Below are 283,751 nucleotides of genomic sequence, written 5' to 3'. Positions count from 1 at the left end.
GCCACAATTCATCCCTGGGACAGAATTCCCTTAAAACCAGGTGAAGTTTGCGAGCCTAGCTCTTTGCTCCAAAAGCTTCCACCGGAGCTGGAAAAAGATGGAAGCCACTTTCCAGGTCAAGGTCGCGTGGAAAGTCCTTCCTGCCCATGCCGGCTTCCTCTGGCCCATCCATTCCGGCCGCTTTGCTCCTCAACAGAATCCAACTGAAGTTCCCTGCCGAGTAGGTCTCCAGAAGCCCTCCTGCCACCCTGTTTCTTCTCTTTTTAATGGCTAGAAACATTCAGCTCAGAGGAGGAAAAGAATTAGTCTGGCAGGCCCTGCCTTTGAAGGTACCTGCTGACACTGACAGGCCAGGCCAGTGAATTCAATGGCCGCCGGACGTGCCATTGGAATCAAGAGCCCCACACCGCGGATGCGGCCACACACAGCATGGCTCGCCAGGCCAAGGCTGGGCCGCAGTTGCGGTAAAGGCCATGATGTGGGCTGCACGCACGTTCGTTGCGGAAGGACTGGTTGCCAGCAGAAAGGATAAGTCAGTCGAGAGAGGGTAAATGCAACTTTCCCCCCCAGTTGTTTTGTCTCCTCCCATTTGGCTTTCCTCTGATGACAACCTGCCATACAAAGCCATCCTGTGCTTAACAGATGGATAGAACTTCTTCAGACTTCCAGAACCACAGAGGCTGGGGAAAATACACTGAATCCATAGCCACGAGGACCAGCTCTGGAGTCTATGGACCCTGGAATGGGGCCGCCCCAATCTAGAGTTTTGGCCTCTGTGTCACACGGAGGGGCGTTAGGTGACCGGAGCAGGGTGTCTGGCCATCTCCAGGTGGGAGGGGCCTCTGGGGCAGTACCACCGAGGAGACCACTGAGAGACCGAGAAGGGGACAGAGACCCCTTACATCAAAACAGGATGAAATCAGGTTGTCATCCCTTAAAAACCTCACGTGGTTGCTTTTCTGCCCCCTGCTTCAGGATATGGGGTGTGATGGCCAAACTGTGGCTCTGGCGACACAAGCCATGGTCTCATCTTCATCTTCCCAGCCAGGACATGTTCAGAGGAAGCCAAGGAAAGTCACTTCTCCGCTTTGCTTTTGACTGGTCTTTTCTGGGGTCCCGGGGTCTTCTATTCTGTCCTTCCAAGGGGAGACCGGGTGCTCTCAGCACTGTTCAGCCTCCACGAAGCCCTCCTTCTCGTGGCCCGAGGGCTCGACCTCCGTGTAGGTGGCGTGGTTGGGGTGGTTGCGGAATTTCACAGCTGGCCAGTGGTGAGGTCTCCGCTGTCGGGGGCACAGACGCAGAGTCAGCGGGCACGGCCTCACCCACCTGGGACTCCTCCACACCCCCAAGGACAGTGCTGAGCACCGAGACTCTCTTTACAAGGGTGCTGGGGGCCTACTGTGAGCCAGGTGGAGTTCAGGGCCCTCCTCCCCAGAAGCCTCCCCACTGTGATCCATCAACGGCTGGGAACCTTCCTGGGAGCCCGGGGAGTTTGAGAGGAGGTCATTTCGCCGCTCGCGGCATTGACTGCAGGACTGTAAGAGCCTGAGCAACGTACTGCATGGAGCCCTGAGACTGAAAAGTGAGGCAGTAGGTGAGAGATGGAATGATCTGGGAGGTTCTGAAGAAGCCACGGCAGGACAGGTCCTGCAGCAGAGTCAGCTGGGGAGTTTGTAAACATGCAGATTCCTGGACCTACTTCAGACCTACTCTGTCAACATCCCTGGGGCTGGGTGATACTTAAGACCGGTTAGGGCTTACAAGAAACAGGGGCTTCTAAACAAAGAGGAAAGCCCCTCGCAAGCACCCACCTGCGCCTCTGATTGATGAGGTCGATGGGCCTGTGACCTTTGTGGGGAAGACTGTGGGCACAGAGGCAGCACTAATGGACCACAGGCAGAGCTGGGAGGGACTGAGAGCGGAGGACAGGGGAGGGAGCTGCTGAGCCCCCGTGGCCCAGAGAGAAGAGGGCTGGCTTTTACTTCCCAAGCTGCACTTTGAGCTGCTTCTTCTGAATTCTGAGACATTCCAAATCACAGCATCCTCAACGAAAGCTCCCAGAGAGAGCAACTCTTAGGATTATCATGCCTTGTCAATTCTAACCTAAAAACCCCCAGAGCAGGCAAAGAGGCAGAGATCCCGGTTCCATTATGGCTTTGAATAAACACCAGGCCTGGAATATGGGGGTGAGAGACCACAAATCACTAAGGAGGGGCTGCACAATCCCTAGTGATTTCTCTTTCTTTCCTCTGGAGGCTCTTCTGATTTCACAAATGGGGGAGCAAAGGCAGACGGGCTGTTCAACAGGACAGGAGGGGTGCCGCACTCCCGGGGGAGCCCTCGGGGTTAGGGACTAAAGGGGCACCAGCCAGTGCACAGTGTGCAGGATGGAGTCAATGAAGTCTCCTCAGATTGGAAGAGGAGTTGGACATGTGGGTGTGAGGCGTGAGGTGGGGAGAGGCAGGTACCCAGTGGCTGGGGAAATGCTGATGCAGAGGCAGACAGACAGCAGAGCTGTGGCCAAATTCAACACTGACCTCGATGAAGAAAAGCGCAGCGTTGGAGGTGGGGTGGCCGTTGATGTAAATCCCAGCCAGGATGATGGCTGCTACCAGGAGGACGGCCAGCACGATGCCCACGATGGTGCCCAGGTGCACGGGGGGGCCCTTTGTCTTGGGGGACAGGTTGTTCTGAAGGCCTGTGGAGAGACCATTTAGGGTAGGGAGTGGCCACAGGGGAGCAGGGAAGGTGGGGCCATGAAGCCCCAGGTTCTGACAAAATCTCAGAGATGAAATCTAGAAGAACCTCAGGGTCTGCTTATGAAATATGTAAAAAGGTGGGGAAGGAGCGGGTGGTGTCATGAGCATGGCATTTATGTTGCCCTTGGCATGGTTCAGGTGGTTTTCCAAAACCACTTAAAAGTTGCCCAAATTCCTAAAACGGATCGCAAGAGAAGTTTTTTCCAATACTCGCGCCACAAGTGCCTTTAAGGAATCCTCAAAGGGTATGAGATGGTGAGGAGTTTCGGATCTGGAGTATGGCGGCATGTTCAAATCCAGGGTGTGCTAACTTACTAGCTGCATGACTTTGGGCAAATTATATAACCTCTCTGTGTCTCACTTATCACTTCTGTCGATGAAGGATAATAATGACTACCTAATAGAGTTATTGTAAGGGTCAAAACTAGATAATTCACGTCAACTGCTGAGGACCAGGGCTGGTGTCTTGGATGACCTCAGTGTTAGCCATTATGATAACAAAATGACCATATTTTCACTTGTCACTGTCCACTACCAGACTGTGGCCTCCTGGAGGGCAAGGACAGTGTCTTATTCATCTCTGTGTCCTTAGCTCTTAGGAAAAATGGCGGGCCTCATGGTAGGAGCTCAATAAAAGAATGAATCAGGTCCTCTGAAGGCTCATATACCAGGAGGCAATCTCTGAGAACACCCTGAGCATTTGAGATACGTCCCAAGGAGGAGACTGAGTATTGCCGTAGACTATCAACCTGGAATGTCATCTAGTCCAACCCCTTCCTTGTACGGCTGGGATAATGGAAATACAGAGAAGTAAAGTGATTTGCTCAAGGACACAGTCACGCCGACCACTAAGAAGCCCATGTTCCCTTATTGCCTGCGGTGGCTATTTGTTTCTGCTCCCTACCCTAAAGGGATGTGGAGAGAACGAAGTAGAAAAAGACAGATGAGCACATAAGCAAAAGAAATCATTTTTCTTTTTTAAAGTAGGCTCCATGCCCATTGTGGAGTCCAACACAGGGCTCGAATTCACGACCCTGAGATCAAGACCTGAGATCAAGGGTTGGATGCTTAACCGTCTAAGCCACCCAGGCGCCCCTCAAATCCTTTTCACAGAGCTAGTGGGTGGAATGAGAATCAACAGGAGGTGGGGATTTTTAAATTTTTTTTTTTTTCAACATTTTTTAAATTTATTTTTGGGGCAGAGAGAGACAGAGCATGAACGGGGGAGGGGCAGAGAGAGAGGGAGACACAGAATCGGAAACAGGCTCCAGGCTCCGAGCCATCAGCCCAGAGCCTGACGCGGGGCTCGAACTCATGGACCGCGAGATCGTGACCTGGCTGAAGTCGGACGCTTAACCGACTGCGCCACCCAGGCGCCCCAGGAGGTGGGGATTTTTAATGGGATGTTGCATACATTCCAATCCTCGTCCTCCCCAACCCCTCTTCTCCGTAAGCAGAGGAAACCCAAGTAGGGAAATTGTCCCCGGGGCACTCTGATGCATGGTTAGTGCCACTATCTGCCAGCAGGTGGGACAGTTGAGGTGACACACCCCAAGCTAGCTTCCCCTGACCTGGCAGTCAGCCCGCAGCAAGTGTCCCTGGTGATCTGATGGTCAGGGTTTGGGGCTGATGAGCGTGTGGTGCAGAGCAAGAGGAATGTGGCCCAGCCCCCGCCCCAGACACACAACACACACTCAAACCAGCTGCCCGCAGAGCAGTAATGGCTTCACCTCTGGTGGGAGACTGGATCAAACCATGCTGCTTTAACAGCCTCTCCTCTCCTGCGGGAACCCAGGACAACAATCTCCCAGTCCCTAGAGCTGGAAGGTATTTTCATCTCCCCCGTGCAGTGGTTGCAGCAAGGGCCAGAGCTGGCTCTGGGCAAAGGGCAGGGGAGGTGGGCCACATCACATCACCGGAGAGATTATCCTCCCAGGTAATCTTGGGAGCAAAGGACCCCAACTTCTGGCGCCTACAAAAATTGGGGTGGACAACTTTTGTGTACTCTCTGCCAACCCAGGCTGGGAATCAAAGGAAACCTGATGTGGGAAAAGCTACTCTCCACCCCTCATGGACCATGAGGCCGGTGGGGACAAGAGGCCAATGGTGAGGGGTCCCGCGCTGCCGTGCCTGCTCTAGCTCAGCCCTTCTCTCCTCTCGCTGCTTTCAGGGCAGTGAGGATTCAAGACAGATCTATAGGAGGTTCCTGGCTGATGACAAGTGTCTAGACACATTCCTTCCATCTAGTGGGCCCCTGCCCAGGAGCCCAGCAGGAGGTCTGGGAAGCTCAGGCTGCCGTTGCTCCCCTCCTCCCCACCTCAGAACGGAAGCAAAGAGGCCAGGTGACTGATGCACCCTCTTCTGGGGGGTAGTGGGGGTAAGGGGTGGTCCAAGGGGCAGGGCAGGCAGCTCAGTACTCACCATCTCCTCCTGCATAGGGATTCAACTTGGTGTCGTCTTTAAAGAGGAGAGAAGGCATAAGATTAGTGGAATCATTTAGGTCCAGATGGGACTTTAAGGAGGTTTAGTCCCACCTTCAATTTAATTTTTTTTTTAATTTTATTTTTAAGTCATCTCTGCACCCAAGGTGGGGCTCAAACCCACAACCCTGAGATGAGTCGCATGCTCTACTGACTGAGCCAGCCAGGCGCCCCTCCGCCTTCATTTTAGAGGCAGAGAAACTGAAGCACAGAGCGGGGAGGTGACTTGCTTAAAGTCACACAGCAGTGTAATGACAGAAGTCCGCAAACAAACCAACTTTTCCTAGTCTTGTGTTCATTCATCCAAGCAGGATTTATTGGACGCCTACTACTGAGTTGAGCACTAGGAGAGGGTACTGGGGGTAGACACGGTCTCTGCCCTCAGGGAGTTAACAAGCAGGAGAGATGGAGTGACAATTAAAACCCAGCAAAATGGAGCTCTGACTGGGGGCCTCATCCAGACAAAGGGTGTCAAGATGGAGGGGTGAGATGTGGGGCTGGGGAAAAAGGGTTCCAGGCAGAGGAAAAAGCATGAGCAAAGGCCCAGAGTCAGAGAAATAAAAGGCAGTGCAGTGCCGCTGGAGGGTGGAGAGGGTAAGAGATAAGGCTGGGGGTGGGGGATGGCTGCCTGCAAAGCCTGGGTGAGGACTTTTCCTGTTCTCCTTCCCCTACGGGCCGCTGGGAAGCTGAGGAAAGGGTGTGTCACCAGTTCAGATCTGCTGGAAGACCACCCCCTCCCCACGCACAACTTGAAGGACAGATTTCATGCCAACACCCTTTCTACAGCACCAGGTGTGTGTCCTGTGGTTTCCTACATAAGTTCCAATGGTTGACCATTCTTCCCCAAAGATTCTCTGGGGAAAGGCAAGCAAGAGTTCCATGTCAGGAGAATGCTCTAGAGGACAGAGGGTTACTGCTTGAAGCACTGAAACGTGAAACAAATTGAACAACCCGGAGTGTGTCACCTATAAGGTACATTTCATTCCTCTTTCCCTCTTGCACCTCCATTGCCCATGTCATTTTAAAGACTTTTACGGGTGGGGGGGCTTCTGGGGGGCTCTGTGGGTGAAGCATCTGACTCTTAATTTTGGCTCAGGTCATGATCTTGAGGTTGGTGAGTTCGAGCCCTGCATCAGGTTCTGTGCTGACAGTGCGGAGCCTGCTTGGGATTCTCTCTCTCCCTCTCTCTCTGCCCCTCCTCTGCAATCACTCTGTCTCTTTCTGAAAATAAATAAACTTAAAAACATAAAATAAAATAAAATAAAAGTTTTTATTGACTCCCCTTTGCTCACAGATGTTCAAGGCTCTTCACAATCTGTCCCCTCTCTTCTTTCCTCTTGTCCTTCACCACAACTCAACACCACGGCAGTGGCCATAACAAGCTGCCCAAGACTCCCGAGACCTTGGAGACCTCTCAGACCTCTGTGTCACTGCATAAACTGTTCCTCCTGCAGGGAATATACTTCCTCCCCTTCACTATTCCTCTTTGAAAAGTCCCACCCCTGAAATGCCCTCTGTAGGCCTGGGATTAGCTCACACAGTGAAGCAGGGTCCCATTCTGTCTTTTTTTGAAGTTTTGATGTGTTGTTCATTGTGGAATTTTTGGCAGCAATTTTGTTGTTGTTTTTTAATTTTTAAATTTTTATTAAAAATATTTATTTAATGTTTTTTTATTTTTGAGAGAGAGAAAGAGAGACAGAGTGTGAATGGGGGAGGGGCAGAGAGAGAAGGAGACACAGAATCTGAAGCAGGCTCCAGGCTCCGAGCTGTCAGCACAGAGCCCGACTCGGGGCTCGAATTCATGAACCGTGAGATCATGACCTGAGCCAAAGTTGGACGCTTAACCGACTGAGCCACCCAAACTCCCCTATTTTTGTTTTTATATATATTGCATTAAAATATTATTTATATTGATTATTGCTTTCTTTTTTGGTGACTCCTTGAATTTTATACCTGAGTGGAGAGCCTCATTTGCCTCACCCCAATCCTGGCCCTGTCACTTCCAGAGGACAGGTGGGTGTGTCCTCCTCTGTGTCTTATTGCATTTTGGTATCTGTTTCTACATCTCAGGTCCCAGTTTTTTCCCTGGACTGCAAATCCCTCAACATGCAGCATATTTACACTCCCAGTGCCTGGATGTGGCTTCCTGCTGTGCTATGCATTTCCAATAAATCTTGAAGTCTCAAAAAAATCACATTGATCTTAAAAATTCTTGTTGTGGAATCATTTTCTGGCGAAATCCCTTTGTCAAGCAAAATTTTTGGCCTCATGGGAGCTGAAGTCAGACAAGTTTTTGATGAAGTTAACAGGACTTTGGTGAGCTTGTAATTCTACTTTATATCCTGAAAGATAGTTTAAAAAAACAAAAACAAAAACAAAAACTCCCAAAGAAAATCACTCCGGTCTGAAAACTCATCTTTGGGGGGAAGAGTTAAGTGTCCAAGGTTATAACAGCTGATGAGGTCAGAGGGAGCTGGCCTGGCAACTAGACTCTGCCCCTCCACAGCAGACGGCTTCCAGCAGAAGTGAGTCTAAATTCTCCAGTAGACGATACTGATACCAGGGAGGACAAGGGAGTGAGTAGGGTTGGGGTATTAAGATACAGGCTACTGCATTTTATCCAATGGTGGTGGGAGAGGGGTACCTGGAGAAAACAAAGTCAATCTTTTCCTTTTTTGAAACGAAGCTAAAACATGAAGAAATGTATTTTTTGTTCAATAAACATGGGATAGAATTCCAACATCCCTAGCCACAGGGCCAGTTCCACTGAGAAGTGAACAGTGGGGGCTCCAAATTTTGCAAGCATTTGGGGAGAGGGGAGAATTGGCTTTCCGTTAATTGGCAAATGTTCCAAAGAGTCTCTGTTTTCGTTGGGAGGTGCTGTTATATATACACATGTATGGACCAGAGTCTCTGATGAGTTTATAAGGTTCAGAAGAGATGGTTGATAAAATCTTGCGTTTTGCTAATTTATACCAGTACAAGCCCAGTAGAACTCAAAAAAAAAAAAAAAAAGCACATTGGATAATGGGGGAATAAACTATAGATCATTAAAAAAAAATTTTCCCCCTATAGGGAAAAGAGGACTGGGTTGAGGGGAGAAAACTAGAAAGTAAAATTATTTGAATATACCTGATTTTCTAGATTTGACTTTGGAACCATGTAAATCATCATTTAATTATGAGATAATTATAAAAATTAAATTCACGAAGCACCCCTAAAAAGTGAAAGTAAAACAAAACAAATAGAAAATTGTAGACCTATTAATAGATGTTTTCTTCAGAGATTTAAATAAACAATGGATTTTTAAAAATATCTTTTATAGTTCATTTTTTTATTTTGAGAGAGAGTAAGCATGAGTGGGGGGAGGGGCAGAGAGAGAGGGAGAGAGAGAGAATCCCAAGCAGGGTCCACTTTGTCAGCATGGAGCCCGATCTGGGGCTCGAACACAAAACCATAAGATCATGACCTGAGCCAAAGTCAGAGACCTAACTGACTGAGCCACCCAGGCACCCCAACAAGGGATTTGAAAACAACACTGAGTCTATTTTGTTACTGCAAGTGGAAAACAATGAATTGGCTAGTCGAACCAACCAACATCACCTTAAACATCATTGGGAAAATTAACCTGATTCAAATCAGTTTGTTTCTAATCTAAACCATTGAAAATCCACTATAGCCCAGTCCACATCTACCACTGGCAGACAAAAAAGACCTAGTGCTACCTACAGCCCGTCCCTCCCATAGTGACTGAAGGTGGCCACACTGTGCCCACAACAGCTTTTCTCACTCACCAAGGGCTGGTTCCCGGCTGCCATCTTGTTGGGGGTCCATGGAAAGCAAACTGGCTCCCCAATTAGTGGATTGCGGTAGAGTCCCGTGAAGACTCACAAAGTGAAGAAGTGTGTGTGATATGTATTGAATGAGTGGTCATTTCTCTGAGTGAGTTGTCACTTCTTGCTGCTATATCGGGGTGTTCCGTTCAGCTGCTCATCAGATGAGCCTTTAGATTATACACAGTTATTCTGGGGGAGGGCCTGGCTCTGCTTGTAATAAAATGCATGGGCTTTGTGGCAGCTGCTTGCTACTCAGAGGTCATTCTGGTTCACTTCAGTGGGTGCCGTTCGATTGCAAACGAAAACTCTTAAAATCCAGCCCCATACCTCCTGCCCTCCCCCCCCACCCCCGGCCCTCTCTGCTCCTGTGCCTGGCTGGTGCCAGAGGGGTCCACGCACCCTCCAGCAGCCTGCTCCCACTAACTCCTCTGCTCTCTGGCTCTGTGCTGCCCAGGCGAGTCCCTTTGGCTGTATCCCCTTCGTTCACATCTCCTTGTACCCCAAGATAGACTCCAACTCCTGGAATGAATTACAAACTCTTGAGGGCAACCCATCTCTTCCTTTTCTTTTTTCATTGAATACACTTAACCCCTGTCTCCCCCGCAGCAGCCAGGAGTTGCTCTCAATACCCAGCCTTACCCAGCTCCCTCCGGGCAATTTTAGATTAATGGAAGCTACCCGATCTGCCTTGCTTGTTCACCCTTTGCTGTATTTCTCCAGTCCCCTGAATCCACGAAGACCTTTAAAAAATTATTTTCCAGCACCAAGGAAAGCAGTCGAGGGACAAGATTGCTGCTTTTGAGCCGAATGAGACCTGACCACCTCTTCCTGGTCTTGTGACCCTGGGCAAGTCACTGACCTCCCGGAACCTTCGTGTTTCTTCTATAACATGGGGATCTGATATCATTAACGCGCAGGATTGTTAGGAGGACCAAGTGAGTATTAATGTCTGCACAGCGTTAGCACCCTACCTGGCACATGGTTAGGCCCCTCAAAATGTTAGATCACCTTCATTTCTTCCCTTTCCTCTAGGATTCCCTCTGGCCGGATCCATGGGATCTGGCTCTCCAGTTCTCTAGGCTGCAGTTACAAAGGCAGGGGGCACCAGGGAAAGACCATCCTGCCACTTACCTTTCACGTAACCCCGAGTAACCGACTTTGCCCCTACGGGCCCTTTTCCACACGCACAAAATGGGACTGTGGCTGAATAATGCTTTCAAACATTTGGCTTTTTCTTTTCTCCTTTCCTCTTTTCCATTTGTCCCTTTATATGGCTCCGTAGAGGTGGTAAGAGCCCACATCTTTCATTTTGACCCTAAGGATAAAGGGCTAAAACCTAGATGTGATGTACCGAAAAAAGATGGGACAGGAATTTTTCAGTGGGAGCCAAAGGATCCCGGAGGGGCTTGCACAAGGCTTCTCCAGATGCTGTGTGGTATCTCTGGCAGGTGCAAGACCCTCAGGCCTTAGGATGGCGGAAGTCCCCGGGGACAGCCAGATCCTGAAGAGGCAGGCGCGGATCACCAGCCATCCTCTGGGACACAGCTGCCCCCACTCTGACCCTCTGTCCACACAAGGTCACAGGAGCAGGAAGCCAAGCCCCAGAACAGCGGAGGTCCACCACTCCCCCCGAGCAAGGGTTCAGAGCCAGAAACACCACGGTAGAAAAATGAGGCAATCTTTCTCTCACGTCTGAGTGTGTGGACTGAGTTCACACCTGCTGCGGGGCTGATAAGACCTCACGCTTTCTGTGAGGAGTGCTACTGAGATGAACTGAGGTGGACTATATATAAAATACCTGGCCCTGAGCCGGGACGGTAATTTTCCCCTCGCCGCAGTGACTTCCATCCCACAGTCCCGATGTGGGCCAGCACAGCAGTTGGAGTCCGGGCACGGAGTCCACTTGTTTGAAACCTGGCCTCTGCCCAGCACGCGAGCCCAGCTCTCTGAGACTTAGGTCCCTCATCTGTGAAAGTCAGGGCGATTCCTATTCCCTGAGCTAATCCCTGGCAGGAATAGTTGTGATGTCCCAGGGCGGTAGCCCTTTCCCATGGCTTCTTTCGCCGCTGGGGCTCAGGCCTTACCTTCGGTGGTGAGGCTGTCGATGAAGAGGGAGGAGGAGGTGGTGGTGAGGTCCCCGTCAAAGGGGCTGAAGGAGCCGTTGGGGGAGGACGAGGAGTGGCCCTCGTCCTGGAAGTCCTCACACGTCCTGCCCTCCGCCTGCAAGAAAGACCCAGCGCCACCCTGGACCTCACCGGCCAGCGTGCTACGCAGAAAAGAGCCCTCGAACGGGAGGACGGAGGGGGCCCCTTCACCCCTCAGCGGCCAGAAAACTTAAGACTCCCGTGCTTGGTTCAAGCATGGTAAACTAACCAAAGCTGAGCCCTGAGTGCATTTAAGCCTCCCACTTTATCCTGAAAACGTCTTATCTCCCAGGGCAATTTATCTGTCCGCTGCTTCGAATCCTTCCTCAAGGAAGGAGCTGAGATGCCAGTCTTAAACAAATAAAGCAAATCTGTACATTCAGCAAGGCCAGTGTCAGAAGTGGGCTGCTAGACAAGATTTTTTTTTAAGGCCTTAGAAAGCTCATCCAAGGCTTACTAATAAATAGGTGGTGGTGAGCACACAGCCGTGGGGTCTGGGGGTTTATGTTTATTTAAAAAAATTTTTTTAACGTTTATTTATTTCTGAGACAGAGAGAGACAGAGCGTGAGTGGGGGAGGGGCAGAGAGAGAGGGAGACACGGAATCCGAAGCAGGCTCCAGGCTCCGAGCTGTCAGCACAGAGCCCGAGGCGGGGCTCGAACTCACAGACCTCGAGATCATGACCTGAGCCGAAGTCGGACGCTCAACCGACTGAGCCGCCCAGGTGCCCCTGGGGGGTTTAATGTTTAAATGTGGGGCCTTGTTGGGGTGCCTGGGTGGCTCAGTCGGTTGAGCGTCCGACTTCGGCTCAGGTCATGATCTCGCAGTCCGTGGGTTGGAGCTCTGCATTGGGCTCTGTGCTGACAGCTCAGAGCCTGGAGCCTGCTTCGGATTCTGTCTCTTTCTCCCTCAATCTCTCTCTGCCCCTCCCCACTCGCACTCTGTCTCTCTCAAAACTAAATGAACATTTAAAAAAAATTCTTTTTTAAATGTGGGGCCTTGCATTTTCACTATCCCACCGGTTGTGAGAGGCAGATCAAATCATTGTATCTCTCTATGCCTCAGTTTTTTGCTCTGAGCAGTAGGGGGCACCGGCCCCCAGCCCCTGGAGCTGCTGGGATTCAATCCGAGCAGGTGTAGGCACTTGCAGGGAAGGGCTGGGCGCACACAGTGTGCTCATACTGCAGGACGGGATGGAGAGAGGAAGGAAGAGGGAAAGGATGCACGGATGAATGGATCTGTCTGTGTGGGTGGAAGGTGTAAGAACAGGATGCTCCCCGCCCAGAATCAAAGCCGTTGTGCGTTCCGGAAAACTTGAGTAGTGAGAAGGAACCTGTATGGGATTCCAAATAGGAAATCCCCTCCTCACTCCCAGAACACTCCTCTTCACTCCCTGAAGAGCCTGAGGGCTGGAGGCAGGGCAGCTGCTCCGAGAATGTCACCAGCCTCCCAGAGGATCCAGCTGTGGCCAACACCATGCCCAGCATACCCTCTGCAAGCACCCAAACAGCTCCCGGAGAGCCGCCCACTCAAGGCCAAGTTTCCAGAAGGGCTTTTCTCAGGGACCCGCAGAACCCTCTAAAATCTCCCGAGTCTGGTCTAACTGGCTCAGAGCAGTCTGAGAGACAAGTCCCAGATGGAAGGGAGAATTTCTTTGCCAAGAAACCAAGACGGCTTGCAAAGAGCTACGGGGGGGACGGGTCTGCTGGCAGCCCTGCCCCTCCCCACAACCTGGCTCACTTAAGCCTCTCACCTCCTGGGCACAGCCGTAGGCCAGCCACTCCTGGCGGTAGCGGTCAAAACCACTGGAGCACCTGCGGGGGGACCAGAAGGTAAGAAGTGTGATGAGATTGACGGAGAAGCCCTCCTCTTCACTCTCTCCTGTTCAGTAGCAGCTCTCCGATGATGGGGCGGAGGGGGCTAACGTCCCAGGGCTGCGGTGATCCGGACCACCAGGCAGGTGCCCTCCTTGTACCTGGCACCTGTGGGATCAGGAGTCAGACCTTTCTTCCCCAACTACTCCTCCAAAAGGAAGGGAAGGTGTCTGGCGTCTCCACTCTCCTCCTGACCCAGCTCCCCAGGACCAAGGTCACATCTGCCCAGATGTGTGCATATAGGGAGCTAAATGAACTGTATGACCTCAAATGAGCTCTAAGATCCCCTTGACTCTAGGCACCCATGAAATTGCTGAGAGTTCAGGGAATTCACAGCAACGTCTTCTGGGGAGAGTTTCACTCATTCACAGACAATCCTTTTTCTTTGTGGAGGGGCCTAAACTTGGCAAGGAGAGAAGCTGGGCTGAAGGTGGACTTCAGCACATTTAGCCAATACCTCCTGCGTGATCACTAAAGGGCAGAAAGGAGGGTCCTGCCAGCAGCTAGGAGAGATCGAAAACCAGCTGACCAGCGTCCCGGGAGAGGACACTGTGCAGCTCAGCTGGGCTGGAAGGTGCCAAGTGCTTCCCTAGGGAAGGGATGGGGGTATGTGGATGAACCAGAAAATGTTCTCCATGGCACCGTGCTCAAATGGAAATTCTTCACTCTGGTGCCAGGGGAATCCACCAAGCCCTGCTCAAGCTCTGGAACATCTGCACGGGAAGAATCATATCATGAGCCACCAGTGCTGAGGAAGAATTCATCGCTAGTTAATTTTCTCCACTAGCAACCGCCCACCCATCTGCCAGGGACCCAGTGAGGCGGAGGTCAGTTTTTCCCTCTGAAGATGCCTCCTGGGGCTCCGAGCTGCCCCTCCTGCAGCAGGGAAAGCTGAACTGAGCCCCCCCACTACCCCTCCCAGGTCCTCTGTGCCCACTACTTTGGGACATTGAGGACTAGGCGGTCTATTGGGGGCTGGCAACTAAAGTTTCTTTTAAGCCAAACTAATTGATTCTTCCAAGCACTGAGCCTTTGACATAGGTCTGGGAGCACCACGTTCTAAGCTCTGAGCCAACCAACCCAGATGCAGAGAAGAAGGACATCAGGCATGGCCACTATTGGGCACCTCCTGAATGCCAAGTGCCGCCGTGGCCATATGCTGCTCCTGTAGTATTTCATGGGACCCTCACAAGGATACTGTAAAGCAAGGATTATGACTGCTCATTCCCCGGGCCAAATCCTGCAGTTAAAGTCATTTTAGACTCCAGAGTGGGCCCTTGGGGCGGGGGAGGGGCAATGTGGACTAAAAGGAAGACACTGGCCTTGGTAAATGAAATGATCTAAACCAGATCCAGCCCCAGGGCAAGGAGGGGAAGCTCTGGGAGGCTGCAGAAGGCTGAGTGGGTGGCGAGGAAGGGGAAGCTGAGAACCCACACGGTGACTGCAAGCAGCTGTTGGTGGGAGAGTCCATGGGGCTGGCCCCTCTGCACCAGCCCTGCCCTCTGGCTCTGTAGAGACCTGGAGTTAGCTCTCAGTTGGTGCTGAGGCTCCAGAGAGCTGGCAAGGAGGGGCCCACGCTGGGGTGAGCCCAGACCCATGGGCATCTGGGGACAGGATTTCAGCACCGTGTCAGCCTTGATTGCTCTCTGATGGAACTTCTGTGCCCTATAGCTGACATAACCACAGCAAAAGCGGTGTCCACACCCAAGGCCTTGCCCTCCCCTAACCTGACCAACCCTCATTAAACTGTCACGGTCTCTGGGTTTGGGCGTATGTGTTAAATGGGGATGTGTCAATGGGAGGGTTTTGCTTTCATCTGACCCATTTTGAAGTTCTTATGGCTCAGCTCTCGCTGGATGCTGAGTCATGTGGTGGCAGCCAGCCCCAGGATTCCGGGGCTCATCCGAGGTCACCTGGATTATCTCTCGGCGCTGAGACAGTAGCTCTCAAACTCGAGAGTGCATAAGATGGATGGTGCTGCAGAGCTATTCTCCAGGAGGACCCCAACCTCCAGGTAGGAAGGACACGGGAAACCCCTCTCCCCTTGGCCCCTGGGGCTGTGTCCTGTGCCGGGCAGGCCACCTTTTAGTTCCTATTTCTGCCCTGGGCTATTTGAAAGGAGCAAAGGAAACACTGACAGATGCTTGCCAGCTGCCTGGAACTCAGAGACACTGTAATTTGCAACTTTCAAGATTGCTTCATAGGGCTTCCCACTCTCATGAGAGCCCTGGTCCCCAAAGAAGTCATTTTGTTTCGTTTTGTTTTCCCTTCCTGCTATTTATTTATCTTGGACAGGAGAACAGGGCTCGAATTCTGAGTCTAATCTGTGAGGAAATGATTTCAGAACAAGGAGTGGAAGATGAGTGGGGATTTAAGAAATTTATCCCTCTTTATCCCTCAGCCTGAATCTCACCCAGAATTTTCCCTGTTTCCAACACCAAGCAAACACAGCTTTGTAGCTTGCCCCAACTTTCCACGGATGCCCGCAACTTCCACACCCCTGATTTTCAGGAAACCCCATTACAGCCCGAGAAAGATCTTAAGGCGGTGTTTGGGGGGGTCACGGGACCCTCATCCAACGGCAATGGGTCTTTGGAGCTGGCGGGTCTCACATTTGTTTGCAGATGAGGCACTGTGTTAATATGCAGGTTTCTGGGCTTCTCTCCCAGAGATCCTGATGCAGGGGGCCTGGGGCAGGTTCCAGGAATCTGCATGTTCAACACGAGACCTAGCTGATTCTGGGATCCTCACATCTGTGGACCGTTCTCTGGGAAGCCCTGCGCTAGGATGAACCAACCCTTCCGGGTGTAAGGAGGCGCTACAGTAGACAGAATCTCTGAATAATCTTCCAGAAACCTAGTGTCACCACGGGGACCTGCCACACAGTCACCTTGATTGGGCCTCGGGGAGAAACTCACTTCTGTGACATTCTTGTGCTACGGGGCACAGTGGGCTGGCTAGAGATGCTCTCATGTTGGCAATGAGGCCAGAGGCAGGGAGGGGGCCGTGCCACCCTCTGCCCCTCCTCCAAGGCCTCCTGGGGAACCAGAGGGTCAGCCCAGCACAAACCTCTGGAGGACGTGGCACCAGCTGCAGTTGAAGGTCAGGTCCGAGGACACGCAGGCATCACAGGTCCGATGCTGCAGGCAGGCTGCAAGAGAGAAGGCAGTGGTCCCTGAGCATCAGACCCTCCACAGACCTCCAAAAGGCACAACTCTCCCAAATGCTGGGTCCTTACAGAACTACGGAGTCTCTGACTGGCAGGGACCCTAGAGGTCATTCGTGCCACCCTCCCTTGAGTCCAGCCCTGATTCTTCCATCTCTTTCTCCCTCCTTCCCTTTTCCTCCTTCCTCCTTCTTTCTGTCACCAGGGGGGCAGGCCCCCAGCGAGTGCTGGGGATTCTGCAGGAAGTCGTCTATGCAGAGGCAGACTCACTCAAACAGATAATCAAACAAAAATAACTACATAATCACCATTGCAATGAGGTTTGTGAGGCACGTACAAAGGGATCTCACCTAGTCTGGGAAGTTATACTGCTGGGCTGTGGCCCACAATTACAGGGTTGCAATGGACCTACCAGGTATTCATCCACTCACGCGTGCATTCATTCATTCTTTCAACAAATATTTACTGAACGCTTACCACGGGCCAGGCCCTGTCCCGGGTGCTGGAGATGCAGTGGTGAAGGGGCAAAGACAGAAATGCTGCCTGCATGGACCCTGCAGTTGAGTGGAGGAGACGGCCAACAGATACACAGACAAGGGGGCGCCTGGGTGGCTCAGTCGGCTAAGCATCTGACTTCGGCTCAGGTCATGATCTCACGGCTCATGAGTTCGAGCCCCGCGTCAGGCTCTGTGCTGACAGCTCAGAGGCTGGAGCCTGCTTCGGATTCTGTGTCTCCCTCTCTCTCTCTCTCTCTCTCTCTGACCCTCCCCCCGCTCACACACACACTCTCTCTCTCTCTCTCTCTCTCTTTCTCAAAAATAAATAAACATTAAAAAAACAAATACACAATGAAGTCCACACTAGGGTTTCCAGCACGGGACTGTGAAAAAAAGTGGCACAAAACAAAGAGGCAGAATGACAGGGGCGGCGGGGGGATGCATTCTGGTCAGGGAGGTTGGTAAAGGCTTCTCTGAGGAGAGGTCGTTTAGGCAGAGCCTGGGAGAAGGCAGGAAGCAAGCCCGGCTGCTCTCCTGGAGGAGGCGAAGTACAAGCAGAAGAGCCCTTGCACGCAGAGGCCTGGGAGGAGCGTGTTTCAGCCTTTCAGCCGTGTCCTCAACAGCAGCCGGGATGCTAACAGGCTGGGTGGAGTAGACAAGCTGAGGGTGAGAGAGGAGGAGCGAGAGCTGGGGCCTGGCCTGGGGCAGTGCAGAGCCAGAGAGCAGAGGGGTTAGTGGGAGCAGGCTGCTGGAGGGTGCGTGGACCCCTCCTCTGGCACCAGCCAGGCACAGGAGCAGAGAGGGCCGGGGGTGGGGGGGGGGCAGGAGGTATGGGGCTGGATTTTAAGAGTTCTCGTTTGCAATCGAACGGCACCCACTCAAGTGAACCAGAATGACCTCTGAGTAGCAAGCAGCTGCCACAAAGCCCATGCATTTTATTACAAGCAGAGCCAGGCCCTCCCCCAGAATAACTGTGTATAATCTAAAGGCTCATCTGATGAGCAGCTGAACGGAACACCCCGATATAGCAGCAAGAAGTGACAACTCACTCAGAGAAATGACCACTCATTCAATACATATCACACACACTTCTTCACTTTGTGAGTCTTCACGGGACTCTACCGCAATCCACTAATTGGGGAGCCAGTTTGCTTTCCGTGGACCCCCAACAAGATGGCAGCCGGGAACCAGCCCTTGGTGAGAGAAAAGCTGTTGTGGGCACAGTGTGGCCACCTTCAGTCACTATGGGAGGGACTGGCTGTAGGTGGCACTGTGTCCTTTCAAAAGAACGAGAGCTCTCTGGCTGCTTCGTTCCCTGGTGTATCCAGAGGTCCCAGAATAACACCTGGCACGCGGTAGGCAGTTTACAAATGTTTACGCAATTGATGTATTGATGCTTTCGTTATCCCCATTTTACAGAGGAGGGAACTGAGAGGCTTACAGAGAGTCATGAAGCTAAGAGTGGCAGGTCTGGGTTTGAGCTGAGGTCTGTGTGAGCCAAAAGCCCGAGCTCTTGGCCTTGAGATCCCACTGTGGGTTTCCCTGCCCCCTGATCCCACCCTCAGCCCATGCCACCTCTTCATGAGTGTCTCTTCTAGACAAGGGACCGGGAAGAACCAACCACAGAGCACAATGGCTTAGAGACAGCCCATCCACACCTCTGGAAGAATCTTGGCTAAGTCCTCCTCCACCCAAAGGTAACAGAGCCATCCTGCACTGGGGGGAAGCAGAGTTTTCTCAGGACCAAGGTAACCAGCCTTCCAGGGGTTCAAATCACAGCCTTGGTAGCGCTGGCCCCTCCCCTGCAGCTGTATCTACATGGGTGCCCACACAGGAGCCCGTGGCCTGCTCATTCCAGTGACTCCGGAGGCCCCTTGAAAGGCTCTAGTCAAAAAACCCTGGGAGCTTCCGTGAGGTACGTGTAAAATCTACTGACCTTTAATTCTCGTCTGCATTTCAGATGTCCTGTGCGCTATTAAATGCTCACGAAATTCACCGGAGGGGTGAGAAGTGGCTGAAACATACAGACGGTGTCCCAGAAACGTATTCCCGGGACGTTTCACTTCTGCCCAGGCAGTTACCCTGCCCTTGGATGTCCTTGCTCCTAAGTGCAGTTTATTCAAGGGCTAGGACTGAGGTTTGCTCTCAGTGTCCTTGAGGAGCCCCTGGTTCTCAGGCCCCACGTCTTTCCTGCCCGGAAAGAGCGCAGTGGGGGTGAGGGTGGCCCTGTGACCTGCAAGTGGTCCTGTGACCCTGTGGTGTCTGTGTCCTTCCTCTTTTCCAGGGGAAGACACCTGCTGAGCCCAAATAAACCTTAACAATTAAAAAAATAAAAAACAAATAAAAATGCAAGAATAAGGGACACCTGGGCGTCTGGGCATCTGGCTCTTGATTTGGGCTCAGGTCATGATCTCACCGTTGGTGAGTTCAAGCCCCATGTCGGACTCCAGCCTGCTTGAGATTCTCTCTCTCTCAAAATAAATACATAAACCTTTTAAAAAATGTTTATTCATTTTTTGAGAGAGAGACAGAGACAGAGCATGAACAGGGCGGGGGTGGTCAGGGGGAGTGGGGGGCAGAGAGATAGGGAGACAGAATCCGAAGCAGACTCCAGGCTCTGAGCTGTCAGCACAGAGTCTGACGCGGGGCTCGAACCCACAAGCCGTGAGATCATGACCTGAGCCAAAGTGGGACGCTCAACCGACTAAGCCACCCAGGCGCCCCCAAATAAAGAAATAAACTTAAAAGAAAATGGCAAGAACAGGAGTGCTGTCCTCCTCTCCCTCTCTCTCCCCAGCTGCCCTGACCATATCCTGAAGAGCATCTAACCTTGATCCTGTGGGGTCAGCAGCAGCTGGGGCCTCAGTCATAGTGTGCCTTCAACTGTAGGTGAGTGGGGTGGAGGGTGGAGGGTGAGTGGGGTGCGGGGGGGCGGTGCAGAGGGCCTGGCCATGGTTCTTGGAGGGCTGCAGGATAAATTCCTTTACTGCCTCCTGCCTGTGGACTCCCACATTACCCCTCCTCTAAGGAACATGCAATAAGAAATTTAAGGACTGATCCATTCAGTTCCTGGATTACCTTCCCTGGGGGCTGAGTCTAAAAATTCTGGGAAGTACACCTTCCCTGGGTTTAATTGTGTGTTAGTAACAATAGCTGTCATGTACCAAGTACAAACCACGCCCCAGGCCGGGGATGCGCCAGTTGGTTGTCAGAGCTTCCATTCACTCATGTCCTCCACTCTACTTACTGTGGTTCTCACTCTTACCACAGCTCTGGGAGGGAAGGAGTGCCAGGCCCATGTGACACATGAGAAATGGCAGCCCAGAGAAATTACGTGGCCATATCCACCCAGGGATCAGTGGTGGGCCTGGGAATGGAACCCAGATTGTCTGACTATAACGCTCTTTGCAGGACAGTGGGAATGACCCCTACTCACTTGGCAGTGGGGTGAACTCCACAGCTGACATGCTGGTGACCTTGCTGGGGTCCAGCTCCACACGGTGGTATTCGAAGATAGTCCTCCGCCGAGATTCTGAAACAGAGGCAGAGCCTGTCATCAGGAGCACCTCACGGCCGGAGGGCTCCAAGGCTTGTACCTGGAGCCTGACAGGTGGGCAGGGGATTGCAGCGAGTGGAACAGGGAGTCAATACGCAGCCACTGAGGGCAGGAAGTAAGCTCATCAACGTGGGACAATGATGTTGGAGCTGCAGGGAGACAGGAAGACAAGAACTGACCCTGAGAGGAGAGCTTTGTATTGTAGGCAGGTTAAACTGCTCAGGGCAGAGGCCCGGCTGCTGCTGAGGTCAGGACATAGGAGCTCCCATGCATCTGCATGGCTCTGAGCCTTCACAGCTGCTGTTCTCTTGATTCATAATGTTCTTCCACCCCTTCTCTCTTTGTCTAGCTCAACCTTCCAGATCCAGCGCAGGGTTCCTTCCTTAGCCAGCTCTGTCCCCGTCTCCACTCAGGCCAGGTGCCATGTTCCCACTGCACTCATCATATTGTGTGTTCATTAGGGTCTATTAGGAGGGCAGAGCCATTAGACTGGGAGCATCTGGTCCTGAACCTGACCCACAGTGAGCACTCTGCAAACATCTGCAGATGCACAGGCTGAACTTAGAGAAACTCTCCCCTCCCGGATGGAAGCCAGAGCAAGGTTTAGGGCCTGGGGCTTGGCTTATGTCCTGCCCCAGTCCCTGCACGAACTCCCTACAGGACATCAGAGTCAAGAGACCTGAGTTCTGATTCCAGTTCTGCTCCCCTTCTTAGGCCTCAGTTTCTCATTTGTGATGTGGAAAGACAGAAATACCTCCCACAACACCCTTGGGAGGAAAAAAGTGGAATTGTAGATGAAATGACTTCTCCTAAAATGACAATCTGTGATGCTTTGATGTTTCCCACGACATCCCCATACCCACCCAAGAACCATGACTTGGGGTTGATTTCCTTAGGCTCTGAAAGGCAGGCGGGTAGGTGCTGAGCTTTGTGAATGAGCTTCCCTACAAGGGGAAGGGGTTGCATAGTGTTTGGCCTGCCCAGCACCCCTTCTTCCTTTAGGAAACAGCATCCCCTTTGGGGATACTACCCCTAGTCCATTCCTACATGTGGCCCGCCCTGAAGCTACCATTTTCCTCCATGACCCCGCCTCCCTGGCTACACAGTGATTGGTCCAGGGCTGGGCATCTGATGCAAGCTGGGCCAATCAGAGACCTTCCCTGGGACTTTTCAACTGTAAACAAAAGACCCTTTGCTTTCCAGTAATGAAGCTGAGAAAATGCACGCTCCAGGTCTGTGAATGGCCACAGGTCCAATGAAGCAGGAAGTTCTGGTGGCTTTCTAGGCTCTGGTGTCCCAGGACCTGCCCCGGTCCCTGTCTCCCTAGCCATCAATTCTTCCTTTGGTTCTTTGGGCTACTTCATATCCCCTTTTCCACTTAAGCTTGTTGAGTTGGGTTTTTATTACTAGAAACCCAGAATAGGCAAGGATACATGTTTCTCTCTCAGCTGAGCATCTCAACTCTCAGCATCCTGTGCAATGGCTGGATGTCCCATCCCCCCACCCCCTCCTGAATGAAGAATCCAGGGGAGCATCTGCTTCCTAAAAGAACATCTCATCTACGTTTCTATCATATATTTATCCCCAATCTTGGAATCAATGCCTCCTACTTAACCCAGGATTGAACCCCCAGTTGGTCTGGTGCTAAGACATGCTGTCTTCCTATGACCCCACACTGCTCTGCAGCAGAGTAATGATGGACACCTCAGCCCCTGAAACATTCCCAACTGCAGAATGTCCTGGAAACATTCTATGCAATGAATGAGTCCTGACTCGTGGCATCTGCTGATTTCTGTGATGTAAATACTCCCCGTGCTGATTCCAAACTACCAGTTTGGAGTCACTGAACACAGAACTGGGGAAAGATGTGGTCACTCTGCTCGTGTGACTCCTCACAAAGGTCTCTAGCGCACCGTGGTTACGGTTTCTTTTTTTTTTCTTTTGAAAAAATTTTTAATGTTTATTTTTGAGAGAGAGAGAGAGACAGCATGAGTAGGGGAAGGGGCAGAGAGAAAGGGAGACACAGAATCCGAAGCAGGCTCCAGGCTCTGAGGTTTCGGCACAGAGCCCGACTCTGTGCGGGGCTCGAACTCACGCAACTGCGAGATCACGACCTGAGCCGAAGTTGGACGCTTCACGGACTGAGCCACTCAGGTGCCCCCATGCTTTCTTTACAGTAGTCCTCCTTATCCGCAGTTTCCCTTTCCACGGTTTCAGTTACCCGCGGTCAACCATGTCATTCGCCATGTCATCTCATCACACAGGCATTGTATCAGTCACCTCCCATCCTCACGAGAAGGGTGAGATTGGTACAATAAGATATTTTGAGAGGGAGACCACGTTCACATAACTTTTATTACATTATATTGTTACAATTGCTCTATTTTATTACTGGTTGTTGTTAATCTCTTACTGTGCCTAATTTAGAAATTAAACTTTATCATAGGTAGGTGCATATAGGAAAAAACATAGTATACATAAGCTTCAGTACTATCCTGTGGTTTTAGGCATCCACTGGGAATCTTGGAACATGTTCCCTTGGATAAGGTGGGGGACTACTGGATTTGTGTTTCTGAAAGAGTAGAAGGGAAACGTGTACAATTTTTTTTTTAAGAATAAATAATCAAGGGGGCGCCTAGGTGGCTCGGTCGGTTAAGCGTCCGACTTCGGCTCAGGTCATGATCTCACGGTCCGTGAGTTCGAGCCCCGCGTCGGGCTCTGTGCTGATAGTTCAGAGCCTGGAGCCTGCTTCGGATTCTGTGTGTGTGTCTCTCTCTGTACCTCCCCAGCTAGCACTTTGTCTCTCTGTCTTACTGTCTCTCTCAAAGATAAATAAACATTAAAAAAAATTTAGATAGGGGACACCCAAGCAGCCTTCCACAGCTCCATCCCACCCACCACCCCCAGAGGCTGTCTCTCCTTCTGAAAAATCATCCTTTTGAGCACGAAAATGTAATAGGGGGGAAAAAAGTGAAATTCCAGGTCTTCCAAGGAGCCTGAGACCATGGGGTCTGGAGTCTATGTGAATCTTTCTTCCTCTATCTGCTTCCTCTTTCAAGGCTAGCTCAAAGGTCATACCCTCCTTGAAGGCTTCTCCACCCTCCTTGGGCACAGTTAGTTGGTGGCCCCTCTTCTGAGCTTCACAGCCTCCTGCACAATGTCTAGTGTCACCTGTTACACTGCTCCGTCAGTATCAACTTTGCTGGCCACCTGCCCCACCAGGCTGTGAGCTCCCCCAGGGCAGAGCCTGCTAGTTATTTGTGTCTGTCCCCCAGCCCCTAGCACCGGGCCCTGCGCATAACAGGGCCTCAAGAAATGACTGTAAATGAATGAATGGATTATAGGTAGCCACAAAAACCTCAGCAACTTATTATAACTTCAGCCCACAGCCCAAAGGAAGAATGCCCTTCCTCCCTAGCCCACCACAGGCCACGGCTTCTCCCAAAAGGGCGGCCCCCAATGGGCTGCAGAAAGCCAGACATGCCCCTTCCTAACTGAGAACTCCAAGTGGAGGGAGAGCTGGCTTTCAGGATTTCTCCCCCTGCAAGGATGTGAGAGAGACCTTGCACCCAGGATCAGAAGGAAGGAGAAACGGGAGGGACCAATGGAGCCAGGGTTGGGCAAAATGGAAGCATCAACTCGTCAAGGCGCCCAGCTCAGGGGTAGAGACAGACACACAGCAGCCAGGGAAGGCGAGGTTCCCAGCAAACCTCACACCAGAATCTAGGGATGGGTCTCCCCACCCCCTGGGCTGGGGAACAGAGTTGAGGATGTGCTTCAAGTGAGGATGCAGCCAGACAGGGTCAGATGCCCTGCAAAACCTGACGGAGGCAGGGGAGATGAGTGTGGCAAGAAGCGGGGGGAGGGTGGGTGTATGGAAACATACCTCTGATTAAAAATATTTGCTCACTTCAGCTGTTGCCAACTTGTACTTGATTGAGTGTATGGCTTTGGGAATATTTTTATTTCTCTATAAACAGAACTCTTAATATCCCCGCCTGAGTTATTTGCTTTTGGATTAGCTCGCCAACATCTGGGGCTCACCCAAGGACGATGACGTCCATCTGCGTGACCAACGGATCTCTCCAGAACTGAGACAGAGGCTGCCCCAAAGCCACATTTCTGGCAGTTTGAGACATTCTGCTTTATCTCTGTTTCCACTCATCAAAGATTCAGAAATACTAGGGTCCAGACACAGAAAGCCCAGCTGCCCAAACAAGAAAATTAAAAAAAAAAAAATTTTTTTCTTTTAATGTTTATTTTTGAGAGAGCGAGTGAGACAGAGTGCAAGCGGGGGAGGGGCAGAGAGAGAAGGAGACACAGAATCTGAAGCAGGCTCCAGGCTCCGAGCTGTCAGCACAGAGCCCCATGCGGGGCGTGAACTCACAAACCGTGAGATCATGACCTGAGCCAAAGTTGGATGCTTTAACTGACTGAGCCATCCAGGCGCCCCACCAAGAAATGTTAATGGCTCAAAAGAGAGGTTTGCATGTCCCGTTTTGTTTCAAAACAAGACACCAGTGGGGAAGGGTGGGATCAGTCAGAAGAGATCAGACTGACAAGTCCTGTCACAAACTGCCCTCCAAAATGGGTGGTCACAATACAAAAGATGTAAGATGGCAGTTCCAGAAAAAGTCTTCACTTACTCGTTCATGTATTTCTTTGCTCATTTGATTATTCATTCAATAATCATAAATGGAGCCCTAGCAGGGACCCCCAGAGGTAAACACAAAGGAACAGGACTACAATTTGGAGCCCTTAATAATGAAATCCTCATTAACTGATTCCACTAATTCAGCATCTCAGTTTTGACGTCGCTACACTAACGTTGCTTTTATGCTGTCCATGAAAGAAAGAGTTTTTTAAGCAAATGAATAGAGGAAATTATACTGACTTGTGGGTGAATAGAGGAAATTATACTGACTTCTGGGGGCCCCTGCAGCCAAATAAAGAGCACATAAGTTACCCTGTGTGTTTTGCCTGCCTCTGCAAATAGCTGCTGCTAACTGCATGTAGATCTTTGCATCAGGCATGCTCTGCAGATTCTCTGCTGCAAAATCGATGTAGCAGTTTATATATGTAAATGGCAAGAAGAACTCTGGCCGCTTGCAGCACCTCCTCCCCTCAATCCCAGGAGTGAGACTGCTCTGAATTCCCTCCACCCTCAGGTAAAGGTGGGAGGAAGGTATTTGGAGCCTGGGGAAGGAGACGGTCCCCCAGGCCAGGTTCAGGGGCTGGGGGTTTCTGGAATAGTGGGGAAACCAAACTCCACCTCTCCTGGCACTCCAGGCAGGGAGGAGCTAGGTTTCAAAGACAGGGACACCCTCCATTCTGGTGGCGGTGTCCGAGGTGGGCTTGGACAATGGGAATATCTGTGGCGATAATGGGAACTACAGACCAGAGAGCTGTCCTTGGCTTTGCGTCTCATTTAAGCCATGGTTATTTGGGATTTACTGTTATTTGGCAGCTCAACGTAAGCCAAACGAATTCTCTACTTGTGGGTTGAATAGCAGACCCAGAGGAATCTGACCTCTCAGCCACATCAAATCCATCACTCCCCAAAGCATAGGTGGTGGCCCATTTAGAAGCCCCGTGAAGGCCATGGATGCTGTCCCAGAAAAATGCATGCATATGAATATGCCCCACCCACACCTCAATCTTCCTCTTCACGTCTATGCCTGGAGCCCAGGACATCAGGCCCCTGTTCTCACTGGGGGGCACCAGAGAGCAGAGGACAAGGTCCCTTCGGTGACACTCATTCTTGTGCGATTTTTTCATTTTTGAGTGTCTGCCCTGCGGCAGGCACAAGGCTGAGCGCTGGGGAGAAGGTGCTTGAGGAAACCGTGAGTTCTGCCGCACGGAGGAGGCAACATCTGAGCTGCAGCAGTGGATGGGGAGAGTTTTGCCAAGTGGCAAAAGAGTTGAAATGGGGGCCATGTTAGGCAAGGAACTGGGTCCTAGAGACGTGGAGCCCTTGGCATGCTTAGGGAACAGAGCATGCAGACCGGTGATGCCCTGACAGAGAATGGCAGGTGACGGGAGGGTCTAGAGAGGAGTCTATGAAGGTAGGCCGTGCCAGCTGCACGGGGCCTTGAATGCCGCACTAAGGATTTTCACTTCATGGTGCAAGCAACAAGGAGCCAGAGAATGACATGATCAGATCTGGCAGTGACGAGAAGGAATGGGGGACAGAAGGAAGGGGATGAGAGGCTGGGAGCTGCGGGGCAGTGTCTGGGGGGGCAGGTGCCGGCTCTCCCTGGCGGGTGGACCTCACAGCTCAGCAAACAGCACCTGGAGCCCCTAATCCAGCAGCTCCCACAACACAGCCCTGCCTCCTATTGTGTCAGCTGGGCTATCCCCTGCCCTTCCTCCTGCCTCCCCGTATCTCCCTGGCTTGCTCTAAAACAGCCTTTCATTCCAGAATCACAGAGAAACCTCAGATGCAGACACTCCCTGGGGGATCCCACTTCCTCTAATTCACCCTCATACAACAGCTGGACCCAACACACATTTCCTGAGACTCCGCCAGCCCACAAAGCCCTGTGAGGGAGCCACCGAGGAGGCAGACGGGGTTCAGCAATGCGCACGGGCAGGGGGACGTGGACACTAAGAACTGCCTTTCCTGCAAAACAGCCTGGGAGGTGTGGGTGTTTTGGGGAACTGAGGAGGAAAGGATTTACCCCTCTGGTTGGAATGGGGGTGGATTAGATTTAGCAAGTCTCAATGGTCGACTCCAGGGTCTAAGAAAAACAGAAGATCTGGGTTTCAGGTCTCTCTCATAGCCATGTGACCACAAGCAAGTCATTTCGCGTCTCTGAGCCTCTGTCCTCATTTAGAAAGTACAGACCCCACTTACAGTGTTGGGAGGATGACTACATAAGACGCTGTAAAGGTCAGGGGCGCCTGGGTGGCTCAGTCGGTTGGGCGTCTAACTTTGGCTCAGGTCACCATCTCACGGTTCATGGGTTTGAGCCCCGTGTCGGGCTCTGTGCGGGCTCAGAGCCTGGATTCGGTCTTCCTCTCTCTCTCCCCTGCCCCCCTCTCATGCTCTATCTCTCTCAAAAATAAATAAAACATTAAAAATTTATTTAAAAAAAAGATATTGTAAATCTCAGAGCCTGGGGATGGGATTATCCGTGTGGTGATCAGGCAGCCTCTAACATGGCCCCCAGTGGCCCTGCCTCCTGGTGTTGACACCCTGTGGAATCCTGTCCTGAGTGTGTTGGACCTAGCGACTTGCTTCTAACCAGCAGAATATGGCAAAAGTGATGGGATGGCACTTCTAAGATTAGGTTACAAGAAGACCGGCCTCTGTCTTGCTCACCCTCTACTGCTCTCTTGCTTGCCTGCTTTGGTGGAAGCCAGCTAGCATGTTATGAGCTGTCCTATGAGGAGGTCCACGTGTCAGGAGCCAAGGGGGGGCCTCCTCAAGGAAGTGAACCCTGTTAACAATCACGTGAGAGCTCTTGGAAGCAGACCCCTACCCCAAACAGTTGTTGAGAGGGCCATAACCTGGCAAGCACCTTGAGAGCAGCCTGTGCAAGACCTTGAACCAGAGGACGCAGCTAAGCTGTGCCTTGCTTCCTGATCCACAGAAACTCTGGGATAACGTGTGTGTGTGTGTGTGTGTGTGTGTGTGTGTTTAAGCTGCTAAATTTCAGGATAATTTGTTACGCAGCAATAGCTAACTAATACAATCAGAGTGACACTGAAACTATTTAGCAACCAGCTCAGTACATGTGCTACCCAACCAGTTAGAACAGATGCTGCCTGGAGCAGAGGCTTGGTGAGCTGCTTGCTAGTGTCCCGGGTGTTCAGGGAAGGTCAGGATGGGTAGGTGGAGTAGTGGGAACTCATTTTATGGAAATACTCACAAAGGGGCATAAAAATAGCTGTTTGCAAGAATATTCACTGCAGCGTTATTTGTTGTAGCGAAATATTGGGAACTGTAAAGCCTATGTCCAGGGGATTGGCTAAATTAAGGTACATCTATGCAACAGGCTATCAAGTAGCCATTAAAAAGAACGAGGTGTGGGCTGATATGGAAGGATGGGCAGGATATACTTTGTTCAAGTGCAGACCAGTGACACCACATGCCATTCTCTGTGTTAAATATCCAAACATATACTTACCTGTAGGCTTATAGCTCTGGAAATAATCGGGTAGCCCTGGTGGCCTCCAGGAAGGGAAATTAGGGGACAGGGGTCGGGGATGGGAGAGAAACCTGATTTTTTCTATACCGCCTTTTGTATCTTTTGAGTTTTAGACCGGATACATTTCTTCATGAAAAAAAATACCATCTTATAGATTCCGATAAGGGAGAGCATTCATAAAGAGCAGGATGGTAATTCATGTTAATGGCACAAATCTTCAAGGTGTGGTGCAGCAAGTGCAAACAGCCGCTCTAGCATATGTGACTTTTTGCTACTCGTTGCAGAAGTCCCATGAAAGTGCCGTGGTCCTGGCATCTGACCTATGACACACCAGCATCAGGACATCACGTGCTCCTCTTTCTGCACTGTTTGCTACTGTACCAGACGCCCTGCTGACTATAAAATACTGAGTCGCGTGATAAAGGCTGGCAGGGAAAGATATTCTAATATAGGACTCACAAACTCGACGTGCCAGACATCAGGCCAAACACTCGTTGGACGTCACCGTGTCCATCTTCACAAGTCACTGCAGGGAGCATGAACCACTTATATCCCCAGCTGCCGACAGAGAAATCAGCTCTAAGAGGTTAAGTGACTTGCCAGGGGTCAGACGCTTACAGAGAGTTTGGACTCGAATCCACGCTTCCAACTCCAGAGCCAAGCCCCTAGCACTATACTCAACCTTGCACGTGGCGGCTCCTGGATAAAGACTTCTAACATGAGCCCTTGGTCCCTTCCCTCAGATTTCTGTTAAGGACAGAGGCTCTGCTCAGATGACGAATCCCTCCATATCTTCCTCTTCATCGTATCTCAGTAGCACCCAGAACATAGTGGCCTAGTGCATAGCAGGAACTCAGAGCATGTGTATTGATGGAACTCAACCAACAGATGTAAGTAAATACGCTTCCCCAGGAAGCCCTGGAGTGTCCAGAAAGGTAGTGCCGTGCCCGTCTACAGGACAGCACTTTGGTGGCCCCCAAGCACATCCTCTCAACCAGCCTGGTGTGGCTAGGGTGGAGTTCAGAATGTTCCTTGGTCCCATCAAGCACCGGTAGGGACAGAGAAGAGCAGACAAGGGTCTCCTGCTTGGGGTCCTGTAGGTTAGACAGAGGGACTTTTGTATACACAGCACAGCAGAAGAGGTCGGGTTCAAAAGACTCTGAGCCAAGGGTCCAGAAGCAATGGATAGTGTGCCTACAGTGCCTCCCCCAGAAGTGTGAATTCAAGACCCCCATGGGGGTGAGCAGGGGATCAGAAGAAGAAAAAGTGCTGTGATGCCAAAAAATATCAGAACTGGAGGAGGACCAGGAAGGAAAAAGCACTGTTCCAGCTACACCCCCATTTTACAGATGAGGCAACTGAGGATAGAGAGGTGTGATTTCCTGAAGTAGACGGTTAATAATGTGGCTGGGACTGGCCTCCATCCCCTGAACCCCCAGTGATGCTCCTATCACGTGGGGTGGGGATGTAATCATGGTTGTGTTCTGGAAGGACTCAAAAACCCTAATCTGGTGCCTGTGGAGAATTTCCAAGTGGATGTGGTGCTGAGTGGCTCCCCTTCCCCTCCAAACCCAGAGCGTCGCCTCCCACTGGAGATTTCATTGGGAAAAAATGGTTCCTCTGCTTTAATGAAGGAAAATTAGAACTCATTATATGTTTCATCCTCCTTCAGCGCCCCTCAGCAATCAGCCATCCAGCCACCTCCACCACTGCCAGTCCCCCCGCCCCCAACCCAGTCTGGGTCAGTCGGAGCTCAGTCCAAGCCCGCTGAGCGCTCCACGGAACCCCTGGGGACTCACCTGGTACATCCGGGGACGGGTTGAGAATCATGAAGGCATCTGACAGGCCTGCTTTGACGGGGTGCTGGGAGGAGCTGATTTCCAGGACAGACATAGGGATCTGCAGCCGGGGAGAAGAGGCTCCATCTACCCCCTCAAAACACCCTTGGACTAGCCTGGACGTCCCCTCTGACCTCCACAGCCCTCTGCCTGCTCCGTGCCACCCCTTGGAGGACTCAAGGACATCTCAAACCCAGTGGATCCCCATTCAAATTGCAAGTCTACTCCAACCATCTCCAGCACATTTCCTTTTTCTTTGCCATACCTCCACGCAGGCCGGAAACCTGGGAGTCACCCTTTCTTTCATCTCCGCCCTCCTCCACCTCACACATCTCTGAATCCTATTAATTAGCCTGCTAACTGCCTCTTAAATCTGTCCAGTTCTCTCCATCTTACCCTACCCTACTCCAAGCCGGCAACACCTCTCTCTCCAAAACCATCTCCCAACCTTTCCTCTGAGCCACCAACAACCTGTTCTCCATTCTGAAGCCAGAGTGACCTTTCTCAAAGGCAAATCTGGGTGTTCTCCTGCCCTGTCTTGCTCCCCACTCTCCCCTCCAGTCTGGCTGTCTTCTTTCTATGCTTTGTACCAGCCATGCTCTGTCCTGCCATAGGACCTTTGAATGTGCTTTTCTCTCTCTTCTTTGACTCCTCAACTCCTACACATCCTGCAGATTTCAACTCTTTTCCTCAGGGAAGCCTCCCCTGACCTCTGCTGAGGTAAAAAGCCTCATGAAAGAGAGAAAGAAGAAGGAAGGAAGGAAGGAAGGAAGGAAGGAAGGAAGGAAGGAAGGAAAGAAAGAAAGAAAGAAAGAAAGAAAGAAAGAAAGAAAGAAAGAAAGAAAATAAGAAAGGAAAAAAATAAGGAAGGAAGGAAGGGAAAGAAAGAAAGAAAGGAAGAAAGAAAGAAAGAAAGAAAGAAAGAAAGAAAGAAAGAAAGAAAGAAAGAAAAAGGAAGGAAGAGAGAAAGAAAGAAAGAAAGAAAGAAGGAAAGAAAGAAAGAAAGAAAGAACAAACAAAGAAAACAAGAAAGGAAGAAAATAAGGAAGGAAGGAAGGAAGGAAGGAAGGAAGGAAGGAAGGGAAAGAAAGAAAGAAAGAAAGAAAGAAAGAAAGAAAGAAAAAACAAGAAAGAAAACAAGAAAGGAAGAAAATAAGGAAGGAAGGGAGGGAGGAAGGAAGGAAGGAAGGAAGGAAGGAAAGAAGAAAGAAAGAAAGAAAGAAAGAAAGAAAGAAAGAAAGAAAATAAGAAAGGAAGAAAATAAGGAAGGAAGGAAGGAAGGAAGGAAGGAAAAGAAAGAAAGGAAGAAAGAAAGAAAGAAAGAAAGAAAGAAAGAAAGAAAGAAAGAAAGAAAGGAAGAGAGAAAGAAAGAAAGAAGGAAAGAAAGAAAGAAAGAAAGAAAGAACAAACAAGAAAGAAAACAAGAAAGGAAGAAAATAAGGAAGGAAGGAAGGAAGGAAGGAAGGAAGGAAGGGAAAGAAAGAAAGAAAGAAAGAAAGAAAGAAAGAAAGAAAGAAAGAAAATAAGAAAGGAAGAAAATAAGGAAGGAAGGAAGGAAGGAAGGAAGGAAGGAAGGAAGGAAGGAAAAGAAAGAAAGGAAGAAAGAAGAAAGAAAGAAGAGAGAAAGAAAGAAAGAAAGAAAGAAGAAAACAAACAAGAAAGAAAACAAGAAAGGAAGAAAATAAGGAAGGAAGGAAGGAAGGGAAAGAAAGAAAGAAAGAAAGAAAAGAAAGAAAGAAGAAAGAAAGAAAGAAAGAAAGAAAAACAAGAAAGAAAACAAGAAAGGAAGAAAATAAGGAAGGAAGGAAGGAAGGGAGGGAGGAAGGAAGGGAGGAAGGGAAAGAAAGAGAGAAGAAAGAAAGAGAGAAGAAAGAAAGAAAGAAAGAAAGAAAGAAAGAACAAGAAAGAAAACAAGAAAGGAAGAAAATAAGAAGGAAGGGAGAAAGGAAGGAAGGAGGAAGAGAAAGAAGAAGAAGAAGAAAGAAAGAAAGAAAGAAAGAAAGAAAGAAAGAAAGAGGAAGGAAGAAAGAAAGAAAGAGAAAGAAAGAAAGAAAAAACAAGAAAGAAAACAAGAAAGGAAGAAAATAAGGAAGGAAGGAAGGGAGGGAGGAAGGAAGGAAGGGAGGAAGAGAAGAAAGAAAGAAAGAAAGAAAGAAAGAAAGAAAGAAAGAAAGAAAGAAGAAAAGAAAGAAAGAGAAAGAAAGAAAGAAAAAACAAGAAGAAAACAAGAAAGGAAGAAAATAGGAAGGAAGGAAGGAGGAGAAGGAAGGAAGGGAGGAAGAGGAAGGAAGGAAAGAAGGGAAGAAGAAAGAAGAAAGAAAGAAGAAAGAAAGAAGAAAGAAAGAAAGAAGAAGAGAAAGAAAGAAAGAAAGAAAGAAAGAAAGAAAGAAAAAGGAAGGAAGAGGAAAGAAAGAAAGAAAGAAAGAAAGAAAGAAAGAAAGAAAGAAAGAAAGAAAAAACAAGAAAGAAAACAAGAAAGGAAGAAAATAAGGAAAGAAGGAAGGAAGGAAGGAAGGAAGGAAGGAAGGAAGGAAGGAAGGAAGGGAGGGAGGAAGGAAGGGAGGGAGGGAGGGAGGAAGAAAGAAAGGAAGGAAGAGCGTCATGAAAGGCTCCCTTCGCACCAGGCACCTCGACTTAGGAACACTTGTCACAGTGGTGATTCTACGTTTGTCCCTGCAATTACTGTCCATCTCCCCAACCAGACTTCTAGCTCTACAAGGGCAGGGCCTATGGCCATCTCATTACCTGCTGTCTGCCCAGGACCGAGGCCTATGCCTGGCACGTTGCAGGTTGTCTACAGATATTTGCTGAATGAAAAACTCCAAGACCCGGCCGCCTCTGCAGCTAAGCTCACTCACCTCTTTGTAGCCAAATACAATGCGGCCGTCTTGGTGCAGAGCTGCCTGGAAAGTGAAGCTGCCTCTGTCTTCCCGGCCTTGGAGGTAGACGTGGTCCCACTGAACAATAAAGACCGTCCCTAGGGAGGGGAGCAGAGACCCGGCTGGACAGGAAGGTAGTGCAGGGAGGAGGGCCCCGCAGAATCGGCGGCCCACATAGGTCTGAGGGTGATTGGGTGCTCAAGGGACAATCTGGTGAGAGTAAGAAACAACAAAGGTCTCTGATATTCGTCACCTCTGCTAAGAGCCAAGCACTTTTCTTCTGTTATCTCGTCAGACCCTGCTAGGTAGCAGGCATCTTGTTGCCATCTTCTAGATGAGGAAATTGAACACGGGAAGGTGGGGTGGTGGCCTTGCTGTGTGACCGTGGGTAAGTCCCTTGTCCTCTCTAGACTTTGGGCTCTGCTAAAGGGGCTGTGCCCTGGAGGCAGGTGACTTAAACTCTGAGATCTGTTCTCACCATTGTCAAAGTAAGCGACTGTTGAGTTGTCAGAGTAGCCAGGGTTGAAGTTGGCCATCAGAGGCGCCACATACTGAGTAGCCGTGAGCATCCGGTGGATCGTGTCACCCATGAAGATGAAGCCTGGGGTGCGGACAAATGCACAGAAGTCACTAGAGAAGGCCTAGAGAGGTTGCTTCCTTGTGCAGGAAGGGACAGTGCAGGTGGAGCTGGAAGAGAATCTTGGACCTCTGTCCCCAGCCCCCACCTGCTGGGCTCTGGGTCTTGGTGTGTGGAGCAAAAGGGCCCCAGACCAGAGAAGGTTCTCCCTGCCCCTCCAGGTGGGCACAGAACTCCCACCTCTCCCTGTCCCTGGGAAAGGGCACAGGAATCAAAGATGGGCCCCTCATCTTGAGAAGGAGCCTGATCCCAAGAATCACGTTCTCGTGAAGTCTCCTCCTCTCTCTCATTCACAGACTCAGAAGCTCAGGGACCACAGGCATTGCCCATGCTAGCCTGAGCTGGCCCAGAAGGACACACACACACACACACACACACGGGAAAGTCAGCCAACATCAGGAAGGTGGTCCAACACACACACACTGTTCTCCCTCCTGAGAGTGAGGTCCCGAGAGAGCCCAACACGGTACCCTCCCCAGTCTCTCTATATACCCCTGTCTCCAATAAACCTCCCCAGGTAGGTCCCTCACATTCTGGCTGAGACTCCAAATCTCCCCCAGTCCCACCAACACAGCCTTACCTCCGGTTGCTATGGTGATCTGCCGCAGAGGATGCCCGTAGAAAGGAAAATCAAAGGACAAGACCACTCTCTGCAGGGCACGGGAGAGAGTCAGCATGGGCCATGCTGTAGGCCAGGAGGCTGGGTGCCCACACTGCCCCATGCTTGTCTGGACAACATAGGGGGCAGGCACGTCCAGGGCAAGCCCCCAGGACCACAGGTGGCCACCTTAACTCTGGCCACCGCCCCCCTTCCCAGGGTTCCCCGGAAAGCATCTCCCAAGATCACAGACCTCAGGTCACAACCGTGCCCACTGAGCGGGCATGGAGGGTTGGCCCCCAGCCTCCCAGCCCAGGGCAGTGCTGCCAGGGTCTGGCATACTCACCGAAGCCTGCCGGTGAGTGTTGGAGAGGATTCTGTGGACCTTCACTTGGCTCTGGTTGGCCTTGGCCACGTCTACCCACAGCTCCCGGCTGCGGGGCTCGCTGGGGCCATATAGACGGGACACATAGTAGCTGTGGTTGTCTTCCTGCCGCCACCAAGACAGAGCCCACAGGAGGTATGAGGAGCAGGTGGCCAGGAGCCATCCTCTGCTCCTCCCCCCCCCACACATGCGAAGTCACAGCCCTCCCTGACACGGGGCCTGTAGCCTCGAAGGCTCGTGTAGGCCTGGATGTCCTGGGCTCCCCTTGGCCCCAGACGACAGCTCAGTACCAAGCCCCTCGCCATGCCCCAACGGCTCTGGCCCCAGCCAAATCCACACCCGCTGTACCCACGCTTAGCCCTGCCCTTCCCAGACAGGCCAGGAGGCTTTCCCTGCGGCCCCTGAGTACCCACAGAGCACGCCCAAGGCAGAGCTCAGCTTGGGACATGAGGGAGAGACGGACAAGGCAGCCCCAAACAGAGCTCTTGTCTTTGGGGAGCCCCCGGACTGAAGGGGAGACCCAGTCCTTGCCCTGCGGTTACCCTGCTTAAGGAAAAAGAAAAAAAAATGGATCTTAGAAGCCACCAGCCCAAAGATGGAGGCAGACCCTTGATCTTGGGAAATCGCTAGTCTGATGGAGGAGGTGGGACTTATGCGAATGGAACACACAGACACAGACCTTCCCGCAGAGAGAAAGGGTAGAGAAGCAGCAGTGGTTCCTTCGAGACATATTTTTAACTTCTGCTATGCGCCCGATGCGGGGAGGATAGAGAACAAGCCAGAACGCGGCAGGCTGGGAGTTCATTCTGTAAAGCCTCTTCTGCACGGGAGAATTTAGGGCCAGGACTTTTAAGAGGACAGGAAATAGTTAGCAGAAAGGGTGGCAGGGCCAGGGGAGGAGGCGATGTCACAGCATTTTGGCCCATCTGGGAGCGCCAGCCATGGGGGGAAGGAGGCAGAGCAGGCTGGTTCGCTTGGCTGCCGCTGCCGAGACGGGGCTGCTGACCCGTGAGGAGACCTGGACGCGGCGGGTCATTAGTCAGGCTGTCCAGTGGCAGTGGCTGCAGACACGTCAGAGCAGACCATGTTGTCCCTGCCAAGCCGCCAGCTGCCCAGCCAGCTCTTGCCCCGGGACCAGCATGAGCAGCGACAAGGGATGCCCGTTCTCTCCACCCGCCAAGAGGCAGACTCTGCTCTTCTGACAAGTGACATGCTCTGGGGACCTGGGGTCAGGGCAGGGTGGGGGCAAGATGAGCAGAAGAAACATGGTGTGGCGGGGAGGGGGCGATCTCCACCGCCACTGCCTGGTTCCTTCCCTCCGGCCTCCAGACTGCCCACCCCTCCACCCACCCTCAGCGCGGCTGTCAAACAAACATAAAACACGTGCGAGGCCACATCGCTCTGCTCACAAGCCATCTGGGGCTCCCACCGTCCTCCAGACAAAACCCAAACCCTACCCTGACATGCGAGGTCTCATCAGGAGCCAGCTCCACTGTCTCTAGCATCACTGCTCTTGCCTTCTCTCATGCCCCGTGCAGTCTTGTGCACCCACTCACCAGCTCAGACTCCCCTGACAGTCTCAGGCCACCAGTGGTCACTCATGCCTTTGCACATGCTGATCCTCCTGCCTGGAACGACCTTCCTTGCCTTCTCCCCCTAGCAGATCCCCACTTCTTCAATGCTCAGCTTAAACCATCACCTTCTCATCGATCTTCTCCCCGCTACTTGCCCAGTGAGGACATCCATCCTTTGCAAATAGCCCCCGCCATCCACGGGAGTTCTCAAGAGGTGACTCATGTGTGCTATTTGGGTCACATGGACCCACCTTTGTTGGATTTCTGGTTTTACTCATAAGACCACCTGAGGGGCCCACCCTGATGCCACCACCCCTGGGGTAAGGGCCAGTGCTCGTGCCAATGATGCCACCTCCCATTGCCGCCGGTTATCCACCCTGGGGACCCAGAGGAGGAAGCGCTGCTTCCTAGCTCCGCCCATGGGCACCGAAGCCACTGTGCTGGTGCCCAGAACTCACAGCCTCCCTTGGGAAAGCAGTTCCTTCAGGGTCTGCTTCTTACACCCACTCCCCAGGGGATCAGATGCCATATGTCTTTGCCCCCTGCACCTTCAGCTCTCCTCCACCTCTGAGGGGGATTCCCATCTTGACCCCAAAAAATGAAAACAGAAGAAAAAAAAAAATCACCCGCCGAGAAACAAAGCTCTATGCACACCAACTTATGCAAAGAGATGTGCCCAGAAGACGAGTGTGATGGCCCCCAGCCCGTTTCCTGGGACTCACGTGTGAGTAGTTTTTACTCCACCTCAAAGCCAAAAGGGAAGGGGACCTGAATAGCACTACACTGGACAGTCTGAAGGACCCCAACTCTGAAGCCAGTTTAGGGTCAGCTATGACCACCTGCCACAGCCATGGCTCCAGCCTGCATTTCCCCCCACTTACTCCAGACAAAAAAGTGGTTTATTAAAGGGCATCAGTGAACCTAAAATTTTGCCTGCTGGAAGAAAGGCACTCACGTTTAGATACCATTCAGCCCATTATTTAAATGTCTGCTCCCTCCATGCCTCCCCCCACCCCAAGCTATGAGCCACTGACACGCAGGGATGGGTGAGGCTGCCCCTGCACCCGCGACTGAAGACCCTCACATCCTCAGAGCTGAAGACGTATTTGCCAAGGTGAGGACAGCCCTGTGCCAGGAGCCCAGACCCCTTCCTTTTGCCTCGTACCTGGCACTGGGTCAAAATTTTGGAAGTAAACCCACCTCCCTAATTTCTGGGCTGTCTTTACGGGTGAGGGGGAAACGAGTAGCCCAAGAGAGCAAAGCAGCGTCTAGATGGCACATTAGTCCCTTGGCACGCCCTCCAGGATTGTGTCCTACAAAAAAGGTATATTCAAGTCCCAACCCCTAGTACCTATGAATAAGACCTTATTTGGAAGTAGAATCGTTGCAAACATAATCAAGTTAAGATGACATCAGACTGGGGGGTGCCAGAGTGGCTCAATTGGTTGAATGTCCGACTCTTGGTTTTGGCTCAGGTCATGGTTCGTGGGTTCGAGCCCCACACCGGGCTCCACGCTGACAGTGCAGAGCCTGCTTGGGATTCTCTCTCTTCCTCTCTCTCTTCCCCTCCCCTGCTCGTGCTCTCTTTCTCTCTCAAAATAAATAAATAAATTTTTAAAAAAATGATGAGGTCAGGCTGGATTCGGGTGGGCTCTAAATCCAATGGTGGGTGTCCTTGTAAAAGAGAGAGAGAGATTTGGATATAGACACACAGGGAAAACGGGGAAGAAGGCCATGTGACGACAGAGGCAGAGATTGGAGTGATGTAGCTGATGAGCCAAGCAACACAAAGGAGAGCCAGGAGCCACCAGGCTAGGAATAGGTAAGGCAGGATTCTCCCCTCGAGTCTTCAGAGGGAGCATGGCCTCTCTGACACTATGATTTCAGACTCCCAGCATCCCAAACCTGGAGAGAATAGATGTCTGTTGCTTTAAACCACAACGTCTGTGGTAATGCGTTAGAGCAGTTCTAGAAAACTGATATGGAGGCCGAAAGATATGTGTTGCTGTGGCTCAAGTAGGGCAACCCTGAGTCGTCTCCCCCTTCCATGTTATCGCCCTGCTTAGAACGATCTATGGCTCCCCAGCTGTATCAGGATGCAGACCACGCTCCTTACCATGACCTACAAGGCCCTGTGGGGCAGACTCTGGACATGCCTATACAATATCTACTCCCTCCTCTTCTTTGCTAACAGAACATTGGGCCTGTAGCAAGCAGCGATGTAGCCAGCTAAAACACCTCATTCCCTGGATGTGTTAAGGGTTACCACGTGCTATAGGCTGGCTAATAAGTGAAGATTCTCGTGCAGCTCACATTTGACTGCTTGTCCCTCTTCCCTTTGCCCTTCTCCTTATTCCTGCCTGGAATGTAGATAAGATGACGGGAGCTTCAACAGCCATCTTGTGAGGATGAGGACAAGAGCCACGTAAGGATGGTGAAGTGATGAGCTGGATGGAACCCGGGTTCCCAATGATATTCTGGAGGGATGCTTGTTCAGCCCTCTGTGACACGAAAACACAAACCCTTCCTGATACATGGTAGTCTGGCTCCCACCCACCACCCCCATGTACTTCACACCCTGTGTGCTTCAGCCCCGCTGGGCTTCTTCACTTCCTGAAATCACCAAGTGTTGTCTGCCTCAGGGCCTTGGCACCTCCTGGGCCTCAAAACCTCTCTCCCACTCCATTCAGGAGCTGAGTCCTCCTTTTCCTTTAGGCCTCAAGTCAGCAATCACTAGCTCAGGAGCCCCTCCCTGATGCCCCCATTACTCACCCCACCCTGGATTTCTCCCTCCCAATATGCTGCACACTTGTGATGATTAACTTGGTTTTTAGACTTCTTATCCTCACACCTACCTTTCCTGTGAGACCATTCCCACACGGGTGAGCTCTGCCTTTAGCTACGGTGGTTAAGCACAAGAGTATAGGCTTTATTGGAGGACGTGCTGACGAGTGAACGGTCACAAAGCACAGCCCGTGGAAGACCTGCTTATCCTCTGTTTTGTTTCTACCACCACGCATTCTGGTGTCCAGAATGGGATCGTGTTACCCAACAAAGCGAGGCGGCACCAGACGGGGTCCAGACACCCGCCGGTGTGGTGGGAGTCAACCAGATGCAGCGCTCAGCTAGGAACCTGAGCAGACCTGTGTTTAATTTTTTTTTTCAACGTTTTTTATTTATTTTTGGGACAGAGAGAGACAGAGCATGAACGGGGGAGGGGCAGAGAGAGAGGGAGACACAGAATCGGAAACAGGCTCCAGGCTCCGAGCCATCAGCCCAGAGCCTGATGCGGGGCTCGAACTCACGAGTGCGAGATCGTGACCTGGCTGAAGTCGGACGCTTAACCAACTGCGCCACCCAGGCGCCCCCAGACCTGTGTTTAAAAACCACTGCTTGGAGGCTTGGAGAAGGGTCTGGTGTCCATGACCTCCTTCCTGGGACTCACCAGTGAGAACTTTTGCCAAACCTCCAAGCATCAGATATGAGGGGCCTGGGCAGAAGCCACGCTCTGCGGTCGGAAAGCCCAAACAGATGCTAACACGTCTCTGCTGCCTCAGCTAAGACGGCAGAGGGTGGGATGACTAGGGACGCGTCTCACTGGCCCCATCTGAAACCGGGGCAGTCACGCGCCATGACAATGGCTTTTCCTCTGTCTGTTGTTTCTCGGGTCTTTAAGTTACTGCCCCACTGGAAGGTGCCGTGGGCCACTTTTCAGTCATTGGTTAAAACTTCTCATATCAGAAGGACCAGCGTGGGTCCTTTACGGGACACAGAGCTTAGGGGACCACGTCATGCCCATCTCCTCACCCCCAGCACCTACCTAGTGCAGGGTTTGGCACCTGGCACCTGGCAGGCGTTGGGATCTGTCTGCTCAATGCGTTCAGTCACAAGGATCCCACAGCCGACGGGGCCGGAGGCTGTGCCGAGGATGCGTGGTCTGGTGACAAGGACAGCATCCTCCCTCAGCACCAGTGGCAGGTGATACAAAAGCCACGTGTGAAGGAAACAGCTGCTTCCTCCGGGAAGACTTTCCAAGTCTGTGGAAAGCATCCCATAGCCGGGACGTCCTGCACACAGGAGGAAGTCCCCTGACTCCTCAAGCTCTTCCCTGAGGAAGTGAAAGTAGCTAGGGAGTCGCTCTCGGATCAAGGAAGAGGTGCCCTCGGCTCCACCAGCTGAGACACAGCAGAGCAGGGGCGAGTCCGTCAGGGCAGCAAGCGCAGAACGTGGCTGACTGTGTCCTAAGCGTGACTGCTTGTCCACAGAAAGGAGAAGGAAGACCTCATGTGCATCTGGCTTCAATAAATAGATGCTGGGTGAGTAAAAAAAGAGACAGGAATTGGGGCGCCTGGGTGGCTCAGTCGGTTGGGCGTCCGACTTCGGCTCAGGTCCTGATCTCACGGTTCGTGGGTTTGAGCCCCGCGTCGGGCTCTGTGCTGACAGCTCGGAGCCTGGAGCCCTGCTTCGGATCCTGGGTCTCCCTCTCTCTCTGCCCCTCCCCCGCTTGCGCTCTGTTTCTCTCTCCCAAAAACAAAAATAAAGAAAAACATTAAAAAAGAAAAGAGAGAGAGGCCAGCACTGAGATGGGCCTGAAGACACAGAGAAAGCAGCCCTGGTTTCTGACTGATTTCCGGGTTTCTGAGGCCAGGCTGTCCGTTATCTCCATTCTTTGGATCTCACGGTAGGTCTCTAGCCCTCGGTAAATATATATTACTTTTTGAGAGAGAGCGAGCGCGTGCCAGAGCGCAAGCAGGGGAGAGGCAGAGGGAGAGGGAGGGAGAGAATCCCAAGCAGTTCCACACCCAACACAGAGCTGACAATGGGGCTTGATCCCAAGACCCTGATTTCACGACCTGAGCCGAGATCAAGAGTCTGACGCTCAACCACCTGAGCCACCCAGATGCACCTCTACCCCTCACTATAAACCTTTCTCCTGACACAGTTCAAATAGCTCCTCGGAACCAAAACGGCACTAACTAGAAGAGTCTTGTTCATGGGGTGATCAGAGGGTCATCCAGAGAGACCCCAGACGTCCTTCACCGGCACAGACAGTGAGAATATGAATGGGAAGAGAGAAGTGAGCAACTCAGTTTCTGGGAGAGTTTTCCCTGACGACACACAGGCCGCCATGTTTTTCTTCTATAAAGCCAGTCACTGATGGCTTCTTGACTGACTACAGAGGGGAAAAGAGCCAGTGTGGGATTCCCCAACCTTAGGGGCATTTCCCATTTTCTCCTGCAGGCCTCTGTTCATGCTGCCACCAGCACCAGCAGTTTTGATGTAGGAAGTTCACCCGTGACAGAGTTGGATAAATGTTTCCCAATAACCATTCTCTCCTTCTTCCTTTAGAAGCAGAACCTTCCAGGGTTTTTTAATGTTTGCATTTTATTTGTTTTGAGGGATGGGGCAGAGAAAGAGAGAATCCCAAGCAGGCTCCTCACGGTCAGTGCAGAGCCCCACGTGGGGCTCGATCTCACGAATCATGAGATCATGACCTGAGCCAAAATCAAGAGTTGGACGTGTAACGGACTGAGCCGCCCAGGTGCCCCCCTTCCAGTTTTCATTAGGCAAATGGCCACCCACCTAAGACTACGTTTCCTAGCCCTCCTTACAGTTAAGTGTGGCTACATGACAATGTCTGGCCGATGGAAGGCCAGGAGGATGATTGTCCTCAGTAGGAAAGGGGAGCCATCTTGGACCACAACATGGAAGACATAAGTTGCAGAGTGGAGAACAGCAAGATAGAGGGAAGCTGGGTCCCCAACACCATGGAGATGCTATGTCAAGCCTGCTTACTTATGCTCACACTATTACATGTGGGAGAAGAATAAACGCTTGTGCCCAAGTCCATCATCAGTTGAGCATTTATTAAAATAGCTGAATGTGTATCCTAATTAATACAAGCAAGGTCCTAAGCAGCCTCCTCAGGCAGGTCAGACTGCAGGCTTCTTCACTGTAATCCATATACACACGTCTCTCAAAAAGGATTTAGAGACCGTGCCTGGCAGTGAACTTGCCCCAGGAGTTCACCCGGTTCATTCCTGTCACTGACTTGCGGTCTGTGGGGAAGTCCCACTACCCCTGAGGGCGGCCCTCCAGACACTGTGGACTGCAGGCTAGAAGCCATGACAGTGGTGGCCTGACCTCACAGAGGGTCGGGGGCATAGCCTGAGCCAGATGACTTGGCAAGTCCACCAAAGAGAACTGTTTCCTTGAAAAGCCCCGCTCCGCAATCCACACTCGTTCTGGGAGGCGGCATGATGTAGATTTCAAACATTCTTGGTCATGAAATCCTTTCTTCCAATTAATCTTCCGTGGAAACTTAATACATGCATCACATCAAAGCACGGCCGTTCTGGGGGAAGGAAAGAAGGGCCTGGAGCCCGGCCTGCTGTGCGACTTCCTTCTCCACCACCCTCCATTCCACGGCAGCCCGTGCAGGAAGCACCTCTGCGAACCCTTAGGGTTCCACGGGGTGCACTTTGAAAACCACTGCTCCGAAAAAAAAAAAAAGAAAAGAAAAGAAAACCACTGCTCTAGGATCAAGTGCAGGGTCTGTGGAGTCAAACGGACCCAAGTTCAAAAGCTGGCTCTACTACATAGTAGCTGGTGCCAAACATTACTCTCCTCTCTGAGCTTCAGTGTCAGTAACGTCGCTCACAGACTTCTTGAAAGGATTAGACACAACATATCAATGTGAAGCTCTTAGCCCAGTGCCTGGTCCACAGTAGGTGCTTGCTAAGTAGGAGCTATTACGATGATTTTGTGGGACGTTTCCAAGACAGGTTTTCATGGTGGAGGCTGCCTCCTCAAAACCAACCCCAGCTCCATCCTAAACGTCCGCTGTTACAATGTCTCTTCTGCCTCAATTATTCATGCCTGGAGCCTGCCAGGCACTTCATTTCTGACAGCGGGACAGCATTTACCTTGGCTGAGCTCAAGACGTTTCTGGACAGGAACTCCGGCTAAGCTGTCACCATCGGCCCATCAACTGCCAGCCAACTGGCAGGTGAAAATGCTGGGGCAGGCAACCAAGGGCACCCTGCGGGGCCTGCTGGAGAGGCCTGGCCAGCCAGGCTTGTCAGGACGGTGCTCCAGGCAGCTGGGTCCAACCCAGGAGGTGCTGGTGGGATTACTGGGGGAGGGAGCATCCCGTTCACTGCCACCCCCATTCCATGAAGCCTTATGAGACCCTAGAATGTTTTTCTAGATCCCTGCTACTCAAAATATGCCCCACGGACCAGCAGCATTTGCATTACCTGGGAGCACATTGGAAATGCAGAATCCTAGGCCCCACCCCCAAACCTGCTGGGTCAAAATCCTAATTTGAACAAGCTTATCAGGGGATTCTTTTGCAAATAAAGCTGAAAATCACTTGTCTAGAAGCACCCCCTGTCTGGACCAATATGCCACTCATTTTCCACAATGAGATAGTGGTTAAATCCTTGGACTCCAAAGGCAGAAAGACCTGGGTTCTTGTCCTGGCTCTGTCACTCATGAGCTCTGCAACGTTGGGCAAGCTCTTCACCTCTCTGTTCCAAGATAGTATTAGAAACATTTGCCTCCTGGGCGGTAGGTGGGTGAATTAAACGTAAGGCCAAAGAATGAGGTCTGCACTCAGGAAGGGCTCCTATAACATCACCTGTTATTCTTATTTTCCCTTGCCTCATGTATCCACATAATAACCTCTATTTGCCCTCTGGAGGTATTCGAGCCTCAGGTTGAAATAAACCCGCACAGAACACTTGTCACCACAGAAGCGCAGAAAGCCCTGGAAAGGGAGGGACCCAGGCCGGACAAAAGGGCACTGGCATCAGTACTGAGGGCCTAGTGTAAAGAGGTGTCAGGATGGATGAGGCTGACCTAGGGAGGCCCTGGAAGTGGGGGGTTGGACCAGATTCAGAAAGAGGGTACGGACCAGCTTTCTAGACCAAGCATTTCTTAATGCCCCTAACACTTCTTGGAAATGGAAGAATCATCTTATCCTGGCTCTGACTCAACATGTGGGCTGTGGGAGGAGTATCAGCCAACCCAAGATTTTGATGGCATAAATATATATCATACAACCACACAGAATTAGGACAAGGAAAAACAAAAGCAAAAACAGACTCCCCCATCCCTCATCTGTCCCATGCTGGCATATCTCCTTCTTGTCTTTTCTATGTGTATATAATTTCACACGGTTATAATCCTGCCGATCATCCATTTGTGTGGCCTGCTTCCGCCAGGTTTCATGAATACCTACAGCAGTTTTTGATGTTGAACGTGATCTTTTAACTATCATTTATAACAGCTCCCTGGCCATCTACTCAGAAGAAAACCCACAATTTTCCTAACTATTTCTCTATTGTTGGGCATTTTGGTAGCTTCAAATTCTTACGCTCTCATAAATACTCCTGTGATTAATTTCTTTTTTTAATGTTTATTTATTTTGAGAGAGAGAGAGAGAGAGAGCACAAGGAGGGGCAGAGAGAGATGGAGAGAAAAAATCCCAAGCAGGCTCCTCATGGTCAGTGCAGAGCCTGACGTGGGGCTCCAACTCACAAACTGCGAGGTCATGACCTGAACTGAAGTCTGGACACTTAACCGACTGAATCACCCAGGTGCCCCTCCTGTGACGAATTTATTGATGTACTTTCCACATCCAGGATTGTTTCCCCTGCTTGAAAGCGTTTGGCACAAAGCAGTGCTTCTCAAACCTTGATGTGCATACAAATCACCCGAGAATCAAATTCTGATTCCATAGGGTCTAAGTTCCTGCATTTCTTTCTCTCTCTCTCTTTTTCTTTCTTTCTTTCTTTCTTTCTTTCTTTCTTTCTTTCTTTCTTTCTTTCTTTCTTTCTTTCTTTCTTTCTTTAAATTTTTTTAAGGAATCTACACCCAATGTGGGGCTCGAACTCATAACCCCCAAACCAAGAGTCGCATGATCCACCAACTGAGCCAGCCTGGCACCCCTAGGCTCCCAGGCGCTGCCGACACTACTGGTCCCCCACCATACTTTGAGTAGTGAGGATACGAGGCATAGCACCTGAAGTTTCAAGGCCAGGAAATCCTCTTTTGTTGCTAGCATACTGGTTTTGTAGTTCCAGCTAAGATCTGGGGGGAAAGCACTACCTTTTCCACCCCCCTACCTTTCTGGTTAACCTTCTCAAGAAATTAACTCACCCAATTTTTATAACAATTCCATGAGCCATTCTCAGTCCCATCTTATAGATGAGGAAACTGAGGGGGTGCCTGGGTGGTTCAGTCGGTTAAACGTCTCATGAGTTTGAGCCCCACGTCAGGCGCTGTGCTGACAGCTCAGAGCCTGGAGCCTGCTTCGGATTCTGTGTCTCCCTCTCTCCCTGTCCCTCCCCACTCATGTTCTGCTTCTCTCTCTCTCAAAAATAAATAAACATTAAAAAAAATTTTTTTTAATAGATGAGAAAACTGAGGTTTAGAACGATGATGTGGCAAGGATACCTAGTACGTACCGTCCCTGGGACCACAGTAGGTTGACCAGCCATCCTAGTTCACCTGGTGACTGGGATCTCCCAGGATGTTGAAAGTTCATTGCTAAAACCAAGACCATTCTGGGAAAACCAAGATGACTGGTCACCTAGACCAGGGCCTAATTCAGAGTCAGCTAATGTTTATCATTCCTGCCCCTGTGCCAGGCCCTGAATGTACATTCCTGTAGAACACCTTTGCAATTACATTTAGACAACAGCATCCCCATTTGACAATGAAGTGAGGTTAAGAAATCTGCCCAAGACAAAAACACAACCCAATTAAAAAATGGGCAAAGCAGGGGCACCTGGGTGGCTCAGTCGGTTAGGGGGCTGGCTTTTGGTTTCAGCTCAGGTCATGATCTTATGATTCATGAGTTCAAGCCCTGAGTCGGGCTATGCGCTGACAGCATGGAGCCTGCTTGGGATTCTCTCTCCCTCTCTCTGCCCTTCTCCTGCTTGTGCCTGTGCACACACTTGCGCACAAATGCTCTCTCTCTCAAAATAAATAAATAAACTTTTAAAAAAAAATAATTTTTTTAAATGAGCAAAGCGGCAAAGGAGACATTTTTCCGAAGAAGATATACAAATGGACAACAAGCACGTGAAAAGATGCTTAACATCATTAGTTATTCAGGAAACACAAAGCAAAACCACGATGAGATACCACCTCTTACACCCCCTAGGATATTATAATTTTAAAAAAGAAAGAAAGAAACAAAGAAACAAAGAAAGAAAATAACAAGTGTTAGCAAGGGTGTGGAGAATTTGAAACCCTCATACATTGCTGGTGGGAATGTAAAATGGCTCAAGCTACTATGGAAACCAGTTTGGAGATTCCTCAAAAAAAAACGTTAAACATAGAATTAGCATTTGACCAGCAATTCCGCTCCTAGGTACATGGCCCAAATAGTTGAAAATAGGTCCTCAAAGAAATACATGGCCACATGTTCACAGCAGTACTATTCACAACAGCCAAAAGGCAGAAACAGCCCAAGTGTCTATCAACAAATGAGTGAATAAACAAATTATGGTCTATCTGGACAATGGAATATTATTCAGCCATAAAATAGATGTAGATGTGAAAATACCATGCTAGGTGAAGGACACCAGACACAAAAGGTCATACATCATATGATCTCATTTATATGTGAAACATCCAGAACAGGTAAATCTATAGAAACAGAACACAGGTTGGTGGTTGTGAGGGAATGAAGGGACAGGGTTTAAATGGTACAGTATCTCCTTTTGGGGTGATGAAAATGTTCAGGAACTAGATAATGATTGCACAACAGTGTGAATGTATTAGATGTATTTCACTTAAAAGTGGTTAATTTTATGCTATGTAAATCTCACCTCAACAAGAAGGAAAGAAAGAAACCAACCAACCAACCAACCAACCAACCAACCAAAAAATCTACCTAAGGGAAAGGAAAAGGGTCAACAAGACTAATCTTTGTGGGAGATGGACGTCCTGGGTCTGGGCAACCAGGATTGGTCCTTGGCACCCGTACTGAGCCCGGAAGTGGGTGAGTGGGGAGATGACAGGATCAGAGAACTCATCATGTGCCTCGCATTTTGCTCTAAATTTTGCTTTAAATCTCACCCTAATAAGATCAGTATCTACTACCCCATTTGGGAAATTTGAAACTAGTAGGGGTTTGCAGGGGCTCCCAATGCCGGGTTCATTAACTGAGGGGGTAAGCATCCAGCCCAGGGTCAGGCAGCTGGTACACGACTGGGGGCCGGGACTGCTGGACCGTTTCCACAGTGCTGGAGATGAGACGTCTGGGCTCCACACACCCCCTCCCAAACACCCCTTCTTCCTACAAAATCTCTTTTTTTTTAATGTTGTTTTTTTTTTTTTTAATTTTTGAGAGATAGAGCATGAGCAGGGGAAGAGCAGAGAGAGAGGGAGACACAGAATCGGAAGCAGGCTCCAGGCTCTGAGCTGTCAGCACAGAGCCCAGCGCGGGGCTTGAATTCATAAACCACGAGATCATGACCTGAGCCAAAGTCGGACGCTGAACCGACTGAGCCACCCAGGCGCCCCTATCCTATAAAATCTCTTATCTTCTCTCTTCATGACCTTCCCCTCCCTCCACCCACCTCACACACTACTCTCAGAATTCTCCCAGTACTGGCCTCCTCACCTCATCCCCTCCCCTGGCCCACCATAGTGTGGTCCTTCCGTAAGCACTGCTTGTTCTTCAGGCGTCTGTGCTATGAGTCTGTCTGTGCCGTCTCCTCCAGGCCCTTCGATCTGGGGAGGAGGCCTTCTAGAAGTCTCCTTTTGGAAACTCTGTCCTTTGAGAGGTTGTAAAAACCAGGCATGTATTGCACTCGTTTGTCCCTCTTGCTGTCCACTGTCTCAGACCACATGGTGCCTGCCTGGCTGCAGGGCCTCTCAGCATTCTTAGGCCCACCATGGTGGGGAAAGAGCAGGGAAGTTTTACTTGGGCCAGAGAGGAGAGGAACTTAGGGAAGCCGGGCCATAGGGAAGCCTGGAGCGAGGGGACGGAGCTCTTCCTATCACGGAGAGAACTATTCAATTACAGGGGAACCTCCAAATCTGAATGTTCTCAAGCTTGGTTCCTCCCAAACTCTGGCCGAGATCTGAAACACAGAACCAAGAAAACCTTGCACTATGACTGGAAATCCCCAGGCTGGAAAAGGAATTTTGTCCAAGGCCTCCCCTTTCCAGCCTCTCAGAATAAACTGTGCCACAAGCCAGGGTCTCTGACTTAGCACTATGGCTCCCCCAACCCCCACCATACCCCCTCCAAAAACAGTTCCCAGGGTTCCAGGGCCTCAGAATTGGTCTTTGGTGGAAAATCTGTGGAAACCTGGTCCAGAAAAGAGTCCTATTTCCACTGGGACGTTGGTGGTAGTGTGGGCGTGAGAAGAAAATCTAAGGAGAGGGCTCTGGTCAGGGCCCTTGGGGCTGCCAGCTCACCCTGGGAGGGCTGGCTGGAGGCCTCAAGGTCTCAAAGAGAGACGGTCTGAGTTGGAAGGAGCACTGTGTGAGGTGGCCAGGCCGGGGATGCTGGGCAGAAGGGATTGAGCAGAGGACGCCCATCAGGGAGGGAGGCTGGGCAGAGGGGCTGGGTAGGAGGGCTGGTTAGAGGTCTGGGCAGGGATCTGGGGAGAAGGGGTTGGGCCGGAGGGGGCAAGACAGGAAGACGGTCAGAGAGACCGGGCAGGGAAGGTCTGGGATGGGGGCTGGGCAGAAGGCCCGAGCAAGAAGGGAAGCCCACGGCCAGGAGGGTGTACTGAGGAACAACGAAGGAAGATGAGAGGTCTCTGGGGTGGGTGTGTGGGGCAGCAAAGGGAATGAAAGCCCACCTGCCAGGCCCTTGGCCCCTTGATATGGCCCCAGAGCAGAGGCATGAAGCAGGCTGTGATAGAGAGGAGTAGCAAAATGCTTTCCTGTTGAGGCTCAAGAAACCCTTTTAAAACAGACCAAACCAAATTAGCTGAAATATCTTCTTCCTACCACTCCCCTCTCGCCCAGCCCTTTGCCACCAAGCCATTGTCTAGATCGGGTCTCCTCCAGCCAAGCAGACCCCAGCTCTCAGGGCCACTGAGCAGAGACTCGGGAGAAGCGGGTGTCTCTGGGGCCCTCTGCTGGGCCCCTGAGTGGCTGAGGCTGCCCCACTGTCCAGGGCAGGGTGGGCACAGAGCCTGGACAGGGATGGGAGGGGGGCCTTGAGGACTGGCTGTGCTGAAAGGGGTGGTCCTCAGTGTCCCCCATCAAACACTACCCGGCGCAAGGCCTAGTGGGTTCCGGGCAGAGTTGGGAATGGAGTGGAGGCCGTCCTGAAGCCCAGTTGGGTGGTGGCTGTATGCACACATGTTCTGGTGTGTGTAAGCACTGCCGTTCTCTCACGTGTGTGGGAATCCAAGAACCAGTAGAGTTGGAGTCCTTGGAGGCACTGAGTCCAAGGACAGACCCCAACGCAACCTCTTCTCTTCTACAGTCCTGTCTTCTGAGGTCTCTGGGGATGGAGAAATCCCTACTTCCTCTGTTCCTCCAAAGGAGGAGCTCCTACTGTGTGCCAGGCACTTACAGCCCGGTCCTCAAAGTCTCAGGTCTCGTGGTGCTTCCATTCCAGGCAGAGGACAGGCAATATAAACAAATAAATAGATAATTCGGTGCAGGAAGTGACAAGTTCTATGGAGAAAAATAGTCTATTCCCTCTGCAGCAGTCACAGCCCTGCAGCTGTTAGAACACAGCCAGAGTCAGAGCCTTCTCTAGACCAGGCTAAATGCCCACGGGCTTCTTCAACCATTCTGGAGTCCCCTGGTTTCTAGATAGCCATCTCATAGGGGGCACAAGCCCTCCAGCTTTATGGTGAGGTCAGGAAATACCTCCCTAGGACCTCCAGAGCCCCAGCACTGGTGCCCGGATTTCTGTGGGTTTCCGTGAACACAGCCAGCTTTCCCACCTCCACCCTTGGCAGCTACTTCACACTCCTGACTCATCCCCAGCCCACAAGCAGTGAGGAGCCCCACAACTTTTCCTCATGAAGTACCGCTAAGCCACATCTCTCCCACCTTATTTTAAACGAAAGTGCCAGGATTTATATTTATCCTGGTAGTTTCATCTGGCGTGAAGCCGACAATCACTCAGCCTGCCAAGGCAGGCTTCCGGATCCCAGTCTGACATCTGAACTCACTTGCAGCTAAGGTAGAAGTCTGATCCTCCCGTCCTGCCGGCAGAGCTGGGCACAGCCCCCCGGGGCAGTCAAAGGGGTTTCCTGCTGGGGGCACCTTGCTCCTTCCCAAGGACGCTAGACGTGTGGCTGTCGAGGGGGCCACAACGCTCCTGGGATGGGGGAAGTCATGTAGTCAAGTATAGCCACGTGGTACCTGGGAAAGCTTCAGGTTCTGGTGGTCGTTCTAGTAACTGCTTTCAAAACTGGCTTGAAATATTACAGATCAGAAGTCCCCACATCTAGATGACCATCAGGATCACATGGGAACTTTTAAAGGAACAAATTCCCAGTCTCCATCTCCAACGTTTCTGAACCAGTCCGGGGTGGAGCCCGAGAATTTGTGTTGTTTTTTAAGTTCTGGGGTTATTGAATCCATACCGGCTCTTAATGATCCCCACTGCCCTTTCTGAATCCCCACAGATGATTGCTTCCAGAAGTCTGCCTCTTTGTGGCTCTCTTCTGCAAGGGCCTCTCTGCAAAGGGACATGGCCCTTTGACCATGGTGTCTGGCCAAGAGCAAGTATCAGTCCTTTCACTAATGGCCCAACAAAGCTGGGGCAGGGGGGAGTGGGGAAGGGTGTCCAGGACCCCTTACACCTCTCCTGCCTTGGCCTTCCACCCCATCACCCCACCATGGCTCCTTGGTTCTAGAGGATGGAGAAGACAAGGCACAATGGGAAGTGAGTTGGGGCTTCGTTCTCTGAGGTTCTACCAGGTTCCACCTCAAAGATTAGGTGAGGCGGTGAGGCCCTGACCTCAGGTATAATGCTTAAGTTGGCACTAACAACTAACAATTTCCTCCTCTTAAGAGAGAGGAAATTTTAGGTATACATATTTTTAAGTTTATTTATTTATTTTGAGAGAGAGAGAGAGAGAGAGCACATGCAGGTATGTGAGCAGGGTAGGCTGCAGAGAGAGAGGGAGAGACAGCATCCCAAGCAGGCTCTGTGCCATCAGTGCAGAGCCTGATGCAGGGCTTGATCCCACAAACCATGAGATCACGACCTGAGCCGAAATCAAGAGTCGGATGATTAACCGACGGAGCCACCCAGGGGCCCCAGTGTAGAGGATATTTTAAAGCAGTATTTTAAAACAGAAATGAGTTCCAAAAAATCCACGATCGGGGCAACTGCATGGCTCAGTCGGTTGAGCGTCCGACTTCAGCTCAGGCCATAATCTCGCGGTTCGTGAGTTTGAGCCCCATGTTCGGCTCTGTGCTGACAACTCAGTGCCTGAAGCCTGCTTCTGATTCTGTCTCCGTCTCTCTCACTCTGCCCCTCCCCTCACTACACACTGTCTCTCTGTCTCTCAAATATAAACATTAAAAAAAAATTTTTTTAATCCATGGTGAAGAAAATATCAAAATTATAAATAAAGACAGGATCAGTAATAGTGCCAAGATTTACGGGAGCCTGAAGTAAAAGGAAAACTAAGTCACAGAAACAATAATGCAGAAGGAGGGAGAGTTTAGAGCATTTATGACTCTGCTCCCTTCCTACCAGGCTGCAAGTTGGCTCTGGTCCCTCTTTAGTCCCCACTGCCACAGCTCTTGGAAGCAGACCCTCTTGCAGAGACAGTCACAGCTCTTGCTGGTTTGGGTAACCACCCTCCCTGCCAGCACAAGTGTAGATGTCTTAACGGCTCCTGCTGCTGTTTCTAAGACACTTTATCATCCCCTGCTGTTTTCTTCACCCTGCCCACTCCTGGGTAGACTGTCCCTGCATTCAACTCCCCCACTAGAAAGCAAGACAGAAAAACAAAGTCAAAAGACAAGAGGGAAGGAAGGAAGGGAGGGAGGGAGGAAGGGAGAGAGGGAGGGAGGGAGGGAGGGAGGAAGGAAGGAAGGAAGGAAGGAAGGAAGGAAGGAAGGAAGGAAGAAGGAGGAAAGGAAGGGGGAAGGAAGGAAGGAAGGAGGAAAGGAAAGGGGGAAGGAAGGAAGGAAGGAAGGAAGGAAGGAAGGAAGGAAGGAAGAAGGAAGGGAAAGAAAGGAGGAAGGAGGGAAGGAAGGGGGAAGGAAGGAAGGAAAGGAAAGGAGGAGGGAAGGAAGGAAGGAAGGAGGAAGGAAAGGAGGAAGGAGGGAAGGAAAGGGGAAGGAAAGAAAGAAGGGAGGAAGGAAGGAAGGAAGGAAGGAAGGAAGGAAGGAAGGAAGGAAAGGGAGGAAGGAAGGAAGGAAGGAAGGAAGGAAGGAAGGAAGGAGGAAGGGAAAGAAAGGAGGAAGGAAGGAAGGAAGGAAGGAAGGAAGGAAGGAGGAAGGGAAAGAAAGGAGGAAGGAGGGAAGGAAGGGGGAAGGAAGGAAGGAGGAAAGGAAAGGGGGAAGGAAGGAAGAAGGAAGGAAAGGAGGAAGGAGGAAGGAGGGAAGGAAAGGGGAAGGAAAGAAGGAAGGAAGGAAAGAAAGAAGGGAGGGAGGGAGGAAGGAAGGAAGGAAGGGAGGAAGGAAGGAAGGAAGGACAGAGCAGGAAAAAAAAATATTTAAAATTTTAAATTATCCTAAGACAGAAAAGATCTTACATCCATGACACAAGAACAGAATGCCTTTTTTTTCCTAAGGAAAGAAATAATTGGAAAATAATAAAGAGCTCTTAGAAATTAAAAATGATCATAGAAAAAAGAATCAGTAACATTCAGAAAATAAAGTTGAGAAAAGCCTCCCAGAAAATGGACCAAAACCAACAAGCAAACCCTGCAAATAAACAACAGAAAAGAGAAGTTCAGTGATCAATCCCTGAGATGAACGTTGAATCAAGGAGACCTACAGAAAGAAGGTACTAGGCAGAGAGAAGATTGTCAAAGAAATAAAACAGGAGGACTTGCCAGAACTGGTGGGTGTAAGTCCCAGAGTCAGAGCACATCACTGCACTTTCAGAATGTGGGGGTTACACCCCAAGAGCTTCCAGAGCGGGGAGGGAGCACATATAAACAAAGGACAAGAGTAAGAAGGACATCAAACCTCTCAACAGTGACACTGGAAGCCAGAAGATGCCTGCAAACCTCTGAAGGAAAATTATTTTTAATCTAGAATTCTATATTCAGCCAGACCATCAATCAAGTGTAAGGATAGAATAAAGGCATTTTGGGGGCGCCCGGGTGGCTCAGCCGGTTAAATGTCTGACTTCAGCTCAGGTCGTGATCTCACGGTTCGTGGGTTCCAGCCCCGTGTCAAGCTCTGTGCTGACAGCTCAAGAGCCCGGAGCCTGCTTCGGATTCTGTGTCTCCCTCTGTCTCTGCCCCGCCCCCAATTGTGCTCTGTCTCTCTCAAAAATAAACATTTAAATAACTAAAAATAAAAGAAAAATATTTTTTTTTTAAAGGCATTTTCAGATATGTGAGTTTTCTAAAGAATGTTCCCTCCTGTGTAACCTTTCTCAGGAAGCTAAACAAACAAGGGGGGCAAGCAGGAAAGATTGAGAGAATAGGGCACCCAACACAAGAGACAGATAAGGGGGTTCCAACCTTGGAGGAGAGGGAGATCCCACAATGACCGTGGGGTGGGCAGGTGGGCAAGCAGCCAGCCCAGGTTGGAGCAGGACAACAGGAGAGAGGTTTCTGGGGGGTGGGGGGTGGGGGTGGGAGGAAAGGACAGGTTGTACCACACCAAAAACTCTATTTGAAGCCAGTAGATATATAAGAATATATAGCTATGGTAAGTACAGAAAAGTAAACAAACAGGGGGTTGGGGCAAGGATCCAGGAAAAACAAAAACTGTACAAGAAAGTCAACAATAATATTACCCTGCTTGGATTATTGGTGAACAATATTTACACGATTATCATGATATAAAGCAGAGCACACGGATTTAACAAAAACACTGACAGTAGAATGACAGTCGAGGGAGTGCATAAAAGGCAAATTTTCATCTACACAACAGGTAGTCAACAGTAGTCAACAGACAATGTCTAAGGGAATTAATCAAGAGGCAGCAGCGTGAGCAAATTACTTAGAAATACGGTGGTAACCCACCGTATATTGTACATAATATACAAAAACCGTCAGATGCAGGTGCAAACACACGCACACGTGACGACAGATTCACCCCCAGACACAGAGGCCCCCGTGGGCCTCCCAGAAAGCCCACCGGAGACCAGGGCCACACGCTGCGAGGACAGCACCTCCTCTGGGACTTGACTCTCCTAGCCCGGATGCACCAGCCCCGGAACTGCCCCAGGCAGACGTTCGTTGGTTCGTTCGTTGGTTAGTTCTAGTTCTCTTGCTAATTGTCTTCTCTACTCAGTGCCCTGCCCTGAGGCTAAGCAGCCTGAGCCTCTTTGGCCGTTAACCCTTTGGGGCTACAGGGTCTGTAAATGGTGCAGGAATGAGAAGGGAGAGGGGCCTGAGCGGGCAGCTAGATGTGACCAATAATGCCACCTTCATTCAGCGTTTAGCGGAGGCCTCGGGCCACGCAAGAACCCACGGCCAGGAAGCCTGTGCACATGCTGTGCATTCTTGAGCAAGTCACCTCACCTCCCTGGGTGCACGAGGAGGTGGGCGATCTATGAAGCTCTGAGATGCGAAGATTTAATGTCCCAGGCTGGGCCCTGCTCTCATCCCCTCCCCTGGGATCCCTCTCTCCATGCCAATCCCAAAGGATATGTGATTTGCAGGGCTGACAAGTTTACTCAGGGCACCTGGGGAGTCCCTCACCGCCACTTCCCTCCCCTTCCACGTTCCTCCAGCACTCACCACCACCCTGGTCCCGTTATCTGGCAGTGTGTCAATGGCCAGGGTGCCCCCACCCGGGTCTTGGCTCAGCTGGGTCCTGTCCGACTCTGATGCCTGCCCGGGGCTCTCTCGGGCTCTCCGACTCCATCCCTGCGTGATCCGCTTGGCAGCCTGCCCAGAGCCTCCGCCTGCATCCTGACCTGGGAGAAGGAGACATTAAGCTGAGTCCCGGCAGTCCAGAGTGAAGGTCCAAGCAGGGGAGCAGCCCATTTACTCTGCAGAGGCCCCAGCACCACGCTATCACTGACTGTGGGGACAGCTGCCAGGGCAGGAGACACCCATTGTGCACTGAGCGCCATGTGTCACCTCCGTGCCACACACTCTGCACACAGCACACCGTTAGTCCTCACCCAGCCCTCCGCAGGAGATAGGATGCTCTCCATTTTGCAGACAGGAATCAAGGGCTCACAGAAGTTAAAGAGAGTCGCCTGTTGGGTTAGGGAGGGAGATAAGTTCCAAATGTCCAAAGGGGTAATTATTCTCAACCTCTGCTGCACACAGAATCATTGGAGGAGCTTTAACAATTCCTACTGTCTGGTTCCCACCCCAGAGATCCTGATATAATTGTTCTGTGGTGTGGCCTGGGCGTTAGGATTCTTAAATAATCCCCAGGGGAGCTTTTGGGAAGCCCTGAACCTAACTCTGTAAACAAGGGTGAGCACCTTTGCTCTGGAACATTCCAAACCAGTTCCTGATTTCTCTGCCAGAAATGGCGCATAAGCTCATCTTCCAGGAGACTCCAGGGACTAGAAGTCAGAGAGTAGAGTTCTTTGAGTTCAGGGCTTCTCAACATTAGCACCATTGACATTCTGGACTGGAGAATTCTTGGCTGTGGAGGCTGTCCTGAGCATTGTAACATGTTCAGCAGCATCCCCAGCCTCTGCCCACTAGATTCCAGTAGCACCTCCTCCCAGACTGTGACAATCAAAGATGTCTCCATAGCGCAGACCGCTGTGTAGTCCTGTGACTACCTGCAAACACCTTGGGCAAGTCCCTTTCTCCATAAAACATGGAGCTTAGCCTCCATCAAAGATGGCAAATAGGTTTCATCTCAAAAGGCATCTCCAATCAATTAGTGACAGCCAGGAGTACTCTAATCGAGACAAACCCTGAAGCCCCATCAGTGTTTAGCAGGAAAGATTGTCACGATCGATTAACGATGTTTGCCAGGGCCCCGGATGGGGAAGTGGCCGCACTGGCCATTCAGCAGCCATTCCTAGACTCGGTGTTCTCTGTCCCGCCTAGGTCATTACCTTTATTCTGAATGGCACAGAAACCATGCTTTTCCTTTTTAGAAAGATTTGTGCCCCTAAAGATGTGTCTTATATTGTCACTGCAATTGTCACACCTAGCCTGGACATGTGTATGGGACACAGATCACCAGAGAGGTGGGTCTGATATTTCCTGTGATATTCATCGACTTCAGGCTGACCCTGTGTCCGATGCCCTTGTCCGTCACTCGCTAGAGCTTCTGGATGTAACCCTCTTTCCTAGAGCACCCACTGTGCGTAACTACGTGTCTGTCCCTCTGGCAGACGAGCTCCCCCAGGACTCTCCCCACCTCCTGCAAATGTGCATTCTCAGTGTCTGGCAAACAGTAGGTGCCCAATCACTGTACCATTGAGGACGCGATAGTGGAGGTAACTCTTGGGAGCCTGCAAGGACAGAGGTTGAGACAAGGCTTGGCCAGCACCAGGCCTGGGGCTGGGGCCAGGACTCTGCTGTGGGGCCCTGGTTTGTCATTAGACATTTCATCCAATTAAGTCATTCTTGGCTGCTGGTGCTTGCTGGACCCTTGCCGGCCCTCTCTCACTTCTCTGCCCCTAATCGCAACCAGATGCTCTGGAGGAGGTGGGGAGTGGGGCGGCCCCCAGGCCCCTTCCCCAGGTTGCCCACTGGCTGAGACGGGCCTAAGCCCAGGGCTGGGAAGGCAGCCTGCCATTGGCTCAGACCCCAAGCCAAGGCTGTCTTGCCCCTCTCGGGTGGGGCCCACAGCTGCTTCTGGAGATAGAATGGTTTGTGCTGGGCTGCTCTGCCCAGCTCCCCGGGTCCTCCTGCAAGCAGCCCTCGGGCCTGGGCTGGAGCCAGAACAGGAAAGGAACGTGTGCAGAGCACGTAGAAGAGCTTAGCCGGCCTGGAAAGGGATGCTAGAGGTCTGCACGCATCACAATCCTGCAACTGAGACAGGAGGGTGCCTGCAACGTGGGGGCCCAAAGCCTGAGAAGAGGGCTGGGAAGGGGGGCCCAGCCAAGATGAGGGGTCAGGGAAGGGACGCCCGCGCCCAGAAGCTGTTTGACCTTGGACCCATCTGCTTACCTCTCTGAGCCTCAATTCCCTCATCACTAAAACGGGGGTGACAATCATGTCTACAGGGCAGGCTGCCATGAGCATCAAGTGAGAAACAAATGAGAAGGCTTTAGAATTAGAGGGTTCAGGGCCAAGGTCAGAGGCAAAGAGTCCACTAAGTCGGGCAGGGAAGGGGATGGAGAGGGAGACTGCCCAGGAACCTGCCCTACCCTGGCCCGGCCCTGAGTCTGACCCTCTCAGCCCCCACGACATCTGTCTCCCTGCCACTCTTCCCCCTCCCAATTGGCGAGGACAGGACATCACCCCCTCAGCTTGTGGAAGGAGCCAATGCAGCTGGTCGCTCACGTGTATCTGTGTGTAGGGACCCACGTGCCTGTGTACACGCAGACTTGCCTGAAGGTCCGGGCCGTCCCCCCTGCATGCTCACACATGTGTTGCACACTCTTCCAACCCTCAGCCACTCTCTGCTCTACCTTCTGTCCCGCATCGGACAGCTTCACCTTCCCAGCACCCACGTCACGTGAGTGCACCTGCCCGTGAGTGACGGCGAGAAGCTCCCGGAGATCACGCTGTTCTTTATTCATCCATGCATTCACCCATGGCCCCAAGCAGCATGCTGTCACAGCGGCAATAGGAAGAATAAAAATGACAGCTAACTTTTCAAAAATGCTCACTCTTTGCTACCACTCTTCCAAATGCTTTAAAACACATTAACTCATTTAATCCTCCCAATAACCCCTTGAGATCGGTGCTAGTTTTAGATCTATTTTACGAATTGGGAACTGAGACACAGAGATGTTAAGGAATTTCCCCAGGTCACACAATGAGTCCATGGCGAGATTGGCACACAGGGCAGGTTGACCTTAGGGTCTGCTCAGGCCACAGAAAGTGTAACAAGAAGCGCCCAGCAACCCCAGGCTATTTCCTAAGGTGCAGGGGCAGCTCAGGGAAGGACAGGCGTGTGGGCTGGGCTTACTGGGGACCACTGGGCCTGAATTTTGGAGCTGCCCTGGGAGACTGTGTCCCCTGGCATGCAGGAGGGCGGCCCAGCAGCAGTAGAACCCCAGGTCTCTCCACGTGCCACTGCCCTGCTCTGGCACAAGAAACCACGGGCTGACTTCAGGAGGCCACGTCATGCCACCCCAGTGCCTGGCCAAGCCACCCTTGTCCCACCCGTCACCCAAGCTCGCCATTCCAGCCCCACGGCCACAGCCTCCGCCCTTAATGCCCTCCAACTAGTCTCTCAAACTCTCTCCAGGGCATTCTTTCTAGAGGACACACGTGATTCCATTTCTCCCATGCGTCCAGCTCTCCACAGCCCTCCAGCTGAAGGCCCTTCCTGACCGGATCCCTCCTCTCTCCTCCGGCCTCCTGCCTCCCTAAAGCCCTCACCAGGATCCAGCCCTGCTCTCTCTGGCCACAGGGCCTCACACACGTGGCTTTCCCAGCCGGAACCACTCTGCTCCATAAATGAACCCTTCTTCTGATGACCTTTTGATCATCTTTCAAGTCCCATAAGATGTCATCTCTCCCCAAAGCATCCCCTGACATCTCTCCTCCTCACCCCAAATGCTACATGCATCATCCTGGCCCTGATCCCAACATGTTGTGACTGCCTATGCATCTGCAGGCTCTAGGTACCTGATACAGAGCAAAGGCTTAGAAAGTACATATAGATGAAGGAAGGAAGGAAGGAAGGAAGGAAGGAAGGAAGGAAGGAAGGAAAGAAGGAAGGAAAAAGAAAGAAAGAAAGAAAGAAAGAAAGAAAGAAAGAAAGAAAGAAAGAAAGAAAGAAAGAAAGAAAAAGAAAGGAAGGAAGGAGGGAGGGAGGAAAGAAGGAAGGAAGGAAGGAAGGAAGGAAGGAAGGAAGGAAGGAAGGAAGGAAGGAAAGAAAGAAAGAAAGAAAGAAAGAAAGAAAGAAAAAGAAAGGAAGGAAGGAGGGAGGGAGGGAGGGAGGGAGGAAGGAAGGAAGGAAAGAAAGAAAGAAAGAAAGGAGGAAAGAAAGAAAGAAAGAAAAGGAAAGAAAAGAAAGGAAGGAAGAAGGAAGGAAGGAGGGAGGGAGGGAGGAAAGAAGGAAGGAAGGAAGGAAAGAAAGAAAGAAAGAAAGGAGGGAGGGAGGAAAGAAAGAAAGAAAAAGAAAGGAAGGAAGGAGGGAGGGAGGGAGGAAAGAAGGAAGGAAGGAAGGAAAGAAAGAAAGAAAGAAAGGAGGAAAGAAAGAAAGAAAGAAAGAAAGAAAAGAAAGGAAGGAAGAAGGAAGGAAGGAGGAAGGGAGGGAGGAAAGAAGGAAGGAAGGAAAGAAAGGAGGGAGGAAAGGAAGAAAGAAAGAAAGAAAGAAAGAAAGAAAGAAAGAAAGAAAGAAAGAAAAAGAAAGAAAGAAGAAGGAAGGAAGGAGGGAGGAGGAGAAAGAAGGAAGGAAAGAAAGAAAGAAAGAAAGAAAGAAAGAAAGAAAGAAAGAAAGAAAGAAAGAAAGAAAGGAGGAAAGAAAGAAAGAAAGAAAGAAAGAAAGAAAGAAAGAAAGAAAGAAAAAGAAAGGAAGGAAGGAGGGAGGGAGGAAAGAAGGAAGGAAGGAAGGAAGGAAAGAAAAAGAAAGGAAGAAAGAAAGAAAGAAAGAAAGAAAGAAAGAAAGAAAGAAAGAAAGAAAGAAAGAAAAGAAAGGAAGGAAGGAGGGAGGGAGGGAGGAAAGAAGGAAGGAAGGAAAGAAAGAAAGAAAGGAAGGAAGGAGGGAGGGAGGGAGGAAAGAGAGGGAGGGAAGGAAGGGGAGGGGGATCTTTAAACGCCTTGGTTACTTGAGATCCGCAAGGCTGAGAAAACCCTTCCCCTGGTGCACAGGCCCACTGGAAACCCTCACTGCAATGCCACAGCAATAAAGGAGCACAGGTTTGGAATCACACAAACTTGAAGTTGAACCCTGAATCTACTACTTACTGACTGTGACGCTGAACAAATTACCTAATCCCTCTAAACCTCAGCTTCCTTATCTGTAAAAGGGGAATGCTAAAACCTACACTTGGAGTCTTTAACAAAATACTATACACAAAGCACCCAGCAAAGTTCCCCTGCCTTCTCTGGGTTTTACGTGAGAACCAACTTTCCAAGGAACTTGAGAGAGTCTCCAGACTCTGAGCTGAAATCTTGTGCCCTAGTTACAAAGCCCCCAGTTGCATCCTCTTGCTGGGAAACCCACTGAGGCTCCCACCGTGGACCTTCCCCTGGGGAGAGGGAAGGAGGCACAAGGGATTAGCAGGAAGGGACCACCAAGTAGTCAGAGAAGAACGGGAGAGCAGAGAAGTGTGAGTTTCTCTCGAAGGGAGAGTCTGGGGTCCGTGACCACCTCTGATTCACTCACTCATTCAATACACACTCATTGAGACCCTACTGTGTGCCAGGCACTGCACTGGGTGCTGGGGCAACAAGAGGGAACAGGCAGACACAGCCCCTGTGCCCATGAAAATTCCAGTTGGAAAAGACTCCTGCAAAATGAAGAATGTGGTGAACAAGAGAGCGTGCGGTGGGGACGGGTACTCTAAGACAGACGGAAGTGTTGGGCTTTATTTCTACCCTGGGCAGCGCCATCACGGTGGGCCTGTGTGCGGAGGAGGAGGTGGCCCTTGAGCTGAGACCTGGATGAAGAGAAGCCCGTGTTACTTGAGGACCAGAGGGGACACAGCCTGGATGTGTCGAGGGATGGACCTGGGGAGCGTGAGAGCAGGTGCTGGGATGGGGGGGGGGGGGGGGGAGGGAGGCTATCCACTCTAAGAAATTTGGACTTTAAGGCAATAAAATCCAAGCTCTTATTTATTAATGTTTTCCTGAGAAATGGAAATTTTTCCCAATTGGAAAACAAAACAGAAATCTGGACTTTAGTCTCAGTTTGTTTGGAAGTGTCTGGTGGCAAGAAGGAGGTTGGAAGCAGAAGCATGGTTATAAGGGAACCTAGACACAATCTGGCCCAAACCCCGTTTTATAAAAGAGGAACCCAAGGTGCAGAGAAAGGAGGAAGTGGCCAGGATCACCAGGGATTGGGGTTGGGCCTGATCTCCCGACTCCCAGACCAAAGACATGCCCTCCAGCTGCCTCTTCTCGCTATAGCTGTTTTAGGCAGCGCTGGTCCCACTGGGGCCGAACCCTGCTGCCCCTGCCAGTGCCTCCTAAGGCCATCTTCCTGTCTGTCCCCCTCTAGTGGTCTTCCCTCCCCTCCTGACTATATCTTTGGGTTACTCATCTTTCTCCTGCTTCCATTCTAATGATGGATGAAGTTTCAAGGCTCCACCAAACAAGCCAACCCATCAAGAGGGAGGGGAGACCGCAGCTCCCTCCTGAGGGCTCCCTGCCCACAGAGCTTGGAGCCTTGGGGCTGGATGATGCCCCTTCACATCCAGCTCCCCGCTGCCCTTTCACCAGGCCCCAGGGCTCCGCCACTGATCTGAGCCAGGCTGTCCCTCCTTAGAGGCCTCCCCTAGAATATCCACCCCTCCACCTCTTCCTCCAGCAGACAACGCCCCCTACCTCCACACAGACCTTTCCTCCAATCCAGCCGGGCCTGGTGAAAAAAACCGCTGGACCGAGTCAATAGCTGCCCCCTCTGGCTTCCTAGAGCTTCCTTAAGTCCAACCCATCTCTCCTGCTGCAGAGAAAGTCCATTTTTTCCGGGCTGAATCTCTGGCAAAGCTGAGAAGACAGGGTGTCCTCTACTTAGAGATTTGAATTAAGTCTCTGCCTGCCCCCCTCTTCCCGACCTCCCCAGGTATCTACGACCCCAATCCGACTCTGAGGCGGCAGCCCTCAGCCAGGCCCCAGTCTGGCCACCATCCCCCAGCACATGCTTGTTACCTCTCAATTCCCCTTCCCCAACCGTCTCCACAGTTCTCCCAACTCAGCCAGGGGTCCAGGGCCCACCCCCCTCATCAACCCAGTCACATCCTGGGTTCAAAAGATCCCACCAGGTTTGGGGCTGCAAAGGACTTCAAAAATTGACCTGTCCAACCTCTTCCTTTTTATATCTATTTTTTGAATTATCAATTACCCACACATGTCACAACAAATCTGAAAGGGCACAACAGTCATAAAAAAGAAAAAAAATCTCTCGGAATCCCACCACCAAGAGGTAAAGATTTTGCTCACAGCCTCCCTTTATAAGTGGAGAAACAGGCCCAGAGAAGGAAAGTAACTTGTTCAAGGTCACACAGCAAGTGCGATGTTGGGACAAGAAGCCAAGTCTCTGGCCCTTGCCTGTGTGGTCTCCCTGAAACCTGGTGGTTCTGAACCAACAGCCTCATCAGCTTCCACATCAGCTTCCACTGCTCTCTGCCCACATTTTCACCACCAGTACCCTTTCCCACCCTCCTTCTCAACAGGGACCCAAGCTTGTCTCAGCTACATACAAGGACCATTAAAGTCAAGAACGCTGTCACTGATGCTGTGCCTGATGTAGCACACCTCAGAGACAAAGCAGCCCCAACTACAGCATCTCCTGGACAACCTCGTGCCACTGCTCTGTCCCATTTAAAGGACACCTATGTCAGTGAGGCATAAAGCTCTGTCTTCCCAATTCTGTCAAGAGGCTAGACTGCAAATCACCCACCTCCCCAACCCCAGAGAAGGTCTGGGTGCCTGAGGAGAAAGGAGGGGCATGTAAAATTGCAAGCTGAAAAAATGGTTCTTTTATAATATGAGAGACTCAAGGTAGACCTCAGAAAGGACTTCCAGGTGGGAGAGATGATTGTGGAGAACAGTGTAGGGGAGAGGAGTGTGCAAATAGGAGCCCCCCACTATCCAGAGCCAGAGCAACTAATGGCCAGAGTCCACAAGGACAGTACAGCAAGAGTGACAGGGGGACCCTGGAGGCTGGGGAAGGGGGGAGCAGCAAGTTGCTTCTTCGTGGGCCCAGGACTGTTCTCCAGGCTCCAAGCAGGGAGACCAAGCCTACTAGCAAGCCAGGCTGCTACAGAGCTTCCTCTGGGAGAGATGCTGGGTCTCCACCATTCCCGATTGCTCCCACCCAGCCCCAAAATCCGACTCAGACCCAACCGGGGTCAGCTTGGGGGTGGGGGTGGGGGTGGGGGGGCGGTGGGGCAGGAAGAGAAAGAGGAGGCAAAGCTGAGGCAGGAGGCACCCCAGGCTCCCCATCTCATCAGATTCATCCTCCTTCAGCGTGACCAGGGGTCTCTACGACTCCCCCACTGTCCCCTTTGGGGCCAGAGTCACTGCCTTATGTAGCCCCCTCTACTGGGGTCCCTCCAGTGTCCTTCCAGGAGGAAAGAAGTGGGGGGTATCAGTGTCTGCCGCCTTTACTCTCACTCACGCATGTGTTTAAAGAAAGTGAGTGGGTCCCTGTCCACCTGCCACAGCCCACAGAGCTCTTGGCCCTCCGCGGACAGTGCCCCCCCCCCCCACCTCCAGCCCGACATCGCCAGCCGGTGGGTACTTGCTCGTGCCCACGCCTGCCTGACTGCCCCCTCCCGGGTCCCGGCCCACCCCCCCTCCCCCCCACCAACTCCGGCCAGTCCTACCTGCTCCGGGCGGGGGGCTCAGCGCCCGGGCAGCCTCCCTGAGCACCAGCACCAGGAACCAGAGCTCTGCCCTCATGGTGGGTGTCGGGACCCGCCCCCGGCCCGCTGCGGCCCGGGCCCCGGCGAGGGAGGGGCCGGGCTCGGGCGGCGCGGTCCCCGGGGCTGGCGGGCGGAGGAGTGGGCGGCGAGGCGGCGGCGGAGCGCGGGGCCCGGCGGGGCGGCGGGAGCGGGCGCGGGCGCGGGCGCGGGCGGGCGGCGAGCGAGCAGAGCGGCGGCCTCCCCGGAGCGCGGAAGGGGAGGGGGCGGGGCGGGGGGGCGCGGCGCCTCCCGAGCGCTCCCGGAGTCTTCCCGGGTCCTCCCAGCCCTCCCGGAGCGCTCCGACGGCGGTTGGGGGGGAGGGGGCGGGGGGGTGCTGGGGGCGGAGTAGGGGACGGGGCGGGGGACCCTGGGCTGGGAGAAGCCCCGGAGAGCAGCCGCGGCACCCCACCCCGCACCTTAGCTCCTGCCTCCCTTCCCCTCCTTCCCTCCCGTGGGAAAGCCGGGGAGACAAAACCCTGGTGGGGGGTGCACACTCCAGGAAGGGACAGGCCGCCTCTTTCCTCGGACGATGGACTCCTGCCATACCGACCCCCCAAGCTCTACCAGGCTTCCCGACTTTCTGGGCTGTTCCTCAGAGTTCTGTGGCTTTCTGATGCCCATCCCCACCCCAGGAATCTCCCCTTGCAGCAGAGAATCCCCAGCTTCTCTCACCAGTACAGGCCCGAATTCCACCCACCGACCCCGTGGCTCCTTTCTTTTTTTCCCGTCACTCCCCATTTCCAGCATCGTCTTGCCCACCAGCCCAGCAGACACGGGGGGGGGGGGGGGGGGGGAGGGATGAAGGGGGCCTGGCTCACACCTACTTTAAAATAGCCTGCACCTCCCCTCACCCCCCCCCTCCCCCCCCCGGCCAGAAGGTAGCCGAAGCCACCCTTCTCTTTGGGGACTCCAGGCCTGCTCAGGGTCCCAATCAATAATCAATCTTCAAAGCCAGCCCCACAGCAAGAAGACGTCTCACCCCACCTGCCACCACCTTATGACAGACTCTGGGGATAGATCACCATTTTTTTTTTTTTTTCCTTCCAGGACAGAATAAAAATACCCGCAATTTAGGAGATTTAATAGACGGCAGGGAATCAGGTCAGGACACGGAATTGTCTCTTCCCTCCCCTGACCTACTTTGTGCGATACCAAGGAGCTGGAGCACCGGGGAGGGGGGGGGGGTGGTTCGCGAGTGAGGGGTAAGGGGCTTCTGGCTTCTTCTGGGGCTGGGGCCTAGGGACTGGACAATCGCGGACAGGTAGGGTATGGACTCTGAGTGCCCTTGGGGGAATTCCCCAGGAAGAGGGATACGCGTGGGGACAGGAGAAGGAACGGCATGGGCTGGAAGAGGGGTGTTCCCTGACAGGCCAAAGGAAGGACCTGAGAAGGAAACAAGAACTAAAAGACTCCCTAATCCCTCAGAATCCCAGTTCCTCCCTCCTCTGGATTCGGGGTCCCAGAAACAACCTCCTCCAGCCCTGAACTCTTTAATCCTTTACAATGGGACAAGGCAAGGCCTGTCTATAAATTCTTCTCGTTGTCTAATTCAAATCCCAATTTTGCCCACTCTCAAGTGGGAATAGGCATCCGCCTCCAGCTGTGGCTTCTTGCTGCCCTCTAGTGGCCACATGGAGAGACGCGGTCTGTCTTACAAGGTTTCTTTTAAGGGCTCAGGCTGAAAACAGCAGCTTGGAAATAATTAGAAGCAAGGGACGTAAATTTTTTTAAATGTAAGCCTCAGGATCTTGAGTGTACATCAACATCACCTGGAAGGCTTATTAAAACACAAATTTCTGGGCGCCACTCCCAAGTTTCTAATTCAATAGTTCTCAGAAAAAGCGAGAATCTGCATTTCTAACACGCCTCCAGGTGGTGGTGCTGGTCCGGGGAGAACATTTTAAGAACCATAACTTGAGAATTCCCGCCTTTTGCAGGCTCTCGTCTTTCTTGCACCAATTGTCGTCTCCCCAAAAGAGAGGTGGCGAAGGAAATGTTAACATGAAATTGTGGACAGGGGGAACCTTTAAATAAAAAGGTGCACGGACACCGTGGTCCACGAAAACTGATCTTAAGGGGGCACCCGGATTTGAACCGGGGACCTCTTGATCTGCAGTCAAATGCTCTACCACTGAGCTATACCCCCTCTGCTGACGCCCTGGCGCGGTAGCGTTTTAGTGCTTCTGCTGCGCAGGCGCTTTGACGGATTTGCGAAAAGTGGAGTCCGACGTTTACAAAAATTGGGAATGATCTCAATCTCAAAAGATTACTCTCCTGAGCGCAGAACTTGTTTCCCAAAAATGCAGTTTGGGAATGTGGGAGGAGAAAGCCCTCGAGATCATTCGAGAGCCCTCGATTCGGAGACATTCTCTTGCGCCGGGTTCCCAGTTTCCTGCCCTGCTAGAGCTCCTTTATTGCTTCTTGGCGCCCCTCTTTCCGTCCCGCACGCTCAGGCGCGCTTTTCTGGGCCTTCCTTCCCCAGCCCAAGCCTGGCCCTTAGATACTCGGCCTCCCTCCCCAGGAAAAGCCGTCGGGTCACTGGCCAAGCGGACCTGGGAGTGGGACCGCCTCAGCCGTAGCACTACCGAAGTGGGCCGTCTGTATCGTCCACCCAGGGTTAGCCCGGAGCTCCTTGCCCTCGCACTGCATCCCTCTAGCCTACACACGCGACCTGAGTGCGTGGATCTGCGAGGCCGGGACTCCACCCTGGCCTTCCTGCAAAAGGAAGTAACAGGGCCCTCAGTTGCATCCCCTCTCCCTTGCTAGGGCACTTTGAGAGGTGGACTGCAGGACAAAGAAAACACGAAAAGGCTGGAGCACAGAGGGGGCACCCGGATTTGAACCGGGGACCTCTTGATCTGCAGTCAAATGCTCTACCACTGAGCTATACCCCCAGCACGCTGTTAGCCTCTTCTTAGAGTAGATTTCTGTAGTATAAGAAAATATCAAATTACGCTGTTACCTGAGAGCTGTGCCAAAACGATCTAATGGAAAGAGCAGAATCTGAATGGGGATGGCTAGGATTGCTGAGTTCTTCCTCCACAATCACGCCTCAGGAAAACCACAGGGTTAAGGAATCCTGGGACCTCTACAACTGTGTCCTGACTGTCCCCGAGATGTCCACTGCCTGACTTGGGAAGGAGAGAGACCCACAGGTTCCAGGACCATCCCAGGTCTTATGGGGTAACGGCACTGCTCCCTGTATACAGATGGACAGCCTGGGTTTCCATCCTGTCTTCAGCTTTACCGAGATAGGACTGCTGGGCTTTTCAAATCCCTAAGGGCCTCTACTTCCCTCCTCCATGAGTCAGCATCAAGCCCCTCCACCCCTAGCCCCAGGTACAGCCGAAAGTTCCCAGTCCTGGCAAGCCAAGTGTCAGTTACCTGGGCAGAGGGTGATAGAGCCCAGGACCAAAGAGCCAGCCAGTCCTCTGGGCAGATGGACCTTAAGGCACCACCCCCTCTATTTCCAAGGAAGATTTCCCCCTACCTGATAGCCCCGTACAAAACCCAAAAGCTAGTTTGAAGCACAGGTAGAAGGAGCAGGCAGAAATAAGAGGTGAGCAGTTTTCAATGGCATTTATTACACTTTTATAAAAATTCTAAAACAATGTGGAAAAAATTCATTACAAAAGATGGTCAAGATAGGCACTCTGTAGGAATCGGGGAAATTTGGGAGGAATGGGATTCACATTGGAAGGACCGGGAATGAAGGGCATAGGATGAGATGGCTGAACGCTCACAAGCTGTGGTCAGAGCCAGCATCTCAGAGGGAACAGAAAGGCCTGGGAGGAGTGGGACTCCCCGCCATGCAAGGGACTGTCCCTGTCTGGGGTGTCCCGCCCTCCTCCCTTACCACCAGTTTTTGGCTTTGCCCTCCTTCCCCTGAGCCCGCCCCTTCACCTCTCTGGAATCTCCTTTCCTCAAAGATGGCTGAGGGGCCAGAGAGCTGGGGTGGGAGCCAAGGGGCCGGGGGTGGGGTTCTAGGAAATAAAGAGCAATTCCAGGGGTCTCTTACTCCACCCCCCCCCCCATTTTTTCCTCAAAGAGGCTGCAGGCCAAGGGGACTGGGCTCCACGTCCTAATCCCTCAACATGTCCAACAGCTTGCCTGGTGCCTCCAAGGACACCTGCTTCCACGGAGGAAAGGGCAGCTTTTCTGCTGTCCTATCTACAGCAATTCAGGGCATGCAGTCAAACTCACAGGGTTGGGTGGACTGTGGCAATCTCACCTCACTGTCCATAGCCGACCCAGCTCCCATCCGAGAATCGTAGAAAAGGAATAGTCACTTGGGTTTTCCACCCACGTAGTCCAGGCAAAACCCCCAAAGTATTTGGATGGCCTCAGCCTGGGACATCAGTTGGCAGTGGTCTGAGACTGCATCCACTGGAGCCCCGCGGGCAGCCTGCAGGGAAGGTGGAACAGGGCAAAGATCAGCATATCTTGCAAGGATGATGGCCTCCAAGCCCCCGGCCCCTACCCAGAGCTGACGGAGGGGACAACCAATGTCGCATCCAATCTCTCAATCGACAAGTATAAATGGACTGAGTACATCAGGTACTGTGCTAGGGGTTGGGGTTACTGGTGAAAAAAAACAGACATGCCCTCTGCGGTCTACTGTCTGGCAGAGGGGATGGATGTGGGTTGCGGGAGGAGAGTGGCAAGGACACTATCAGAAACGTGTGGTTCCTTGGGCCCACCTGCCTAAAGTCTCCAGGCACCTGGGTCCCCAGCCTGCTGTGATCCCACTTGAGAGAGAAAAGAGAACTTTCCAAGCCTGACTCAAGGCCCTTTCTATGTGACCGTGACCTGGTTCCTTCACATCCTTCAGGTATTTATACTCAGCAGCTACTTTCTGGTGGCCCCTCCCTGGTACCTTATCCAAAATGGCAACATTTGCCCACGTACTTCCAATCTCCTTTGCCTACTTGATCTTTCCCAAGCATTTATCACTTTCTAACTTACTATATATGTTTCTTATTTTTATTGTTTAGTGTCTGCCCCCCCACCCCCAATGGAAAGTAACCTCCATGAGGGCAGGGGATTTTGTGGTTTGTTCGCCGCTGTTTCTCTGGTGCCTAGAAAAGTGCCTGGCACAAATTCAGGGCTCGATAAATGTTGAATGATTGATGTCATGTGCTCTCAACAGGAACTTACAGAGGGAGTAGGTATACTCACCCTCCTCTTTACAGATAAGAAAACTCAAGGTCAGAAAGAGTCAGCAACTTCTGCCTGGAAGGCTTGCCCCCAGGTCTTCCCATGGCTGTGGCCGTCTTCTCCCCATTTGGATTGCAGCCCAAAGGTCATGTCCTAGTAGAGGGCGTCCCTGACCACCAGAGCTGAGTCAGACCCAACCCTGCCCCGTCTATCACTGTTAATCTAATTTCACTTTATTCAAAGCACCTCTGTGTACCTAAAATGTTTGTGCTGAGGTGGCCTGTCGCCTGTCTTTCAGAATGAGCCTGAGCGCAGGCACTCTATCCTGCTCACTGCTTACCCACAGCATCTCAGCTGTGGGTGGGTGCTTGACTGACTCGGCCCAGGAGCTAAGTGTGAGCCAGATCCTGACAGGAGAGAAACAGGAGAAGGTTCTGATGGTCAGCTGTTCATTGGTTGGGCCGAACCCTGGAGGTGCAGGTGGGGCAGCCACTAACCCTTCCCCAGTGAGGGCACAGCATCCCTGTATGTGCCACGGGTGGTCTTTGATGGCACTAAGAGTGAGGAATTGAGAGATTTCCACGGTGGTCATGGAGTTCTTCATATCCTGCTTGTTGGCAAAGATCAGGACGGAAGCATCTCGCAGAGCCTGTGGACAGAAGAGCCCAGCCCCAGTCAGCCTGCAGGAGAGGCCCATGCCCAGGTGGGACAGGGATAGGGCAACCACATCAAGTGAAAACAACCACATCCATGGACACCAACAGCTCACGGAATGCCTCCCAACCAGCTCATATGATCTTTACAACGGTCCCATGAGGCAGTAATTTGGTGATCCCTCCCATTTCATACTTGGGCAAACTGAGGATACGAGAAGTGAGGCGACCTGTTGGGGGTCCCACAGTGAATGAGAACCGGAGTCAGGACCCGAACCAGCAACTCTGGCTTCTGTGACCAGTCGTGCTGAGGGCATTATTGCTCTTCAGACTGCCGGGGTGGAGGCTCTCAGAGACTGGGGGATCAGGAATGAAGCTCAGAGAGGCTAAGTGAGTCGGCTGAAGTCACACAGCGAGGACACTGGGCTCTCTCCCAACCTCAGGGGCCTTACCTCATGGGCCAGCATCCTGTACAGCTCCTCCCGAGTGGTCAGCAGCCGATCCCGGTCCGTGCTGTCAATCACAAGGATGATGAACTGGCCAGCAGAGGGGAACTGTGAGCGGTGGGCTTTTCCTCTGATGAGCGTGTCTCCTGCCCACTGTGCTCCCGGACCAGCCTCTGCACCACCCGGATGTAAGCCCCACAGAGAACTGGTCTGGTCTCAAGCTCTCACTGCCTCGTTGCATTTTAATTCCCTTTTCCACCTAGGCAGTGGGGGAGGGGGGGCACACAGCACAACCTCTGATTGCGTGCCAGAGGCTGGGCCAAGCCCTGGCCATTCACGACTCTGGTCAGGTCCCCCGTGCCGTTGGGACCATTGTGATCCCCATTTACAGATGAGGAGACGCGTTCCGCAGGAGGACAGATCTTGCTCTATGACACACAGCTGGTGAGTGGGAGAAAGTAAGGCCGCTGGAGACCAAGGGCCTACCCCATGCAGTGCATCAAAGCGCAAGCAGACAGATCTGCCAAGGAGCATCCAAAAATCTTAACTGAACGCTGTGCTGCATTAAGTATTTGAAACATATGCATTAGCTATTGTTTTATTATTTAAATTTCACAACAATTGAGGGAAGTCATTGCAATCTCCACCTCACCAAGCGGGGACTGGGGTGGGGGGGGGGGGAAGCAAGGCTCAGAGAAGGCTCAGTGACGGGCTCACATCACACAGCTGCCTTGAAGGCCCCTTCCGGCCCCGACACTCTCCTCACCTCAGTGTTGGAGTAGTACGTGTTCCAGGTAGAGCGCAGAGCCTCCTGTCCCCCTATGTCCCACATGAGGAAGTGTGTCTTTTGCAGAACAATCTCCTCCACGTTGCTACCGATGGTGGGAGATGTATGGACCACCTCATTCATCAGGCTGGGGAGGGAAGAGAGGTCACCAAGAGCGTGGCCCGTTCTGTTCCCACCCCTCTGCTCACAAGTCAGGCTGAATCAAACTCAGAACGGCTCAGCCCCGGGTTGACCAAGTCTCTGGGCCCAGGGGAGTGCAGGCAGGAGTAAGACCAAGTCTTGCCCTGGTGCAGACCCAAGAGATGGGAGTCTAATTAGAGCAGTGTCCCCAAACTTTAATGTGCAGCTGAATCACCTGGGAGTCTTGTTAAAATGCAGGTTCTGATCCAATGAGCCTAGGCAGGGGCCCAGTGTTTTGCGTTTCTAACAAGCTTCCAGTTGATGCCAATGCGGCTGGTCTGTGGATCACCCTTTGAGTAGCAAGGGATTTTGGGAAAAGGAGACCGATACAAGCGAAGGCCATCAGAGAGGAGCTTTAACATAGAAAACACTCACCGTTTTATATGTAGGGAGTGCCTCTGGAAGATCCGGGCATTAGGGCGGGGAAACTTAGTTTTCACTGTATGCGTGTGTAGTGTTTGATTTTCTCTTTTCTTCTGGTTTAAAATAACCATTTACATACACTACTTTTTCAGGGGAAAATCTTCCTAAGTAAATACTCTGGAGGCTCCAAAGGAGAGAGATGCCATCCAGAGACTGCATATTGGGAAAAGCACCGATGGATAATTAGTCAGCACTTGTGTCCATCTCGGCTGGATCGGGAGCCACAAAGCTCAGCCAGACTCCAAACTGCACCCTCTCCCTTTTGGGTGTGAAGAAGGGGACAAAGTTAGGAGGCAAAGGTGAGGTGCGGGAGTTAGAAAGGAGAGACCGGCCGCTAGGGGGAGCGAAGAGCAGGGAGGCGGGAAGAGAAGTCCGTTTCTGACAGCCTCAGGGCTGCACAACCCAGTCTGGTCGGTTCGGGGCCGGGGGCGGGGGGGGGGGGGGAGGTGTATGGCGGGGAACACTAGGGCTGCCCATACGGGCAGGATTCGAATCCCAGGCGAGGGGCCACAGGTCTGAAGGCTCACTGTACCAGGAAGGTCACACCAGCGTCCCCCCTCACCACTCCTCCTGGCTACTGGAAAAAATCGGAGACCCAGGGAAGGGCTCCGGTGATTGGTCCAAATGTCTGTCAGTCTGGTGGGAAGACCCAACCCCCACCTCTTTCCATCAGAGGGTCACTTACAACTGGTAGAGAATGGTGGTCTTTCCCGCATTGTCCAGTCCCACGATGATGACCTTGTGCTCTGGAGTCATCCAGGGGGAAGGACAGGGTCAGGGCCAAACTCAGTAACCAAGGGACCGTGTGCCCTATCGGGCTTCCCCAGAAGAAGACGAGTGTTTCCAGCGGGATGGGAGACCTCTGCCCACTGTACCACTTCTGCTCCCCTACACCCCTCCCCCACACAAAACCAACTGGACAGGTTTGCTTCCCACCCAGCCCCGGACACCCGCGCCACTCCCAGACAGTAGAGACGAGAGCTGAGCGCCACCTCCGTCACTCCATATTTCCAGAAAAGTGGTTGTCCGAAAGGTCAGGGGCGCCCTGGGCTTGCCAAGAGAAGGGGTCTGGGGAAAGAGCCGAGCGCGAAATCGCCATCGCAGGAAAAGCGGCGGCGGCTTTTAGCCAGGAGGAAGGAGGCTTGTCCAACCCTGCGCCCCGGGGTGCACCGTAGCGCGCGACCCTCGAAGAGCAGGCGGGGAGGGGGCAGGGGAGACCGCGGAGTCTGCAAGAAGTGCCCACGCAGGGCTCTCGGAGCCCGAGGTCCCCCAGCGCACCTGCCCCCACCCCAGATCTGGGGAGCCCCAGGCGGGAGCCGGATCAAAGCCGTCGCTTGAAGGCACTGTGCGCCCTTTACCCTGGGTCGCGAAGATGCTCATCAGCTTGGCGATCAGTAGTCCCATAGCGCGTCCCCGGCCGGAGAGGGGCAAGACTCAGCGACCTTCGGGCACCCGGGTCCTTCGGGCACCCGGGTCTACCCAGGGTGCTTGCAGCCCCGCCCCCCGGGGGGGGTCAAGTTTTGCCTGTGAGGTCACGGAAGTCCCACGAGTCACCTGCGGAGCCTGGGAATCCCCTGGGACGCTGCCCCCGCCCCCCGCCCCGCGGGTGCTATGGATGTCACGGTGACAATGAACAAGCTACTTGTCTAGAGCCCTGCAGGTGCAAGGAAAATGGGGTCCAGACTCCACATCCTCCCCTTTGCCCTGAGAAAACTCCAGAGGTTCTCTGGGCGAACTGCTCCCTCACTGCATATCAAGGATGCTCACCGCAGTGACCCACAACCAGGCCCCAGATCTCCCTTCTCCAAGTGCCATGTCTGGGTCACTAGACTGAAGCAAAACCCTACTTTCTGCACCTGCCAGCTTTGGGAGCAGAGGGCTCACTGATCCTCTCTGAGCTGGGAGAATATTCCAGCTCTCAACGGATCTCTAGTGGTTTCACTAGTGTGGGGCTTGTAGGCCCCCTCAAAGTTAGTTCCCTTAGGGAAGGGCAGGGTCTCCCAAATCCCTTGGTGAGAGGCAACTTCTAGAAATAAATCAGTACTGCTTCTATGATTCATTAGCAAACCGACTGCTCAGGCACAGCCCCCAGATCGTGGGCTGGGGGGGGGGGGGGTGGACATCTGAAGATAGGGATGGAACATAAAGAGAGATCTCACAGCCAGAGGCCGTATAGAGGGGCGCCCGATACTAAGAGCCAGGAGAAGAGAACCTGGGCCAAGAGAGAGCCGGGCTGGAGAAGGAAGAGGAAGGAGGAGATTTTTGTTATGAATTTCCTTCTTTGCTTAAACTGGGAAAAACCAGAAAACAAAAAGAGAAGTGGAGAAGGCAAACCAACCTCAGGCTGAGGGGGCAGTTAGTTGAGGCCGTTATCACGCAGGAGAATCAGCTCCTCCTGCCCCACGGCCACTGCCCTCCTAGAGCCATTAGTGCTCCCCTTCGCTAAGGGAACAACCTCTAACTTGTCTCCCTGCCTCTGCCTCCCCCTGACTCAGCACAGCCCTATTCACCTTTGTAAAGCACAGCTCAGATGATTGCCTATCGCCCACTGGCTTCAGATCAGTCTCCTCACCTGACGTTCAAGAGCCTCTGTGAGCAGCCCTCACCTGCCTTTGCAAGTGATCTCTTATGTCCTGCATCCGCTGGTCCTTGCCCACATAGGCCGAGCCCCTTCCAACTCGGCTTTTGCTTCTGTGTTCCCTCCACCTGAATGCTTTCACTTTCCCAGGAAGGTGGATGGACTCCTAAAACTTACTAGCTGCCTTCCATAAAAGCCACCTACTTCCCAAGCCCTGGCCTGGTGCTCCAGACAAATGGGGCTTCTCTTTAGCCTGAGATTGTAGACTGGCCTGTTTGTGCCAATCAGCTGTGAGACCTAGAGGGTGGGGTTCATGTCTTGTTCGCCTGTGTTCTGCTCCCCACTCCGGGCCTGGTCCCCTGCCTGGCACACATAAGAAATGTGCGGCTATTGAAGTACAGTAAGTTATGCCATAGCTTGAGAGATGGTGTTTCGAACATTTAAAAAGAGGTGTGAGCACAAGTTGAAGAGGAATGAGGAAGGCTGGGAAGTTCATGGAGAGAAGAGGGAAAACAATTGGCTAAATAAGGAATTTTCATCCCACCCGCCTTGGTGCCTGGAGTTAGAAGGAAGGAGAATTGACTACCAGAGCCCGTTTCAGCCCCAGGAAAGGAACGCGGAGTGTGATGGCAGGCGCAGGGTGGGTAGCGGGGTGGGGGTGGGGGTGGGGACACAGAAAGGTGCTGGGGGAAGCAGCAATACTTTAAGCCCTTTTACCATCTGTTTCCGGGGGGTGGGGGGGAGGAACCTCAGTGCATCCTGCTCCCCCCCCCCCCATTACCACCACCAAATTGCAGAATTGAAAGTGACATTCTGCTAGCTGGAACACATTCAGTAAACAGACAAGGGCTGCTTCTGCTGTGAAACCTAGGGCCTCGGTCTTAGGGGGCATTCATTCATTTATTTGACAAATGTGAGTCAGGAGTTAGGAAACATGCCAAGTAGACAAAACAGACCCGGTCTGGCTCTTTTGGAGCTTACGGTCTAGTGGGAGAGAGAAATATACACACCAAGAAAACAAAAACAAAACCAAACCCTGAGAGACGGTAGGTAGGATGGCCTGACTTAGAAGGGAGTCACAGGTCACTTTTCTGAGGATGTGATTTTGGAGCTAAGACAAGATTTTCCTCTAGGGTACCAGCTGGAACACCCCTTGCTCCTGGGCCATGGAGGTCCCAGCTCAGCTCCCTTGACTTTCTGGAAGGTGGAAACCTTCAGCCACACCCAGGACTCACTGTGGACAGAAGCTACTGGTCAAGGAATGAGATGAGGGGTCCCAGATAAGAGGGGTCCCAGCACCTCAGTTCTCCACTCCCTGAGGTGACCGTGGTGGTAGCATCAGCCTCTCTAGACCTCATCCCAGCCGACTTCACGGTTGTTGAAATCTTCACATATTGACAACCGCCAACGTGCTGAGTGTACATCAGTTGAGGGCTTGTGGTTACCAAAAGACAAGAATCTCTCTTTCTTCATCTCTCACTATCTCCACGCCACCTCGAAATGCCCCCGCCTGCAAGTTCCGGGCAAATGCAATTTCAGGCAGCAGACGCACGAAGAGAAGACAAACATATTCAGACACCTGCTTCCTCCTCCCCTTGCAGAAGCTGGAGCGGGGGGATTAGCACTAGATTTAGGGCTCACAGGCACCACAGAACTTGAACTCCAAAGATCTGAATTCAAGTCCTTGCTGCATACCTGTGCAGCTATGGACAAGCTGCGAGCTTTATCTGTAAACTAAAGTTAATCATCTCCGCCCTTGATTAAAAATATCAGCCTCCACCCCAGATAGAGCTCTCTGCCGTTCCCCGATTCTCCAGACCAAGCACCCATCTGTCTCCTGCTCTTCTCTTGGACGTCCTCCCTCCATAAACCCACCTTGTCCAAAGCTAGACATCATTTCTGTCTCTAACCTGGTTCTTCCACCTGCTTCCTCTATGTCTGGAAAGACCATCACCCAGAGTCACCCCGTGATGCCTCCCTCCTGCCTCCCTCCCTCTCTCTCTGGCCACCTCCAAGAGCCAGATTGGAGAGCTCTTGATTCTCCCTGCTAGATGGAGGCAGGCACTGCCTCCTTTCCCATTCCACTGTTGGGGCCCATTGCAACCCCGCCCCCTCCTCCCCCCCCCCCCCCCCCCGTCTCTTACCTGGAGTATTGCAGCCGTTTCCAGGGCAGGCCCTCCAATTTATGCTCCAAACTGCAACCAAGGCAACTTGGCCATTGCTACTTACAATCCTTCACTTTCTGCACACTAGCTTCAGGACAAAGTCCAAACTCCTTAACATGACTCAAGGCCCCCATGACCTGGTCCTGCTGACCCCTCTCTGACCATCACCTTGAAAGCACACTTTGCCTGTGAAGTGCCAAGAAGATGCCACGCATGCCACCCGCTTCCTCTGCCTTGAACACTTCCCCCCAGGCTAACTCCTAACCAGCCTTCTAGATTCCACTCGAGCCTCACCTCCTCTGAGAAGCCTCTCCTGTCCTCCCCAGGTTAAGGGCATTACCCTTCTTCCAGGTTCCCATAGAACCCAGTGCTTCTCACAGCAGAGAGCTCATCATGATGTCCTGAATTGTCTGCAGCTCCCTTTCAGACTTGGGCCTGGTACTTGGTAGGTGCTCAATAAATGTTCAGAAAGGAGTAAAGGATTGATTCCATTGAAAGGCAGTGGGGTGAGAGCTAGGCTGGGAGGCAGAGACTGGAATCCAGTCCCAGCGGTCTTTGCCATCAACTCCCAGGGACCTTGGGCCAGCCACTTGGGTCTGTCAACCTCTCATCTGAAAGGCCTAGATGTCTGTTGTCCTACACACACACACACACACACACACACACACACACACTTCGGGCAGAAGCATTCAGATGAGGGACCCAAGAGCTCTAGTTCCCCAGGTCCACCATCCCAGAAACAAGAACCAAGAGAATGGAGAAATGCCATGGCGAGTGCCATGTGAGGGAGACACAGGTGAGAGCAGTCACAACGGTCAGAGGTCCACATCCTGCCAGCTGGTAATGTCACCTGCTGACTTTGTCACTCTTGATGTTCTCAGGCTGGGGCTGGGGGAGTCCCCGTTCTCTCTCCCCCGCCCCCCAAGTAGACCTCTTCCCCTCTCCCAAAGCTGGCTAGCGGGGCATCAGTGGATGAGGGAGCTGGTAGGAACTCAGCCGCTCTCTCTCAGGTGTTGGGAAGCAGTAGAGGCCACAGGAGCAGAAGAACGAGCACATGCCCTTAAGACATCGTGCCAGTGGGTCTGGATCTTACCCACTGAATAGTGCCCGCGACACCCCATTTCTCCACCTCAGGTTTCCATTTTTCCTGGCTCTACTTACAGGGAAACAGGTTAAAACTTGGGGCTGGCTTGAATGGGAAGGTGAAACTGGCCACACTGCTCCCATCAAGCTTGATCATAATGCATCAGAGCCACAAAACAAAGTACCATCTCTCTTGCTGAGTAAACAACTTGGGGTACAGCTCCCTGCGCCCACCTCTACCTCTCCCCCTGCATGTGGGCAACTCCCACATGCCCGGCTGGCCGCCGTGTGGCAGGAACAAAAAAAGCAGGCTCGGGAGGCAGCTGCAAAGGACAGGACGGCGGTTTTATATGTGGCAAAATACTTCTAGGGGAGTACAGACAAACAGACAGACAGATGGGGGCACAGGACACCAGACAGGGAGGGAGGAAGGTCGGGCAGTGGTGTCTTCTAACCAGTAAGTGGAAGCTGCACCCCACCCCAGGTGGGGGGGTGGGACAACATTGGCACAGGAGGTGGCGAGACAGGCATGAGGTGCCCATCCCTGAGGCGGGCAGCCGGGCAGGGCCCAGTCCTCGTTGGCACAATCGGCTCTCTCTGGCCCAGCTGGGTGCTGGAGAGGGGCAGGGCTGCTGGGCTGTAGGGTTGCTAGGCAGAGGGACACTCCAGGGCAGAGGGGGTACCAAGACCTCTCCTAGAGGGAGTGGACATGGGTAAAGGACAGGGTCACAAGAGGCAAATCCAGAGCAGCAGCAGCAGCAGCCAAGCCCCCCAGGGGAGATCCGAGGTCCCGAGGCAACCGCTGGGGTGGTGATCGCCTCTTGGGCACCCACCCCCAAGGGCCTCTCCCCTGGGGCCTCCGGGTGAGAGTGAAGGAGCAGTTTTTTGGTTTCAAAATGAGGCGGACTAGAGTGTTCCATGGGTGCCACACCCAGGTGAAACAGGGTGGGGGGCTCAGACGCAGAGGGGCCCCCCTCTTCAGACGGCAGTAGGCAAAGGATGTTGTAGGCAAAGCTCATTCCTGGGGTAGGCGAAGGCTGAGGCATGGAAGTGGTGGGGTGGGTAGCAGTGTCTTGGGCTGCCCACTCCTCAGGGGTCTAGGTCCTGGGCAGGCGGAGGGCACTACATCTGATGCCTGTCCCCTTCGACCCAGACCCCTCCCCAAGACAAGCTCCCCATGGGGCTTCCGTTCCATAGCTTCCACCCACCAGACAACGCTGCCAGGAAGCTGGGGAAGGGGTGGGCACGGTGAAGGACTCTGGACCTGGGGTTTGGGGAAGAGAGCCCTCGTGGGAAAGAGTCTGTGGTCTCCCTCTCCAGGAAAAGCCCCCCACCCTTCCCAAATACTCCAGATTGGGGAAAGAAAGGACTACCCCATGTAGGACCCTTATTTAGAGCCCCAAGTAGAAAGAGTTAAGGAAGTGCACCTTTTCTCTGGGAGTGAGGGGAGAGAGCCCCCTGATGTGGGGAAAAGGGGACACTGCAGAAAGGTGGGCATCCCCCTATCCATCCACAGCAGGTAAGTGAAAAACCTACAGTTGGGGCTTAAAGTTATCCCAGGAGGTGGGATGCTACCACCAAAGAAACCCCAAAAATCGAGCAAAGGCATCTGAAAGGTGGGAGACAGCGCCCCCTGGAGGAAAGATACATCCCTGTGGTGAGTCCCTCTGTCCCGCCCCTCCCCCGGGCTCAGAGCCCTTCCCCCCACTGTGTGGCCCCTGCTTCTCAGCGGATGTAGACACCTCGCCCCCAGCCTTCCAGCTCATTCTTGTTGCGCCCCAAAACTGGACCCCCACCCTCTGCGCAGTAGCGGGCCTTATTCCGGCCGCGGTTCCGGTTGTCGGTCAGCTCCTCTTCACAGTCTTCTTCCTCATCCTCCCAGGATCCCTGCCGGGCTGGTGGGGTGCTGCCCCCTGCAGGGTCTCCAAGCCCTGGGCCCTCTGAGGGGTCAGTTTCCATGTCCACACATGAGTCTCCCAGCTCCGTGTAGGCAGAGTTTCGGTTGCCAGAGGTGTCGGCATCAAACGTGTCTTGGCGAGACAGTGCCCGAAGGGTGCCCGCCCGGCCTGGTGGGTGGCTGCTGGGATAAAGGCCTGGGGGCTGGCCCAGCTCCCCCGGGTACTCGTGCACGCTGGCGTGCTCCCCGGTGGCCCGTTCCAGCGACTGGTCCCCGGAAGCAAGGTAGGGTCCCTGGTTAGCAGACGGACAGCACACACCATGCAGATCAGGCAGGGGTGAAAGAGACACAACAAAGCAAGGCAGGTTAGTAACGGCACCAAGATACGCAGCCTGGCTACAGGAGGTGGGTACTGGCTCTAGGGGATGGGCAGTCAGGCAAACGGCTCTACAGCCCAGCCAGAGGACAGACCTCAGGGCATTTGCTCCTCTATTGGGACAGGAGGCACCCAACATTCATAAGACGTGAGGAGGCATGAACTTTTCCGGTAACCATGGTAGAGAGCCCACGAACAATTTGTCATTGCTTCCTCAATGCACGTCATTAATGCTGTCTTGGGCTAAATCATCATTAACAGCTCATTAGTATCGCCACTTGTTAGTGGTTGATTGGGTTAGTCACTGCCCCAGTTTTCCAAATACACTAAGGGAAATTCAGCTCAGAGCTCACTAACCCCAGCTCCTTCAGCCCAAACCAGACCCCAACCGCAGGCTTCCAGAACCCCTACGCTTTCCCCTAGCCAGTCCCTAGTCAGAGAACAAAGTTTCCAAGGTTGATGAGATTCCCGTGTACCCCCAGCAAAGATCGAAGCAGCAGGCTGGAGAAAGCCAATGGGTCTCTATCCCCCAATACAGACAATGAGGTGGCCCAACATCCTCAGCACCAAATGCCACGTGAAGGTGATCTGATGGTCACTGTCACCATGGAGGTGGTTGGGTGAGGTGCAAGAAGGCCTGGGTTCTGGTCCCATGCCCTGCCACTTCAAGCTGTATGACCCTGAGCAAATGACTCTCCTCTCTACGGCTCAGTTTCCCTGTGGTGGTGTGATAGGGATTAGACCAGCAGTTTCTAAGCTGTTCCCTGGAGACCGAGGGTGGAGTGGGAAGGGCACAAAAGTGCTTCAGGGGTCCCTGAGGAGGTGAAATGGAAGCTAAGCCACCAGCTCCCTCCGAGTAGAGCAAGGACACTTTATATACTGAGGCTCCTTGTAAGTTGCAATGAACAAATGGGCTGTTACTGAAAACAAATTTGAAAAGCAATGGTCTTAGAATGATTTCTTGGCTTTCTCCTGGCTCTAATCTAGAACCAAATAGTGGTGCGAGCTCAGAGATGGGAAGCAGCTCCCATGGGAGGAGGCTGAGCCAGGGCAGGGCACCCACAGGAGGGCCTTCCCTGGAATGTGTTTCACCGGGAGAAGGATGGGAGGTATGGCATCAACTCGAAGATACTTCATTCTGGGGCCCCTCTGAGGAAACTCCTGGGATTAGGGCTCTGGGAGAGGGGAAAGTCTCTTTGGGTTTAATGGCCCTGCTCCGTGGGATTCCCTGGGTCTGAGGGCCCTAGCTCTATTGGGTCTAAAAGGCTGTGACCTCTGTGGGGTCTAAAATGGGCTGGGCAGTTGGTAGAGCATGTGACTCTTCATCTTGGGGGTCGTGAGTTCTAGCCCTACACTGGGTGCAGAGATTACTTTAAAAACTAAATAAAAATAAAAATAAAATGAGTGTGGAGTCCAGTGAATGAAAATACCAGTCTTCCTTATGTTTTCTTCCTAGTCAATTGTCTCATAAGGCCCCAGTCAGGCCTCATATCCAAAATCCCCTAGGGCAGCAGATACAGTCCTATGGGACCAGGCCCAGGGAGGCACCACGAGCCAGCCCCAAACCCATCAAAAACCACAGACACCAGAAGCTGCCACTCACCACATTTTTTACAAAATAAAGCTCTTCCCTTCCTTCCCCATGTTCCCTGAGCTCCAGTCCCGAGCCTTGGGCAGGAGGGGAGATGGATGGGACGCCTACATGGCGTGCTCCTGCTGCTGGGGCACCGACCTGGCCCTCTGCGAGGCGTCCAGCCCGCCCCAGAAGCTGAGATTTCTCCTGAGTGAGGTGAGCACCTGTACCTGGAGGTTGGAGACAGGGGCGGGGCTGGCAGCCAGAGCTGCAGTAGCCATGGTGCGGTTCAGCAGCGGATTGGGCGGAGTGCTGCTGGGCGGGTGTGTGGCCTTCCAATAGGCTTCCAAGTATTCGGCCAAGTGCTCGCAGGCATCCTCCAATTGGTTCTCGTCCAGGATGATGTCAAACATTTCCTGTGGAGGCGGGGTTAGGGGGCAGGGCTGGGATGAGCTGGGCGTGACCAGGGGGGTGAGGGGTGTGGCCTGGGTGCAGTGGGTGGAGTCAAAGGGTTGAAGGACAAAGTTAAAAAGAAACCTCTGGATGTCCAGGAAGAGGAGGACTCTCAGATACATACATTGTCAGAACTACCAAAGGTCTTGGCACCCAGAATAGCCCGACTCTCTCATTCTAGGTAGAAGGCAACCAAAGCTGGAAGAGGGGCCCGTCTCCCCACAGAGAAGTGGTGCTTCCGGGGTCCAGCACCCTTTTCCCCTCAAGACCAGGGCACTCTAACAGACCCCACCCTGGTGCTATTGGTCACTCTGACTCTGGCCAGAGGAAACAAGACAACCCCAATGTCCCCCTTTCCCTTTCCCTGGGTCTGAGCACTCACCGGGGGACACTGCGCCAGCTTCTCTGAGGCCGCTATTTGGACATTGAGGTGTTTGGACTGAGACTTCCCTCGGGACTTGATGAGCCTCTGAAGTACCTGGTTTGGGAGGAGAGAAGAGGAGCTAGAGGGACCCCACAACACATCCTATCAGAGAGGCAGGTCCTGGTTGGCCCCAGTGTGTCAGAGCCGGGGGGGTGTTAGAGGACTCTCAGCCCTGGCCACGTCTTCAGAAATGACCTCCCCTGCCCCGTGTCTGTCCTACCACAATGCTCAGGCTCTCCTGGGAAGTGGCTATTTGAAAGGGGGTGATTCTCCTTCCTGAACCCTCTAACCTTCTTCATAGCTTCATTCTCCAGGCAGATATCTCCACGTTAACAGCAGCAGCCAGCCTTTATGGGACACTTGCTCTACACAGGCACCATGTTGTGCTTTCGTGGTCAATTCATTTTGTCTGGACAATAAGGGAGCCACGATTGCTACTCTCATCTCAATAACGATAATGTTTACCAGTGATAATGGTAAATAATAGCTAAACATAAAGCCACAGCCTTAACTAAAGGATCAAAGTTAACATCACCAATTACACAACAGAGACACATCGCTCTGGTGCTATTCCCACCAAAAATGCAAAATCTGAACCTCATCACAATGAAATGTCAAGCAAACCCATACTGAGGAACAGTCTACTAAATCAGTGATCTGTACTCTTTAAAGATGTCGGTGTCATGAAAATCCAGGAAAGGCTGAGGAAATGTTCCAGTTTAAGAATGCTAAAAAGGGGCGCCTGGGTGGCTCAGTCGGTTAAGCGTCCAACTTCAACTCAGGTCACAATCTCGCGGTCCATGAGTTCGAGCCCGGGGTCGGGCTCTGGGCTGATGGCTCAGAGCCTGGAGCCTGCTTCCGATTCTGTGTCTCCCCCTCTCTCTGCCCCTCCCCCGTTCATGCTCTGTCTCTCTCTCTGTCTCAAAAATAAATAAACGTTAAAAAAAAAAAAAAAAAGAATGCTAAAGAGATAAAGCAACTAAATGCAACACATGATCCTGGGTTGAGGGGGAAATTGCCAAAAAAGGCATTATTGAGACAACTGATGAAAAATGACAGACTGTTTTAAAATATTTCTTGGGGCGCCTGGGTGGCTCAGTCAGTTAAGTGTTCGACTTTGGCTCAGGTCATGATCTCACAGTTCTCGAGTTCGAGCCCGGTATCAGGCTCTCTGCTGTCAGGGGCTCTCTGTTGTCAGCATAGAGCCTGCTTCAGATCCTCTGTCCCCCTCTCTCTCTGCCCCTACCCCCATTCATGCATGCGCACTCTCTGTCTTAAAAATAAACATTTGGGCGCCTGGGTGGCTCAGTCGGTTGAGTGTCCGACTTCGGCTCAGGTCATGATCTCATCGTTCGTGGGTTCGAGCCCCGCCTCGGGCTCTGTGCTGACAGCTGGGAGGCTGGAGCCTGCTTCGGATTCTGTGTCTCCCTCTCTCTCTGCCCCTACCCCACCCGTGCTCGCTCTCTCTCTGTCTCTCTCCCTCTGTCTCTCAAAAATAAAATTTAAAAATTAGCATTTAAAAATAAATAAACATTTTAAAATATAATATTTCCTGAATTTGGCAACTGTACTATGGTTATATAAATTAACATCCTCGCTGCTAAGACATACATGATGAGGTATTTAGGAATAAAGACATGATATCTGCAATTTACTTTCAAATGGTCCAGAAAAAATATATATACATATAACATAATACATATATACAGAAAGATAAAGTAAGTGTGGCAAAGTGTCCAAAATTAGTGAATCTGAAGAAAATTGAATAATATACTTTAAATGGCTGAATTGAATGGTGTGGGAACTATCTCAATAAAGCTGTTAAAAAATGAGTGAATCTGAGTGAAGGGCAGTCAAAAGAATGGCAGTTCTTGTACTATTCTGGCAGCTTTTCTATAGACTTGGAATTATCTCAAAACAAAAATCTTAAAAAAAGAAAAATAAAAAAGTAATAGCTGTAGAACTTGGTAGGTACCAGGCACTTTGCCTAGTTAATTCACTTATGCAATCCTCACCACCACCATTTGAGGATCCCTACTTTGCAGGCGAGGAAACGGGCACAGAGGAGTTAGGGGGTTTGCCAAAGGAGCACAGAGCTGGGGAGCAGCAACGCTGGTAAACTGTGGGCATTCTGGCTCCAGAGTCCCCACCCTCAACCTCAGTGCCCAGTGGGAGAAATTGAAGCATCTGTTACTTTCTAGCTCACAAAGTGTTTCTGTATCCATTATTTCATTTGATCCTTTCAACCACCCCAGGAAGTACTTAAATCCTATCATTCCCTTTTAGCTCATCAGAAACTGAGGACTCAGAAAGGTTAGGGTTAAGGAACTGGGTAGCATCACGAAATAAGAGTTACCGCCCTTGGTTGTCATCATGAATCAGACAGAACTCTGGGCTCTTTACATTATCACCTGAAATCCTCTCAACGATAACAAGGGAGGGTTTTTAATTCCCATTTTATAGGTGAAGAAACTGAGGCTCAGAGGCTAAATAAATCCCCCAGAGATCCCAAGCTCAATAAACAACAACAACAACCAAACAACAAAATTTAATTAATGAATTAATTAATAAAGACTTGAACCCAGTGTTATCTTCTAACTTCAAATACTGCACCTGAACTCGCCCTCCACGTTTCTCAAACCCCCACTAACATCTAGGAGGAAAAACTCACAGAGCTGCAGTAGGAAAAATAAGTAAATTAGCCTTCCTACCGATTCATCTCTATCAAGGTCCAAGTGAGGACAGTGCAGCAAAAAGGGACAAAATCAAATGACAGTAAAGACCTCCCAACTGCCAAGCAGTTGGGTGGCACTGCAACAAAAAGCACAGAATTCTTTCAGTTTCCTCGACCAAGGATGGGAGGTCAACCAGAGTGGAGACAGGGGACTGGCCTGCATGACCCTATTAATGATATTTATACTAGCTAATACATGAGGAAGCACATTATACCAGACACTTTGCTAAGTGCTAAGCATTCACATTAGGTTCAATCTTCACAATGTCCATTTGATGGAGTTTTACCGAGCAGGCAAATAAGACTCGGGGAGATTGTCACAGAATTAATAAGCAGTTGCTGAGATTTAAACATAGGCCACCCGACTCCAGAGCACTGCTGTCCCCACTAGGGTTAGGCTCCCACACCCACCTTTGGAGAAGTAATCTTGATGTAAACAATGATGGGGGCCAGTGAGGTCTTGGAGAGCTGGGCTGGGTGGTTGATGGTGTCAGCATCCAGAGCAACCAACTGAAGGGTCCGGGCCAGCTCAAAGATTCGCTCGATCTCGCTCTGAACCTCAGCTGGGAGACATGGAGTCATGGGGAAGGGGGCATGTAGGGGAGCCTCCCCAAGAGACGGTGGGCAATAGAACACTTCTGGAGATGCCCCCCCACCTCCCTCCCTTCCCAGGTCTGGGCCCGGAAGGGGGGTCGCAGGGTGGGCTCACCCAGGCTGGAGCGTGTGTTGGAGCGCTCAATGATGATGTGTTTGCTAGGGTTGTTGAGGACTGAGCGCTTAGCCAGGGAAATGTCCGCCGTCACACGAGTGATGGAGATCCTGAGGGATGGGACAGGGGGATGGAGGGGTCAGGATGGGCTAGAATCCGCTGCCCACTCCCAAGGCTCCAAGTCCTAGACCTCAGTCCAAGAGTCCCAGAATCATCATTCAAGCCACCCTGCCCATCCCCAGCAGCACAGGACTAGAGTGAGAGTGGGGTCTTACCTGCCATCAAATCGATGCTTCAAGAAGTCAAATAAAGCTTTCTGCATCATATCTGTAACCTGAGGTTGGGGGTTGGGGGGTAAGAAGTCAGGTGTGGGTGGGCTGCTGAGTATTTACACCCTCACATTCTATTTTCTTCTCAAATTCCTGAGATAAATGGGCCTCTAAGGGGGGGTGGGGGAATTCTTTCTGGCTGTGAGGAGCTTCCAATGGGATCTCTGATTCCAAAGGTTCTTCTAGGTGGTATCTCTGGGGGGGAACTTTCTCGGGGGGGGGGGGTCTTGGGAGGGGGGAACCAGATACTTCTGAATGGGTCTCCCTGTGGGTCAGGCCCCTCTGGGCCTGTAGGTCTGTAGCCCTCTGGGGAGATACCCTGGGAATCTGGGCCTTTCCAGGAGATCTGTCTGGGGTATGAAACTCTGTAGCATCTCTCTGGAGATCTGGGCCCTTCTGGGTCCACTCCCCTCTAGGGGCTCCTACCTCATAGCCCTTGAGCGACGGTCCCACCAGGATGATGGGCCTCATGGAAGGTACCACGTCATAGGGGGGCACATGCTCTGTCTGAGGGGGAAGCAGGGAAGGGAAAGCCCAGAGTGGGGATGACATTCGCCCCTCTTCCCCAGCCTCCAGGCTCCCCCATGCATTCTTTCCTCCCCCGGGTCCCAGAGCCCAGATGTGAGGATTGAGGTGGGATGGGGAGGAATGGCCAAGGAGAATCAGGGAGGGTGAGAGAAGGGTGGGGCGGGGGAGAGGTGGGGAGGGCACAAGAATGGGTGTTAGAAGGTCCCACTAGTTCATCCCAGGAGGTGGGGAGGGGGACACAGAAAGCTGTGATACTCACCGACTTCTGCTTCTGTTTGGCTGGGTCCAGAGATTGCCAAGAGTGGGGAGGTGGGGGAGAGAGGGAAGGGCACCCAGGCAGGGGCAGAGGGCAAGGAAGGAACCAGGACAAGAGAGGGAGGGAGAGCGGGCAGACGAGGAGAGATAACAGGGCATGCGTGTTAGTGACAGACAGAGCCAGAGAGAGGGGACGGGACCCCATGCCAAGGGGGAGCCAGAGATGGCCCTAAATCAGGGCTGGGAGGGCTAACAGTCAATCCAGCGGATTTGGGAATATTCAGACATACCCTTCCCCTTTCTGGGTCTTGGGAAAGAGCTGGGAAGGGTGACAGCCCCAAATTTGGTGCCCATCTCCTACCCCTAATGCAGTCCAGGAACCTTCCCATTTTAAAGGTTCCTTTAACTGTCCTGCTATGCAGCCAGGAGACCCTCATGTGCCCACCCTAGACCCACAGAGTCCACAGAGGACAAAGAAGGGTCACCATCCCAGTGTCTCCTTTGCATGCAGGAGCGAGGACATGGAGTATCCCAGTGCTAGCGAGGGATGAGGCCAGGTTTCATTAACACCGGACCCTGATTCCAGTGGCGGTGGGGTCAGGGGGTACCACCTGCCAAGAGCAGGGGTGTTTCAGCTGCAAGAACCGTCCCTTCCTGGGGGGTGGGCCAGAGTGGGGTTGTGTGTGGAGCCCGCTGTGCCCATTCCCCACCCGCTCCCTGCTCCTTGGCAGGAGGCCCTGCTCCCCACAGAATCAGGCTGGTACCGCATCTGAATCCATCCTGGTCCCCTCCTCCTGCCCCAGAGCTGGGCCCTGACCCCTCGCCCCCTTGCCAGGGCCCAGCAAGAATTACCTTCTTGAAGAAGGGGATGCGTTTGCCATGGGGTGGCGGGGTGGTGACACTGCTAACACTAGTCTTGGCAGAGCCGCTCTGCTCCCCGAGCTCTGCCTCCTCGTCCTCTAGCTCTAGGGGGTCTAGTTCAAAGGCTAAGTTAGTCATTTCATTACCTGGACCGCAGTCAGGAGAGAGGAGGGAGGCGAGGTGGGGAGGAGTGGGATGGACATGGAGACACAGTACAGAAGGCAGGGATGGGATGGGGAAAAAAGAGAGAAGAAGAGGTGAATGGAACAGAGCTAGGAGAAATGAATGGGGGTGGGGTGGGGGAGGGAGGCAGAGAGACGGAGCTACCAAAGAAATGGGAAGGAGAGACATGAGAGAATGGGCGCGGATGGGCCCAGCTGGGGGGGGGGTACCCTACTCTTCACGGAGGGGGTACCGCTGGGTGTATTTGGAGGACTCGGGACTGGGGTGCCCCCTACTGCAGGGAGAAGAGAGGACAGGCGATGGGAGACCACCCCACCGAGGAGCTCCTCCCAACGGCCTCCCCCCCCCCCCCCCCGCCCCGTTCCCTAAGGTGGCAACGGCTCTTACCACTGGCAGGGGGTGTGGGGCGGCGGGTGCCAGTCACCACGTCTCCCAGGCTGGAGCTGGAGTTGTCACCTGATTTGCTGTGTGGGCAGAGAGGCAAATGGAGCTGTGAGCGGAGGGGTGGGCGTCAGGGTGGGGGAGCCTTGTTCTCTCCCGTGCTGCCTGCACCCCACTCCCCTGGAGACCCTCCAGCCCCACTGGTGATGCCGGAGGCAGCTCTGTGCGCTCAGGGCAGTGGATCGACCCTCGAGGCCTAGTCCCAGCTGGATGGCCTCTCTGCGGTCCCCAGCTAGACACCTGGAGCTGAGGCGGTTCTGGCGCAGCTTCTGTTCCTGCAGAAGGCGCAGGCTGTCCAGTTTGACGGGGCTGGGGATGAAGCCAACCTCACAGCCCTCCTTCACCAGTCGCCCAATCCACCAGTCGTTATTGTATTTCTGCAAACAACAGCGGGTGGGGTGGGAGAGACCAAGAGGGAGATTGGAGTGGCGAGCCAGCAGCTACTGGACCCGCCAACCCTGCCCAGGAGGCGGCACCTTCAAAGAGCCGGCCCCTGGCTCTCCTGTGCCATGGACCACCCTACCCCCAGCACATCCCTGTCCCACCATGTGCCCGCCCTACCCTCGAACGGCAGGAAGAAGAGTAAATGCTGACCCCTACGTGTGCCTGCATGCCGCCTCTCCACCTCCAGACCTCGTCACAAACCCTCTCAACAACTGTGTGACCTGGGCATCGCCGCCCCATTTTACCAGGGAAAATTAGAGGCTCAGAGACGTGAAGAGATTTGTCTAAGTTCACACAGCGGATTCCGCCAAGCTCTGCTTGGCTCGGAGCTCCGGCTGCCCATCTCCTGGTACCCACCCCCCTGCCCTCCTTCCAGATACCAAGTGCTCTCTCCACCTCTTTGATGTGCAGGAAGTCCTTGGGCTCGAAGGTGATGGCCACTCCCTGCACCGGCACCTCATCCCCCGGAGACGGGTTGTAGCCGACATTTGTCCTCACAGCAAATGCCACCGGCTTGGTCTAGAGGAGGTGCATGGGAAGGATAACAACCAGAGGGTTAAACCACAATGTAATGTGCTGGGGGGAGGTGGGGGCATGATGCGGAGGTTTGTTTGGTTGATAGCTAAAATGTATACTGAGTGGTTTCAGTAGTGTTCCTGTGTGTATGTTAAAGTTCACAATAAAAAAATAAAAATTGACTTCAGCCTTCTCAGGATGGAGGGGGCCACGGGGGACAGTAGGTATTAGCCCAGAATGACACCCAGAAAAATCTTAGTAATAATAATCATAATGACAGTAGCTATCATTTACTGCTCCAGGCATCGTGTTACATGCTTTACAAGCATTACCTCACTTATGCATCACAAAAACCTTAGGAAATTAACTACTAGGGGCTTCCGGCAAGCTCGGTCAGTGGAGTGTGCGACTCTTGTTCTCGGGGTTGTGAGTTCAAGCCCCACATTGGGTGTAGGGATTATTTAAAAGAAAAATACTAAAATCTTTTAAAAAACAAAAAAGAAGCTAACTACTATTATTATCTGTATTTTAGTGAATGAGACTAAAGTTCAGAAAGGTTAAGTGGCTTGCCTAAGATCACACAGCTAAGAAGAGTTAGCCCAGGAAGTATGACTCCAGAAAGAAGTAGAAAGTCTCAAGTTCTTATTACGTGTAGAAACACTATCAGGCTCTTATTATACTATATAAAAAGGCAAGTTTTATAGCCCACATTTTACAGCTGTAAGACAGAGGCACGTCGAGGCCCTGGGGTACACCAGCTAAGAAGTGGCTGGGACAAGACTTGACCCTGGGTCTATCCAGGCCATCTCTAAGGCCTGGGGGTGAGAGAAATAATGCCAGGACAGCCCCCTGATTCTGTATTTCTCACCTTGGCTTTCTCGAGCTGGGCTAATGCCTGGCGTTCTGCCTCCTTCCTTAAGGCTTCCCGGTCCTCCTCCAGAGACACGTCAGAGTCCGATGGACGGCTGGTGTAGGACTCCGCTGAGCCCTGAAAACAGACACAGGGCCAGCTCAGGGTCAACACTGCCTCCCAGTTCCTGGGCCTCGGAAGGCACAGAGGTACCAGCCACCTATCATGGATGCCTCAAGCCCCAGCCAGCCCAGCATGATGCCACAGGGGCTAGGAAAAGGTGGCATTAGATGAGAGAAGCCAGGGACTGAAATTTGCAGGCCCCTGGGGAAAGTGTGGCCCTAGGAAGGGTGATAGCAGCAAGCAGGGGGTTAAGGCAGATCCAAGGACAGCTGCTTGGGGCCCAGGGAGGGGTGGGAACCTGATAGGGGCACAGCGCAGGGGAGGAGTGCCAGGGGACGAGTCTCCGCTCCCAGTTCCTCCTTCCCTCCCCTGCCCCCAGCACCAGCTGAGATAGACTCAGCAGAGGCCCACTGAGTCCTTCCAGGGACAGTAGCCACCAGCTTAGACCTGAGGTCTCTGCACTGTGGGCAGAGGGCAGCCTGCTCTTGCTCTGCATGGCGGGGCCGCCAAAACTTTTGCTATCTTCTGCTCAACGGTGAGGGAAGATAGAATCCTACTTCTCCGGCCAGAATCAGAGGAGCCCCAACCCTCAGGCTCTCACGAGATACAAAAGAGAACCCAAGATTCCTGGGGTACAGTGCAGGCAAAAGAGGCAAGTTAAGAACAGGACAGGGGGCAGGCCCTCTCTCCAATACTAGGGCTGTTGGCTGCTCGGGATAAGGCAGGCCCAGAAGTCTGGCTAGGCCAGGAAGCTGGCCTTGACCGCACTGACCATCCCAGAGCACAAGAAACTCTGTCAGGGATGCGGGCACATGTGTGAGACATGTAACCTGTCCAGACCCAAAGTGTCAATGAACATGATTATTCACAGGCGTGCTTGGATGTGCAACTTCAAATGTGTTTAGAAGGGTGCATTCTATGGTATGTGCTGGATATACATGACTGAATGCATAGAGGGGCACATGAGCGCAAACAGGGGAGCGCCCTAGGTGTCAGTGTCCCTGACGATGTGTGGCACGTGAGGGCAGGATCCAGGAGGTGTGAATTTGTGTGACTGGGAAGTGGTGGTGTTGCTACAGGGGCAGGAGGTGATGTGGGGAAAGAGCAGGACTGCAGACACGTGACGGTTCTTTCCTGAGGCCATGAAAGGGTCACTTGGCCAGGAATGCCCATTAGCTTGGTAAGGAGGGGACCTAGGAAAGAGAAAAAACGAAGTCCCACCTCCCCCAGAGGGACCTGGTCATTAGCTAGTGAGGTTGCCCATTCCTTGAGCAGCCAGAGCACAACAATGGGAGACTCAGTGAAGGCACCAAGATCGGGGTGGGGGGTGGAGACGCTAATGGAAGGTAGAAAAGAGACAAGAAGGATCAACAATAGCCAAAGTATGGAAAGAGCCCAAATGTCCATCGATGGATGAGTGGATAAAGAAGGTGTGGTATATATACAATGGAGTATTACTCGGCAATCAAAAAGAATGAAACCTTGCCATTTGCAACGACGTGGATGGAAGTGGAGGGTATTATGCCAAGCGAAATTAGTCAGAGAGCGGCAAAAATCATGGGACTTCACTCATATGAGGACTTCACGATATAAAACAGATGAACGTAAGGGAAGGGAAGCAAAAAGAATATAAAAACAAGGAGGGGGACAAAACATGAGACTCCTAAATATGGAGAACAGGGGCGCCTGGGTGGCTCAGTCGGTTAAGCGGCCGACTTCGGCTCAGGTCATGATCTCGCGGTCCGTGAGTTCGAGCCCCGCGTCGGGCTCTGTGCTGACAGCTCGGAGCCTGGAGCCTGTTTCGGATTCTGTGTCTCCCTCTCTCTGACCCTCCCCCGTTCATGCTCTGTCTCTCTCTGTCTCAAAAATAAATAAACGTTAAAAAAAAAAATTTTTTTTTTTAAATGGAGAACAAACAGAGGGTTACTGGAGGGGTTGTGGGACGCGGGATGGGCTAAATGGGTAAGGGACATTAAGGAATCTATTCCCGAAATTATTGTTGCACTATATGCTACCTAATTTGGGTGTAAAATTTACAAAAGAAAAGAGACAAAAAGGAAGGAGAGCGAAAACCAGCTAATCCTCCAGTCTCCACCCCTCCTGAGGGGAGTACTCAGGGTCAGGGAGACAGATGCCCAGAGAGCCAGAGAAACAGACCCAGAGACAGAGTGACTGAGAGACATTTACTGATCCTAACACACATACGCACACACGCACACACACAGACATGCGCGCACAGAGACAAGGAGCAGGAGCAGGAATGGTGAGGAGACAAGGAGACAGGCTGGAGTGAGCACCACCCCCCCACCAGCTTTCCCTTTGGGGCTGCTCCCACCCATCCCTACCCCATCCCTAGCTCACCACTACGAGGGTCCGGCTGGGCGCCTCCATCCCGGCGCCCTCAGTGCCTGGCCCTGCTGGCCTAGGGGGTGGCCCAAACTGCCCGTTCCCCCGGGGGGCTCAGGTTACAAGCAAGTTGCTACATGTGCAAACTGCTAGGGTATATTTAGCTCAGAGATGTGGCAAGGCCTGCTCCCCCACTCCCTGCCACCTACTGGGGGTCAGAGAGAGGGAGCTGAGAGGAGGAAGGATTAGAGGCTGGGGTCTGATCCCCTGTGGTGGCAAACAGTGAAGGAACCAAGGCCCTTCTCTGTCAAGAGGCGTCACACCGAGCACGGTGTCATTCCTCTTAGCCCTGGCCCTGGTCCAGCCCCGCAACAGGAGGAACACGGAAAAGACTGAAGAAAGGACTTCTTATCCGTCTGTGTACTTGGAAGATGCTGGGATGAAGGGCTCCCTGTCTGACCCTCTCAAGTCAGGCCTGAGCTCACAGGTGCCAACCGTCGTGGAGAGAGAAGAATCAAAAAGAAGAGCTCACTCCAATCTGTGGTAGATCTGCGTGGCGCCTCTCTCTCTCTCTCCAGCCCAAGGGGGGCTGACCTCCCTACTGTCCTCTGCCCTCATATGCCCTGCCCGTTTCCTCTTTGGCACACTCCCTTTCCTTGTCTGATCCCAAGCCTCTCTCGCCTTTTTTGGGTACCAGGCTTTGTTGAGATGCTCTGTAGTCATAGCAACCACATGCCTCTCTGGCTGCCTCTCCCTGAGCCTGAGATGGCCTGGGGTTGAGAGTGAGAACACAGAGGAGAATGGCATCTTCCTGACTGAGAACAGAAGACCCCAGAAAGCTATCCACTTATCTCCCTTCGCTCAGGGGTGCTGCTCTCTGAAACCAACTCCCTCCTGCCCTCACCACCACCAACACACTTTCTGCATATTAAAGACCAGTCATAGCTGGACATGCCGTGGGCCTTTCCCTGACCCTTACCTACCCGGGGCTCCAGGGACCCAGATGACCTGGCTCTACATTTCTTAGGCTCTGCTTCTACCCCACGCTGTCACAGATTCTGGGGGAGGACGTGGAAGCAGACAGCCGGCAGGGGGAGTGGGTGACAGCCCGAAGCAAGCTAGAAGGAGGCAGGCTGTCCCTGAAAGAGATGACGCAGGCAGGCAGCAGGGGCTGGTGCCTGGAGCTGGGGGAGGGGCGGGGCGGGGGCTGAGGGAGTGGGTGCAGCTGACAGTATATGCAGAGGTCATGGAGGTAAGGGTGATCCGGTGGTTCCAGGCAGGTGACAAATGACATGGGGGTGGGTGCCTGGAGAAAGCCTCAGATCCAGCTCACTAATGCTGGTCTCCACCAACCAGCCACCTCCTTTCTCTCAGCCCAGCCTCCCCATTACCTGGCGGACAAAACTGTTGGATGTCGTATCCGAGGACGTGCTCCCATCCGACCTTTTGAACCGCCCTTTCCTCTTGCTGTATTTGCCCTGGAGAAGCCAGGAAGGGACAAGAGTGGAATCAGAAAGGGCCTTTCCCAACCCTCATCCCATCAAGCCCAGAGCTACAGCCAAGCCTTGGGAATATCAGCCCCTGATCTGAACAACCCTTCCCCCCATCTTCTTCCTGAGATGGTACAGCCCTAAGGGGAGGGAAGGCCCAGACCACAGCCCTGGGGTGGGGGACAGTGTAAGAGAGCCCCAGGAAGCACACACGGAAACCCCCAAACCAAGCCAGAGAGGCTGGGAACGGGGAGGCGCTGAGAAGCTGGAGGCTCATTAGGCAGCAAAGCTAATTAAGATGCTGGGCAGGCTGCAGAGGCCTCCTGGGAAGGGAGAGGCTGCCTGCAGTGTTAGGGGGGCAGAGAGAGCTGGGGAGAGTCCCCCTCCCTTTCCCCCTTAGCTGGAGCAGGGGGGCCGAGTATGCCTGTAGCCCCCAGAGAGAAGAGGAATCGCCAACCCAGGCCCAGCTTAGCTCTTCCTGTGACCGAATCTTGCCTTCATTTTTCCGCAGAGTGGGGAGGGGAGTGGCAGCTCTCGGCCCTGGGAGATCCCAAACTAGATTTCCGGGGAGGGGGCTGGGGGAGGGCATGGAACTGTATTTAGAAAGGAAACATCTAACCCCAACCCACTCCAGTGGGCAGCCCTCAACCCGACCCCGCAGGACTTTCCTCAGCCCCCTCCTCACAATCAGTGGTCACACCCCTCCCCTTGGGGAAAGGGATCAAGCTTCCACTGTTTAACCCCTGGCTGCCACTGCCTACGCCCCGTCCCCATGGTCCCCACCAGGCTGCATCGAGTTCAATGCCCCTTGGCCCTGCCCCAAGACAAGCCTGGGACACAACCCCCACTGTTTCCTGGGGTAGGCTGGCTCAGTCTCACTGGCTGGGCTCCTGGCTTGGGTGGAGTGGACCCTGTCTGACCTCTCTCGATTGGCCACACATTCAGGTATTTCCAGGCCTCCTGTAAAGGGGGCTGCTTCCTTACCCTCTTTAACTCATATACACACGTGGCCCCAGGCCATTCCAAAGTAGGGCGGGATGATTGAGGGTTCAGGCCCTCCAAGCCCTTACCCCCACTGTCAATCCTAGAGTTTCTTTGCCAAAGAAGCTAGATTAGATATGATCACATTAGGGGCTCTGGTTCCTTAGGCCTGAGTACAAGGAGCATGGATAAATGGGAGAGAAGGGTACCTGGGAACCCTTCAAAAATCCTCCCTCCCATCCCCTTCTCTCAAACCAGACAAATACCCAACCTCTAGGATTGAGGATCCCTACAAACTTAAGAGGATCCTTCAGTGAGCCCCAGACTCTGTTTCACACCACCACCACCACCACCCCAGGATGGGAAAAGGGAGTGGCACCCAGAGAGACAAGGGACAGCTGAAAGGAAGGCTCCAGTCAGCTGCCTCCAGGCTCCAAGGGGCCTGGGGTGGAGAAGGGAGGTATTTTTAGGTCTAACCTGCTCCCCCCCACCGCCATGCCCATCAACCACATTATCATGGTGGTTACAGTTGCTCTCCACTGGCAAGAAAAGAGTTAATGGTATCCTAGCCTTGGAGTGTCGCCAGATTAGAGAATGGCCTGGTCCCAGAGAAATCCCTTGGAACGACCACCCCAGACCCTAACCAGCCAGCCCAGATACTGCTGGTCACTCCATGGGCACACACCACACCCAAGAATGCCCCTTCCTGGGGATAACCCAGGTTGCAGGTAAGTGTGAGTAGGGGTGGGGCGGCAGACACCCCCCACCACCCAGGTAACACAGCGTCTTCCCCTCCAGGACAGTGAGTTGGCATCCATCCAACTTTCCAAACTTTGGAGGCGTTTTCTAAGGCTGGGGAGGGGAGGGGGGTGGAGTAGGAAAGATAACGTGGGTGTTGGGGTAGGGAAGCTGGTCCAAAAGAAGGATGTAGCTGAGGTGCCAGGATGGGGGGGTCTAGCCCAGGGCTGGCCCCTTCCCCACCCTCTAAGGCCAGTGTCTGCGGCTCCGAAGGCCTGCTGGCACCGCCCTGACCATCGCCTCGGCCATCACCCGGTGCCTCCCCCGCCCCACCCACCCCCGCCTGGCGCCCCTGAGCGTGCTCTGCGTCGCCCCCTTTGCCTGAGCTCGCTCTCCAGCCTCCCTCAACCCTCGGCTGCCCCGCCAGCACCCCCACTCTCAACCCATGGAGCCGGTACCCAAGCAGCAGAGACCCTGACGCGGGGGAGCCGAGGCGAGGGTGACAGGAGGCCCGATCGCCCCCTCCCCGCTCCGCCAAACCGCAGCCCAACTCCGGGCCAAGCGCCCATCAATCATTAACCCGCAGGGATTGGGGGCGCGCAGGCGCCCCTCGCCCCTCCTCGCCGGGCACATAACTCCTTCTTCCCCGGCGTCCCTCGAGCCGACCCCACAAGGTCCGCGGGAGCGGCCCCCCTGCCCTCGGGCCCGGCCACCACACCTCACCTGCGGGCTGGGGTCGAAGACCTCCATGGGGATCTCCTGGGAGGGTGGGTAAGGGCTCCGGGACATGCTGGTCTTCTGGACCATGGAGAGGAGCCTCCCCTCCGGCCGCCGGCCCGGCCCAGCCGGGCGCCCTCAGCGCATGAAAGAGGCCGTCGGAACCGAGAGCAGCGCAGCGCGGCCGGCACCCGCTCCAGCCACCTGGCCCGGCCTTCGGCTGCCCTGTTCCAGCCTCCCGTCCCTCCTCCCGCTCTCTCCTCTGCCGCCGCCGCCTCCTCCGCCCCTGAAGCCTCAGCATCTCCCCCCGCCCCCTCCGCTCCCACCTGCCCCTCCTTCCCTCCGCCCTCCCTCCCTCCGCCCGCCCCGGCCCCGCCCCTCGCAGCCCCTCAGCAGGCTCCGCACAGACAATGGGAGGGCAGCCGGAGGGAGGCACGCCCCTCCTGGCTCCGGGAGGGGGTGAACGCCGGCCTCCGACCGGCCCGGGGAGAAGGTGGCTCACTCTGGGTACAGGGGTGGAGGGAGGAGTGAAACCCTGCCTTGGGGCGGGAGGGGGGGGGGGGCGCGGTTTACCAGTGGATGCCAAGCGCTGATGGAGGTGAAGCGCGGATTGGCACGGCCCCCCGTTTCCGTCCCAAACCACTCTCACTTAGCAGGTCTGCCCATTCCACTCCAGTGGGGGCCGCCGGAACTTCCCGATCCCTTTGATCCTGGGACCTGGCGTTAACCCCTTTCTCCCCGGTGTGGGCCTAGACTGACTTGAACCAAACCGGAAGGGCCCACTCCCTCCGACAGGACCGTGACGGCCCGCCGGTCAGCCAACCCGAGACTGAGGCTGGGGTGAGAAGGATGTCCAAAGGGAGTCCCCATCACAGACAACAAGAAATCCCAGAGACCCAGCGGTCTTTCTGCCCTAGTCCCTAGAATCCCCCCAGACCTTCCAGAAGGCAAGGTCCCTGCTCCTTGGAAAAGAGAGGAAAGGGTAGGAAGAAATGCGGAGTTGAGAGAGGAAAGTAGCTAAAATCAGATCTAGTGACTTTTGACCTAGAATTGCTCCCCCCTTCATCCTTGATTTGGGGACAAATATCCAAGGCCTGGACCCCACCCACCACTACCTATGGAGAGAAGAGGACTAGGGGATTCTAGCAAGCATTCTGGTGTTAGGGTGCCTGGCTGGCTCAGTCGGTAAAGCATGTGACTCTATCTCAGGGTTGTGAGTTCCAGCCCCACATTGGGCATAGAGGTAAGTTTAAAAAAACAAAACAAAACAAAACAAAACAAAACTCTAGTGTCAATTTGGCTCAGGCTATTTCTGGTTGTGTGGCCCTGGAAAAGTCACTACCCTTCTGTAAAATGGGGTTGCCCATACTGTGGTGTCTTTGTCACTTGGGATTACTGGGAGGATGAGGGAGAATGAAATTAAATGAGGACTCCTTAGATGTTTGGAGATGCTGTAAGACGCTGAACAGAGGTCTGTCATATCATGACAGGAGGAACTGTTACCTCTCTATCCCTTCCTTGCTCCTCAAAGCGGGGAGATGAGAAGGGGAATGGACAAGATTTGCCCAGGTTCAGTGACCTGAATGTAAAGGCCAGCCTGCTGTCTCCTGCTGGAGGAGAAACTGTGGAATACACTGACTCCTTCTCACCCTGGGTTCTACAAGTGGATGGCCGGTTAAGTCATTTCTCTGATCACATTACTTTGAGGGTGAGGAAGGATGAAGTACGCCAGCGTTGTTCTATGAACAGATCCAACCCTAAGCAGGGGTTTAATCTGTCCCTTGGACACAAGCGAACCTGGTATGAGAGAGAAAGCATGAATACTGAATTTGGAAAGACCTGGATTTTCAATCTCTTCTACCTCGCTCGGCTGTAAAATGAGAATGACATCAACTGTGTTGTTTTGAAGAAGTGGCATAAATTTTGCTTTTCTTCCTCTCTTTCCTCAGCTCTTTAGCAACCAGGAAAGTTCAAATGATAGAGATGGGTGATTAGCTAGAGCCAAACAAGTAGTTAGACCCAGGACTCAAATCTAGGTTTCTTGAACCCTAGAATACTCTCTTCGGGTTTTTGCATTGGGTGTTTCAGAGCAGGAGAAAAGAACTATGGATGTCCCTGTCATTCCATTTTTTTTTTTTTAACTTTCACAAGTATTCATTCACTCAGCCAATGCACTATTTCTCAAATGCTTACTATATGCAGAGCCCCATGCCTCCTGTAGTACAGACAGTGTGAGCCAAACAAGACTGGTTCCCATCACCAAGGAACTTGTCTTCATGTCCTCCTTTGCAAATTAACTCATATGGTTTTCACAAGGGATGACAGAAATATTAGGATTACGTACACTTTACAAAGGAGCAAACTGAAAAACTAAGGTAAAGGACTGCAGTGGCGCAAAAACATAAACTAGTGTCTTTGGTGATCTACCCTGTGCTGCACGGGTTCCCAATGTACTGCGACAGTGAATAAAAGGTTTCTCTTAAACTGATCTCTACGCTCGTTATCTTCTCTCACTCCATTCACTAATCCCAAACCCCCCACCTCCGCCCCGCCCCGCCTCGCTAATAAAACATCATTCCTGAGAATCCAGGACGCCTGCAAAGAATAGGCCACTCCAGCAAAACTACAAACCCGCCTGCGCCCATCCAGTCGTAACTTCCGGCTTCCATTACCCACGTGATCAGGTACGCTTGCTGCGCATGCCTAGTAGGAAGTCGGGCTATACCACTTTGCCTCACCGAGAGGGTATATTTTGTATGTTTTTAAGTTTAAAACCGATTCCCGAGATTACGCTTGTATTATCTCGGTATTCACAGAGGATAAGAGTAAATTTAGGGTGGCAGGAGATGAAAGGACCGGAGGAGAATATGGCGAAAGGGGAGCAGGGGATGGGCTCTCCCCTTCACAGATAATGGGAGGAGCCTGGCCAGCGCGAGTTCTTTCCTTTCGGCGCTGCGGCCGCAGCCATGAGGTGAGGGCGCGTGGGCCACTGATTCTAGCTGCTCCGAGGTGCGGGAGGGCGACAGGGCTTCCTTTCACGGCCCCGGGTGGGAGAGATGAGGTGGAGGCTGCCCTGACGCAGCCGGTCCCGGAGCTTGGGCTAGGCCGGAGCACACTAGGCCCCGGCCTCGAGGAGATGGGGGAGAGCGTCCCGAGAACTCTAGGCCGCGGGGAGGGCGGGCCCCGTGCCCCATACGGATCGCGGGTGACTTGCGCAGGCAGAGGAAGGGCTGCGGCGGGGACTAGGCTGTGGTCACCTTACTAGCTGGGTGCCCCGAATCGGAGCCGGTCTCTGCTTCCATGTGACGTAGGACACGTCTCTCGTAGGCCGCGGGCCTCAGACTGCTTGGAGTGAGGCGATCCCTAGCACTTTAACGCCTTCCACCCCATGGACGGTACATAAGAAAACTCTTAAGGCTAGCAGAACATAAGTTTATTACTGTGGTAAGACGAAAACTGGCCCAAGAAGCAAAGGATTAGCAAACCAGATACACCTGCCTCGGACTCTTCACATTAGACGCTTGTTATTAGAGCTCAGTCCAGGAAGGGCAGAAGCCCCCTCTTCATCCAATTTTATCCGGTTTTACCTCTTTTTCCAGAGGAGAAGCCTGAGGCAGAAAAGTTACGGAATAGCTTGGGCTTTGTTTTCATTCCAGGACAGCCCGTTGCCCCACAGGAATGCCCAGCACAGGGTTTAACAAAGGTCTTGCTATAGGAAAGATACTTTATATGGGGTTGGAGAAAGAGATGTTTGCCCTGAATACTGAGAGCCTGCACATCATCCACTTTCCATGTTGTATGTTTCACAGCATTAAATGATTGGAAGGCAGGTCTTGCTGGGGGTGCTCGTTTTTGCCCAGGAATGGATTCCAGGGCCTGATAGTGTTTTCTGTTTGTCACAGTATGCTCAGGCTTCAGAAGAGGCTTGCCTCCAGTGTCCTTCGCTGTGGCAAAAAGAAGGTCTGGTTGGATCCCAATGAGACAAATGAAATCGCCAATGCCAACTCCCGTGAGTTCTTGGGATCTTCTTCACCTTATCCCTTCCTCATTCTTTATGAGATGAAAGATTTCATGATCGTATTGACTCTTAACAAACCTAGGAAAGCTCATAGTCTGGGGTTTTCTAAAATGGAGGGTCCAAGAAATTTGGAGATGCCAGAGGTCCTGTCCCTGCCATTTGCCAGAATGACAGGATAGAAGTCAATGAAACAACCCAGTGTCGTATTTATGATTATTGCTAGAGTTGATATTTTGTTTTACAGCTATGTGAAGGAGTTTTGAGGAGACAGTACAAGGACTGGGAGTAGAGATGGCCAGGGAAATGGTGAAGTGATGGATTGGGCAGACCTGGGGCCTCAGGCTTTAGCAAAGGCCGCGTGGCGTATGATTATTCAAGGCAGTTAAACAGGTGTCAATCCTGCAGATAGCAACATAACCCACATTACTTCCATGTAATCATTGTTGCAGAAAAAAGTGTTCAACGATCTTTGTTAAAGATAGTAAGGCAGGCTTTATTCAGGACCATTGCTGCCAGTGTAGGACCACTGCAGTGGGATTTTACACTGGGGGACAGATTGCTGTCCAATCTGAACATAGCATGGTCAAGTAGGAATTGATGGCAAAGGAGGGTGATGTGACGGTCAGTGTATGGAAGATTATTAAAAGGAAACCTTAGTGTCAAGGGGGATTCTGGCTAAACTGAGCTAACTGGGTTGTTGCTAAAGACCAGGCCAGGATGATCAGGCATTGCCTAGGAAATGTTGGTGGATGAAGAAACTGATATGCTATCGGGGTAGGGGCTTCTGCTTAATTAAGCAGGCTTCTTAAAAAAACTAGAATTTACAAGGAAGTGCATAGGTGGGCCTAGGAGGTGGTTTGGGAGCCTGAAAGTTTGGTCAAGCAAAGAAGGTTGGTCAATATCAGGGAATTCCTTAACCAGTTTGAATTCATGGTATTGTGATATGTGCTCAAAATATCCTAATCTTCAGAACAGTGGGTAATAGTTGAGACAGGATCTGAAGGACTAGGCCATATCTGCACACTATTTTGATCACACGTCCCTAAGTACATAAAATTTGAGTGTGCTGTAAAACATCTCGAGAGATAGGGGGGAAAATCTTAACAGAAGAGAAACGAGCAGAAGTTCTAGTATTTGTACCATTTTGGAGCCCACTGGGCCAGGGATGTGAGCGATGTCTCTGGCTTGTCCTGTTTGGACTCTGGATCGTGACTGGTATTCTTGGGGCTAGGCCCCAGCACACTGACTAGATAGATACATTATGTTTTCCCAGGTCAGCAGATCCGGAAACTGATCAAAGATGGGCTGATCATCCGGAAACCTGTGACTGTCCATTCCCGGGCTCGATGCCGGAAAAACACTTTGGCCCGCCGGAAGGGTAGACATATGGGCATTGGTAAGTGTGTTCTTCCCCTTTCTCCAAGACTCAAATTAGAGCTGCCTGAGTCTAGACTGAGCTATATCCAGGGTCTACCCCGCCCCATTTTGTCTCCTCTTAAGCCCTTTTCTTACTCCTTGATCTTTAGTGAGCTTTCTTTGTGTGCAAATCAGAAAGTTGACGATAGTGTTGGAGTTGAAGGTATTAGTAAAAAGAGGTCCTGTTTATTGAGCCCCTACACTATGCCAAGGATTCTATTGGGTATTTGAAAACGTTGCCCAGCAAATTCTAAAACTACTTTCTAGGGTTAGGATAATTTAGGGAGGTGAAGGTCACACTGCCTTTAACTTACCGTACTGCCTTGGTGCACACCCTGTCATACACACGTTATGCACCAAGTGAATGGGGAATAGTAGCCTTGTTGAGGCTTCCTTAAAATGAATAAATGAAAGAAATGCTTAGTCTCATCTGTAAAATGGAATTAATAGTATTGAAAATGAGTTCGGGCACTTGCCACATGACTGAATGAATTATAAAGTCTATTAGAAATTGGTAGGTGTCCTTGTGACCGGTCAGCTGGCTCTAGTAATGGACTTGAGACCCAGGGGCACTACAGTGGGCTTAACTTCTCTTCCCTACAGGTAAGAGAAAGGGTACTGCCAATGCCCGAATGCCGGAGAAGGTAACCTGGATGAGGAGGATGAGGATTCTGCGCCGGCTGCTTAGAAGATACCGTGAATCTAAGAAGATTGACCGCCACATGTAAGCACACCCTCTTCTTGGCCCACTGAGACTCATTTGGTACTCTGACAGCTTGTTCTCTGCACAGACCCGCAGTCTGCCTCCATTGGCCTTGGGGAGGGAGCCGTGTCTTACGTTTGTTATTGCTTTTAATGTTTATTTTGAGAGACAGGGAGAGAGAATCCTACGGGGCTTCATCCACGAACCTTGAGACCATGACCTGGGCCGAAATTATGGGGTCGAATGCTTAACGGACTGAACCACCCAGGCACTCCTGTCTTAGGCCTTTTTAAGAAAAATTCTTCCATTCTGTCCTTTGTTGTCTGCCTACCCCCTCCTCCCCCCAAACACACACCATCAGAATAGCCCAAAAATTGAACTTACCTGCCAGGCAAGCTCTTGTATCTGGAAACTGCACAAAAAGTCTTGGTTTGGGGGAAACAGTCCGTACAGAACAGAGAGGAAAGGAACCTCGCATACTTAGGGACTTGGTGTAGAGGAGCAGACGCCGGGCCAGCCTCTGATCCCATCACCGACCAGAGCCTCTGCACCTTACACCCTGCAGGTATCACAGCTTGTACCTGAAAGTGAAGGGTAATGTGTTCAAAAACAAGCGGATTCTCATGGAGCACATCCACAAGCTGAAGGCAGACAAGGCTCGCAAGAAGCTTCTGGCGTAAGTTTTTTCAGGAATTGGCCTCTGTCGTGGGGGCAGGTTCTTTGATCTTCATTACAAAGGTTCTTCTGAGACATTTGAAATACACTAATGCATAATTTTGACTTGCTTTGACAGCTTGTCTGTCAGACAGCAGTCTGTCCAGATCATAGCTGTTGTGTTAGAAATCTGTCCTCCTCTGTTCCCTACACCACCTACCATCATTGCAGGGTAGGGACTGGGTTAGTGGAAGCAGGAGCTCTTGGTGGCCCTGATGACTCATTCCTCAAGCTGACTAGGCTCAAAGGGAGAGGTCTGGACCTGTGCTTCTGTATACTGAGCAGCTCATTCATTCTCAAACTGACCCATCTTTTCTCTTCCATCATCCAGTGACCAGGCTGAGGCCCGCAGATCTAAGACCAAGGAAGCACGCAAGCGCCGTGAAGAGAGGCTCCAGGCCAAGAAGGAGGAAATCATCAAGACTCTGTCCAAGGAGGAAGAGACCAAGAAATAAAATCTCCTCTCTGTTGTCTGTACATAGTGGCTTTGGCAGCAACACAGATCAGTTCTTCAATAAAACAAATCTTTATCTGTCTCTGCGTCCGGAGTTTTTGGCCATGTGGTTGGTCTTCACTATTTAGAGGGTCAGAACTAACCACACTGAGCATTGGGATGCCGGCCTTTCCTGGGTGCCTGTTTCCTTTCTTCCTTGACTCCCAGCATCTGGTTGTGCTTGTGTCCCTCCATCCGTGGGAGAAAGGGTTTTTTGTTTTTATCTTGTTTTAGTTGAGTATAGGGCTTAATCTGAAGGGAGGGGAAGAATGGCTTCTACCCAAGCCTCCAAAATCCTGTGCTTGAAAACTGCCCTTCACGGTAGACAGTGGGGGACATGTCGGAAGTGGTGTAAAATGTTGATTGGGAACCAACAGAAGTTGTGACATCAATTGTCACATTGTTCAAACAAAGTCATCAGAAAGTAATATGCATGGACTTGCCAACTGTGCCCTGGGGTCCAGGGTTGAAGTCTATGCTAGAACTCCGCTGCCACCAGCCCAGAATCTATGCCACCTGGACTTTAATTGCCGACCCCATCCCAAGCTCCCCAAAAGACCTTGAGGTCTTTGGAGCGTCCCAAGTTCTAAACTTTTTTCCTACCAAAAGGATTTTTGGGGGCTCCTGGCTGGCTCAGTAGGAAGAGCATGCAACTCTTAAACTAGGGGTCATGAGTTTGAGCCCCACATCGGGTACAAAGATTAATGAAAAAAGAGTAATTTTTTTAAGTTTATTTTTTGAGAGTGACCATATGAGCAGGGGAGGGGCAGAGAGAGAGGGAAACAGAACTCCAAGCAGGCTCCAGGCTCTAAGCTGTCAGCCAGAGCCCAACACAGGGCTCAAACTCACCGTGAGATCATGACCTGAAAAAAAATTTTAAGTGTTTTGGTTTATACCCATCTCAGGGCATAAAGGAAAAAGCTTTTCTCAGCAGAAATTGAAATAAAGGCACATGATGCGAAAGCCTGTTGAAGCCATTGTGAGTTGCTTAATGAGTTCATACCCCCTTTTGTAAATAGTAAATTTTATTTTGCCACTTAGCTGGTAGTAAGAACCGCCAATAAATTCTTCAGTAAAGTATCTGCTCTGCAAGCCAAGGACTGTTAGGCACTTTACACTGACTCCTATTGATTCTCTAATCTTCATAACATTGTAAAGTAGGGTTGTTCTCTACTTCGCAGATGAGGGAACACATGAAATGCTGGCTTCACATGGCTTGTGTTGGTGGGAAAATGGATTCAAGATGTTGAAGTAAAATGGGACTTGGTAGACATTGATCGGCTTTGGGGGACTGGGCAGGTGACGCTTCTGGTGTCAGAAGGAACCAACTGGGTTAGGGATGATGGCCAGATGGCCAGGTGGGAAGCATCAGTCAGCCAATTAAATGGAGGGCCAGAGTCTAGGCTGGGGAGAAAAGTTGCATAGAAGGGACCATCTCCTCTAGTTCTTGGCACAGGGAGGACTGGCATGCCTGTCCTGGTTTCCTTCCTGCCCTCCACCCCTTTCCTGAGTGTGAAGGGGGTGTGAAGGCCAGCGGGGGACTTCAGGGGATGTGTGGGCAGACGCTCCCATCTGCACTTGCGTGAGAAAGGCAGGACTAATGTGTTCTTGGGAACACCAGACCCCTCCTACTATGTCTTTAGGGTCCTCGTCCAGTCTGGATAGGGTGGGGCAGGTGGGTAGCCCAGGACAAGAAAGCCCAGACTCAAAGACCCAGAGTCTTATGCACACCCATATGCACCAGAACCTGCTTTTGGGGTCCCTTCCCTGTTGCCACTGTAGCAACCTGTGTGAACTTTATCCATCAGCTCTTGACTATAATCCTTTGCCGTTCCAAGTGTGGGGAAGCTGAAGGGAAAGAGTGTTGGTCAAGCTCCCAGCTTGGATCGCAGGACACGGACACCTTCCCAGGCCTGGCTGGGCCACAAGAGGAAGGGCATTGAAGGCCACCCCACCTCCACGCCCTCAGGCAGTGGGGGGACGACAGGAAGGAGAAAAAGGTAACCCAAGCATGGGACCCTCCACTGGGCGTTCAAAACTTGCAGCACAAAGCTGGTTTCCACCCTGGACCAGGAGATGGTGCTGTTCTCTCGCAGGTTGCTGCAGGTGTAGCAAACCCTCACTTCTGGGGTTGTTTTTGAAGGAGTTGAGGTGGGAGGTAGGAGCCTATCTCTTGGGAAGCCTTGGATTTAATCACTTCTTTCTGAAGCTCACCCCAGGCCTGGAGGTTACTTCTTTCCATGGGCCGCCAACCCCTTCCTAGGGCAGTGTCAGGGAGGGCCCCCTTAGCAGGCCGATCCCCTAAAGTAACCACTGGATCTCTTCCAGGTCCTGGAACCTTGGAGAAATTCTGATGGAAAGAAAGGTCCGTTCTCTCAAGATCTTAGAACTAGTCCCACCATATAATTTTGCATACCCTTTAAAGGGGTTCACGGCCCTCAGATAAACACTCCCTGAGCAAATCCAATTCCATTTCTGGGGGAGGAAACTGAGGCCCAGAGAGGCCAATGACTCCCCAGAATCTCAGCACCTCGTGAGCACCAGCACCTTTGACCCTCCCGACGACGTGGGAGACTATGATTCAGAGTAGGTCGCTGCAGAGGTCCCCGGCAGCTGCTGTGGGGCCACGAGCTGGAGAAGGGGGAACAAGGCCAAAGGGAGGCGTGCTAGCAAGGTGGGTAAGGCTGCACAGCGGGGCTCACTCTGTTTGTGTCACCGCCCCCTCCCCCCTCCCCGCCGACCTCTGGTATTCACCTCTCTGCTCTTTTAGGCCTCCTGTCTCCATTCCTAGGCTCCCCCTTTTTTTTTGCATCTCTCCAAAGTCTGGCTTCATACTACATATGCCCAGTTAAGCTCAGGCAGAGATGGAGGGAGGGAGGGCATGTGTGGGGCAGACAACGGAGCCAAATGGTGAGCTGGCACCACCAGTAGCTTCCTGGGCATTCTCTGCCCCAGGCCAACGGTGTTGCTGCCCCAGCCACCCCCAGAGTGGGCACAGAGGAGGGCAGAGGCTATAGTGGGGGCACCAGCTGTTCCCAACCCCCAGGCTGTGAGCATGCCGTTAGTGGTTCAGCCACCCGAAAAAGCTGCTGTACTCAGCAGTGCGGCAAATGGGCTAGGGAGGAGGCGGGGGTCCAGGCCAGCTGCCTGCTGGTGGCAGACGCAAGTGGAGTGTGTAGAAGGCTTGGCTGAAAGGCTCTCACTCTCTACGGTGGGGTGGGCTTTCGATTCCTGGAGCCCGTGGCCCAGTATCCTGGGGCGTCTCTATTTCCATCTCATTAGTTTAAGGCACTGAGGGACCCAGGTAAGGAAAGAGCTCAACCGGGGGCAAGAGACATGATTTCTGAGATTGTCTTGGTCACCAATTTGCTGGGTGACCTTGGGCAAGTTACTGGTCCACTCTGGGCCTCAATGTCCCTCTATATAAAAGGGGCAAGGTCCGGCTGGATAAGCTGTATGACCTTGAGTATGCCACCTAATATCCCTGGGCCTCAGTTTCTTCATCTGTGAAAAGGGGAGACCACCACTTTCCTCACTGGGTCACTGAAGGGATTAAATAAAATTCCTGGCATGGTTCTCCAAGCACAGCAGGTGCCACTTTACGTGAGGTCCCCTCTCTTTAAGCCACTGGCCTGGGTTTGTGACGCTTGTTTTCATTCCCCCCATCAGAGGTCTTAGAAAGAGGAGGTCATGGGGCGCCTGGGTGGCGCAGTCGGTTAAGCGTCCGACTTCAGCCAGGTCACGATCTCGCGGTCCGTGAGTTCGAGCCCCGCGTCGGGCTCTGGGCCGATGGCTCGGAGCCTGGAGCCTGTTTCCGATTCTGTATCTCCCTCTCTCTCTGCCCCTCCCCCGTTCATGCTCTGTCTCTCTCTGTCCCAAAAATAAAAAAAAAAAAAAAAAAAACGTTGGAAAGAGGAGGTCATCCTCCTCTGGCTCACCCGCGGAGCTCTAGGACCTTCCCTGGGTGAAAGGGCCCAAAGAAAGCTCAGCGTCTGGTCCCACCTGGCCTACCTTGCTTTGGGGGGAGGGGACCGGGGAAGGGGGGCTGGGAGGCAGAACCGGTGGGTGCCTGTCAGAAGGGGCAGCCCCCACCCCCTGCATTCTGGCGGCACTGGCGGCATTGCCCTGGCACCCCCGCAGCCCGCCTCTCCCTCCCTCTGCGCTCCCCTCTGCCTATAAATAGTACAGGACGTGCCTGCCTTGGCGATGACGCGGCCAGGCGGGCGGAGGGGAAAGAGGCAGCTCTGCCGAGAGCAGGTGGGCGGCGGGCACCGCTGCGGGAGGGGCGCCGCTGCCGGCCCCCTTCGTGCCAGGCTCTCGATGACGGGCATGATTGAGTCATCTCAGGGCCCCACTGTCGGCGACTGTTCCCGCCGCCAGCTTTTCTGCCTGGGGCTTGGGGGGCGCGAGGCTGACCTCGGGTGGTCTCGGAGGGCACCGCTGGGTCGCTGGGTCGGCAGAAAGGGTCCTAATGCACATGTTTGAGTGCCCGCTCCGCCCCCCTGGGGACACGGGTGCGCATCCAGCCTGAAAGTGACCTCAGCCCCACCCTCTCCCCTTCCAGCTTCCCGCAACATCCCCCACCCCACCCACCCCACCCCCACCCTGCCGCCCTCTTTTCTTCTCAAGCTCCCCCCCAGATCCCCCATCTCAGGCTGGGGAGGTGGAAGGGAGTGGGGAGGTATGGGAACCCCTGCAACATTTGGGCCAGCCCCAGCACCCCACCTGTCAGAGAGCCACAAATTCCTCCACCTCCAGGCTTGTCTTCTTTTGGAACCTCCAGCCCCCCGCCCCACTCCTTGGACCTTTGCTTCCTCTCTCCCCAGCAGATACACAGAGCAGACAGGTTGGGACAAGAAACATTTATTTAGGGGCCTGGGGGCTCAGCAGTGCCCCAGCCGACCCATCATGCAGCCTTATGTACAGTGGGCATTGGGCCCGCCCCTGGGATATTGCTGAGGGGGGCCCCATGGCAGCAAACAGGGCAGTGTGGCTTGAACCCCCCTCCAAGGGGGAGAAGTGGAGCAGGGGCCAGTGGGTAGGAGAATGTGTCCCTTCCACTGTATGGGAGGGTGTGACTGTGCCCAGGACGGGGACTGGCATTGGCTGGCACGATCAAGGGCACAAGAGGAGGCTCTGAGCTTGGGGGGAGAGGGAGGTTGGCACCAGAGAAAAGCAACCTGAAAGGGAGGGGTCCTCTTCATGAGTGCCAACCCACCAACAGGGTGCCTACCCCCTTCCTTTCCTGGTGGCCAAACACAATGATTTGCTGCCTTGACTATCTCCCACTCCCTCTTCCTCCCAGAACTCTGTGTCCAGGACAAGGGCACAGATACAGCCAGAAGAGGGACCCCTGCACCGAAGGAGGGGTCACAGTGTTTCCTACAAAGCCCAGAGAAAGGGAGTGAGGAAGGGCCATCTGGAGGTCAGTCCTGAGGGCTGGGCTCCTGGGGGGGTGGCCTTGTGAGGCCTGGGACAGGAACTAGGAAATACTGACTCCCTGGGGCTGGTTGGCCACGGGGGACCAGGGAACTTGCAGAGTCCTGACAGTGAAATGGGGACTTGTTTTTTGTTCTCAGTCGGTTTCTGTTCATGTCCTTCTTGAGTGTCCTTTTCCGGTGGACAAGGGTACGATGAGGCTGTTCTGTTCTACTTGAGGAGACAGTCTCTGGTTTGCAGCGCTATCCCCGGAACTCGGCCCTCCCCTCCTCTGTCCGCCCAGGTTTCAAGTAATAGGAGAGATTTCCGCAGAACTTTCCTGAGGAGTGATGGAGTGACAGAGGTGGGGACACCAGGAGGTGGACTCAGGATCCTCCTGCAGCCCCGAATCCCCTCCCAACCCAGGGCAGAGAGCTGAGGGATTTGGGAAGTCACCTTCCCAAGGTCCCACTTCCAAAGCGGCAGCCGCAGGGTCACACACACATAGACCCAAGCAGAGGCTCTGTGGGGAGGGGGGAATGGTGTCGGGCATGCAAAGGTGGTGTGGACATGAGAAGGCTCTCTGGACAAAGCAGCGAGAAAATTCCTCAGGAATGCCCCCCTCCCCAGGGCCGCACTCAGCATGGCAACTGGGGGTGTCTGGGCACTGGCTGGACCCACCTGGAACTTCCTCATTCCCTCCCACTTTCTCCTCCTTCCTCACCCCCAAGTCCCAGAGCAGCAACTCCCTCAGGGCACCCTGGGACCCAAGAAATAAAACCTTCCTCTGTGCAGAGGGCTCCCAAGCCATGGGGGGTGGCTCCTAGGAGAGAGGCAGAGGGAGGAAGAGTGTGGGCAGATGCCCGTTCCTCTCCAGGGCCAGAAGCAAGGGCCAGGCTCGGGCAGGGGTGGCATCTGGGTTCTCTTGGCTCCTCTCAGATCTCGGTCAGGGCGTCGGCTGGCACCAGGCCCCGCTTCTTGCCGCTGCTGACGCGGATGAAGCCGTCAGCATCCTTGCTCCTGCCCACACCCACACAGATCTGAGTGGGAGAGACACGGAGCTGAGTCCTGGCACCTGCCTACAGCCCTGGCCTCGAGTCCGGCTGATGGCTCCCAGGGGGCCACCCCGGGGAATGATGGGACCAGGATCAGATGTGGTTGGAGACATCAGCTGGGGTGATGGGAGCAGATCCCATGAGGGCACTGGGCACGGCAGCAAGACCAGAACATCAGCAGACACTGAGCAGCACTTTGGGGCTGGCCTGAGCTCCACCTCCTCCCCCTCCCCCACCCGGCCCCCACCGCCCTGGTGGAACTCCCATTTCACAGAGGGGGGAAGGGGAGGAAAAGGGCTTGCTGGGGGTTATGCAACAAGACAGAGGTATAGCCAGCATTCAGACCCAAGCCTCGAGACTCCTAATCCAGTGCTCTTTCCCTCCCCCAAGCTGTCTCTAACCACATTCATCCCCCTGCCTGTGTCAGTCACCAGCCCCGATTCCCAGCAGGGTCTGACAGGAGGCCCCGCAGTCACACCTTTCTAACCTGCCTTCCCTCCTGCTGCCAGGCTGCAGTGTCCTCCTCCAGGGCAGTCGCCTGTGCCCCCACCGCCTCTCTCCCATGTCCACCTCTCCAGCCACTGCAGAGCCCAGGCACTCACCTGGTTCTCCTTGAGGCTCATGTACCCCTGTTCCTTGTTCCCGGAGAAGGGTTGGCAGCTGCGCCAGACGTTCTCTCCTGGCCTTACGCGCTGCACAAAATTGGCTGGGAAGAAGCCAACCCGGTCGCCAATCTTCCCCTGGGGATGAGGCTGGCAATGAGCACCAGAGCCCCCCGCCCCACATTGATGCAACTCAGAGCCAAAGCCATCAAACTCCAGATCCTGCGCTCTCTGTATCCAGAGCCCCCAGTAGGGTGGCTTCCGGACTGCGATGGGCATGAGGTGGGTAGAGGGACAAGGCTGAGGCAGGGAGGGTCAAGGTGAGAGCAAGTCCCAAGTGTTGGTCCTATGGGCTTGGCTAGGGCACGTGGTGGGAGGAGGGGTGGTCTTTGGGCCCGGAGAGAAGGTGGGGCAGTGCCAGTTGAAGTGGTGGGAAAGGGTCGGGTGCCTACCGGGGTGTCTCTGCTCCCCACCCTGCCAAGTCACCTTCCACCAGTCCTCATTAGAGTCATCCACCAGCAGGATCCGGTCCCCAGGCCTGGGAGGACAGAGCTGGGGTCGCAAATGGACAGGAGGGACCTGCCTTTTCTGCATCTTAACCATCTTGGGTCCCCCAGGTCCCCAGCATGCCCCCCCTCCACAGCGGGGGGAGGATTCTTGACGCCCTCGGAGGATACTGTGACCACAGGTACAGCAGACTCTCTCTAGGACAGAGCCCGGGCGGGGCAGAAGATATGACATCAGCACCAGTCCCTTTTGGACTGTGGGCAGTCTAGCTCTTCTTTGGGCTCAGCTGCCTCAAGCATGCCAGGAGAAGGTTCCCGAAGGTCCCCCTCACACTCATGTTCCAAGGTCTGGGAGCAGAGCCCTGAGGTTGGAGCCAGGTGGCTGTCCAGGGGGGCCGGACCACAAAGAGGACTTACTGCAAAGCCAGGTCATTGTTCTCTTGGGGCAGAAACTTGTAGAGAGCGACATAGGAGTACATGGGCCCCACATCCTTCCGCAGAGGGGGTTTTGCGGGCTGTGGAAAAGTCTGGATCAGTGACGGGAGGGGGACACAATCCTCGCTCCACCCACCGTTCACTTGCCCTGACCTTACCCTCTCTGGGGGGGTGGGGAGAGGTTGGCTAGGAGGTGGGACACAGTGCACCTGGGTCAATGACAGAGCGAGGTCAGACTCTCCTACCTTCTGTGTTCACCCTTGGGGGACTGGGCCAAGGATGGAGAAGGGGAACACTCCTCTGCCTGCTGCACCCTGGAACTGCCCACTCGTGGGGAGTGGGCCCAGGAGTGGACACAATAGCCATTGGCTCCGCGGTGGGAGGGCAAATACCCCCTGCCTTCCTTGCCTCCTCACCCTGGCACTGTCCATCCCCGTAGGCTGAGGACAAATGATGGAGCGGTGATACTCCCACTCACCATGCTCTTGCCCACCTATGCATCAATGACAAGAAGGGACATCCCCTTCCAATCTGGCCTACGAGGGCTCAGCACCAGCATCATCTCACCTGCTGTCCAGGGCTCTTCTCCTCTGGTCCTGACCCTTCGCTCTCGGCCGGGGCTGTGAACACTAGAGATGCCAGGGCAGGGCCAGGGCGTCAGGCAGCAGGGAGTGGCCTGCACTGTGTTCCATTCCCGCCTCCGGCCCCCACCTTTACTCACCACTGTCGCCAGGGCCCTCCTCTGAGCTGCGGATGCTGCCTTCCCCATCCTCGGTCAGCTCATCCCGCTCACTCTGGGGCCAAATGGGGGGAGGGCTCAGTCCCCGGACCCTCAGCCTCAGAGACTCCTGCCCCCCAGGCGCCCCTCTGGTGCCTGACATACCAGGCTCCGCGTGGGGGACTCAGAGGTACTGCTGAAGCTGGAGCGGTTCATCAGTGCCAAGGAGGTGCCATAGCGCAGCGTCTCGTAGACGGGGTCTACCTTCCCGCTGGCCCCTGCCAAGGAGCCACCCTAAGGCTGGGCACCCAGCTGCCAGCCTTGCTCTGCCCTGAAGCCCTGGATCACTTTCACTCTCTCGGCCCCAGCCAAGATGTCCTTCTTTTTTTTTTTTTTTAGGTTTATTTATTTTTGACAGAGAGTGTGAGCACGAGCTGGGGAGGGGCAGAGAGAGAGGGAGACACAGACAGAATCCAAAGTAGGCTCCAGGCTCCAAGCTGTCAGCACAGAGCCCGACGCGGGGCTCGAACCCACCAACTGTGAGATCGTGACCCGAGCCGAAGTCAGACGCCCAACCGACTGAGCCACCCAGGCGCCCCAAGATGTCCTTCTTTTAACCACCTGCCCCATCCCTCCCCCAGGCCCCTCTCTGCCCACACCAGTCTTCCCCAGATCCTCTTGGACTAACTCCCCATCCTTCATATCTCTGGACACCTTCCCTATCCTTGCAGATGAGGACAACGCCTACCTTATCCTCTATTCCCTATCCTTCTCGGTTCAGGCATTCGTGCAAATGGTGATTAATGGATGATTTGTGTGATTATCTATTTCATGTCTAGCTCCCTTACTAGACCATGAACTCCACCTTCTTCAGTGCTGTGTCCCCATGTCTAGCACAGTGCCTGGCACTTAGTAAGTGTTGATAAAATGCCTGTTGAAGGATGAATGAGTGAATGGATGGATGAATGAATGCATGAATGAACCCTACATTCAGGACAAGGGCATTCAGAGAAGGGAAGTGCCAAGAACCAGAAGAGCCATGCAACTCAGGTGCCCATCTGAGGAACGTGTGGGTTTCTCACCACACTACGGTGGGATCAGGGGCAATGGGGGGGACACTCACCAGTGGGTGGGGACTCTCTGCTTGTGACACAGGCTGGGGGTGGTTCATGCACCAGGAGGGGGGAGCTGAAGTTTCGACGGAAGGAGGAGGACTAAGGCAAGAGGGGGCAGAGAGAGGGCATGGGGATGTCACAGCCCACCGGGAGCTTGGCCTTCCCCAAGCCCAAGGACTACTCCACAGGAGGAACCCGCCTGGAGGGGGGCGCTCATTCCCCCACATGCCAGTCCTGGGGAGCACTCACAGCCAGCCAGCCCTGCATGGTCCCCACTCACCACCTTGCCTGGGCATTGCTGGTGGGAGATCTCCTCGGAGCACCAGAGGTGGACGCTGACTTTGCACGTCTTACACCGCAAACCCTGCTTGGAGTTTCCTGGGAAGAATTTGGCGTCAACAAGAGGGATTTGGCAAAGGAGGAGGCATCCGAGGGGAAGGAGCAAAGAGGGCAGGTTAGGCCATGGGACAGAGGAGGGGGGGTTGGGCATTCTCATGTCCGCCTCGGGGTCTCGTGCTTACCCCTCATACAGTCAAGGCACCGAAGCCTGAGTTGTTCGTACCCACAGCGACACTGGACACCCACCCCCCCCCAAAATTGCTCATTTGTCCACCCAGCGTGAGGGGCACAGTTAGGACTGCGGGCCCAACATCAGATGGTTCCCTAGGAACACTCCCCACACCCACCCTGGCCCCTCTCCTTGACAGGCCAGGCACCTACCCACAATGATCTGGTGGCATAGCTCACAAGGGCTGGCTCTCTTGAAGACGTGTTCCTGGAAGCTGTGCAGCCTTACTGGTTTGAGTGGTGCCAGGGGCCGTGGGATTGGGCAAGGGGAGGGGGCCAGGGTAGGGAAGCTCCCATCTGTAGATGCCGGTGGTGGGGAGGGAGGGGGCAGCGGGGTCGGGGGTGTCAACAGCACCTCAGTGGGGCACTTGAGCTCAGAGCCTGAGCGAAGGAAGAAGTTCTCCACGCTCTTACTTCGGAGGATGGTCTTGAGGGAAAGTGAGCGCTTGAACCGCTGGAGCTGAAAGGGGAAACAGGGGTGGGGGTGGGGGGTTATAAGTGGAAGCCAGAGGGGACCAGGTCCGGGCCAGGATGTCTCCTTGGTCAGTGGCGGCCTGAGGCTGAGGGCCAGAGGTGAGATGAAGTACTGAGAGGCTGCCACGTTCCAGAAGGTGGTCACACTCCCGGATGCCACGGGAGCCCGGTGGGTAACCTCCCTGAGCCAAGGGGTTCTGGCTGGGCCCGCCAGATTGGAGTGGCGAGGGCGGAGGGGGACTGGCCGGTCAGAGAGCAGCTGCTGGTGCGCTCCAGACACCGTAGGCCTGTCCTCGGGGCCAGCCCAGCAGTGCCAGGTTTTCCACTTTTTCAAAAGAAATCTAGACTCTTATGTGAATTTGGATGGAAACAAATTCAAGAGGTTTTATTTCCTTTTTTTTTTTTTTCATTGCCGAAAGGGTAGTGTGCTATGTTTCCTAGCCTTGCTTTTCTCACTTAACAGTAAATCTTGGAAATCATTCCATACCAATACATAAAGACTTTCATCATTCATGTTTATGGCTGCGCAGGATTTCATTGCATGGGTGTACCATTTACTCGAGTTAAAAAGAATAATACTTTGGGGTGCCTGGGTGGCTCAGTTGATTGGGTGTGGGACTTTTGATTTTGGCTCGGGTTATGATCCCAGGGTCATGGGATTGAGCCTGTGGCAGGCTCCACACTGAGTGTGGAGCCTGCTTAAGATTCTCTCACTCCCCAGGTGCCTGGGTGGCTCAGTCGGTTAAGCGTGTGACTTTGGCTCAGGTCATGATCTCAGGCTCCCACTGACAGCGCTGAGCCTGGAGCCTGCTTCGGATTCTGTGTCTCCCTCTCTCTCTCTGCCCCTCCCCTGCTCATGTTCTTTGTCCTCTCAAAAAAAAAAAAAAAAAAGATCCTCTGCCCTGCGCATGTGCTCTCTTTCTCTCCATAAAATAAAATAATAATAATACATGGGGGGCACCTTGGTGGCTCAGTCGGTTAAGTGCCTGACTTTGGCTCAGGTCATAATCTCGTGAGTTTGAGCCCCACACCAGGAGCCCACTTCAGATTCTTTTTCCTCTTCTCTCTCTGCCCCTCCCCACTCTCTCTCTCAAAATAAATAAAAACAAAAACTTAAAAAAAATAGTAACACTTTGGGGGTTGAACAAAACATGCCAGGTCCCCAGTTTTCCATGTGTTCTTGAGAGTGGGGGAGTGGTCATCCTGGACCCTCATCCTCAAGGCTGATTCTTCCTCCAAAATATCTCTCCGGCGCATATAATCACCTCATCACCTCCACAACCCTGCCCTAGTTCAGGTCCGGAACCCCTTGCCTCCACCCTGCCCATCTCCCCCTGCTCTCCATACACCTGCCAGGGAGGTGATCCCTGACCTTGCTAAAAACTTTTCATGGCTCTTCAGGACACAGTCAAGGCCCTTGCCCCAATCATGAGACTCTGCAAGTTGGACAAGCTTTCCCTTCCAACCCATGCCTTCCACCTGCAGCCCAGACATGGGGATTCTTGAACTCAACCATGTTTTATTCCTCCAAGCTTTTGCTGTGTTTGCCCTCTTCTCTGCCGTATCCAGTGAGTACCCTCTTTATCCTTTGGGGTTTCCAATGACTGTTCCTCCTTTGGGAAGATGTCTCTTCTTCTCCAGGAATTCCATTTAGTATAACCACTCCCACTTCGGGGCCCATTGCACCTAGTACTGACTTCCATTATAAATCCAATCTGGTTTACGTGGTGGTCATTTACTTCTTATTCCCCCCCGCCCCCCGCAGGAGACTGGAGCCCCTTGAGGGCAGGAACAGTTGCTTTAACATCCTCCCGGCCCCCCACAACACACACACAGCCTCAGGACATAGTAGGTGCTCAGTGAATATTTGTTGACTGAATGATGACCCAGTGGCTGGAATCCTACGTGCAGCCCATGTTCTGGAGCACAGGGCCAATTCTGCAGTGAGGCCAGGGTTACTTCCATTGCTCACCCCAGCATACCCTTCTTGAGTCTGCCCAGAGTAAAGTCTGGAAACATCTCTAGCCAGATCCTGGAACCTCTTCCCTCCTATCGATAGCCCCCTTACCCCTGCCCACATATTCCCATCAGTGATAGATAAAAGGGGCCAGTGGCCTGGCTTCAGGCAGGGAGACTTGGCCAGGGTTCCCAACTGGCACATCAAGCAGCCTGTGTGGCCCTAGGGAGGCCAGCAGGCAGCAAGACATAGGGAAAAGCAGAGAGGGACACATTTAAGGGTGTCTGTCTGGCTCAGTCAGTAAAACATGTGACTCTTCATCTCAGGGTTGTGAGTTCAAGCCCCACAGCGGGCATGGGGTCTACTTAAAAAAGAGAGAGAGAGAGACATTTGGGCATGAGGCATGCCCCAGTGTGCCAGCTGGGAGGACAGAGCCTTGGGGTGCCTGGCGCGCTGAGTTCCCCAGCTCTTTCCAAATTCAGCTTCCTGGATAGCACTGTGGGCTTCTTTGTGTGTCTAAGAGAAGCAGGGCCCCAGGCCTCAGATACCTGGGTGTTAGGGCAGAAGTGGAGGGCCAGAGGGACAATTAATTAGAACACAAATGTATTCTGTGAGCCAGTGTGGCGTTGGAGGCTCTCACAGGCCCAGAGGGGTGGGAGAACCCCTCACGATTCTGCCCAGGGGCCAGAGCATAGAGCACAAGACGTCTCTGGGAGGATGTGCTGGAGGTGGGCGCAAAGCTAAACCGACCACCTGAAGGCAGGTCACTTCACTTCCACTCTTGGGCCTCAGTTTCCCCACATCCAAGAGAAAGGAGCCAGGACTAGATGCTCTCTAAGCAACACAAGGCTCTGGGTCCAAAAAGCAAAAACCTAAACTTAATGATATGATGAGGGGCTATCATGTCAGAATACTGGAATTGAGGTAGCACTTCATATGCAGCACCTCATTAATCCTGGCATTACCACCCCCGAGACACTGATAATCACTGTCCCACTTTGCAGATGAACTCATAGGCACATGGGAGTTAAATCACCCACCCATAGCGAGTCCTCAGCTGGTAAGTGGCGGAGACAGAACTTGAACCAGTGGCTCTGGCTGTTAAGTCCAAATGACCAGAAGGACTCCGCTGCTCTGGGCTCTGCCGTGGCCCTCACCCCTGCCTCTCAGCTATGCCATGGGCATGGCCACCAGGTCAATCATGAAATTTAGGGTTGGAAGGAACCTGAAAGACTGGCCATCTAGAGTGGTCCCCAGCCCACACTATCATCTCACAATGCCTTGGCCATGTCACTTCTGAGGGGTTGTCTGACTCTGTTGGTCACCTCCTGTGGCAGGAAGCACACCCTCTCTCGTGCCAGTCATTCCATCTTTGGGCAGCTGCAATCGCTGGAAAGTGCTTCCCTATATAGAGCTGAAACCTGCTCCCTGAGATCTTTGCCTATCGGCTCTGCTCCTCCCTTGGCTCCCGAAAGGGCTACTCCCCTCTTCTACATATCAGTCCTTCAAATATTTGAAGACATCAGTCATGTTCCCCCCTCCCAAAGCTGTTGTTTCCATAGTAATCGCCACAGGATGAGATTTTAAGCCGCCTTACTCTCCAGCCTGTGCCCCTTCCTGGTCTTCCCTTGGCCCCAGTGCCAAGAGCTACCTCTCTGCAGGGTACCAGAGGTCTCTGGAACAGAATGTTCCCCAGCACTGGGGCAGCCCCAATTCTGCTCACTGACTCCCTGGCTCCCTGGCTGTGGGTTCCAGATCCCAGGAGGGCAGAGAAGCAGGAAGGAACAACATACTACCTGGAGTGGCTGGCAGATGTCAAGGGTTGTGGCTGAAGAGCAGGATGGGGGCACCTCTTCCAAATAGCTTGATGCCTGTCCACTCAGAGACATCTAGTTTGAGTGCCCAAACCTCATTTTGGCTCAGCCTGGCCAGGTACTCCTAGTTCCCAGAGAGGACTTTTTCCTATCTCCCATCAGCTATCTTTTTGGTGCCCCCAGTGTCCCAGGAACCATTCCCTGGCATAGGGAGAAGTTGCCATGTACCCTGGCAAGCTGGCCCCCCTGGATGCTATTCCCTCCTGATGATGCACCAGGAGCCTGTCTGGCTTAGAGCCTGGACCACCAGGCCTGTTCTTCTGAATCCCCTCCCAGAGGCTGGGTTTGGCCAGCCTGCCTCCTCCCCACCTCCCCACATACTGGATGGTCCCTTCTATTCCTCAACTCCCCACAGCATCTCCTTACTTCCCTCCAGCTCCTGAAAGGGCACTAGGCAGCTGGCGGTGGGTGGTGGCGGATGTGGCACAAGCTGACTCAGATGGCAATGTTGGCATGGCAGGGTCTTCCCAGGGATGGCACTAAAGGGGGTGATGGTACCACCCAGCGGTAGGATGGCATGGGGACCCAGAGATGGCAATGGTGACACTAGGAGGGTCACGGAGTAGCTTGAATACAGGGATACGATCCAGCCTTAGGGTGGGAAGGAGACTGGGCTTGGGCTGGCAAGAAATGCCCAGGAGACCCCAAGCACTGACGAATAAGCCTGGAATGCTGGCTTCACTGCCTAATGGGCACCAGCCCCCTCTGTTGTACCTGCTTCAAGCTGAGTTGGGTGGGCCACAACCCTCTTCCTTCCCCCTCCCCAAGCCCTATAGTCTGGAGACCAAAGCTTCTTAGGGACAGGTTGAGGTGGGGGAAGCTAAAGGGGCTGGCAGGGCCCTGAATTCTCTCCCTGCCCACTTCTACCCTCCTGGATACCCCCACCCAGACCGGCAGCCCTGCCTATATTGTTATAACAGTCCTTCGCAGGGGTGAGATTTAGGGGAGGGGGGTAAAGGGACAGGGCAAGGTGTGCAATTCCCCTCCCCTCTTGCTCTTGGGATCTCTATGGCTCAGGTTCAGAGGTGATAGCACTGAATGGTCCTTGGGCTAGGAGGAGGGAGGTACAGACCTGCCAGGCCCTGACCTCCCCCTGCCCACAGGGCTGAGCTTGCAGCCTGTGGGTTTGCTGAGGCAGCAAGGCCCAGGCTCCTGCCTGCCTTCGGAGAGCTCTTAAGGAGGGGGGCGGGCAGCCAGGCTTCCTGTGGGAAGAAAGGCAGGGCCTGGGAGGCCCCCATACCCTTAGGAAGCAAGCATGGGAATTGTGTATGTCCGTCTTGAGTGACTAGAAGGCAACTGAGAAGGCCAGGGATATTGGAACTCAGGATGGGGCTCAGCTCCCTGGACCCTCTGGGGTTTTTTTTGTTTTTTGTTTTTTTTTTTAAAGCTGTCACAAATGTTACAAACAATATCCTCCCACCCCCAACACCTCATTCCTTTCCTAGTACAGACCTGGATCTCTGAGAGGCAGTTAACTCTGTGGTCTGAGAGACCACAGTCTCATTCTCAGGAGGGGGCAGAAGAAGGTCAAGTTGGGATCTGAAGACCTTGACATGGAGACCCAGTGGGTCCCTCTGGTTTAAAGGTGGAACGCTACCTGGGGTATCTCAGCCAGGCGCTACCCTGCCCCTACTCATCTACCCCTGGTCATTTTCTTGATGACCTTGACCTTGAATTAACCTCATACCCTGAGGGGTGGCCTAGACAGAATTAGGAGCAAGATAGACATTGGAAAGAGCTCTTGACACCGAAGGAGCCAAAGACCCCACCCATTTTTGGTCTTTAGTGGCCCCCCTCCTCATCTGGACAACAGGAGCAGGTGGGAACAAAACACCAGGGTGCAGAGGAGAGGGAAGGAGGCTTTGGCCTGAAGTCTGGGGAGGGGGCAGAGAGCACCCTTGACACAGCCTCTTTTTCTCTCCCCATCCCCAGCCCGCTCAGCTCATGTTGCTCCCCCGCAGAACTTCTTGCGGGTCAGTGTGAGCACCTAGAACTTGGAGAGGAAGCAGACAGATTAGAGGTGGGGGTTAAATTTAAGTGGTGGCCTCCCCCAGTCCCTTCAGCGCCAGGAGTCTGGGCTCCGCCTGCCTTCACTGGGGAATAATTTATTCATTGTGACTCCCGCAGGAGTAACAATCATACATAATTAGGGTTAATTATGACATTCATTAATTACGATGACTTCTCTTTTTGCTTCCACCCACCCTCTCCCCGGCGCCCTGTCCGGCTCCGGGGGTGGGGGGTGGGGCTGCCTGCCCTTCTGCTCTGGAGCCGCAACAACAGTCCCCCGGTCCCCGCCCGCGATGGCCAGCGCTGCGGCAGCCCCCAGCGCGCACTCGGAAGCTACGCACCTCGGGCCGTGGCCTCACATCAGGAGCCTAACCTGGTTGGGAGGGGGGAATGCAGGACTGCAGTGGGTCCGAAAGAGACAACCGGAGAGACTCAGAGATAAACATATAGAGAAAGCGGGAAAGACACCAAGACCGACAAACAGGTTGTAGAGACATTTTCAGAGAGACACAGGCAAAGACAGAGGGACAGACTGAGCTACAGACATAGACCTGCGGGCGCGAGAGGGGTGCGCCTCGCACGCACACACCGGCGCGTACACGGGCCCACACCCGCTACACACCGCTACACGTTCCCGCCGCCTTCGCTGCGCCGATTCCCTCCAACAAAGCCGAGTTACAACCTCCCGGGAGGGTCTCGGCAGCGCGTCCGCTCATCACGCGCGCAAGGGCGTGTCGTGCTTGTGTGATGTGGGCTCCTTGCGGCCCCTCGTCGCGAACCCCCTCGCCCCGGTCGTCGCGCAGAGCCTTCGGCATTACACGGGTCCCGCTCCCGTGACCCCCGGGCCATCCGAGCCCACGGTGGTGACCGCGTCGGGAAGAGGGCGCCGGGGCTGGGGGGCGCACCGGGCAGGGGTCCAGGCCTCTTCTCCCGAGTTACCTTGGTTTCCTGGAGGGCAGAGACGGTCCCCGGGGGGGTGCGGGTGGCCGCGTCATCCGGTTCGTTCTCCTTCTCGCTCATTTCGGTCATGGTTGGGGTAGAGAGGAAGAGGGGGTGCCAAGACCCGACGGCAGACCCCCTGGGGGCAGGTGGCAGGTGGCAGACGTCTCTCTGGGACCCTCAAGCCCTTTTCCAGACACTGCCCCCCAGTGAACCCCAGGAAAAATCCGCCCCAGGAAAAAAGCGACCCCCCACTCCCGGGAGCGGGTGGAGAAAGTTCCCGGGTTGGCCGGTGAAGAAGGGTAATTACGGGGAGCCGCTGGAGCCGGACGACCCCGGGAAGGAGGACCGAGGGTCTGCAGAGGATGCTGCTCGGAGCGAGGGGAGGAGGGAAGTGGGGACGTGGGGATGTGCTGAGGGAGGGAGCGGAGGAGCAGTCCGTGTCCGGCCGGCTCCGCCGTCCTCTGCGCCCGCCCCCCATCCCTCTCCCCCTCCCCCCGCCGGCCCCAGCCCGGCACCCGGAGGCCCCTCCGCCCAGTCCTCGCCTTCCAACTTTGATTTAGGAGGTCGCCTGGTCCCTCCCCCTTCCCTCCTAAACTCCCCCGCGCCGCTATGCAAATCAGGTTCTCAGCTATTGGCTGCCGTGGTGGCCAGGAGCGTGAGATGGGCGGAGCCTGGGGGGGGCTCGACAAGATGGGGAGGAGCCTGAGGGGTAAAGAAGTGAGGAGGAAGTGGTTTTACACTAAAAGACCCGGAATGGGGGGCGTGACAAAGTGGAGGAAAGATTTGGCAGATCACATTCGAGTCTGGGCGGGATTGAGGGAAACAGAAAAAAGGTTGGATCTGCAGGATAGCTGAGAGTGAGATCGAAGTTAGGACCCTCTGATAGCGAAGTAGTGGACAAATATGGACCCTTCTGCCGCATTAACTGGATGTCTCTGCGAGGGAGACTCCCAATATGCACACCCCTGGACTATGAGGTAGGGGCTTCTTTAAGAGAGAAGGGACAATTTAGCATCATGTGTCAAAGGCCAGGCCTGACAATCCCTCCTTTGTGGTTTGGAAAGCAGGACAACCACATTCCTTTCCAGGCTTCCTGTTTGGACTTCAGCAGAGAAGGGGGCTTCAGTCCCCACACCTAAGGTCCCCAAACCTTTCCAAGACACATCCTCCCTCCTAAAGATCCTGCCACAAGTGGAGTTAGATCAGGGTGTAGGAAGAAGGGGTAGGGAAGAGGGTTCTTACTCTCCAGGTTGTTCCCTGTCCGCTTGGCCTAAAGGTATCTCTTTAATGCTTGTTGCTTACCTGCCATTTTCCTAGTCCTCCTCCCTCACCTCCAGCCCTCTTTCTTCCCGGCCCTTCTGGCCCTGACCAAATCTCCTGGCCTGTCCAAAGAAAGGGAGGTAGTTTGGGGACTGAAGGACTCCTTCCTTAGGTGTGGGTGGAGGAACTTCTGGATCAAAGTCTCCCTCCTCCAGGGGCTCCTCTGCTGTGGGTGATGAGATTGGAGGGGAAGGTGGCACTTGAGAGGGTCCTGCCTTTATGCCAGCCCTGGAGAACAGAGGCTGAGCCCTGTGTCCTCCTTCCTGCCAGCCCCTGCACACAGCCATTCATTCATGCAATCTCTGTCCTCCCAAGAGTGAGCTCACCATTGGAGCACTGCTCAGGTTACTGTGTCCAGGAATAGAGATTTATTTGCCAGTGGCAGAAGTAGGACAAGGGCAGAAGTGAGGGTTGGTGGTTGTGGGGGCTTAGTTCCCTCCCCCTCCAGGTCCACCCACTGCAGCGGCAGACTGACTCTGAGTACAGCCTTCCTGAAAGGAGCTTCAAAAGATCCTGGCCTCGGCCCTCAAGCCAGTCTCCCCAAAGGCCTGTTCACTAACCAGCCTTCCCTCAATCCCTTCTGAAGTGAGGGCTACCGTCTTCCCTCCTGCCCAGCCCAGATTAGCCCAACATCTCTACCTGGGCAACTCAGACTTAGGGAGGCTTGAAGCACCCTGAGATAGGATCATCAGGCCCTCGGTCTATCCTGGGCTGGAACAAACAGGGGCCTCTTCTGTAATAAAGACCTCTCGAGGGGAGGTACCCCTGTTTCCCCACCAACAGCAGAAGTTCTGAGTTCCTTAGACTCTAATACCTAGATGATCACTAATTAACCGTGTAACCTTGGGTAGGCAGCTAAACCTTTTAGAGCCTTGATTTCTTCTTCAGCAAAATAGAGATAGTGCCTACCTCACTGTCAGAGTGAATGAGACAGTTCCCCTCAGCCCAGGGAAGACAGGCAGGGAAAGTTATTTTCTTCTTTTCCTCCTTTCTTCTGAGAGATCAGTCCTTTCCCAGTGCTTTTGCTGTTAGTTCATGGAAGAACCAACTCCGAAGGAAAGTCTGACTAGACAGAGGGAAGAATTTCCAGGGGTATCAGTGCTACCAGCGACCCAGGAAAGCTAGCGAAGTCTGTAGGCCCTGGGTCCCATCTGGTGTAGGCATCAGAAGCCCGAGGTGGGGCAAATGTGGAGGAGGCAGGGGGCTGGATCCCATGACCTCTGGATGTCCTTTCTGGCCTGCGGCCTTCGTGTTTCAGAGCAGTCTTTCATGAACTAAGTCTGAGTCATTGCTTCAGTGCTGACAACTCCCTCTGCAGTGACTGGGGACAGAGCAGGAGTAGCAGGGCTAGCTTCTGGAGAAGAAGGAACATTGTCCCATCTCAGAGTCAGAGGGGCAGCTATGAGGAGTGGGCAGAGCAAGGGCAAGGTGCTATCGGAGGGTAAGTAGCAGTCACACACAGAGGGAAGGCTCCCTAGGCCAGAAGTCATAAGAGAACTATCGGGAGGGAGCCTCTTAATAGGAGAGCTCCATGAGTGGGTGCTAGGCTCTTGGGAGCCTGAGGACAGAGGGATGGACCAGATGACTCCAAACTGCATGCGGCTCAGTGTTCAGCACACTAAGAAAAGCTGGTTCTCAGGGCACCTGGGTGGCCCAGCATCTGACTTTGGCTCAGGGCATGATCTTGCGGTTCTTGACTTTAAGCCCCGCATGGGCTCACTACTGTCAGTGTGAAACCTGCTTCGGAGCCTCTGTCCTGCCCCCCCTTCCCCTTCCCCATTGCTCTCTCTCTTAAAAATAAATAAAAACATTTAAAAATAATTTTTAAAAAAGCTTAGAGAAAGAAAGAAAGAAAGAAAGAAAGAAAGAAAGAAAGAAAGAAAGGACTGGTTCTCATCCTGGTCTGCCCTTTTCTTCCTGTTCTGTGACCTTGAGCAAAGACCTTTCCATCTCTGGAGGGACTTCGGTTTCTTTCTTTTTAGATTGGCAGAATTGGAATAGTTTAGGTTGAAATGGAGACCTGGATTAGAATAGGGGCAATAATTGTATATATCTCTTAGTGTACTTTTGAGGGTTAAATGAGTTAATATACAGGGGTGCCTGGGTGGCTCAGTTGGTTGGGTGTCCGACTGTGGCTCAGGTCACGATCTCGTGGTTTGTGAGTTCGAGTCCCGCGTCGGGCTCTGTGCTGACAGCTCAGAGTCTAGAGCCTGTTTCAGATTCTGTGTCTCCTTCTGCCCCTCCCCTGTTCACGCTCTGACTCTCTCTGTCTTTCAATAATAAATAAATAAATAAATAAATAAATAAATAAATAAATAAATAAATAAGTTAACATACATAAAGAGCTGGACAGAGTAAGGGCACAAAAAATGGTTTTTATCTATCAATCTACCTATTTATTTATTTAGGGATACTTGGCCTCAAGCCTGCAGGTAAGCTTCAGGGAGTTCATGAATGCCTTGAAGCTGTGTAAAATGTTGGGGGATCAGCATTCTCTGGGGGACAGTCTAGAGCTTTCATCTTCTCCTCAGAGAATCTAAAATCCCCAAAAGGTTAAAAGAACCATTGGCCTGAATGACCCCCAGGGCCCCTCCACTTTAAGCAGTTTGAGATTCTCTGATGGGAGGGATTGCTTCTCTTTCCGTAAGGAATGACCTATTTTCTGCCATGAACACCTTCAGTTCAAGCCCCTCCCTGCTGTGGCCTCTGCCCTTATGAGTTGCCAAGGAGAGCTCAAGCTGAAAACATGAGTGGCTGGTCTTTTTCCTCCAGCTTTAGAATTGGAGCTCCTAGGGTGGGGAGTCTGTCATGGTTGAGGTCAAGTCTGGTTCTCACTTCCCAGCTGAGGAGAGGAAGAGGGCCCAGCCCAGTGGGGCTGGGGACAAGAAGAACACAGTGAGAGGGCCTGCCTTGCCCAGTCTCCCCTACCTCCCCCTGCTGGCCCACTGGGGCCCCAGAGGCAGATACCGCTCTAATGAGCTAAGGTCCATGGCAGGCATCAGTAATTACGATTTTATGGAAATCTAGAAGGCTCTTACGCAAGTGCCTGACACACTTCCCGGCTGTGGCATCTGGGACAGCCAGGTCCCCAGGGGCTGGAGGAGAGCCCTTCCACCCCCTGCTGCCACCAACCCCTGGAGCTCGGGACACTGGCATAAAGCCTCCCTCCCACTGCCTGTGGCACTGTCCCTAACACATTCTGGGTGAGCTGTTCTCTCTGTCTGTGCCCCAGGCTCCCTGGAGGGGAACAGCATGGACTCTGGTGTGTGCAATCCCTCCTCCCCTCCCCAGCCAAGCTGAGGCTGTCCGGAAGACCTGTTTGGGTTATTTCCCTCTGCTCTATGAAGAAAACCACTCATTCCTGAAAGATGTCCCCTTCTATTCTGTTTCTTTTCTCCTTGAGGCTGAGGACATAGGGCTGACAGTAGTCATGGGGCCAGAAGCCGCTTGCTTCACCTCTCCCCGGGCCCTGTGCCAGTTTGCCACCCCCGCCCCACTTCCCATGCCTCTGATAGTGTCCTAAAGCCACTGCTTTCTTTCTCTAGTCCATTCCCCCTACCCACCCACGAAGCATGTGTTACCAAGGTAACAGCAATATCATCACTTTGGGGTGAGCAAGGGGGTGGAACTCAGTGGACTGGTAGAGGGGGTGCTGTTAGGGGTTACAATTTTGGAGGGATGAACACTCATGGGCCCCCAAATTCTTAAGGAGGATCTTTTGCTGGAGAGTGGCCCTGGGCATGGACTGGGGCGGGTGGTTACCAAGACCTGGTGGAAAAGAGGGAGGATGAAGTCTGGAAGCAGCTGGATCCAGGTGTTAGAGGTGAGGGTGATTCCTGCTGACTATGCTGGAGAAGCATGAGGGGGACAATGCCAAGGAAAAGTTGAAGCAGGGACAGTGGCATCTGCTTTTAACTCCTCCCTTGGGGTCCGGCTGCTTAGCTCATCCTAGGGAGAGGCATTCCTACTGGGAGAGGCTGGAGACTGCACAGAAAGCAACACTGGGTGTCCTTCAGGGAGGGGCGTCTAGGTGGCGCCTTTGAGGGTCTACATTTGATACATCTAAATCATGAGGTCCTACTAGATGCCTCCAGTGGCTCTGGGCACCAGGAGCGCCTGATCCTTGCACCCAAGGCCTTCTTGTACATCCTGACCCAGAGAGCACCATAATGCAAAAGTTTCTCTGAGCTGACTTGGGGTACAGAGCCGCAAGCTGAGTTGATAGAGGCCATGAAGCGGACCCGAAGGCAGAAGGCCCAGGGTATTCCAGCAGAGGGAACAGCCTGGGCAAAGGCAGAGAGGGGTGGAACAGAACAGCCTGTCATGGACACAGCAGGTAAGCAATGGGAAGAGGTGAGAAGGAAAGGCAGATGAAAGTAGACGGACAGCCCTGAGTGCTAAGCCTGGAAGCTGGGTCTTCCACCAAAAGTAGCTTCTCAACCTCGCTCACTGGAGCCCCGCTGAGCAATCCAGCAGTGCCCTGGAGGCATGGGGGTGGGGGAAGGAGAGGAGGCAAAGCGGTTTGGTCAGAACTTAAAAGGAATTTAGATACATGGCTCTATATTAAATGTTTCTGCAAGCCTTGCATTTGACTCCAAGAATATTCATATTGGTTTTTCTGCCAGAAAAACTGATTTGAAGCACTAACCATTACGTGCCATCGGTGCCCTGGAAGATGGACCAAGGGGTTTCCATAGCCCAGCTTGAGAATGGCGCTGAGAGCAGCGGAGGCTGGAGGTCATGGGGGTTCTCTGCTGAGCAGTGGTGGAGTCATTTCTATGTCTTAGGGAGAACGCTCCGGCTCCCAAAGGCAGCAACATGGAAACAGGGAGCTGGAGTAGTGAGCTTTTGGGGTCTTCTGGCCAAAAGCTTCACTATGGGGATGGACAGGACACATTCCTGTGTCTTGGCCTGCGTAGATGACAGGTGTGCAGGACAGTGAGGTGACTCAAGTTCTAGCCCATTCGTTCCTAGCTCATAGACTTGGACAACTTGCATGCCTGTGTCTCCTAGTGTGTAAGTGGGAATCATCATACCTCATGGGCGGTTGTGGTGGGTAGTGGGGCGGGTCCCCTCTCCCTGGATCATACAAACCTAAAACTGCTTGCCTTGCCTGCAATGCCTTTCCTCCCTGCTACAGCTCATCCCAAAGGAATTCCCAAGTCAAACAGGACCCCTATCATAGGCAAACTGTCCGAGACCACAAATCCTGCTTCCTGCCCCTCCCACTGCATCATTAGCACACACACACACACACACACACACACACACACACATACACACACACCCCTCTATTAAAACCACAGCAGCCCAGCTACTGTCATTCATATTATTCATCCTCAGGGCTCACAGCCCAGGAGCGGAATGGAAAATATTTTGTCCCCATCTTGCATCTGGAAAGCCAGAGCTCAGAAAAGCCCCAGGTCTCTGACATCACTGGAATCAGACCCAGGAACCTGGGTCTGATACTTCTTTGGGAGTTGTTGAATGAATGAATGAATGAATGAATAAGGAACACTTCCCCCATCAGCCCTTTTCCCTTGGGGGAGTGGTAGACCTCATTCCTTAGCTCTCTAGGTTGGAATGTTGCCTGGAGATTAATTTTAAAATTCCGTAACATATTTATCAGGCAGAGTGGGGGCATATACAGTGATTAAGAGCAGGGACTGTGACCCAGATGGCCTAGGTTCAAACCCTGGCTCTATCTTCTCTTAGCTGTGTGACTTGACCTAGCTACTTAACCTCTCTGAGCCTCAGTATCTCCATCTGTATAATGGGGGGAAGGTGATAATAGAATAATAGAAAAAAACAGCGTCAACATTAGACGATAGATCGGTTGAAAAGCACTCTAGTTGTATGAGCACGGAAGAACTATTTATTAAATAAACAGACCCTCTTCACTTACAAATGCTTCATATGATGTGGGATACATACCCGGGATATATGGAGAAAGATACATCTACATTTAGTAAGGACTTAATTATTATCTCATTCAGTTTGTACTCTAGCCCTATGGGGCAGAGGCTCTCATCATCCCCTTTTCATAATTACAGAATGAGACTCACTCAGAAAGGTTGCTAATTGCCCAAAGCCGTCTATGCTTGAACTCAGAGTCGATCTCGAGATACAAACTCTTAACCCCAACGCTGGTGCACCTCTCTTAGTCCCTACCCTCAAGGGGCTTCCACTCTGATGGGAAAACAGACATTGGACAAAGTACACAAAAGAATGAACAGCTGTGAAGGATTTGATGAAGGGCGGACACAGGACATGGAGAACATAAGCACCAACTGGCTGGGCTGCAAGAAAGCTAAGAAGCAGGCAGTATGTTTGAAGTGGGAACAGAGAGTACTTTTCCAAGGGGAGACTTTCTGGGAGGTTCAGAGGGACTAAGGACAAAGGATTGGGTGCTTAGAGCCATGCCTGTGTGCTAACTCTAGGGGGCGCTGTTTGGTGCAGAGCAGCGCACCCAGAGGAGGCAGAGACTGGTTGGGAGGTGGGGCCACCTCCTGGGGTGGGGCATTTGTGTGCACAGGCACGCAGACCACACAGGGATTGCCATGTTCCTTTTTTAAAATCCTTTTGCCAGCAACTCAGGACCCAGAACTTTTGACCACCAATGTGGGGTGGGGGGGGAGCAGGGGACGCCTGAGCCCTGGATAGGGCAGGATTCCACCCACCTAGGTACCCTGCCGGAGGTCCCACACACCCTAGTGTGAGGGAGGGAGAGAGAGATAGAGCCTCTTACCTTGTAGGCACTCGATAATATTTTGTTGAATGAATGAATGAATGAATGAATGAATAAGGAACACTTCTCCCAGCCCCTCTTTCTTTGAGGGAGGGGTGGACCTCATTCTCCAATTCTCTAGGTTGGAATGTTGCCTGGGGATAGAAAACAAAACAGAACAAAACATTTTGGTCAGAGGAGAAGGACACTGAATTGTTATTTTTCAGCAATTTTTACAGATAAAAAGTTGCTGCCTTGGTTTAGGGAACCCAAGGGGTATTATTAGGATTGGGTTAGGCCATGGCCTAGAAAATGACAGAGTATTTGGGGTGGGGGTGGGGGGAATCAATTAAAAAAAATCTCACCCAAAAATTGACCCTGAAATTATCTGTATGTGGGGAAGTTTCGGGGCCAGTTATGTCTGTACCTCCCAGGACGGGCTTTGGTGGGGACCCTGAGGGTGGCAGATACGACCACCCCAATGGGGGCTCATGAGGATTAAACCCTGGAATAACATTCAGCTGCGTAGAATTTCTTTCAGTCCTCACTACCACACTGAATGGGAGGGAGCACTTGTCCCTATTTTACGAAGGAGGAAAGGGGGTTTAGGAAGGTAAAGTACCTACAGTGCCCTGGGCAGGGCCTGAGACTCTTCTGAGAGTAGGACCAGAAGTTTCTCAAGGCCTCTCTGGGCCTGAGGATGGACTATTCAGACCCCATGCTGTGCTGGCTGAGGGGGCACAGGGAGAGTGAGGTGGGGGCTGTGACTGGCCAGGCTCCATCGTCCCCAAGCCCAGCTCTTTTTCTTAGAGGGAGAGCCAAGGAAAACCAGGAACAGGCCCAACACCATCTGGATGGGGACAGAGTACAGAGACGCTGAGATGGGTGGAAGCAGTAGCCAAGAGAGCTGGGGAGAGGCAGCCTCAGGGGGGAAGAGGAAGGATACAGACAGCTTTGGAGGTGGAGGCTGAGTGGTAGGGAACTGGGTTCTGGGATTGGAGTCCCACTCCCCTCACCAGCTCCTCACAGTGTCCTGGAAAGGGGCCTACACCAGCCTCTACCTTCTCTACCTCCGCCCCAATAACAAGCCTCCACCCACCTGCTCATGTCCTCTGCCCTCCCCTCACCATCACTCCTGCACCCTGATCTGCTCAGGCCAGGGCCAAGCCCTACTGGGTCCCCTCCCATCCCCCTTCCCCTGGCTTTCCTGGAAACCTGCTCTGTCCAGCCTTGGAGGGTTTCCTGGGGGCCTTCTGGCCTTGAACTCGACTTTGGGCAATGGGTAGGTTCTCAAAGTCTTGGCGAACTTGTCATGGGGATCTTGGGGACTCAGGCTTCTTTGGTCTCTACTGGCAGGAATGTCCCCACCCCCCCCTACTTTTCCTCTCCACTTCCATTTTTGTCTGGTTTCATGGGAGGAGAAAGCATATACGGAGGTGCCCTGCCTGGTGTTGGAGGGGGTTCTCTTTGGTTTTCTCTCTCTCTCAGGTAGGCCCCCCAGAATCACAAAACCTGGATAGCTAGGGTCACATGAGGTCAGACCACATCTTTAGAGGGTTGTCTCTGCTCTTTGCAAAGCCCTCATCTGTTTATACCAAACACAGTAGTGGGGGGTGGGCCCAGGGACCTGTGTACAGTGACAACAGGGGCTGAGTGTGGGGAAGGAAACTGTCCCCCAGGCAGACCTTATTTGTCTATAAACACAGTCCACCCCATGCCCCCGGGGCAGAGGGGGGGCAAAGCCACCAGCCTGACTGGGACTCCTCTCCTTCTACTGCCCTGGGAGGGGGCCCAGACACACACCCCTGCCTCCCCACATATGGGCTCTCCCTTCTAGCACCACTGAGTTGTTTCCACAGCAAGCTGGACTATGTTCTGTAAACTGCAGTCCCCTAGTCAGGCAGCCCCCAGCGAAAGGACAGGTGTCCTGCCATCACTGCACCTGTGTGTGTGTGTGTGTGTGTGTGTGTGTGTGTGTGTGTGTGTTAGGGGGCAAGTGGGGGAGAAGGGGGAGGCCGATGGGGATAAAGGCCTTTTGTAGGTCCATGCAATGCCCTGTATCTGCTTCTCCTGTCCCCTCCAGTGGTCAGGCTCCTCTCACAGGGTCATGTGAGGGGTCCAGGCCCACGAGTCTCCAGGATTCTACATGTTTTACGGATCTAGGACCAATCTTGAAGCCCGAGGGTGCCCCTCGGTGCCCCCGAGACTCTTGGGGAACAGTGGGGAGTGGATGTCCATCCCTGAGACTTTGTTTTGCTGCACCACCATATCCCCTTTGAGTTAATGATTGGTGGGGAGCCCTGGGCACACCGTTTCTTGATTCCCCCCAGCTTGGGCTGCCTGAAAGGTCCCATGTTTCCTAGAGCCCTGGGTGCTCAGCCAATAAGAGGCTCCCAGCCTTGCCCCACCCTTTCGTGGGTTTGCTTGTGTGTATAAAGGTGGATAGTCCAGTGGGTCCAGCCCAGCCCAGTGCCGAAGTCTCTGTCACACAGCTGGCTCTGCTCCCTTTCCAAGATGCTATTTTGGCACAACCAGCCAGAGCACCTGTGGCCCAGCCCTGGGGAACTGTACCCCGGGCCTCCAAGTGGCTTACTCAGGTAAGGGCCTGAACCCCTCCCTGCAGATTCCAAGGAAGGGCCTGGTCTGAGTTGCAATGGGCAGGTAGGGCCATCTGTTTGAAGACAAGGGGGGTGGGCTTCCTGTTCTTGGGCTCCTTTGGGGGTGGAGAAGTGGATCCTGGGACACCGGGTGTTTAGTGGATCTTAGGACATCTCAAAACACCCTGATCACCCACCCTCTCGGGGCACTTTTGTTGGGCTTGGTATCAGACAAGCCCTGAGACTGCAAACAAATAAGTGATGGCAGATTTTTTTTTTTTTTTTTAACATCAGAGTGCGAGCAGGGCAAGAGCAGAGAGAGAGAAAGAGAGAGAGGGAATCCCAAGCAGGTCCTGCCAGGACAAAGCCTGACTCGGGGCTTAATCCCATGAGCCTCGAGATCATGACCTGAGCTGAAATCAAGAGCCTGATGCTTAGCCGACTGAGCCACACAGGCGCCCCGAGGGCAGATTTTTGTAGATGTTTGGTAGTATCTGAAATGTGCACCTTAGGAGCGCCTGGGTGGCTCAGTCGGTTGAGCGTCCGACTTCGGCTCAGGTCATGATCTCGCACTCTGAGTTCGAGCCCCGCGTCGGGCTCTGTGCTGACAGCTCAGAGCCTGGAGCCTGTTTCGGATTCTGTGTCTCCCTCTCTCTCTGACCTCCCCCATTCATGCTGTCTCTCCCTGTCTCAAAAATAAATAAACGTTAAAAAAAAAAATTGAAATGTGCACCTTAAAGGAGATTTCCCAGGAGCCAGAGGAGTTGAATGGGGGACTCTCAGGCCCTGGCTGCTGCTGGGGTGCCTTGGCTCATCTGGAGGATATGGCAGGCAGAGTCAAAGCCCCATAGGGGAAGGGATGGACAAGGCGGAAAGCCGGAGGTGCTCTCCTCCCCCTGGCAGGGAGTCCCTGCCCTTGCCCTACCTGAAGCAGGAAGAGCTGCACAACATCCCCAGCTCGGAGCCTCCCTGCCCCGCCTTCCAGTATGTGCTCTGTGCAGCCACCTCGCCGGCAGTGAAGCAGCAGGAGGAGACCCTCACCTACCTGAACCAAGGTATGCTGGGCCTGGGGAAGGAGAGGGCTTAGTGGGGCAGCAAGCTCTGGCGGCCGAGCCCAGTGCGGGATGGGAATGGCAGGCACCATCTCTGCCCACAGAGTGGGGCTCGCACATCCCCTTGATCTCTCCCAGGCCAGTCCTATGAGGTGCAGATGCTCTGCAACCCCAAGCTGGGTGATACTACCCAGTGGGCCCGGCTGTTGAAGGTAGGTGCATTCCCCTCCAGAACTGGCAAGGGTTGGGTATGACTGTCCATCTGGGCAGGAAGCCAATGTCATCACGGTGATGTCACTGTCAAGCAGAACCTCTCAAGTCCACCTTTTAATTTTACCTTCACAGCAGCACATTGGTGGGCAGGAGTTGTTGAGGAAGGAGGCACAGAGAGGTTAAGTATTTTCTCAAGGACACAAAGTAGCAGATCCAGGATTGAGAAATACATTTACATAGCATTATTCACATGCATGAGTCCTTCTGTCCAAAAAAAAAAAAAAAGTATATATTTAGCCCCAATTCATTGCCAGAAACTGTTCTATGAGCTAGAGATTCAACAGTAAAGAGGCAGATGTAGTTCCCTTCCTCAGGGGGCTTGCATTCTACTGAGACAGGCATGTTAATTACACAAATTATATGCAATTACACATTCATTTCCCAATTGCAAATTGAAAAGTGCTGCAAGAAAAGAAACAGAGTGACTAAGAGTGGGAAGGGAGTAACTCACCCATTTCACAGATAAGGAAACTGAGGCTCAGGGTCTCTAGGTTACTCCCCCAGTCTCACAGCTTGAGAGTGGCAGTTGGGCATCTGGACACAGACCTGGTGATCTCAGTGCTTGTGGGCCCTGAGGCTGGGAAGCAAGGTGGGGGCGAGGGTGGGATGGTTGGCCTACGGCCGCTGTGGGAACTGGTTCCCGAATGCCCAAGCACCCTCTGACTCGTGAGCCCTGCCTTCCTGTGCTCACAGAGTGTGGTGCGTGTGGTTTTCCATGACCGGCGCCTGCAGTACACGGAGCAGCAACAGCTGGATGGGTGGAGGTGGAGCCGGCCAGGGGACCGCATCCTGGACATCGGTGAATGGGGAGGGACGGGGGAGCCTTCAGGGCCGCTTTCCGGCTTGGAAGGCTTTGTGGATGGGGACGGCTGAGGCTTGCTCCTTGCTTGCCATCCTGTGCCTGCAGATGTGCCACTGTCCGTGGGGGTGATAGAGCCCCAAGTGCTGCCCTCACAGCTCAACACGGTGGAATTTCATTGGGACCCGACCAAGAGGACCTCCCTCTTCCTGCAGGTGAGTCTGGAGGTCAGATGGGAGTGGCAGCAGCTCAGGTGGGAAAGGAAGGTGAGTTTGGGGGTGAAGGAACACGAATAGACCACTTCCAGAAAGCACCTGGAGGATACAATATGGCTGAATGTTTATTGACTCTCACCACAGGGAAACACTTGTTAAAGCTGAAAGCAATGGAAGAAGGTACAGAACTCAGGTAGAATTTAGCTTCTACCTGAGTAGAATAAAAAGTCATTGGTCTGCAATACATAGGGAAAATTAAAAGGAGACATTAAGTGGGAAAAACAGTTGCCATAAATTACATATAATGTGTTGGAGCCTCAATATATAAAAAGTTCTCATATATCAACAAGAAAACATAGATGAAAGTTCAACAGAAAAACGGGCAAAGGGTACAAGCAGACAATTTATACAAGGATACAAATTGCCAATAAATGTAGACAGTGCAACCTCAGAAAATGCTAATTAGGGACACCTGGGTGGGTCAGTCAGTTAAGCATCTGACTGTTGATTTCGGCTCAGGTCATGATCTCATCATTTCTAGGATGGAGCCCCATGTTGGGCTCTGTGCTGGCAGCACAGAGCCTGCTTGGGATTCTCTCTCTCCACATCTCTCTGCCCCTCTCCCACTCATGTGTGCACGCATGCTCTCTCTCTCTCTCTCAAAATAAATAAACTTTAAAAAATTATATAAAAAAGAAAATTCTAATTAAAATGTGTGTGCGTATATATATATATATACATATATATATATATATACACACACACACACACACACACATATATATGCGTGTGTGCGTATATATATATATATATACACACACACACACACACATATATATATGACTGGCAAAGACTTAATTAGTGCACTCATTCTGTGGGTAGAGTGGCACTTGGGCAAAATTTATTAAATTTTATGTTTTATGTTTCTACTCTTTTACCCAGTCGTTCCATTTCAAAAAGTTATCCTGTAGCAGCGTTCAATAAGTACACAAAGATATATTGACCAGCTCTTCATAGAACCACTCTTTCTCATATTAAAAGATTTTAATTGCCCATGGGAAGATAATTGCTTTTTTTTGGAAGAGGATTGATTTTTACATAAGTTTTAGGGAAGACTTACAATGGAAATTATGTAGCCAGTAAAATGATGTCTAATAACAAGAGAAACTGCTTTCCTAAAAGGAAAGAGACAGAAGACAAACTTGTATTTAAAGTTTGAATTCCATTTTACAAAAATAAAAACATGTATGTGTATACACAAGTTATATTTCTTTTTCCCTTTTTCTTGCCCAGAGAAGACAGAGGAAGAAACAATCCTTGAATGTTAACAGTCTGTCTCGGGGGGTGGGGTGGGGTGGGGGGCTGTATTCTTCTTTACCCGGCTTCAGCATTCTCTATATTTCCTTGAATAGATTTCCCTTTATAATCTAACAATATTGTCAAAAGTCACCCGTATGTCACTTTTTTGAGTGCTCGCTATGGTCTAAGCACCTGGACTGGGAAGTCAGGCAGATGTGGCACAATTTCACTTCCACCACTCCCTCATGTGACCTTGCTCAGGTCACATGATCTCTGGGAGCCTTCGTTTCCCTACCTGTGAAGTTGGACCCTTTAACTGTTCTTTGCAGGATTGTGGGAGGGCTATAGTGGGCAGTGGGGGTGAACAGAGGGGAAGACCCCGCTTGCCCTTGGAATCCTGGGACCAGGCAGAACACAGAGGCTGCAGGCTGCGTGCGGTGGAAGCTAGGAAGGCTTCCTGGAGTAGGCTGTTAGATTTAGCAAATAAAATACAGGACACTCAGTTAAACTTGAATTTCAGATAAAGAACTTTTTAGTAGAAGAATGTCCCATGAAATATTTGGGACATATTTATGCTAAAAAAATTTACCTGTTGTTCATCTGAAATTCAAATTTAACTGGGCATCTGTATTTTAACTGGCAACTCTACCCTGGAATGGGACCTGCTGGCATATATGTGAGCGGGCAGAGCTTTCCAGGTAGAAGATTCTAAGAAGAACCATGCAAGTGTGTTGGGCGTCATGATTAGGCTGGCTAGGTGGGGCAGTGTGTTCATTGATGGGTGAGAGAGAGCAGCCATGCAGAAAGGCTTGACTTGATTCTTTAAGGTGCTCCAACATGAGGGTGAGGAGCTTTGCTTCTCAACCCATAACCATGGGGAGCTACTGAAGGATTTTGAACAAGGGAAAGAACCTAATAAAGTTATGCTGTCAGAAACAAACTCTGGTTGGGGATGGCAAGTTGCTGTGGTAAGAGGCTGACAGGTGACAGGCAGGTAACAAGTGTTAGGTGAGCTTTCTTGAACTGGGTGGGACTTGTGATCACCCTGCTTTCTCTTTGCTTCTTCGCCTCAGGTTCACTGCATCAGCACCGAGTTCACTCCTCGGAAAAAAGGTGGAGAGAAAGGTGTCCCCTTCCGCCTCCAGATTGACACTTTCAAGCCCAGTGACAAGGAGCTGCCGCCTGAGCACCTGCACTCAGCTGGCTGCCTCATCAAGGTGTTCAAGGTACAGGCAGTTCCTGCCCCCTCTCTCTCAGGACCGTCACCCTGCCTGGCTGGCTGTGTGGATGCCAGTCCTGCTTTGCTGCGTCCCCTCAGCCCGCAGTTCCCTTCTCTGTACAACAGAGGGATGGGGCTTGATCTCTTTCTTAGAGCCCCATCCGCAAAGGGGAAGTGGGCGGGTAAAGGGGTGGGGGGGCTGCTCTGCGCTTCCCTTGTCACTCTCCTGTAGCCCAAAGGAGCTGACCGGAAGCTGAAAACAGACCGGGAGAAGATTGAGAAACAGCCCCTGCACGAGAGAGAAAAGTATCAGGCTGCCAGTGAGACTACGGTCTTCCTGGAGGTGTGTGCCTTGGTGGTGGGGGCAGGAGCGCGGGTTTAGAGGAAGGATCCTCATTGGACACATGGGGAAATTGAGGCCCGAGGGCCGTGGCTGCTCCAGGATCATCACATCCCCCAGTGATTCCACCCGTTACCTGCAAGGACACGCTGCACCGTCTGTTGTTCAAGACCCAGGCGCTTAACTTCTTCCAGGCTGCTTCTCCTGCACCCACCATCGCCCCACCCCGCTTCTGCCCCCCTCTGCCCGGAGCACTTCCCTTCCTGCCGCTGCTCCTGGAAGCCTCCCCCAGCTTCCCCAGCCAGACCGGCAGGCTGGTTTACGCTCTTGCTTTGAGCGGAATTTGGTCTACTTGTCAGGGACTCCTAGAGCAGGGACCAAGTCTGGCCCCAGGCAGGCCCCTTGTCAGCTCTCAATCGGCGAGAGGTGAGGGAACAGCCACCAATGCCCTCGGAATGTCTGGGCTGAACCTTGCTGCTTGTTTGCCCACAGTGTTCACCGTGGCCAGATCCCAGTGCAGGGCCCCACCCGCCTCTCAGCCCTCTTGCCCTCACCTCTCCCCACGCCTGCAAGCTCCTGTCCACGGAGAGGTGAGGCGGGATGGGCGCCTCTCAGCCCTTTGGGGCCAGCGTGAAGAGAAGGGCTCCTCAGCCTGGGCATCCGGGGAGGGGCAGGACTGAGGGCGCCCCTGAGGGGAAGAGGCTCAGCTCTGTGCCCTTTGGGTAACACCAGCAAGCTCTGCACGCCAGGGAAGGGTGGGTGGGGCTGGAGACCGGCTGCACTGCTGTCTCTCTGCTCCCCCCACAGGCTCTGCTCCTCCCCACCGTTCGCCTTGGACACTTTGGGGGGCAGCCCCGCTGAGGTGCGTCTTCGCTTTCCAGTCCCCCAACCTCTATCTCAAACCCTTCTCAGGGCTTTATCGCACTCTCCAGAATAGGGTGGCTCTGCCCCCTGGTGGACAGAGGTTGTATGGCCACAGATGGCAAAACTTCCCCATAGGACTGGGCACTTGCCACTCACAGGATGAGCCTAGGCTCTCAGACTTGGGGCCCCCAAGGGCAAGGGCTGTTTCTCCTACCCCTTGCTCTCAAGTCCATGGGTCCATGGTGGTACCTGGACTGCCCTCTTTATGCCTCAGGATCTGAGCCCTGGAGCCTCCATCCTAGAGACACAGCAGTGGTTGCACCGGCACCGGTTCTCCAGCTACTGCCGGATGCTGGCCAACTTCACTGGTGAGGCTGGCATCTGGCAGGGACCGTACCTGTGGGGGACTGAGGGCAGAACACTCAGGCAGGAAGCCTGCCTATGGTCCTGGCTTGCTGTGTGTTCTTCAGCTAACTTTTAGTTGGGACTAAGAGTTGCCAGGCACTATGCCTGCTAGGCTCTCTTCTCATGTATTATCCCGTATAATTTATATACTACCCATAAGGAGAGGGCTCGGAGAGGTTAAACAACTTGCCCAAAGACACACAGCTAACAAGCAAGTGGCAAAACGGGGATTTGAATCCAAGTTTGACCCCCATGTCTGGACATAATAGGGTTATTTGTAGACTAATGTTGGACTGTGTCCCTTGCCATCCTCGATCCTGGGACTCTTCCCCAAATCTGGCCCTGTCTGATTCTGCAGGCACTGATCTGCTGAAGCTTACCCGCCGGGACCTTATCCAGATATGTGGGGCTGCCGATGGGATCCGCCTTTTCAATACTCTTAGAGCCAGGTGCTGGGCATGGCCAACCAGGATCTTTTTCCCTCTGTAGTGGCATTTACCAAGTTCAGCTTGTGGTTGTGTCTCATGGAATGTTCAAGCTGGAAGGTACCTTAAAGACCACTTAGTCCCACACACTCGTTTTACAGAGGAAGAAACTCAGGCCCAAGGACAGTGACCTACCTCTGTGACCTACCAGTCACAGAGCCAGACTGGCAGGGATGGGCTAAAGTTAGGCTCTTAGGATCTCCTTTTTCTGTAGCCATCCCATTTGCATCACTCAGTTTCTGAGGACAGAGATGGATTTTTCTCATCTTCTCTCCTCTCAGGGTTCAGCATTCATTAAATGCTTAAGAAACGCTTGGTGATCTCCCTCCCTGGAGACCTGAGAGGAGGCGGGGTCCCTCCCAGGGAGGGGGCTGTTACTTTAGGTATGAAGTGCTGATACGTACACTGTTTTCTTGGCCCAGGCCCATCCGTCACCGGCTGACTTTATATGTGGCTCAGGAGGCCTCTAGGCAAGAGAATGAGGTTCCTAAGAACCCTGACTCAGGTGAGTTCTGGCCTCTCTCTAGAAGGCAAGAAATTCAGGTGTGGCTGCATGAAACCTCTTCTGGCCTGGGTAGAGGGTGATGCTTCATCATTCCTGGGACCCAAGATGCCCTCCTTGGCATTCCCATCTTCCATGACCAGATTAGTTCTCTCCTTCCACGGTGTCTCCTGGGTTTATTTTTCCATGTTCTAATCCCCAACCCCATCTGATTTTGTCATTGTTAGTATGTGGGATTAGAAGATTATAATCTTGTTGTTGTGTTTGGGTTTCATTCATATGTAGGTGTCCCTCCCCCTTAGAGAGACACACACAGAGAGTGCCAGCAGGGTAGGGGTATAGGAGACACAGAATCTGAAGCAGGCTCTAGGCTGAGCTGTCAGTAGAGCCTGATTCAGAGCTGGAACCCACGAACCATGAGATCATGACCTGAGCCAAAGTCAGACGCTCAACCGACTAAGCCACCCAGATGCCCTTTATAGTGAGGGCCCCCCTTAGTCTGAGGCTTTCCCAAAGCTGAGAAATAAGCGGATTTATAAGCCTTTTTCTTTCCTTCTTTATGCCTTCCTGCCCCCGCCCCCCTCCCCATGAGACTGTCACTACCTCAGACCCCAACTGATCCCTGCCCTGTGCTGCCCACACCCCCAGGCTTTTATCAAGAGATCTCTCTAGATGAACTCAGTGTTGTGGAGCTGAAGGGGAAACTGGCTGAGCTCTTGGCCCTCCCAGCCAATCAGATCCACCGCCTTTTCCACCAGGGCCCTGGGGGCATCCTCATTCTCCTTGGTGACCAGGTAAAGTAGCTTGTGGTTTTCCGCCAGGCCCAAGGGCCTTGATCACTCTTCCACCTCAGGTCCAATTTCCCTGTCCCTACCCTGGCTTATTCTGTTTGGCTCTAAGAACAGAACTGTCATAGTGACCCTTCTCCCTTGTAGGTGGTTCAGAATCTTAAGGATGAATCATACTTTGTGGCTGTGGTGAAAAAAGGTAGGAGTTTTAGGAGGAGAAGTGTGTCTGACAGGCTCTAGAAAGGGTAAGATTGTGTTTATATTGTTTCTTAAATTAGATTAAAAGATTCCTTGAAGGTGCATGTAAGCTGGGGATGGGGTATGGTGTGTGCTGTGTCCCAATCAACTGGTAAGCATCTGAATGCCACCTTTGTTTGCGTCAAAGAGACAGATTCATGTAGCTACAAGCCAGCTGTTTACTGCTCAGGAAAAAACGGGACTGGATAAATGCATTTTCACAAGGGAAAAAATGTCCCAGTTTCTATGACAGGGAATTTATTAAAGGGGAAGGCAAGGCCCCTCCCTCTTCTGCCCCACCCCATCCCCCCCCCCCCCCCCAATCTTATAAGGCAGAAGGTGCTTGCCCGACATCACCCGGTGTAGAGCACCTCTGACCAGCTGGCTTCTGGTTATTCAGATGCCTGCCCTCTATCCCTCCTACACTACAGAGGGAGGGAAGCTTGCTCAAGAGGTAGATTCCAGTTGGGGCAGGAAGAACACTTGGGTGTGACAGATAACTGCAGGCTGCTTGGTTTTGGAGAAGTGGTGGTTGGCTTGCCTCATTCCAGAGGTGCCCTTTTCGCTGCTTTCAGTGCAGAATCCAGATGGCTACTACCTGGTGCTGACCTAGGCCCAGGGACATCCCAATGCAAGAGTTGGAGACTGATGCCAGCCTGGTTCTCTGGAGCCCTGTGTTCACCAGAGGTCTCGTTCAAATCTTCAGCTGCTTCACCAGGCTCCAGGTGAAGCATCGTGTACAGCTAGACAGGAGGTGAGCAGCACCCAGGCTCACATCTCTTCCTGCTCAGCAGCAGTTGTTGGAACCTGGGCACAGCCTCCCAAGCTCAGCTCAGCTGGCCAAGCCTGTGAGGCATGTAACTTGCCAATAAGGCGCTTTTGCCCCAAGCAGAGCTGCCTGAACACAGGTACATCGATCCATGCTTATTTAAAATTGTATTCACCATTTCCTTTTCTTAAAATTAAAAGTTAATTTAAAGGTATGTATCTTTAATGATTGTTCAATTTTCTTGGTGTTTTGGTCCTCTTCCTAAAGTATAGAGCTGGGTAAGGTATGGAGTCGGAGACAGAGGAATAAATAAATGTCTGGACTTTTTTTTCCGTCTCCCAACTGGTTTGCCCAAAAACTAAACACTAAAGCCTCCAAAAGACCATTCATTCAACTATCAAATCACTATGCTTATTTAAACGGTCTGGAGATTTAAAAGTTCTAGAGATTTGGGAAATACTATAATTATTTAACACTGAGGCTGTGGGGCTTTATCCTTATTTTTCTTTAAAAAATGCAGTTGGATTTAATCTTAATCTTTTAATTTTTAGGTCTTAAGAAATCTCTCCCTTTCCTATGCATATTTTTCAAAATTAAAATTTTAATTTTGCATTTCATTTTTAGGATTAAAATTGACCTGAAACTTATTTTTTTTGTATCTCTTTTTCCATATAGAAAACCAATTTTATTTAAAAGTGCTTTTAAGAAAAGTGGCTCAGTTGGTTAAGCAGCTGACTCTTGATTTTGGCCCAGGTCATGATCTCATGGATCATGGGTTTGAGCCCTATGTCGGGCTCTGTGCTGACAGCATGGAGCTTCCTTGGGATCCTCTGCCTTTGCCCCTTCCTTGCTCTTGCTCTCTCTCGAAATAAATAAATGAACTTAAAAGAAAGGAATTAAAAAAAAAAAAAAAGATAATGGCAGGGGCTGGCGGGGAGAGGGGGGCGGGGGCACCTGGCTGGCTCAGTCAGTAGAGTGTGCAACTCTTGATCTTGGGGTTGTAAATTCAAGCCCCACAATGGGTTGTAGAGATTACTTAAGAACATAAAATCTTAAAGTAATAATGGGCTGTATCTTATTCTCTTTTTTTTTCATTCTCTTCCCTCAAAATATTATTATTAAAAATCTCAAACACTGTGTGGGGCACTTGGGTGGCTCGGTTGGTTAAGTGGCCGACTTTGGCTCAGGTCAGGATCTCACCGTTAGTGTGTTCGAGCCCTGCGTCTACCTCTGAGCTAACAGCTTGGAGCCCGCTTTGGATTCTGTGTCTCCCTCTCTCTCTGCCCCTCCCCTGCTCGCATGCTCTTTCTCTCTCAAAAATAAATAAGCATTAAAAAAAAAAAATCTCAAACACTGTAAAGAGAAAACCCATATGCAGAGACTGGAAGACAGGCCAAAGTGCCCTCTTAAAAATATCTGCTTGGGGCGCCTGGGTGGCGCAGTCGGTTAAGCGTCCGACTTCAGCCAGGTCACGATCTTGCGGTCCGTGAGTTCGAGCCCCGCGTCAGGCTCTGGGCTGATGGCTCTGAGCCTGGAGCCTGTTTCCGATTCTGTGTCTCCCTCTCTCTCTGCCCCTCCCCCGTTCATGCTCTGTCTCTCTCTGTCCAAAAATAAATAAAAAACGTTGAAAAAAAAAATTTAATAAAAAAAAAAAATATCTGCTTAATTACTTATTGATCATTTACCTCAGTTATCACTGATCACGTGGGGCCTGGAATTCCACAGAGCTCCCCAAAGGTGTTTCATGCAGGGTAGATACCTTGAGATTGAAATTCTGATTGCTGGTTTGGCTCCATTGTTTAACTCCACCAGGATAGGGAACCCCTTTGCAATAACATTTGTTTTTGTTTTTTAAATTTTATTTATTTTTGAGAGAGAGCGCGTGAGCGGGGGAGGTGCACACAGAGGGGGCGGGCAGAGGATCCAAAGGGGCTCCATGCTGACAGCAGAGAGTTAAACTCACAAACCGCGAGATCACGACCTCTGCCAAAGTTGGACACCCAACTGACTGAGCCACCCAGGCGCCCCCACTGTATTAACCTTTGTGTATCTGTCCCTCAACCTAGGAGCCTCTAGCATTGACTAGATACTGAAGTTATTTGTTGACATGAAGGGAATAAAAGCAGGTTAACAAGTATTTACTGTGTGTCATTATTATCTCTTTAATCTTCACACTCCATAAAGTAGGTGCTGTTATCCCACTTTACGAACAACGAAGAACTGAGACAGAAAGGTCAACTGGCAGAGGTCATTCGGGTGAAAGGCAATGTAACTTGGAGCTTGTTTGCTTAACCATGGTACTACTGTACCATCATTCTGTCTTTGTCAAGGGAAGGGCAATGCCCTACACAGATAGAGGCCTCAGGTTGAATTACTGCTGTCAAAGGAGTTAAAAGAAAGTTTTTTAGAAACTGATTTATATTACGTCTTCTGTTTTTCTTAGAGACAAGGAGTTCAGGGTATTAAATAAGGGCTATTAAAAAGGTATTAAGGCTATTAAATAATTACTAAAGACTATTAAAGAGTATTAAAAAATATATCTATAAGGATGCCAAAAATGCCCCTTCATTCAGCCTCAGGAGCCTTTGTAGTTCTAGGGTTCAAGAAGTTAAGAATCGTAGCTCCAAGACAGGCTATTTCCGCAGCAAAATGAAAAGTCTTCACAGCTTATTTCCTTTAATTACATCATAAAACAAAATTAGAACATACAGGAAACAATAATAGTTACATAACAATTTACTTTATATATTTATATATAAAAAACATTTTTCTTTTAGTCCAAAGATTTTAAAGCAAAAGGAATCCTTACTGCCACCTCGGATTTTATTTTAAATAACCCTCCCTCCCCCCATCCTTAAGCGCCAAAAGTACTGGGTGCAAACAGTCACTTGGACAGCTAATGGAACCTGGTGTTAAGTCACCAAGTAGGGAACTGTGTCAGCCGCACTGGGGCAGGCCCGGTGGAGAAACCAGCAGCAGCTCCTGCACACTGAAGCGCTCCAGGGTAGGCCGAATGGCTGCCCGAGGCTTAGGCCACAGCAATGTTTGGGATCAGACCCTGCCAGTCAACCATCCTCTGCCTTTTGTCCCCTCAGAGAGAGGTTTCAGAGGGGGTTATAGTGTAGGGATGGAACAGCCTGGTTTGAAGGTAAAAATTTCTCCCACAGCACCATTTACCCACCCATCTCTGTCCTCAGGCAGAGTCTGACAGGCAGGGATAGTCCTCACAGCTCTCTGAGCTCTGCACAGGTCTGTGCTCTCAGGGTCACTGGGAGGTGGGCAAGGGTGAGGAGAGCAGCTGGGAAATGCCTGAGGCAGGTTACCTGGAAACAATTCCTGGTAGGAAAAAGGAGGTGGCCAGGGTGGGAGGCAGCTGAAGGTTTAGTCTTAAAACTTGGAGAAAGGCAAAATGCAGAAGGCCTTTCTCCCCCTCCAGTAACCCTTGAGCCTGGGCAGTCACAGATCCTCAGGGGCCAGCTCTGAGAGCTGCAGCATGGTAAGAAAACACACTAGTAGCTTCTGCTGAGCCCCACCCCACAGATCTTGTGCATGTTAGAGGTTAGCATGTAGTTTGGGGGTAAGGTGAGGGGGGGAGTAAGAGAAGAAATCTCAGGCTCACCTCTTCCTGCACTTATTAGAAATTAACAGTCATCAGAGAAGCACAGGTAAGAAATTATTCTTAAGGGAAGGAAAAAACATGTAAACCCAGAAAAGTAGCAGCAAAGGTTTCACTTATTACAGATCTATTATATAGCACTAGGAAAGAAAGTCATTCACGTCTTTGGGGGTGGGGGCAGGTAAAGTAATTAATCAAACCATGCCAGTTAGAGACTCCTTCTCAAGTTAAGATTTTCTAAGACTTTCGGTTGTCGTTCGCTAGTGCCAGGGGAAAAAAGAAAAACAAAACAGTGACTTCAGGGGCTGAGAAGGGTTAGGCCAAGGTAAGAAACACGTGTGTGAGCAGCAGTGCGATACAGATTTGAATTAGTAAAAGTAAGTAGTAAGCAACAGTGACAAGTGAAACTTTGTGGGGCAAAGTTTTCTTCTTCCATTTTAATAAAATACACGTAACTTCAAAGATTTCCCTGGGTTCCTGGGGTATGCGTGTGAACAAACACCTTTCCTCTCCCATCTCTTCTTAGGGTGGGGATTCTCAATTACTGGCTACCCACTCTCACCACGGTGAAAACCGTGCCCAGAAGCACTGGAGGTTCTTTCAGGGATGCCAATCCCCATCTGGAGGACTCCGGTTATGTGCGTGGAAAACAGAAGCCCTCCTTGCCAGTAAGAAGGGCATGGAGTTCACTGAATGAAGAGGAAAGTAAATCTACTCACATGTGTGAGGCAGGATAGATGCTTGTACCTGAAGCAAAGTGCCCCAGTTCCAGACCTGAATGAGTCTTATCTACCATTTTCCCAACCCCAGTTCTTCAAAACAAGACACTTTTTGAAAAACATAGAAAATAGAAAGAGTCAGTTGATAGTTTTGGTTGTTCATGGTTCTTTTTCCTAAAAGGGCAGTGAAACATCTTGGCTGAGGAAGCACAGAGACAACATATTTGAACCAAACTCCACTAAGGGCTTATTCAAAAAAACATAAGGCAGAGATGGAATAAGCACATTACAGAATTTCTCTTAATATCCCACATGTGAGGTTGTCCAACAAATTTTTTTCTGCTGAAAATTAAGTGTAACTCTGTTGGGCTCCAAAGATTTACTCAGACTCAGGTGAGAGGTTCTTACTGACTTTCCTAAGAAGGGTCAAAGCCTTCAGAGATGGAGAGCTGACGTCCTAAGAATAAAAATGGACAAACAGGCAGACTGGCCTTGTGAGGGGAGCTGCAGAAGCCCTTCATGCAGAAAACTCACTTGCCTCAAATGGTAGTTCCTGGCAGGGAGAGTTTGTATGAAGTGAGAGGGCAAGCTTAGAGCGGCATGTTCTTTGCTGGAGAACCAGATGTTAAGTTAGGGCACCTGAATACAGCAGGTACAGCCAGATGTCATTCCCAAATTACCTGGGTTAATTATACCCTACTGATATGGTCTTACACAGTTTTCTCTATCTTCCAATATTACAATTAAAATTTAGGATAGAAATTAAGCTGAGGAAAGGCTTAGACTCCATATTTCCCCTCATCCTCCTATTGCTTTGAGAATCTTTGGTTCAAGATCATTGTAAGGGGGTGGGTTGCCTCCAGACCTCCAACCAAATATCCTTCACCTCTTCTCAAACAAGGCTCCACTAACTCACACTGCCTGGGTTTGAGGTGGTTAAAGATCCTAGAACGGTGGGCAGATAGGAAGGCAATCTCTTAAAAAACTGTTCCATAAGCTCAAAGCATATACCATTGAAAGAATCCGTCAGCCAGGATGCGCAATGGGGCTAGAAACCTAATCCTAAACCATGCACACAAGGAGGGAAAGGCAGAACAGACCCATTTCCTTTAAACCCCTCCTCTCTCACTGATAGCAACTGTCATATGCAGTTTGAAACTTTCAGCACAATAAACATTAAATGGCCAAGGGTCAACCATGATCCACAAGCGTTCCTCTTCTCCAAAACCACAGTCACCCAAGGATATGCTGCCCACACAGGCAGGCAGGAAGTCCCCTCTTCCTTCCAATGCTACTCTCACACTTCCCTACAATTGTCAGACCTGGACAAGTTCCACTGCACACCTTGTTTAGTGCCCCCCCACCCCCACCCCACCACGGCATTAGTGGGCTATCAAACTGGTAACAATGTATTTTACAAGACAATTAGGAGAAATAAAAGAACTTGACTGCTGTAGTATTATAGCTGTATTGAACAGTTCAAATGGTTTGGAGAGCCCCAAATAAAGCATCATAAAAATATTTGCCAGGTTTCCCTCTAAAATATGTGATATAAGGAATATGTAAAATTTCTGACTTATAGGTCTGCTAAATCAACGTAATGAATGTGGAAATTTACAAAGACCATTTAAGAAATACTTTTACATCCACTAAAGAGCAGACTAGGAGGAGACAACATTTTTTACAAAGAGCACAATGTGCTTTCATATTCCAAATATTAGGGGAAAAAAAGGATGAAGCCAGATCTCCTTAATTCCTCATATCCAACAGCTTGATTTCAAATTTGGTGAGCAAATGTCCGAGACAACCCAGTGAAAAATGGCCTGAGGCACACGACAGTTACTGAATTCAAGGCTGCCCAGGAGACTTTGCCTACATCAGGACAAGGACCCAAAGAGGAAGCTAGACTGGAGACAACTGAGGATAAATCAGCAGCATCGTTGGGAATGAGATGGAGGCTTTAAATAGAAGGATGGGTATCAGAAGAAAATGGGAGAAGTCAAAGCAAAAAAAAAAAAAAAAAAAAAGGCTGGAATCAGGCAGACAGAAAGTCCCTTCTTGATGGAGCCAATGTAGAGGCTATAAAAGATATTGATGTAGCAAATAATGCTGGAAAAAGGGGGGAAAGGCTGCTTTAAAAAGAGATGATCTGGGTGTTTAATACTGTTCTCCACACAGACAATGATTAATTCCTCCTGGCTACCTGCAGGTTTATGCAATAGCTTTGAGGGTACCTTCTGACTTATCCCAAATCTCTCCATTCACTCTGAATTGTTTTTCATCATAGAAGGCATAAAGTTCAGGGACTTGGGAGTCAGATAAATGGACCAATAAGCTGTTCCTAGGGAGAGGTTTTCTTATACCTCTGAAGCCTTACTAAATTTTCAAAAGTGTCCCTGATATTGAGACAGGAAGCACTATGTTCAGATGGCAGAACCGTTTCCACTTATCCAAAACTTATCATGTTCTGGATTCTCAAAGTCCTGGTACATTTCATCAGCTGGTATAGGTTGCAGACTGGCATAAAAAATATATTTCCTCCCAACCTCGATGGGCCTGAAGTTTTCTTGGAAAGGAACAAGGCCTGACCACATACAAGCCAGTGCTGCACACTCCTTTTTCCTCTCACTTGATTGTTCTTGGCCCAGATGGGTAGGGATCACCCAAGCAAGTCCCCAGGGACTTGCACGTGGGTACACTTTTTGGGTTGAGAAACGGCATTTCCAAGCTGTTCATGTTTTGGTGAATAGGGTGTTTTAAACTTATGTACTTTTTAAGTAAAGAGGTATTAATAGTCTCAACTAGTGGGCACTTTAAATCCATACTCACTAATCAATCAGTGTTTTACGGTCAATTTGTTCAGGTAATACAAAAAAAAAACAACCACAAACAAACCATAATATGTTAGAGCAGATGGTCTCTAAATATTTTTCTTTTTACTTTTGTTTTGAATGAGTGACCTGGGGATCTGAATATTATTAACCATATCTGGAAGTGTGTGTGCATATGTGTGTATTTGTATGGATGGAGTATAACAATGAGTCTCATTTTAAAAAGTATATTCCTATGTTGACTACACTCAAATAAAAAAAATTTTCAAGTATATTCCTCATATGATAATTTGAAAAGAAGATAAAGGGAAGGGGAAAATGAAGAAATCTGAGCCTTTAAAAGGGCATAACAAAGTAGGATTTAAATAAATTTAACATGCAGGAGCATCTGGATGGCTCAGTTGGTTAAGTGTCCGACTCTTGATTTTGGCTCAGGACATGATCCCATGATTCATGAGACTGAGCCTAGGGTTGGGCTCTGTGCTGACAGCACGGAACCTGCTTGGGATTCTCTCTCTGCCATTCCCAAAATAAATATATAGACATTAAAAAAATTTTTAAATAAAATAAATTTAACATGCAAGATAATGGTGAATCATACAGATTTCTAGGAACCTTTCATCTGATTGCTTTTGGAGAAAGAAGTTCTACTTTATTCTTACATATGCTGGTAGAGCCAGCACCTGCAGCATTACAACAAGCCTTATAACAGTCTAGGTCATGCAGAAGATGATCTAAGATCATGGCAGACTGCGCAATAATGTCCTAAAAGACCCACCCCCCCAAAAAAAAGTCCTATTAAAAAATCACACAAGATGTTCAACCTTGGGGTTTAGAAATCTACTTCTCATACTTGAGAAACTCATCTTATTTCCCTCATCCTTTATGATTTTTTGGGGGGGAGGAAGGAAGAAGAAAGGAAGCCCCTTCTTTGAGTCATGGGCACTGAATACCTGCCTTCAGCTCTGGTGACTATGCTGGGCAGAGACACTGAACCCCCTACTTCCTCTCAATGTTTTCTTTCTCCTGCCCCAAAGCCTTCACCTGGTTACCCCCCTATTTCATTCACAGGAAGTCTGGAGCACAAGAGAGGTATGGTTGACAGGTTTTGAAGTGGTTCTGGCGCCAACATTTGAAATATACCACCAACACTGACATATAGTTGACCAGCTATTCTAGGGTCATTCTTGTGTCCCTGATAGGCTGAAATGGCGGGGGAGGGGGGGGGTGGGGAGAGAAACTGACCAGCTAGACTGCACAGCAACTGTAGCAGCATTCGTACTAAAGCAAACAACTTCACAGACACCAATCAGGGATGATACCACTCATACCTCGATTTCAGTGAACATTTGACATGTCTGAGTGTGGGTAGGGGGGCCTTCAGGCTCAATTTTGGGATTCACCATTCCATTTCTTTACTGATAATGCATTTCTCTCTCCTTATTAAGTTAGTGGAGTTTGATGGAAGGAAAAATGTGCAGGGGAATATTGGGTGTATCATGCGTATTATTATATATCACAAGGTATAACAGAAACCAAAAGGCAAAGTTTGTTTTCGTCAAAATAGTTTTAGCTCAATTTCTTCTCATAACATTTCTTATTTTTGTTATAGTTTCTCTTCAGGTTGGCAAAGATTCAGGCAGGGTCCCCTAATGATAAAATTTAGAATTAAAAAAATATTTATTGATAATGTCTTTTTAAAAAATGTTTGGTAACCCCAACTAATCATCCAAAATGCACACTGTAAACACAACAGCAAAAGAGTAACAATTGAGTGTGAGTAAGCAGACTATGAACAGGTGACAGACTGAGCAAGAGTGCAGGAGGGAGCAACAAAGAACGAAAGACAGGTGCACAAGTGTGCTACCGAGAGTGACAATTTGAGTGAGTAAGCACATTTGGACCACAGCGATTTCAGCGCAACCATTTAGGAAACCTCTGGGCCAAATACTTAAACACAGGAGGAGGAATGGATGAGCCTTCTTTGTGAGCATGCTCAGCATGTTGGCATGGGAACAAGGAAGCAGAGAAGCTCTGTAGTCATCTCACGATGGATGGCTATCATTTACAGGATGCAAAGAAATTTTCTTTCTGGTCCCTGGATATAACATATACTGTTTTTCTATGCTTTCCTTGACCCTGGAGGACTGCAGTTGCTGTTCCAAAATCACCAAAGAAACCCCTTAACAAAATGAAGAAACTGCAATAGCAATAACACTGGGTTTGCTGGAATGCCCCCTTCCCTCTACCTTGCCTATGATTTTCTTCTTGGCATGTCCAACAGGAATGGTTAAGTTTCACCAATCCACTTGATAAAGCCGGCATGGGCTTCAGTCCCCTGGTCACAGAACTAGAAGGTGGGGGTGAGGATGGGTGTGCATGTTATGTGTGCCTCGGGGATCTGGACGCTGCCCTCACTTTGTAACCCTTGCCCAGAACACTGGGGTTGCTTCCATTGGAGACTCCATTGTAACTCTAGAAGTGTCATTAAATACTCAGTTCACCAAGGTTGACCACCTCCATTGTCATAGGATGATGCAGCATCTGCAGAATCGCTGTCTGCTGCCCCCTACTGACGGGGGTGGAGTGACAGGTGCGAAGTAGGCGTGGACTTTAATATTGGGCAAATGGGTCTGAAACAAGACAGAAACATTACTAAGAGAGAGGGCTTAAACAGAAAGAGCAATGTTGCTTTTCAGAAAAAACGTTGAGGGGCTGAGTGAACATGAAAGCAAGGCAGAGGCTAAGTACCAGTCGGTCAGGATGTTGAGAGGCCTGGGTTCTGCTTTGTAGTATCCCATGTTATTCTAAATGACTAAACAGCTCACATAACCTTGGTACCCATTTCCATAATAGTAAAACTGGGGAAAAACTTCATACTAATCTCTTAACCTGTCCCAAAGGGATTCCTACTTGGATTCCCAAAGTTGAAAGCAACTATAGAAGCTTAAAATAATTTTTTCTGGGGCGCCTGGGTGGCTTAGTCGGTTAAGTGTCAGACTTCGGCTCAGGTCATGATCTTGTGGTTTGTGAGTTCTAGCCCCATGTCAGGCTATGTGCTGACAGTTCAGAGCCTGGCGCCTGCTTCTGATTCTGTGTCTCCCTCACTCTCTCTGCCCCTCCCTTACTCATACTCCATCTCTGTCTCTCAAAAATAAACATTAAAAAATTTTTTTTAAATAAATAATTTTTTCTAAGTCATTGGAAGTTGATGGATGTTTCTTCTGATAAAACCTCACTATCGTCTTTTAACAAAACGCTTCCAGTTTTTACTACATAAATAGTTTCTGAATTGCTACCATGTTCAAGATACTGTGCTAGTCAACATAAGAGGGATACAAAGATGGTCAACATGGAGATCCTGCTCCTAAGGAACTTAACAGTCTAGACATAAATAGCTAAATTAAACTACAAAAATGCTAAATGATGATTTGAAGAATAGACAAAAAAAGTCTTGAGAACTCAGAGATGGAAGAGATTTTGGACAGCCAGGCAGGTCTAGGAACCCTACTGTAGGGAGGCCATAGAAGAGGCTCTGGTTGGTCTGTGGCTCTCTCCTTGTGGTGTAGAAGGAATATGGCTGCCAAGGCCTCCCCATTGAGGTTATGCTCTCAGTCCTCTAGGTCTGAAGGGAGAGGAGGAACTAAGGCCAACTGGATCTTAAGATGAGGTTTGGTCTCCTTTATGTACTCAGATGCCATATGGCCAACATGGATGTTTTTAGACATTGGCTGTAAGGGCCTACCTAAGCACAGTGCCCTTCCCACAGCAGGTGTGAAACAGATGTTTCAATAAATGTCTGTTGAGCTGAATAATCTAACATATAGATTCATCCAGCCTTTTATAACCTCCTTGTTAGCAACTTGTCTTCCAGTCATTTGGCTATGCATGGGTCTCTTTATTATGGAGGATGGGGCTAAAAGAAAAGGTGAAAAAAAAAAACCTCTTAAATCCATTTGTTGTCTTAAAAAATAAGAACACCAGAAAAAGGGTTTGATGTGAAAGAAAAATACAAATTAAATTCTTAAATCCCATCTAACTAAATATTTTCTTTAAGTTATTCCTTTCTTTCCTGACTGTGGCACGTGTTTTTGACTCTACGTTATTGAGCCCTGGACATTATTGGAGAAACTATGCTGGGAGGAGACCTACTTTTTTATCCCTCAGTGGCTATTTTCCTACTAAATTTCCATCTAGAACAACAGGTAAAAACTATCTATCCTTGCATTTGCTCTCCATTTTTTCCTCTTTGCTAAATGTCCAAGTAAATATAAAAATCACAGAAATCTAAATCTAGAACAAAAACAGAAAAGGAAATAAAGGAGGAAAAAAAAAAGAAACAAAAGAAGGAAAGGGTGCGGAGAGCACTAGAGCTGGAGAGTGTGCAGCCATCTTTACCCTGAGTCTCTTGATCCCAGCCCGTGTGATTTGCTGGCAGTCATAGAGTTCTATCCGCTCAAGGCTGTGACAACTCTTCAAGTGCTCCAGGGAAGCATCTGTGATTAGTGGGCAGTTGTCCAGTTCAATCACCTCCAGCTGGTCATGGGCACAGGCTCCATTCCCCAGGTGACGAATTCCATCGTCTGTGATCAGCTCACAGTGAGACAGACTCTGCAGCCAAATAGAGCAAGGAAGGTCACTGAAACATCTCATGGTGTTTTTCTAGCCATTGGCCTGTGCACAGTCGGGAAGGAAACCTTCTGGGTTGGATTTTGATGTATATGGAGCCATCACTAGATCCATGTGGTGAAATGAGAGCAAACTAGAGCTGCTGGGGTTCTCCTTTGCACAATCAATGACTGACATTTCTATGTGTGATTCTAAATACACTGTGTGAATGCATGCAACGACTGTGAAATAGTTCATCAACAAAATAACATACGCAGCCCCATACACAAATGAACACTTTTCTACAGGGGCAAAGGGGCCTCAAGCTTTTCTTGAATAAAATTTTCTGCAATTTGGACTAAACACTGAATATCTGATACAGGGGAATGCCCAAGCAGCTAATTAACTGAAGAGGATTCTTACACCTGTTAGGTGTGGTCATCTCTTCACATAAGTCTCTTTACCAGTTTTCCTTAAATTCCTGGTTCCTCCATGTGAAACTCAGAACCCCTTATCCCAATTTTGGATAGTAATATGGCACTAAGTACACACAAAAATGAGCCTGGACACAAACTACAAGCAGAATGCTTTCCCACAGTATTACTGGAAACAGTAGCACAGAACACCCCTAGTAAAGCCTTGATTGGTTCTGTTTTACAGGACCTATTAGTCTCAAGTGAAGCAAACTGAATTTGGGGCCATTTTGTCCCCTGGATCTCTGAAATTTAGCCATCATTCAGGCTGAAGTATAATTCACGTGGGAGGGAGATTTCATACTCTTCATGTCACTTTTCAATCTCTAAGTACTGATAACATAATCCTTTGGTCCTCTGTAAGTTGGCAATTTGGAGAAATATGCTTTCCCAAAATGGTAGCCAGGCACCAAGAGTAAAGTAAGAGTTGGGTTTTGATTGAATCCAATGAACACAAAACTTTCAAAAAGTCAAACTCACCAATACTTGAAGTCGAGGACAGTGTATAGAAAGTTGGATTAATGTGCTATCTGTTATCTGAAAGAAACACAGAAGTTTATTATAGGTATAATTCCAAAAAAGCCTCATGGCTGTACCTCATTCTTGAGTACACTTGTATTCTAGACTGATACCCCGCCCCCTTTTTTAAAGTAGGCTCCATGCCTAATGTGGGGCTTGAACTTGTGACCCTGAGATTAAGAGTCGCATGCTCTACTGACTGAGCCAGCCAGGTGCCCCTAGACTGATACCCTGATATTAATCATCAAATAACAGAACCTAAGGTTGAAATCCCATCAGCTACCTGAACCTGTTCTTTGAGAATCTATCCAGGCAGGTTTGAACACATCTAGTCATCTCTAATTTTCATCTTTGACTATTCAAAGAATAGTCTATTGAAAATCCTTTGTTTCAGAAATGAATGAAAATCTGTCCCCTTGTAGTTTGTATCCATTGGACTTGGTTCTACCTCCTTAGAACAACCACAAAAAAGAATCAGAAGACACTGCTCCATAAAAAAATTTAATGTGGGAATATCCTCAAATTTTTAAGAATATATATTTGGGGGGCGCCTGGGTGGCGCAGTCGGTTAAGCGTCCGACTTCAGCCAGGTCACGATCTCGCGGTCCGTGAGTTCGAGCCCCGCGTCAGGCTCTGGGCTGATGGCTCGGAGCCTGGAGCCTGTTTCCGATTCTGTGTCTCCCTCTCTCTCTGCCCCTCCCCCGTTCATGCTCTGTCTCTCTCTGTCCCAAAAATAAATAAAAAACGTTAAAAAAAAAAAAAAAATTAAAAAAAAAAAAAAAGAATATATATTTGGCTTATATTTTATAAGTCATGCCATTAACTCTGAATTGATAAACTGGGTGTCAGGTATTTTCCCAAAGGTGGCAGAAGGGGGCTGCGGGACTCTGGGTTAGCTATGAACATTCAAGAAGCAGAACTCTTGAAGGAAGAACAGTCTTTTATAGTTATCTTAGGCTGGAAAGTAAATTAGTGCTTCTTTTCAAATGTCCCTCCAACTCTGAAATGATGATGATGATGATAACATACAGAGCTTCACAGGGGTTAAGAAATGGTGGGCGGTGAAAGGTTGGGGAGGGCAGGCATGTGCACATCACTCAGAAGGAGCAACACTGGGGAGGACACATGGGACACTCAGGCAAGTGCAAAAGATAGATGGATGTGAACAAGTTTTAGTTTAGTAAGAATAGCTGCTAAGTAGTGTCTGGATAACAAGTATTTTAGAAAAAACTGACTTCTATAGTTACTGGAGTCTCTTTCCTTTATTTTTACTATAAAAAAATTTATTACTCTATCTTCTTTTTAGGAGTAGAAGTGCCCCTTCAAAATTTCTCCCCAATCAATTAATAATCTCAAAGCTTTAAAAACTGGTAATAAAAGAAATTGTTCGTAAGGCAGTATCTGGTCAGTCTGTCTGCCCAACGGGTAGAGTCAGATTTCCAGGGCTAATGATGTAAGGGCTCCAGGGTCTCATTAAGCTTCTTTTTATTCAACGTTTTTTTTTTTTTTTTTTTTTTTTTATTTTTGGGACAGAGAGAGACAGAGCATGAACAGGGGAGGTGCAGAGAGAGGGAGACACAGAATCGGAAACAGGCTCCAGGCTCCGAGCCATCAGCCCAGAGCCTGACGCGGGGCTCAAACTCACGGACCGCGAGATCGTGACCTGGCTGAAGTCGGACGCTTAACCGACTGCGCCACCCAGGCGCCCCAAGCTTCTTTTTAAAAAAAAAAAAAAAAAAAAAAAGGCAGTGCTATATTGCCAATGTGATGGGGGCTTTAATTATTTACTAGAATTACAACCCTGTAGGTCTAAGGAAACATTTTAACATCTTTATGGCCTGAACACTTGGGCCTTCTTTCTTTCCACTGGTAACTATATTGATGGCATGTATTTTTCTAGTTCTTTACCACATATACCACAGTACCTCTGCCTGGTATGCCTAGAGGACACCACAATAAATGGAGAGTCAGCAATGCTGCAGGCACTCCATGACATTAGGGTAAGGAACTGAAAGTTCTGCTGTGCACATATTATGTAAGTTTCTATCATACTGTATTTCTGAGTAAAAATCCACATTCTTACCTGAACACACTCTTCCAGGTCCATCTTTTCGAGCTCATGGCAATTCTATAAAATACAAAACCAAACATTATAGCTCAAACATTTAAAACATGGGAAAATTTAAGGCCAGAAGTAGTATTAAATACACCGACAAAATCTTAACTTTCAGAGTTATTCCTATAACAACCTCCCATAACTCAGAGGTGTCATTCTAATGACACTTTCTGCCTTATTCCATTAATTACACATTTTAAAAGGCCTCAATCACAGTGAAATTTCTTAATTATTCTACATTTAAAGTATCTAACACCTTACAAGTCCACGGGAATAAATTCCCTGAACATTAATACCAAGCTAGTACAGAGCCTTCCAACCATAAATAATTTGATGAAAATTATTTTCTTTGGAAGACTGAAAGGTAAGCTTTATGTCCCAATTTAGTTATGCCATATGTTGCCCCCGACCAATTAATGTTCCATCAATCTGCCTGAAAGCAAAGGTCCTTCCCCATGTTCCATTATACTGGTTAAAGACAATATAATTTTAAATGCTATTATTATACATACAGTGATTTATAAACCATTCCAAGGATTAACATATTCTGGAGAACACAAAAAATCTTAAGCCACCTCCATTTAAAATTGGGCTTATCCATTTCTTTCAACAACACTCTCACCCACCAGTCGCATACCCAAGTAACCAAGAATTTCTTTCATGAAGCATGAGAAAGTCCCTGCTTAGTTTACCATCTAATGAAAATGTGACAAATCAAGTCTCATGAAGGAGCATCATGTCCTCCAACGCACGCCTGTATTTCCAGAGCAGTTTGTATTTCACAGGCCTATAGCTGCAGCATGAGAATGTTCAGGAACACCCGCCACAGAGAAGTTCCCTCACATCCCACACCCTCAATTCTGCTGCCTTTCTACTTCTCCCTCATTGTTCACTCCTCTGAAAGAAAAATCCCAAACCAAACCCACAGAACCTGGAGAAAATACTTACCCTAGCCAGAGTGGTGAAGCCTACGTCTGTTAATTGAGAACACCTTGCCACTTCTAATATTCTGTTATAAAAAAAAAAAAAAAAAAAGTGAAAGTCAAGCCCTTGTTCCCTGAAAACTGGGTTTATTAAAAACAGCAAGAATTTAAGAAAACAACCTCCTATTCCCTAGGCACTGCATACTATAGTGACATTAACAGCTAAGCAAGTCTGTATACAGATCTTGCCATTCATTTTCATGGAGTCATCATAAAGTGGTCCTGTAAATACCACAATTCAGGGTGATGCAATCAGAAGAATATAATAGAAGCTTGTAGTTAATGCCAAAATGCATGAAAAATGCATTTAAAAGCCTTCTTGATGGCATACTGCTTACCCCCAGAGGGCAGCCTGCTCCTAGAAAACAAAGGAAATGGAGATAAATACTCTGTTTCAATTAATCTGTTGCTCAAGTAAATTATTCTCTTTCCCTATTTTACATGTAGGTTCACTCAGATTTAAATAGCTTTTAAAAATTCTATGAAGGGACTGGTTAATTACAGGCCTGTACCAAGTATGAAATTCCATACTTATGAAAAAATACCCTTAAGCTTCTTGCCTCCTCCCACAGGCTCCCGGGGAGGCCCAGAGGAGAGGGAAACTGAGCTGGCAGACAACTCTCCTACTCAGGAACTGCTAAACACCAACCTAAATGCCAACCACAGGACTGGGGAATCAAAAGTAGCTCCTTTCTGTGAAAACTTTGGTGGTGTCTGTGTGACAGTACCAAAGAATATTTTTATGTCTGCTTACAAATTACTTACTATGTAAGTTGAAACAAATAAAGCCACGGTATAAGAAATCATTATCAAAAATCAATAAGAAATGAATGCTATATATATCTAATGGGAAAACATGATCTGACTGAACTTTTGATTATCATATTTGGGAGCTTTTCTATTCGAACAATAAAATAAGCCATGAAGTAATAAGGAGCTGAACAGTCCTCTCCTCAAATGAGGAAAAGGTAAAGTGTAAGATTTTTAGGGAGAAGTTTGGCTACCTCCTTAGCTCCAGGCCTCTGACATAATTAATTCTGACCAAGTCTATGATCTATCAAGGAATTTTGATAATCTAGGCAAATTTTCTTTCAATAATGATGGTCAGGCTCCTGGCCAGGTGACTACAAAAAGCTTTAATGAAGTTATATTGGTTTACAATGATTATTATATGTAAGACGAGAAGTTTTCTGGGTTCTGGAGCCAGGCTGCCTGGGTTTGAATCTTGCTCTTGAACTCACTAGCTGTGAGACCTTGAACAGGTTATCTGACCTCTCTGGGCTTCAGTTTTCTCATCTATATTATGGAGACAGTAACAGTGCTAATATGGTATTCTGTGGATTAAATGAATTAATATTTGTAAATCCCTTACAACAATGGTCAACATGTCTAACATATAAGTAAAATAAAAGTTTTGTTTTAAAAACAAAACAGGTATATGGGGATAATCCCTATTTATTATGAAACAGTGTGTTGTGGGCTTTTACAAAATGAATATGCGTTTGAAACCATGTGTATGCTAACAGCATTCTTAGTAAATATTCAGCCAATCCTATATTTTGGCAGAAAGGAGGAACCATAGAGAAATAAGCTTTGCTCTAAAAGATCTTGAGCACAAAGGAAGTTTTCCTGTAGGGCTTTTTTACAAAATACTTTCTTCTATGTACCGGGCATCATTACCACAATACAAATAACCACAGGGGTAGGGCTTTAAAAACTTTCTTCAGAAATGAATTATATGAAAGTTTAGTAAGACAAGTAATGAAATAAAATGTTATTTTTTTTTTTTTCTAGTCTAGATAGCAAGAAGTAGGAAATGGGGACTATTACCCTTTGGTTTAGGCCAATTACATGTAACCGAATGAGGTACAAAGCAAGTAGCTGGGCATCTAAAAGGGTAGCCTTGTAGTGTCTACCTTAAAAATCTCAAAGTTCCAAAGAAATAAATTTGGGTGAAGAGGCCTTTGTTCCTTTCCCATGATTTTTTGAGCTAAACAAGAAATGTTTACCTAAGCCGTGGACAGTTCTGACCTAGAGCATTCAGGATGGCATCTGTGATGTTGGAGCAGCCGGAGGCACAGAGGGACTGTAACTTATGGCACCCTCTGCATATAGTAATGAGACCTTCATCTGTGATTTGCTAAAAAAATAAATAAATAAATAAATAAATAAGAGCAAAAAAATCCCATAGATATTAGTTATTTAGCAGAAGAAAAGGAAAAAAATGTTACCTCTGAAAATAAGCACCAAAAAGAAATAAAATAGAGCTTAATATTAATTAGGTAGTAGACCTAAAAGAAAATGAATACACTTTGTTTCTCCTTCTCAGTTCCTTTTGATTTAGTTTGTGAGAGAATCTGTGCTCATTTTTTTCATTTTAATTTATTTTAAGTAGGCTCCATGCCCAATGTGGGGCTTGAACTCACGACCCTGCGATCAAGAGTTATATGCTCTACTGACTGAGCCAGCTAGGCGCCCCAGTGCTCATTTTTGGTGTAAAAGGAGGAAGCTATAATGGGATTCTTGTAACCCAACGGGATTGGGAACAGCATGAGGTACATCGTGGGGTAGATTCAATTACATGACTTTAAAACCTGGAAAACAGGCAAGCACAGCAGTATAAATGTATTTATAAGTTCAAAATTGACACTGATATTAAGTTACTGAAAAAATAAAACAACCTATGGATGACAGTTGCAACTTCATATCAACCACAGATCCATTTATTTATTTATTTTAGTTGTATAATATAAAGAATATACTCATTTATGGAGATAAACAGCTGTGATCAACCAAATGTAATTTTGTGTGTTTTAAATTATTCTAAAATAAAAAGGACACAGCAAGATGTTACACTAAAAAAAAAAAAGATGCCATATATAAACATCTTAACATGTAGGATATGATTAGCACTTCAATTTGTCCTGTTAGTTTCACAAATTTTGTATAAGCCTCAGAATAAAGCTCTCCTGTCATCTCTGTTCAGTCAGTGTCCTTAGGTTGCCAGGACAACTGAAAAAAAAAATCAAGCTTTAAATATTCACTGCTTAAATCCGTATATTCTCAATATTGCATAATTGAAACAAGATACGGATAAAAAATGGATGCTAAGGCAGATATAAGATTTATCTGGAGGATAAATTAATGAAGATCAACACATGTGGAAGTAACTTTCATACAAGTGTGATGTGTGTTATTACTAAACAAGGATAATTGAAATGTAAAGGGGAAACAGCAATCGATAAACATGCATATTTACCAGGCCACTGAGAACTTGTGTCATATAATATTAGGCAAGTTTTATAGGGCTGTGCTGCCTTTTCCTTCTTAATGTTTTAAAATCTATAAGGGATTACTGAGGAAGAAAGTTGAGGAAAGTCCTATGTACCAATACTTCAAATTTTAGAAAGAATAAAATTTACTAAACTTTTATGTTTTCAAATTAGTCCAGAAAAAGAGAATGGCTCAAGAATGTACTTTGGTCACTTCAACAGTTTTGGGCAGACACATGAAGTCTTAGGAATGAGAATCATTTCATCACATTCTACGGAAGGGATGACTTATGCCCTAAGATCTGGGTGAAGGGAAAGAGTAAACTAAACTGATGACAGAACTGGTTCTTTACGCTCACCACCTGCACTTTCTGTCTGCTGAAAGGATAAAGGAAGTGAAACTAAAACAGCGAATGGTAGGTAGGGTATATATTTATATGGTTGTGTGAATGTGTGTGTAACATATATCCACACAAATATCTATGGAGTGTATCTCTGTGTATCTGTGTGTACAAACAGAATCTGAAGATGCCTAAGAACAGTTTCTTCCTATCACCGTAAGGTGATGGTTTCATGTTTACAACAGTTGTATAAGCTCTTCCTGTCAGGCCAAATATTTTGGTTTCATAAATGAAATTAGGCAAATTCTGATAGTAACTATGACAGTCAGAATTAAAAGGAAGGGGTGATCAGAATTAAAAGGAATGTCATTCCTTTAACTCAGTCTTCAAGAGCCTCCTGAGCAGATCATTATCAGAACCATCCCTTAAGGGCTTGAAAGGGGAGGTTGCTTCACTTGCACAAAATATGGCCCTTTATGTGTCACCTTTAAACAACCACTATGCTCTCAAGTTTCAGGTAATCAAACAAGAGAAGGGTATAATGAGAAGAAGTTTTAGTAAAAACAAGGAAAGCCCTCATCAACTCTTTTTCATTGCAACGAGAGGCTCTCATTCCAAGGCAACACATATATGTAATTTTCCAGGCAAGAGAGAAAAGCTAAATGTGTACTGTCAATGTTGTAGGAACCTGAGTGGTTTCGGCAAATTCTCTGAGCAAAATGCAGGGGTTTGGGGCCAGACACAAAAAAAGCTGATAGTCTAAACAAGCCAAATGTGAACTACAAATACTACTTGGAAATTAAAAATTTAAAGAGTACATTTTGCTTGTCATTTGTTTGGATCAGTGGTTCCCAATAGTTATGACCCAATGATAGATGTTTGTTTGTTTTGTTTTTTTTTTAATTTTTTTTTTTTAACGTTTATTTATTTTTGAGACAGAGAGAGACAGAGCGTGAACAGGGGAGGGGTAGAGAGAGAGGGAGACACAGAATATGAAACAGGCTCCAGGCTCTGAGCTGTCAGCACAGAGCCTGACGCGGGGCTCGAACTCACAGACCGTGAGATCATGACCTGAGCCGAAGTCAGACGCTTAACCGACTGAGCCACCCAGGTGCCCCCCAATGATAGATGTTAATTGATCTGACTGCAATTCATTTACCAAAAATACTTTAAGTACTGAAGTTTGTGAATAATTCACTTTGAAAAGAAAAAAAGAAAAGGGGTGGAGTTACAGTTAGCTTATTTGGAAGTCTGCAAGAGCTACCTTCTATATTATCTCTGTTAAAACCCTCAGGAGTGACTATTGTTAAACATGCAAAGAATCATCTGTGTGTGTACAGTGTCCCCAGGATTGAAGTAGAATAACCACTGGTCTTGATGACTAAAGCTCTTACAATATTACTGATAGGAATTACTAATACAAAAGAATTGTGGGAAGGACTGCTTACTAAACAAGTCTGCAAGTTCAAAGTCACCAGTTCAGGACAGTGTGCACCTATGTACTTGAGAGCTTCGTCTTCTAGCTAGAAAGATTAAAAAGAGAAAATATGATTACTAACATTGTTTCAAGGGATAAAGATTTAGGAATGTATACATTCATTAATACATTCTAAATACAGCCAACCAAATTTCAAAGGAACAATGAATCAGAAACAATGACCTGTGATCACAGAAAGGTGGACTTCATATCATTAGTATGGTTATCAGTATTTTTCATCAGTTCCAACCACATCAAATTCATATGATCACCAAATCAAGGAAAAGATAAAATAAACACTGCCTAATGTTTATGGATTTTTCTTCTGATAAATTAAATATGCCTCACAGCATTTTGTTCAGGGATTATGAAGCTAAAATAATTTTCACACTTCTATGCTTCCTATATAAAGTTTTTTAAAAACAAACTTTTTGGGAGCAGGAGCTGAGAAAGGAATCCGGTTTATCTGCTGCTGGAAGATCAGTGCCATGTGTACAGTGCTGAGAACAGATGGCAAGTAATTGATTATAATGTATAATGGTGCATTCCAATCAATATTTTCCAGGATTCCATAAATAACCAGAAGCTCAAGCTGTTGTTTTAAGGCAGTCTCACTTTCAAAGCTCTGTTTCAAACAATGGAACTCGTCCCATCATGGTCAAAGAGTAAGGGCACTTTTAACGGCATCCAAGGTATGGTTTCAGTAAGCATTAGTAAAATAATTTCTTAAAAGCCTAGCCCTACTTTGTCAATCACTTCTAAACTCACTTTTGATTATTTCCTTCCAGACACTGCCATGTCAATTCCTTATTTTTTTTCCACAGTAAAATATGAAGATAGCAAAAATTTTTAATGACAAAATATGTTGGGATTTGTAATGTGACTGGCAGGAAGTAAACATCAACACTATAAAATGTAGGTTCTGTATATTTGGCACATTTAACCTGGTAGTTAAACAACCAGCGAAATTGCTAAGGCTGGCTTCCTTGCCTCTCCAGTTTAAGGTCTCAGACAATGAATGACAACATGGCAAGTTTCCTTTTCAGATTAAGTTGCAAGAGACCCTTTTTGCCTGAGGTGGATGCGTGGTGTGATTTTTTTCTCCTCATCTTGCCTCCCCTCATAAATTTCTTTGGTCAGATGTTAACTCTTAGGTTTTTTTTACTCTAAGGAAAACATTTTAGTATTTGGTAAGTATGTATCTTTGGCCAATAATATACAACTACATGTTCCTCAAGCCAATATCTTTGGACTGCCTACAAAGTCCATGGTTCTTCCAACATTCACAAGCACTACATGGAGTATTACCTGTGTGCAGCCTTTTAAGAATAAGGCCTTGAGACCCCCACAGCCTCTCACTAGTGCTTGGATGCCATCCTTGGTTACTTGGTCACACCAGGAAATGTTTAATTGCTCCAACAGTGGACATCCCTCACTTAGGACAAAACAAAATGAAACAAACATATGACTAAACCCAATTCCAAAGGTACCAAAGTCTCATTTTATTGGCTATTTAGTCAGGGGAATGGCTACAGTCCCATGTTCTCCCCTAAGAATATATTTACTTAACATAGATTTAGAATATAGTCAACCAACAACAACAACAACAACAACAACAACAACAACAACAAAAACAACAAAGCATATTTATCAACACTTGTGGTGTTCACGTGGGACTATATCACTACAGGGGCTCTCTTAAATCCAGCTAAACTAGTAAGCACAAAGCACAATATTGTTTTTCAGATATGTTAGACTGTTATGGAGGTTTATCCTTTCCAAACATATTCTTTTTGCACTTATCACATCTTTAAAAGATCTGGAAAGTAAATGGGTATTAAGTGACCTGTTCAAGTTAACAGAGTAATTAGTGAAGAGTTTAGATTCAGATTCTTTATCAAATAATTCTATTACTTATCAAAGTAATAATGAGGACATTTACATTTTTATGTAAAAAATACAAAAGATCTATAAATTTTCCTTATCTGTGAAGTATCTGGAGTACTGCTTCCACAGGCTGAATTTAGGATATATTGTGTTCGATCTCTGCCTTATATCAAATATCAGTTTCGTCTTTCATTTCTCACTTGAACTATGGAAGAATCTCAAGTTCTAGGACATTCTTAGGAAAATGCTGCTTTAATTGTTTTATAAAACGAAGGCAGAGGATCTTGGTTCAAGTTCATTCTTCAGCATTAAATAGTGTGACTTCAGGCAAGTCACTTTAGGAAACCAGCCTGAACTCCTCTTAATCTAAGATCAGCCATAGACCCTCCTATGTTCTCCTCAAATGGATGCACTCACTTCTATAACAGAACTTATCATACTGTTTATTTTTTCTCCCACTAGGCTCTGAGCAGCTTAAGGGCAGCAACGATACCTTATTTACTTACATCTTATGGTTAAATCACAGTACCTGGCATTAAAAAATGTTTTAAGACTTTCTTAACTATAAAGTGTCTGTCCTATCTGCCCCACAAGGTTTTGAAATAAATGAAATCATTTATGTGAAAATATTTTGTAAACTGTAAGTGTTGTTATATTATCCTATTTATCATCCTACATGGCAAATGGCCTTAAATGCATATATTCAATATTCATAAGGAAAAGTCTAGAGGAAGTCATATTTTTAGATTACTTACACTCAACTAAATCTACATTTCTTTTAATAGCTTAATTTTTACTATTCATGAACATAACCAATACATGGGGCTATAATTATTTATAACAGGCTGATAAGAAAGTAAACTTACAAAGAGAATGAGCATTTCACCTTCCTTTTAAGGTACATTTTCTGTAATGTACTTTAAAAATACATTAACATTAAAACAAAACTTATCAAGCGCTTACTGTATGCCAGAAACTCTAAGCGCTTTATATATATTAGGTTGAACTACATGAGGCCGTCATTTTTATAAGACAAAAGTTGTTAAATACTGGCAACTTTACACGATTTGGCCTAATACTATCAAATAATAATAATACTGTTTAATCCTAACAGCACTATGAGATAGAAAGGAACAACTCAGGAGGGTTATATTTGTTTGAAGTATTTGGTTAATCACCTGGCTCCAGAGTGCTGCTTTAATCACTAAGCCACTAAGCTATAATGATATGTGGCATTTGGGGGGGGGGGGGGGGAATCAAGCCCTCATAAAAATCAAATCATTCATGTAGAAGTTGTGCCAGTCTGTTCAGAAATCCTAGTTACCTCTAGTCATTTCACCTGGATGTGTCCTGTAATTTGGGCAAGTGATAAAACAAAAAATCTATTCTGAACTATAGTACATATCCATAAAACATAGTTTCCTTCAATTCCAACTTTAATTCAGTTATTTGAAATAAAAAATAAGTATATTTGTTCTGATTATTGGACATTCTTGGTAGAAGACATTTACCTCAGAGCCTTAAGAGACATGTTTGTTATTGATGTACAGGAAGCCAAGTCAAGGTGCCTGAGTTTGGAACAGAACTTGCTAAGGCTAGTACATGTACTGAAAAATGGAAAAAGGAGAAAATAATGAATAAACAAATAGGAACGCATCTTTAGTCAATCACGATTCTCATTAAACATGTGTCTGTACATAAGAACTATAAAATTTCCATACCCCAAATAAAAGCAGCTGTAAATCCTGGGATCTTTCATGCTGAGGAAGAGGCAGGTGCCATTCGCAAAGAAGAAAGGCTGTGCTGTGTATGAGCGTTTGCATGAGGGGATCATGGTGCTTGATTCTCATTTGGAAATGTTTAACAGCAAACTACTCTGTGCTGATAAGAGACCTATATGCATTTTGCAAATACAGAAATACCAGAAAGCTAGCTAGTACTTGCTAGCAAGTGGTGCAACATGAAGACTGAAAGCTCTGTCTCTGCTCTTTCACTTAAATCTCTGCTTAAGATAACCTTTTACGTGGCAGTATGAAATGGTTGGATTTTTGCAACTGTAAAGGACCAGTATTGGGGTCAAACAAGCTAAGTTATGTAATATTATTACCTACTTGCCTTCATGATTTTTTTAAAAAGTAATCTCTTCCCTCAATGTGGGGCTTGACCTCATGACCCTCAGATCAAGAGTCACATGTTCCACTGACTGACCAGCCAGGTGCCCCTTTATGAATTTCTCCCCCCCCCCTTTATGAATTTCTTAAAGGCTCTTTTTCCACAGTAGTCAAGTTCTCAGTTTAATTTTTCTAACTTCTTATGGAAAATTTCAAATATACACAAGAGTGAATACAGAATGCACTTGTACCATCGTTAAGCTTTGACATTTATTAACATTCTACTATTTCTATTTCATCTATTTTCCTCTGCTTTTTGCTTCAGTATTTTAAAGCAAATCCCAGGGGCGCCTGGGTGGCTCAGTCGGTTAAGCGTCTGACTTCGGCTCAGGTCATGATCTCACAGTCTGTGAGTTTGAGCCCCTCATCGGGCTCTGTGCTGACAGCTCAGAGCCTGTAGCCTGTTTCAGATTCTGTGTCTCCCTCTCTCTTTGACCCTTCCCTGTTCATGCTGTCTCTCTCTATCTCAAAAATAAATAAACGTTAAAAAAAATTAAAAAATTAAAGCAAATCCCAGACATACTATTTCACCTGTAAATATTTCAGGACATCTTTCTAACGGATAATGACTTTAATTCCTTAATATCTGATAATCTGACTGTCCAAGTTTCCCTAATTGTCTTATAAATGCCTTCGTCAACGTGACCTGTTCAAATTAGGACCCAAATAAGAGTTGTACATTCTATTTGGCAGATATGTGTCTTAGGTCTTTGTATGGACCTATGTTTCCATTTTTTCCGGGTAGATGCCTAGGATTAGCATTGCTAGGTCCTACACTATGTTTATGTTTGACTTTTTAAGAAACCACCACACTATTTTCCAAAGTGGCTGTACTATTTTACATTCCTACCAGCAATGCATGAATACCCCAGTTTCTCCACATCTTTGCCAATACTTGGCATTCTCTTTTTCATTATAGTCATGTTAGGGGGTATGGATTGTAATCCCACTGTGGTTTTATTGTGCAATTGTGCAACAAACACCCTTTCTTTTTTTTTTTTTCAACTTTTTTTTTTTTTTTTTTTTTTTTTTTTTTTTGGGACAGAGAGAGACAGAGCAAGAACGGGTGAGGGGCAGAGAGAGAGGGAGACACAGAATCGGAAACAGGCTCCAGGCTCCGAGCCATCAGCCCAGAGCCTGACGCGGGGCTCGAACTCACGGACCGCGAGATTGTGACCTGGCTGAAGTCGGACGCTTAACCGACTGCGCCACCCAGGCGCCCCCCTTTCTTGTGCTTATTAGCCATTCATCTCTTTCCTTGGTGAAAATCTACCCAAGTGTTTAGCCCAATCTTTAACTGGATTGCCTTATTATTGATTGTAAGAGTTCTCTGTATACTTTTAATACAGGTGTTTAATTTCTTTCAGTAATGTTTTGCTGTTTTCAAGCACTTCTTTTAGAATTATGTTATCTGTGAATAAACACGGTTTACTTCTTTCCTGTCAGTTTTCTTCCTTTCTTTCTTTCTTTCTTTCTTTCTTTCTTTCTTTCTTTCTTTCTTTCTTTCTCTCTCTCTCTCTCTTTCCTTCCTTCCTTCCTTCCTTCCTTCCTTCCTTCCTTCCTTCCTTCCTTCCTTCCTTTCTTTCTTTCTTTCTTTCTTTCTTTCTTTCTTTCTTTCTTTCTTTCTTTCTTTCTTTCTTTCTTTCTTTCTTTCTTTCTTTCTTGTTCTTCTTTCAAGCTTACTGCATTGGCTAGAATCTCCAACAGAATGTTGGCAGAAATGGTGACATGGAACATCTTTACCTTGGTCTTGACCTTAGGGTAAAGTCTTTCATCATTAAGTATGATGTTAGCAGCAGGTTTTTCATAGATGGTTTTGACCAGATTGAGTAAACTCCCTTCTATTTCTAGTTTGTTGAGAATTTTTTTTATCACAAATAGGTGTTGGATTTGCCATGTATTTTTTTTCTGTATCCGATGATGTATTAATTATCTACTATTACTTAACAAATTACTCCCCAAACTGAGCAGCTTAAAACAACATTTATTATCGCATGGTTTTTGTGGGTCAGGAATACAGGCACAGGCAGCTTTAGCAGGGTGCCTCTGACTCAGGATGTCTCACAGGCTGCAATTAAGGTCTTGGTCACAGTTGCATTCATCTCAAAGGTTAACTGGGTGCAAATTCCCTTCCAAGCTTATTTTAGGTGGCTGTTGGCAGACCTCAGCAGATCCAATTCCAAGCTCACTCGTTTGGTTTTTGATAGGTTTCAGGTCCTTGCTGGCTGCTGGCCACACCTTAAGTTCCTTGCTACATGGACCTCTCCACAGAGCTACTCACAACAGGGCAGGCTGCTTCCTCCAGAGCCACAGCCCTGGGAGAAAGCAGAGCAAGACAGAATCACAGTCTTTGGTACTTAACCTCCAAAGTGACATCCAATCTCTTTTGCAATATTCTATTGTTAGAAATGAGTCACTAGGTCCAGTCCACGTTCATGGGGAAAGATTACATAAGGGTGTGAGTACTAGGAGTCAGGGGTTATTTGGGGGCCATGTTAGAGGCCACCACACACTGAGATGATCATGTAGTTCCTGTCCTTTATTCCAAGGGGCAGTAAATCTCACTAGCTGCCTGTTTTTATATGGCTCACAAGTCAAGAATGGTTTTGATGTTTTCAAAGGGTTGAAAAAAAATTTTTAAAGATCTTGTGACATGTGAAACTTACATGAAATTCAAATCTCATTGTACAGAAATAAAGCTTTATTGGAGCACACTTATGCTTAATTGTTTATGTTTACTCTATGGCTGCCTTTGTAAAACATATTGGCAGGGTTGGGTGCTGTGACAGAGACTGTATGGCCAATGAAGCCCTAAAAATATTTACTTATCTGGCCCTGTTCAGAAAGTCTACTGACCTCTACTTTATTCTACTAATTATTATGAGATATTATATTTAATTGATTTTCAGATATTAAGCCACACTTGTATTTCTGGGATAAATCCTGCTTGGTTATGATTCCAAATCCTTTCTTATGTTGTGGGATTTAGTTTGCTAAAATTCTGTCAGGTATTTTTGTGGCTCTGTTTCTGAGAAAGAACAATTAGTAGATTTCCTTTTATTGTGATGTCTTTGGTATCAGAAAAATACTGGCCTCATAAAATGAGTTATGAAATACTTCCTATTTCATTTTATGAATCAGTTTGAAAACTGCTATTTCTTCTGTAAATATTTTTTAATGTTTATTTTTTTATTTATTTTGGGGGGTGGAGGAAGGAGAAGGAGAGAAGGAGAGAGGGAGAGAGAATCCCAAGCAGTCTCCATGATTAGCATGGAACCCAACGTGGGGCTAGATCTCACCACTGTGAGACCATGACCTAAGCCGAAATCAAGAATCAGATGCTTAACCAAATGAGCCATCCAGGTGCCCCTCTTCTTTAAATATTTGATGGAATTCACCAGTGAAGACATCTGGGCCTGGGCTTTTCTTTATGGGATTCTTTTCAATTATTCACTGAACTTACTTGTTACTGATCTATTCAGATTGTCTTAATCTGTCTTTCAGGTAAAATATTTAGTGCTCTCCTTGATAATCTAGGTCTTCTCTTTTATTTTCTTCGTCTGAGTCTGTCAATTTGGGGTTTTTTTCCTCCCAAGAAACCAGCTTTTGGTTTCAGTACTGTTTTTGTTTCCTATTTTGTTGATATCTCATCTAATTTTTTAAAAAGTAATCTCTGTACTCAACGTGGGGCTTGAACTCACCACCCCGAGGTCAAGAGTCACATGCTCTATCAACTGAGCCAGCGATGAACCCCTAGATCCTCTATTTTAAACTTTTCTTTTCTAACATAAGCATTTGAAACTACATTTTTCTCTAAAGTATTGCCTTTGAAATAGCCCACAAGTTTCAAACATTATGTTTTTATTATCACACAGCAAAACATATTTTCTAGTTTTCTTTCTTTTTTTTTTTTTTTTAAATTTTTTTTTTCAACGTTTTTTATTTATTTTTGGGACAGAGAGAGACAGAGCATGAACGGGGAAGGGGCAGAGAGAGAGGGAGACACAGAATCGGAAACAGGCTCCAGGCTCTGAGCCGTCAGCCCAGAGCCTGACGCGGGGCTCGAACTCACGGACCGCGAGATCATGACCTGGCTGAAGTCGGTCGCTTAACCGACTGCGCCACCCAGGCGCCCCTAGTTTTCTTTGTAATCTATTCTTGGACCTATGTTACTCTTTTTTTTTTTTTTCCAATATATGAAATTTATTGTCAAATTGGTTTCCATACAACACCCAGTGCTCATCCCAAAAGGTGCCCTCCTCAATACCCATCACCCACCCTCCCCTCCCTCCCACCCCCCATCAACCCTCAGTTTGTTCTCAGTTTTTAAGAGTCTCTTATGCTTTGGCTCTCTCCCACTCTATCCTTTTTTTTTTTTTCCTTCCCCTCCCCCATGGACTTCTGTTAAGTTTCTCAGGATCCACATAAGAGTGAAAACATATGGTATCTGTCTTTCTCTGTATGGCTTATTTCACTTAGCATAACACTCTCCAGTTCCATCCACGTTGCTACAAAGGGCCATATTTCATTCTTTCTCATTGCCACATAGTACTCCATTGTGTATATAAACCTAAATGTCCATCAACTGATGAATGGATAAAGAAATTGTGGACCCATGTTATTCTGAAGGATAATATTTAACTTTCAAAATTTCAAGAAATGTTACTCACTTCTACTTTAATTCTGTTGAGGACAGGGCACTACACTCACTATGATTTCAATCCTAAATTCACTGAAAAATTTTTTATGGTCCATTATTTGGTGTGTCTCACTAAATATTCTAAGTGCACTTGAAAAGAACACTTACTCTGATGCTTTCTGGTATAGCATTCTGTTTAAGTGTCAATTAGGACAAGTTCATTGACAGTGTTGCTCAAGTCTTCTAGAGCTTTACTGTTTTTTGGTCTACTTGATTTGTCATTTACTTTCTAGTATCTTTTCCATCTACACTTTTCCTGAAGTTTACATCATCTCATGTTACTAACCATTCCAAGTTTCCTGTGATTAGTGATTGTAATAGTATATCCTCTCTCATGCTTTTACTTCAATCTCCATATTATCTTTAAGTTTTTGCACAAATTCTTGAGCATGTTTGTACTTGCTATTTTTAAACGCTTTTTATTGGTCAATTTTATAACCTCTGTCATTTCTGGACCTGTTACTATTGACTGGTTTTTCTTCTGGTATCATTTCATGCTTTTTTGCATGTCTTGTAATTTTCATTGAATGCTGGAAATTCTGTATGCTGAGTGTCTAGGCTTTGTTGTCTTTATTTTTAAAGTTTATTTATTTTGAGAGAGACAGAGGGAGAGAGGGAGAGAGCATTCCAATGCAGGGCTTGATCTCACAACCATGAGATCATGACCTGAGCCAAAATCAAGGGCTGGACACTTAACCACTGAGCTACCCAGGCACCCCATGCTTTATTGTCTTCTTTAAAGGAATATCAACTTGGCAGGCAGCTAAATTAGGTATGGATCAATTTGACCCTGAATTTTTTCTTTTAACCTTTACTGGGACAGGTCCAGTCTAGCTTTACTACAAAGGCGTGACCTTTCTGAAGTCTCTATTAAATACCCCAAGGTATTCAATGAACATTCTTCATTTTGAACTTCTCTCAGCCTTACCTAAGCTCTGGCAATTTCTCAGTTTACAGTTTCCTGGTAATTGTTCCTTCCTTTTAGATGTTTTCTACCCAGCTTTGTGGGGTCTCAATACGTCCATTTATAGCTTACTATTCAGCCAGATCAATGTAGATTTCTGTAGCCTTTTTGAGTAGTTCTCCCATCTTAAGATAAAAATTCCAGCCACTTTTGTCTTCCTGAACTCTGATCTCTTATTCTTCAAATCAGCCAGAACCTTATTCTCCGTTTGGGTTCTTTCTCCTTATACCATCATCTGGAAAACACCACCAGGCAGAAAGCCAGGGTGGTCATAGGGCTCACCTAATTGCTCAGTCCTGTGCTGCATATTGTCCAACATCTGAAACTGGTTCTTTGATATGTTTTGTACAGTTTTACAGTTGTTTATGGCAGGAGGGCATTTATTGTCATGGCAGAAGCAGAAGTCTCCATTTTTGTTTTTTAAAGTTTGTGTCTTTTTTCTTATATATGATGCTTAAAATATTGTGTTTCTGAAGTCACTAGAAGCAGCAAAAATCTGAACTGGCCAGTGGTTATTTGATGATTTTAAGATATTAAGTTTTTTTATAGGAGTGATAAAATTAACATGCTTATGTTAAAAGCTTTTATCTTTTAGAAATATATGCTTACAGATTAAAATAATATGATGTCTAGGACTTTTTTCAAATTAAGAAAAATTTGGGGATATAGATGACACAAGACTGACCATCAAGTGGTAATTTCTCAATTATCAATTTGAAGGTGGGTGATGTGTTCAGTACACTGTTTTGTCTACTTTGGTATATATTTAAAACTTTCATAAGAAATAAAAGTCAGAGCGCTGGAGTGGCTCAATCGGTTAAGCATTTATCTGACACTTGATTTTGGCTCAGGTCATGATTGTACAGTTCACTTTGTGGGTTTGATCCCTGCATTGGGCTCTGCACGGAGTGTAGAGCCTGCTTGGGATTCTCTCTCTGTCTGACCCTCTCCACTGTGCTCTCTTTGTCTCTCTCTCAAAATAAATAAATAAAACTTAAAAAAAAAAAAAAAAAAAAAAAAGAGGGGCGCCTGGGTGGCTCAATCAGTTAAGCATCCAACTTCAGCTCAGGTCATCTCACGGTTTGTGAGTTCAAGTGCCACTGTCGACACACAGACCATATGTCTCCCTCTTTCTCTGCCCCTCCCAGCTTGTGCACTCTCTCAAAAATAAATAAACATTAAAAAAAAAAAACCCAAAAAACTTATTGCTTCTTGGCCTTTAGGCTAAAATCAAGTGTAAAAAAAAAAAAAAACACCTTAAAAAAAAGAAATCAAAAGTCAGTAGAAGTAATTTCTCTCTGTGTGGTTATAGCTCCAACTTGATATGATTGGGTTCATGTGTTTTATTTTGTTTTCAATTTTTAGGGACTGCTTTGATTTCTTTTTGACTTAATTCATATTTTAATTATGTATGTAAAACATTTACATAGCTATTAAAGGAAAACTACAAAACCTGATACTTCAGAGTCTTCCTTTCATCCCTGTCTCTGTGTTTATTCTCTTACCCACAGGTGACCATTTTTACTCATTTTTATAATCTTTAAATTGTTTCTTTTTGAAAATATAAGTAAACATGGGTATTTACTGGCTCTGCAAAAAGTATCTTATACAAACTCCTCTGCAGTTTGCTTCCTTAACTTAAACAGTATGTCCTAGAGATCATTCCAGAATACTATATACTCTCCTCATTCCTTTGATTTAACAGTCCTCTACTGATTGATATTTGGGTTCTTTCCCATATTTTGCTATTGAAAATAATGTAGTATTTGTTATTACAAACAGTAAAAATGAATAGCTTTGCACATAAATTGTACTACATTTTTGTCAGTTTATCTTTGGTATATAGAATCGATTCTTAGAAAATTATTCTTAGTGTAAATTACATGTCACTTTTATTTTTACCAAAGTAGCCAAAATTTCAATCTCTGAATATTATAAGTATTCAAAAGAAAAAAATAAACAGGTAATTTATCTAAAGTAAATGGAGGGCTACTGGTATAAAGTCATGGTTGGGGGAGGAGTTAGATATGTTACTCATGTTAAAGGTCAAATCAATCCACAGAAATAATACTTGTTAGAATAACCACAGTAGAATAACCATAGTTTTTGTCTTTCAGACATTTTTTTTTAGTAAAAGTTAATAATGTTGTGACCTCAAAGAAAGTACTAAAATAAACAATCTGTACCCTCTGTTTCAATTCTAAAGATCCCATCTCTTTCATGAGGCCTTTCCGAACAGGAACATTCACTAAATAATCTTGGCCCCCTCCCTGTATAAACATGTTTCCTCAATGGCTTCACTTCATCTCATAACAGGCAACAATTTCCCTATATAATATTTAAATGTTATTTGATACATATCATCACCAATAGATAACCTGGGACTGAATTGGGCAGGGCAGGGCAGGGGCTGAATGTTTTTTATGTCTACCTTCCACATCTATTAGGTCTGTGACAGTAAGCTCTCAAGGATGAACAACTGTTTTATTCCATTTATACTGTACCTGACACAGACATAGGACATTTAAAGGATCATTTAACTTGGAGCCTGGAGCCTGTTTCCGATTCTGTGTCTCCCTCTCTCTCTGCCCCTCCCCCGTTCATGCTCTGTCTCTCTCTGTCCCAAAAATAAATAAAAAACGTTGAAAAAAAAAAAAAATTTAAAAAAAAAAAAAAAAAGGATCATTTAACAAATGCTCTCAGTATCGATGATCACAAGTTGTTTCATACGTATTTAAGATTTTCTATCTTTTTTTTTTTTTTAACGTTTTTTTTTTTGTTTGTTTTTTTTTTTATTTTTGGGACAGAGAGAGACAAAGCATGAACGGGGGAGGGGCAGAGAGAGATGGAGACACAGAATCGGAAACAGGCTCCAGGCTCCGAGCCATCAGCCCAGAGCCTGACGCGGGGCTCGAACTCACGGACCGCGAGATCGTGACCTGGCTGAAGTCAGACGCTTAACTGACTGCGCCACCCAGGCGCCCCAAGATTTTCTATCTTTTTACAGAATTATTGGTTTACTCTGCCTTTTGAATGAAAGCTACTAGTATCTTCTTGAAACATAAGTAGTCCTAGTAATTTCTAGTATTAGTATCCCTACTGCATACACACGGACTCCAATTTTTAAGTTTCACTTTAAATATCAAGATAGGATTTGGGTCAGATTTGAAAACTAGTTTCTTATGCCATTTCTATTTTAATGTTTTCTCCTTTCAAAATATCTTTCCTCTGTAAGGTCAAAATGAAATTTGCTAAATATATTTAATAGCCCACATTTAAAGCTAGCATAGGCAGGAAACAAGGGGCTATGATTCACCCCTCTAAAACATAAAATACTTACGCATCTGTAGTCTTCGTACACCCATTTAGATTCAGTACTTCAATGTTCCTACAATTTTGTGCAAAGGTCCTTTACAGGGAAGAAAGTTAAAGGTTTGAAACAAAATAGCCACAATTTTAAGCATTACAAAAAATAATAAAAGATATTATTGGTAATATTGGATGTTGATACAAAAGTAACTCACAATTATGAAAATAAATTCATTTTCAACCACAAACTTTTATTTTTATTTTTTTTAACATGAAATTTATTGTCAAATTGGTTTCCATACAACACCCAGTGCTCATCCCAAAAGGTGCCCTCCTCAATACCCATCACCCACCCTCCTCTCCCTCTCACCCCCCATCTACCCTCAGTTTGTTCTCAGTTTTTAAGAGTCTCTTATGCTTTGGCTCTCTCCCTCTCTAACCTCTTTTTTTTTTTTTTCTTCCCCTCCCCCATGGACTTCTGTTAAGTTTCTCAGGATCCACATAAGAGTGAAAACACATGGTATCTGTCTTTCTCTGTATGACTTATTTCACTTAGCATCACACTCTCCAGTTCCATCCATGTTGCTACAAAAGGCCATATTTCATTCTTTCTCATTGCCACGTAGTATTCCATTGTGTATATAAACCACAAATTCTTTATCCATTCGTCAGTTGATGGGACATTTAGGCTCTTTCCACAATTTGGCTATTGTTGAGAGTGCTGCTATAAACACTGGGGTACAAGTGCCCCTATGCATCAGCACTCCTGTATCCCTTGGGTAAATTCCTAGCAGTGCTATTGCTGGGTCATAGGGTAGCTCTATTTTTAATTTTTTGAGAAACCTCCACACTGTTTTTCAGAGTGGCTGCACCAGTTTGCATTCCCACCAACAGTGCAGGAGGCTTCCCATTTCTCCACATCCTCTCCAGCATCTATAGTCTCCTGATTTGTTCATTTTGGCCACTCTGACTGGCGTGAGGTGATATCTGAGTGTGGTTTTGATTTGTATTTCCCTGATGAGGAGCGACGCTGAGCATCTTTTCATGTGCCTGTTGGCCATCTGGATGTCTTCTTTAGAGAAGTGTCTATTCATGTTTTCTGCTCATTTCTTCACTGGATTATTTGTTTTTCGGGTAACCACAAACTTTTAAACATTGATCTTTTTGTTGACCAAGGTTACAATTACCCTACCTTTGAGTTAACAAATTAAGAACAATTTTTACTCAAGACTCCAAAAGAATCATTTATGATATGAGGAATCTGGCTTTTGGCAGGAGGTATTTGTTCTTGTTTTATTCTCAAAACCATACATCCCAGTACTGGATATTTTTGTGCTATAAATAATATGTGTATGTTTGGCTTCAGAATAGCTTAAGAATACACAAAATTACTTTAGCTTTTTCTGGGTGAGATGGTGCTGTTCTTTACTTATTCAAGAAGATCAGTTAATCTATAGTCATGTTCTTACCTTAATGCATTGTCTCCTACTCCAAGACACCCACGAAGACTTAACTTTCGTAAAAAGCCCCCACATCGTTTTGAAATATTCTCCACTACCCGGCCCTGTAAAGAAAAAACAGGTAAACAAAAATAAGCCACCACATTGTTTTTGAAGAGAACACATCATTTTTAATAATCTATAAACAAAGGCTTCTACTTGATTTAAAAACTTAATTAATTCAATAAAGAAATGTCAACTTATTTGAGAAAGCTTTCCTGATTAACTTATCTACCCCAAACAGGCTCAAACCCTATTTGTTTATTTTGTTCAATTTGTAAGGCACTCTCTAGTTGAGGAAATGGTTCTCTGTAGTTCTGTAGTTTTATGCCACTATGTTAATGTAGGCTGCTCTACTGGTCAAACTGCAGCTACTGAAGGACATTAGCTTCCTTGATTATTTCTGAATCCTCTCCAAAGTGTTACTAGAGTACTCTGAATACAGCAGAGACTCAATGGACACTTATCAAAAGCTTGCTGAATGATTCTCTGGGCCATGTTGCTTTAAACATTTATATCCATGAAGAGTAGACAACTGTGAAAAATATAAGAATCCTGCATAATGTCAGTGGCTATTATTTTAAAAGCACTTTCTGTAGAAATGGAACGTTCTGTGTATAACGGTAAATTCATGTGAGGCTTTTTAAAAGCTTTTTTTTTCTATTTTTTTTAAAATGTTTATTTTTGAGAGACAGAGTGGTCAGGGCAGAGGGAGAGGGGGAGACACAGAATCCAAAGCAGGCTCCAGGCTCTGAGCTGTCAACACAGAGCCCAACGCAGGGCCTGAACTCATAAACCTTGATATCATGACCCGAGCTGAAGTCAGATGCTTAACCGACTAAGCCACCCAGGCACCCCTTTTTTCTATTTTTTTAAGTGCTTGCTTATTTATTTATTTATTTATTTATTTATTTATTTATTTATTGAGAGAGAGAGAGAGAGAGAGAGAGAGAGAGAGAGAGAGAGAGAGAGAGAGAGGGAAAGCTTGAATGGCAGAGGAAGAGGGAGAGAAAAGTACAGAGCCTGCTATGGGACTCGATCATACAAACTGTGAGATCATGACCTGAGCTGAAAGCAAGAGTCGGACAATTAACTGACTGAGTCATTCAGGTGCCCCTAAAAACTTCTTATATGGATCCACAAGTTTCACTGCAACTTATAAAAAAAATTTTTTTTAATTTAAATCTAAATCTTATTTTATTCTTATAACAAATTAGGAAGCTATTATTTCTCCTGACAAGAAAACCAAGGACCACCGAGCTCAGGTTCATGTTAAGATAATTTTAAGCTTAAGCCATTATCCTTCTCCAGTTTAGAGATAATAGGCTATACTAAGATGAAATACAGGGGAAAAGTGAGAAGGGGAAAATAATTCATTAAATGATTTGGCTTTATTCTTTTTTTGTTCTCCACAAAAACTGTCTGTAGGCTCCCAAAAAACCAAAATGCTCATCTCAAGAAGAATTTATGCAAATATCATCCCCCAACAAACTGTTAAGTCTACTCATTCTTCAATAAGAAAATATAAAAAGACTTCCTTACAATGAGCAAATGTGTTCACATTTCCACCACAAAAATAAAAACAAAAAATTGTAGTCCTATTAATACTAAATAACTTAGTATTCTATAAGTAAAATAGTTCTGCTTATTCTCAAAAACTGAGCAAGCTGTTGGGAACATTGCAAGTTCCCATGAAGTTCAGATGCACTGAAATTAATAGTTTCTCTCTCCAGGGAAAGGAGATTTATATGGTTGGGGCTAATCTGTTCCATGCTGTAATTACATTCTAACATGAGAAATGGGGCCACACACCACATAATTATACCTCAATATCCCTCTGGAAATCAAACAGGTCAATTCGCTGCCAGTTACTGCCATCCAGAGCCAGAACATTCCAGGCCTGTTTTGAAGAAAAAGAGACAAAATGAGCAGAAGCTCAAGGGGGGAAATCAACAATATGCAAGTTCACAATTCAAACTAATGATTGAAATTGACCAAAAAATTTCTCAGCACCCCCCCATCCCACGCCCACCACCATGAACTCCCAAAAGGTCTGTCCTATTTCTGATTCATAGTTTACCCAATTAGATTATCTCAAAAATGAGTGGGTATAGAAACCAGCAGCTGGGGTGGGGTGGGAGGTTGGGGGGAGCTGGGAAAGGACAGGTTGTGATAAGTATCCTAATCAGAAACTCTTTTTCTAACTGGAAGATTTAGTTTCTAATTTGTGTGGATCATTCCGTATTTTAATGAGAAAGCCTTTATAAGTTTTCCCTATTAAAGTATAAACAAAAGTCTTAGTATTGTTGAGTTATAAACTTAGCATATCACCTCTTACTGGAACACACTGAAACAGAGTCAATACTGAGATACAAGAAAGGAAACTGTGCATGACAGGTTCCTTTCTAGAGTCCCCCCCCTTTTTTTTTTTTAAGTTTATTTATTTATTTTGACAAAGCAAGTGAGCAGGGGAGGAGCAGAGAGAGGGAGAGAGAGAATCCTAAGCAGGCCTAAGCAGGGCTAGATTCCATGATGGGGGGGTGGGGGGCAGGGGAGGGAGAGGGCAACAGAGGATCCAAAGCAGCTTCTGCACTGACAGCAGAAAGCCTGTGGGGCTTGAACTCACGAACCATGAGATCATGACCTAAGCCAAAGTTGGAAGCTTAACTGACTGTGCCACTCAGGCACCCCTAGAATCTTTTTTTAAAAGAACAAATTCATTAACTACTTAAAGTACAGAGAACAACAGGATAACTACTGATGTGCCAAGTCTCCATTTAATGAAAATTGGTGTTGTGCTTCCCTTTAAGTTAAAACATAATAGGGAAGAGAAACCTACAAATGAAAACAATTAAAATTCACTCAAATCAACATTTGTGACATGAGACCCTGTAACTAAACATGTTTAGACACTGGCCTGGGTATTTTGTTTCTCAATGATGACCTCAGCTTCATACAGAGATATTAAGGAAACCCTATTCATTTGTACCAGCCATGTCTAAAGCAACCACTCAAGTACAGGGGACAAAAAAGTCATGAAGAGAAAACATCAGAATACTGCTGATGGTTTCCAAAGTAGCTGATACACAGATTTAGTAGGTTTTTATGATGCAGAATTACATTAAAGTTAGCAAGACACCGTGAATTTTTGATGGTAAGTTTTATGGGTTATTTTGAGGGAAGTAGTGTTGGTTATTTGAAAACCTGCACACACCTACAAAGATAAAAACCATACTTTATAATAGAACCGTGTTATATATCCAGCACTTAGGACTGTATCTGATACACAGTAGTTTCTCAGTGTTTATTAACCGAAAAAGCAAAAAGCCATTTCCAGCTTATAAAAAAAAGATGACTGCAGGTGTTCATTCATTTTAAGTTAATCATTATATATCTGTATTACAAAAGAGAGTTGAATGGTTCATAAAACAAATTTCCCATAACACAACACAGAATCCACTCTATATTAGTAGCAGCCAGTAAGATTATGACGTTTCAGTTTTGTCAAACAATGTCAATTAACAAAAATAGATAATTAAGTGAAATAAAAAACTTAGAGAATGCCCTATAGTTTTTTAACAAATTAATTTCTAACTATTATCTTTTGATAATATGAGAAACTGAAAACAATTGATAATTGAAAGTAATATGGGGGAAAAAATGAGAATTAGATTCTCAAGAGCCTCTGTGTGTGGGATGTGTGTGTGTGTGTGTGTGTGTGTGTGTGTGTGTGTATAAAATGAATTAGGAAAACTTAATGAAACACTATTTTGTTATAATTCAGAGGAGAGCCTAACCTTTTGATTTGCATGTATAATACTTTTTCCTTGAAAATGTTTCCTGTTTACATTACACAAATAGTCAAGAGTTCCAAAAAACTGGGGAGCTTGGGTGGCTCACTTGGTTAAGTGTCTGACTCTTGATTTCAGCTCAGGTCACGATGTCAGAGTTGAGTTCAAGCCCCGCACTGAGCTCTATGCTAGCAGAGGGGAGCCTGAGATTTTCTCTCTCTCTCCCTCTCTCTCTGCCCTCCCTCCCGTCTCTCTCAGAAAAAAAAGAAAAAAAAAAATTGGCAGAGACATATAGTAGAATCTTACTATAGAATTACATGGGTTTGGGAATGCCATGGATGAAATAACATTCTCTGAAACATACAACATCTGAAGTAAATGATCTGCCTACTACAGATCTCCCCCATAATCACATCAATCATTCTTACCCTGGAGACCTGAGCACAGCGACACAAGGTAACAACATCCAGAAAAGAAAATATCCTAAAAAGAGAGGGAGACAAGCTTTATTATATGATAAATGAGTTTCTCTTGATTTTTACCTATAAATAACTTGGCTATGTTAATACATGCACGAAAAGAGAGAAGTTCTTTTGAACAAACACAAAAGCTGGAGCAACTTACAACTTAATACTACCCATATAAAACGCTGGGCAATCTTTTACTTGAGAATGTACGTACAAGTACCATACAAGTTCAATTACTTACATCAAGGGATGATAAAATATTTCTAGCTGCTGTAATTTGTTAAAAGCAAAAAAATAATTTTCACACTTCTGGCTATCCAAAAGAGGGCTAGGGGAGGGATAACTTTATAAAGAATTTTATGGTTATGAGGGAAAAAAGATTAAATAATAGAGTAACTCTTAAAAATTAGTGACTATAAAATGTTAAATCTCTAATTCTAATTTAGGAATTATAAATCTCATTTACCACATTAATGTCAAGAAACACTGCCTAGAATTTTACTCAGTCTTACAGAGGTTAAATATTTATTTTGAAGCATTGTTATTGGAAATAATTGATTTGCTTAAAGTGTGGTGACTCCCTACACTACACTACACTAGAAGCCACCTGTAAAAACAGGTCAGAGCATCCTGGCAATAAATGCAAGGGTCGTGTCTTTTTAAAGCCCTCCTTACTCATGAGCACCTGTAAAGGTCATTTTAATTTTTTTTTAAAAATTTTTTTTCAACGTTTTTTATTTATTTTTGGGACAGAGAGAGACAGAGCATGAACGGGGGAGGGGCAGAGACAGAGGGAGACACAGAATCGGAAACAGGCTCCAGGCTCCGAGCCATCAGCCCAGAGCCCGACGCGGGGCTCGAACTCACGGACCGCGAGATCGTGACCTGGCTGAAGTCGGACGTTTAACCGACTGCGCCACCCAGGCGCCCAAGGTCATTTTAATCTGAATAATAAGCTAAACTCTTTTGCAAGTGGCAACAAGTGTAATATAGTATATGCTTTAAAGGTTTAAGTAAATTAAAGTTAATTTTGCTTTAAGAATTTTATAAATTCTCTGGGCACCTGGGGGGGCTCTGTCAGCAATATTTCATGCATATCGTAATCTTATATGTAAATCAGTATGTCAGCTATAACGCTGGAATCCATTTTATTTTTATTTATTAAATTTGTCTCCAGAGTACTTGAGATGGCTTGGATCAGGAGCAAATAATAATAAATACAAATAAACTATGAGGACCATGAAAAATATTTTTTAAAGTAGAAAACCAAAGCCAGAAAGGAAACAGATGTGCCCTTGGAAGAGTTTACATAGTTGCTATAGAGGAGTCTCACATTTAGTTTTAAATTTCTTGGTAGCATAAACAAAATAATATTCTTAACAGAAAAGAAGAAACATATACATTATACCATAAAATCAGAGCTCTTTCTAGCATTACTTTTTTTTAAGAATTTTTTTAAATGTTTATTTAATTTTGTAAGAGACACAAAATGTGAGTGGGGGAGGGGCAGAGAGAGAGGGAGACACAGAATCCGAAGCAGGCTCCAGGCTCTGAGCTGTCAGCACAGAGCCCGATGTGGGGCTCTAACTCACCAACTGTGAATCATGACCTGAGCCAAATTCGGACACTTAACCAACTGAGTCTCCAGGCGCCTCTCTAGCACTACTTTCTAAGAGAAATTTCTCAAAGGAGTCTACTTAGATTTGGTGGATAAAGTCCCAAAGCAAATTCAGTCACAGATTTCATATGGTCACATCTTGTAGCACCTTTATAATAGTTAAAAACAAAATAATAGTATATAAAAATGCATGCTTCTGACAGTCCAGTTGATCCAAGGTTGCTTTTGGCCACAAGTAATAGAAACCCTAACCGAGATGGGCTTAAACCGTAAGGGAGGTTATTTCATACAAAAGGAAATACAAAGAACAGGCTGCCTGCATCTCAAGGTTAATTGATTTAGGGGATCCACAATGTCATCAGCAATTTTCTGTTTATTCTGCTAGGAACAGCATCAGCTTGGTCCTAAAAGCTCTTTTCTTTATAGGCACAGGATGGATACCAGCAAATACTGGATCAACATGTGTTTGTTCACTCTGAGGGGAGAGATAGGCAGGCATTTATACTGCAATAAAGCCTCTTCTCAGGTCTCATTAGCCTAAATTGGCATAGGCCTTAACCAATCACTGTGACAGGTTTAGACTAATTAACTGGGTTGAAGTGGATGCTAGAAAGTCAATTACAGTGCCCACCACAGACAGAATATAGCATACTTAAAGGAATCATGAATGTCCTTCAGACAATCTCCTATAAATATCACTTCTCTTAAGTTTTCATAAGATTAGCACAAGGATTATATTTCTTATAAGGTCCTACAACTGAAATATCCTTAGTTGTGGATTGATGATTGATCCCTGTACTTCAAATCAGTGAACAAGTATATCTGTCATCCTTTGATGGAAAATAAAAGGCCTAACCATGACTTCACCCCAATAAAGCACCACCCTAACTTTTGCACTGAGTTTTATTTCCTCAAGACAAAATTATAAGTTATTTCCAGCATGTCAACAAATGGTTAATGAATTGCTCAAAATTCTATACCACAGAGCATAGCTAAGATAACTTTTGTTTGGAAAATGTTCATAGAAGGTGATATGGCCAGTTGCTCAACATAGTAAAAAAAAAAAAAAAAAAAAAAAAAAAAAAAAAATCAGTCTCATTAACATTCCTATAGAGCTTTTCATTTAGACAGAACTTCCCTGGTCAACTTAGTCTAGCTAATAATTAAGCAGCTGATTACTTGTACACCTGAGGAACTCAATGGTTTAGTGTGCTACATGGGATTTCCAGATATGAATAGATTAGGTTTGCATAATTTCTAATCAGTATAATCTTGGTTAGGTAACTGTAAGTAGTTGAATAAAAGACCAGTTGTCTGATGTGTCCTCTCCAGATCTGTAACAATAAAATCATTTCAAAAACACATGAGATACTTGTTTTTCTATTCTTTACGGCCAGGGGTATGCATCTGGCTTATTTAAGAGCAGTTTTGCATTGAGATTCAAGTTAAAAAGGAGACAAAAAGCACAGCCCTAATTTCAGGCGCTGAAATTTGTGGAGGTTGTGTTTGCCAACTCTGACCCACTTATTAATGTGGAATGTATCGTCTTTATGTTCACATTAATAACCAAATATGTATAGAGAGCTCTTATAGTTTAATCCGTAACAGAATCTAAACCAAAGAGTCAAAGCTCTTGTCCATGATAGCTACAGGTAACATACATTGCTTTTAGCAGAATTCTTCACAAGATCATGAATAACCAAAATGTCATAATTATACCTAAAGTCCTCTCACTTACAACAGGGGTAAAACCTGTATCTAGTAAACCTACATCTGTAGTTTGACAATAAAAGACACTAGCATACAGCTTTGATGAACCGTTCCTGCAAACTGATGGTCTCTTGTGAGGAATAAGAAGTTTGCAATTTTGAAAATGTGGTGTAGTTTCCACCAGACAGTAGACAAGTATCAGAACTTTAAATTCGGAGCAGGCCTTAACACATCATATAGCCAAAGATCTTCATCTAGTCTCTTAAAAAAAAAAACTTTTTTTTTTTAATTTATTTTGAGACAGGGGGAGAGAAAGAGAGAGAGAGCAAGCCAGGGAAGGGGGGAGACAGAGGATATGAAGCGGGCTCTGCATGGAAAGCAGAGAGCCCGGTTGTGGGGCTCGAACTCATGAACCGTGAGATCATGACCTGAGTCGAAGGCAGACACTTAACCCACTGAGCCACCCAGGTGCCCCTAAAATTTTTTTATTTTTTTAAAGGTTTTATTTATTTTTGACAGGGAGAGAGACAGAGCACAAGTTGGGGAGGGTCAGAGAGAGAGGGAGACACAGAATTGGAAACAGGCTCCAGGCTCTGAACTGTCAGAACTGAGCCCAACGCGGGGCTCAAACTCACGAACTGTGTGATCATGACCTGAGCCGAAGTCAGATGCTTTACCAACTGAGCCATCCAGGTGCCCCCAAAACCTTTATTAACAAGGGGCGCCTGGGTGGCTCAGATGATTGACTGAGCGACTCTTGATATCATCTCAGGTCATGATCTCACAGTCCAGGACTATAGAGTCCTGTGTCGGGCTCTGAGCTGACAGCACAGAGCCTGCTTAGGATTCTCTCTTTCTCTCTCTCAAAATAAATGATAAACTCAAACAAAAACAAAAACAAAACAAACACTTAGAAAAATACAGGGGCGCCTGGGTGGCTCAGTCGTTTAAGCCTCCGACTTCGGCTCAGGTCATGATCTCACGGTCCATGAGTTCGAGCCCCGTGTCGGGCTCTGGGCTGACGGCTCTGAGTCTGGAGCCTGTTTCGGATTCTGTGTCTCCCTCTCTCTCTGACCCTCCCCTGTTCATGCTCTGTCTCTGTCTCAAAAATAAATAAATGTTAAAAAAAAAGAAAGAAAGAAAAATACAAAGTGGTAAACAAATGGCTTTCTTATCCCTGCTCTCTCAATACCCCCTGCCAAAAGCCTATTCTTCCCTCCAAAGGTAGCAGATGTATCTACTTATATCTAGATATATAATATGTACAGTACTTAGCACGTCTTCATGTATGCATATTTTATATTTTTCAAAAATGAAAACATGATATAAATATGCTCCCACAACTTGTTTTTGTTTCTGTCATTTAATAATTTGACATCTTGGGGCACCTGGGTGGCTCAGTCATTTGACCATCTGACTCTGGATTTCGGCTCATGTCATGATCTCACAGTTCGTGGGTTCAAACCCCATGTCGGGCTCTGTGTTGACAGCTCGGAGCTTCCTTGGGATTCTCTCTCTCTGACTCTCACCTGCTTGCACTCATGCGCACACTCTGTCTCTCTCAAGATAAATAAACTTAAAAAAATATATAATCATTGACATCTTTTTAGGTCAGCTCATGTAGCTCTACCTCATTCTTTATTTATTTTTAAGTTTTAATGTTTATTTATTTTTGAAGAGCAGAGAGACAAAGCGTGAGTGGGGTGGGGCAGAGAGAGGGAGACACAGAATCCAAAGCAGACTCCAGGCTCTGAGTTGTCAGCACAGCACAGTTCAGGGCTTGAACTCATGAGTGGTAAGATCATGATCTGAGCTAAAGTCGAAAGTTTAACCGACTGTGGCACCCAGGCGTCCTCTTTACCTTATTCTTTTAAAAGGCAGCTAAGTACAATAAATAGTCCAATGACTGACTGAATATACCATAATTTAAGCATTTTTACTTATGTATATTAAAATTGTTTCTAACTTTTCATAATTTCAAATAACGCTGCCATGAAAATTCTGCAAACCATTTTTACTCATATGTTTGCTTCTACAGGTTATAATATGTGTATCTCTTAAAGTACACTGTCAAATTACTCTCCAAAAAAGTTGTACCTATGGACATGCCCCGTTGTATGACTTGAATTATCCAGTTATACCCTTTCCAGGACCACTCTGTGTTTTTTAACTTTTTTAATAAGAATTATGTTAAGAGGTGCTGTTCAAGGAGGCTTGGGATATTTGTCATAAGACTGTGAAGCCAAAGGAAGTTAGGAATAAATCCTTTTTACAAAACCATACTATAGGTAACCATATCCCAAAATCTACTTTCAGTATTGATTTTATCAATCAATCCCATGCTCTCTACCAGGGATTTAGTATTAAGGACTTGGGCTTTCTTTTTTTGTACCATAATGAGTTTTATGTATAATTAGACCCTATCTTCTTCCACATGATGTCTCAGTTGTCTTTTTGTCTCTCGGTATTCTTTATCAGGAGTGGGGAAGGTGAGGTCTACTTTGTTTAAACCTGGGCAGCCTTGGGGAGCCTGGGTGGCTCAGTCAGTTGAGCATCTGACTTTGGCTCAGGTCATGATCTTACAGTTGGTGAGTTTGAGCCCCACGTCAGGCTCTGAGCTGACAGCTCAGAGCCTGGAGCCTGCTTCAGATTCTGTGTGTGTGTCTCTCTCTCTCTGCTCCTCCTCCACTCATGCTGTCTCTGTCTCTCAAAAATAAAAGTTAAAAAAGTTTTTTTTTAATCTGGGTAGACTAAAGCCAGGCCAGTTTTTCAACAGTCTATTGAGAAGAAATGGGGAAAGACTTTAATTGAAGCAATCAAGAAGATCCTTAGACAACAGCAGACCCTTCATTCCATCTCAGTCTTCCTATCTCTTTGATCTTAACCATTCTAGCTATCAGGGCATCTGGCTGGCCCAGTCTGTACAGCACACAACTCTTGATCTCAGGGTTGTGAGTTCAAGCCCCACACTAGGCGTGGAGCCTACTTAAAAAAAAAAGAGTACAACACAGTGATTTGTATACATTATGAAATGCTCACCACAGTAAGTGTTGTTATCATGCGTCACTTAACCATTCTGGTTACAGACATGGGTATCTCAGAATGAGTTATGTAAAGCGTTAAAGTGTGGAGAAAAGGACCACTGTCAACATGATCTTAGGTACTTAGCCTGAAGATGATGAAAAACAGGAAGGTGCTAAGTATAATGTAGTTTATTATTCTGGCTTATTATAGCGATAACAATTTAATTTCCTCTTGATTTATGCTATAGATCTATATTTATAACTCCACTGGGTTTTTTTTTTTCAAGTTATTTATTTTGAGAGGGGGGAGACGATGAGAGTGAGAGAGGGGCAGAGAGAGGAAACAGAATCTCAAGCAGGCTCTGCATTGTCAATGCGGAGTCAGACACAGAGTTCGAACCTTGAACCCATCAACCATGAGCTCATGACTTGAGCTCAAAGCAAGAGTTGGACGCCCAACTGACTGAGCTACCCAGGCTCCCTGATGTTTTAAGTTGTTATGCTATTTGGACAAGTAAATGCTTATTGTGAGCTCACCCCCCAACAAAAAAACACTGCTCTCACTAAAACCTGGCAGCCTATCCCATCAATCCTTATATTGGGTTTCTAAAGATAATTATCTTCATTGTCAAGTACGTAGAATAAATAGAAGTCAAAATTTACAAAATAACAGTAGATATTTGGATGGACTACATATGGAATGGAAGAAGAGATTTAAGCCCTGACATAGATCACATTCATCTTACTAGGGAGCCAAATCAGGACTGGAAAGACCAAGCTCTTATATTTGTTTTCTCTCTTTCTTTCTTTTTAATGTACTGTAATGTTAAAATCCAGGTGAAAAGCTAACTCATTTGGGATCTTGATATTCAGAACCCCAGTCAGTACATTCTAACAATGGAATTAGGATTGTGGAGACACATGCTTCAGAGTCTCCTAGGTCTGCATTTGGCCTCCAGCCATGTCTGTCTATAGTGCTTTCTTTTGTGGAGAAAAGGTTACTAAAGTCTAACTAGGATCATTATCTATAAAGTTTCTCACATATGCCCCCCTAGGCGTAATATTATATTTAAACAAATTGCTCAGGGATTAGTGATGTGTTTGCAGAAACATGATCTTTCAATTATGAAACTCCACATAAAGGTACCATACAGTAGATGATAGGAAAAAGCAGGGGCATTTTAACAATTCAAAAATGTTTGTTGCATTAAATAAACTTATTGTTTTAGGAATTGAGGTACATAAGTTGGGGGTATCTATATTTATTTGGGAGTGGTTAGTAATCTGTACTGAAGAAGATGGGAGATTTATATCCACAGTGTTGTGCAGCCATAATCACTAATTTCAGAACATTTCATCATTCCCAAAAGAAACCCTGTGCCCACTAGCAGTCACTCCCCATCATCCCTCACCACAGACCCTGGCAACTTCTAACTCCATGGATCTGTCTATCCTAGATATTTCATATAAGTGGAATTATACAGTATGTGGCCTTTATGTCTGTCTTCCATGGAGAAAAACTCCAATAAAAAAAAACGTAAACCATAAGATGGTGCAGCTAATTACCAAAGGATTAATTTCCCTGAATCTTAGTAAGTCTTTAAGTAAACTACTATAGTACAATGTAATGCCAGTATTTAAAACACTGAAGTATGTCTTAGTGTACTCAGTTCATAATAACAGTGAAGAATATAACCCATTTAGGGGCACCTGGGTGGCTCAGTTGGTTAAGCGGCCAACTTTGGCTCAGGTCAGGATCTTGCGGTTTGTGAGTTCAGGCCCCGTGTTGGGCTCTGTGCTGACAGCTCAGAGCCTGGAGCCTGCTTCTGATTCTGTGTCTCCCTCTTTTTCTGCCCACCTCCCAACTCTGTCTCTCAAAACTGAATAAACGCTTAAAAAAAAATTAAAAAAAAAAAAGAATATAACCCATTTAAAAATATTTTTCTTTAAGATGGTGCCATTATAATTTTGCTAAAATTTGAGGGATACTCAAGATATCTAGGATACATCTCCAACAGTTCTGAGTAGCTTAGCACGTATTGCTATTATTTCAATTATAGTCAACCTGCATGTATGAATGCATTGCTTCCATGGAAAAATCCATTCCAAGTTCAATTCAGTTATTTTTTCTTAGTATCTCCATTGTATAAAGTATTACATAAAGATTTAGAAGAATACAGTCCCCGCTTGCAAAGTAGTGAAGGAGTCAGACGTGCAAATCCTTAGAAATGCCAGGAATACTTTTCTTTATCGGCAACAGGGCAAGATTATTTTCCATCGTGAGCATGGATTGGGCTGGTTATGAGCTAGACTGTGGCAGCAGCTCAGACCAAGAAATAGATGTTCCAGTACAACTTGTTAACTTCCGACATTTGCAAAAGGGAATGTACCTTTCTTTCTTTTTTAAACATTTTTTAAAATTTATTCTTGAAGGAGAGAGAGAGAGAGAGAGAATGAGTGGGGGAGGAACAGAGAGAGAGAGAGAGAGAGAGAGAGAGAGAGAGTTTGAAGCAGGCTCCAGGCTCTAAGCTGTCAGCACAGAGCCCGATGTGGGGCTCGAACTCACAAACTGTGAGATCATGACCTGAGCCAAAGTCGGACGCTTAACAGACTGAGCCACCCAGCCACCTCTAAAATGTACCTTTCTTTCTAAGTCATGATATTCAACATAAGTGAACAAAGAATGGGATGATTAAGTACCCAAATAATGGGCACTGAAAACAACTCCCCTAGTTTTTTCCTAGGTGATTCCTAGGTCAGATGCATGTAAATTAGGGGTTTTGTGTTTTATGTTGTGGGGGATCTCAAATGTAATTTCTAGAGAACTAATTAAAAATAAGGAGGGTAAAATTATAACTGTAATAGAAGGAAAGAGTTTAAAATCACTTTTACCTTTTTATCTTTAAAATAAAGGTCTGTAACTCTTCTTTACAGTATCTCAATATATGTAATATTTTGTTGCAAATACAAGTTACTTCATGGTCATATTTGACTTTAGGAATAAGAAGTGGGGGCAAGGGATGGATCAGAATCACTTCAAAAAATCAGCACTGGGGTACCTGGGTGGCTCAGTAGGTTAAGTGTCCGACTTTGGCTCAGGTTATCTCATGGTTGGTGGGTTCCAGCCCTGCATCAGGCTCTGTGCTGACAGCTAGGAGCCTGGAGCCTGCTTTGGCTTCTGTGTCTCCCTCTCTCGGCCCACCCCCCTGCCCCCCCCGCTCCCCGCTCATGCTCTGTCTCTCTCTCAAAAATAAACAAACATTTAAAAAAGATGAGCACTATAATAAAATAAAATGTATTATCTCCTTCACATTCTATCTAAGAATAGGGCAAAAGAAAACAAGTAAACAAAATCATATATAAGTACAAATCAGGAGAGAACTGTTACTAAACATTTAAAATTTTGATTCATATCTAGAACACAGAGTTAAGATTAACAAAACAACCAATAAATTTACAAATTCAGATAATCCAGATCCTATACATACATGAAAATTATCAACAAGTCTAAAAATTTTTAAATAGACAATATGACACACACACAACCAAACTAAAATCAGCATTCAGACTTACCGTAATAGGAGTTCTTTGGGAAGTTTTTTATTGATTACAGCTTCATCACTATTTGAGAACATCTGCAAAAACAAAATCAGTTAGTGTTACTTAACATTTTATTATGTTCAACTCAAAGTTTAGAGGCAATCCTCTAAAGAGAGGGGTGGGTAAGTATAGTGGGTATAATAAGCTAAAGTCATATTTTCAGAGACTCTTTAGCCTGAAAAACATCTGAGACATTTAATTTGTTCCTTGTCTGTAGAAAAAATTAATAGCAATCAGAGGGATGACATTATGTGGCAGTTATTATTTTAAGTGTTTTTCATGTATTAATGTACTGAATCTTCGTATTATCCTTAATCTTCACTTTCCACAAAAGGAAACCGAATTGCAAAAGGTCTCGTTGCTTAAAATCACATTACTGTACAGTGACCATTTAAAAGTGCCATTAATGGGGTGCCTGGGTGGCTCAGTCGGTTAAGCGTCCGACTTCAACTCAGGTCATGATCTCGCGGTCCGTGAGTTCGAGCCCCGCATCGGGCTCTGGGCTGATGGCTCGGAGCCTGGAGCCTGCCTCGGATTCTGTGTCTCCCTCTCTCTCTGCCCCTCCCCCGTTCATGCTCTGTCTCTCTCTGTCTCAAAAATAAATAAACGTTAAAAAAAATAAAATAAAATAAAATAAATAAAAGTGACATTAAGAGGAGTGCCTGGGTAGCTCAGTCAGTTGGGTGTCCAACTTCAGCTCAGGTCATGATCTCGCAGTCTGTGGAGTTCGAACCCCGTGTCGGGCTCTGTGCTGACAGCTCAGAACCTGGAGTCTGCTTCGGATTCTGTGTTTCCCTCTCTCTCTGCCCCTCCCCTGTTCAGACTCTGTCTCTCAGTCTCAAAAATAAGTAAACAAAACAAAACAAAAACAAACCATTAAAAAATAAAATAAAATAAAAATGCCTTGCTACCAATCCAAAGTTTAATTTCCTTATGTTTCTCTTCTCTACAGGATTGTTTCAAATTTCTAGCTCGATATACAAGTCTCCTTCATGACCAAACCCCACTATCCACATAACAGTTCACTCATTAGATTTATTGAGTTCCTACCATGTATCGGGCTCTGTGCTGATAAGGTAATTCTCCAAATCTAAGTCACATTTACTTGTTTAAGCAGATGATCAGAAACTGGGATAGGGAACATTCTCATTCTGAGTTTTATGTAACATGCAGAAAACCGGTAATGCTTCATAACCACATGCAATTTTGATGCACACAACTGATCATTTAACAAATTAATCAAATAACCCACAATGGATACTTTTTAAAAAATGTTTTATTTATTTTTGAGAGAGGGAGAGAGGGAGAGAGAGAGAGAGAGAGAGAGAGAGAGAGAGAGAGAGAGAGAGAAAGCGAGGAAGGGGCAAAGAGAGGGAGACAGAAGAGCCAAAGCAGTGAGCCAGATGCAGGGCTCAAACTCACGAACTGCAAGATCACGACCTGAACCAAAGTCAGATGCTCAACCAATTGAGCTATCCAGGCGCCATCCACAATGGGTACTTTTAAACAGAGCCACCATTTCTTCCACAAAGGAGATCAAGACTGTAAGCTTGTGCAGTAAGCCACATAAAAAACCAAACGCCTATACTCAATAAAAAGCAGAGTAAAAACAGCAAACACATGTCACTGAGGCTGAAATATGTACAGTCCCTGCTATTAAGTATTACACAGATGTCTCCTGACTTCAGGCAATGAACATTTACTGAACACCCTGTCAAATCAGGCACTTTTCAGGGCAACGAGATCCAAGGAAAAGGAGACGTTATCTCTGTAATTCAGGAGCTCTTGCTCTACAACGAACACAGAAATAAGTAAATACTTTATTAATTATTAGAGATAAATGACAAAAGGTATCTGAGAACAAGGGAAAAAATAACTAATTCTGCCCACAGAGGACATCTAAACTGGGTCTTAAAGGAAGGCCAGAAGTTAATTAAGAAAAAGGGGGAGATAAGATGTATGAGCATGAAGGCCTTAGCATTTAATGATTCAAAGTAGAAAAAGTAACGGAAGGGAAGTAAAGAGGTAGGGTAAAGTAGTGGAAAGAATCCCAGAAATCCAGAGTAATTACAATAAATATTTTCTGGTAACTCTAACAACCTATCTTCTAGCTAAATAAATGGAAAGCTCCATGAGGGCAGGGGCCATGGCTTTCACATTTGCTCATGATATTTCCAGGATTGAGCACAGAGCCCGATACATGGTAGGAACTCAATAAATCTAACGAATGAACTGTTATGTGGATAGTGGGGTTTGGTCATGAAGGAAACTTGTATATCAAGCTGGAAATTTGAAACAATCCTGTAGAGAAGAGAAATGTAAGGAAATTAAACTTTGGATTGATAGCAAGGACACAAACTAATAATATATTGAAATTATAGTTCAAATAAAAGATGATGAAGGTGTCTGTGAGATTACAGGGCTGGTGGAAATTAAAAAAAAAAAACTGGAGAAAAGGATTTTTGAAGAAGCAAAAAGACTTGGTGATGGAAAGTTGGACTATCAAGTTTCAGTGTAACAGATAATCTTATAATAAGAGCAATGCTATTAACTGACAATAACATGTTTTAGGAAATTATCTGACATCAAAGAATAATCTACTTCCTCATAATTTCTACCCATTAGTGGAAGCTATTAAAAAATCATCTTTCTTCTATAAGGCAATCTTTCAAATGAAGCCATCATATTCCCTCCTAAACAAGTTTAAGTTCTTCTCAAATGATATAACTTCTAAAACGCTAGTCATTATGATCATTCCTCTCTGGGTACTTTTATAGAGAAGAATGCATGAAGGAGTTACAATGCATTTAAAAACTGGAATAATCAAGGGTTGATGACATAAATAACAATGTCGTGCAAAGAAAGCTAAAGTATAAATGGAGACCTGGGAGCCTTTTCAGAGTAAGCACACAACATATATCTTAAGCTTAAGATCTTTGGGGAAAAAAAGCTTTTAAGTACAAAATAGACTCACTAAACACCCAATCTACTAGACCCTGCCCAACTCAAATCCACAAAAAGACAATCACTTATATATTAAAAATGCTAAACTCTTTATCTTGTGTACTCTAAGTGTTTATTAAATGCTACATATCTCACTTAGTAAAGCATTTTGCTCTCCTGAATATACACAATAAAATTGATTTAAAAAAACCCCATACACCTGCCATATGTTATTCACAGGACTTCTAGAACTCTAGATATAAAAAGGAACAAAAATCACACCCAGCAGTAATTTCTTTCCTTGCATCAGTCTATATAGACTGAATGGTGTTGTCTCTGTGGGAGCATGAAGGTAAGCAAAGGGAAAAAAGAATACAGTGTCCTGGGAGGATTTGGGAAACACCAGGCTTAGAGGACATCTGTCCAGATTTACATATTCCTCCTCTTCCTTCTGTACATATACATTCCACCTCAAGTTTGCAAGAAAGGATAAAATCAGTGGTTCACAACCTGTGGTCATCTGACCAGTAGCACCAGCATCAACTGGGACTTTGTTAGAAAGGTAAATTCTTGCGCTTTACCCCAGACCTATAGTAACAGAAATGGGGTGAAGAGGAGGTAGAGAAAAATAAGGGGAAGCTGTATTTTTTATTATAATTTTTTTAAGTTTATTTATTTTGAGAGAGAGGGAGAGATAGAGAGAGCGTGAACAGGGGAGGGGCAGAGAGAGGGAGAGAGGATCCCATGCATGCTCCAGGCTCAGAGCTGTCAGCACAAACTCATGAACTGTGAGATCATGACCTGAGCATAAACCAAGAGTTAGAGGCTTAACTGACTGAGCCACCCAGCCGCCCCAGGGCAATTCATATTTTAGAAGCCCTTCAGGTGACACCAATGCTTCCTAAAGTATGAGAACCAATGGACCAGATGAAGCAGATTGCTGATCTCAGGACTTAAGAAATTATAGCTCTATAAGATCTACATAACACAATCAGAATATTTTATTATTTGAAGTGACACAGCAGGAGCTTAAAAAATAATCCTAGAGGTAAACATAATAATTTTAGATGTTTTCTAGGAAACCCAAATGCCTTTTCCTCCAGTTCATGGCACTGCTGGTAAAATGTTTCATACAAATGACAGAATATATGTTTTAGATATTTTACTATTAGCTGAATCTAAACTTAAGGTTTCTCATGTAAAATATAAAGGTTGTCAAAACAAGTTAGATCCAGGGCATATAATGAATTACAACAAATTTGTGAAGAATTTTAGATATAATTGTTGTAGGGGAAGTGACTGATCAAATGTTTGACACTCTTAGGTAATCTGGTTTTTAACATGGGAATATAGCATTATGTATTTTTAACACGGGAATGTATCATTATGGATTTTTCTAATCTATCCGCAATTACAAGGATGTGGTCATGGGGAAAACATGAAAGCAACTAGTTTGTTCTCTATTAATTGTTTTAAGGTAGAACATCATCCCCTGAACAGACACTGCAAAAGCATTTATCTAGACATAGGACATTCTTAAATATTCAGGTTTTAAAAAATCTAAGTGACATGGTTTGTCATACACTGGCATTTATTGTTGCTGTGTATGAAGCTATAATTGTTTTTTTTATAAATTATATAGTTGAGAAATATAATGGCAGATAGGTTTAACAAAGTAAATAGTAAAGAAACTACTTGCTCAACAGTGACCCCTGCTGACTAAATTAGAGTATGGTTACCGTCTCCAAAAAAGGAAATATAAAAGATCTGATTCAGCTTTATGGAAGAAATACAAAATTTAATGACTATTTTGGTAGAGAATATTAGTTATCCATTCTCTTCTTCTAGAGTAACAGAACTCCCAATTTTTGGCTAGTACATGGCTATATGGAAAGAAGATTTTATTTCCCTTGCAGCTAGATAAAGCCAGGTTACTAAGTTCTGGCCAATGGGTAGAAGAAAAAGTGATGTGTGCAATTTCAGGAATGTCCTTAAAGGAGAGAAGGTATGCCCCTTCTTACTCCTTCTTTAATTTTGCTGCTTGGAATCTGGTTATGATGACCGAACTCCATTTTGTATCACGAAGTTGAAGGCCACAGTTTTAAAGATAAGCAAAAAATTAGAAAAAGCCTGTAAATGACTTACAGAGACACCATGCCTCTGGACTTTATAGGACAGAAAAATAAAATTTTATCATATTTAGGCCACTTTTAATTTGGGTCTCTGATACATGCACCTAAATTTACTTATTTTAGCTTTTAATTTTTTATTACATTTATTTATTTTTGAGAAATAGAGACTGAATGCAAGCGGGGGAGAGGCAGAGAGGGGAGACACAGAATCTAAAGCAGGATCCAGGCTCTGAGCAAGCTGTCAGCACAGAGCCGGACACGGGGCTCAAACCTACCAACCGTAGATCATGACCTGAGCTGAAGTTGGACACTCAACCGACTGAGCCACCCAGGCGCCTCTACTTGCTTTAGATTTTAAAAGGCATCTTTTGGGGTGCCTGGGTGGCTCAGTTGGTTAAGTGTCCGATTCTTGATCTCATCTCAGGTCCTGATCTCAGGGTTATGAGTTCAAGCCCCATGCTGGGCTCTGTGCTGGGCATGAAGCCTACTAACCACAAACAAACAAACAAACAAACAAACAAACAAAGTGACATCTCTTGTTTTGCAAGATGAAGAGTCCTAGAGATTAATTACACAAACACTGTGAGTGTATTGTACACTTAAAAATGATTAAGATGGCAAAATTTTTTTTTTTTTTTTTTTTTATTTATTTTTGGGACAGAGAGAGACAGAGCATGAACAGGGGAGGTGCAGAGAGAGGGAGACACAGAATCGGAAACAGGCTCCAGGCTCCGAGCCATCAGCCCAGAGCCTGACGCGGGGCTCAAACTCACGGACCGCGAGATCGTGACCTGGCTGAAGTCGGACGCTTAACCGACTGCGCCACCCAGGCGCCCCAAGATGGCAAATTTTAAGTTATATGTATTTTTCCAATTAAAAAAATTAAATTTTTTTTTAAATAAAAATTTAGCATTTCTGAATTTAGGACAATTAAAATTATTTCATTTTTAGAAATTTTTAACGTTTATTTTCTTTTGAGAGACAGAGCACAAGAAGGGGAGGGGCAGAGAGAGAGGGATACACAGAATCTGAAGCAGGCTCCAGGCTCTGAACTGTCAGCACAGAGCCCGATGTGGGGCTCAAACCAATGAACCATGAGATCATGACCTGAGCCAAACTCAGGCGCTCAACTGACTGAGCTACCCAGGCACCCCTAATTTTTGATTTACAATGAAATCAAAAGCATCTTTTGCACTTTATAAAATAATGTTACATTTTTTAATCCAGAGCAAGTTTTAACTATATATAGTAAAGTATAACCAATGGAGGAAAACAAATAAAACAGAACTTAAGGACCATTTGCTTCTCTTCAAGCAGGCTCTGTGCTATTGTTTATACTATTTTCTCTAAAGCACCTGTGCAACCAAATTTGCCTATTCTATCAGCAGAAATAGACTGACGTCCACTGGACATGCATAGGCCATGAAGCCTTTCCCAATCTCCCTAAACAGGATCTAACTGTTTCTTCCCCCACAAAACCACAAAGCACTCCAAAGTTCAGAACACCAGTTCTGAGCTAATGTAGCACTCCTTATATCAGACTATAAAATCTGAGAGGAAAGGGGCCTTTCCTCTACACAGGGGCCACGGTATAGTCAGCAACCAACACACAGTGCCTAGAAACAGGTGAACCAGTGAATGTTATACTGTAGGGATCTGTTAATACTCCTCTGACTATAAATTCCCAGCAGGTTTCCATGATTTTATCACTTTGTATCTTTACGGTAGAGTGCCTTGCCCCCAATTTTTTAAATAAAAATATTTAATAAATTGAATGTGACCCTAAATTTGGTAATTAAACACATATGACATCAGCACAGTAACAAACTGATAATCATTACAACAAACGACTTAACAACTGAAATATCTGGGGAAAAAACAAAATATCTGAAGAAACAAAAGTTTGGAGACTCGGCTTATGGCCCATTTATTTCAAGGAATATGAGCTACATTAAATTTCTTGTTTAAAAAAAGTTGTTAATTACTGTTTTCACGATTATGCAATTTTATATGTATATAGTATTTATTAACAGCTTTAAATAATTCACATACCATAAAATTCACTGGTTTTAAGTGTACATTCAATAATTTTTAGTAAATCTGTAAAGCTGTGCAACGATCACATTTTCTATGAATTTCCATCATCCCCCAAAATATCCCCCATGCTTATTTGCAATCCATTCATTTGCTGATATCCAACCTCAAGCAGCCACTAATTAGCTTTCTGTCTCTTTAGATTTTCTTTTTCTGGACATTCAAAAACAATGGAAACAAAAAACATCTCACTTTTGCATCTGGCTTCCTTTATTCTGCATTTCTGAAGCTCATCCATGTTGTAGCATGCACCAATAGTTCATTCCAGTATAAAAATACTGTTGAATACTACTTCAGTTTGTGAAATGCCATATTTTGTTTATCCATTCTCAGCTGACAAACATCAAGATTGCTATAAATATAATAATTTTTTTAAGTTTATTTATTTTGATAAAGAGAGTGCAAGTGGGGAAGGGGCAGAGAGAGAGAGAGAGAGAGAGAGAGAGAGAGAGAGAAGGAAGGAGAGAGAGAGAATCCCAAGCAGGCTCTGCACCACCAGTGCAGAGTTCCATGTGGGGCTAGAACTCACAAACCAGGAGATCCTGACCCAAGCTGAAGTGGGATGCTTAAATGACTGAGCCATCACTCAGGCACCCCTGCTACAATTTTTTTTTTTTAATGATCATGAATAATGCTTCTATGATTATTCTAAGTCTTTGGGTTGATATATGTTTTAATTTCTTATGTATAGAATCTAAGATGGAGAACTGCTGGGTTGTAGTCTATGTTGTTTGTTTAAAACAAAATTTTTTTAACATTTATTTATTTTCGAGAGACTGAGCATGGGAGGGGGAGGAGCAGAAAGAGAAAGAGACACAGAATCTGAAGCAGGATCCAGGCTCTGAGCTGTCAGCACAAAGCCTAATGCAGGGCTTGAACCCACCAACTGTGAGATCATGACCTGAGCCAAAGTCAGATGCTTAACCGACTGAGCTACTCCGCAGTGCCCCAAGTTTAAACTTAAAAAATTTTTAAGACCTGTTTTTGAGAGCATGAGCGAGTAGGGGAGGGGCAGAAGGGGAGAGGAAAGAGAGAGAGAGAGAGAGAGAAAGGGAGAGAGAGGGAGGGAGGGAGGGAGGGTGGGGTGGGGGAGAGAAAATCTCAAGTAGGCTCCACGCTCAGTGCGGAGTCTGATGCAGGGCTCCATCCCAAGACCCTGGGATCATGACCTGAGCAAAAATCAAGAGTCTAATGCTCAACTGACTGAGCCACCCAGGTGCCCCTTAAGATTTCCCCCCCTCCCCCACTCAAGCTCTCTTTCTCTTTCTCAAAAATAAACTAAAAAAAACAAAAAAAAAAAAAGTTTTTTTAAAGTAATCTCTAAACCCAACATGGGGCTCACTCACAACCCCGAGATCAAGAGTCACATGCTCACCAACTGAGCCAGCCAAGTGCCTCAGTTTACTTTAAACTTTTAAAGAAATGGGGGCGCCTGAGTGGCTCAGTCAGTTAAGTGTCCGACTTCGGCTCAGGTCGCTATCTCGCAGTCCGTGAGTTCGAGCCCCGCGTCAGGCTCTGTGCTGACTGCTCAGAGCCTGGAGCCTGTTTCAGATTCTGTGTCACCCTCTCTCTCTGGCCCTCCCCCATTCATGCTCTGTCTCTCTCTGTCTCAAAAATAAATAAACGTTAAAAACATTTTTTTTAAATAAAAAAATAAAAAAATAAAAAAAATGGGTGATGGGCATTGAGGAGGGCACTTGCTGGGATGAATATAGGGTGTTGTATGTAAGTGATGAATCACGGAATCTACCCTCCAAAACCAAGAGCACACTCGTATACACTGTATGTTAGCCAGCTTGACAATAAATTATATTAAAAAAAAAAAAAACTTTTAAAGAAAGCGATGAATCATTTTTCAAAGTGGCTAGACCATTTTACCGTCTCATCAGTAATGTATGAGGGTTCCAGTGTGTCCATATTTTTGCTATCACTTGTTCTTATCTATCTTTTAAGCTTTAGCCAGTTGGTATATCAAGGTTTCAATTTGTTTTTCCCTAAATACTAATGCATCTTTTCATGTTAGCCAAATGACTTCTTTGGTGAAATATGTATTCAAATCATTTGATTGATATATATATTTATTAAAGCTTATTTATTTATTTTAATAATCTCTACACCCAACGTTAGGCTTGAACTCACAACCCCAAGATCAAGAGTCACATGCTCTTCAGATTGAGCCAGCCAGGCACCCCAAGTGTTCTTTATATATTTAAGGACTCTGTATATATAATGGGCCTATATATATATATATATACAGACCCTTTACCGACTCTATGGTCTGCAAATATTTTCTCCCATTCTGTGGGTTGTGTTTTCTATTTCTTGATGGTATCTTCTGAAGGACAAATGTTTCTAATTTTGATAAAGTCCAATTTACCTTTTTTTAATGGATCATGCTTTTTTTGATGTCACATATAAGGATTCCCTACTTTTTGAAAGTCTGTTATGTGACTTTGCTTTTATGAAAGATCTACATTTGTAGCTGTTTTTAACTAATAAACTGATATCATCTCTTAATTGATAACCAAGATAACTGAAGAGGATCTTCGCTTTTATGAAAAAAGTCAAAAAGTGAAGAGTGTTCAGCGTTTGTTTTACAGTGAGCCGTTACATAGATAGTGTGCGCCTAGAGCAGTGAGAGTGGTGCTGCCAAGCTCCTTCCCCAAGAACTGCAGTCAGCATCTCAGTGTCAAGGTGCTACAACTTTGACCTGTGTCTGTGAACCTCTGTGCTCTATCTAGATTTATTTTGTGCATCTATTAGCAAGATGTATCCTAAGGCATCAGAAAAGCTGAAGAGATTTTTTTTTGGGGGGGGGAGGGTCTAGGAACACTCAATAAATTTCCCATATAGATTAATAACAATTGCTTCTTCACTTTGCACCATTTCAGTTTACAAAAGATTTCACAGGAACACTCTACTTTCAGATGGCAGGGGAAAACTGTATATGAACTCTGCCTAACCAAAGGTCATAAATATTATCTGCCATGTTTTTTTCTAGAAGTTTTATAATTTTAGTTCTTACATTTAAGTGTATGATCCATTTTGACTTATTTCTGGCATACAGTTGGAGGTGCAGTTGTGTATCTTTTACCATGCAGATATCCAATTGTTTCAATACCATTTGTTTAAAACACTATTCTTTTCCCACTACATTGCCTTTATTGAAAATCAACTGACCACAAATGTAAGCGTTTATTTTTGGATTCTCTATACTGTTACATTAATCTATAGGTCTATCTTTATGCAATAACTCACTGGCTTAACATAGCTTTATATCACTTTGAAATCAGAAGTGTAACTCCTCTTATTGTGTTCTTCATTTTGCATTTCCATAAAAATTTTAGAACCAGCTTGCCAATTTCTGCAAAAAAGCCAGCTGGGATTTTGATAGAGGCTACACTGATTCTATGGATCAATTTGGAGAAAACTGCCATCTTAACAATACTGAGTCTTCTTTTTTTTTTTTTTTAATTTTTTAAAATGTTTATTTATTTTTGAGACAGAGAGAGACAGAGCATGAACGGGGGAGGGGCAGAGAGAGAGGGAGACACAGAATTGGAAGCAGGATCCAGGCTCCAAGCCATCAGCCCAGAGCCCAACGCGGGGCTCGAACTCACGGACCACAAGATCGTGACCTGAGTCGAAGCCGGACGCTTAACCAACTGAGCCACCCAGGCGCCCCAATACTGAGTCTTCTAAACCGTGAACTTGGAATGTTTTGTTTTTTTGTTTTTTTTTTTTACATCTTCTTTAGTTTTTCTTGGCAATGTTTTATAATTTTCAGTGTTAGCACACCTGGCTGGCTCAGTTGGAAGAGCATGGAACTCCTGATGTCAGGGTCATGAGTTCAAGCCCCATGCTGGTTTGCAGCCTACTTAATTATAATTTTCAGTATATTAAGTCTTTTGTTACATTTATTGCCAAGTATTTTATGCTTCTTGATGCTAATGTGAATCAAATTGTATTTTTTTTATGTTTATTCATTTTTGAGAGACAGAGCATGAGCAGGGAAGGGGCAGAGAGAGAGCGAGACACAGAATCTGAAGCAGGCTCCAGGCTCTGAGCTGTCAGCACAGAGCCTGACGTGGGGCTTAAACTCACGAACTGTGAGATCATGACCTGAGCCGAAGTCGGATGCTCAACCAACTAAGCCACCCAGGCACCCCCAACCTGGGGGTTCATTCTAGGATTGTTTAAGGCTAGTATGTAGTACATCTTCTATTCATTTATGTTCAACCTATCTGTGGCTTTGAATCTAAAGTGTGCCTCTTCTACACAGCATAAAGTTCAATCTTTTTTTTTTTAAATCCAGTCTGACAATCTATGCCTTTTAAGTATGTAACTCATTCACATTTAATGTAATTATTTGATTTAGTTGGATATGTCTCTCATTTTGCTATTTGTTTTCTATATGTCTCATGTCTTTTGTTCTTCTGTTTCTCTTTTACTGTTTTCTTTTAAGTAGGTATTTTCTACAGTATCATTGTAATTTTTTTGTTGTTTAGAAAAAGTATCTTATCACAATTTTAGATTATTACTTATTTAATTCTGGCAAAATATAGGAACTTTGTTCCAACAGAAATCCATTTCATCCCTCCTTTTTGCTATTATCATATGTTACATACTTATCTTAAAATCCCAATAACACAGTTTTATAATTATTGTCTTACACAATGGTCTTTTAATTCAGTTGAACTAATATAAGAGAAAAAACTACTTATAATCTTCTATATTTATTCCTGTAATTAACTTTTACAGTGCTTTTCCTTCAAGTTACCATCTGGAATCATATCTTTTCAGCTTGAAGGACTTCCTTTAGTATTTCATGTAAAGCAGTATTTCATGTCTGTTAACAACAAATTCTCTGTGTTTGCTATTCTGAGAATGTCTTTACTTTGCCTGTATTTTTCAATAATAGCTCTGCTGGATATAGAATTCACTTAAATTATTTTTGAAAGGAAATTCACATAGATTACACAATTCAATGGCATTTAGTGTTTACAATGCTGTGCAACTGCCATGTCTCTCTAATTTCAAAGTTTTCATTCCCCCAGAACACCCAGTCTTCATTAAGTAATCACTCCTAAGACCTACCACCCCATATCCTCCCACTCCCAGGACCTAGCCAACTACTATTCTATCACTATAGATTTCCTTACTCTATTTTTTTTAAGTGTTTATTTTTGAGATAGAGGCAGAGCATGAGCAGGGGAGGGGCAGAGAGAAAGGGAAACACAGAATCTGAAGCAGACTCCAGGCTCTGAGCTGTCAGCACAGAGCCTGATGCAGAGCTCAAACTCACGAACTGTGAGATCATGACCTGAAGTCGGAAGCTTATCCAACTGAGCCACCAAGGTGCCCCCAGATTTCCCTATTCTAGATATTTCACATAAATGGAATCATTCAGTATGTGATCTTTTATATCTGGCTTATTTCATTTTTATGACATTTTTGATGTTTATCCATATAGTACTATATCTCAGTGATCCATTCCATTTTATGGCTGAGCAATATTCCATTGTATGGATATACCAAATGTTGCTTATTCATTCACCTGTCAATGCAGTTAGATTGTTTCAACCTTTTGGCCTTTGTTAATACTGCTGCTGTGAACATTATGATGTGTGCACAAGTACTTTTATGAATATTTGCTTTCAACTACTTTGGTATCTACCTAGGAGTTGAATTTCTAGATTGTAAAGGAACTGCCAAACTGTTTTTCACAGTAACTGCACCAATTTACATTGCCACTGACAAGGTAAAAAGTTTTAAATTTCTCCACATCAGGGGCACCTGGCAGGCTAGTCAGTGAGAGCATGCAACTCTTGATCTCGAGGTCATGAGTTCGAGTCCGTTGGGCAGAGTTTACTTAAAAAAAACCAACAACAAATTTCTCCACATTCTAGCCAATACTTATTTTCCTATTTTTTTCTACTTTTAATTATACCCATCCTAGTGGATAGAACGTGGTATTTTGTTATGGTTTTGCTTTGCCTGTCCCTAATGACAAATGATGTTGAGCAAATTTTCATGTGTTTGTTGGCCCATTGTATATCTCTTTGAGGAAATGTCTACTCAAGTCCTTGAGTAAAACTGGGTTGTTTTGTTTTAACTGATTTGTAAGTTTTTTTTTAATATTCTGGATATAAGACCCTTATCAGATATATGATTTACAAATAATTTCTCCCATTCTTTAGGTTGTTTTCTTCATTTTCTTGATTTGTGAATCTACAATTCTTAATTGGAAAATTTTACTTTCTACACTTTAATGGTTATCCAAGTGCTTTCTGGCTTCTGTTGTTTCTGGTGAAAAAGTCAGCTGTCAATCATATTGCTGTTCCCTTATATATCATGAAGTCTTTGTGTCTTGCTTTCCATATTTTTTCTTTGTATTTGGATTTATTTTTTTCAACGTTTTTTATTTATTTTTGGGACAGAGAGAGACAGAGCATGAACGGGGGAGGGGCAGAGAGAGAGGGAGACACAGAATCGGAAACAGGCTCCAGGCTCCGAGCCATCAGCCCAGAGCCTGACGCGGGGCTCGAACTCACGGACTGCGAGATCGTGACCTGGCTGAAGTCGGACGCTTAACCGACTGCGCCACCCAGGCGCCCCTCTTTGTATTTGGATTTAAACAGTTCAATAAGAACGTACCCAGGTGTAGACCGCTTTGTGTTAATCCTACTCACTCATATTTTTGTATGCATAGATATATGGTTTTCATCAAATTTGGAAAATTTCAGCTATTATTTCTTCAAATATTTTTTTCTCTTTCTCCCACCTCAATCTGAGACTTTACTGTATGTATTGTTGGCACAGCTGATGTCTCACAGATTTGAGTTCTGCTCATTTTGTTTCATTCTTTGCTTCAAATTGGATAATTTCTATTGTTCTGTCTTCAAGTTCATGGATTCTCTCTCTCTGTGTGTGACCTCCAATTTGATTTTTTGAGTTCCTCCTTTGGTAACCTTTTCAGTTGTTCTACTTTTCAACTTCAGAATTTCCATTTGATTCTTTTTTTTTAAATATAATTTATATCTCTTTATTCACATTCTCTATATAAGCCACTGTCATCATATTCCTCTTAAATTATTTAAATCTGATTTCCTTTAGTCATTAAACGTGTTTATATCAGCCTCTTTCAAAGTGGTAATTCATCTTTTACCTGCATATGATAAAGGATGGTAAGAAATACACTAAAGAGGGAACTGTAGAGCTTGCAAAAAAAAAAAAAATCAGTAGAAGAAATATAGCGGGCCTAGAACTTGGCACACTGGAAAATAAAACTATTCTTTATCTGTCTCTCAAGCCCTAAGATTCTCAAAATAAGAACTACCCACAGGATAAATATCAGATCAAAGATGGGACAAGCTCCTTTTAAAAACCTCAGAAAATTTTATAAAAATATTATTTTTTTTTACCTTATTTGAGAGAGGCTGGGACAGTGTGAGTGGGGGAGGGGCAGAGAGAGAGAGAGACAGACAGACAGACAGACAGACAGACAGAATCCCAAGCAGGGTCCATGCTGCCAGTGCAGAGCCCAATGCAGGGCTCAAACTCACAAAACCATGAGATCATGACCTGAGCGGAAACCAAGACACTTAACCGACTGAGCCACCCAGGTGCCCCAAACTTCAGAAAATCTTAAAGCCGTGACTACTTGACTCTCTCAACTAGACAAAAAGTCCTCTAAGAAGCTTAAGGGAATTAAGCTACAACAGCCTGACACAACCAAAGTAGAGAAAGGCCTGTCTTAAAAAATGAGTTCTAATGTTGTAGCTTTGGGGGACACAGTAGAACACAAATCAGATTCATAGAAAATCCTAGAAATTAAAATTTTTTTTAATGTTTATTTTTGAAGGAAGGAGAGACAGAGCGTGAGAGGGGGAGGAGCAGAGAAAGAGGGAGACACAGAATCTGAAGCAGGCTCCAGGCTTTGAGCTGTCAGCACAGAGCCTGAGGCAGGGCTTGAGCCCACAAACCGTGAGATCATGACCTGAGCTGAAGTTGGGTTCTCAACTGACTGAGCCACCCAGGCGACCCTGAAAATCCTACAAATTTTAAAGGAAGATGTACCAGCTGGATTAAAAGGGACAGAGACTATTCAAAATGAAAAGAGGCCTGTGGGATTCCAATTTTCTATAGGAAGGAAGTATGCTGAGAAAGCTATTCAGCTTCATAAGACATTTCTTATGTAGAAGGAGAGACTTCTTAGAAAGCAGCATTAAGAGTCCAGAATGTGGTACCAAGAACCACAGAGAACAATGGATTAGGGAACCATTCTCATGAAGTTCCCTAGTCACATTTCCCAGTCAAGGCACATTTCCTGCTCTTGGAGTAGATGACCCTGACAATATGTGCCCAGCTAGATTTCAGAACTGATATGAACCAACAACTGCTATGTGCCATGTGCTATGTGTTATCTCCCCCTTTTTAGGGGAATGTCTATAGCCACTATTCTATTCCTGTGACAACAGTGTATATTGTGTATATGGGGCAGATAAATTTTCTTTTTAGTTCCTAGGTCTCTGGATCAAGAGGAACTGCACATGAGGACTGGGAGGGGATATTTTGCACGTGATATACTGGAGCCAGAGGGAGACCATAGTAGAAACTCATAATAACAGCTTTCAATAAATCTTATTTCCTTGTGGCAATGCCCTTTTGCAATGGGATTTTACTGCACCTCCCTTCAAAAGGTACAGTCTGTTTTCCCACTCTCTGTATCTGAGTTGACATGGTGACCTGATCTAACCAAAACAATGTGGTGGAAGTAACACTGTTACTTCCAAAGCTAAGCCTTAAAAGACATTGAAGCTTTACCTTCTTGAAACATTCATGCCACCATGTAAGAAAACGTCCAGGCTTTCTGAATGATGACAGACCATGTGGAAAAGAGTACCAGCTGACAGTGATACCCAGGTGTCAGACTGTTAAGAAGCTATCTTAGACGACTCAAGTCCCAGTCAAGTCACTAGATAACTGCAGCTTCATGAATGACTTTTCCAGTGACCAACACAAGTCCTGCCAGGCGTAATTAAATGTTTTAAGCCACTAAGTTTTAGTGGTTGTTAACACCAAAAACGATTAAAAACAGGCTCTATGTTTTTTTTTTTATTTTAATTTTTATTTTTTTTACGTTTATTTATTTTTGAGACAGAGAGAGACAGAGCATGAACAGGGGAGGGTCAGAGAGAGGGAGACACAGAATCGGAAACAGGCTCCAGGCTCTGAGCTGTCAGCACAGAGCCCGACGCGGGGCTCGAACTCACGGACCGCGAGATCGTGACCTGAGCCAAAGTCGGCCACTTAACTGACTGAGCCACCCAGGCGCTCCATAGGCTCTATGTTTAAAGCTTATGACTCCTGAACTTGAGTAAAACTTGAGACATAAAAGGGTAGTCCAACATGGGTCAAATATTTTGGTTGGAGGAAAATTTCAGTAAGAGAGTAAGAATGAAATTTCAGGGGGCACCTGGGTGGCTCAATCAGTTAAGTGTCGGACTCTTGATCTTGGCTCAGGTCATGATCTCACCATTTGTGAGATCGAGCCCCACACTAGGCTCTACAATGGCATGCAGAACGTGCTTGGGATTCTCTCTCCCTCTCTCTCTCCCTCTGTCTCTACCCTGCACACGTGTGCTCTGCTCTCTCAAAATTAATAAATAAACTTGAAAAAATAAATAGAAAACAAGGGTCTTTCATGTTTAAAATAAAAAAAGAATAAAATTTTAGGATGCCCGGTTGGCTCAGTCAGTAGAGCATGTGACTCTTAATCTCAGGGTCATGAGTTTGAGCCTTATGTTGGGTGTAGAGATTACTTAAAAATAATTAATTAAAATAAAATAATAAAGAGCTCTTCCTCTCCTTAAAATAATTTTCCGGGGCACCTAAGTGGCTCAGCCGGTTAAGTGTCTGACTTCAGCTCAGGTCATGATCTTGTGATTTGTGACTTTGAGCCCCACATCAGGCTCTGTGCTGATAGCTCAGAGCCTGGAGCCTGCTTCAGATTCTCTCTCTCTCTCTCTCTCTCTCTCTCTCTCTCTCTCTCTCTCTGCCCCTCCCCCACTCATGCTCTATCTCTCTCTCTCAAAACTAGATTTTTTTATTTATTTATTTATTTTTTAATTTTATTTTTTAATATATGAAATTTACTGTCAAATTGGTTTCCATACAACACCCAGTGCTCATCCCAAAAGGTGCCTTCCTCAATACCCATCACCCACCCTGCCCTCCCTCCCACCCCCCTCAAAAACAGACTTTTAAAAATTTTAAAAATATGGGCACCTGGGTGGCTCAGTTGTTTGGGTGTCCAACTGTGGCTCAGGTCATGATCTCGCGGTTCGCGAGTTCCAGCCCCAGGTGGGGCTCTGTGCTGACAGCTTGGAGCCTGGAGCCTGCTTCCGATTCTGTGTCTCCCTCTCTTTCTGCCCCTCTCCTGCTCGTACTCTCTCTTTCTTAAAAATAAACATTAAAGATTTTTATTAAAAAATAAAATAAAATAATTTTCATAAAGAAACCAAGAGTTAAAGCTACATAAGCTTTTTACTATTTTTTTCCTATAAGTAATTTTTACTGATTATGACATTCCTTCATTCAACTACCACCAGATGTTTTTCCGATTGGCTGATTTTCTTGCCAGAATCTAAGAGGAAAAACATTTTTGTATGGCTAAATAAACCTAAAACAAAGTAAGTTTGTAATTCCTCTGCCTAACATCTTGTTCCTAGCAGAAATACAATTTCATTAAAAAAAAAAAAAAAAAAAAACTATGGCCAATACATTACCATCTCATGAGTAAATTTATCATAAGAAAAGAAATTCCTAGATTAAAAATGCCATGGAAGGGATACATGTAGAAAACAGACACATTACTTAATAGGTCAAACTTTCTGCTTTGGACACCTTTTAACATCTGACTCAACATTCTGAGCTTTCTTTCATCCTGACTTCTGTCCTGTTTACTAACCAAAATCTATATCCACTACCACTGCTCCAGTATTCATTGCCCTAAGTATAAAATAAGTATACACTTTCATTCTGTTTCCTGTTGGTTATTTCTTTCACTTGCTCGGTTTTAACTATCCCCAGCAACATTCTAGAGCCCTGAGGATTCCGTGAACTTTTGATGGACTACTGGGTATGACTGGAGCTCATTTTGGGTGCTGCTAAATCCAGGAAATCTTCCATGCCCTACTGAAAACTTCTTTCCAGGTCATGACGCGAAAGGAAAGAACGGAAAATTCAAAGTAGCAATATAATTACTTGTGCTTCTCTCTCCTCCTCCTTCACTTTCCTTAGCCCCACCCCATCTATATACACACTAGAGAACTAAGAGTAGATACAGCCAGGCAATAATGGGATTTGACTCAGGTTTAGCAAGTATTTAACCTCTAATCTCATATTCCAAAATGTCACAGGGGTTGGTAAATCAAGGGAAAGTAGAGTTTGATTTCCTCATGTACAAATTCTAGTCAATGTGCCAGAAATTGAAAACTGGCAGAAGCTGTGGAATTTTCCAAGACATATGTCAGATAGTAATTTTACAATTCACTGACAAACACACGTTCTAAATCATCTCACTGTTATGGAGATATTTCCAAAGCAATAGTATTTTAACATAGCCACGGTATATATTTGTGGTAAAAGCATTCCCCTGTTTTAGATAACATAGAAACAAATAAAGTACACAGCACCCTAGATATCCTAACTGCATGCCAGAAATTATATTTAAATTTAAAAAGAACCAAGAGAAACAATGTTAAATTAGAACAAAGATTTTTTAAAGAAGTGAAGAAATAACTTTGCGAGAAAGTCATTAAGGGAAAGGGATACCAAGTTAATAGACCAAGGAAATGTATTAGACTTCTTAGGCCATGATATGAGCTAGACAATGGTCCTATTATGAACAAGACAGCTAAACAAAGGATGAATGATATAGCTAGATTATCTGGCTGGTATTGATTAACTGATAAATATCTGAAAAGAGGTCTCTACAATATGCCATACAATTTCACTGAACTTTTTAAATTTTTTATTAAAAATATTTTTTTAATGTTTATTTATTTTTGAGAGAGAGAGAGAGAGAGAGAGAGAGAGAGAGAGAGAGTGAGTACAAGTGAGCAGGGGAGGGGCAGAGAGAGAGGAAGACACAGAATCTGAAGCAGGCTCCAGGTTCTGAGCTGTCAGCACAGAGCCTGATGCAGGGCTCAAACTCACAAACTGTGAGATCGAGACCTGAGCTGAAGTCGGATGCTAAACCAACTGAGCCACCCAGGTGCCCCCACTGAATTTTTATATAAAAAATCAACCAAGACAAATGGACTCTGGAAAAACAGCAAACTCTTCCCTATCTGTACATCCTATAGAATCTTCTAGGAGGTTCTTCTGGTATTTGTCTTTTTCTAAATATGCTTGATTTATCAAATTTAGATGTTATCTACTGACATCCTGCCACGGAATATAAGTATTTAGCTTCAACTTCTACCTCCCCCTCCATATTCACTGTAATTTTATCACAGTCTTTGTTTAAATGAAGAGTCAGTGTGACTATGATTATAGAGAGATACTAGTCCAAGTATTGCTAGGCCAAGTAGAACAAAGACAATGCAATGTACTTCTGTCTACAAATTAACGTCTACCTCATTTGTTTCTACTTTCTCTATATTTTTAATGTTTATTTATTTTGAGAGAGAGAGAGAGAACAAACATGAGCAGGGGAGGGGCAGAGAGAGAGCGAGACAGAATCCCAAGCAGATGCCATGCTGTCAGCGCAGAACCCAATGTGGGGCTCGATCCTTTGAACTGTGAGATCATGTATACCTACGCTGAAATCAACAGTCGAGCTACCCAGGCATCCCTCTATATATTTTTAACTTTTCCTCAAAAGCTCCAACATTTGTCACATGTCTATCAATATTTTCCATAAGCTCAAACACATCAGATACTGTTTTTTCCTGCAGCTGTACCTTCCCAAAACCCTTTGCTCTTACTTCTTTTTTACTCTGTTGGGGAATTCTTCGGACTGGCTACAAAGTTGTCACCTTGGGCTCTTCCTTAGCTCTTCTCTTTGAATTCTGCTTCTTGAATCTGATTTCTTTTTCATTGCTATGTAATAAGGGCAACTTGTAAACAAAAAAAGCTCATGAGAACTGAAGTTTTGGGTGGCTCAGCTGGTTAAGTGTCCAACTCTTGATTTCAGCTTAGGTCATGATCTCACATTTCAGGAGTCTGAACAGTGTGAAGCCTGCTTGGGATTCTCTCTCCCCTTTCTCTCTGCCCCTCCCCCATGCATGCATGTTCTTGTTCTCTCAAAATAAATAAATAAATGTTAAAGATAAAGAACTGAGGGGCGCCTGGGTGGCGCAGTCGGTTAAGCGGCCGACTTCAGCCAGGTCACGATCTCGCGGTCCGTGAGTTCGAGCCCCGCATCGGGCTCTGGGCTGACGGCTCGGAGCCTGGAGCCTGTTTCCGATTCTGCGTCTCCCTCTCTCTCTGCCCCTCCCCCGTTCATGCTCTGTCTCTCTCTGTCCCAAAAATAAATTAAAAAAAAAAAAAAAAAAACGTTGAAAAAAAAAGATAAAGAACTGAAATTTTGGAGTCACTTGTATGTCTAAAAATATCTTTATTCTAGACTCACATTTGATTGATAATTTGGCTGGGAATAAAATTATAGGTAGGAAATCTTTCCCACTGAAGACATGAAGACACAGCTTGATGCATTTCTTTTTTTTTTTAATTTTTTTTTTTTTTTACGTTTATTTATTTTTGAGACAGAGACAGAGCATGAACGGGGGAGGGTCAGAGAGAGAGGGAGACACAGAATCTGAAACAGGCTCCAGGCTCTGAGTGGTCAGCACAGAGCCCAACACGGGGCTTGAACTCACGGACCGCAAGATCATGACCTGAGCCGAAGTCGCACGCTTAACCGACTGAGCCACCCAGGCACCCCAGCATTTCTATCTTTCTATATTACTACTGGGATATGTAACGCCATTCTGATTGGTCCTTTGAATGTAACCTCTAGATACTCTTTCCAGAAGCTTTTAGTAAAGTCTCTCTATACCCAGTTTACTGAAATTTCATAATCAAGTCTCTTGGTCTTTGTCTTTTTACTATTCTTTCAGCTTTTTCAGTTTGCAAATCTATGACTTGGAAAATGCTTTGGATATTTTTTGGGTATCATTTCTTACTATTTTCTCTGTCCTCTCATATTTGTATTTCTATTAGTCTAATATTGAACCTCCTATCTTTAATTTTAAAAATTAGTTTTCTCCTATTTCCCTCATTTAATCTTCTTGTTCTAATTCCTAGGAAATTGCTTCAATTTTACCTACAATCCTTCCACTATTGTGGGTGGGGGAGATTAGAATACTTTTTATTTTTAAAGGTTATTTCTTGTTGAAAGATTTTCAAAATAACATCCTGTTCTTTTGAACATTCAATCTTAGAGATTAAAACCCTTTTTGCCGTCCACCCCAGTTTTCTCCCCTTTGCTCTCTGCCTTGTCTCTTTTATTTGTTTGGCCTCTCATTTTAGAGGTTTTCCTTAACAATCTGGTTATTCTTTGGCTGTACATTCCTATTAATGGCATTAAGAAGCTAAATGGAAGCTCATTGTGATTTCGAAGACCCACCAGTCTGTATGCAGATTTTCATTTAATTCCTTGGCTCCAAATCCCTATCCTCTTCATGCATCTGATGTTCCTGGGTCCAGAACCCTCAGCTTCCATTTTCTTGGAGAAAAAAATCCCCAGTTTCCTAGAGGGGGAAGAAGTAGTTTGCATGATTCAACCACTTCATATAAAACTTTAAAATATTACCTACTTTTTTTTTTTTTTTTTTTTTTTAACATTACCTACTTTTAATCTCAAGCCTCATCCTTGTCTTTTTGGAGACATTTTGCTACCAATGTTGAGTCTCTGGGGAGGTTGTGCTGGGTAAACTCGCTTGCTTGTCTCTGCAGAAAACCCGGGGTATAACTTCTTCCATTTGGCTAAATTACTTAACACTCTTCTATCCATTTTGTATCTTCTAAAAAATAGATAAAATTTCTCAACTGTGGTGGTTTCTTCTTCTTCCACTCATTTTTGTCCCTGGGGTCTTATGCCTCTTTTTATTCCTTTATTGTAATTTGAGTACTATTTGAAGAGGAAAAGAAATACATGTACTCAGTCAAACCACCACGTTTGATAAAAATTCTAGTTTTGGATGTCTAGCATAAAATCATTAAGCACACTTACTAAACTTGTGGAGACCAAAAAACCCATCAGGATAAATAAGACCTTAGAATTACGATTCAATATAATTTCTAAAGGACAGTGTCAAGAGGAAATTAAATAGGGGTAAGTTAAAAAATCTTGCATTTAGATTAGGCAATTACCAGTTACATAAATACAAAACAGGAAACTTGGCTTCACAAAAAACTTAGTTTCGGTTTATTATGAGTCATTTATGTAACTTACTGTGAAAAATTTTAAAAGAAAGACTGTATCTTAGGACACTAATGGGAAGCATAAGGACTATATCAAGCTAGAAAACCACCCTACTCTTTATTTTGAATGGTTATCAATAACTCTAATGTCACATTTGAGAAAGGAAACTAATTATCATTTAGAAGATGGATCCCAGGATACTGAGAGGCTCTAAAACTAAGTCTTAGGGAAAATGGTAAAAATGAGATGAATACTCAAAATCTTGAATGGAAGAACATTTACAGTTGCTATCAAATATCTTGAAGAACTGTCCCTTGGAATCAAGTAGTTCTAGATTATTCCAGATAGCCAACCTAGAAGAATGAAGGCAATTTGTATTAAAACAAACAAAGCTTAAGTAAATTTACAAAGCTATGAGCTCTCTCCATTACTGGCCAGCCCGCCTTCCCAATTTCAAGGATGTGTCACAGAGTAGATTCTCTCATTGAGAAGGACTTGAACTAGAGGAAATTAAGTTCTGTACCACTAAAAGAACCAGTAGAATTAAAGAAACCAAGAGATGAGGAAGGTCATTATACAATGATAAAAGGGTCAATTCATTAACAGGATATAACAATTGTAAATTTTTAGGCACCTAAATATATAAAGCAAACAGTAAAAGAACTAAAGGGAGCAATAAACAGCAATATTCCTACTCTCACCAACAGACAGAACTGCCAGGCAGGGAATCAATAAGGAAACAGAAGATCTGACAACACTATAGACCAAATCGATCTTAGAGACATATACAGAACATTCCATCTAACAGCAGAATACACATTCTTCTCAAGTGCATACAAAACATTATCCAGGACAGAACGTGTTAGAGCACAAAACAAATCTCAACAAATTGAATTAAGAAGGACGTTATATCAAGTATCTTCCTTGATCACAATTGTATTCTGATGTGTGTTTTCCAACACTATCAAGCAATTCTCCAATCCCAGTAAACACTAACTGGGTATCCTACAAATTTAACTCAATTCTGACACTATCAGGAGATAGCATCATATCCCACAGGTTAAGGTCTTAGTCCTATAAGACTCCCCACTTCAGATGCCAACTGCGGACCTAGATTGTTACCTGTGCTCCTGACCAACTGGCTATAAATTGGTGGTCCCCATGATCCCCTCTTTAGGCTCAATTAATTTGCTAGAAAGGCTCACAGAACCCAAAGAAACATTAACTTACATTTGCCAGTTTATTATAAAGGACACAGATGAACAGCCAGATGAAGAGGTATATAGGATGAGGTCCAAAGGGTCCTGAGCACATTAAGAACTGGGGTGTGCAACGCTCTCTAAACCTCATGAGTTTTGAGTTTTTATGGAAGCTTCATTACGTGGGCATGATTGATTACATCACTGGCCATCTGTGAGTGATTCAACTCCCAGTCCCTCTCTCCTCCTCATAGGTGGGGCTGGGAGAATAGATGGATGGGATTGAAAGTTCCAACCCTCTAGTCATGATTGGTTTCTTTGGCAACCAGCCTCCATCCTTAAAGGCTTACTAGAGGCTTTCCAAAAGTCACCTTATTAACATAAACTCAGGTGTGGTTGAAATGGGCTTGTTATGAATAACAACATGCCATTTCACCTTTATGGCTCTAAACTGAAGAAAAAAAATCAAATATTATAAAAAAAGATGTTTCCATTGCTCTTATCATTTAGGAAATTCCAAGGGCTTGGGGAGTTGTGAGCCAGGAATTGTGGGCAAAGATCACAACACTTATTCATTATAAAACATAATATAACAAGAATGAAACTACAAATCAGTCACAGCAGGAAAACTGGAAATTTCACAAATGCATGCAAATTAAACAACATACTACTGAACAACCAATGGATCAAAGAAGAGATCAAAAAGGAAGTCAAAAAATATTTTGATACAAACAGAAATGGAAACACAACATAACAAAAGTACGGAACATAGTAAAAACAGTTCTAAGATGAAAGCTTATAATCATAACTACCTATATTTAAAAAAAGGGGTGCCTGGGTGGCTCAGTTGGTTAAACGTCCAACTCTTGGTTTCAGCTCAGGTCACGATCTCACAGTTCGTGAGTTCAAGCCCCACATCGGGCTCTGTGCTGACAGTGTGGAACTTGCTTGGGATTCTCTCTTTCCCTCTCTCTCTGCCCCTCCCCAGCTTGCTCTCTCTCAAAAAAATAAACATCTCAAAAAAAAGATCTCAAATAAGCAAGCAAAGATTATACCTGAAGAAACCAGAAAAAGAAAAAACTAAGCCCAAAGTTAGTAGAGGGAAGTAATAAAGATTAGAGCAGAAATGCATGAAATAAAACAAACCAGTAAGGGTGTCTGGGTGGCTTAGTCAGTTAAGCGTCCGACTCTATTCAGCTCAGGTCATGATCTCAGTTTGTGAGTTCGAGCCCTGCATCGGATTAAGGATTCTGTCTCTCTCTCTGCCCCTCCCCTGCTTGCAAGCAACTTAAAAAAAAAAAAAAATAGAAAAGATAAACAAAACTAAGAGCTGGTTCTTTGAAAGGATAAACAAAACTGACAAACCTAGACTAACCACGGGAAAAAAGAGGACTCAAATAAATAAAATTATAAACGAAAGAGGAAACATTACAAACGATACCAAAGGAATACAAAGGACCACAAGAGACCACTATGAACAATTATACCCTGACATACTGGAATACCTAAAAGAAATGGATAAATTCCTAGAAACATGACAACCTACTGTTAAAGTAATTAAACAAGAAGGCCATTAGACTGAGGTGGCTCTAATGCCTTGGTATGGAAACCAAAACCTCTGTAGCCTCTGTATGCAAACCTGAAGCCAGAGTCAATGCACTGGAATCTGGGAAAAAAAAAAATAAAATCAAACATAAGAACAATCTCAAATAAGGCAACCATTTAAGAGATAGCCAAATAATTTCTTTAATTTCCTTCTGCATCTTATCTATAAAAACCTTTCCCCTGGTCCTATGGGTGGAGCACACCTAAAACATCATCTGGGTTGGCACTGTGCGATTTGAAGCAATGTTTGCTCAAATAAATTATTCAAAATTTTAATGTGCGTCAGTTTATTTTTTTTAACACTTCCATGACTAAATCATGAAAAAGTAGAAAATCTGAACATACTAGTAACTACTAAGAAGACTGAATGAGTATCTAAAAACCTCCACCAAAATAAAAGCACAAGACCAGATGATTTCCAGGAAGCATTTAAAGAAGAATCAATGCCAATCCTTTTCAAACTCTTCCCAACAAATTGAAGAAGAAAAAAGAATTACCCAAACCATCTCATGAAGTCAGTACTACCTGGTTATCAAAGCCAGAAAAGAAAACTATAGGCCAATATCCCTGATGAATCTAGATACAAAAATTCTCATCAAAATAATAGCAAACCAAGTTCAATAGCACATTAAAAGAATCATACACAATGATCAAGTGGGATTTATCCCTGGGATGCAATGATAGTTCAGCACACCATCAGTCAGTGTGAGATACCACACTAATATGCCACATTAATTAAAGATAAAAATATCAATCTCATGGGGCGCCTGGGTGGCTCAGTCGGTTGAGCATCCGACTTCGGCTCAGGTCACGATCTCACGGCTCATGAGTTCAAGCCCCGCATCGGGCTCTGTGCTGACAGCTCGGAGCCTAGAGCCTGCTTCATATTCTGGGTCTCCCTCTCTCTCTCTCTGCTCTCTCCTGCTCATGCTATCTCTCTCTGTCTCTCAAAAATAAATAAAATAAACATTAAAAAAATTAAAAAAAAATATCAGTCTCAACAAATACAGAAAAAATATTTGATAAAATTTAACATCCTTTCATTATAAAAACTGTCGACAAATTGGATATAGAAGAAATATACTTCAACATAATAAAGGCCATATATGGCAAGCCCAGAGCTAACATCACACTCAACAGTGAACAACTGAAAGCTTTTCCTCTAAAATAAAAAACAAGGGGTGCCTGGGTGACTGTCAGTTAAGCGTCTGACTTTGGCTCAGGTTATCACCTCACAGTTTGTGGGTTCAAGTCCCACATCTGTTGTCAGCACAGAGCCTGCTTCGGATTCTCTATCCCCCTCCCCCCCATTTGTTCTCTCTTGAAATAAATAATACATAAAACTTTAAAAAATAATAAAATAAAAACAAGACAAGGGTGACCATTCTCATCACTCCTATTCAGCACAGTATTAGAAGTCCTAACCAGAGCAATTAAGCAAGAAAAAGAAATAAAAGGCATACAAATCAGAAGGAAGAAGTAAGTGTCTGCTTGCAGATGACATGATCCTATATATAGAAAATCTTAAAAATTCCACCACAAAACTATTAGAACTAAATAAATAAATTCACTGAAGTTGCAGGTTACAAAATCAATATACAAAAATCAACTGCATTTTTTAAATAAGTTCGGTTATTTGGAGAGAGAGAGAGCACACATGAGGATGAGTAGGGGAGGGGCAGAAAGAGAGGGAGAGACTTAGGGCTGGATCTCACAAACCATGAGATCATGACCCGAGCCAAAACCAAGAGTTGAATGCTTAACTGACTGAGCCACCCAGGTTCCTCAATCGCATTTCTATACACTAAGAACAAACTACCTGAAAAATAAAGAAAACAACCCCATTTACAACATCAAAAATAATATTTAGCAATAAATTTAATCAAGGAGGTAAAAGATCTATCTGTACACTAAAAACTATAAGACATTGATGAAAAAAACTGAAGCCACAGATAGAAAGATGTCCCCTGTTCATGTATTGTAAGAATTAATCATATTAAAATGTCCATACTACCCAAAGTGTTCTATAGATTCAGTGCAATCCCTGTCAAAATTGCAATGGCATTCTCTCACAGAACTAGAAAAAAATAATCCTAAAATTCATATGGGACTATAAAAGACCCCAAACAGCCAAAGCAATCTTGAGAAAGAACAAAGCTGGAGTCATCACACTTCCTGATTTGAAACTGCATTACAAAGTTACAGTAATCAAAACAGCATGCTATTGGCATAAAAACAGACACATACACCAACAGAACAGATCAAGACCCCAGAAATAAACCCACGCATATATGGTCAACTAATATTTGAAAAGGGACCCAAAAATACTTGGGGAAAAGATAGTCTCTTCAATAAATGGTGCTGGGAAAACTGGATGTTCATATGCAAAAGAATGAAGCTGGACATGTATCTTACACCCGTGAGAAAAATTAACTCAAAATGGACTAAAGACTGAAATAAACCTAACACCCAAAACTGTGAAATTCCTAGAAGAAAATATAGTGAAAATACTCCTTGACATTGGATCTTGGCAATGATTTTTTTGATATGACACCAGAAGTACAAGCAAGGAAGGTAAAAATTAACAAGTGGGACTACATCAAACTAAAAAGCTTCCAAGGGCATCTGACTAGTTCAGTCGGTAGATCATGTGACTCTTGATCTCAGGGTCATGAGTTCAAGTCCTACCTTGGGCTGGCATAGAGCTTACTTAATAAAAAAATTTTTTTTAATAAAAAATAGCTTCTATATGGCAAAGGAAATGATCAGCAAAATGAAAAAGCAAACTACAGAATGGGAAAAATTTTTGCAAACCATCTATCTGATAAAAGGGCTAATATCCCAAATATATACTCATACAACAATAGCCAAAAGCCAAGTAACCCAAATAAAAAATGGGCAAAGGACCCGAATAGACATTTTTCCAAAGAAGATATATAAATGGCCAGCAGGTACATTAAAAGGTGTTCAACATCACTAATGATCAAGAAAATGCAAATCAAAACCACAATGAGATATCTCTCATACTTGTTTCAATGGCTATTATTAGAAAGACATGAGACAGTAAGTGCTGGTGAGGGTGTGAAAAAAAGGAAATCCTTGTGTACTCTTGGTGGAAATGTAAACTGGTACAGCCACTATGGAAAACAGTATGGAGGTTCCTCGAAAACTTGAAAATAAAACTACCCTATAATCTTTAATCCTACTTCTGGGTGTGTGTGCGCGCACACACACGCACACACACACAGGAATATTATTCAGCTATAAAAAGGAAATCCTGCCTTTTTATTTTTTTTTAATTTTTTTTAATTTTTTTTTTTTTAACATTTATTTATTTTTGAGACAGAGAGAGACAGAGCATGAACGGGGGAGGGGCAGAGAGAGAGGGAGACACAGAATCGGAAGCAGGCTCCAGGCTCTGAGCCATCAGCCCAGAGCCTGACGCGGGGCTCGAACCCACGGACCGCGAGATCGTGACCTGAGCCGAAGTCGGACGCTCAACCGACTGAGCCACCCAGGCGCCCCATTCCTGCCTTTTTAACAACATGGATGAGCATGCTAAGTAAAATGAGTCAGAGAAAGATAAATACTGTATAACCTACTTATATGTGGTGGTTGCCAGGGTCTTGAAGGGTGGGGGAAATTGGTAAAGGTGATCAAGGGTTACAAATTTCCTTACAAGATGAGTAAGTTCTGTAAATCTAATGTATAGCATGTTATATAGTTAACATTACTGTACTGTATACTTGAAAGTCGTTAAGAGAGATCTTAAATGTTTTCACCACACACAAAAATTAACTCTGCGAGGTGATGGATGTGTTAATCATTCTGCAAAATATACATATACCAAATCATCACACTGTATGCCTGAAACTTACACATTTACATGTCAACTTTATCTCAATAAAGCTGGAAATTAAAAAAAAAAAGAAACAAAAAGAGAACCAACAGAAATAAAGAAATGTAATTTACCTGAGGATTACAGAATGTACTAAAATATAGGCTTATATTTATGGTTATTTTTCTTAAGCATAAATGAAGAATCTAAATTAAAATCAATGACAGGCCAGTATCATTACTATATGTATGATCAAAGTAGGACTTAACCTAGATCATAAGCTTGATGACTCTGTTCTTTGGCAGTATACTTGATCCTATCTCCCCAAACCAGTGGTGATTCCAAGGCAAAATGAAGAAAGTGAGGATGAGATTTTCCACAAATCTACATGCATTCCATTGTTAAATGTTGGGATATCCTTCATATTTTTTAAAGACATTTCTTTTTTTTTTATATTTTATTTTTGAGAGAGAGATAGAGTGCAAGCGGGGGAGGGGCAGAGAAAGCGGAAGACACAGAATCCAAAGCAGGCTCCAGGCTCTGAGATGTCAGCACGGAGCCCGATGCAGGGCTCAAACTCACAATGAGATCATGACCTGAGCCTAAGTCGGACGCTTAACTGACTGAGCCACCCAGGCGCCCCTTGAGGAATTTCTTTTTAAGTTTATTTATTTATTTTGAGAAAGACAGAGATAGTGCAAGTGGGGGAGGAGGAGGGAGGGAGGGAGGGAATCCCAGCAGGCTCCACTCAGTCAGTGTGGACCACCCAGGCGCCCCTCTGTGGAACAGTTCTAGGAATAGTTGGGTCGTAAATGACTTTATGAGGTTGTTTGACATCAACCACAAAGAACAAAAACATGCTTATAGATTTTTTTTTTTTTAATCAACACTGATAGGCATGAGCCTGTTGATAACGTAAGCAAAATTATTAAATTCAGCTATCTTTTCTTTGGGGCCATTCTTTTAATAGGAGGAAGATTCTCTAACTCTTTACCTATTTCACAGAATTCTGGAACTAGGTGAGGGAAAGAGATTGGGAACTTCCAATATTCAATGTGGCAGATTAGTTCGATCCTCCTCTGGGTTTGGTGTCCTAGGTCCTGAACTTCTCAAATTCAGTTCCTTCAAAGAACAATCTCCTGACTTCTGCAAGGCAAAGAAGTAGTCTAATTTGCCTTGCCTAGTTTCCCAACTGCTCAGGGAGAAGGGGATAAGCACTGGGAGGAGGGAAGGGAGCAGAGAGGGATCAGTTTCTCATTACAGACTTGCAGACAACCCCCTTGTTCTCAGCCTCCATCTGTGGTATACGGTACTTCCATGCTCTGAGTTTTTGAGGCAGGTGTTCTGCAGACAAATCATGATCTGCCTCTTACCACTATTCTCCTCTGTAGATACTTGGGTTTGACCTTCCTCTCCTCTGCTAGGTCACTATCTCTTTTCTGCTTTTTCTCTTTCCATACAAGTAGGATTACAGATGTCTCAGAGTTTAAAACATAGAGCTTATGTTCCTGTTTTTAATGTGATTTTCAAAAGAGCCTGGAAATAATTTTACTTTGCTGTCTTAAAACCAGAAAGAGGTGATTTTTATAATCTTCCAAGTAACCTTGAAAATGAGCCAACTACTGTTCAAGTGCTAAATGTTTATGTTTGATAATTAACTCCCAAAGGATAACACAATTGAAATCAAGAATTCACGGTTAAATTAGACTACTACTTGTTTTCAAATAGAGCCTGTATTTTCTCATCTCTATGGTTTTTTATCTTCTACCTAGAAATCTATCCATTTTTAATGCTCTGCTCTATTCACATCCTTCATGAAACCTTCTCTGATCGTCTCTGTTCCATAGAAATTTCTCTTTCCTACTTCAGGTTTTCATGAGGAAGAACTTTTTTAAATGCACTCCTGGCTTCTCTATACTTCTTTACTGATAGAGATGGAGTAATTTATCTGAATCTACCTCACTAGTTAATCTTAGAAGAATGGAGAGTAAACTTGGTTCATCTCTGTGTTTCTACTTTTTTAAGGTCTGGAGTAAATATTCTCAACTGCTTTAGGGTCAGACTCTCCTCTGTGTAGGAAGGCTCAATCCAGTACAGCACTACTTAGAACCCAAGAGGGCCTACTTAAAGAACTTAAGTTAAAAGGCAAAATCTGAGGGGAGCCAGGTGGCTCAGTCAGTGAGCGTCCTACTCTTGATTTTGGCCCAAGTCATCATCTCACAGTTCGTGGGTTCGAGCCCCCACATCGGGCTCTGTGCTGACAGTGTGGAGCCTGCTTGGGATATTCTCCACTCCCCGCCCCCCCCCCCCTTCACGCTCGCTCTCTCTTGCTCTCTTTCTCAAAATAAATAAACCTAAAAAAATAAAAGGAAAATTTGATTCACACACTGAAAGCTGTGTCCTCTAACCTGGTCTCTATTAACAATAGAAGTGATATTTTGGGCTCTATCTGCCAATCCTGTTTTCTCCATTTGTTTAGAACTTTGGCAAGGATAAGAGGGATGTTTATTTGAGACTTCTTCAGAAATCCCAATATTCTTTAAGTAGATAAATTCTCTTGCTTCCCTATAATCCATAGCACACTGCTGATAGTTCTACTATAGAGCTTAAATTTTGCTTACTGTGTTGACGGTCTTCTAACCCACTAGTCTGTATAAGCTTTTTTTTTTTTTTTTTTAATTTTTTTTTCAACGTTTTTTATGTATTTTTGGGACAGAGAGAGACAGAGCATGAACGGGGGAGGGGCAGAGAGAGAGGGAGACACAGAATCGTAAACAGGCTCCAGGCTCCGAGCCATCAGCCCAGAGCCCGACGCGGGGCTCGAACTCACGGACCAGGAGATCGTGACGGACCGCGAGATCGTGACCTGGCTGAAGTCGGACGCTTAACCGACTGCGCCACCCAGGCGCCCCTGTATAAGCTTTTAGAAGGGAGATTAACCCAAAAAATAAATATTTGTTGAACCGACTAAAGGGGTAAATGTTTCTTTAAACTAAAAGTAAAGATGATTTTACGGTTCTTGCTATTTCAGTTTATATTCATTCTAAAGTCATAGCTAACAAACACCAGTATTGCTAGATTATAACTAATCTTATACGATTTTGCTTTTCTTTGCCAAATTTCCTCTACAGTATGTTGGGTCATTATCACTGTTTCTGGTTTTTTGTCTGTATTCTCTAGGATTTTAAAAGTTAATTACACATCCTATAAACCTAAAACTAAAAATAATTCAGTTTATATTGAAGAGAGAAATTCAAATGAAATGGATGGAATCTAAGTCGCTATCTCAAGTCACCTTTCTATAATACAAGACAAAGACAATAATCACCTGAATTCACTGTCTTAATATATCATCACCAGTGGCTTTAGTATTAAAAAATAAGTAGTACATAAAAATGATTAGGAGAAGGGGCGCCTGGGTGGCTCAGTCAGTGAAGCGTCCAACTTTGGCTCAGGTCATGATCTCACAGTTTTTGAGTTCAAGCCCCACATTGGGCTCTGTGCTGACAGAGAGCTGCCTGCTTCAGCTTCTGTGTTTCCCTCTCTCTCTGCCCCTCCCCTGCTTGCACTCTGTTCCTCTCTCTCAAAAATAAATAAACATTAAAAAAATTTATTTAATGATTAGGAGAAGACATAGCCAAACTAGTAGTTGTAGTCATTCTTCTGCAAAATAAAAATTAGAAATTGAGAAAGCACATTTTTAGTATAATTGGAGTATTTCAAAATTAGGGAGCCAGGATAGGGTCCTTTCAAAAACCTGAGATCAGGGGTGCCTGGGTGGCTCAGTCATGATCTCATGGTGAGTTTGAGCCCCGTGTCAGGCTCTGTGCTGACAGCTCAGAGCCTGGAGCCTGCTTTGGACTCTATGTCTCCCTCTCTCTCTGCCCCTTCCCAGCTTGCTCTCTCTCTCTCTCTCTCTCTCAAAAATAAATAATCGTTGAAAAAAAACCACCTCAGATCACAAGTGTGCTCAGAGGCAAGATCAGAGCCTATGGTGAATAAGGAATTTAAAAATCCCATCTCTCCATAAACATAACCAAAAAGCTGGCAAAACAAATTATTTTTGAACTTTGGAAATTAACTAAAGGTATGCAACAACCCAAGGAGTGTACATGTAAGAAAAAAGGCTGAATCTCAGTAAGAACAGAGTTTTGTGTTATTTTAACTTATCCCAATCCCCAGATCAGCAGTACCTTTGAAAATAACAGTTTGCATTGTTGGTTAATGAAGAATCAGAACAGACTTCACTTTCAATGTGTTGTAATTATTTGTCTTGACCTGTCTGGTTGCTTCCTGAAAGACTGGCTCAAAAGGTTTGTCTTTATTTTGCTGGACTCAAAAGAAGCCTAGTTAGTACTAAAGAAACTACCCTACTTTGTCCAAAACTTTAACAGGCAAATGTTTTAGTCACTGCTGTCCAAGAGACAGATAACAGAGCAAACAGCAGACTAACCAAAGAGCTAAGGAGTAAAGGGTCAGAGAAAGAGATGTCCATAAGGGTGTTGAAAAGCTCCAAAGTATTCCTGGAAATCTAAAGGTCCCACGCATGCCCAATGTTGTACACATGCTCAAGAAAGACCTGGGAAGTTCCTAAGCTGTCCCTTCTGGCTGATCTTAAGGGTCTGCAGAAGCAGGAAGTAAAGGCTAAGGCATAACCATAAACTGTCTGAGTGTTGAAGGCATGTCCCAACATGTACAAACAGCACCTCAGCAAAGACTAAGAATTTTTGGTTGCAGGTGTTTTAAGGAAATCTCTGTAATATCATTAGCTGACTAAACTAATGGCTACACGTGCAAAGAATACAAACTACAGAATTAGTTCAGAAAAGACACTATACAAACAATCCTACAAAAATAAGGACCAACAAACCCTGGAGGGGAAAGAATGTTATTTCTAAAGGTGCCACATTTTAGTATTCAAAATGTCCTGTTTTTAACCAAAAACTACAAAGCATGCAAAGAAATTATTTGTAAATCATATATATGATAAAGGTCTAGCATCCAAAATAGAGAATTCTTACAACTCAACAATAAAAATATAAATAACCCAATTAAAAAATGTACAAATAGGGGCGCCTGGATGGCTCAGTGGGTTAAGTGTCTGACTTCGGCTCAGGTCATGATCTCACAGTTCATGAGTTCGAGCCCCACGTCGGGCCCTGTGCTGTCAGCACAGAGGCCGCTTCGGATCCTCTGTCCCCCTCTCTGCACCTCTCCAGCTTGCGCTCTCTCCCCCTCTCTCAAAATAAATAAGCTTAAAAAAATGTGCAAATAGGGGCGCCTCGGTGGTTTAGTCGGTTGAGTGTCCGACTTCAGTTCAGGTCATGATCTCACAGCTCGTGGGTTCAAGCACCGCATCAAGCTCTGACTGAGCCTGTTTCAAAGTCTGCGTCTCCCTCTCTCTCTGCCCCTCCCCCAGCTCACACTCTGTCTCAGAACTAAAATAAACATAAAAAAAAATATGTGCCAATAATTTGAACAGATATTTCTCCAATGATATACAAATGGTCAAAAGTACATGAAAACATGATCAACATCATTAGTCATTAGGGAAATACAAAACAAAAACACCATGAGATAGCACCTCACACCCACTAGGATGCTATAATTTAAAAAAGGCCAGGAGGTGGGGGGAGGAAAAAAAAAGAACTGGAACAACTGTTACTAAGGACATGGAGAAATCTGAACCACCGTACATTGTTGGTGGGAATGGAAAACGGTACAGCTGCTGTGGATAACAGTCCAGCAGCTCCTATTTATGTTAAACATAGAATTACCACACCTTCCACTCTTATACACCCATAAGAATTGACAACAGGTTTCAAACACATATTTGTTCATATGAATATTCATTGTGGCAATTTACAATAACCAAAAGGTGGAAACAACCCAAATATCTGTCAGTGCATGAATGGATAAACAAAATGTGGTATATCAATACAATTAATTATTCTGTCATAAAAAGGAATGAAGTACCAATACACGCTACACATGCAACATGGATTAACCTTGAAAGCTACTGCTAAGAAGCCAATCACAAAAGACTACATACTAGATGATTCAATTCATTTGAAAGTCCAGAAAAGAGAACTCTACAGAGACAGAAAGTAGATCAGTGGTTGCTTAGAACAAAGGGGTTGTGGGGGGATAGTGGGTAATAAAGGGTACAAGTTTCTTCCTCAAGTATAGAATATATTCCAGAATTAACTGTGGTGATGGTTTGCACATATCTGTGAATATACTAAAGGCCACTGCATTGTACATTAGAAAAGGGGAAATATATTTATGTGAATATCTCAATAAAAAATTAAAATGTGGGGGTGTCTGGGTGACTCAGTTAAGTTCTGACTCTTCATTTTGGCTCAGGTCTTGTGGTTCGTGGGTTCAAGCCCCTTGTTGGGCTCTGTGCTGACAGCTCGGAGTCTGCTTGGGATTCTCTCTCTCCTCTCTGTTGCTCCCCACCCCCTCTATCTCGAGCTTGCTCTCTCTCTCAAATAAACTTAAAAAAAGAAAGAAAAGAAAAGAAAAGAAAAGAAAAGAAAAGAAAGATAACAGGAGTGTCTTAAGGGTACTGAGGGAAAATAACTATAACTGAGACTACAACCTATAGTCCTATAAATATAACCTATAACTATAACCTAAGGTGACCCCAGCAATGAGGAGAAAAGAAAGATGTTCCCACAATACTGAGTGACTAGGAGAGTTCGTCACCCATAAGTCCACAGTAAAAGAACTTTTAAAAAGGATCTACTTTCAGGGGCACCTGGGTGGCTCAGTCAGTTGAGCATTGGACTTTGGGTTTTGGCTTAGGTCATGATCTCTCGGTTGTGGGATCAAACCCTGTGTAGGGCTTCGTGTGCTCCATGCTGAGTATGGAGCCTGCCTGGGATTCTCTCTCTCCCTCTCTTTCTGTCCCTCCCCCATGTGGGCATAGGCATATGCACAAGCGCTTTTTCTCTCTCAAAAAAAATAAACAATAAAAAAAAAGGATCTACTTTTAGAAGAAGCAAAGTATACCAGATACTTCTGCTTCTTTTTACAGTACTGATGGACCAGATTATTCTCACTCAACCTTCCTACGAAGGGCCATTAAAAAGTCAGATGCAATATTAAAAATGACAGTAATAATAATAGACTTTCTTAAAGCAGAGATCAGCAAAAAAAAAAAAAAAAAAAAGTATAAAGAATTATCAACCCAAAACCTACAACGTGAGAGCCCAGAGAAGTAAGCCCAGTTTCAAGAATGAAATTCTGTATCAGTATTATTAGATAAAATTTAATCAAGGACAAAAATCATTAAGAATCAGAAGGGTTTTTCTTCTAAGGGCACTTGGGTGGTTCAGTCAGTTAAGCATCTGACTTCAGCTCAGGTCATGATCTTGTGGTTGGTGGGTTCCAGCCCCACATGAGGCTCTGCACTGACAGCTCAAAAATCCAGTAGCCTGCTTTAGATTCTGTGTCTCCTTCTCCCTCTGCCCCTCCCCAACTCACGCTCTGTCTCTGTCTCTCAAAAATGAATAAACATTTTTAAAAAAATTTTAATAAAAATTTTTTTTTAACATTTATTCATTTTTTGAGACAGAGAGAGACAGAGCATGAACGGGGGAGGGTCAGAGAGAGGGAGACACAGAATCCGAAACAGGCTCCAGGCTCTGAGCCGTCAGCACAGAGCCCGACGCAGGGCTCGAACTCAGGGACCACGAGATCATGACCTGAGCTGAAGTCAGCCGCTCAACCGACTGAGCCACCCAGGCGCCCCAATAAAAATTTTTTAAAAAAGTTTTCTTCTAAACAGTGTGGAGGTTCCTCAAAAAATTAAAAATAGACCTACCCTATGACCCAGCAGTAGCACTGCTAGGAATTTACCCAAGGGATACAGGAGTACTGATGCATACGGGCACTTGCACCCCAATGTTTATAGCAGCACTCTCAACAATAGCGAAATTATGGAAAGAGCCTAAATGTCTATCAACTGATGAATGGATAAAGAAATTGTGGTTTATATACACAATGGAGTACTATGTGGCAATGAGAAAGAATGAAATATGGCCCTTTGTAGCAACGTGGACGGAACTGGAGAGTGTTATGCTAAGCGAAATAAGCCATACAGAGAAAGACAGATACCATATGTTTCCACTCTTATGTGGATCCTGAGAAACTTAACAGGAACCCATGGGGGAGGGGAAGAAAAAAAAAAGAGAGAGAGAGAGGTTAGAGTGGGAGAGAGCCAAAGCATAAGAGACTCTTAAAAAATGAGAACAAACTGAGGGCTGATGGGGGGTGGGGGGGAGAGGGGGGTGGGTGATGGGTATTGAAGTGGGCACCTTTTGGGATGAGCACTGGGTGTTGTATGGAAACCAATTTGACAATAAATTTCATATATTTTTAAAAAATTAAAAAATAAAAAGTTTTCTTCTAGATATAGAAACAATTCACAAAGAAAATGTAACATTTGTTAAAGTTTATATGTCTAACGACAGAGCTTCAAAATATATGAAGAACTGCACTATAGAAAGAAACAAATTTAGACATGCCTGAAGATTTTTAATATTCTTTTTTTTAACGTTTATTTATTTTGAGAGAAAGAGAGAGAGCAGGGAAGGAGCAGAGAGAGAGAGAGAGAGAGAGAGAGAGAGAGAGAGAGGGAGAGAGAGAATCCCAAGCAGACTCCACACTGTCAGTGCAGAGCCCCCCTCAGGGCTTGAACCCATGATCTGTGAGATCATGACCTGAGCTGAAATCCAGAATTGGACACTTAACTGACTGAGACACCCAGATACCCCGAAAAATTTTAGTATTGTTAAAACAAAGAGACAAATAGGCAAAAGACCTATAGGAGGATTTAAATAACATATATAACAGGCTTGATCAAACAGATGTTTAATGAACTGAGTCAAAAAACAACAACTTGAACTTACTGATGCACATTATGCACCTGGCACCCTTATAAGCACTTTTTATATGTTACATCATTTAACTTTTACAACAACTCTGGAAACAAGGATTCTATGGCTAACTGCATTTCATAAATAAGAAAACTGAGGTGCAGAGATTAAATGTAGTCCAAGGTCACACAGCTTTAAATAGTAATCTCAGCCAAAATATGAACTGATGAAAAATTCAGCTTTACCATTATTAGTGTACTGCATGTCAGCAATTAGAAAATAAGATCTTAAGAAAATAATGGATCCTTAACATTTTATTGGACAAACACTATGATCCTTTACAAAACTACCATCAGCCCTAAGTTTAAAGACTTTAAATTTTTTTTTAAGTTCAAAATACAAGGTCTACTTTCCCCTACCCTAGGAAGGACAATAGTAGGCTTTTCCTCCTCCACGTAAAAGTCTTTCGTTTCCTCTACTTAAGGGTCCTGAGACCTTCTTTTTTGCTGATCCATCACAATTTCAAAGTCAGATATGAACAGAAAAACTGCAATTTTGAGATGTTAAGAAAATGGAGTATTCTGGTCTCCAGCCTCTGACTGGTAAGCATTTCTTCCTTTCTGCAATGCAGTCCTTTAAAAAGTCAGTCTCGTTGTAAAATTTTGTGTCTGTGATCTTTCCACATCAAACCCAAGCATTCAATAAACAGAAAATCCTACTTTCTTCCAACATAGAATATTTACAAAAACTGATGATGTTCTTGGCCACAAACAAATTCCAAACACCTATTGTAACTAATACACATATATGATGCATAATACAATAAAATTAGAAATGACCCCACCCCCCACCCCTCACCCCCCCACACACACAATCAGCCCACTAAGGTCAATATATCTGAAATTTTAAAATACAGACAGCAAGGGTGCCTGGGTGGCTCAGTCAGTTAAGCGTCCGACTTCAGCTCAGGTCATGATCTCATGATTTGTGGGTTTGAGCCTCGCATGGGGCTCTGTGCTGACAGCTCAGTCTGGAGCCTTTGGACTCTGTGTGTGTGTGTCTCTCTCTCTCTGCCCTTCCCCCACTCTCTCTCTCTCTCTTTCTCAAAAATAAAATAAAACATTTAAAAAAATTAAAATACAGACAGAAAATAGCAGAGCTGAGATATGAATCCAGGTAGTCTGATTTCAGTTTTGCTCAAACACTGAACACTAAATTATTGTCCAAATTATTATGCTCCAAGTCAGTGTTATCCAAAGTGTGGTACTCATTTAGACATCACCTTTATTATTTCCTAGAAATGCAATTTTATGGGCCCAGGTGATCTGCTGGTTTTCCGGGTTATTGTTAAGCAAACTGAAGTTTGAAAACCCCCTTTCTCTAAACCATGGTTCTTAATCCTGGAAAAAGCTCTGCTGTGGATTCCTTATAATGTGAGATAACAATCACTTTATTGTTTAAGCTACTAGACAAGTTTTCTATTACTTGTAGCTGAGAGCATTCTAACTGGATACAAAAATAAATACACAAAAATCAACAAACTTTACAGTTTTCTAATGACAGTAAATTGTATCAGCTCTGCTTTCAGAATACATCCAGAGTCCAATTACTTCTTACACCTCCACCACAATCCACTTCTTGCAAGATACAACTATTACTTTTCTGAATTACTGCAAGAAATTTAACACAGCAGTTATACACTACTTCTCCAAAGCAACAACGATCCTTTCAAAACGTGAATTATATCATGTTCCTCTACTGCCCTCAAATCCTTCTGGCGTCCCTTGTCAGAATAAAATTCAGAGCTTAAAATGGCCGATGAGGCCATTCATGATCTGCCCTGCTCTCCATCAACCGTCTCCCCATTCTCACTCCTAACTCTCTGACTTCCCTCCCTCCTCCCTCCTGCAGCAACACAACTTCATCATGATCTTGCCACATGGTGGCCAATGGTGGCCATTCCTAGAATACATCATATACATTCTCACCTTCATTTTTGCATTCCTTTGCCTGTAATGCTCTTTCCTTGCTCCGTCATTTCTTTTTCTTTCTTTCTTTTTCTTTTTTTTTTAAGATTTTTAAGTAATCTCTATACCCAATATGTGGTTCAAACTTACAACCCCAAGATCAAGAGTAGCATGCTCCACTAAGTCAGCCAGGTGCCACTGCTCCATCATTTCTTTAAGTCTGCTCACATGTTAACTTTAACAGTGAAGTCTTCCTTAACCATTCTATGTAAATTATAAACCATGCCCAGCTCCCTTCCTCTTTTTCCTGTCCTTCATTTTTGTCCACAGTACTTACCAGCATCAGACATATTATGTACTTCTTTATCTGTTTCATGTCAAATTCTCTTCACTAAATTTTAAACTCCCTTAGAACAGGATTTTGTGTTTTGTCCACTTTTATACCCTCAGCATTAACAGCAATATCAGGCATGTAGAAAGTACTCAACAAATATTTGCTGACTGAATTGGTGATTAGAAATGTAATTAAAGGGGCGCCTGGGTGGCGCAGTGGGTTGAGCGTCCGACTTCAGCCAGGTCACGATCTCGCGGTCCGTGAGTTCGAGCCCTGCGTCAGGCTCTGGGCTGATGGCTCAGAGCCTGGAGCCTGTTTCCGATTCTGTGTCTCCCTCTCTCTCTGCCCCTCCCCCGTTCATGCTCTGTCTCTCTCTGTCCCAAAAATAAATTTAAAACGTTGAAAAAAAAAAAATTAAAAAAAAAAAAAAAAAGAAATGTAATTAAAAAAAAAAAAAAAATCCTGGGGCGCCTGGGTGGCTCAGTCGGTTGAGCGTCCGACTTCAGCTCGGGTCATGATCTCACAGTCTGTGAGTTCGAGCCCCGCGTCGGGCTCTGTGCTGACAGCTCAGAGCCCGGGGCCTGTTTCAGATTCTGTGTCTCCCTCTCTCTCTGACCCTACCCGTTCATCTCTGTCTCTCTCTGTCTCAAAAATAAACGTTAAAAAAAAAATAATTAAAAAAAAAATCTTTCCGTTTGTAATAATATCAAAAACAATAAAGTATGTAAAAATCAAACTAACAAAAACTGTAAGATCTTCAAGGAAGAACTCTATACAAATCTGCTGATAAAAGCTAAATATATGTAACGTTCATGAACAGGAAGAGAAATATTATAAAGTTATGAATTCCTCCAAATTAATGTGTCAAAAGCCAATTAACTAAAATTCTGGTACTGGCTAACTAAAATTCTGGTACTGGCAATGAAGAATAGATGGAAGAAACAGAACACAGTTTAAAAACAGACCTCTGAATTCATTTAATTGGTTAAATGTTAGAAATGGCATTTCAAATGGGGAAGGGCACCTGGGTGGCTCAGTCAGTTAAGCATCAGACCCCTGATTTCAGACCAGGTCAGGATCTCAAGGTTGGGGAGTTCAAGCTCCATGTCCCTCTGTGCTCACAAGAGTGGAGGCTGCTTGGCATTCTCTCCCTGTCCCTCTTTCTCTTCCCTTTCCCCATTCACACTCTCCCTCCCTGTCTCTCTCTTAAAATAAATAAATAAACTTAAAAAAAATAGAGTATGTGCTATATGTGTGTATATATATAATAAATATATAAAATTATATATAAATATAAATTTATATAAATATATATTTACATACATAAATGAATATTACTCAGCCATCAAAAAGAATGAAATCTTGCCAATTGAAATGATGTGAATGAAGCTAGAATATATTAATGCTAAGAGAAATAAGTCAATCAGAGAAAAGACAAATAGCATATGATTTCACTCATATGTGGAATTTAAGAATTAAAACAGATGAACACATGGGAAGAGGGGATGAGAAGAGAGGGAAACAAACGACAAGAGACTCTTAACAATAAAGAACAAACTGGGGGGTTGATGGAGGGAGGTAGGTGGGAGATGGGCTAGATGGGTGATGGGTATTAAAAAGGGCATTTGTTGTGATGAGCACTAGGTGCTATATGTAAGTGATGAATCACTGAATTCTACTCCTAAAACCAAAATTGCACTGTATGTTAACTAACTAAAGTTTAAATTAAGAAAAGAAAACCATACACAATAAAAGATACATAATTTGTAAAAGTATATATAATAATCAGTTAACAATGATTAACCTCTGAAGATTGGGGGAGGGGGATGGAGGAATTACTTTTCACTCAAAACTCACTTTAAGATAAACAGAATATTATACTTTTGTTTCACTTCCAAGAATAAATATTAAAGCAACAATTTAACCTCCATTTGCAGTCCCAAATTAGACCATAAGCCTATAAGATAGAAGTGGGCAGAAGACATGTCCCTGAAACACATTAAACTGAGGGACCTGAAGTTAGTTTAGGACTGCCAAAGAGATTGATGTTAGTTTCCCTTGGCTAAAATAATGGGAACATTTCACATTTCACTTAATCAGCCATAGTCCAACTCAGCCATAGTAAATAAAAGCTACAAGGAAGTTTACTGAGCTACTTTTGGTTAAGTTTTACTTAGACTTCCATCTGATCATTTACTTTTTTAAGAACACTACTGGCATTAAGCATAACAACTACCTACAAATACTCTTTGACTGGCTGTACCTTCAACCTGGATGTGTATCCAGGCTTAATTCCACAGAAGAAAAACACGGAGTCCAATTAAGATAATGTGGAGCATAGATATTCTCCCCTAGTTCCCAGCCTAATGTTGCACTGAATTTAGTGGTTGATCATTCTGGTGTTAATTCAACTCTGAAACGATATTGTTAATGGCAATACCGACAAAACTCCAGCCACTTGACAAGAACCAGAACATGTAAAACATAAAATATTAAAACTGGATCCTAGGTAGGTATATAGTACTGTCAAAACTAAACAGGGATGGGGGTGCCTGGGTGGCTCAGTTGGTTAAGCGTCAGACTTGGGCTCAGGTCATGATCTCACAGTCCATGAGTTTGAGCCCCACATCAGGCTCTGTGTTGACAGCTCAGAGCCTGGAGCCTGCTTCGGATTCTGTGTCTCCCTCTCTGTCTGACCCTCCCCAGTTCATGCTCTGATTCTCTCTGTCTCAAAAATAAATAAACGTTAAAAAAATTTTAAAAGAAAACGACCAATAAAAAAACATTTTCAAAAAACGACTAAACAGGGATGGAGTGCTTGGCTGGCTCAATCAGTTAGACCATGCAACGAGATCATGACTTCAAGCCCCACGCTGGGTGGAGACTTGAAAAAAACAAAAAAAAGACTAAACAGGTACTGTAATGACTTAATTACACACTTCATTTTAACATATATTTGATAATGGTTAGAAGGGTCAGATAGATCTTGGCTATAATCCTAGAACAGCTTGTATTTTATGGATGGGGTCACTTTTAATGCAAATTTTACATTATTGAAACAATGTAAACATTCTAGAAAATGAGTTTCTTAGTACTCTTTATGATATTAAAAACAATTTGATTTACTAGACCTACTTGATCTTTTATCTAGAAATGTCTGTTCATAAAATACTATATCCAAAATTTTTATTATTTTAACTCGATAGTAGCATATTGCTACTTTTTTTTGCTACTTTTCATCTATAATAATTCATTACGTGAAATTGAGGAAAATGTTGCCCAGACTTTGTAAGTCAAAAACCTAAGAACAAAACTTGCAAAAGGCTTTACAAACTTATTTTCAAGGTTCTACAAACACTTGTTAGACTGTTTTAATATCTCATTCCTAGTCTTCGTGAAGAATTATAGTAAATCAAGTTGTTGTTTTTTTTAATGTTTTTATTTATTTTTGAGAGAGCGTGACCCGGGAAGGTGCAGAGATGGGGCAGGAGACAGAGAATCCAAAGCATGCTCCGCGCTGACAGCAGAAAGCCCAATGTGGGATCTCACAAACTGTGAGATCGTGACCTGAGCTGAAGTCTGACACTCAACCGACTGAGCCACCCAGAAGCCCAGATCAGTTTTATTAGATGTATGGATTATATACTAACAGTTTTTGGCCCAACTGTAATTACACAGGTATCTTCATATTATTTACACAGAATATTTGTTCATGGCTGTTTAGGAGAGTCATGGCTAAGAGGCTAGTAAGTATGGCTAATAAGCCAAAGTACAGGTTCAATTCTCATTCTTTGCAATCCCCCACACAATTACTTTTCTCAATTCTATGGCCACAAACTCAAGTGTTAAAATCAGTTCTAACCAACATCTTATAAATGCCTGTTATGGATCAAAAGAAGAATAATGAATAAATTGTTCAAAACAGCCCATTCTTAGCATACGCTAGAGACAAGTATAACAGACTTCAAGTAACTGGATTAATGTTCTGGCTTTTATACTTAGCAATTTAATGTTGGGAAAATAACAGCCTTTCAGAGCATCTGCTTTCTTATCTACAAAATAGCAGAGAAATATTCTCCGTCTAACACATAAGATTTTTTTGAAGTTCAAATGAAATCAAATTAAAGAACATGTTCTTTAATATATAAAATACTATATTAATTTGTTACTTGAGAAATTCAAATATCTCTCCTTCTGAAGGGGGAGAGATGCCCTACACATATGAGGGTCAGCATTATGCAGAATCATTCATGAATTCCTTAACAAGACTTATTTATTGCCTGAAAACAAATGGAGCACCAGTGTATAACTACATACCATATAATGAATTCCTGGAACTACTGGTGAAAGAGTTACTTTCCTGTTACTCTTTTTCTAACCCTGTTTAACTTCAGTTTAAATCTCTGAGGAATGTCTGGCTTTAGAGAGAAGCAGTTACTCTGATTAATTGTACCATTTAGTGGTGCTACTGTTTTGTTTCCCTTAAAGATGTATCAGCCAACTCAAAGAAATTACTAATAAAAGCCTGCCTATCTTTCCCCTTGGTCTTCTCTTACAAATATAGAGAGAATATTACAGAGGAGGATAAGTAGTTACTTGTATTTTTATTTTTTATTTTTTGTATTTTTAAAATTTTACACCTGACAGTGTAAATATTTTTAAAAGTGCTCATATTTTGAAAAGGCAGGGTCAGTGGATTTTGTTTTCTTTTAAAAAACACTGTGAATGCTTTTCATGAAATTGGTTCTTATCACTCTCCCATACCTCTAACACTGCATTTACCAGAACGCACTAATTATCTTTCTTCCTTACTAGATTACAAACTCCCTGAGGCAGAGACAATGTTTTAGAGCTGCTCTGTACCTGTAACACAACACATAGTTGGTAGCTAAGTAAATTTTGAATAGTATTGAACTCCAACAGTATACCTTGGTTTTCTATACTGAGATTTTCTAATCCCTGGACAAGGTCAAATAAGCTTTCCTGAGCTCTCTGATGTTCTCCATAGCTTGAGAGGCTATACAGTGTGTTCTGGAGGTTTCATCGTGAAGCTGAACGTATCTGATCATGTAAAACATACAAATTATAAAATGAGTATATTTTAGATGCCATATATTAGATACTGCACCTTGTTTCTAGGGCTAAAAACATCTAGGATAGGATAGAAACCTGAGAGAAGGTGTACTGATTTTAAGATGTCAAATTCATGGTAAGTCTCTTTTTCCATGGAATTCAGGTTGCAAATACAAGTTACCTTTATATCCCTTATCCCAGTGTTTCTTTAACAGAAATTTGTATCATTATCTCTAAGGAACTTCTAGGAAACTTGCATGCCAGAGGGGATGGCTTCAAGGGATCAGTATTGAACAAAACTTCACTGGTGATTCTGACATTCAGGTTGTTCCTTATTTAGCTCTACTGTGACATTCAGTTGCTATAAACGAAATTTAGTTTCACTTATTCCTCCTTAATAATGTCCATTTAACTCAAGGAATACTATTAGAATGAGTTTTAGGTTTAATTTTTTTTTAATTGAGCTATAACTGACATACAACATTATATTGGGTTTTATCTTTAACATTGATCTAGTTTGTATTAAGTTAGGGAAATACATATTGGAAATCTTATTTTAGAGCTCTAAAGACAAAGAGAGGTAAGTGGATTTTCCCAGGGCTCACTGGGATCCCTTGAGATCTTGATTCCTATATTTGGCCAAACTTTTCTGTCTGGACCAGAGACTGATGAGCTCAGATGAAATTTATGTCACACAGGGCCTATAATCCACCCTTTGAGGCAGATAATCTAAATACAATTGTTCTTTCTTAAGGAATGTTTTGACCTCAGTGAGACTGCATTTTTTTGTTGTTGTTGTAGAGATCTAGATTTCGGAAAATTCTTTTGTGTACCCCAGTCAGCTGTGACTAAGAATAACGAGTATTAAGTCCATTATCTTCCTGAAGTCACCATTCTGGGTAATACGTTATGAAAATTATAGTATTAAATAAATGTTTTAACTTATCCAAGAAGAATTCTGATATGTCAGACTTCTTTCCTATGAATGCATTGCAGAAATAAGTTATGTGATTTTTTTTCAACATGGGCTTCTTTACATGCAGGACATGTAAACAATCTTCAAAAAGCTGGTAAGGATGAGTGTGGGGAAAGGGTATTAGCAATGCAGAGTTCTTTTTCAAAAATAAATGCATCTCTACTTGTCCATGTTCAGTCACACCATAGCTTTATTTTCTACAAATCAGTGAAGAAAGAATGACCAGTTTCTGGGTAAAAGCTGACTGATCTAGTGTTTTAAATGTCAACTTACAATTTGGTGCCAAATTGTCATCTTAGGAGACATTTATCCACATTTGCCTAACAACGAATACAATAACAGTTGCAGTATCAACTCCAGATTGAAACACTGCTAAATTACTACTCTTCAACTAGACTGGTTAAAATTCATAGGTGTTCCTGTTTAATAAACCCAGTATATAAACTGAATCAGATGAATAAAGAGATAGTTACATTCTTTCCTTTATAATAGAATTTTCCCTTTAAATAGTAAATTCCTTTAAAGCATTTAAAATAATGATTTACAAAAAGTCTAATTAAAAACACCCTACTCCACAAAGTACTATAATAAGAGTCGTCATTTACTGAGTGCTTATTGTGTGGTAGACTCCACAGAGTAATATAATAATAGGCATCATTTATTGAGCCCTTATTGTTCAGTAGACAACTTGCTAAATGCCACATAAACATTATAGAATTAAATCCTTACAATCCAGTGAGGTAGGCATTATACACATTTTAGATATTGAAAATTTGAGACTCACAGAGATTACGTAACTTGCCCAAGGTCACATAGATGGTAAGTGGCAAAGCCAGGGTTCAAACTCAGACTTCAAAGCTAATACTCTTAGAGTCTCTCTATATAAATACCATACATCCTAAGAAAATGAATCACAGCACACTATACTCCAGGATATCACACAATCATTATATCCATTCCTCCTTGCCCTCTTGGCAAAGGTAATCATTTGGACAGATAAACCAGTTTGGGTTTTTTTTTGTTTTTTTCTCCCTTCCAGTGTCTACCTCTACTTTTATCAGAATTCAGGGCAAAAACAAGCAGGAATCCAAAGCAGAACATGGGTGGGGCACCTGACTGGCTCAATTGGTAAAGCATGCGACTCTTGATCTCAGGGTCATGAATTTGAGCCCCACACTGGGTATAGAGATTTAAAAAATTTAAAAATCTAAAAAAGCAAACAAACAAAAAAACCACAAATCAGAATATGGGTTAAGATCACACAGGCTGTTTTGTCTCTACTAACAATTGGAAACAAACAGATGCAAGAACACTGACAATAAACTGAATATCTAATCTCTAACCTAGAGCAAGTTGGGGGGTTTATTTACAGACAATCACAGAATTTCCATGCCAGAAAGAACCCTACAGCTGCAATAATGGAGTCCAGAAAGGACACACAGATACCAGTAAACACACAGAACACATATTTATAAAATATATGTATGTGAGCACTTATTTCATAGATCAGAACTGTATTATTTCCATTTATAAAATCCTTAAGACATCACCTTAACACTTTCATTCTCTTTCTCCTCAAATTAATTTCAAAATAGAACATTAAAATATATAAATGATCTGGTTCAAAAAATAAGGCAACAAAGAATGATTTAAAAAAAAATAAGATGACAAAAAGAAAAGGATGACATTCTAACAGAGAACTCCGGAAAACTTTGCAACTAACACTTACAGTTAACATTAAGTTGTTTATTTGTAGGCAACTGCAAATCCGTTTTCTTTTTCTGCTCCCCACCCACCTTGAAAGAGGAAAAAAGAAAACAAAAAAACAAACAAAACTGCCTCTTGGTTGGTAAACTGCAATTCAGTATACACAAGAGTTGGGAATGACCTTCCCAGGGCCTAAACTGTCAACCAAGGGTGACATATACATAAGAATAGGTACTACATATTTAAAAACCTGCCCTAATCTAGAGATTTTACTGTTTTCTTTTTGCCTGTCTTTCCTGCCACATAAATTCCCTTGTTCTGCAGATTGTGAAGTAAACACTGAAGCACCCAGAATAGGTACACCTATGACTTCTTATTGCAAATTGTAAGTACAACTGAAAATGCTTTTCCACTTTTTTCCTTATAAACGATTGTTTAATTTTATCTGTCCACATCCTCTAGTTGGTCAGAAAATCACAGTAACCAACAAATACCATAAATAGTTGGTATATCTGATTATATAAAATTGGGCAGGCATTTGCTATGTTTCTAACCTTCACCTTGTTGTTAGATATGACTTCTGTCTTAGCACCACAATAATGCATAAGATCAGTTTGTTACTTCCTTTCACGGTATTCTATTTCCCTTTTTTAATTTCTACTAGAAATTCCTGGGATCAAGGACAAAAATGACAGAAAACATTGTCAATACATGTTTCAAAACTGGCTAAACTTTTTTTTTTTTTCTAAATTCTTATCTAACGTGATTTAATTGTAACTTTAACCTCACAGCATCTTAAAAGACTGAGCAACAATGACTGAGATAAATGACATTTCCACGTGATTACAACTGTCAGATGAGGCTTATTAAATCCAAGAGAATACCATAAAATCAAATTCGAGGAAAAATGATTAGGGAATAGATGTTACTTAACCTACAGATATCACTCATATGCCTGCTAAGTAGTTATCAGATGTGTGCTGAAAATACCCAGCAAAGTCATTCTTTTAACAGAAAGTCTTCAAAAGCTAATGCAAATACGTTTTGGATCTATTTCCATTTGAATACATATCTTCATTTTTAAAAGTTATATAATTAAGCAAGATGAATCAAGCACAAATACCTTTGCACAGTTCAATACCACCACCTATTGTTAGTTGCTATTAAGTTAAAATCTTTTTCAAATGGGTCCAAGTGCACTAAGACATGAAACTATAAAACTAACTTGTATGCCTTTATTTTTCTGAGTCCGTTTTTGGTAGGGGTCTAAGAATTCACCAAGTCAGGAAGACCAAATAGGAAAACAGTGTAAAGACAACTACGCACAAGCAGCTAAATTTGGTCAGCTTAAGGGCATTCTTTCTTCTTCCTCCCTCCCTTGGATTTTCCTGGTGTAACGGAATATTTTATTTTGAACATCTAAAAATACTCTTCCAAAACCACAGTACTAGTTAGATTACTAAAAATTTTAATTCAGTTCCCAGTCTGTCACCAATTGGGAAACGGTAATCTAAGGCCTGGGAATGGAATTCTTGGCCTGTAACAAAAGTACTTAATAATTTGCAAGAAAAACTCAACCAAGATTTGAAAAGAGACACTCAGGATAAAAACAGAAGGATTTTAGAAATTAGGATTTAAAAAGTGACAATAACACTAACAGCTAAAACTGACAACCTAAAACATAAGAATTTAAAAGTGTAAATACTTCTAAACACTTCTAATACTGATTTAATGAATGAAAATCTTCAATGTAGAAATAGATTACATCTAAGAATGTATGACTTAAATATCAAGAATACACTCTGTAGGGGCCCCTGGGTGGCTCAGTTGGTTAAATATCTGACTGTGGCTCAGGTCGTGATCTCACAGCTCTGGAGTTTGAGCCCTGCATCGGGCTCTATACTGACAGTGCAGAGCCTGCTTGGGATTCTCTCTCTCTCTCAAAATAAATAAATAAACTTAAAAAAAAAAAAAAAAAGGAATACACTTTGTAAGGTTTTTGCAAAGCTAAATATTTTTAACAATTTAATGGAAAACATAATTTTCAAAGTGTAATGGCTTATGTAGACTGTACAAAGAAACATCTTGATTTTTAAATAATGAATGACTACAATATAAGTACATGATTAATGTGCCATGTTTCAAAGGTAAAAAGGACCCATAATTATACAATAAACATCAATAACACTATAAAAAAAAAAAAAAAAGATTGTCTGAATGGGCCCCCAAACCTCTAATTTGGACTTTGTATAGTGTTAGATAACTGCTTTCAGACAAATCTCAAAAGTGTTATAACAAACAAACAAACAAACCTTACTGTTACTAGTACTCTTTCCCATTGCAAGCCTTTTCAAATAGAATGAAACAAATGGCTGTCACCCACTGGAAAAATGTGTGACATTTTCCACGTGCACCAATTTGGAAAATATGGTTATTTACTATGCAGAATGTTCTTTAGATTAGAAGATAAATCCTTATGGGAGAAAAAGGTAATTACTGCAGCCTTAGCAGTACTGTGCAACTCTGCTTCCAAACTTTAACAATATACTGGAGTGACTGTTTTATTTTATTTTTTTATGTATATTTTACTTTTGAGAGAGAGAGAGAGAGAGAGAGAGAGAGCAGGGAAGGGGCAGAGAGAGAGGGAGACACAGAATCTGAAGCAGGCTTCAGGCTTCGAGCTGTCAGCAGAGCCCGATGCAGGGCTCAAACCCACGAACCTGTGAGATCATCACCTGAGCTGAAGTCGGACACCCAGCCCAGCCAACTAAGCCACCCAGGTGCCCCTGGAGTGGCTGGTTTAGAAGAAACAGCCAACGAAATATGGTCCTCTGCTTTTATTAAAAAGTTACAGATTCATAGGATTCTAGAACAAAGGAACCTTAGTAATTGATTCTAACTTCCTTGTTTTGCAAAGAAGGGAAATGACCAAACCGGAGAAGCGAAAAGAAATGACTAAAGTTATAGTTAGCTGATGGCAAACATCAAGATTAACTAACATCATCAGTTGTCTCGACTCGTAATGCAGTATGTTCTTTCTGCCATACCACATTTTATGATTTTTCTTATTTTGGACAAAATGATTTGATAAAACGAAGCAGGCAAATAAGTACTACAATCTAATCTTACAGACTAAAATATTATACAATTATCAAAGCAGCAGTGAGGAATAATGAAAAACAATAGTGAACAGGGATTCAAAGTACTCAAATTGGAGCTTATCAATTCCTAACTATGTGAATCTTAACATTTCCAGGCACTGATTAAACAGTAAATTGTATCTGTGATGTTGGTTAATGTTTTCAATGTAGATAATGCTAGACTTTTTAATAAACTCAAGATAAAAATTTTCCTCTAATAGTACTATAACCTTATAATGGAGCTACTAAGAGAATGACAAAATAGACAGGTTTTACCGAAAAAATCTAAACTTAGATTCAAGGGCTAGCTTATTTACACATGTCTGTCACTAATCTCACTGAGTGTTAAGATAACATGTTATAATACTTAAAATGAAGGACAACTTCATTCTTGATAGCAAAGACAAAATGAAATATACTGAGTGAAGAAATTTAGGAAAGTTCTTTTCCATACTTTTTATGGGCTTTGATGCTATGTTATGCTAAAAACAGAGCAGAATGACAGAGTGAAGTTTAAAAAATGCAGATTGGAATCTTAGCTCCCCCCCCTCCCCCCCTTACTAGCTGTGCAACTTGAACACTTCTTAGGCCCTAGCTTTCCTCAACTGTGAAATAGAACCATGAGACTTGGAAGTTACTGAAGTAGGGGCACCTGGCTGGCTAAGTAGGTAGAGCATGTGACTCTTAATCTCAGGGTTGTGAGTTCAAGCCTCATGGTGGGGGTGGATCCTACTTAAAATAAAAATTAAGAAGTAAAAAAAAAAATAAAAGAACTGAAGTAAAACATCTAGCTCAGTGTCTGGCATGCAGGATGCAATAACTATTATTAAGTTACAAAGACAATTTATCAAAATTTGCCACAAAACAATGTGCACTGTAAGTTATGCAATAAAAAGTATTTAGATGAAGACTTTCAACTGAGAGACACATTATTCAGAGTGCATTATGCTAGCTTTTCGGGTTATTTTGTAGAAATTTAATGCCAAAGTGATACAGCAAAGAACAACAATAATTTTCACATCTCTGTATCTTTTTTTTTTTTTATTTTTGGGACAGAGAGAGACAGAGCATGAACGGGGGAGGGGCAGAGAGAGAGGGAGACACAGAATCGGAAACAGGCTGCAGGCTCCGAGCCGTCAGCCCAGAGCCCGACACGGGGCTCGAACTCACGGACCGCGAGATCGTGACCTGGCTGAAGTCGGACGCTTAACCGACTGCGCCACCCAGGCGCCCCATGTATCTTTTTAACTTTAACCCAGCTGTCATCTACTCTGCCTGTTTCACAGCTACATATCTGACTAACAAGTACTCTTATCTCTTCATTTTAACTTAAAAATTTTTTCTACACCTATAGCCCTGAGCGTCAGATTTAAAGCGTGTGGTCTGCAGTTACAACATCCAAAAGAATAATAATCAGAATATTCCTTAAAGAAAGATTTTAATGAATCAACTATAAAAATATAAACTTCAGTTATCTTTCACCCAGAAAAAAATGCGGCTAAGAAAAAGAAAACAGTCTTTCACTTTCTGTATTAATCATAATTAATCTGAAATTAGTTATTATTTGCTACAAAAATGTCCTCAGGGATTGGCTATCTGCTTACAATCATAAAATTATCAGTCCTTTAAAAACCATTCTGTAATTTTGAGAATTAAAACAATAATTTGAGGGTTGCCTGGGTGGCTCAGTCAGTTAAGCATCTGACTTCTGCTCAGGTCATGATCTCTCAGTTCACAAGTTCGAGCCCTGTGTGGGGCTCTGTGCTGACAGCTCAGAGTCTGGAGCCTGCTTTGGATTGTCTCCCTCTCTCTCTACTCCACCCTTGCTTGTGCTCTCTCTCTCTCAAAAATAAAATTTTTTTTAAAACATAAAAATAACATGATGTCATGTTTTAGATACAAAGAGACTGTTTTACCTTGTCTACATCTTTTATCCATTGGAACTAAATATTTAAAATGTTTTCAATGAATTAGCAATAAGTTTACTACTTCATGAGACCATTTTATTGTTTTACTGCTTGTAAATTAGGTTAGTAAAGAGGTAAATGGGGAAAAGAAGAGGTAAATGACTTTATGAAATATTCAGATAATGAAACTCATTAGCACATATCATTTCCACCCCTTCCCATTTGTATTCTGGCATGGACCACTTCACATCATAATAAAGGACTAAAATGTTTTCTTATAAACCAAAAGCAAATCACAAATACTGTACAAGGAGGGTTTTTTTTTATCCCTTATTTAAAAATTTTTTTTTCATGTTTATTTATTTTTGAGACACAGAGAGAGAGAGAGAGAGAGAGAGAGTGAGTGAGGTGGGGGAGGGGCAGAGAGAGAGGGAGACACAGAATCCAAAGCAGGCTCCAGGCTCTGAGCTGTCAGCACAGAGCCCCACATGGGGCTGGAACCTGTGAAGTGAGAGATCATGACCTGAGCCTAAGTCCAATGCTTAAAAGACTGAGCCATCAAGGTGTGCCCCCCTCCTTTTTAAAAAAATCTTATCAAATACCTTTAGAAAGCTTCAGTTGCTTTAGTTCAAGGTAATAGATATACTTAATAAGGCAATATTTTTATTATAGTATCAAGACTACAGGTAAACTACAAATTAAAATAGAAGCTAAGGGGAGCCTGGGTGGCTCAGTTGGTTAAGCATCCGACTTCGGCTCAGGTCATGATCTCACGGTCCGTGAGTTCGAGCCCCGTGTCGGGCTCTGTGCTGACAGCTTAGAGCCTGGAGCCTGTTTCAGATTCTGTGTCTCCCTCTCTCTCTGACCCTCCCCCGTTCATGCTCTGTCGCTCTCTATCTCAAAAATAAACAAACGTTAAAAAATTTTTTTAAATAAAATATAAGTATAAAAATAAGATATAGCAATGCAATTTTAAAACACATACTACAAAAAACTCCTTCCAACAATAATTCATGCAGTCTAGAAGAAAACAAAATGATAAAGAGCAGACTTCAGTGGCAAAAGGCTATCCTCCACTCAGATCTTTGGTATTTGGGTTTCTCTTTCAGGATTCCTGTTAACTGCTAAAAGTCTATTCAGTAATTTTAAGGATGGTCTTGACTTTTACAGTAGTACTGAATGTGCAAATCACCAAAAATTAAGCTTATTGGGTCTCTCTACATTAAGGCAAACTAAAGTTCTATTAAAGTAAACACCAAATCATATCTACTATGATACTTCCTTCCTATAATTAAGTTAAATATGAAAATTCTGAGGCCAATTCCTTGATTTTCTCCATTCCTCACCTGCAACAGTAATATTGTAGAGCAAACCAAGGAATAGACTAAACTGAAGACCCTCAAGTAACAATTTCACCCTCTGCACCTAGCTGGCAAGTTTCCTGAAACTTCTGTCTGACTGTCTTACAATTTCATCCTTCAAATGGAAATGAAGAAACACACCAAGTGAGATGTACACTGAGCTCTGAGTGATCCCAGGTCAGTTTGATTCTCTGCCAGAAAGGGCCAGGTAACATTTACTCTTCTTGTTGTAGCAGTTTCTTTCTCTTATCAATAAACCCAAGTAAACCCTGTGGTATATTACCACACTACTGCAATTCGTCAGTACTTAGAATATACTTCACTTCCAAAGGAATCACTTCCCTAACACGGACTTCCCTTCACTAAAGACACTTTCAGATGTTTTCCCATTTCCTCATCCAGTCGTCCATTCCACAGCTATAAACCTCCCGCCAGAGGAGGAAGAGTTCTTAAAGAATGGATTTTCTGAAGTCTCTCAGGCCTTCATCCCAATCTCAAAGCCTGTACACATCTGAGAGTTCCCAGAAACAATGAGCTACAAAAGTACAGACTAAACGGGAAAGAAGAGGAAGTATCAGAACAATACCCAAACCAAACACAGCACCAAAAACCAGTGGTAGTCTCTATCATCCCAGTCTACCAACCCCCACTTCCCTAGAGTAACCAAACAAGGGCTCTCAAACTCGGAGAAATGGCCCCCTGGCCCATAATTTCCCTCTCGTTTCACGAAGAAGGTGGCAGAAAGAAAAGAAGCAAGCCGGTAGATCGGAGCTGTGATGCTTTTTCTGCCGAGTGGAGGGAGGCAAGCCAAGGGTTGTGTAAAGAATGGAAAGCTGAGTGATACTGGGGGGAGGGGGGAATTAGGGCGCCAGAGCTAATCCCTTGCCGGGGCCCGCTGGTGGAACAGGCTGGAGGCGACCAGCCGGGAAGACCAGGGAAGCTGGGCTGCTGCATTGGGCTTTTGGGTCGAGAGAAAGGGGAAAGAAGTCTGGCAGCCCCAGCGGTCGGTGGATGACGGCGCCAGGCAAGGGAGGCGGCTCTGTGCGGAGCGAAATTTTCGGGACACAAGAGCGGGAATCATTTTGTTCACGCCGCCCCAACCCCCCCCCCCCCCCACCTCTCCCAGGCTCACACCTCAAACCTGCTCTTGGTCACTCCGTTCACGTCCCTCCTCATGGGGTCGGCGGGTGCGGCCGGGGCCGGGTGCTACGGCGTGCGGAGTGCAAAGACTGGGGGCCCCGGGCAGGCCCGGGAGTTCCGGGACCGGGAGGAGGTGGAGGAGCGGCGGGCAGGGGCCGTCAGCGAGAAGCAGAAACCTCTCGGCTCCGGCGGGGCCTCCTCCACCTCCCGCAGAGCCGGCGGCTGCGACGACTGCTTGTCGCTACCTCTTCTCTCCCCTCAGCCTCAACTTCAACCCAAAACAAAAACACTCCCCACCTGCCAGCAACGCCGTTCCTCATTGGGCAGAGCCGCCTGGGCCTCGGAACGGCGTGGGGAGGGGAGGAGGAGGAGCGCGCGGCGGCGGCGGCGGCGGCGGCGGCGGCGGCGGCGCGGGACCACCCCTCCCCCACTCCCGGGCGCAGCCCGCGACGGTCCGCCCGGGAGCAGCCGGAGTGCGGCGGCGGCGGCGGCGCGAGCCCGCTCTTGCCTCCAAGGCACGCAAGCCCACCGCGAGAAGCAGAGGCAGGGAAGTGCCTATCTGTCTGTGTGTATTTGTGTATGGGAGGGGCTGTGGGGAGGGTGCGAGTGCGCGCGTGCTCGCGGACTCGCGAGTGAGGAAAGCAGGACAACTGCAGATAGTACCGGAGCCCATCTAATCCCCTTCGCGGGCAAACAGCACGCACCAACCCAGCAAGCACTTGAGCTTTCTGCCTAGTCCTCCCAGTCCCTTAAGACTTGTCTCTTCTTCCCCAGTAGCCTGTGCATCCACACACGTCCTTCCCGGCCACCCAACTCCCTTCCCCTATCACTCACTGTCGCCTTGAACCCAAAGTGCAGCAGGCGGTCCCTGCTCGGAGCCATTTTCCTCCTTTCTGGTTGTCTCTAGGTTGAGGCAGTGCTGCTGCTGCCGCCGCCGCCGTCGCCTTTGCTGTCGCTGCCGCCGCCTCCCCCGCCCCCGTGGATTGCATTACCGGGTGTTGCAGGGAGGCCTGGGGGGCCGCCGCAGGGCGTGGGTCTCCCTGTGCATGGATCAGCAGGACGGGGATGGGTGGTGGGTAATTGCGCTACCCTCTGCTCCGGGAATATGCAGCGAGGCCCCACCTCGCGTCTTGGGGTCTGGGCGTTCAGTGCAGGAGCTGGGCGACCCTTCCTTTTGGCTGGGGGAGGGGCGCGCTTTGGTGGGGGGGGGGGGTTGCCTGGCGAGGCTGAAGGGCCTTTGGCTTCCCCCGCCCCTCCGCCACCAGACGCCGCTGCCACCCAATGGGCTCTAGTGCCTGCCCGTCCTCCAATCGGGGCTCTGTTTGGTGAGAACCTGATCCTGACGCCACTTTGGCGGGAGAAACAAGCGTGTTTTAGCGAGTAGGCGGGCGCGCTGGCAGAGTGGAAATTGCGACATTCAGCTGACTCCTTGGTTCCTATAAAAGCTAGTTTGTGTCATCATATTATTATACTTTAGCAACACCAGCCCTCAAGGTCTCGAAATTTATGAACGAATTTCTATGGATTAGGGAATACGTTTACTCTTTTAGAGCGACAGACTACAGAATCATGCACCGAAGATGAAATAATAGAAACTATTGTAAATTCGAGCAGTCCTGGCAACATCATCTCCCCTAATTCTATTACAAAGTATGTGTTTGTCTTCATATCGCTTTTAAATCGCAGTTTTAGTGACTGGATTGTTACGAATGTGATTTGAGAGAGTTTATATAAGAGCAACTTGTGCTGGAGATCTTTTTAAAATAGGGATATTGGGGCGCCTGGGTGGCGCAGTCGGTTAAGCGTCCGACTTCAGCCAGGTCACGATCTCGCGGTCCGTGAGTTCGAGCCCCGCGTCAGGCTCTGGGCTGATGGCTCGGAGCCTGGAGCCTGTTTCCGATTCTGTGTCTCCCTCTCTCTCTGCCCCTCCCCCGTTCATGCTCTGTCTCTCTCTGTCCCAAAAATAAATAAAAAACGTTGAAAAAAAAAAAATAAAATAAAATAAAATAAAATAGGGATATTCATGTTTGAAGCTTTATTACCCAACTCTTTTTTTTTTTTTTTTAACTTTTTCGTGTTTATCCCAGAAAGGGCTTCCTGAGCAAGGAACCAAGCTTCGGAAAGTCATTCTCAGGCCCACAAACTCAGTGATCTAGAGGTTATGTTCTTTTCCCTGGTACTTTTAATGTTACTGCTTCTCTTCAGCCATATAAAAATAGTTTAGTTCCATCTAAGAGCAGTTTTCTCCCGACTATTGATGAATTTGATGACTAAGGCCTGCAAACGAGAGTCAAACTGGCTCAGATAAATGAAGAAAATTTTCACAAGTCTGTTTCCTTTTTTCAATTATCCTTTCCAGTTAACCTATTTTGAGTAATTATCAGGGAAGACTTTTACTTCCTGATTGAATTTTTTTTCTGAACGGTGTATTTTTAAAAAGCTGAATGAAAATCACTCAAAGGTTAAAAATTAACTGCACAGGGGCCCTGGGTGGCTCAGTCGGTTTGGCATCAGACTTTGGCTCAGTTCATGATCTCCTGGTTTGTGGGTTTGAGCCCAGTATCGGGCTCTCTCCTATCACCACAAAGCCAGCTTTGGATCCTGTCCCCCCACCCTACCCCTGCTCTTCCCCTGCTATCAAAAACAAATAAACATTAAAAAAAATTACTACACAAAGGTATATTACTTTTTATCAAAGAAATTTATTTTAATGTAAATAAACAGGTTTTTTTTTAATGTTTTGGGGAAAAAAATCCCACAGATTTTGTCTACTTTCAAAAAAATGAAAAACCCCAAAGTATTTACAGAACGGCCATACACACAGAAAATCAAATTTGAAAGATTTTTTTTTAGAAAAGACCCTCCCCAGCTGCTCCTGATGTACATTTCTAAAACACAAAATTTATAAAGCCCAGCTTTTACAGCTGAGCATGTTTCCCAACCTAGCTTCTGAGATGTTAAGTACTTCCTACCCCTCAAAAAACTAACTCCAGGGTAGAAATAAGGGGGCAGGGAGATTGAAAAGAGAAAGAAAAAAAAAAAAAAAAGGAAAATGAATTGCCCAGGGATTGTGAATGAGTTTCCTATACTGGCATCTGCTTCAAGTGACTTGACTGGATACTGTATGACTCACTGGCTCCCTTGAAAGGGTTGCTTCTGAGAATTCATGGTATTGCTGCACTAAGTTTTCAGACCTAAGCCTTAAGGAAATTCTTCCCAAGAGTCACCAACCTCAAGGCCAGTTTTGGCAATTATATCCTGCTTCGTTTCTCCCTCCTCCCTTCTTTAAAATACCAGTTTTAAAACACATAGATTTTGAACCTGAAATCTTCATGTACATCAGAGCAGGTTTTGACCAAGAACCCCTAACATGGAGCCAAAAGACAGAAGAGGAATCAGGCCAAACTAAGAATACACAAGACACCAGCAGCAGAAGATAGGTGGAAGTTGACTTCATGTCCTTGCAGTCCTTTGAAACAGGAGAGTGAATACACCTAGACAGGAGGGAGGTGTCCCAGGCTTGGTTTATTCTGCCTCTTCTCCTCCACCCTGTGAAGAAATGCAGTGCTCCCTGGTTCTCAGGCAGGGTGAAGCAGGTTAGCCCCGGCTCCCTGTTAAGCAAGTTCAGATGCTGGGTCAGTGTGTGGGGTGTGCCCATCGACAATTCAGGGGCTTATCCTTCATCCAGATCCTAACTCGGGATTCTTTGATCTGGGATGAAGACAGAAAGAGAGAAAAAGCTTCCCAGTTTACTCATTTTGGTATCTGTTGGCTCTGCTTGGGGAAGCTGAGCCCCTGATATGTAGTACATTCCCCATAAGATTTTCCCCACCCAGAACAAACTTAAAACCGTGTAACTTTTTTTTTTTTTTTTTTTTTTTCTCTGCAGAAACCAATGGGATAGGATTCAAAACTAGGTGAGAAACTTGTGAGAAATCCAACCTGGTTATATGTCTGAGAGGCTGCTACTGTATCAGCATCACAAGATAAAGCACTCTGGTATCACCTTGCCCATGTCCTCCTTAGTGTCACCCAAGACATTTGACTCTGATACGGTAACCGATAACTTTTCTTGCTCCACTTTGCAATGTTTCGTTTCCTACTTCTTATTACCTTGGGACACAAAAGTGGCAGAGTTGTTGAGAGCTGATGACCAGAAAAGGGAGAACACTAGAGGAAATCAGAGACAGTCAGGAAAGAACGCCAAAGCTGATTTTCCAACTCTATGCTAACTCCAACCTGCAGAAAGAGCTGAATATAGAAATCTTCTTCATTATCTGATGAAGTCACTCCGTTTATCACACACACACACAAATGAATCACCTGGCTTTTTTTTTTCTTTTCTTTTTTAATCCAGAAGAGTTGTGCTGGGGACCGTGCCCCGTCCTGCTGATACAGATCCTGAATGGAATCATCAGGAATGGCACAGTGCAGGTGTCAAAATCAAAGTAAGGCCGCAGAACTTTGAGAGGACCCTCCAAATACTGAGAACTTGTGTTGCACTTCATGTGGTCTCCTGGATTTCTATATTTATGAGAAGGGCTTCTTATTGATGTCCCCCAGAATCCAGACTCAGACCTATTCCTCCAAAAAGGTCCAATTTTGTTGCTACATAGTAGCAAGGGTTTATCTTCATGCCCACCTAGCATTCCAGGCCCCCATTACTTTCAAGTGAGCTTGAAATTGTTTTAAGTGAACTATGGCTGCAAATTTTTTCTGTTTTATCTAAGGGAGCATACAGTGGAGTGATTAAAGTCTGGACTCCTTCTCCTTACGATAAAGAGAAACAAGGAGCCCAGCTCTCAGGAATGGCATCAGTTCTCCAACAAACAAAATGCTGGGACGTGGACTTTTGGCACATTGTGGAAATAGGAGAACTATTAATTCTGTAATGGTTTTCATGCCACTGGGTCAGGGAGGCTGTACCACATTAAATCTTACTACATCTGAAAACATGTTTATATCCCAAAAAACCAGCCCAGCCTTTTTTAAAGAAAAACAAGACTATAAATCAATACCTCCACAGGGAGGTAATTCCTAATATTCCTATGATGTCTGAACCCTATGATAAATCTCCTAAAACAAAAATACCATTTTGGTTTTTCTACTTAACTCCAAAGGTGGGCTCTAATCTGCATGGGCTTGATGGTACAGTACCAGCACAAGCTACAGGCTCCCTACCACCAAATAAGCCTTTCTTTTCCACCTCCCCTCACTTTGAACCCTGAACCTTATAGAATTAGAAACACTGTATAAAGACAAACAGATAAAGGATTAAAATATTATGAATAAATAGCTAAAATTATCTTCCCTCCCCCAATCACTCCTAAGAAACAGACACCAAACATTACTTAAGTGTCCAAAATGACCAAAGTCCTTCATTTGCCCATGCCTCAAATGGACAACTACCCAAACAAAGTGAACAACCTTCATGCAAATGCATCAAGGAATGTATTGCTTTTTCATTTGCTGCCCAGCCCTTCAAATACATGCACTAAAATGAGTTAAAACATGGCCTAAAAATGGAAAAAGGGGAAAAAAATATATATATGAATATTTCCCACAAAACTGTTTCCCACCCTTCCCTCTCCTTATGCCCCACCCACCCCCTCCCTTTCATAAGCAAGTATTTTAACTTTTTTTTTCCTTTTATCTGGCAAAAGAAAAAGTGATTCTTGGTAACCAGAATCAAACCCTATGGTCTCTTTAGTTGGGTCTGGCTATGCCTTTCTAAATTCACCCAGCTCGGTGTCAAAACCATGCCATTTAAGATTCTTAAACACAAAATCAGACCTGCCTAACTCACCCCTTATGGTGGTGTGCCTATAAACTTAGTTATTCTCTGGCCACTTTTGTCTTAAAAAGGTTCCTAATTGCCAATCAGGGCCACATCCATAAGATCGTCATCTTCCTCCCCAATCATAAAGTCAGGGCTGAGCCTTGAGGGCCTGTCTGTAGATAAAATTGTGTTACTTGTCATAGACAAGGACTGGTCTGAAGAGATGGGTGATTTAGACCAACTCTCTGGCTTGAGACTATGAGATTTTTTCTTGTCTCGGTCTTTGTCCCGGTCCCGGTCTCGATCTTTGTCTTTTACTTTCTTCTTTTCTTTTTTGTGCTTCTTATGCTTTTCTGTGCTGTATTCTGGAAGTGGTCGGATACCATCATCTGAGCTGGGACTGTTCTGATAAGATTTTTCCGCTATGGAGGAGCCTGACTCACTTTCACTGTCCAGATTCTGGGGAGTATATGCTGGTGACTTACTATGGCTAGGAGAGCCACGCTCATGCTTTGGAGTGGAACCACTGATGAGTGGAGAGCCATAGTTTTTGGAAGAGGCCATCTGAGGCCTGAGCCCTTCTCCACTACTTTCCCCAGGTTTCTGCAAAGTCACTTTGGCTTTAATGCTGGGGGAACCCCCATCATGCTTGCTGATGATAATTTTTGCCACACCTGTGCTCCCCACATTTTTTGACTCTGAGGTCTTCTTAGACGAATCCACTGAGCCCCCCGAGGTGGAAACCTTGGATTTTTCTTTATCACTTTTCTCACGCTTACCCTGGAACTCTCCTCCTGACATGTTATGTTTGGAGGACATAGGATGGCTAGAAGAATTTGTGCTCACCCCCATCTGGCCATCCATTGGGTCTTCACCTCCAGGGCCACTGGTGACAACCCCATGCTTCAGTTTATCTATGACAGCTGTTAAGGACGGCTTCTTATTTCTGCTGGGGGATTTCCCTTTGGAACTCCCATGCTGGTTCTGAGAGGAGGACATGGAAGAGCCACTTGAAGAAAAGGAAGAGGAAGATGCTGTACAAGAATTAGATGATGGGGGAGTTTTCTGAGACAATGAGCCTGAGGATCCTAACCCTGAAGATGACTTCATGCCAGTGCCTGAACTAGTTCCAGACAAATGAGAACCACCAGAACCTGAACTGATGGGGGACTTGGCTTTAGAAGATGGGGGAGTCCCAGGGACAGGCTTCATTGGAGAGGCAAGCTTATCAGAGCCTCCAGGTGGCCTTGAATGAGAAGGGGATATGTTTGGTTTACTTAAAGAGGGATTCATAAGTGAAGATGGCTTCCCTTGAGGTTTCATTTTAGTGCTGCTGGAGCCACTGCTCAGTCCATGCTTGGTAATGGGAGAGGAGCCTGGCTTCCCCCCAGACTGGGATGAATTTTTAGACTGGCTAGATCCAGTAGACCCTTGGCTAGAATATACACTGCTACTTAACTTGGAACTTGAAGAACCTTCTGATTTACTGCTTTTCATCTTGCCTGAGTTGGAAGCAGAAGATGAGGAAGAAGAGGAGGAAGAATGGCTATGGTGGCTTTTACTGCCTGAGGAAGACACAGAGCCACTGCTGGTATACTGACTATGGGAGGAGGGCTTGCCCACCATCACGGTGCCTTTAGGAATCTGAATAGTGATCTTGGGAATAGGTGGTGTGGCAACACCTGGGGGAGTCTGCGATCTTCCTGAACTGCCTGGAGATTTGGATCCACCTGTACTGGTAGGTGGGGTGAAAGGTCGGTTAGAAGAACTGTGAGATGGAGACTTTCCCTCAGTGTCTGCCTTCTTTCGCTTTGGAGGCTTATCTTTGCTTTTACCATCGTTAGAAGGGGTCCGGCTGCGCTTCCCTGGTTTGCTATCTAATCCTGGCCCTGACAGACTACTATTACTGCTGCCATTGCCTTCCTTTACTCGCTTTTGAGTCTTTTCTTTCCCTAAGTCCCCAGTAGTCAATAAAGGACTCTGGCTACCACTGTGATGCTCCATGAGATCTGTAGGACCCAAAGCCTTACCAGCCACTGCTATAATACTGAAATCAACTGTGTCAGCTTGGCTATTGCCTTTAAACTTAGTCTCCCCATTATCACCTCCAAGCATTGGCACCCCCAAAGTATTTAGTGCCTGAGATGCAAATCCTTTGAAGTCATCATTATCTCCGCTTTGGCTACTTTCGTCAAAATATTCTTCTCCAAAACCACTTTGGCTCTGGCTGTTCAACAAATCAGGATTAAAATCTACTCCATCAGGAAAAAAATGATTGGTAGGAGAGTCACTACTGGGGCTTCCAGCAGCATCTGCAATTAGGTCAGCTGGATCTGTGTATGGATTTTCATTATTATTGGTTTGAAAGACATCAGGGTCAAAGAGGGCACTCTGAGAATGCCCAGAGCTCGAAGAATCTCGAACAGGGGTGCCAATGGGTGGGCAATCGTCACTAGTGCTGGGAAGCTTAGAGGCTTCTTCCGCAATGTCTGAAAGGATATCAGTTACATCTGGGCCAATGCTGTCTGAACTGGATAGCCGGACCATCCTTTGAATACTGGGCTGGGGGTGAGGTACTGGTTGTGGGTAAGTTGTTGGGGGAGTACTGCACTGGCTTGGAGCTGGAGTGATGTGTGGTGTATCCAGCGTGTCTGCTGTCATGTTGACATCAAAGATAGGGTTCTGTGAGTCAACATCCATTGAAAATAGCTCCCTCTGAAAGTCATCTTCAGTCTGGTGCTTGGGTTTGTCAGGTGGTAATCTTGATGACTTCTTCTTCTTTGTCTTGTTGCTTCCCGGGCATATTTCCATCCGGGGTGAGCCGGAAGAAGAGTTCTGCCTTTCTAAAGGGCTGCTTCCATAAAGGGTTGAGAAATCCTGGGCAGGATTATCTTTAAGAAGGTTCATGAGCATCGGGTGGTTCTTGGTGTTGCCGGCCATCGAAGAGACAGGTGGCGGCGTGTGATGAGGAGGGGTCGGACTCGAGCCAATGGTAGACCCCCCGTTCCCTGTGATTTGCAACAAACTGGTAAGAATTGGGTTCTGAGACACCTTGCTGAAGTCCTCCCCATGGCCCACCGACTCATGCCGATCTTTGATGCTCATGCTCATATTAAACAAGGTGGTAATGGGACCCCCCGGAAAGGTGTTGGTTGGTGTAGTGGTACCACTCATTGGGTTGTTGCCTGTGGTCATGCCATACCCTGGGCTGCTAGCCGGGGGCAGGTTCTTTTTCACCATGTCTTCAACTGTCTCTGCAATGAGGGACAGTGCTGGGGTGTCGGCCTGAATGGTTTCAGCTTTCCTCCGAATAGCCCTCATCGTCACAGGGATGGACATACATCTGTAAGAAAAGATGGAAAAAACAGTTACCAATGTACTAGCTGCTGAATGAAAACAATTTTTATTTGGGAGAACAGGCTTTAATTCTGCCTGAGTTTCAGACATGCCATCAAAAGTTTGCATTAAGCAATTTTCAGGTAAGGCAAGTAACCCAAAAGGCAGGAGTAGTTCTATAAAATGCCAGAGCTTTGAGCAAATTCATTCTAAAAAGAATCTGGGGGCGCCTGGGTGGCTCAGTCGGTGAGGCATCCAACTCTTGATTTCGGCTCAGGTCATGACCTCACAGTTCATGAGACTGAGCCCCACAATGGGCTCTGCACTGACTGCACATAGCCTGCTTAAGATTTTCTCTCTCTGCCCCTCCCCTGCTCGCACACACACCCTTTCTCAAAAAACTAAACTTGATAAAATAAGAACTTGTATTAGTAAGCAATCTCAACCTCTTCTGAAGCACTAACAAAAACCAACCAACCATAAACAGAGTCCAAATTAGATATCATACTAAACTAAAACTGATAACGAACTTGGTAAGAAAATGCCCTCCTTTTGGGGTTTCACATGTGACTAATGAGATTGCTATTTATCTTAATGAACCACTAGAAAAATTTCTTGACCCATCAAGTTCTAAGCTTTAATGGCTTAGATCATCCCAACACTATACTGTGAAAAATGCTATTATTGGTATAAAATCTTGTTTATTTTAAAGTAGTTTTTATCTTACAGATAAATTTATAAACATATTTTTGAAAACACTTTGCTCTAGAACATCGTAACAACCTTTCTTAAAAGACCAGATAGTAGTATTTTAGGCTTTTGAAGATCATATGGTTTCTGTCCAGCTGTTCTGCCATCTGAACTTAAAAGGCACCACAGACAATACGTAAATGAACAGACATGGCTGCGTTCCAATAAGATTTACTTACAAAATAGGCCACAAGTACCTACTCCAGAAAAATATCAAAATTACATACTAATGTTTCTGGGAAGCTGACTGCCTTAAGTATCTTCCCACATGCCACCATTTAACATATTACATATGTTAAAAAGTGAAACAAAAGATAAGTGAAAAAAAAATCTACATCTTATTTCAGCTCTCCCCCTAAAAGAACCCTAACACTGGGCCTAAAGTTACCTACCTTACTTCCTATTACTCTCATAATATTTAAAACACCAAAGCTCACATTGCTTTTGAATCCTAAAGCAGAGGAAGGTGAATTCAAAGCAGTGACTATATGCTCTCCTCCTAAATGTCCAGTTCAATCTAATACTGAAAACAGCACTCCTTATACTCCTCTTAATGGGACTCTGAAGGAAAAGGGCCAGTGCTACCTTTGAACAACTTTGGCAATGAAGTCATCTGTGCAGATGAGTGCATCTGACAGCCCCTTGTACAGTTTACAGCTCACATGTGTTGAGTCCTGTACATCCATAACCACTGAAAGACAAAATACATAGGAGGTATTTGAGAGAGACTCAGCTTCTGATTTTTCAAAAAGAAGATAAAGGGACCAAACCACTGCCCTAAGAGAAGTGCTAGCCCCCTCACAACTCACCACACACCAGGGAGTCATTCACAGGGTGCTGAAAAGATACACTGAAACGGGACTCTGAGAGGGGACACACTTCAAATTGGAGGAGCCCAGGAGAATCTAAAAAGCAAAGAAAAGGATCATAAAATAATCAACCAAATATTAGATACAAGTAAACACTAATCCCTAAGTATACAGAAATTCTGTCTCCTTAGAAACTAAATCCCACACGTTTTTTAACACACAAAACTTACTACATCATTCAGAGGTGATAGAAGGAATCAGATTCCAAGGACTATGCCAGCTTATGTTATAAATACTCCAAAACAAGCAACTAAACTTCCATTTTCTAAAATGAAAGCCATTTGATCCCTAAATTACTGGAGACCTTGACAGATATAAACACCTTGCCTTGAAAGTGAATTCTGAAAAGAAACTGGCCAAGTAGAGTTTTTCATTCTTTGTGATAAGCAGATATCCAGAACCACTATAATAAACCCTGCTTATCAGTGTTTGCAGATGTTAGCTATGCAACCCATAGTTTGGTAAGCAGGGATCTAGGGGCTATCATGTAAAATGATACAGTTATGCCGAATACACGTATGCAACTATCATCATAGGTTCTTAAGCCAAACATGCTGGCAGCCCAGAGATAAGGATCATGTACTTTCTTGGAAAAAAGCATATGCATCTCTGCAGGACTAACTTTGTAACTATCTTACGAAAACTAATATCCAGATGTCCTGAAACCATCTGGAGAATTCTCCCAGGATTCAAATACATGACATAGAAGGGTCATAAGCACACTTGCATGTGGTCAGTGCCATTACTCTAAAATTTCTCATTTTAAACCAGTTCTTATTCTCAAAAGTGCTATCTCCTGATTTAACTTCCCTGTTTCTTTTTGCCTACCACTTGTACTGATACATTTCTATTTGTGAAGTGCTTTACAACTAAGGTAAAAAATTAACTGTGGTTAACTAGAGCAGCCAAAATTCTTTTCAGGGATAGCAGGATGCAGTTTTCTAATAGCAAACTGCATTTGAAAAATATCAGCATTCAGAATCCTGGGAGAAAAAGCAAAGGGCACAGGTCTTACCCCCTTTTAAGCTTCAGTTCCCCCAAAGAATGGGGAGATGAAATATACTCAGGCAGGACTAAAAGCTGGGAAGCATTGTCCTAAACAACCTTGATTTAGATATCAAGAAATCGTCTCTGGGATGCCTGGCAGCACACGCGACTCTTGATTTCAGGGTTGTGAATTAAAGCCCCATATGGAGTGTAGAGATTACTTTAAAAAAAGGGGTGGGGAGGAAGAAGTCATCTCTTCCTACAGTGTCCCAAGTTCTACCTTACATATCTGCTATAAGATTCAGGCTCGTAGGTACCCAATTATATCACTGTATGCAGAGAAAGAATAAATTCATTACAAACAACTAGTGGTTTCCAAATGCCAATTTATTGATGAGTTCTATCATAACTATTTGTGGAGCTTAAACTAGATTCCCAACTCCTACCACTGAGGTTCTATATCAATTTACTTGGGAACGGAAACCAGTTTTAAAAGTTCTACAGGGAATATAATAGGCCACCAATTTAGAGAACCACAAGAGTAATCAAGTTTCCATTTGCCAGTAACTGTATCAAAAGGAAAAGTAGTACCTTCTTTCAGAATAGTTCTTTTGACACAACTTCCTATTAGGGTGTTATAGGCCACTTGATGTCTGATCAGATTTAGGATCAGAGGGACTCGGCCAGGGTGCTGAAAGGTGATTTTGCTAACTAAGGTTCCCTGTAGACTTCTGCCATCTGGAAGAGGAGCATCCTTGTTGAGGAAATAGCAGTGCTGCTGACCTGGAAGAGCCTGGGCAAAAAGAACAAAAGAAACGAATGCTATTTACTCACCCATCATGCTTCAACCACAGAAGCTTGGGGGGGCGGGGGGGGGCAACCCACTTCTCAAAAATCAGCTGCAATTCCTTAGTGAATAATAAAACTCCACAGTGAATTATTTGGTCAGCTGATGTTATCAATTACTTGGCTGAAAAGACCTCTTTTTTGTAAATGTTCTGCTAGTGGTTTCCTAACCTAGCTAAAAAAAATTACCTCAGAAATCTGTTTAAGAAAGGTTCCTGAATTCTAAGTGCAAAATCTGTATTTTATTTTTTTTTTTAAATTTTTTTTTTTTTTTCAACGTTTATTTTATTTTTTGGGACAGAGAGAGACAGAGCATGAACGGGGGAGGGACAGAGAGAGAGGGAGACACAGAATTGGAAACAGGCTCCAGGCTCTGAGCCATCAGCCCAGAGCCTGACGCGGGGCTCGAACTCACGGACCGTGAGATCGTGACCTGGCTGAAGTCGGACGCTTAACCGACTGCGCCACCCAGGCGCCCCCAAAATCTGTATTTTAAATAAAACACCTTATATAATTTAATGCAGTCAGAATTTGGGAACTACTACTTTGGTCTAGACTATCATCAAACATTCAAATAAATTCAAGTCCAGATGAGGTTTTGGAACCTTCCTTAATTTATTCATACCAGGACTTTCTTTGCATGTACTTGAAGGATCTTTTCAGGTCATGACACTTGAAAGAATTAAACATTAAGAATTGTTAACATCTGGGGTGCCTGGGTGGCTCAGTTGGTTAAGTGACTGACTTCAGTCTAGGTCATGATCTCACGGTTCACGGGTTTGGAGCCCCATATTGGGCTCTGTGCTGACAAGCGCAGAGCCTGCTTGGGATTCTCTCTCCCTCTCTGCCCCTCCCCCACCTGCACATACTCGCTGTCTCTCTAAATAAATTAAAAAGAAAAAAAATTCTTAACATCTACTTAAAAGCTTGTAAAAGTTCAGGATACCATTATGAGACTTTCATCTGAAATTTTGGCCATGAAATGTACACTGTTATATCCTGACTTGGAAGCTCATGCTCTCTTTCTTCAGTATGTTTCAGAAATTTCCGTGATTTCCTGCCTGAATGAGGAACTAGGAAATGGCCCAGTAGTCCAAAAGGTATGTTTCTGACCTCAGTATTCCTATAAAGGAAGATTCTGATCCTGGGTTCAAATATAACCTACAACAATCTATAAGCCTTACTTACAGCATAAAATCGCATGTTGTGATTCAAAGGTATGGGGTCAGGGTCCTTTGACAGCTCAAATTGAGTGATTAATTCATAGAGGGGTACATAAGTTGGCTGAGTTTCAAACAATGGAATTCCTGGAAAAACAAGAATATAATGATCACAATAACATCAAAATGGTGACAGCTCTGTTTTCCCTTTGTGACTTCTATTTCATTCATCCATTTATTGAAAAAGCACTTACTAATAAGCATTTACTAATACACAGCACCATGACATTTATACCCATCAGTACTGTTTTGAGACCTGCAAGACTGAAGGAGGTCTAAAATAATCTGAATTTGAAGTTTGTTTTTTACACTTTTAACAAGTATTACCTCCTGATGCTTAAAACTCACCTGTGCAGTTCTGAAGTTTCTGAACAAATGCTCTAGATACTGGGATTGGCTGGGGAAATTTCAAGAAGAAACAGGCAGGAAGATCAACACTGTTGGCACTGGTGATTAAGGAGAAGGAGGGAGTCCTTCAGAAAAAAAAAAAAAAAAGAAGGGGGATGGTTGGATTTTGACTTGATACGAAAATAAAAAATCTAAACATTTGTTCTTAGACATGTCCGTATCATTTAACAAAAGCCTATCAAAAAAGTTCACTCTTTCAGGGGATGCCTGGGTGGATCAGTCATGTAACCGTCAGACTTTGGCTCAGGTCATGATCTCACGGTTCATGACTTTGAGCCTTGCATCAGGCTCTCTGCTGACAGTGCGGAGCCAGCTTGGGACTCTCTCTCTCTCCTCTCTTTCTCTGTCCTTCCCCTGCTATTCTCTCTCTCTCTCAAAAATAAACAAATATATATTTTTTTAATTTTACTCTTTTGGGGACACCTGCCTCAGTCAGAAGAGCATGCGACTCTTGATCTTGGGTCGTGAGTTTGAGCCCCACATTGGGTGTAGAGATTAGTTAAAATTAAAAAATAAATAAGATGTTAAAAAAATAATAGTTCACTCTTTCAACTTTCTTTCCCCAGTTCCAAAACATCCTATTCATTAACCCTTACGTACTTAATCAAACATCTATCCTGAGACAGGCTCTCTAGTTATTACTCCAATATGACTCCAAAACAATATAAATCCCATGATAACCTAAAAAACTGAAACAATCATTAAACCAAGGGAATTAGTACAGTTCTCCTCCTTCTCTGTCAGGATAGACAATGTGTTCTATAAGCAGACTTCAGACAGGAACATTCAAATAGATATTGAAAAGAGGAACTAAAGAGAGAAAATAAAAAGCCAATCTCTAGAAAGTTAAGTGAGAGAAGAGCCAAGTGAAAGTATTACTTATTTCATACCGGGCTTGAAGTTGGGAAAAATAAACTTTGCTACCCTGGAAGTATATTTAACTTACCATTTGTTGTCAACTGGATGTGACCCCATAATTAATGGTGCAATTGGAAGTTTATACATAGCAGATGTTCCTTCTATTGTCACTGATGCGTTCATGCCCAATGATCGAGGAACTGAGAATAGGAAAGAAAAGGGGTATTCTCCAAAGTAACACAAATTACAAGGATCTTAACATTTAAAAACAAAAAAAACAGACTACCTTCTGCATAATTTGTCAACCCTAATTTGTCAGATAACATAATACCTGTATGACTTAGAAGTTTGAGAAGCTGCCTTCTAACAACCAGTATTTCTGTCAGTAAATAAAACAAAATACAGGAAACCATATACTCCAAAGAAAAAAAATTTTTTTTAAATTTTTTAATGTTTATTTCCGAGAGAGAGAGAGCGAGCATGAGTGCGCACGCAAGCACGGGGGAGGGGCAGAGAGAGAGGGAGACACAGAATTTGAAGCAGGCTCCAGGTTCTGAGTGGTCAGCACAGAGCCCAATGCAGGGCTCAAATTCATTTACAGAGAGATCATGATCTGAGCTGAAGTCAGATGCTTAATGGACTGAGCCACCCAGGTGTCCCAATTTTTTATTTTATTTTTTTTTATTTGAGAGAGTACAAGTAGGGGAGAGGAGTGGGACAGAGGGAGGAGAGGAGAGAGAGAGAAAATTTTAAGCAGGTTCTCACGCTCAGTGCAGAGCCCGACATGGGGCTCAATCCCACCACCCTGGGACCAGGACCTAAGCTGAAATCAAGAGTTGGATGCTCAACCGACTAAGCCACCCAGGAGCCCCTTAAAGGCACATTACCGACATTTACTTATTTTCTCCAACTCCAGAATGCTTTTAAATAGAATTATGATTATAGGATAATCAATGACTAAAGTTATAAGGGAACCAAATGAGGGATTAGGCCATTTCTCATTTTGTTTTAGTATATTAAAAAGCAAATAGAGGGGCACCTGGGTGGCTCAGTCAGTTAAGTGTCTGACTCTTGGTTTTGGCTCAGGTCATGATCTCACATGTTTGTGAGTTGGGAGGTCTGCACTGTCGGTGCAGAGCCTGCTTAGGATTCTCTCCCCGCAGGCACATGCTCTCTCTTTCACTCTCTCTCAAAAAACATGAATAAACTTAAAAAAAAAAAAAAACAGAAAACAAAAAAAACCATCCATTATTGTAATTCTTTAGTAAGTTGGCTAATTTTTTCACCTTTAATGTTTAAAGGGGATTATTTCAAGACAAATGGTTTATATCCTTTCATTCATTCACCTACTTGTTCATAAGCACCTATTAAGTTTGTACTATTATGTATGTATGTATGTATGTATGTACATATGTATATACTTATGAGCGTGTGTGTGTTACAGATGCAAACTGAGAGAAACAGCAAACTTTGGTAGGGATGGCAAACCAGGAAATACACACAGGCTTGGGCGTTCAATTATTTTAAATATTTTTTAAACACTGAACAAAACCTTCAGTTGCTTTACAGTTAAAGCCTTACCATTATTCTCATGCAAAATGACGGGAGATGTAGTCTTATCATCCAGCAGATCAGAAGGAGAGGCATAGTACTTCAAGTTCATTAAATGACCTATGAAAAATAACACTTATCACTATATATTTATCAGGTAAATTAGAAATACAGAAAAACATTCCCATTTCTACAAAACTACATGAGAAAATAGTTTCATAAATAAGAGGATTCATGCTCCAAAGCAACTTATCAAATATAATGGAAGCAGAAGTATTAATTCTAGTGCCAACAATTTACTTCACAATTTAAAAATGTAAATGGGGGAGGGCAAGCATTGACACCTTGGAAACCATCTAATAATACACAAGTGACTGCTAGTTTTCTCCCTGTGCTTATAATCCCAAAGTGAAATTTAAGTAATGACCCCTTAACTAAAACTGAACAATTTTCTAAATAAGCAACGTAGGATCACATACCCCCACTTCTTGGAGTAAGATAGCCAACACTTCCATGAAGAATCTTATCCAGGGGACCAGCATTGGTTGCTTTCCTGTGAGAAAAATGATCTATGTTTGCTTGTATTTTAGCCCTGAAGGTATTAGTGCACAATGTATTAATGAGTTCAGCTGTTAAAAGTCTTACAATACTAATTTAATGACTCTTGTAACTGGGCATATAGCAATTGTATTTCACTTTCGAAGAGATCATTTACAAGTATAAACCAGTATGTAATACAGTGAACAAAAATTATAAGTAGACTATTATTTATAAGACCAGAGGCCAGGTTTGACAAGTCTTCAAATAAAACTGATGGAATACCAACGAACAACTTGGACATACCAATACTCAGAAAATGGAATGTGATCATTTGGGAAGTAAAATGAGATGGACAAGATATATGATAGAGGACCCTAGTAACACCCTAGATGAAAAGCATTAAGAACAAAGTACCCAGAAGGTACAATTCAACAGAATTGACACCTTAGCCAGTCTTACCAATACATAACTGCCATTTTAGATAGATCCTGTTCTAAGGATTGGAGAGCCAAGTACATTTTAGTCTTCAGTTTGCTAGAAAGTAGATGAAGAGAACAAGAGTTAGAGTTGAAAAACATACACACACACACACACAAACATTAACATTCCCTTGAAGGCAATTCTATTTGAAAGACCCAAGCTAGTTAACAGAACCCCAGGTAGGTTAAAAATAAAAATGATGATCAAGTTCAACAACAACTAATTTCTTTTCAGCCTAAAAATCATGTTGGGGCACCTGGGTGGCTCAGTTGGTCTAGCATTCGACTTTCGTTTAGGTCATGATCTCACAGTTCGTGAGCTGGAGTCCCACATCTGTCAGTACAGAGCCTGCTTGGGATTCTCTCCCCTGCCCCACTCTCTGCCCCTCCCCCACTTGCAGTCTCTTTCTCTCTCTCAAAATAAATAAACCTAAAAAAAATCAACATGTTGAAGACATCTCAAAGATTATAGTGTCTTTTAGCATTATATCCGTTAATGCAGATATTATTTATTTAAAATACCTTCAAAAGATATAAAGTTGGAAGCTATAGGTTGTCAGTAGGAGAAGAAATCACAAATAAGATAGGGCAGAAGACTCGGCAAATTTTTAAGCACAAGTATATTTATACGAATTTTTCCAACAAAAGCAAAAAAATAAATACTTACTTGTCCCCTGGAAGGTTATAAAGATTAACAAGACCCTTAAGGTGCTTAGAAAATTCATCAAAATTTTTTTCCCTATAAGGAGTTCAGGAAAGAAGGAGGAGAATAAAACACAATTACTACTCAATCTTAATGCAAAGTACCAAAAAATCATGGCTATATAAAACTAATTTTAATAATTTGCTTTACTCTTTTTTTTCCCCCCAGCCAAAGTTTTCTAGCATCAATCAAAAGTAGCAAAAGAAGGGGCACCTGGGAGGCTCAGTCAGTTAAGCATTCAACTCTTGATTTCAGCTCAGGGCATGATCTCACAGTTTTTGAGTTCGAGTCCTGCATTGGGCAGAGTCTGCTTGGGATTCTGTCTTTCCTTCTCTCTCTGCCCCTTCCCAGCACACGCGCACACACACACACACACACGCGTGCTCTCTCTCAAAATAACTAAGGTTAAAAAAGGGGCGCCTGGGTGGCTCAGTCGGTTAAGCGGCCAACTTCAGCTCAGGTCACGATCTCACGGTCCATGAGTTCGAGCCCCGCATCGGGCTCTGGGCTGATGGCTCAGAGCCTGGAGCCTGCTTCTGATTCTGTGTCTCCCTCTCTCTCTGCCCCTCCCCCGTTCATGCTCTGTCTCTCTCTGTCTCAGAAATAAATAAAAAAACGTTAAAAAAAAAAAAATAAGGTTAAAAAAGAAAAAAAAAGTAGCAAAAAAAAGTTTCCCTTTCTCCTTCCCATTTTTCTGGAGAAGGTACTTGTAAGCAGTACAAAAGAGTCAAAAAGACCTAATAGTTCATATATTACAGTAATTTGCTCCTACATAATGAGACTTGGTTTAAATAAATCACTTTCTGGGGCGCCTGGGTGGCTCAGTCGGTTTGGTGTCTGACTTCAGCTCTGGTCATGATCTCACAGTTCGTGGGTTCGGGCCCCGCATCGGGCTCTGTGCTGACAGCTCAGAGCCTGGAGCCTGTTTCGGATTCTGTGTCTCCCTCCCTCTCTCTCTGCCCCTCCCTGGCTCCCACTCTCTCTCTCAAAAATAAATAAACATTAAAAAATTAAAAAATAATAAATAAATAAATCACTTTCTTTTCCTCTTAATATGTAACTGAGATGATTGAATGTTGTGAGGGAAAAAAAAACTTTTGATTGGAGGAAATGGAAGTCAAATAAATTTGGAAAATAGAATACTTGCATGCATATGGCAATCTAAGGGCAGAGAGGAAAATGAACACTAGGAGAGAGATGAGGGGCCTGGAGAAAAGGAGATGAGCACTATGGAGGCAAGCCACATATTCGAGAATGTTCCTATGACGAGATCTGCCCCAGAAAAAAGAAAACTACTACCTAGACCCCTTGCTTCCTAGAACCCAATATTCGGGTTTGGATTCTTAGTCAATTAGGCTCTGTGGGCAGGCTCAGGAATCCAACACAACTCAACAACTCTAATTCTCTGTTATCTTATTTCAAATTTAAAAGAAAAAGAAAAGTTTCTTGAAGGCTAAATTGCCCAACCAATGTCAGATATTTGGTCAGGCATTTATTGAGCAAATATGAGCACTTACTACCCAAAATGCCATGAAGATAGTAAAAAGAAACAAGAACAGCAGCAAAATAAACCCTCTACCTTAAAATTATCACCTATACAAAGTGACTAAAAATTGCACACAAGGGCTAATATTCTTTCTGAAGTTCCCATTTCAAAACATGCTTACAAATTAACTTTAGAACACCACCAGTTAGTTCATAAATTGGTGCAGTCTCCTACTCCAGGATTAGAACCAGAAGTATTGGCTTTCTGGACTATTCTGGTAACACACCTGTTGCTAGACTTATAAAAAGGTTTTTATGTTGCATTGCAATTTTTAAAAGGTGGTTCAAACTTGGCACATTTGGCTAGAAACACATTAAAATGATTACTGCAAAGGCCGACTGTAAAACTTATTTCCTCACTATTAACACCTTAAGACATTTCCACGTAGTATCTGAGAACTTCGCTATATTTAAAACATAAAATTGATGTAATGACTTTTTCAAAATCCCAGAAAGTAAATTTCCACTCAATTTAAAGGGAAAGGATAATCCAGAAGGAAATGCCATTAACTGCTAAGAAACTCTTCAAGCCTAGTGCTTTTCCTATGATGGGAGTTTATCACACATACACCTTAAATGTAAGACAGTTTTTCTCAAAATTAAAGTGAAAATAAGTTCTTTTCATGACATAGACTCAATTCTCTCAAGCCTTCTCTCATTCAATAATTAGTTTCTATTTATTTTTGTTGCACACAGAATTTTTGAGGCTAGATCAGTTTTTCAACCAGGCGTGATTTTGCCCACCAGGGAACATTTAACAATATCTAGAGATATTTTTTATTGTCACAGGTCAGGAGATAGATACTACTGGCAACTAGTGGCGGGGGGGGGGGGGGGGGGGGGCAAGAATGTGGTTAAACATCCTACATTGCACAAGGCAGTCCCCTATAGCAAAGAATTTTCCAATCCAAACTGTCAATACCGCCAAGGTTGCAAAATCCTGGGACAGACTAAGTTGAGAAACCAAGCTAAGTCCATACTGAAAGTGAACAAACATAGACTGAAAAATCTTGACCTAAGAAAATAAGTATGTTCCTCAGGAGAGTAAATTTTTTCTTTTCTTTTGATAAAGACAATAACTTCTGACCAGCCTCAAGACCCAACTATAAAGAACAGCATTGTCTGCCAGTATCAGGGAACATAAACATCATTTGCTTACCTTAGTTGCTGTACAAGTTCTGGACAGCTCTGAAATTAAACAAATCATGTTAAAACTTTAAACTACTTTAAGGCCTTTGAAGACATCAAAAGTTTTTCTCTTTTATTAATAGCACATGCTTTATAACAACATTAAAACTACAGATGATCCTTACATTAAGATATCAAAAAGCATCTTCTTTCTACTTGGTAAACCATGGGGCTGGGGTGGAAAATTCAAGATCAAAGTATATGAACTAGTTTATAATGGAATCAACTTTCAGTAGTTTGTTTAAAACAGTAGGACCTCTCTTTAATGCCATCCTTGGAGTCCACATTCAACTGTCTTGGTTACACACATTAAACATTCATCTCTATTACAAGATTTTTCAGAGACATTAGTTATGTACAAGATTATCTGTCCTTTTTGATTATTAGCTCTTTGAGGATAAGAACTTTAAGTTATTTATCTCCATATCCCCAGCACCTATTGTTCAATTGCGGCTCATGTTTGTTGATATGAAATGGAAAGGGTTCCTCTAGCGTCTCCACTTGTCAAAGCCTTTGGATGATGTCAGAGATGGACCCATGTTATTCTAAATTCCATTCTAGAGCTATTGATATTACATTACAGCCCATCACATCATCTCTACAGTGGCTCATGAAAAAACCTAAGCCCAAGCTATTTCAAACCCCAACAATTCATTTTAAAATTAATGTCCCTAAGTAAACCCCACAGATTCCAGTGAAATATCAACAGCACATACCACAGGATTCTCCCCATGGTGAGCCACTTTTACATCACAAAGCTGTCCTGCAGGATCTAACTGCACTTCCACATAGAACATATCTGACGTGATGTAACATTCAGTGCCACTGGCACTGAGATGAGAGCCCAGTCTAGCAGGAACAAATCAAAACAAAAATTAATAGAAGACACATAAATAAAGCCACCCAAAGTCAACACTAAGTTAAATACTTCTGCCTAAGATAGACTACTTACCCATTCTGTCTTGCTATGGACTCCAAACGGTCAGTCATTGCTGGTAAAGATGTTACTAGGAAAGGGTAAAAAAAAAAAAAAAAAAGGAAATCACAAAATGCTCCAAATAACTTAAATTTTATTTTTCAAAAACCAAAACATCCTAAGGAGTATATCCATACATTCAAGCCATTACATCCAACAGTTCAAATGCTTAGAATTTCTGTATGTTCATTAGTTAAGACTTAGCTGTGACCTAAATAGTAAGGGTCAAAAAAAAGATCTCTTTGAGGAACACTTGGCTGACTCAGTTGGTGGAGCATGCGACTCTTAATCTTGGGGTTGTGATTTTGAGCCCCAGTTGGGCACAGAGCTTACTTTAAAAAGATCTATTTGAGGGGCTCCAGGGTGGCTCAGTCAGTTAAGCATCAACTCTTGGTTTCGGCTCAGGTCATGATCCCACGTTTGTGGGTTCAAGCCCCACGTCAGGCTCTGTGCTGACATCTCAGAGCCTGGAGGCTGCTTCGGATTCTGTGTCTCCCTCTCTCTCTACCCCTCACCCACTCGTGCTCTGTCTCACTCTTTCTCAAAAATAAACATTTAAAAAAAATTAAAAAGATCTATTTTGGGGGCACCTGTGTGGCTCAGTTCAGTTAAGCCTCTGACTTCAGTTCAGGTCATGATCTCGTAGTTGGTGAGCTCAAGACTCAAGTCAGTTTCTGTGCTGACAGCTCGGAGCCTGGAGTTGGCTTCGGGTTCTGTGTCTCCCTCTCTCTCTGCCCCTCCCCTGCTCACACACTCTCTCTCTCTCTCTCAACAATGAATAAATGTTAAAAAAAAAAAAAAAAAAACCTAAAAAAAAAAGATCTATTTGGAGCACCTGGGTGACTTAGTTTAGCATTCAGCTTCAGTTCAGGTTATGATCTTGCAGCGTGTGGATTCAAGCCCCACATCGGGCTCTGTGCTGACAGCTCAGAGCCTGGAACCTGCTTCGGATTCTGTCTCCCTCTCTTTCTGCCCTTCCCCTGCTCTTGCTCTGTCTCTCTCTCAAAAATAAATACACATTTAAAAAAAAAAAAGATCTATTTGAAAAAATTATCGGACCTTTTTCCTCTCCCTTTTGCATTACTCATTTGGGACAAGTTATCTTTAACTTCAAAAAGACACATGTATCTGCTAATGTTAGAATAAGGAAGATTAACATCAAAACTAAAACCAACATAAAGAAATATTCAATATTCATAGCACCATTATTCACTACAGCCAAAAGGTGGAAGGAAACCCAAATGTCCATTCATGAATGGAGGAATAAAAATGTGGTATATACATGCAAAATATTACTTAGCTTTTTAAAAAAATGTTTATTAATATATTTTGAGAGAGCTGGAATATAGGATCAGAGAAAGAAGGAGAGAGAGAATCCCAAGGAGGTTTTGCACTATCAGTGCAGAGCCTGACCCGGGGCTCATTCCTATGAACTGTAAGATCATGACCTGAGCTGAAATCAAGAGTCGGATGCTTAACTGACTGATCCATTCAGGCACCACTATTTAGCTTTTTTTAACAGAGGTAATTCTGATACATGCTACAAAATGGATGAACCTTGAAGACATTATGCTAAGTGAAAAGTCAGTCACAGAAGGACAAATACTGTTTCATTCCACTTACATGAGGTATCTAGAGTAGACAAATTCTTACAGAGAGAAACTAGAATGATGGTTACAAGGAGTTGAGGAGAGGGAGAAAGGAGAAATTACTGTTTAATGAATACAGGATTTCAGCTTGGGAAGATGAAAAAGTCCTGAAGATGGACAATGGTAGTGATGGTTATGTAGCAATGTGAATGTACTTAATGCCACTCAACTATAATTTTAAATGGTTCAAATGGTAAATGTTATGTTATGTATATTTTACCACAGTTAAAAAGTTAACAGCCTCTGCCTCTACATACCATAGTATTTCCACAGATTGGGAAGGGCTACCAGTTTTTTAACATTGAGACTCTATGTTGAGTTGGAAGAAGCAAAAGTGGGATTCTCTACATTTTGATGAACAAGGATTCTTAACCATCAGAAAAGGAAACATTAGAAGGGGCAATGAAGGTTGTAGGCACCTACTCTCAGACTTGAGATGTCAAAGAAAACCCAAGGGGTGGGGGTGGGGGGGAACTATTCAGCTGAATCAAGTTCATTTGTGATGGATCAGAGTAAAATCTGTTTTTTACTTTCATTTCTCCCCCAAAATACACAGAACTAGTAATTATAATCATAAATATTCAAGCTCATGATTTAAATTTTATTTGCTTTCCTGAAAACACTGTCCATAACAATGTAAAAATCCTTTAGAGTTAAAATGTCCATTTTCTTATTGCAAGTTAATTAGAAGAGAACATCTGAAATAGAGTGCCTGGATGGCTCAATCAGTTAAGGATCTGACTTCAGGTCATGATCTCACAGTTCAAGAATTCAAGTCCCATGTTGGGCTCTGTGTTGACAGCTCAGAGCCTGGAGCCTGCTTTGGATTGTGTCTCCCTCTCTCTCTCTGCCCCTCCCCTACTTGTGCTCTTTCACTCTCAAAAGTAAATAATAAAACATTATAAAAAGAAACTGGGGGCGCCTAGGTGGCTCAGTCAGTTAAGAGTCTGACTTTGGGGGCGCCTGGGTGGCGCAGTCGGTTAAGCGTCCGACTTCAGCCAGGTCACGATCTCGCGGTCCGTGAGTTCGAGCCCCGCGTCAGGCTCTGGGCTGATGGCTCGGAGCCTGGAGCCTGTTTCCGATTCTGTGTCTCCCTCTCTCTCTGCCCCTCCCCCGTTCATGCTCTGTCTCTCTCTGTCCCAAAAATAAAATAAAAAACGTTTAAAAAAAAAAAAAAAAAAGAGTCTGACTTTGACTCAGGTCATGATCTCACAATTTGTTCGTTCAAGCCTCGCATTGGGCTCTGTGCTGACAGCTCAGAGCCTGAAGCCTGCTTTGGATTCTGTGTTTCCCTCTGTCCCTCCCCCGCTTGCACGGTCTCTCTCTCCCAAAAATAAACATTAAAAAAAAAAGAGAGAACATGTGAAGAAAAAGAACTTTCCCTTGCTATCTTTATAGTTACCCTCCATCAACTATCTTTTGAGTCTCTACCAGTCTCCCAAATAGGATCAAAAATAAATGTTTCAAAAATTCAGGTGAGATCTCATCTTGGGGTGCCTGGGTGGCTCAGTCAGTCGGTTAAGCATCTGACTCTTGATTTCAGCTCACATCATGATCTCACAGTTCATGAGTTCGAGTCCCACATCTGGCTCTGCACTAACAGTGCAGAGCCTGCTTGAGATTATCTTTCTCCCTCTCTCTCTGCCCCTCCCCTGTTCTCTCTCTCTGAAAAAATTAACTAAAAAAAAAAAAAAAATTAAGAGGTGGTCTCAACTCCATAGTGAAAACAAGAACACCACCTAGCAAAGAAAGTTTATCTATCTCAATTTATATTTCTCATGTAAGTATAAAACAGTCTTTATAAAAACTGGGCATTTTAAGAAAGCATATTTCAGGGGTACTTGGGTGGTTCAGTTGGTTGAGCTTCTGCCTTCGGCTCAGGCCATCATCTCCCAGTTTGTGAGTTCAAGCCCCACATTGGGCTCTCTGCTGTCTGTGCAGAGCCCACTTGGGATCCTGTCTCCCTCTCTCTGCCCCTCTCCCTCTTGCTCTCTCTCAAAAATAAACATTAAAAAAAAAAAAAAGCATATTTCAAACATGTTTACAAACCTTTGAGAGCTTTCTGCAATGTCTCCAGACAGCTGACCAAATGTTGATGCCCTCCAGAACTCATCACAACCCTCTTCTCCTATAATAAGTAGGAAAACATTCAAGATAGAAATTAACCAAGCCAACAGTGTTTCAGGTAAATGGACTTATCCTAGTAGTAATATTTCAGGATAATCCTCAGACTATATGCTATAGGTCTATATACTCTATATTCTCTATATACTCTGATAATCTATAGACTCCTGTTACTCTGTCTATCCTTCCACAGGAGGAAAAGTTCATAAACATGGATACATCCATATCCACATACATGAAGGTAGAAAAAAGTATACCCAGATCTTATTTTAGATTAGGAAGAATCAAATACAATAAATGAGATCAGCTTCCTGCAGAAGTAACTACATCCTAAATTTAGTTAGTTAAATAGGGTGGCTCAGGAGATCTGGCAATTCCCTAACCTAACAAGGTGATTTCTGTGTAATCTAAGAAATATAACCAGACCTTAGTAAAATTAGAGTAACTCTAAAAAACAGAACGTGTAGTCCAGAAAAAGGGACTCCCAAAGAACAAAAGATCTGACATAGTTTTTCTAACTCTATCCAAAGAAGAAGTTCCTCTCTGCACAACATTCTATTCTCTAGAAATGTGAGCAGCTTTATAATACAAAGATAGTTTTTCAGGCCTTTCCATGTCCTAAATCTCTCTTTGTTCTAAGAAACAAACAAACATCTGATTAATAATCTGGCTTCCCTTGTATCTTGAATAGATAAGGGGTTGCTCTGCACAATGGTAACCAATATTCTGGTAACTGGAAAGATAAACTCTCTGTGGTAGATTAATAAATTGGAATTCTGATTTACATTTAGTCTACTGAGATTTTGTTACTATGTCAGTTGTTGAAAACTCTTCAAAGTCTTAATACACCAACAAAATTAGGTTTCTGACTCTGCAGAGTGAGAAGCAGACAGTAGAAGCTATGGTGCCCAAAAACCAAGACACTGGTACCCCATGAGAGGGTCTTAGTAGCCATCTCGAATTCCTCTATCTCATGATGTCTAATGACAATATCATTTACAGAGCATGTTTCCAACTAGAATATGACTACCTTGTAGTATAAAAATGACAACCTCTGAATCCTCAGACAGGAAAAATAGCCATTCTTCTTTTTAAAACATTAAAATATACATATATATTTTATGTACATAATCCTCAGCCAAAGGATATACATATATTTCTCGAATTTAGTTACATAAATCTTTAAGCAACACCACACTTTAATATCCATTATCTCACTCAATCCTCAAAATAAAACTATGTGGAAAAGCAAACTGGTATTGTGTGCCTCTATTTCCAAATAAGAAAACTGAGACCCAGTAAATAATTTGTTCAAAGTCACATAGCTACTAAGAACTTCAAATATAGGTCTTTTGACAGCAAATTTAGTTCTTTTGCTGGAGCTATACTGATATGATTACATTAAACACTAATAAATCTATTAAACTGAACTTACTATGGACCCAAATTAAGACTTGATGGGGAGGAGGGGGTACTTTCACTGAAGTATATAACATATATACAGAAAAGTATATGAATCTTAAGTGAAGAGATCCATGAATGAATCACCACAAAGTGAACCCCCGCCCCCCCCCCCCCATCATTACCCAGGTCAAATCACAGAAGTAAAGTTTTCCTACATCATTTGACTACCACTGGAATCACATGAATGAACTTTTAACATCCAGTCACTACCCCTTATCTTCTACTTAACTTCCATTTAAGGGCTCCCCATACTGATAAATGACTCAAGAAGTAGTAGTTGACAGAGTGAACAGGTGAAGCTTATTAAGAATTAATCGCAAACTCTACTAGCAGTGTAGATACATGAAAATACTATCACATTAGGCTCAAGGAGCTTAATAGCAAGTGAAGAACAAAGGTCTCCCTACATCAGTCTATCATATGTGTCTCTCCTAGGTGTATTTCTAAGCACCTTTGCCTGAAGTACCCCAGTGTACTATAGCTCATGATTAACATAATTTTATAAACAGAACTTCTTAGGTAGACTCAAGTTGATGTGCACCAGGTACTCAGGTGTTTTGTGATAAATAAGACTGAGGACACACTATAATAATTGGTTTGAAAAAGTCTACATGGGGAGCTTAGCTTATTAAATAATTATCTAAGCACAACACTTTATCCACCACCATAATCCTCACCATGACTTGACGCACAAGCTTAATGGTTTCACTCCAAGGTCTATTTTGGTTAAATTTTGCATGTAGCCGTTCCAAGAGAGAACTCATCTTACTCAGCTTCTCCGACTCTACGATACAAATTAGAAAACATCATTAGAAACTCTTTCAAGACATTTCAATTCTTCTTGCAAAAGAAACCCCCATACCTCATCCTTGGTAAGAACTCAGTTAAAATATTTTTCAATATCATTTACTTCAAAACATACAAATAATTTATTTTTAACAAGACGACACAGAAATTGGGGTCTAAGGAACTCCTTAAAACATAACTGGTTTCTATTCAGTCTTTTAATGAAAACCAAAAAAAGAATCACCTCTAATCATGTTTCAGGATCAGGACTACAATTTAGTGACAAAATCATTTCATGATATACGTAGAGCATACATTTGAACATGGCCTTACTATGGTTAGTTGGTTTTCTTTTTTTTTTTTTTTTTTTTTTTTTTTTTTTTAATTTTTTTTCAACATTTTTTATTTTATTTTTGGGACAGAGAGAGACAGAGCATGAACGGGGGAGGGGCAGAGAGAGAGGGAGACACAGAATCGGAAACAGGCTCCAGGCTCCGAGCCATCAGCCCAGAGCCTGACGCGGGGCTCGAACTCACGGACCGCGAGATCGTGACCTGGCTGAAGTCGGACGCTTAACCGACTGCGCCACCCAGGCGCCCCGGTTAGTTGGTTTTCAATGTGAAATACAGGCTTTTTAAATTTTTTGATGTAACTCTAATAGATCAATATATAAGTATTATCAAGAAAACAGGCTGTATTTGTCATTTTGATTTTTCAAACTAAACCTATATGGATAGGAAATATGTCAACAACTAAAGGATAAATTTCCGATAGAGGTAAGAGAAAGGTAGAAAAGACCTCGGTTTCTGTCCTGTGAGTGAACAAAGCTCTTATGCTCTCCAACCCCCTTAATTTTTATTACTGAATTATAATTTTCATTATTGAAATTTAGTCGATTTTTATTTTTGAAATGTTATTACATTTATTATTGAATGATAGTTTTTATTGTTTTATTATTGAAATATAGTTTTTATTTTTATTTTCATTAAATTTTTACTTTTGAAATATAGCTGATCCTTCCTCTAATTGGTGTACTTCTAGTATGAGCAAGGACCTGTATTAGAGACCACTGGCAATACAAAAACTTGCAATATGGAGTGCCTGGGTGGCTCAGTCCGTTAAGCGTCCAACTCTTGATTTCAGCTCAGGTCATGATCTCATGGTTTGTGAGACTGAGTCCCACATCTGGCTCTGTGACAATGGAGCCTGCTTGAGATTCTCTGCCTCTCTCTCATGCGCTCTCAAAAAAAAAAAAAAATGAATAAACTTAAAAAACACACACATGCAATATGTCTGAGATGACATCTGTGAGGGCTTTTAAAATTATTATTACTGAAATATAATACGAGCAAGGACATGTGCTAGAGACTGCTGGCAATGCAAAACACACAATACGACTAAGATGACATCTGTGAGGGGGTGTACATAAGTTAAAGTGGAAATAACCATGACACAGAGCAAAATGAGATATGCTGTTAAAAACAGAAACACATTACTACTCAAATGCAAAAAAGGAAAAGTTCATTATTAGTTGTGGAGATATCACAAAAAAAGTGACAGTTGATGTTGACATTGAAAGATGAATACAATGTCAGCAATCAGAGTTAAGGCACTGGCATTTTCTAAATCAAAATTCAAACTCCTTCCAATGTCCTCATATCCTGGAAAACTGGTTTGAGGACTGTTTCAGCCAGTTTATATAGTTTTGAACACATTGTTGGCAATTCCCACTTCCAAGATTCACTCATTCAAGCATTATTTTATGTGCTGGAGATACATTAGTGAGCAAACTACATGAAATTCCTGTCTCGAGTTTCCTTTTTACACTCATCAGTCCTCTGCACCAAAGGATATACTTTTCTTCTTCCTCTTCTTTAAAATACACTCTCCACCCCCCTTTTCCTTAAGAAGCCTGATGATAAGTACTTTATACGAATGCTCAAATCAAACGCTCAAATCAAACACGTTCTGGGTCAGGGACTACACAACCATGAGTAAGGCAAGGCCGCTGATCTAACAAAGCTCAAAGTGGAAAAGATGGATAAACACTGATACAGTGATTCTTATTAACAGAACTATATCCAAAATACTAAGGAAGCCGTTAAGAGTGTAAAACTTTATAGATTCTAGGTAAGATTCCAACAGAAAAGTTGTTTTTCAGCAGTTGTTAATATAGCCATTGAAACGATAAATTCAACGCATTTTACAAATACACAATAGTACAAGGTTTGACCACTGTGACATTCTATGGAACTACTGGCTTTTAAAATCTTAAGGTCCTATCATTTCACTCACGCCGAAACATCCTCCAATATTTGACACACAGCTTTATATCATTACAGTAATATAATTATATTTTTAAACGTCATTATTCAAACATCCCTTCTAAAACAAGGTGTAAGCAAATTATAGATTCACTCGCCTGGTCTTCCATTAACTCTAGGTTAAAAACGTCCTGAGGCCCAAATGATTGCCCCTAGCTAAGCAGGAAACCTTCACAGAAGTTGGGAGCCCGCATCACCCCAAAGTCGGAGTCCTTCACCGCCAAAGAAGGCACAGTCAGAATCTAAAACTGACACCTATCCCGCCTCCTGGACTCCACGACCTCGGGAGCGTAGGCCCCCCAGCTTCTTCCACAGATTGGCTCCCCAAAGCTGTGTCCCGCCCCCTGCTTTCCCCCTCAAGTCACTCACCCTCGGTTTCCCCCTGAGCCTTCATCCTGACGGTGGGAAGGTCCTGAGTCCTACACAAGAGGATAAGCCCTCCCCCACCACTAACGAGGGAACCAAGTTGGTTCGGGCTCTCGGGACGCAGGGCACCAGCCGTCCCCACTCTTCCCAAGAAGGCTCAGTCTGAAGTCCCCGGCGGCAAGAGAAGGGTGCTCCCGGCCGCCGCCATTTTCCCCACGGAACTTCCCAAATATCGCGAGATTAACCGTGATCCTGCGAGACTAGGAAAAGGGTTGGGCACGAAAATATCGCGAAAAATAGTGAATGTGGTACTTCTCGCGAGAATCACCCAATCAAGCTTTCCCTTAGTTCTCGGTCGTCTCGAGAGTTATTGCTCCTAGGTATGGTGTTTGTTTGGTAGCGCTTGGCTCTGCTTGCAAATGGCAAAGAAGTTCGTAAATTAAAATCCCGGAATCTCTTTACTGAAAGACTGGTTCTTCAAAGAATATTGGTATCAAACATTTTATTAAAGATAATACGCTTTCTTGAGATACTAGATGGAAAAATTATCCTATAAAAATTATATTGGCTCTTTGTAACATGACGTTCCAAGCCGGTCCAATTCACTTAATTCCCATTTCCTAACTTTTTCTCAAATTTAAGAAATATTTCTCACGCAATTCCAATTTTTTTGAAGATCTGGGAGATTTTGAATTAAAGTAAACTTGTAGGGGTCAGAACATCGGATGCTATTATATTTAGGGCACCAAGGTGTATCACAATTGGTAGTGTCCCTATTTTGTAATCATAGTAAAAACCGGCAGTTTAGCTTGTACTCGACACAAAGAATGTGTGTCCTATCTCTTCCATAAGTAAATCCTCACAACGAGAAATTTGGAGTAATGCTGAGAAGTTTGTGGCCACTGGAACTGAAGAACTTGGCTAAAATACAATGCGTTCGGTGAAAATTCTTAACATAGTTATGGCTTTTTTTTAATGTTCTTTTTACAAACACATCTTTGAAAATAGCTGCTGTTGGGCGCCTGGGTGGCTTGGTCGGTTAAGCTCCGACTTCGGCTCAGGTCATGATCTCATAGTCCGTGAGTTCGAGGCCCGCTTCGGGCTCTGTGCTGACAGCTCAGAGCCTGGAGCCTGTTTCAGATTCTGTGTTTCCCTCTCTCTCTCTGCCCCTCCCCTGTTCATGCTCTGTCTGTCTCTGTCTCAAAGATAAATAAACGTTAAAAAAAAATTTTTTTTAAAAAAAGAAAACTGCTGTAAAGTTGAGGTTACGTAGTTCGCTGCAAGGATACTAATGGTGGATTTCTGCTGGCTCTTCAGTCTCAGACTGTCCACATTTCAAAAATGCTATTCAAACATCCTCCAAGGCCATTCCAGCAGATAATTATAGGCTCAGCATTTAAATTTGATAAAAACAAATCTTGGGAAGTGTCTGAAAACATGTCTATTACCACAAAGGTATCTATAACCATGCTCTTTGAAAGTAGAATTCAAATTCCATTTCTTACCTAGTCTTTATCCTCTTTTCCTTTGAGTTATTACATAGTGAGTTTCTTGGCGCTGGATTTGGCTCTCATTTCTTTTTTTTAATTTTGATGTACTTTTTTTTTTTTTTTTACTTTTTTATTTTTGAGAGAGAGAGAGAGAGAGAGAATGAGCAGGGGAGGGGCAGAAAGAAAGGGGGACAGAGGATCTGAAGCGGGTTCTGCACTCACTGATAGCAGCAAGCCTGATGTGGGGCTCCATCTCACAAACTGGGAGATCATGACTTGAGTCGAAGTCTGACAACCAACTAAGCCACCCAGATGCCCCTGGCCCTCATTTCTTTTTTCTTTTTTTTTTTTTTTTTTAACATTTATTTATTTTTTTTTTTTTTAATTTTTTTTCAACATTTTTTTATTTATTTTTGGGACAGAGAGAGACAGAGCATGAACGGGGGAGGGGCAGAGAGAGAGGGAGACACAGAATCGGAAACAGGCTCCAGGCTCCGAGCCATCAGCCCAGAGCCTGACGCGGGGCTCGAACTCACGGACCGCGAGATCGTGACCTGGCTGAAGTCGGACGCTTAACCGACTGCGCCACCCAGGCGCCCCAAACATTTATTTATTTTTGAGACAGAGAGAGACAGAGCATGAACGGGAGAGGGTCAGAGAGAGGGAGACACAGAATCCGAAACAGGTTCCAGGCTCTGAGCTGTCAGCACAGAGCCTGACGCGGGGCTCGAACTCAACGGAGTGCGAGATCATGACCTGAGCTGAAGTCGGCCGCTTAACCGACTGAGCCACCCAGGCGCCCCTGGCCCTTGTTTAATTCCCACTACCTAGCACTGTACTTGGACTCAGTAGGCAAATGTTTTATTGGGCCTACAAAACCATGCGAGACCCAATTCTCCCTTGCCAATCCCCAGCCTTGCTGGCCTTTTTTCTCATGCAGAAAATTCCCCCACTCTTTCCTCTTCCAAGATCCTTGAACAGGTCTTTTTAACTGCTGGGAGGGGCCTTCCTTTGCCTGACCCCTTCACCTCACTAAGGCCCTCTTACTTGGATGTCAATTTAATTGTCTTCCTCTAGGCTAGAGAAGCCTTTTCTAACTCCTGACTTGATCAGGTCCACTGTTACATTATTTCAAACATCTCTTTAATAGCACTTTCACCATTGAAATTAATTACATGATGGTTCAATGTCTGTCTTCCCTGTTATATAGTTATTGCCAGAAAGGCTGCACTGGGTCTACTTCTTTCACTACTGTCTAGTGACATTGCTTGGCCAAATCCCTGACACACATCAGAGACTCAGTGCATATCGTTGGGATAAATTAATAGGGTTGCCAGATAAAATACAGAACAGTCAGGGAGGTGCCTGGGTGGCTCAGTTAAGCGTCCGACTTTGTCTCAGGTCATGATCTTATGGTTAGCAAGTTTGAACCCCACGTGGAGCTCTGTGCTGACAGCTCAGAGCCTGGAGCCTGCTTTGGATTCTGTGTCTCCCTCGCTCTCTGCCCCTCCCCCACTTGCACTCTTTCTCTCTCAAAAATAAATAAACATTAAAATATATATATACAGAGGGGTGCCTGGGTGGCTCAGTCAGTTGAGCGCCCAACTTCGGCTCAGGTCATGATCTCTCAGTCTGTGAGTTCGAGCCCCGGGTCAGGCTCTGTGCTGACAGCTCAGAGCCTGGAGCCTGCTTTGATTCTGTGTCTCCCTCTCTCTCTGCCCCTCCCCCACTCATGCTCTGTCTCTCTCTGTCAAAAATAAATAAACATTAATTTTTTAAAAAATATATACATATACAGAGCACTCAGTTAAATTTGAATTTCAGATAATCACTGGATAGTCTTTAGCACAAAAGTATGTTCCAAATATTCTATAATGTAAATCTAGCAACTTAAAATTGATGAGGTACAGAGAGTATTTTGTCCAAGTGAGACTATTCAAAGATAATGCAACTTAAAATGCTATTTCCAGGGAGACTGGGTGACATAGTTGGTTAAGCATCTGACTTGATATCAGCTCAGGTCATGATCTCACAGTTCCTTGGTTTAAGTCCCCTGTAGGGCTGCAAGCTGACAGTGTGGAACCTCCTTGGGATTCTCTCTCCCTCTCTCTGCTCCTCCCCTGTGTGTGGTTTGCTTGCTCTTTCTTTCTCAAAATAAATAAATAAACTTAATAATAAAATAAAGTGCTGCTTCCAATAAATAAAATAAAATGCTGTTTCCTGCTATCAAAGTGTTCTTCATTCAACAAGCATCTGTGGAATCCTAATTCTTGTATATTAGGTAGGAGCTCATAATATAAACATGAAAACACAGCTCTTGGAATGCCTGGGTGGCTCAGTCGATCAAGCATCTGGTTTTGGATTTCTGCTCATGTCATGATCCCAGGGTTGTGGGATCAAGCCCCACATCGGCTACACACTGAGCATGGAGCCTGCTTAAGATTCTCTCTCTCCCTCCCTCTGACTCTCTTCCCGCCTCACACACTCTCCTCTTCCTCTCTCTAAAAAGTAAAATAAAATAATAAATAAATAAATAAATAAATAAATAAAAATAAAAAACACAGCCCCAACACTTGATGGATTCATCTGACTTAAGAGTTCTGAAAATATGATTGGTCACAATAACCAGTTACTCAAAAATGTCTGTTAATTTATCACTGTTCCCAAAACACCAATATTAGATATACAACTATATTTCCTCATGGAAACTTTACACAATGTCTATACCAAGTGTAGCTATGGAATTTTAAACCTTATAAGCTTGAAAATAAAGTAAACTATCCCAAATTTTGGTCACAGAATAGAATAGGAAGTTATAATTTCTCATTTTAAAATACAGATAAAATGACATTTGTTGAAAAATTTGTACTCCAGACGTAAAGATAGGAGAGACATGTCATTAAACAAGAAAATCATTCAAAGTGTACATAGGAGCAGTCTTTGTATATGGCAAGAAGAAGACAATGGTGAATTTTTAAAGGACTAAGCTTTGAGGGAGATTTCAGAGGACTCTTTAAACCTAAAATCTAAACTAATAAATTGATCTAGGGTGGGGAGGAGCAGTTATTGACTTTAGTTAAATATTTCCTCTTGGATACAGCCTAAAGAGAAGCTTTCTGACTTGCTCTGGGTGATTTACAGGGAAAGTACAGTCTTCATCTGACTGATTACCTTGAGGTTCACAAAGTTGCCCTGACTCCCTGCCCTGGGAGGTCATGCAAATAAAGCAAACTGTGCAGTCCTGGAATTTCTGAGTTCAAAGTTTTTCTGTAGAGTGAAGCAACCCTTATTTTATACAAGCTCTATTCTCACCAACTGTTGGACAGATTTCTGCAGTTTACACTGATTTTGTATTTAAACACTTTATCAAAATCTATTTCCTAGATTAGAATCTTTTCCAGCTTCATTGAGATATTATTAACATTAGAGTAGCATTGTACCCACCAAAAAGAGACAGCGTATTGAAATAGAAAGAATACTGGTCTAAGATTGAATAAAAAGCTGTCCCTGCTCCTGGTACTTCCTACACTTAATGTAAACATACTACAACTCCTGGGTCTCAGTTTCAACCTTTAGTAGATGCATATAGAAATACCCATCCTGGCCACCTCGCCAGGTTTTTTGTTCAACTGATATCTACTGACAGACTTAAAAGAGTTCTGTGGAAAACTGAACAGTGCTCTAGAAATATAAGATATTATAAAAAATCAGTAAAATCTTCATTCATTCATTCATTCATTCACTAGGAGTTTCTAGTCTTCAGTAGGCAATCAACAGATAATTAAGAAAGTTTCAACTACTGTTTATGTGATGAATTTTATTTAAGATTTTATTTGACACATCACAATAATTTCTTCTACTGTCCACACTTCTCCATTTTACCATGAGTGCGGGCGCATCCTGGGTCAGAAACTTAATCTCATTTAAAAGATGTAAAAAATCTGAGTGATTTTGCCTAACTCATGCCAGTGTTTGATAAAGTGGGTCAGTCATTTCAACTAATTGGCCATTAAGTCTCATGCTATCTGCCGTTATGTCAGATACTGGTGGGGACTTTTACATCCAGGCTTGCTCGCAGCAATGAATAAGGAGTTATCATACCTGAGTTCCAGTACTTAATTCTATGCTTTGTTTCTCTTGATGACATTAAATTTTCTTCCATGGTTAAATTTCATCTTTTTTATTTTTAGCCAACATTTATGGATTTAAACATTTAGGTAAAAAAAATTTTTTTTAGTACCCATGTGACCAAAAGCAAAAAGAACATTTTCAGAGAGTGATTTTGAGAGTGGATTCTTTTGCCTTCATTCAGGATGTTTTCTGGCCCTTAATATACAAATCCTATTTAATCTTCCTGGCCCAACTCAAATGCCCTACATTTATAAAACTTTTTCTTTTCTTTCTTTCTTCTTTTAATGTTTATTTATTTTTCGAGAGAGAGATTGACAGAGTGTGAGCAGGGGAAGGGCAGAGAGAGAGAGGAAGACACAGAATCTGAAGCAGGCTCCAGGCTCTGAGCTGTCAGCACAGAGTCCGACGCGG

At 45.9% G+C, this 283,751-nt stretch overlaps 8 protein-coding genes and 2 non-coding genes across 23 annotated transcripts in view; 2 read left to right on the top strand and 8 right to left on the bottom strand.

The window, feature by feature from the left end:
• PLXDC1 (plexin domain containing 1) overlaps window positions 1-64,341 on the bottom strand; it is a 64,435-nt gene extending 94 nt beyond the window's left edge. Inside the window, exons 1-14 of one of the 2 annotated variants that reach the window (XM_058702608.1) lie at window positions 64,116-64,339; window positions 55,261-55,439; window positions 34,764-34,907; window positions 34,400-34,469; window positions 33,661-33,783; window positions 33,162-33,280; window positions 30,265-30,364; window positions 20,193-20,288; window positions 16,163-16,244; window positions 12,973-13,033; window positions 11,160-11,295; window positions 5,181-5,216; window positions 2,538-2,698; window positions 1-1,280 (exon numbers count right to left, since the gene is read on the bottom strand). The exon at window positions 1-1,280 is cut by the window's left edge and continues 94 nt beyond it. In XM_058702608.1, coding sequence (XP_058558591.1) covers window positions 1,161-1,280; window positions 2,538-2,698; window positions 5,181-5,216; window positions 11,160-11,295; window positions 12,973-13,033; window positions 16,163-16,244; window positions 20,193-20,288; window positions 30,265-30,364; window positions 33,162-33,280; window positions 33,661-33,783; window positions 34,400-34,469; window positions 34,764-34,907; window positions 55,261-55,439; window positions 64,116-64,191 — 1,503 coding nt within the window. In that variant the 5' untranslated portion in view covers window positions 64,192-64,339 and the 3' untranslated portion in view covers window positions 1-1,160. Of the gene's footprint in view, window positions 1,281-2,537; window positions 2,699-5,180; window positions 5,217-11,159; window positions 11,296-12,972; window positions 13,034-16,162; window positions 16,245-20,192; window positions 20,289-30,264; window positions 30,365-33,161; window positions 33,281-33,660; window positions 33,784-34,399; window positions 34,470-34,763; window positions 34,908-55,260; window positions 55,440-64,115 lie in introns of both variants that reach the window. The other variant, XM_058702610.1, reaches the window with a different exon arrangement.
• Window positions 64,342-66,267: 1,926 nt separating this feature from the next.
• On the bottom strand, window positions 66,268-66,339 carry TRNAC-GCA (transfer RNA cysteine (anticodon GCA)). The gene has a single exon. It is a non-coding gene; the product is annotated as a tRNA-Cys (tRNA).
• Window positions 66,340-67,015: 676 nt separating this feature from the next.
• On the bottom strand, window positions 67,016-67,087 carry TRNAC-GCA (transfer RNA cysteine (anticodon GCA)). Its single transcript has one exon. It is a non-coding gene; the product is annotated as a tRNA-Cys (tRNA).
• Window positions 67,088-67,757: 670 nt separating this feature from the next.
• Window positions 67,758-75,035, bottom strand: ARL5C (ADP ribosylation factor like GTPase 5C). 5 transcript variants are annotated; one of them, XM_058703778.1, is made up of 7 exons: window positions 74,412-75,027; window positions 73,198-73,363; window positions 72,525-72,585; window positions 71,216-71,363; window positions 70,456-70,539; window positions 69,848-69,999; window positions 67,758-68,598 (listed from the first exon to the last, which is right to left on the bottom strand). In XM_058703778.1, the coding sequence occupies exons 2-7, from the start codon at window positions 73,241-73,243 to the stop codon at window positions 68,550-68,552; spliced, it is 540 nt and encodes a 179-aa protein (XP_058559761.1). In that variant the 5' UTR covers window positions 73,244-73,363; window positions 74,412-75,027; the 3' UTR covers window positions 67,758-68,549. The 5 variants fall into 5 exon arrangements, with proteins under 5 accessions (XP_058559761.1, XP_058559759.1, XP_058559758.1 ...); XM_058703776.1 differs by having other exon boundaries at window positions 67,758-69,999; window positions 74,412-75,035; XM_058703775.1 differs by lacking the exon at window positions 74,412-75,027 and adding an exon at window positions 71,792-72,098 and having other exon boundaries at window positions 67,758-69,999; window positions 73,198-73,214.
• A 2,954-nt stretch (window positions 75,036-77,989) lies between these two features.
• Window positions 77,990-96,927, bottom strand: CACNB1 (calcium voltage-gated channel auxiliary subunit beta 1). Of its 4 annotated transcripts, none has more exons than XM_058703392.1 (14): window positions 96,640-96,927; window positions 94,099-94,185; window positions 90,257-90,376; window positions 89,269-89,391; window positions 88,669-88,805; window positions 88,375-88,451; window positions 87,796-87,950; window positions 86,587-86,667; window positions 86,107-86,165; window positions 85,832-85,941; window positions 85,534-85,685; window positions 82,347-82,442; window positions 81,742-81,927; window positions 77,990-79,855 (listed from the first exon to the last, which is right to left on the bottom strand). In XM_058703392.1, the coding sequence occupies exons 1-14, from the start codon at window positions 96,721-96,723 to the stop codon at window positions 79,391-79,393; spliced, it is 1,932 nt and encodes a 643-aa protein (XP_058559375.1). In that variant the 5' UTR covers window positions 96,724-96,927; the 3' UTR covers window positions 77,990-79,390. The 4 variants fall into 4 exon arrangements, with proteins under 4 accessions (XP_058559375.1, XP_058559376.1, XP_058559378.1 ...); XM_058703393.1 differs by lacking the exon at window positions 87,796-87,950 and adding an exon at window positions 86,948-86,967; XM_058703395.1 differs by lacking the exons at window positions 94,099-94,185; window positions 96,640-96,927 and adding an exon at window positions 92,723-92,843.
• Window positions 96,928-99,466: 2,539 nt separating this feature from the next.
• RPL19 (ribosomal protein L19) lies at window positions 99,467-104,020 on the top strand. The gene is made up of 6 exons (XM_058703608.1): window positions 99,467-99,604; window positions 100,536-100,642; window positions 101,925-102,047; window positions 102,671-102,791; window positions 103,336-103,446; window positions 103,816-104,020. Exons 1-6 carry the CDS (start codon window positions 99,600-99,602, stop codon window positions 103,937-103,939), a joined length of 591 nt encoding a protein of 196 aa, XP_058559591.1. The 5' UTR covers window positions 99,467-99,599; the 3' UTR covers window positions 103,940-104,020.
• Window positions 104,021-108,824: 4,804 nt separating this feature from the next.
• STAC2 (SH3 and cysteine rich domain 2) lies at window positions 108,825-122,145 on the bottom strand. Of its 2 annotated transcripts, none has more exons than XM_058703603.1 (11): window positions 121,648-122,145; window positions 114,547-114,853; window positions 114,110-114,204; window positions 113,835-113,925; window positions 112,877-112,989; window positions 112,715-112,787; window positions 112,561-112,622; window positions 111,976-112,073; window positions 111,539-111,590; window positions 111,053-111,190; window positions 108,825-110,435 (listed from the first exon to the last, which is right to left on the bottom strand). In XM_058703603.1, exons 1-11 carry the CDS (start codon window positions 121,735-121,737, stop codon window positions 110,331-110,333), a joined length of 1,224 nt encoding a protein of 407 aa, XP_058559586.1. In that variant the 5' UTR covers window positions 121,738-122,145; the 3' UTR covers window positions 108,825-110,330. The 2 variants fall into 2 exon arrangements, with proteins under 2 accessions (XP_058559586.1, XP_058559585.1); XM_058703602.1 differs by having other exon boundaries at window positions 114,107-114,204; window positions 121,648-122,141.
• A 10,710-nt stretch (window positions 122,146-132,855) lies between these two features.
• On the top strand, window positions 132,856-141,755 carry LOC131497535 (transcription factor CP2-like protein 1). The gene is given in 15 exon segments (XM_058703908.1): window positions 132,856-133,107; window positions 133,109-133,349; window positions 133,485-133,558; window positions 134,313-134,418; window positions 134,527-134,633; window positions 137,006-137,158; window positions 137,384-137,494; window positions 137,984-138,081; window positions 138,299-138,353; window positions 138,630-138,723; window positions 139,119-139,209; window positions 139,668-139,750; window positions 140,396-140,541; window positions 140,683-140,734; window positions 141,348-141,755. Coding segments are annotated over 15 exon segments (1,494 nt in total). The 5' UTR covers window positions 132,856-133,062; the 3' UTR covers window positions 141,386-141,755.
• A 2,445-nt stretch (window positions 141,756-144,200) lies between these two features.
• FBXL20 (F-box and leucine rich repeat protein 20) lies at window positions 144,201-248,190 on the bottom strand. 3 transcript variants are annotated; one of them, XM_058704618.1, is made up of 16 exons: window positions 246,966-247,335; window positions 213,042-213,165; window positions 191,208-191,269; window positions 181,245-181,299; window positions 178,851-178,925; window positions 176,996-177,090; window positions 175,558-175,626; window positions 165,895-165,990; window positions 163,805-163,931; window positions 162,468-162,542; window positions 159,416-159,546; window positions 157,372-157,432; window positions 156,391-156,435; window positions 154,269-154,325; window positions 153,106-153,318; window positions 144,201-151,340 (listed from the first exon to the last, which is right to left on the bottom strand). In XM_058704618.1, the coding sequence occupies exons 3-16, from the start codon at window positions 191,267-191,269 to the stop codon at window positions 151,233-151,235; spliced, it is 1,269 nt and encodes a 422-aa protein (XP_058560601.1). In that variant the 5' UTR covers window positions 213,042-213,165; window positions 246,966-247,335; the 3' UTR covers window positions 144,201-151,232. The 3 variants fall into 3 exon arrangements, with proteins under 3 accessions (XP_058560601.1, XP_058560599.1, XP_058560600.1); XM_058704616.1 differs by lacking the exons at window positions 213,042-213,165; window positions 246,966-247,335 and adding an exon at window positions 247,806-248,190; XM_058704617.1 differs by lacking the exon at window positions 213,042-213,165 and having other exon boundaries at window positions 246,966-247,355.
• Window positions 248,191-252,584: 4,394 nt separating this feature from the next.
• On the bottom strand, window positions 252,585-277,940 carry MED1 (mediator complex subunit 1). Of its 3 annotated transcripts, XM_058705733.1 has the most exons (17): window positions 277,723-277,940; window positions 274,921-275,027; window positions 272,705-272,783; window positions 268,983-269,037; window positions 268,747-268,879; window positions 268,002-268,030; window positions 265,262-265,333; window positions 264,575-264,649; window positions 264,055-264,128; window positions 263,606-263,695; window positions 262,113-262,224; window positions 261,107-261,231; window positions 260,727-260,845; window positions 259,284-259,485; window positions 257,646-257,741; window positions 257,422-257,527; window positions 252,585-256,093 (listed from the first exon to the last, which is right to left on the bottom strand). In XM_058705733.1, the coding sequence occupies exons 1-17, from the start codon at window positions 277,745-277,747 to the stop codon at window positions 252,841-252,843; spliced, it is 4,752 nt and encodes a 1,583-aa protein (XP_058561716.1). In that variant the 5' UTR covers window positions 277,748-277,940; the 3' UTR covers window positions 252,585-252,840. The 3 variants fall into 3 exon arrangements, with proteins under 3 accessions (XP_058561716.1, XP_058561717.1, XP_058561719.1); XM_058705734.1 differs by lacking the exons at window positions 268,747-268,879; window positions 274,921-275,027; window positions 277,723-277,940 and having other exon boundaries at window positions 272,705-272,784; XM_058705736.1 differs by lacking the exons at window positions 268,747-268,879; window positions 268,983-269,037; window positions 272,705-272,783; window positions 274,921-275,027; window positions 277,723-277,940 and adding an exon at window positions 268,467-268,706.
• Window positions 277,941-283,751: the final 5,811 nt, after the last annotated feature.

Source organism: Neofelis nebulosa, chromosome 16 (genome assembly GCF_028018385.1).
Source record: "Neofelis nebulosa isolate mNeoNeb1 chromosome 16, mNeoNeb1.pri, whole genome shotgun sequence".
NCBI classification, from domain to species: Eukaryota; Metazoa; Chordata; class Mammalia; order Carnivora; family Felidae; genus Neofelis; species Neofelis nebulosa.
This window is presented reverse-complemented; position numbering and strand designations above follow the sequence as displayed.

What these genes read in the sequence shown, in the direction of transcription:
- ARL5C (XM_058703775.1), bottom strand. Translation starts at nt 71,910, where the DNA reads ATGGTTATTTTAAACCAGAAGAAAAGAGAAAATCAAACACTACACACG. An exon ending in CACTCCCTACATATAAAACG is followed by an intron (nt 71,364 to 71,791) that starts GTGAGTGTTTTC and finishes TTCCCTCCCCAG; the next exon opens with CCTGATGAATGAGGTGGTCC. An exon ending in CGTACTACTCCAACACTGAG is followed by an intron (nt 70,540 to 71,215) that starts GTGAGGAGAGTG and finishes TCTGCTGGCCAG; the next exon opens with TTCATCATCCTTGTGATTGA.
- CACNB1 (XM_058703392.1), bottom strand. Translation starts at nt 96,723, where the DNA reads ATGGTCCAGAAGACCAGCATGTCCCGGAGCCCTTACCCACCCTCCCAG. An exon ending in GCATCCCCTTCTTCAAGAAG is followed by an intron (nt 86,668 to 87,795) that starts GTAATTCTTGCT and finishes CTTCCCCCTCAG; the next exon opens with ACAGAGCATGTGCCCCCCTA. An exon ending in TCAAGATTACTTCTCCAAAG is followed by an intron (nt 82,443 to 85,533) that starts GTGGGTGTGGGA and finishes CTCCCAAACCAG; the next exon opens with GTACTTCAGAGGCTCATCAA.
- RPL19 (XM_058703608.1), top strand. An exon ending in AAGAAGATTGACCGCCACAT is followed by an intron (nt 102,792 to 103,335) that starts GTAAGCACACCC and finishes TACACCCTGCAG; the next exon opens with GTATCACAGCTTGTACCTGA. An exon ending in GCTCGCAAGAAGCTTCTGGC is followed by an intron (nt 103,447 to 103,815) that starts GTAAGTTTTTTC and finishes TCCATCATCCAG; the next exon opens with TGACCAGGCTGAGGCCCGCA.
- STAC2 (XM_058703602.1), bottom strand. Translation starts at nt 121,737, where the DNA reads ATGACCGAAATGAGCGAGAAGGAGAACGAACCGGATGACGCGGCCACC. An exon ending in ATGCCACCAGATCATTGTGG is followed by an intron (nt 114,205 to 114,546) that starts GTAGGTGCCTGG and finishes AATTCTTCCCAG; the next exon opens with GAAACTCCAAGCAGGGTTTG. An exon ending in AGAAGAGCCCTGGACAGCAG is followed by an intron (nt 112,074 to 112,560) that starts GTGAGATGATGC and finishes ACTTTTCCACAG; the next exon opens with CCCGCAAAACCCCCTCTGCG.
- FBXL20 (XM_058704616.1), bottom strand. Translation starts at nt 247,853, where the DNA reads ATGGCTCCGAGCAGGGACCGCCTGCTGCACTTTGGGTTCAAGGCGACA. An exon ending in ATTTCCAGAGGGATATTGAG is followed by an intron (nt 177,091 to 178,850) that starts GTATAATTATGT and finishes TTTTCTTTACAG; the next exon opens with GGCCGGGTAGTGGAGAATAT. An exon ending in GCTTCACCACTCTGGCTAGG is followed by an intron (nt 156,436 to 157,371) that starts GTAAGTATTTTC and finishes TGTATTTTATAG; the next exon opens with AATTGCCATGAGCTCGAAAA.
- MED1 (XM_058705733.1), bottom strand. Translation starts at nt 277,747, where the DNA reads ATGAAGGCTCAGGGGGAAACCGAGG. An exon ending in AGCTTGTGCGTCAAGTCATG is followed by an intron (nt 272,784 to 274,920) that starts GTGAGGATTATG and finishes TACTTATTATAG; the next exon opens with GAGAAGAGGGTTGTGATGAG. An exon ending in AAGAACTATTCTGAAAGAAG is followed by an intron (nt 257,742 to 259,283) that starts GTACTACTTTTC and finishes TTTGCTTTTTAG; the next exon opens with ATTCTCCTGGGCTCCTCCAA.